The sequence below is a fragment of the Neovison vison genome, chromosome 8 (genome assembly GCF_020171115.1).
Source record: "Neovison vison isolate M4711 chromosome 8, ASM_NN_V1, whole genome shotgun sequence".
Taxonomy (NCBI): Eukaryota; Metazoa; Chordata; class Mammalia; order Carnivora; family Mustelidae; genus Neogale; species Neogale vison.
The window spans coordinates 20,178,991-20,463,318 of record NC_058098.1 but is presented as its reverse complement, the minus strand read 5'-3'; the positions used below and the strand labels follow the sequence as shown (position 1 = coordinate 20,463,318).

Sequence of the window (284,328 nt, the reverse complement as noted above, 5' to 3'; positions counted from 1 at the left end):
ATGAGTATGGTTCGGTATGCTTCAGCATTTAGCCCCCCTCTGGTCTTTTGTCATGAGGCCTATGACAATTACAGCAGTTTGGTCATCCAAGAGACTCAGAATCTGCTGGTAGATTTTTTTAGATATAAAACAATATAATATAGGGGCAGCTGGCTGGCTCAGTGGGTAGAGCGTGTGACTCTTGATCTCAGGGTGGTGAGCTGGAGCTCCATGTTGGGTGTAGAGATTATTTAAAAGTAAAATCTTGGGATGCCTAGTTGGCTCAGTCATTGGGCATCTGCCTTCGGCTCAAGTCATGATCCCAGGGTCCTAGGATGGAGCCCCATGTCCAGCTCTGCTCAGCGGGACCTGCTTCTCCCTCTCCCTGCCGCTCTCCCTGCTTGTACTCTCTCTCTCTCTCTGTCAAATAAATAAAATCTTTAAAAATTAAAAAAAAGTAACGTCTTTTAAAAAATAATAATATAAAACGAACCAATTCTGGGTGAGGGCTCACACATCCCAGGTTAGGAAACAACTGATGTCCCAGGAGACATTATCAACTGTGCTGGGCTAGGGCATCCCGTGGGGGTAACAGTCACATTCTCTTGAGGCTGGAAAGCCCAGAACACACAGAGTGCAGCCCTCTGAGGCCAGACTGTACCCAGATGTTAATGAAACTCACAAGTTCTTCTGAGCACCCACTATGTGCCTGCTGTGTGCCTCCCCATCTCCCTGTCCCAGAGGAATTGCCTGTATAATCGGGAGGAAGAAGACGGTGGCCAGAGTAGACATATATACCAGTCAATGCCTGGAGAGCGATCCGGCCAGTGGGAGCCAGATCTAGACTGTAGCTCATCCCCAGAGCCCAGGAGGGGCTCACCTAGAGTGCTGAGGGTTTAAGGACAGCTCTAAACCTGGGTTTGAATCCCAGATCCACCACAACCTATCTGTGAGACCTGGGGCAAGTTACTTCGCTTCTTTGTACTCTGCTGTCCTCATCTTGTAAATGGACATGAAACCAATCCAAGCTCACACAGACGCTGTAAGGCAATCACGAAAGAGCATGCGTGGAATAAACACTTGTTAATAGTAACATGGACATTTCACCCAGCTCTGACTCTCAGTGCAGCTGGAAGCGAGAGAAAATTTACAGGTTGGGCTCTTAACTTGGAGATCACGGAGTCATCCTGGGCAGGCTATAGAGGATTTGAAACTCTGTGTGACATGTGTATGCATCTGGAAAGAGGACCTTCAGCCTCATCAGATGTCCAAAGGCATTGTGACCTAGAAAAATCTTTGCCCACTATCCTAGTGCTAGGAGGGGCTGGCAGAGACACTCAGTGTCTTAGTCAGTTGGAGCGCCTTAACAAAACATCACAGACTGGGTGGCTCAGCCAAGGGATAGTCACTGTCTCGGATTTCCAGGGGCTCAAATCCCAGATCAAGGTCTGGCAGGGTCGGTTTCTGGGGAGCACTCTTCCTGGCCTGCAGATGGCCACCTTGTCACTGTGCCCTCATACAGCAGAGAGAACAAGCAAGGTTTGAGTGTCCAGGAGGCCAGATGGCCCCCCAGTCCCTTTACACCCCTGGAGCCCAGGGTTCTCGATGCAGGGCTCACCAGTCAGAGCTTCCCCTACCGTTGTCTCTCCCAATCGCTAGAACCAGGGACCCACAGATTCCTAGGGGTGCTGAGTGCTCTCAAAAGGAGTCCCTGAATCTGAGTGTGTACCCCAAGCCCATTCTGAACAAAGATCACATCTTGTACATGTATGCATGACTCCCTTTTAACCCGGCAGGTGATGTGGGTATAAAAAAACAAATCTGTTTAGAGGGGCAACGGAACTCAAAATTCAGAGCTGGATTTTGGTCATTGTGTATGTGTGTTTCCTCAGCCAGTTATACTAAAAGTTCAGGGGTCAAATGGTTTTGTGATATCGATTTTTTTATTTTTTTAGATTTTGTTTATTTATTTGACCGAGAGACAGTGAGAGAGGGAATACAACGAGGGTGAGTGGGAGAAGGAGAAGCAGGCTTCCGGCGGAACAGGGAGCCCGATGCTCGGCTGGATCCCAGGACCCTGGGATCATGACCTGTGTTGAAGGCAGACGCTTAACGACTGAGCCACCCAGGCACACCATGTGATATCGATTTAATTCAACCCCACCCATGTTTTTTTTCTTCAAGTCTACCTACCGTGTGCTGGGGACCCAGTGGGGAGTGAGGTCGCTGTGCCTCCCGCCTCCCAGAATAACAGGAGACTGTTCTCAGAAAGGTGTAGAAACCATTGCTCTAACCCACCAAGTCTGTTTCAGCATGCCTTCGTCAGTTGTAGGCAGCCTTTTCTGGTTTCCAAGGCTACTGAGGGCTAGACCTGGGTCCCTACGTCCCCTGCTCCCTGGCCTTTTCTCAGAGTCATCTGCACAGAAGGCTTGAATCTAGAAGTCCAGAAATCATGAAACGCAGCCTTCCGTACCCTGAGACAGGACCACCCTGGACATTGTCCCTGATAGACATCCAGCCTCTGCCTGTTTACCTCCAGAGATGGGAGGCTAATTTAGCAAGGAAAACCACTCATATTTAGTCATTAATAAATTTTAATATGTTGTACCCTGAGCTATTGGAGGCAGCATGCGCCCCTCCCCGTCCCCCCAGCTTTGTCACACCAAAGGAGGGAAGACTCAGGGTCTTTGTTCCAGGCATGGGCTGCCCACTTGGAACCCTCTGCCCTGCTGCCCCCTCTCCTCCCTTGTGCCCACAGATACGGTATCAGGAAATTGAGCTCTGGTTTGGGGCAAGGTAAGCATGGCTTCTTCCAGATGCAGAACAAACCTCACCATTGCCCCAGCTTGGCGGAGGGAAGATGAGGTGTAGAGCCAGCATCTGTCCCCTCAGCAGGAAAAGGCTCACTGACAGAACTTGCTCTGGAAAAGGAAAGGGAGGGGGGTCTGTCTGTGATCATTCAGCCCCAAAATGATGCTCATGATGTTGCCTTTCCAGGCCATTAATTCAAGGGCTCCCTGCCCCATCCCCCATGTTGCTGCCTGCTCTGGGAGATAAGCCCAGTTCTATTTAACCCTATTTATTCTCCCCAAAAGTGGCCTCCATCTCCATTTGCCAGGCGTTTAACCCCTTGGGTACTGAAAGCATCAAAACCAGAAAGGGATCTCATGTTGTGAGAGGGGTGCTCCTTCCAGCTGATCCCAGACTGCAGGATTGATCCAGAAGAACATCCTCCCTTCACTTGGTAGGATTCCTGGGATACCCCTAAGCCCCTCAAGACTGTGGGACCTTGTGTGGTCCTGAGAGGAGAGCCCCCGTCTGGACTCCCAGGGTGGGGAGCAGGGATGACTCCTGCTCCCTTCCCACACACCCTCCCAAGTTCCCATCTTCTTGGTCCTAGGGCTGGGTTCTGTCTGGCATGGGCCAAGAAGAAGGCCATGGAAACTCTGTCTCTTTTGTGCCCTGCTGGCTGGTGCCTCTGCCTGGCACGTCCTTCTCTGTCTCCCTCTTCCCTCTTCTAGCATGTTTCTTTTTATGTCTCCTTTGCCCCTTTTCCTTCCTTTGTTCTCCCCCTCTTTTCCCCTCCAGTAATCCTATATGGGTGTTCTTGCACTCAGGGTTGCCTGACTATGGGTCTGGGTGTGAATGTGTATGTGTGGTCCGTGTCGGGGTGTCTGTCGGTGCGTGTACAACTCTCCATGTCCATGCCTGTCCTGTTCTGCTGTGTGTCTGTCATCTGGGCGACAGTACCCTGTACCCACGGGGCTCAACTTAGGGGTTGTCTATCCTGGTTTCTCTGTGTGCCGGGCAGTCTCAGTTCAGATCTTCTGTATGTCCATGTGCTGGCCCATCCTTGACCTGTGTGCACTGCCCAGTGTAAACCTGCCAGTTGTCCTTGAATCTGGGCTCCAGCCCTCGCTTCTTTGTCCACCTGTCAGTTATCTTGTCATTCGCTGTGTGTGAGTGCATGTGTGTTTGTGTGTGTTGTGTTTCAGCGCAGGGGGCCACGCTGCTGCAAATTCCTCTCGAGAGGGTGCCCCTAGAGGAGCTTATCAGGAGAATCTGGAGGCTGATAGCTCCTCTAGAGCACGCCCAGCTCATTACCAGCTAGGCAGGTTGTCCTGTTTGCCTCCTGGGGCTGCCTGCCAGGTCCCCTGCCCTCTGCCCAATTCCTGACCTCCATTCCTTTCCCTGGAAGGGGTGAGGAGGGGGAGGCGAGGCGAAGACAGAAGAGTGCACATACCAACTCACCCTGGCTTTCACATACATCACGGGTTTTTTCTTGCACACTCGCTTTCCCTGAACAATGAGACATGGCCATTCAATATGGCAGCAGCAACAATGACAGAATAATTGCTACCACGTACCAGGCACTGAGCATTCACAGGTAGGCATTTTATATACAAGACTCACCGGATCCTTCCAAGAACCGAACAAGGCTGTTATTATTATTGTTATTTTCATGTTTCAGTGATGAGAAAGTAGAAGCTAAGAGAAGTTAAGTAAGTAGTCCAATGTCACACAGCTGGTACAGGAGGGAGCAGAATTTTCCAGTAAGGGAAGGCTGCTTGGGAGCTTGCCACCCTGGCCTGGGAAGAGGTATTTGTGGCAATTAGCAGGAAAAGAGTGATACAAAGGCTTTTCTCCTCTAACTGCTGACATCTGATGACTGCTAGAGGGATGGGTGTCTGTTTCAAATGTCATCTCTTGACAGTGTGGTGGCCGAACCCGGAACAGCCAGGGAGAGGAGATGGAAGGACAGACAAGGTCATGGAAGGGAAGGTGCAGGAGGAGCATCAGGATTCCTGGGGCCTAGCCTGGTTCTACCCTGGACTCTGGGTGACCTTGAGCAGGACATCTCACTGGGTGTGCTTATCTGTGAAAGAAGGGGTGTTTCAGGGATGGCTTAAGCATTGCAGAAAGGATGATTGGACTGAATGCTCTCCAATGTCCCCACAGACCCAAGAATTGTGGTGGATGACCTAGACAAGGACCATCCTCACATTGTCCTGGTGGTTCCCACAATAGTGGGAAGACAGTCATGTGCAAGGTAGGGCAGGGAAAAGGTTTGCTGAATGAATGAATGACCCCATTTCTAACTAATGAAAGACCTTCACAGCCCCCCCTTGGGTCTTAGACAGCCACAAACATCATAAGGGGAAAGGAAAGAGAGGGTAAGCATTTTGGATCCTTATAAAATCCACACATAAATCAACAATGACCAACTGATACATATACAGCATTGTTTCACTTGTCAAAGAAGGCATCAGTGGCTGTCTTCAGGTGTGGGTGTGTATGGGCTGGAGGGAGGCAATAGGGACCCCTAGTTTCTGCCCAGATCACCTAGTGTGGAACTAAAGAATTTTGCCAGGTGGCTTGAGGATTAGGAGGTAAAGACCTTTGTCTGTAGGAATCTAGGGAGAGGGATCTCTCCTGCACCCTCTGGGGATGGGGATAGAGGAGGGTCTCTGTATAGGGCAAATCTCTGGAATAGGAGATCAGTTCTATTTCAAGCCTCTGGAGGAGACAATCTGTGTTGGGGGAGGAAGGTTTTCCATTCTCTTTGTTCTGAATCCTGTCACAACTTGCAGGGTCTGTGTTTGGGGTCAGGCTCTACGGAAAGGTTTTCTTGTCATAGCAGCTGGTGTAAAGGGATGGATTCTTCGGGTAACTTACAGGGGTGGGTTTCTGCCTTGGTTTCTGGCAAGCAGGCTCTTGGAATTTAAGGGGGTACCTAGGGAGAGATCAAGGGCATCTCAGCCCATTCTGGCAGAGGTTTCCTATCTGGAGAAGAGCTTGCGCAAGACTGTGAGGCTCTGAGAGGGGGTGGGGGGGACAAGAAATAGGGGCCAGTCCTGGCAGCTCCAACTGGCTGGTCAGAGCCCTCAGGCCGTCCTACTTGTGCGCTGACGTGAACTAATCTAAAAATACTACAGGGGAGGAGGAGACTGGGGTTCTCATAGAGACAGAGCCTTGAGAGGGGGAGATAGGGGACCCCTTTCTTTTTGTTTACTTCAATTTCTCCCTACCCCTACCCCCACCCTAGTCATAGTCGCCAGTCCTCCTCCACTTAGGCCAGGTCGCCAAGCTGCTGTTTACTGCTCAGGTTCAAGAGGAGTGCCGGCGGGAGCCCAGCTGGGAACAGTCAGGGACCCATACCGAGCGGTGGACCCTCAGAGAGACACAACCACGAAAGGGCTTACACAAGCAAAAACGCAGGCAACCCACACGGGAACACTTATCCACACAATCCAACACACACAAGCTCGGCGCACGCACAGGCTCAAACGCGCACGAAACCACACATTTACAGAATAAACACGGTTACCAAATCTCACCCTCGGAGTCCTCTCAGATTCGGCCCGTAGCCGTATCTGATACAATATCGGTCTTTGTCTCGGGCTCACTCTCTTATTCGGCGCGCACACACGCACCCCACTCAACAGAAAAGGTCTAGGTTTTCACCGCCGCGGCGAGCGCACCGCGCACCTCCGCGCCCGGGGCCCGGGGCGAGCCCGGCTTTTCCCCGGGCGGGACTCCGGGTGCGTCCCTCTGCGGTGTGGACATTCGCAGACCCTCCACGAAGCTGTCGAGAGAGATGCCCGCACGAAGTCCTGCCTCCTTCCAGACTCCCAAACGAAAAGAAAGTGAAAGGCCAACCTTTCGTCTCCATTCTGCACACGTTTGGAGAGCGGTCGGTGGCGAGCGAGCCGCAGAATCGCTTCCATCGCGGCGTCCCTGGATGAGTTGAGACAGCCCAGTGACCGAGGCCGGGCTGAGCATTCTTGAGAGAGGTCCAGGACGGACACTTCTGCCTCCGAGGGGGGTGTGCGGCCAGGTCTCAGGGTGAATAATGGGTACAGATCGACGCCCAGACGGCCCGCGCCGCCTGAAACAGGTAACTGTCCTGCTGCCTTTCCGGACGTCCAGACCAGTCCTTGGCCAGAGGCTCCTGGACCGGAAGGCTCCCGGCCTCTGGAGGGGGTAGTCGCGGCCGCCAGACCGAGACAATCAGCAGGCTCCGGCCCCCTCCCTCCCTGTGGCGTCGAGGTGGGAAGGGCTAGGATCAGAGCTTAGCGCCTCCCCCAGAAATGCAGCACCGCAGCCCCCACTGCGCCCTCTGAGCCCCCTCCCGTGTGCGCTCCCTCTCGGTGCCATCCGGCAGGCGCCTTTCCCCGGCCCCCATCTCAATTCTCCGGAGTCCCTTCGCGCCCCCGGTCTCTTCTCGCTGCTCTCCTCCCCACCCCCTCCGCCTCCGGGTGTTTCCCCTTCCCCAACGCCCGCCCCCCGCCTGATTTCGAGGGGCGGGAGCGCCTTGGGCTGCGCACGGGTGGGGGCGCCGCACCAGCCTCGCGTAGCAGCTCTGACGCCGCCGCCGCCGCCGCCGCCGCCGCCCTCCGCAGCCCAGCGCGCGCCCCGCGGCAGCTCCGCAGTGCACTCGCAGCCGCTGCTCCGCCAGCCCCGCTGCCCGCCCGCAGGGTGGGCTCCGAGCGAGCCTCAGACGCCAGCCGAGGGGGTCATGAGCCAGAGCGCCCTGGGGCGCCGCGGGGAAAGCGAGCGAAGATAGCGGCCTCGCGCCCCCCTGGCCCTCGCCTCCTTGCCGCGCGTACCCCGCGTCCCCAGCCCCTTCTGTCCTTTCCACGGACCCCGCCGCCGCCATGGCCACCCTTCTTCGCAGCAAGCTGTCCAATGTGGCCACATCCGTGTCCAACAAGTCCCAGGCCAAGGTGAGCGGCATGTTCGCCAGGATGGGTTTTCAAGCGGCCACCGACGAGGAAGCAGTGGGTTTTGCTCACTGTGACGACCTCGACTTTGAGCACCGTCAGGGCCTGCAGATGGACATCCTGAAAACCGAGGGTGAGCCGTGCGGGGACGAGGGCGCGGAACCGCCCGTCGAGGGAGACATCCATTACCAGCGCGGCGGTGGCGCGCCCCTGCCGCCCTCCGGCTCCAAAGACCAGAATCTGGGGGCTGGTGGAGAATTCGGGGGCCACGACAAACCCAAGATCACCGCGTGGGAGGCGGGCTGGAACGTGACCAATGCTATCCAGGTGAGCTCGGGATTCCCTGCTCTGTCTGCCCCCACCCTCCCCCTCCTCCCGCACTGGAGCATCAGGCTCTATCCCCCGTCCAGGTCCTTCCCAGGTCCCCCCCCCCCAACCCCGCCCGCGATCTCTGTTGAGAGATGCCCTCCCGTACCCAGGATCTCACCTTCCCCCACTCCTCCCAGCCCCGAGGAAGGGTGTGTGTGTGGGGGGGTGCGTCTACCACACTACAAGCGTGTCTCCCTCCCAGATCGGCACTCCCTCCCGAGGCTCCAGGCGCCTGACTGTTAGGCTGAGGTTTGGTCCCGGTCACTTGCCCTAAGACCCTGCAAACGGGAACCGGGAGGAGGGGAGCGGGGAGGAGAGAGGGAGAAAGAAAATCAGGATTGGAGGGAACAGTGTCTCCTGGGACTCCGGAATGGATTTACAGCTGCATGTTCAGGAGGAAAGGAGAGAGGGAAATTGCTGAGCTGGGAGTCCTCTCCCTTGACACAGGCACAGACGCACTTGCTCATATCCCCCTCCCCCACGAACAAATGTCCGTCCAGGTGCACACGACGTGCATCTATATATAGACCACAAGATTATCCTCAAACGTACCTTCACACCCCCCCCCACAAGCGCATACCTATACATACCAGACACACACGAACCTTGAACATACACCTGCACACAAGCACAGATTCATGCAAACAGGATCTAGCCCACTTTCCCAAGTGCAGCCCTACTCGGGACATGCAGGCGTACGCAAACATAAGCACATACGTGATGTACCAATTACCACAATTAGTTTATGGTACCTCCGTGCTCCCTGTGCACAGACTCACCCTTTTCGCCCGAAATCCCGGCTACGCGGCAAAGAGGCGATCGGCTTCTCCGCGTGTGACCCTGGAGAAGCCGCCTCCGGTTGCTCCAAACAGCCCCCTGGTCTCCAGGCCAGCCACCCCTTCACCCTACTCGCAACGCCCCGCTCCCCACCAGGCGGCGCCGGACTCCGCCGGGAGCGGGTTTGGAGTCTGCACAACGACCCTAGGAGCTGGCGAAGGCGGGCAGGCGGCGGCATGAGGGGAGGAGGAGGACCCAGCCCAAGGAGCCCCCAGGCCTTGTGGCTTGGTCCCCCAGGTGTCCCCGGAGCCCGCCGTCGTTGGGGAGCACAACAGGGATCTCCCGGGAGCGGAAGGCCTAGGAGGGTTTGCTTTGGGGACCCAGGCCGCGCAGGGCACTGCGCACTAAGTGGTCCGACCCGAGGCTCCTCCCGCTCCCGGGCCCTGCGAGGCGGCTGTGCGGAACCACGGGCAAGTGACCGCGGCCACCTCCTTGCCACCCGCGCCTTCGCCGGGGACGTCTTGGAAGACCCCCGTTCCGTAGGCCCGGAGGGAGGCCAGGGAGGGAACCTGGAGGCCAGGAGGCCGCGGGAACCCTTGATTTCGTTAGCTTTTCTTCCTTTTGTAGAGTCTAAACCCTCCTTCCACGGTCCACCCGCCGAGTCCGCAGCTTGAGTCCTTGATTTAGATTCAAAGCGACTCCTGTTCCACACCCCCCCCCCGGGGGCCCCTTATCCTGCTTGTCTCTACCACTCTCAGCCCCTTCCTTAGGCCCCAGTCTCTCCCACCGTACCGAGGCCTTGCCCTAGGACTCCCACTCCGCGCGCCTCTGGCCTCACTTCCCCGAAGCCTTGGCGAGCATCCTCACATACCCGCCGTTCTTGCCTCCCTCTGCTTCGCCTTCGCGCATCCCCAGCCCCTCTTCGGTCCTACCCTAGCTTTCTCCCCTCCCACTGCCGCTTTCGTGTTCCCTTCTCCAGTCGGCCACAGGCCCTCATTAGCTTCCCCGTACCTCATTCCAGCCCCACCTTAAATCCCGCGCCCCTTCTTCTTAATGGTTCAGGCCCAGCTCTCTACCTTTCTCGGCGCCCTTTTCTAGCCGCGACCGCTCTAGCCCTTTCTCCATATACCAGGCCCTCTTTGTGGCTTGACCCCACACTCAGCCTCCTCCGCACCTCCCAGCCACAGGCACACCTTTCCCTTTCAGCTGCGGCCTTGAACACCTCCCTCTACATCTCTGACTCGACTCCCAGGCTTCTCCTATTAGGCCTCGGTGTACCCCCATTCCAGCCTACTCTTAACCTCTCCTCCCCGCGGTTTAAGCCCAGATGTCGCTCCCCTTAGCGCCCCCTTGCGGTTACAGCCTTAAGCCACGCCCCCAGGTCCCCTCCGGCAAGGCTGCGGTCGCTGAGCCTTGGGTCTCGCCGCCTTTCCGCTCCGCAGGGCATGTTCGTGCTGGGCCTGCCCTACGCCATCCTGCACGGCGGCTACCTGGGCTTGTTCCTCATCATCTTCGCCGCCGTGGTGTGCTGCTACACCGGCAAGATCCTCATCGCCTGCCTGTACGAGGAGAACGAGGACGGCGAGGTGGTGCGGGTCCGGGACTCGTACGTAGCCATAGCCAACGCGTGCTGCGCCCCGCGCTTCCCCACGCTGGGAGGCCGCGTGGTGAACGTAGCGCAGATCATCGAGCTGGTGATGACTTGCATCCTGTACGTTGTGGTCAGTGGCAACCTCATGTACAACAGCTTCCCAGGGCTGCCCGTGTCGCAGAAGTCCTGGTCCATCATCGCCACCGCTGTGCTGCTGCCCTGCGCCTTCCTTAAGAACCTCAAGGCAGTGTCCAAGTTCAGCCTGCTGTGCACTTTGGCTCACTTCGTCATCAACATCCTGGTCATCGCCTACTGCCTCTCGCGGGCACGCGACTGGGCCTGGGAGAAGGTCAAGTTCTACATCGATGTCAAGAAGTTTCCCATCTCCATCGGCATCATCGTGTTCAGCTACACGTCCCAGATCTTCCTGCCTTCGCTGGAGGGCAACATGCAGCAGCCCAGCGAGTTCCACTGCATGATGAACTGGACACACATCGCCGCCTGCGTGCTCAAAGGCCTCTTCGCGCTGGTCGCCTACCTCACCTGGGCCGACGAGACCAAGGAAGTCATCACGGATAACCTGCCTGGCTCCATCCGTGCCGTGGTGAACATCTTCCTGGTGGCCAAAGCGCTGTTGTCCTACCCGCTGCCCTTCTTCGCTGCTGTCGAGGTGCTGGAGAAGTCGCTCTTCCAGGAAGGCAGCCGCGCCTTCTTCCCCGCCTGCTACGGCGGCGACGGGCGTCTGAAATCGTGGGGGCTGACGCTGCGCTGTGCGCTCGTGGTCTTCACGCTGCTCATGGCCATCTACGTGCCGCACTTCGCGCTGCTTATGGGCCTCACCGGCAGTCTCACCGGCGCCGGGCTCTGCTTCCTGCTGCCCAGCCTCTTCCACCTGCGCCTGCTCTGGCGCAAGCTGCTGTGGCACCAAGTCTTCTTCGATGTCGCCATCTTCGTCATCGGTGGCATCTGCAGTGTGTCCGGCTTCGTGCACTCGCTGGAGGGCCTCATCGAGGCCTACCGAACCAACGCGGAGGACTAGGGCGCCCGGGCTCCCGTTCTCCCGCGCTCTTCCCACCCTCCCCTCCCACCCCCACCAGCCCTGTGCGCCCTGCCGCCGCGCTTGGGAAGCCGAGCTTTAAACATCTCTGGTTCCTAGTTTCAGATTATCGGGGATGGGGGGTGGGTGGGAGGGGATAGGAATCCACAATCCATCGCGTCTGCGTTTCTGTTGTCCTTTCCTTTCCACAACACCCTAGTTTCTGGGGGAGGCCGGGGCGAATTTGTGGGCCAGGCTCTCTGTCCTTCCCGTGGGGACCCCGACTCTTCGGTCCCTGACACCGAAGCGGGTAGGGAAGGGAGGGAGAGGGGTCGCAGCTCGCAGGCGCAGAAACTTGACCTTGGGGGGACATTTCACAGCCATCCAGTGCTCGGAATCTGCAGCGTCCAGCCATTTCCAGCAAGAGCGCTTCCCATTCCAGAGACTTTTCAACCCTGCGGAGGGAAAGGCTGGCCGAGAAATCCGTTTCGGGTGGGCAATTTCCTACGGCGAAGCAGGGAGGCGAGAAGCCGAGGCAGGGCCGGCTTGCCTGCTGGTTTTCAGGAATCCAAACTCATCTTGTGCAATTTATCAGGTTGTGGAACTGTTCTACTGTGCGTGTGGTGTGCTCGTGGTGAATAAGATGAAATGTATATCAGAAAAAAAAAATCTATCTCTAATTTAGAGTGCGGTACATAATTATATCCGCAAATAAAGAAGAAACAAAGGCGCTCCGGCGTTGCGTCCCTTCTGCATTTTTGCGCTGCCGGAGAGCCCCAAGCCCTGGACCGCGGGGTGGGGGGGTGGCTGGCTCTGGCCAGGCTGGGTGAAGCAGGTGTGGGTGGAGGAGCACCTGTCATTAAAGGGTTCTGGGAGAGCCTGGAGGAGTGAGGAGGATGGTCTTCACTAAGAGGAAGCTCTCCAGGTGTTTGTGGGAGGCAGGGGAAGGAGCATGAGGTGCTCCCAGCGGTTTCAGTGTGGTCTCAGTGGTGCAGCCACCAGCACAAGATTTGTTCTGAATCCCTCCTGGGGGTTGGATCCGTCTGAGAATTCAGGGGACTCTCTCAACCTCCAATCCCCAGGGTGAGGGGAGAGACAATTAACAAGGGCATGCAGAAATCTATACTTGGCTGTGGACTTTTTTTTTATTTTAAGATTTTATTTATTTATTTGTCAGAGAGAGAGGGAGAGAGAGCGAGCGAGCACAGGCAGACAGAGAGGCAGGCAGAGGCAGAGGGAGAAGCAGGCTCCCTGCCGAGCAAGGAGCCCGATGTGGGAATCGATCCCAGGACGCTGGGATCATGACCTGAGCTGAAGGCAGCTGCTTAACCAACTGAGCCACCCAGGCGTCCCTTGGCTGTGGACTTTAAAGAGAACTATAAGGGAAATCAGCAGCAGATTGTGTATTTCCCTGGGCTCCCAGGGCCAGGGGCCAACCTGGCCTCCCAGACATCCCCCCTCCCCGGGTGGGGGGGGACCCTGTTCAAGTCCAACCAAGCTGAGGTTTACACAGCCACAGTGAAGAAATCTGGCTCTTTAGAATCAACAGTCTGAGTAGTTTGGGTCGCAATCTTCCCTCTTCTTGAGCAACCTGTCTGAGATTTTTTTTTTTTTTTTGAACTACCTAGAGGATCCAGTCCTTTTTTTGGTCCGCATCCTGACTTGAGGGTGTCAGTCCCAGACCCTTTGGAGAGGGTCATAGTTAGACTTAATAGATGGGGTCAAGGGGCGCCTGGGTGGCTCAGTGGGTTAAGCCTCTGCCTTCAGCTCAGGTCATGATCTCGGGGTCCTGGGATAGAGCCCCACATCAGGCTCTCTGCTCAGCAGGGAGCCTGCTTCCTCCTCTCTCTTTTCCTGTCTCTCTGCCTATTTGTGATCTCTATCTGTCAAATAAATAAATAAATATCTTAAAAAAAAAAAAGATGGGGTTAAGGAATGCAGGAAGGCTGGGCCATTCCTGGGTCCTCAAGGTGAGAAAAGTCATGTGAGAGGTTTTTGGTCCCCACCACCGAGGCAGAGGACTAGTTCGGAATGATTTCTCTAGATGTGATCTGTGCACGAGGAAGAACTGTGAGAATGCCTAAGAACAATGTCCATTTTCCCAACGTCCCTGCAACAGCTGTGTGTGCGCATGTGTAGAAGATATAAAGATCTGCATGTGGGGTTGGGGGAAGGCTATATCTGTGTCTTGTGAGAGCCTTGATGAATGTGTGTGGTGTGTGTGTGTGTGTTTGTGTGCTCGCGCAGAGCATCCACACTGGCGTGCCTGCGACAGAGGTGACCTCTCTCCACCTGGTTCTGCAGCCTTGAAGTGAAGAGGGGGTAAGATCCAGTCCTGTCTGCTGTCCGAGGTTCTGATGATTTAATTGGGTCATTTGAGATGTCCGGCTGTCAAATGCCCGATTCCCCATTGTCACTATTGTCTGTTATCCAGGATCCAGACCTGGCCAGAGAATCCTCAGTTTCCAGCTTCCCTAGGCTTTTTGATGTCTCCTAGACCTGGAAGCTGACCCTCCTCCCTGCCCTGCCTGCCACTTCTCCTGGGCCAGTGCACGGACCCTGGGATGTGCTGAGTCTCAGAGCAGTCAGTAGTCTTTAGAAAAAGCCACGGCTGCAGTGGAAGGCAAAATGGGAGCGTCATGTGCACCAGCTCCATCCTTCCCGTCTTTAGAAGGACAAATGAGACAGTAGGAAGGTTCTGGACGCAGTGGCTGCCCCCTCCATGGACTTGCCTAGATCCAAGCCCCTGAGTCCTGCTCCCAGCTTTGTGCTCAGCTTGCAGGAGCCCTGGTCACCCTGCGCGAGTCCCAAGGCTGGCAGGGCAGGAGAGCCAGCCTCCTAGGTGCACCCTCCTGGGTGCCAGACTCACATTCAGGTTGCCAGGAGAAATAGGGAGCAAGTAGCTGGGACCGATCGCCACACCCCTGCCCCCAACACAGCAATGCGTGTGGGTGGAAGTTGAAATGAAGGACTCCAGTTGTGCTTCAGTCCGCAGGTCGGGCCCTGCCTGCGTCTGAGGGAGCCCCAGTCTGAGTCTGAGTCTGAGTCTGAGGCTTGGCCTAATGAATCCTCAGTAGGGGGTCGAATTGAGAAGGGGGTGAGAGGAATCCCCCTCTGCCCACCCCGCCCCCCCCTCACCAGTGCCCACCAGTACCCCCACCATCAGTACCCACCAGTTCTTAGCATGGATCCTGATGAACAGCCCCCCGGCACCCCCCACCCCTGCCCAGTCTTGGACTCTGAGCATCGGTGTACCTGGCTAAAGGAAGGCCTTGGGCCCCTGGCCTGAAACCAAGACCCTTGTCTCCAGAGGAACCCAGGAGTCACTGCCACCTGGTCCAGAGATGGCCCTGCCTCGCCCCCCCAGCGGTGAGAATGCAAGCTGCCAGCCCTCAAAGAAAGCTCTCCACTTTGAGAATTTGGGTAAGCTCTTGCCTGCAGAGGCCAGTTTTCTCAATGCTTCTCCCCTCTCCACCATCCCCACCGCCCACACTCAGTTGATAATCACTCTTTATCTCTAGTGCTTTATTTTCATGTCCTCTGTACTTCAAAATGGGCTTTTGATCATTTTCCCCTCAAATACAGAAGGATGCTCTGCTATGGAACATGTTTCATTAAATGACATGTCTTATCCCAGGGACTGATCTGTTCCTGCCTTAGGGACTTGGGAGGAAGGGAGCCAACCGGGCTCATAGGGACCAGTCAGGAATTTGAGAGGATCCTTGATTTTTTGTTGTTGGGAATGAAAGATCTCAAGGGCAAGGGCCAGAGAGAGGCTTCAGTCAAAGAGGGGGCAGACCAGCTAAAGGGCTTAGTCCTCACTGCCAGGGAGGATGTGATGGGAAACCCAGAGCTGGACATCCAGGGATTCAGGAGAAGGAGCTGGTTTAACCCCAGAGAGCCAACCTTGGGTGTCCTTCTCCCTGCTTTTATTTTTTTCCTTTTCAACATTGTGAAAAATTTCAAGGATACAGAAAAGGTAAAAGAATTCTACACTGACAGCCCACATGCCCACCACCTAGACCGAACGATTAACACCTTTATAATGCTGAAATAACGTACCTATCCGTTTATCCATCTAGCAATCTACCTTTAAAAAAACCCCACACATTTCAAAGTTGCAGACATCAGTGTGTGTCCCTCTTGCTGAAGCAGGCAGGATCAGTAACAGTGATGTTCGGAGAGCACAGGACCAGTAGCAACACTGCGCTCAGCCATGCTGAGTCTGAAGCAAAAGACAGTATCGGCAATGATCCAGTCTTGAGTTCAAATTTTATTATTTTGTTCATGTCATTTTGAGCATTATAGTTCAGTTTTGAATTTTGATCTTGAAAAGTTTAGTTTAAAAGTTAAAAAGTTTAGTTTTGGTTTAGTTTAAACTTTGAGTTTAAAAGTTAAGATAGTTTATTAACTATCTTATTGGATTTTTTGCACCTTCTTAAATTTTGTTCTCTGAGCAAATGCTAATCTCAGTGAGGTAGGGGCTTGGGCGATGAGTTCTGCTTCCTAGAGGTTTGGATTGAGTCTGGTCAAGGGCCTGGCTGCGACTGATCCCGCCGTGATGTTGTGGTTGCCATCTCTGCCAGTCGTGAGGGCCAGGAAGGATGAGGGCAGAAGAGGCCTCTAGCCAGAAACACCCAGCAGGATGGTCCAGCAGTGCTGAGGGCCAAGCTCAAGGTAAGTTGGGTGTGGGGTTGGGGGGTAGATTTAGACTTTCAGCAACTCCCAACAAAACTCTGTGGGTGGGATGAAAACAGAGTATACAGATGTTACTAGTTATGATAAGGTCATACTGAAGTGGGATGGGCCCTTAATCCAATGTGACTAGTGTCCTTGTAAGAGGAGGAAAAGAGATACACACAGAGGGAGAATGTCATGTGGCAGTGGAGGCAAAGAGGGGAATGATGCGTGTACAAGCCGAGGACTACAAGCAGCACCAAAATATAAGATAAAGGCACGAGACAGATTTTCCCTTGGAGTCTTCAGAGAGAGCATGGCTCTGCCAACACCTTGAATTGGGACTTCTGGCATCCAGAACTACGAGAGAACAAATTTCTGTTGTTTACAGCCATTCCAGCTAGTGGTACCTTATTGTACCAGCCCTAGGAAACTAACACAGTAGGCTTCTGATTATTTTCTTCTAGTCATTGCCATGGGCAAATAATCACAGCCATAGATTTTTTTTTTCACTAGACATTCTTGTTTTATTTTTTTTAATTTTTAATTTTTAAATTAACATATAATGTATTATTAGCCCCAGTGGTACAGGTCTGTGAATCGCCAGGTTTACACACTTCATAGCACTCACCATAGCACATACTTTCCCCAATGTTCATCTTTTTTTTTTCTCTTTCTTTCTCTCTTTCTTTTTATTTTTTATAAACATATAATATATTTTTATCCCCAGGGGTACAGGTCTGTGAATTGCCAGGTTTACACACTTCACAGCACTCACCATAGCACATACCCTCCCCATTGTCCATAACCCCACCCCCCTTCTCCCAACCTTCAGTTTGTTTTGTGAGATTAAAAGTCTCTTATGGTTTCTCCCTCCCAATCCCATCTTGTTTCATTTATTCCTTCACTACCCTCCAAACCCCCCACATTGCCTTTCAACTTCCTCATATCAGGGAGATCATATGATAATTCTCTTTCTCTGATTGACTTATTTTACTAAGCATAATACCCTCTAGTTCCATCCGTATTGTCGCAAATGGCAAGATTTCATTTCTTTTGGTGGCTGTATAGTATTCCGGTGAACATATATACCACATCTTCTTTATCCATTTATCTGTTCATAGACATCTAGGTTCTTTCCATAGTTTGGCTATTGTGGACATTGTTGTACCCAAGTTTTCATGTCCGAGAGACCACCAAGGATCCAACAACATTGCAATCACACGAAGGTTTATATGACAAGCTTAAGCTTGGGCCCAAGTATACCCAACATGGTGGAGTAGGGACTTGGACCCCAAGCTTAGTTAAGGCAGGGGTATTTATGGGTTCCTATTACTAAAGCAGGGTAGGGATTCCTGTTACTAAAGCAGGATAGGGGTTTCTGGAACCAAAGCAGGGTGGGGCTTCCTGTTACTAAAGCAGGGTGGGGGTCTCTGGAACCAAAGCAGGGTGGAGGTCCTTAAAACTAAAGTAAAGTAGGGGAAAGTTCAGCCCTTGGGCATGGGGTCTGAGATGGCTTCTGGAGCTAAGATGGCTGTACTTATGCTAAGGCTAAACCTGAGGTGGGATGGCCTTAATTTTTCTCAGCCTCCACAGACATTACAGCCATAGATTTTTGACTAGTGATATGTTGTGCAACAGAGTAGCCCCTAGCTACCTATGGTTATTTAAATTTAAATGTAGAGTTAAAATTAAATAAAAGAAAAAAATCAGCTCCTCACAGTTGCACCGCTCACATGTGGCTCATGCATTAGACGCTGGAGACTGTAGGACATTTCCATCATGGCCAGAAAGTAGTATTGGACAGCATGGGTCTAGTGTAGCTGTCAGTGTTCTCCCGCTAATAATGCTGCATGGTAACCCAGAGTTTCAGCAGATGATAAGGACATTTGTGTTGTTGCTGTTCATGGGTCCACAGAGCAGGTCAACTTTGGGCTGCAGGTCAGAGCTGGACTTGGCACCAGGTTGCAGTTTGATTTCCGGTCTGTTCCAGAGGTCTTCCATCCTCTTTAGACTCAGGGTATGTTCTTCTCATGACTGACAGCAGGAGTGCAAGAGGGCAGGCTAAACCACAAAGAACATTTAAAGCCTCTGCTCAGATGACATTTGATTATCCTTGGCTAAACGCAAGCCACAGGACCAAGCCCAGTACCAACCCATAGTGAGGCCCTACAAAGTGACATGGCAGATGGTATGGATTCTAATCCTATTTTAATATGGGCGTGAAGAACTGGGATCAAGAATCCAGTCTACCTTACTTACACGTAGTGTTTTTTTTCCTTAAAAAGCAATTCATTCACATGGCTAAAGATGTGTTAAAGTATGCAGTGAAAAAGTTTCCCACACCTGATCCTCCCACCTTGGCTCCTCCCTTTACGAGTTAACTCACATTGGTTTCCTCTCTATCTGTATGACAATACAAGTAAAACCATATGTATTTGTCCCCTCTTGTAAGGAGAGTTCACTGTACACTGTACTGCCTTCACTTATTTTTTTATTTTTTAAAAATATTTAATTGATTTATTTGACACACACAGAGAGAGATCACAAGTAGATAGAGAGGCAGGCAGAGGGAGAGGGGGAAACAAGCTCCCTGCTGAGCACAGAACCTGAGGCAGGGCTGGGTCCCAGGACCCTGAGATCATGACCTGAGCCGAAGGCAGGGGCTTAACCCACTGAGCAGCACAGGTGCCCCCACTTCTTTCTTTTAAAAATAAATCTTGACTGTGTGTCCATGTTAGCACACATAGATGTAACTCTTAAACTTACATTCACTTAGATTTATTGTTCTCTGTCTTCTGCTTATTCCTGCTTTCACAGGTCAAGGATGACTTCACAGGTCAAGACAATGGGTTTGTACTGGAAAGCAACGCCCTTAATCTGATTTTGCCACTAGGCTCTAAGTTCTTAATCTGGCCTAGAGGGGTTTCAGAGATTTTGAGAAAGGTTTAAGGTCTTATCTTTTGCTAAAAGTGTTTATTCAGAGCCATTTTTTTTTTAATTTATCAGAGGGGGGGGGAGAGCGAGCACAGGCAGACAGAATGGCAGGCAGAGGCAGAGGGAGAAGCAGGCTCCCTGCTGAGCAAGGAGCCCGATGTGGGACTCGATCCCAGGACGCTGGGATCGTGACCTGAGCCGAAGGCAGCTGCTTAACCAACTGAGCCACCCAGGCGTCCCTATTCAGAGCCATTTAAAAAAAAAGATTTTATTTATTTACTTGACAGAGATCACAAGTAGGCAGAAAAGCAGGCAGAGAGAAAGGAAGGGAAGCAGGCTCCCCACTCAGCAGAGAGCCTGATGCAGGGCTCGATCCCAGGACCCTGGGATCATGACCTGAACTGAAGGCAGAGGCTTTAACCCACTGAGCCACCCAGGCGCCCCCAGAGCCATTTTTATAATTAACTTGCTTTTTTCTGTCAAAGTTACATGTTCCAGAACTGGAAGCGTAGAGTCAAGGTAGCTGCTCTAAACTTTTGTTATCCCTGTATCTGGGGGAAACTGGGTGGAGGAGAGCTTGTCATTACTTTCAGAGCTAAAACTGGGAGGGGCGTGTCACATTATCGCCGCTCCCACCCCCACTGGCCAGAATTTAGTCAAAGAGTCGTACTAGATTCTTTGGGAGTCATACTCCCTTGCCTGGGAGTTACACCACTAAACGGAAGAGAGAATTTTCCATATAGAGAATCATTTAGTCCTTTTCTCAGTCTTTGAGGTCTCAGTGAGAGAGCACCGTCTGTGGGAGTTAATAAGGAAATAAATAATTTATTTAATAATAATAAATAAATAATAACAAAGTGACGACACTTTAATTAATAAAAATAAAGTGATGACACTTTATTGTATTGCAGAACATTACCCACAGAAAGCGCGCTAAGCCTAAGTGGGCAGTCTGATGACTTTTCACAAAGTGAGAGCACGGAGCAATATCTCTGATCAAGAAATTGAACACTGTCAATACCCCTGACAGCCCGGCTAAGAGCGTCAAAACCCTGTGGAGGAGGAGCCAAGGGCGGTTGAAGGTGAGTTACCCGAAAAACGGGGTGTGGCTAGGCGAAAAGGCGGGCCTGGCGTAGTTTAGAGCCCAGTTCTGGAGGTCGGGAGGGGGCGGAGCCTGGTGGTGTTACGCATATGGGGCGGGGCTTACGAACCGGCGTCCCGGCTAGAGCGAAGGGGCGTGGCCAGATCGGATGGTGGGGCGAAGTTAAACGAAGGCGGGACTTCGAGGCGAGGCCGGGCGGAGCTAAGCGATCTCAAAGGCGGCCTGGGTTGCGAGGGAGGGATCACGCAAAAAGGCTCGCCAGGCGTAGCGAGGGGAGGAGGCTTTGGGAGGTTCTCTGCACGCACCGGGCAGGGTCTCGTGCCGTTGTTGCGGAAGCTACGGTGAGGGGGCGGGGCTTTGCGCCGTCTGGGCGGGCGCTGCGGCTAGGGGCGGGGCTTCGCGCCGTCTGGGCGGGCGCTACGGCGAGGGGCGGGCACAGCGTGCGCGCTCCAAAATGGCGGCGGCCGGTGCGGTCGGTCCGGTGGCGAACGTCTTCCCGTTCCGCGATGCCCGCGCCGCGCCAGACCCTGTGCTGGAGGCCGGCCCGGGTGCTCTCGGCCCACTGCCGGTGCCACTCGTGCTGGACAACGGGTCGTTCCAGGCCCGCGCCGGCTGGGCATGCCCTGGACCGGACCCGGGCCCCGAGCCGCGGCTGCAGTTCCGCTCCGTGTGCGCCCGCGGGCGGGGCGGGGCTCGGGGCGGGGCGGGCCCGCAGGTGGGCAACGCGCTGGGCAGCCTGGAGCCGCTGCGCTGGATGCTGCGCTCACCCTTCGACCGCAACGTACCGGTCAACCTGGAGCTGCAGGAGCTGCTGCTGGACTACAGCTTCCAGCACCTGGGTGTCTCCTCACAGGTGAAGCGGTGGGGGGATGTGGGTTGGGCTTGAGGGGAGAGGTGAGATCGCAGCTCCCCGCATTCCGCTTTGGGAGAGGACGTAGTCACTATGGTAGTTTTCATTGTCATTTAGTCATTCAGCCAGCCAGTCGAATAAATCTTAAGCGCCCAACGTGTGTAAGCCCTGGGCTAGGCTCTTGGGAGTACAGCAGTGAACAATAAACAAGGCTCCTTCTCTCTTGCCGCGTACATTTGGGTGCTCGTTTGTTATCAAATTCATTTATTAACTAAACTGTATTGAGCACCTTCTCTGTGTCAGGCACTTTTCTAGACTACATCCGTGAGTGTAACAAAATTTCCTGTGCTGTGGATCTAGAAAGGAAAGACATTCTAGTATGAAAAGGCAGACTAATAAGCAGTAGAATTAAGTAGTAGATTCTAAGGCATGGTAGGAGAGGAGAGGATTGCATTTTTTCAGATGGCCAGGGTAGGGCAGAACTCAGGGAGAGGGTGAGGTTCCAGCAAAGATTGAAAGAGGTGTTTGAGGGAGTAAGCCATGTGAATGTCTGAGTGAATAGTATTCCAGAGGGAACAGCCAGTGAAAAGGCCCTGAGGCAGGAGCGTGCCTTAATCCTAAGAGCAGCCAGAATGAGGGGAGAGTAGTAATTGGAGGAGGAAGTCAGAGAGGTGATGGAGCAAATCCCATTTGGCTTTTAATTTTGTGAAAGAGGAACGATTAGCAAAGAAAGGACATGACTTCTGTTCCAAAAGGATCACTATAGCTGCTATGAAGATTGGACTGGCATGGGTTATAGGGTAAAACCAGAAGACCAGTAAGGTGGCTGTTGAAATAACCCAAGTGAGAGGTGGTAGTGACTTAGGTGAAGGAGACCGGGGAGGGGGATCTGATAGAAGCAAATGGATTCTGGAGGTAAAGTGAAGATGGAGCCAACATGATTTGCTGACAGTTTGGATGGGGCTTGACTTAATAACCTTAAATTGGCCCTACTTTCACATTTTCTAAAACAGCTTCCAATAAAGATGAGAAGAGTGTTTTATAGTTGCTTCTGGTCAGGTTTTTTGATTGGAGACCAAAAGTAAATTCAGTCTTTACAGTAGGACTTTGGTTTCTTTTATGCCTTAAAAAGAGTATTCTTTTGTTACTCTTTGTTCTCCCTTTTCTTTCAAAGTAGGGCTGTGTTGATCATCCCATAGTTTTGACAGAAGCTGTGTGCAACCCACTGTACTCTCGACAAATGATGTCTGAGCTTCTTTTTGAGTGCTATGGGATTCCTAAGGTTGCGTATGGAATAGACAGCCTCTTCAGCTTCTACCACAATAAGCCAAAGAACTTGATGTCCAGTGGGCTCATCATTTCCTCTGGATACCAGTGTACACATATTTTGCCCATCTTAGAAGGGAGGTAAGTAACACTGACAGCATTTGAGTGCTGTTTTGAGAAGCATTCAGGAAACATTTATTGGGTGCCTGCTTGAAAGGTGAAATGGAAAGAACAGGTATTGAACTGTGAACTGGCTTCCGGGCTTGGTTCAGTTGAGTCAATTCACCTTCCATCCTTTGTGACCTCCTGGAGGGAGTTGCAGTAGATGGTCTTTGAGGTCCAAATCCATAATTCTAGAATTTTTGCTATTTTGGATTATGGCCAAAATAGCTAACATAGAGTGGGTGCTCCATAAAATGTTTTGAATAAATTATTTGAATAATTTAGGGGCACCTGAGTGGCTCAGTTGGTTAAGCGTCTGCCGTTGGCTCCGGTCATGATCTCAGGGTCCTGGGATCGAGCCCTGCACCGGGCTATCTGCTCAACAAGGAGTCTCGTCTTCCTCTGCATCTCCCACTCACTCATGCTCACTCTCAAATAAATAAATCTTTAAAAAAAATTATTTGAATAATTTAAACAATCTTTGTATTCTGGAGTCACTTTTTTATTAAGAGGTTATTTTTTTGTTTAAAGCACTTTAATCATGATTGTTTAGACCTTTTTTTTCAGATACAGTGCCTGGTACATAATAGAGGTACTTATTAAGTATTTCCAAGATGGATAAAAGGTTAGAGTAGTTTCTGTCATTTTTTTTTAAGGTTTTATTTTTTTATTTGACAGACAGAGATCACAAGTAGGCAGAGAAGCAGGCAGAGAGAGAGGAGGGGGGAAGCAGGCTCCCTGCTGAGCAGAGATTCCAGGACCCTGGGATCATGACCTGAGCCAAAAGCAGAGAGGTTCAACCCACTGGGCCACCCGGGTGCACCAATTTCTGTCATTTTTAACCCCCCCCCCCGAGATTTTATTTATTTGACAAAGAGAGCAAGGGAAAGGGGAGAGGGAGAATCAGGCTCCCCACTGAGCAGGGAGTCTGATGCAGAGTTCAGTCCCAGGATACTGGGATTGTGACCCCGGCTGAGGGCAGACACTTAACTGACTGAGCCATCCAGGTGCCTCTAAACATGTTTTCATTTAATAGTTGGACTTTTATTATCTGAGAAGAGACTTGGCCAGTATTGTACTCTCCTGAGATAACTTCTTATTGCATAAAGAGGGCATGTAAGTAGGGAGCGGAGCCTTGGTTTTGGAATCCAGTGCCTGGGTTTGCAACCCTATTGAGGATGAGGTTATTTGCCCTCTTCACTTAGCTTCTTAACATGTAAAATGGGGGAAGAACTGATTTTTCGGGGCTACCTTGAGCATGAAATGAGATAATGTCGGTGATGGCATTTTGTGAACTATGAAACAGTCTGAATGTTTAAGTTAAAATAATTGTTGAATTCATTGATACTTAAGGTGGTCATTTCTCTTAAAGTTTCTACAGAAATTTATGAAGATAATACTTTTTTTTTAAAGATTTTATTTATTTATTTGACACCGAGAGGATCACAAGTAGGCACAGAGGCAGGCAGAGAGAAGGGGGGAAGCAGGCTTCCCGCTGAGCAGAGAGCCCGATTTGGGACTCCATCCTGGGACCCCTAGACCATGCCCTGAGCCGAAGGCAGCGGCTTAACCCACTGAGCCAGCCAGCTGCCCGATAATACTTTTATACATTACTGAATACTCCTGGTATATGGAATTTTATATTTTATGTAAACAGAATATGTGGAAATTAAAAATATCATTGTTAGTTTTATAGCATATTGAGAGACAAGTATTTTACCTGAAAGCTAAGAAATGAGCACAGTGGAGCCTAGCCTATTCTGTACTGGCATCTGCTGGTGAGCTGTGGTATCACAGCAGCATGTCCGTGCAGCAAGATCCTGGTGCTCTGCTCCTCTCAATTTCTCACACTGAGAAGAATGTCATCATTCTGGTTCTCTTCCCCTTCACATCATGTGAAAGGAACCTGGTCCTTTTAGGAGATCGCAATAAGTCAGTGTGTGCTTACTTACTTAATGTGGATACATAAGTAGAAACGGACTATCTAGGGGAGGGATTCTCCAACTCCAGCCTGTGCTACGTTTACCTGGGAAGCTCGTTAAAATGTGTATTCCCAGGCCTACCCCAAAGGAAATAAGTCCTGAGAATTTGGCATGTTTAACATTTCCCCCAGCTAATTCTACAAGGACCGCAGTTAGGAGAAATGCCTGACAGGTGACATAAGAGTCTGAATTCGGAGTACACAATCTTCCCATTGAACCTTGTTTCCTTCTGAGACTCTTTCCGGAAGTTAGATGCCAATGTATCTGTGTGTGGACTAGGATTTCCTGCATTGTCTAAGAGGACCCTTTTATTGTCCCTTCATCTGTAGAGTTTTCTATTCCCTCAGTGGATCTTTTTCTTCTTTGTTCATCTGGATTGTTATCCTTCCCCCGAACTCCCCACAAAATATTTCCTGTTCTTTCTTCCACGTTGCCACAATGTCAGTGCTGTTTTCCATTCCTTGATTGTAGGTTAGATGCTAAAAACTGCAAACGCATCAATCTGGGAGGAAGCCAAGCAGCTGGCTACCTCCAGCGCCTCCTGCAGCTGAAGTACCCTGGGCACCTGGCAGCCATCACATTGAGCCGCATGGAGGAGATCCTGCACGAGCACAGCTACGTTGCTGAAGATTATGTGGAAGGTAACGAAGAGGGCGTTTGCCTGTGGCTTGTAGATACTGTACATGGAGAGTGTTGCTTAAATTGTTCCCATGATGACTTTTCTGCCTTTTAGTATCCCCTCTTTTCGGATTTGCTTAAACTATTCAGTAAACTGATAACTATGTATGTGGGTTCTTTTTCAAAAGGGCTTTGGCTATTTAAAAAAAAGTTGTTTTTTTTTAAGATTTTATTTATTTATTTGACAGACAGAGATCACAAGCAGGCAGAGAGGCAGACAGAGAGAGAGGAGGAAGCAGGCTTCCTGCTGAGCAGAGAGCCCGATGCTGGGTGGGATCATGACCTGAGCTGAAGGCAGAAGCTTTAACCCACTGAGCCGCCCAGGCGCCCTGGGCTTTGGCTATTTTACTTCCTTTGCCTTTCCATATAGATGTTAGGATTAGCTTGTTCATATCTACAAAAATGTTCTGTCGGGATTTTGATTGAAAGTATATGAAATCTGTGGATTAGATTGGATATGAAGCAACATTTTAATTAAAAATCCAAAAACAATATTAAGTCAGGATCTAATATTAAATCTAGACTGGGGAGAAGTGACATTTCGTACTATATGGAATCTTCTAGTCCATGAATGTAGTAGGTCTTTCCATTTACTTAGGTCTTTATTGATTTCTTTCTTCAGCATTTTGTAGTTTTTGACATATTAATCCTGTACATGTTCTGTTCGATTTATGCCTCTGCCTTTCTTTGCTTGTTTCATTTCAGTTTCCACTCGCTCATTGTTCATGTATAGAAATGCAGTTAATTTTTATGTGGTGACCTTATATCCTTTGCCCTTGCTAAATTTATTTTAGTTTTTTGTAGATTCCTTGGGAATTTTTGTATAGACGTATCATCTGTGAATTTGGACAGTTTTATTTCTGCCTTCCCAATCTGTTTGCTTTTTTTTTTTTTTCTCCTTTTGTCTTACCTTATTTTACTGGCTGGGACTTGCAGTACAGTGTTGAATAGAGTGGTTATAGTGGGCATCCTTGTGTTGTGCCCAGAGCCTGTTTTTGAGGTGGTGGAGGACGTAGTCTTTCACTATTAAGTATATGATGTTAATGAGAAGTTTTTTTGCAGATGTCCTTTATCAAGCTGTGGAAATTCCCTTCTGTTCCTAGTTTTACTAAGTATTTTTATCATGAATGGATTTAGAATTTTGTGAAATGCATTCTCTACACCAATTGATAGGATCCTATGGTGTTTCTGCTTTGGACTATTCATAGGGAAGATTATAATGGTTGATTTTGGATGTTGAACTAGCCTTGATTGGGTGGGTGATAGACCCCAGTTATTCAGGTATATTATTCTTTTTATATGTTGCTTTATTTGAGTTGGTAATATTTTATGGGGTTTTATGTCTATAGTTTTCTTATGTGATCTTTGTCTGGTCTTGGTATCATGGTGATGCTGGTCTTGTTAAATTAGCTGAAAAGTGTTCCCTCTTCTTCTTTAAAAAATTTTTAATTGATTTTGGTGGGGAAGAGGCAGCAGGAGAGAGAACCTTAAGGAGGCTCCATGCTCAAGCTCTTGAGCCCGACACGACCCTGAGATCATGATATGAGTCGAAACCAAGAGTCACATGCTTAACTGACTGTGCCACCCAGGCATCTCCCCGCCGCCGCCACTTTTTCTATTTTCTGAAGAAGATTGTGTAGGTAATTGATTTTTTTTTTTTCTGTAAATGTTTGATAGAATTCTCTAGTGGAACCATTTGAGCCTGAGGATTTCTTTTTCTGAAGACGTAACTATGGATTCAGTTTAATAGATATAGGACTATTTAGGTAATCTCATTGATGTCTTTTTATTATTTCCTTCCTTCTACTTGCTTTAGGTTTAGTTTGCTCTCTTCTAGATTCTTAAGGTAGAAGTTCAGATTATCATGAGATCATTCTTCCTTGTAATATAAACATTTAATGCTGCAAATTTCTCCTTCAGCATTGCTTTTTCTACATTTAATATATTTTCATTTTTATTGAATTCACATCTTTTCTAATTTCCCTCAAGACTTCTTTTTATGAACCATTGATTATTTAGAAATGTGTTTTATTGGGGCTACATCAAAATAAAAATCTTCTGCACAGTGAAGGAAACAGTCAACAAAACCAGACGAATGGGAGAGAGTATTTGTAAGTGACACATTCAATGAAGGGTTAGTATCCAAAATATATAAAGAACTTATACAACTCAACACCCAAAAAACAAATAATCTGATTAAAAATGGGCAGAAGGCATGAGGCATGAGGCAGAAGGCATGAGGAAGCATTTCTCCGAAGAAGACATGCATCACCATCTTTTCACCATCACCATCAAGGAAATGCAGATCAAAACCACAAGGAGGGGCACCTGAGTGGCTCAGTGGGTTGAACCTCTGCCTTCACCTCGGGTCATGATCTCGGGGTCTTGCGATCAAGCCCCACATTGGGCTCTGCTCAGTGGGGAGCCTGCTTCCCCCCTCTTTGCCTACTTGTGATCTGTCTCTCTTTGTTAAATAAATCAATAAAATACTAAAAAAAAAACCCACAAGGAGATACCATCTCATGCCTCTCAGAATGGCTAAAATAAAAAACACAGGAAACAAGTGTTGGCTAGGATATGGAGAAAAAGGAACCCTCCTACACTGTTAGTGGGAATGCATACTGGTACAGCCACCCTGCAAAACAGCATGGAGGTTCCTCAAAAAGTGAATAGAACCACCAGTGATTCAGGAATCACACTACTAGGTACTTATCTCAAGAACACAAAAACACTAATTCAAAGGGATATGTGTACCCTATGTTTATAGCAGCATTATTTACAATAGCCAAATTATGGAAGCAGCCCAAGTGTCCACTGATAGATGAATGGATAAAGAAGATATGTGTGTGTGTGTGTGTGTGTACACACACATAGATACACATACAATAGAATATTATCAGCCATAAAAATGAATGAAATCATGTCATTTGCAATGACACGCATTGAGCTAGAGTATTATGCTAAGTGAAATAAGAGAAAGATAAATCATATTATTTCATTCATATGTAGAATTTAAGAAACAAAACTAAATGAACAAAGGGGGGAAAAAAAGGAGGCAAACCAAGAAACAGACTCTTAACTATCAAGAACAAACGGATAGTTACCAGAGGGCAGGAAGATGGGGGGATGGGTGAAATAGGTGATGGGGATTAAGGAGCACACTTGCATGAGCACTGGGTGTTGTATAGAACTGTCGAATCACTGTATTGTACACCTGAAACTAACGCTATTATGTTAACTATATTGGAATTAAAATAAAAAATTTAATTAAAAAAATAACACTTTCAAGTTTTAAGGGTTAAATCCAACTTGATATTTTAATAAATAGTTGATGTGGAAAGCTAAAAGGTAAAATAAGTAAGGTGTTTTATTTTTTAAAGATTCCATGCATTTATTTGAGAGAGATAGCAAGCGCAGACAAACAGGGGGAACGCAGAAGGAGAGGGAGAAACAGACTCATCCCATGTAGGACTTGATCCCAGTACCCAGGGATCATGAATCATGACTTAAACCGAAGACAGATGCCCAACTGACTGAGCCACCCAGCTGCCCTTAGAAAGGTGTTGTTTTATAGCCAAGTATTTGGAGATGCTTCTGTTGTATTTCTGTGACTTATTTCTATTTTAATTTCATTATGTCATATCAGTGGAACTTGTGAAGGTTTGTTTTATGACCGTGGCGTGGTCTCCTTTGGCAAATGTTCCATTTATCCTTGAAAAGAACATGGACTCTGCTGTTGAGTGGAATAGTCTGTGATGTTGTTTAGGTTCACTGGTTGATGGTGATGGTCCGTTCTTCTATGTCCCTGTTCCTTTTCCATGCTATAGCTCTCAGTTAAGAGTTTTGAAATCTCAAGGAGTAATTGTAAATCTTTTATTTCTCCTTTCATATCTGTTAGTTTTTGCTTTTAAGTATCTAAAACACTTTTGTTAGGTAATTTAATATTTAAAATTCTTAGGTTATCTTGATGAGTTGACCTTTTATCATTATACAGTATCATTATATAGTATCATTATACAGTATCCCTTTTTATCCCTTGTACTTTTCTTGGCTTTGATGTCTACTTGGATATTAATATAGCCACTTCATCTTTATTTTGCTGAGTGCTTGCATGGAATGGTCTTTCCATCTTTTTAATCTACTTATATCATATTCAGAATGAGTTTCTTAATAGTTTTTTTTTTTTTTTAAACCCATTGTGTCAGATTTTATCTTTTAACTAGTCTGGTAAGGCCATTTAAAATTAATTATTCATATGTTGGATTTAGTTCTTTTGGGGTTATTTGAATATTTAAAAATTTTGTTTTGGTATTGGTATTTTAATTTACCTATTGTGTTTTTACTATATCTCTCTGTGTAATTTTTTAGTGGTTGCCCTGAGATGTTTATTATTATTATCATTATTATTATTATTATTTTATTTGACAGAGGAAATCACAAGTACGCAGAAGCAGGCAGAGAGGCAGGCAGAGAGAGAGGAAGAAGCAGGCTCCCTGCTGAGCAGAGAGCCTGATGAGGGGCTCTATCCCAGGACTCTGGGATCATGACCTGAGCTGAAGGCAGAGGCTTTAACCCACTGAGCCACCCAGGGGCCCCTCTCACTGTTTTTAGAATCTCATGTTTATTACTTTGAGTGGCATGTGGCAGGGTTAGCACCCCAGAGGCTCCTTTCTGCTTTATGCTGGGTTGTCTTATGTATCACATGTACAAATGTTGGAAACCCAGCAGCCATTGTAATGGTTTTTCACTTTGAATTGTCAAACATATTTTAAAGAACTGAAGAGGAGATGAGTCGATCACGTTGAACGAGATTTTCACCTTTTCTATTGCTTTTCTTTCCTGATGTTCTGAGTTTCCTTCTGCTATCGTGGCTGTTGGGCGAACTTTATGTCACAGTTCTTTGAGAACAGATCTGTGGGCATCATGTCCAGGTGGCACAGCTGCATTTTGTCGACGGGGTGCAGTCAGAGATTGGGTGGCTCGGGCTTTCTCCACCTTACCTGCGTCTGGAACCCTGGTATTGACTTTCTAATTTCTGTGCTCATAGTGTTTCCATTCCGTAACTTCCAAAATTATTTCTTTGAAGAACTGCAGAAATGGCGGTGCCCTGATTATTATGAAAACAACGTCCACAAGATGCAGCTCCCGTTTTCCAACAAGCTCCTAGGCAGCACTCTGAGCTCCGAGGAGAAGCAGGAAAGGCGGCAGCAGCAGCTGCGGCGCCTGCAGGAGCTCAACGCCCGCCGGCGGGAGGAGAAGCTGCAGCTGGACCAGGAGCGGCTGGACAGACTGCTTTACGTGCAGGTACGTACGCATCCCGGCAGGGGAATCCAGCCCTTGCGTGAGGCAGTCCCAGAAAGGTGTCTTTCTAGATCTTCTTCCTCCACCAGGAAATGCGGTGACTCTCTGATTCCCCCTTGGGGTCAGGAAGGAGCTGAGGGTGCTCAGTGTGGAGCTCCTCCACACAGGGGACCCTGAGCAGCAGGTGTCTCTGAGACAGTTGTGGCCTTTGGCTTCACTGATTTACTTTGGCCTTATCATCTCCTTTGTTTTATAACTTTTTAATTGAAGTGTAGCACACATGCTAGAAAGTGCACCGATCTCAAGTGTGTAGCTCGGTGGATTTTCACAACATGGAACACTCCATGTGTCTGCCATCCAGAACACTCCCAGCATCCCAGAAACCTCCCACGTGTCCCCTCTTAGCCAGTAACCTTCCCATGTCTTCCCTCAAAAGGTAATGACTGACACCTGTCACCGTAGATCAGTTTTGCCTACTCAGGTGGTGCTGAGGCGGCTATAGTGCAGCCTAGAGACAGCTGGGGAGGAGGGCGGCGTGTGAACTTGGGGCGGGAGGTGAGATTTTGTGGAGGGGAAGGCTGGGGAGTTCTGGGAGCCGCCTCCTGCTGTAGTGTTTCCGTGTGGCTTCCGAGCCCCTTCTCTTTCCTTCCCGTTGATGATTGCCCTGTCGTCTTTGAAGATGAATTGCGACTGCTCGGGTTTCAGGAACTTCTAGAGGACGGCCAGATGGATCAGTTTCACAAAGCTCTGGTGGAGCTGAACATGGACTCCCCAGAAGAGCTGCAGTCCTACATCCAGAAGCTCAGCTCGGCGGTGGAGCAGGCGAAGCAGAAGATCCTCCAGTCAGAAGTCACCCTCGAGGTGGATGTGGTGGACAGCAAGCCAGAGGTGCCAAGGGGCTTTGAGAGGAGGGTCCCACAGGGTCATTTAGCCTGAGGGTGGGAGGGGTGCCTGGAGAAGGCTGACATCAGAGACGTGACCACACTTGGGAAGGCAGCGCAGTGAGTGCCGTCCACGTGCACGTGGACAGGGAGGAGATGGCACCAACTTCATCCTGACCCGAGGGCTTTTATCCTGTAGACCTCTGGCCCCCCTTGGGATGGGGAACTGTGCATGTAGAGTAGAAAGAATAGTCCCACACCTGCGATGTGCAGCCATCTTGAATCTGAACATTCTCCTTCGATGGTTATTTGGGGTCAGTCACACACTTCCTTCTACTTTTTCCTGATATTTTCTTAAATATATTGTGGTTGATGTTTCACTTACTTCTTTTCCATCTTGATGTCCCCTAAGGACAGGGATCATGCTTCGTAATAGTTGATGGATTTTTTTACAGCAACAAGGAGACGAGCTTAATATAATATCTGTGCGTTGATTTAAGATCAGCCTTTTAGGACTAAAAGTAACTATTGGATAAGCTGTTTGGTGTTCTCTGTCTTTCCTTCTCACCTCCCCGCCAGTGGCCTGTTAATAAGTGCGGGTGTGGTGTAAAGGCAGGTGGCAGGGCCGTGTTAGGGCCCCAGGCGATGCACTCCTTCACACTGGGCTCTGCGCACCCATTCTCACGAGTTGGGTCGCTTGGCTTTAGAACTGGAAGAAAGTGTTAACAAGTGTGTGCGTGGTTCCTGAATCTGTCCACTCTGGAGTTCTAAGATGAAGGACTTGTTCATTGTCTTGTGACACTTCTGGGCCGGGATTAACCAGTTTGGGTAGGTGGCTTTTTTTCAATTGACCTTTAAATTCTAAAACCTATACTTTTAGAAAGAAGCAGTCCCATGGAAAAACCCAGTTTGGTGCTGGGCGTGGCACGGCTGCTTGCCACTGACTTCAGAAGAGCCCTGGGCTCAGCAGGAGGTGTGTTCTTACCCGGGCTGGCAGCTGGAGCCTCACTCACACCCTTGCCGCTGTCATCGTCCATCTCCAGCTCTCCCACAGCTGAGACTCCCGGAGGCCAGCAGCCGGCCAGGGCATACATGTCAGAGCAGACCCGAGTCAGGCTTCCTGGACCGCTGATGTGGGGGCGAGGGACCTTGACTGCTTTCTTACCCTTGTGTGCCTCCCCAGGTCAGCCTCGAAGAGCTCGTGTGCCTGGCCCCGCTCGCCTCTCCCAGTTGCCCGCTTGTGCTTCGGCTCCCAGCTGTTTTCTGGGATCCAGACCCATGTTGCCTTTATTGTCTATTCATCCGTGTTCAGTTCTCGTTGTGCTTAACACACTGGGCGGACATTAGCATCTTTATGCCAGATGTGTGCCGCTAAGCCACGGGCAGGCGAGGGATTTCAGATTTAAAAAGAAAAGCCCAAAGGACTGTAAAATATGATTTCCGAGCAGCTGAGGAGCCAGTTTTCCCTTTGTTCGCTTTTCTGCATTTGTTACAGGCTGTGATTTAGCTACTCGTTCATACGTTTAGCAGGTAATTATTAAATCCCTGCTTCATTCTGTGCTCTAGGAATGTATTCTCTCTGGGCTTGGAGAGGTTTGGAAATGTTGGACTTTCAGTAGTTTTTCTATATACAGTGAATTGAATGAGTTGATCTGTCCCCAAAGCGTTGAGGGTCAGTCAGCACTGACTGAGGGTGATTGTTATTGATCAGGGTTACAGTACTTTTTGTGGGATAAATGTGACCACAACACTAGCCGGCTAGTTCTGCCTTTCCAAAAGTATTTATAGTGTTTTGCAGCAGTGTAGTTCATTTAGAATGGAGGGAATTGATTTATGTGGATCAAAGTTCATATTGAAATGCCGTCCAAGTGGTAATGGCTAAATTGGATTAATCCGGCAAAATTTTTAACTTACAGTGTTTTCAAAAATCCATTTTCCCCCCCAACAGACTAGGCCATTCCAGTCCTTGCTATTCTGTAAGTATTGTGGTGAGGATGTTGTAAAGGAATAGACTTTGTCAGCATTCCTAAGGAAGTACTTAGACTAGAGGATGTTGGCCTTCCGTCACTGTAAGCATAGCAGTGGCCGGCGGGGGTGGGGTGGGGGCACAGTTTTAGAGCACCATCGCTTGTTGGAGAACACAATGAGCCTAACATAGAAAGTTTTCTTGCCTGATTAGCCAAGATCAGAGCTGGCCTCTGCTTATTCTTCTTTGTTGTTGTTGTTTTGTTTTGTTTTTTAAGATTTTATTTATTTATTTGACAGAACGAGCAAGGGAGTGGCAGAGGGAGAAGTAGGAGAAGCATACTCCTCACTAGGCAGGGAGCCCAATATGGAGCTTGATCCCAAGGCCCTGGGATCATGACCTGAGCCGGAGGCAGATGCTTAACCGCCTGAGCCCTGCAGGCGCCCCTGGCCTCTGCTTGTTCTTAGGCCACTCAGTCAAGATTGTTCCAGGGAAACATGCTGCATCTTCTCTGATGTGCTTTGGCAAACTAACATTCTGTTCGGTTCCAAAAGAATGCCTGTTTGTTTTCCTGAACGCCACACAGTGCATGTGGAGACTCTGGCAAACCGTAGAGGGAGAGAAGCCAGCTGGTAAAGGACTCTCTTCTCTATAGGATTGCTATAGCCCATTGTCGGCTTTGAAGGTATTAGCTTCATTTCTCTGAATCCTACGAATTAGGATAAGTAAAATATCTTTCTGTCTTTTTTTTTTTTTTAAAGATTTTATTCATTTGACAGAGAGAGATCACAAGTAGGCTGAGAGGCAGGCAGAGAGAGAGGAGTAAGCAGGCTCCCTGCTGAGCAGAGAGCCCGATATGGGGCTTGATCCCAGGACCCTGAGATCATGACCTGAGCCGAAGGCAGAGGCTTTAACCCGCTGAGCCACCCAGGCGCCCCTCTTTCTGTCATTTTTAGTGGAGCTTAGAAGTTATGTTTAAGGGGGCATGCTTCTGAGTACAGCTCGGTGAAGGTGCGTGATGCTGGTTTTGCTGTAGCTGAAGAAGCCTGTTGAAACTCAAGCATTTTACAATCCTGTGTTCCAGGGAAATTGGAGGGTGTGCCCCAGGGCTCAGTACTCAGTGGTAGGCTTGGTATGCTAGGGACTAGCATGCCATTAAGGTACGTTTCCTGCGCTCCTTGGTACCTAACAAAATAAGGCTATCGAATCCTACGTAGCTGCTAATGAAGCTTGTCTGGTGGGATGGTAGATGTGTGTGGGAATTTAGGTGAAGTTTTGAGAAAGGATTGGGATATGTGAGTTGGGCCCTGAAGGGTGATATGATTTCAGTAGATAGCAAGCAAGCAGGGACGGACGTTACGGATGGAGATGTTTAGATGCAAAGCAGCACGCGTGCAGGGATTACCGTATGTTGGGTGTGCGGTACGGGGGATGGGACAGGGCAGGGAGGCAGGGCCAGCCTACGGAGGTCTTTGTCAGTCCGCCTGGCTATTGGCCTACAGACAGCCCCTTCAAAGGCTCTCTGGCAAGGAAAGAATCCAAGGAGACTTGAAATTAGGAAAAGAGCTGGTGGCAGTTAGGATGATGGGTTTAGGGAGGGGTGAGGCTGGGCGTGGCAAGGCGGGGTAGAGATGTGTGGCAGCAATCTGGGGGAGAGCTGATGCGGGGGAAGAGGAGCCAGGGGGATGGGGTGGAGGAGACGCTTCAGAGGGGGCAGCCAAGGATTTGGGTGCCACTTAAGGGCAGTGGTGACAGGAGTGGCAGTGGCTGTTAATACAACGTGTGACATGTGTCAGACCCTGTGCTGAGCATTTCTGCAAGCATCACCTCGAGTTTTCACAGTTCTGTCAGTACGATATTTCCATTGGGGCAGATAAGGAAACTGAGGTTTAGGAGAGTGAAGAAATTTGCCCTGGGTTGCACAGCTAGAGGTAGTACTGAGGATCAGACCCAAGCGACCCAATTACAGGTTCACTGTGGTCCCGCTGAGGTCCCATGGAGGTGCTCCTGAAAGGCGGAGGCTGGAGGAGTGCGTTTGGTTTGAGCACCTTACCTTCAAAGTCTCTGTGGGACTTCAGGTGGAATTTGCCAGGACCCAGCTATGGAAGGAGCTAGAATCGCATGGGGAGTGAGAAAAAAAAGATGATTGGGGAGGCCAGTGCTTAGGGGTCCAGGGGCCGAGGGAGAGGAGAGATGAGAGAGCAGCAGGGTTGATGGGAGTGTTCTAAGAGCAGGGGTGGCAGGCTTAGCCTCGGATGGTCGATGGCACAGGAACGTGGAAGGACAGGAGGATAGGTAAAGAGGTGGGATGCAGGAGAAATAGAAGCACCTGAGACAAGCTGCTGAGAACTGTCAGTGGTGACTAGAAGGGGGCTGAGAAGTGCCTGCTCTAAGGGCATGCACAGGGGAGCAGAACAGGACCACAGGCCCGCCAGCGGCAGCTGGGACTTTCCCCCTCTTGCTCATAACCATGAGAAGCCTAGTTCACTTACCCATTGCCGTGTGGAAAAGCACCCCAAACTTAGCATAAAACAATGGTCGTTCTTGGTGCTCATGAATTTGACGGGTCAGGAATTCAGACAGAGCGTGGCAGGGATCTCCGCTCTGTGCTGCCCGGGGCCTCAGCTGGCAAGACTAGGACATCTGGGGACTGGGAGCCCTGGAGGGCTTTTCACTTTGCTGGCTCCTGGCCTGGGATGACTCAAAGGCCAGGCCTAGTGAGATGGTGGACCCGAGCACCCACACGTGGCCTGTCCATGTGCCATGGGCTTCTCAGCATGGCAACTGGTTTCCAGGAGGGGACTCCCAAGGGAGAGGAGCCAGAGAGCCAGTGTTTCAAGAGGTCAAGGTAAAGGGAGCTGTGTGGCCTTGTATGACCTCACGTTGGAAGTCTCATGGCACTGCATGTACCATACTCTATTGGCTGGAGTTTCACAGGTCTCTGCTAAGATTCAAGGGAGGAACTAAACCCTACCTCTTTATGGGGGAGTGCCATAGCCCCCTTGAGAAAGAGCACGTTGGATGGAAGATATTGTGACTGTTTTTGAAAAATACAGTCTACCTCAGGGCAGAAGTGGAAAGAGCATTGGGTGGTGCCCTTTAGGATTTGGGAGTGGCTGTTGGAGCCGCAGAGCGGCCAGAGTAGAGGTGGAGGGTGGCAGTTGTGATTGGGCTCCCGGGTGGGTAGAGGAAGGTGTGTGTGCACAAAGGAGGTCAGAGAGGTCAGAGCAGTGGAGGTTGGGATGAGGATGAGTAAGATGAGGGTTTGGGGAGTAGAGCAGAAGGTAGGCGAGAACCCCCTGGAGCCCAAGGCTTGCCTTTACTCATTACTATTTGGGGGAAGGACCCACAAGTTTTGCCTATAGTTATTTTAAATACACAGGTGACATTTTTACGCCACCAGCCTGGTATTATAAAAATTACTTAAGGGGCCAAGATGAGTGCCTGGTTAGAAGAGTTCGGTTCTCACCCCACCACTGCCCTAGGGGTGCGCCCTACTCACAGAGGAGGAAGTGGGCTCACACTGTGCCACTGTGACCCTCTGGTTGCCATTCAGCGCTGGACTGATGTGACCCTAAAGCCTCGCCTCTTTCTGTAACACCGCACCACTCCTGGTTGCTTGTTGTCCTAGAGGAAGGACAAGCCACCAAATGAGACCGAGTTTTCATAATCTGTTTCCGATCCTCTCTTGGAACCCTGGAGTTCAGTGCCAAGCCAGCACAGGCACAGGCTCTTCGAGGGTTGGGGCTTCTTTCTGGGAGATGAGAATCTTCCAGATTAGAGACCACAGACCTCCTGGGAGGCACTCCTTCCCCAGCGCTCTGCGGCCCCTGCCAGGGCAGAGAAGCCTGTCATTTCTCTCAGTTGGCCTTGTTGCCTCTTGCACATCTTCTGTTCTCTTCTTGTTCACCCTGACCTCGGGTAGCTCTTCCACCCCCGCGGGGCCCAGTTGTCTCGCTGCGCTCAGACTCAGTGACGTATAGAATTCGGCTTGAGGCAGTGCAAAGACTTCGGAGCTAGGCCATCTGTCTTGTTCTGAGTTTCTACCACTTACTAGTGTGACATGATCTTGGGCAAGTCTCAATCCCCTGATGAGCCCATTTCCTCCTCCATGAAGTACAGAAGTCATCTGTGCAGGGAGAATCGTGAAGTAGCGTGTTGCCTGCTCCTGAATTAGATTCGGTATTCAGATGGCTCTCGCCTTTCTTTGAGAGCAGGGTCCATGGATTCTTGCCTCCCAACCCACCTCCTTTTGTCCTTAAATTACCTGTGCCCCAAACAGTCCCTTTCTTCCTGCTCTCTAGTCTCAGATGAAGGAGTGTTCTCGTCCTTTCCAGGGTTTATTCTCTCCTTAAATACAGTAGAATCCTCTTTATTGAACAGAATTTAGGATACATTGTCCCCTATTCTTTTTTTTTTTTTAAGGTTTTTATATTTATTTATATGACGGAGAGAGAGCGAGAGAGGGAACACAAGCAGGGGGAGTGGGAGAGGGAGAAGCCGGCTTCCCCACCGAGCAGGGAGGCTGATGTGGGGCCCAGTCCCAGGACCCCGGGATCATGACCTGAGCCAAAGGCAGATGCTTAACTACTGAGCCACCCAGGCACCCCCAATTTCCCCCATTCTATAAGCCATATATGCGTATGACTGTTGTGTGTGTGTGCTGGAGGAGTGTTGAAGGGCACTGCTGAGTTTAAGAATGAGTTTGAAGGCCATCTGGGTAACTCAGTTGGTTGATCTCAGGATCCTGAGATTGAACCCTGTGTCGGGCTCCACAATGAATGTGGAGCTTGCTCGGGATTCTTTCTGTCTTCCTCTCCCTCTGCCCCTCCCCACTCATGTGCACTCTCTTTTTCTAAAAATAAAAACAAAAAAAACATTTAAAAAAGGGAGGTTGAGTGCTAATTTACATTGTCAATATATTATGTTCTAGAGAATTGTATTTAAGTGCTCTGAATTATATGGGTAATTTATATATGTCACAGACTCCAAGGATAAGGCCAGACTCAGAGGATATATACTCTACGCAGGGACCTCCCCTCGGGCATGCCAGGTGGACAGTCCTGAGTCAGCTTGGGTCCTCCCAAGACACTGTCTCCTAAGACAGTCCTTTCTGTGACAGCTGTCATTGCTAGAGCGTTCTTGCATAGAATTTCTTCCTGTAACTTCTCCCCCTTGAGTCCAGAAGGTAGAACTCTGCCTTTCGCATGGCAGAACGACAGATGGCTAGAGGTATCACCTAGAACCACACCATCCCCTGCCCAAATTCTTTCATCCAGGTCAAAATTACAGTATACCTTAAGCCCTCTACTGGAAGTGATGTCAGCATGTGTAGGCTCCACCCAGGTTGGCTGTGGCTGAAGAGGAAAGCCTGTTCTGTGGGGCACCATAGTCCCAAAGCCCTCTGCCACCTCAGCAGCTCTTAGTCATGTCTCCCCTACAGTGGACTGGCCGATAAGGGACTACTTATTAAAGCCCATCAGTGTTGGCCCTTGAATCGATTAAATGTTAAGAGATTTATTTGACACTCTGTAGGATACCAGCTCTTGCTCTGTCTCCCCCAGAGTTGGCATGTGTGGTCTTACGCCTAACTCAGGCAGCAGGTGGCTGCTACCCCCCCACCCCCGCCCTGGGCCCGCCAGAGGGCTCTAGGGAGAAGGTGCGAGTTGAGGTTTACGTGCCGTGGGGGACCGGAGCAAAAAGCCCTTGTCTGGCTTTTTAGGCTTTTAATCCTTGTGTTCACATGTCTTTTTCTTCTTTTTAATAGTTCAGAAATTTTTTTATAGTATTTATATAAACTTCTAGGGCACGGATTGAAGCATCAGTTCTTATTCATGACGGTGAGCTATTAGAGTGAAGGCCTCCTGAAGTTACAGGTGCTGTTTTGTTCTGCTTCTTCTGTTCTTAGACCCCTGACCTGGAGCAGCTTGAACCGTCTCTGGAAGATGTGGAAAGCATCAATGATTTTGAACCCTTGTTTTCAGAGGAAACCCCAGAAGTGGAGAAGCCAGTCACCACTGTCCAGGTCAGGCCCCTGGAGCCCACACCAAGCTTCTGCTTTGAAACTGTTGGCATAGATGACCAGTCTGGCCTAGTCTGCTTCTTCAGGAATACTTTTGCCAAAAAAAAAAAAAAAAATTCCAGCTGTATTTTCTAGAAGTTGGGGGGGGCTAGGGTACTAATACTAAAATATCTAAAGTCAGGGCTTTTCCTTTTGATGGACTGGGGTTCCAGCACTAAGATTGTGAACCTGTGGGGAACAGTCCGCCTTGGTAGACATATTTAGGCAAGTAATTGAGGACTTTATTTTTATTTACTTATTTTTTAAAGATTTTATTTATTTATTTATTTGACAGAGAGAGATCACAAGTAGGCAGAGAGAGGCAGAGAGAGGAAGGGAAGCAGGCTCCCCGCCTAGCAGAGAGCCCGATTTGGGGCTCGATCCCAGGACTCTGGGATCATGACCCAAGCTGAAGGCAGAGGCTTTTGACCCACTGAGCCACCCAGGTGCCCTAATTGAGGACTTTAGACCTGAAGCCTAGCTTTACTGGTTTCATTTAAATTTAAACATGGTAACTGTGCTTAATCCTCCTTTGGGCCTGCGTTTCTGTCTGTTTCTGTCACGGCAAATGGCAGCCAGACAGACTGTGCTGAGTCTGGGCCTCACTTGGGAGAGCGCTTTCCCAGCTGTGCGGGGCCCAGGCTGCTGAGCTGGGTGCTGGCGGGAGGCTTGGTCTGGCTGTGCTGGGCTTTCCCGCTGCTGCTCTTCCCCAGCTGTCTTTCCCTGCAACACGGGGACCATTTCCTGATGCAGAGTTGAAGATATCTGTGTAATACAGAGGTGGGAGAAAGGCAGGAAATGGGATTCTCCTATCAGGAGAGTTGGGGAGAGGTTATTCTAGAAGGAACGAAGGACAGAATCTCTGTTGGCACAAGAAATACAGTTTGAGGGAACTGGCAACTGGAATGTTTGTCACTGTGGCCTAAAAATATCTTCTAAACCTTGGGTTTTTAAAGCCCGTGTTTAACTTGGCAGCCTACCATCAGCTGTTTGTTGGGACAGAAAGAATTCGAGCTCCAGAAATTATCTTCCAGCCGTCCCTCATAGGGGAGGAGCAGGCTGGGATAGCGGAGACCCTTCAGTACATCCTGGACAGGTGAGGCTGAGCCTTCTTTTCCTTTGGATTTTCCAGAACCGTTTCCTCAGATTTTGCAATGAATGGTAGATGGTCGGTTATTTGAAAATCTGCCCTACACCCTCCTTTTCATTGACTTGCTGCGCTCAGATGGTATTCTTCACCTCTCCCCAACCCCGGCACATCACGGAGGCTCTGTAATTTTCTTTTCTTTTTTAAAAGATTTTATTTATTTGAGTGAGAGAGAGAGCGAGAGCACAGGCATGTGCACACAGGCTGGGGGCGGGGGAGGGTAGAGGGAGAAGCAGACTCCCTAGTGAGCAAGGAGTCAGATGCGGGACTTGGTCCGAGGACTCCAGGATCATGACCTGAGCCAAAGGCAGACGCTTAACTGACTGAGCCATCCAGGCGCCCTGTAATTTTTTTCTAAAAATGTAAATGCTCAGTTGATTGGAGGAGCTTTAAGAAATGCTTTGATGTTTAAGCAGCACAACAAGATATGCATGGTGGCTTTCATATAAACCTTGACATTATTGAAGGCTGGTGATATTTAAATATCCTAAAAGTATGCAGAGCTTATAAAAGTTTCTTTTTTCCTTGCAGACATTTTATTTAAGAGTTTGCACTTCCATAAACTGCTCCTCCCCCATCCCATTTATACAGGCATTTTCCTGCGGTGGGAGTTTTCGTAATTCAAGCTGGACAGTGGGGAGCATGATTTGTAGTGCTCTGGCTGCTCTCGGTTGAAACAGGCTGAAAACTGGCACCTAGCAAGGAAGAAAAGCTATTGCGGCCAGTGTTTGAGTGGCTTTAAGCTTTGTTTTAATGGGAAAGTGCTCAAACATGTATAAGATAAACCTGTTATTTAAGAAAAAAAAGGAAAAGAAAAGCACGCAGCTGGAAAGGTGGGCCGGCAAAAGGGAGGCAGGACTTTTTGGGGTGATGGAAATGTTCTGTTTCTTGATTGTGGTGCTGGACCTCATCAAAATGTTTGGAAATCAGTCCTCCATAAAGTCAGTTTTTTTTTTTTTTTCAAAGTGTGCTAAGAGATACAAGACTTCTAATCCTGCTAAGGAAATGAATCCTATGAAGTTATAAGTGAAAAATGGAAGGTTTTTTTTTTTTTTTTTTTTTAAGATTAGTTTATTTATTTTAGAGGAAGAGAGAGGAAGAAAATCTCAAGCAGGCTCCATGCCTAGTATGGAGCCCAACATGGGGCTCGGTCTCATGACCCTGAGGTCATGACCTGAGTTGGAATCAAGAGTTGGATGCTTGGCTGATTAAGCCACCCAGGTACCCCTGGAAATGTTTTTTTAAAGACACTCTGTGCAGATGTTTTCTGTTTTGTGCCAAAACAGGTTGGTTGGTTGGTTGGTTGGTTTCTTATTATTTAATATTTTATTTATTTATTTGAGAGAGAGACAGTGAGAGAGAGCATGAGTGAGAAGGTCAGAAGGAGAAGCAGACTCCCCGTGGAGCTGGGAGCCTGGTGCAGGACTCCAGGATCATGACCTGAGCTGAAGGCAGTCGCTTAACCAACTGAGCCACCCAGGCGCCCAAAAAACCTTAGGTGTCTACATGGGCATTCTCCTCTGATCCTATGTTTGTAGGACTATGCCAAAAGGAATCTTCTCTGTCCTAGGTACTCAAAGGACATTCAGGACCTGCTTGTTCAGAATGTTTTCCTCACTGGTGGAAACATGATGTACCCTGGGATGAAAGGTAGAATCGAGAAGGAGCTGTTGGAGATGAGGCCCTTCCAGTCTGCTTTTAAGGTACTGCTTGTTCACGTAACCAGCTGTTGTGTAAAGAGCATTAAGTATTTGTTTTCTGATTATAGAAGTCATAAATACAGCATAGAGGAGGGCAATTACTTTCTGTTCCAACATCCAGAAATATCCACTGTAAACATTTCTGGAGCTTTTCTTCTGGTCTTTGATACATGTTGAATTTTTAAAGCAGAATGGGAATCATGTTTTATGTATTTCTCTGTGTTTTTTTCTTATTGGAAAAAGACACAAATCTAGTAAAATTCAGGGACTACAAGGAGTACACGCTGAGAGTATATTGTCATTCTCTTCATCCACCCCTCCTTCTAAGGACGAAGCTTCTCTTGCACAGATTCTCTGTATGTGAGTGTGCCTTGTAACCTGCATTTCTTAACCCGCCATGAGTGTTTTCCCATGTCATTGTTCTTTCAAAACATTTTTTTTCTTCTGTATGGTATGGATGCCTCATAGTGTGCCTACTGAATCCCCAATCTCTAAGAAATGTGGTCTCAGCCCCCATCGAGGACCAGGCACCTCGCAGATGCTGAGATGTCCTAGACCTAGCCTCTAGCTGTAAGGAACCTGCTACCTAAGGGGCAGCAGCCGATTAAATAGGCCATGATAGCCCAGAATGTGATGGGCGTCCAGGCAGGGGCACCTGTCCATTTCGGAGTTGAGGAAGGTCTCCATGGAACTGAGTCTTCCCAGAACGAGGAGGTGTGTGCCATCCAGACATTGTGGGCTGGGGTGGGGTAGGATGGAGGGAGCATTGCCGAGAGGGATTAGGGTTAGTTTGAGCAAAGGCCCAGGGGCCAGAGGCCTGCTGAGGGAGTGAGCTACTGTTGAGTGTGGCTGGAGCATAGGGTTGCTAAAGAGGAGTGGAGGGGGTTGTGGTGGAGAGATAAGCAGGCCCCGCCTGTCCTGCTGAGAGGCTGACCTTGGTCCCCTGTGCTGCATGATGTATTACACACCCACGGCATGGTCTCTGGGTTCTGGTCCTTACTCCACCACCACCGTTACAGGATTTTGCCAAGACTTTGTTTTGTCAGTGGTACAGAGGGGTATTCAGAACTGTGCTGGCTCACTGTGCTGGTGCAGGTCAAGTGCTCAGCATAGGGCTTGCACAGAATGAACACTTACACATTAGCTGTTGTATGGGGGGAGGGTCCCTGGGACCACCCCGGGTTCCGTGATTTCACAGGACTCATTTATATATAATATAATCACATATCGTACTCACTTGTAATCCTACTCATGGCTATAGTTTGAAAGGAAGCAAAGCAAAATGAGTACAGATTTAAATTGCATGGTGTGACGTCCAGGGGAAAGCAGGTACAAGCACCCAGAGTCCTCACCCAGCAGAGTCACACAGGACAAATTTAATTCTCCCAGCAGTGGGCTGTGACAATACATGTGAAATGTCACCAACCAGGGAAGCTCATTAGAGACTGTGCTGAGGGTTTCTATTGGGAGCCGATCATGTAGGTACCCCCTGCCCGGCACATACCCAAATTCCAGACTCCCGGAAGGAAGCAGGTGTTCAGCATAAGCTGCATGATTTATGCAGACATCAGGAGCAGTGAGCTGCTTTTGCTAGTCGGTGGTAGAGGCCTGCCAGAAGTCCAGGTTTGCAGGTGCCAGCCAAGGACAGCCTTATAAGCCGTCAGGCCTGTGGGTTAACTCTTTCCTGCTCAGCTGTTCTTATAGGCCCCACGGGACCATGAAGGAGTCTAATCATGGGAATCATTTCATTCAGTTTGAATATTAGGAAGCTGTTTGACTGTCATGGAAAACGGCGTATTAGGAGAAATGCCGGAAGCAGGAGGCCAGTTAGGAAGCTCCCAGGCTGTAGGATTGAGTCTTCACTCTACCAATGTGCAGTATCTCCTGTGATCTGACCTTGAATTACTCCAGCATTACCTCTCATCACTTCCCCTTCCACCCTATACTTTGTTCCCCAATATGCCATGTTTTCTCACCTCAGGCCATTTGCACCTGCTAGTTCTTTTTGTCTGGAATACCCTTTCCAGCTTGATACTCATGTTTCCCTTGGCTGGCTTAGATGTCACATCTGCCTGAAGCCTTCCCTCTCCTTACCTGTATTCCTTACTAGACCCACCTCCATTAGCGAAGGATGGATTGTCTTTGAATTGTCATGCCCTAGGTCTTAGGTCAGTGTCACTGGGTGATATGCAGGAAGTAAGCCATAGGGCATTGGGAGAGGGCAGGAGGGAGTTCGTGTGCCAGAACTTAAGGGAGTGAAGCTGTGAGAACTGAGTAATAGGCTGGATTGGGGAGAAAAGTGTAGGACCCAAAACAATTCCCAGATCCTAGGTTGGGCAGTTGGTGGGACAAATATGACATTCCCTGGACTAGGAATTGGGAGAGGAAGAGCAGAGGGTGCCGAATGAGTTCCACTTCGGGGGGCGGGTTGAGTTGGGTTTCCAGTGGGATGTCCGGAAAGCAGTGACTCATAGGCTGCTGCTGAGCGCTCCAGAGAAAGGCAGAGGGTAGACTCGGATCCTCTAGCGTAATGGCGGTGTTAGTGGGCACCGTTTGGAGGATAGGTGATGTCCATGATTACGCCTTACATAACATCAGCATTTAAGGGCCTTGGGAGTCTGGGTGTGCCCATGAAGGAGACTGAGAAAGAGGTGGTGGGTGGGAGAGGCAGGAGGAGGGCCAGACTGGGCAGAGTGGAGGGGTGGGTGATAGTACGGAAGGGGAGCGCGGGTGCACGCTGGCAGGCTTGACTTGTGATGACACATCGTATCATTGGATGTTTAAGATCTGTTTCTTGATCATCGCAAAAGCCTATCCTGTGAATTATTTTGTGACCATTAGCTGTAGGAATGCTGCCAGATTACTCTTCCCAGCTGTCTTTTAGCTCATTCGGCCTCGTGGTACAGCCTCAGCCTCCGTCCCTTCCGCCGCTGCCTCTCCTTTTCAGCTGCAGATGTGATAAGTGCACGTCAGGCCAGAATTAACCCGATACTCAGCATTTAGGTTATGTATTCAGCAGTTCAGACGTGAACAGTTTAAGACCCTGAGATGTGTACATGCACATACTTTCCTTAAGTTTCTGTTGGTTTATTTAAATAGCAGAGCGTTTTAATATTCAATTATAGTAGTGTTTTAAAAGTGAAATGAATAAACTCAATATAAGTCCAAAAAATCCCAGCAAAACATTTAAAAACATTACTGAAATCTCAGACAATTTAAACAAGCCAAAATGAGGATAGAAAAAAAATCAGAACACTTGTGGTTCAGCCACTGTGAGTTAAATATATACATTTGGTTCATTTTCTTCTCTTGTGTTTGATTTTAGCAAGAAAAAAAAAAAGATTTTGATAGCTTGTTTTGTGACCTGTGCTTTTCTTTTTCTTTTCTTTTCTTTCTTTCAAATTACTGTTTCTCTGTGCGAGGAGGTTCATGTCCAGGCCTCCTTCCGTGTGTGTGTGTGGTGTCCCATTGTAGTCCGTGCATCTTACTGCTTTTTCATTGTGAATGATGCTAGCTCCCGTTTACTGAATGCTTAGTCTGAGTATCCCACTGCCTTACCCTCATTCTCCCTGGCTCCAGAGCCAGAGCTTAAGGGCTCTTGTCCCAATTTATTGACAGTTCCCTTCTTCCAAGTCCCTTCCACGTCAGCCCCGTCGGTCGGTCTCCTGAGGTCCGTGCAGGTGTCTCTGCTTCATCTGCCTCTCTCTGTGCTTGCTGACTCTACTTTATATCACCTGCCCATTTCTTCAGAAAGTTCTGAAACCCCTGCTCTAGCCTGGAGCTCCTGAGGTTGGGGAAGGGAGGTGGGAGGGGCCTGGGAAGGCAGGTGGCGACTCTGGGAAACAGGAAGCCTGGTTTGAGCTACAGAGGATGTTCCCTGCTCCGGTCAGTTCAGCTGAGGTGAGGGGCTCCCACGGGGCTGCTGACCATGGCCTTGCTCTGACAATAAGCAAAGGAAACAGCCCTGGCAGCATCCTGGACAACGCCCCAGGCCCTCCTCTCCGCTCCCTGCTCCTGAGGCTCATTGGTCACCGTGGCCAGACCCACCTCGTGTCAGCCCCTGCTTCTCTCTGCTCACAGAGTGGGCTTCGGGGCGGGAAGGCCTTTCCTCTAGGAGGAGCGCCCGCTCCACTTCCTCTCTCCGGCCGGCCGCTTGTGGTCCACAGCGTTGGCCCCGTAGTGTCAGGTCTGGTGTTCGGAAAGTGACTGGCAGCCATTGGTGCTGTGAAGTTGAGTCCGGCGTGCTCGGCATTCTGCGTGTTGCCCTGTGGGGTCTGCGGCATCCCAGCTCAGCGGGACTTGGAGGGTGCAGTTACTCACCAGGGCCCTCCCATGTGTGTATTTCTGGGGATACCACGCAGGGGGCTGCGGCGGGGCCGGCTGAGCACTCACTCCTGGAGCCCCGGGTGGGGAGATGGCCCTCTGCTGAGTGCTCTTTATGTTTCAGGTTCGGCTTGCTTCCAACCCCGTGCTAGACGCCTGGTATGGCGCTCGGGACTGGGCCTTGGACCACCTGGACGATGACGAAGTCTGGATCACCAGGAAAGAGTATGAAGAGAAGGGGGGAGAGTACCTCAAGGAACACTGTGCGTCCAACATCTATGTCCCCATCCGTCTGCCCAAGCAGGCCTCACGCTTCTCAGACACACAGGCCCCCGGCAAAGGCTCCGGGACCAGTGGGGGCAGTGCTGGCGAGCAGGCGTAGCTGGCACCCCCAGGATCTGGGGCCGTAGTGGCCAGTGTGGAGGATGGTGGCTGTACTAGCTGGGTCTTCCCTGAGCCTGCTGGCAGCGCTGGGCTACGAGGTGGATTTCTCCTGGGGAGAACAGTAAGGGACCCTGGAAATTACCCTCCTGAACTGCATTCACCTGGGGGCTCCTGCCGTGAAGAGACTTTCTGGTCTTTGCTGAACCAAGGATGAGCTGTGGCCTCAGCTTCCCGCAGCAGTAAATGAAGACGGAATGGAGGACAGGGCTGTACAAGATGTAAAAAGTTTATTTCTTCATTTAAAAAATCCTTCAAAATTTATATTATCCATGTAGCTCTTTTTCTGACTTAATTCAGAAATTGTGTGAACGTCCAGCAGGTGGAGACCTTTCACATGTGAATAAGGAAAAGGTAATGTTGGTTTAACAAAGCAATCACCCATGAGATCTCAGGAGCTGGAAATGTTTTCCTTCTATTATTTCCTCTTAAAATAAGTAAAAAGGGCCCAAAGAGGGTAACCAAACTGCACAAAGTTTCTCCATCAGGTACATGCTTCGTGCCCATTTCTGAATGGGCAGAAATGAGGCCTTAGCCTAATGTTTGTTCATACTTTCTGTGCTGAAAACTCTTGTACCCTGTGAGGCCTTCCTGCAGATTCTTTCCATACCCACAAGTTTGTTAGCTACTTAACTTCTTCGACCTCTCAGAAGAAAGAGTCTGGAAAAAGTGAATCCTGTCGCTGCCTCGGTTTTGCCATAACCTTCCATTCCCTGTTACCTGTGCAGCTTCATCTTAAATGGACAAATGAGTCCTCTCTCTTGTAGAGATTGCTCGGGGTGAACTGTATCTCTGGAACATCTCTGGTCATTGAGCCCAGAGGCCCCTGAGGCGCTAGTGACCTGTCACACAATCTATCCACTTATATGCCGTGGAGCCTCTAGCCGATCCCTCTTGTGAGGCCGCCTCAGAAGCTGCTGGCTCGTGCAGCTTTCCAGGGGCGATCTCCTAGATCTGCAGCCCTCGGGGGTTAGGAACTAAAGACCCAGTGGTGGTGGTGGTGGAGATGGAAGAAGACTCGGGCCAACCCAGGGTCTCCAGAGCCCGAGGACTGAGGAGACGGTGATAGGCATGAGCTGTGAAGAGAGGCTAGCTGCCGAGAAGGTGAGGGAGGTTTTCCTGTCCGGTCGCCAGGAGGAGGAAGCACGCTAACTGCTAGTAGGCCTGGGGGTCTCTCTCCCACAGTCAGCAGTTTCAACAGCCTGAGCAACGGTGGTGAGGTCAGCACGACCGCAGAGGCCAAACCCTGCTGGGGTGGGGGTGGGGGGCTGGGGTGGGCCCAGTATGGGCAGGGAAGCCCCGACAGTTATGTAGCTGGGCTTACTCAGGGTTCCTGTAGACCAGAACACAGGAGGTGTTAGGCTGCGGTGAAGGGCGGGCCGAGGGGCTGAGCCTTGGGCTCTCCAGTTTCATCTCTCACCCCTCACGTTAAGCATGCCATGACCTTCCACAGCTGCCTTACGGGTTATGGATCTCCTCACGGTCGCTGCTCCTTCCTCCCCAGCACGCCGGGCAGGCCTGTGCTACCTGTGCGTTCCCTCAGCCTTGCACAGACCACCTGCAGAGCGCTTGCCACACGCCTTGGGCTTTGTCTCTCCCCCAGGACGGTCTCCTCTGAAGTAAAGTGTTTCCAAGAGCCGGAAGTGTTCCCTTCGGTGTGGAGTATTCCACAGCGGAATGCTGGACCTGGAGGGTGCTGAGGGCTCACTGGATTTCTAAAGGACAAGGAGATCTGTGACCAGAGAACTTTGGAAAGTAGCCTGTCCACTTTGTTGAGAGGAACAGGTCAAGAGTCCACACTGAGGACTTGCTCTCAGCCGTACTGAGGCATCTGATGTTCCCCTCCAACCCCGCTGCGGTTGTTCCTGGAGAAGTGGGCATGACTGCAGCTGAATGTGAAGAAACAGACTCCTATAGCCCAGCTTAGGGCTCTTGTGCTCTTGTGGTGGGAGGAAACAGCCTGGGCAAGGAGTTGTCCTGGGTCTCTAGGACCACCCAGCTCTGGATTTGAGTTACGGCAGCTCTCAAGGTTGGACAGCCACAGAGAGTGATCGGGGGGCTCCCCTCTCTGGCTAAGATGGTAGGAGTACTCAGCTGTTTGCTTGTGCTGCCTCTGCCTCCTGGTGGCATCTCTGGAAACCAGCAGTTTTTCCAAAGGAACCAACGAAGAAGGGAAAAAGATAAGAAAGTGAAACAAGAGTGCAGTGAGTGTTCAGAGATGTGCAGATGAGGCTAAACCAAGAAACGGAGAAACCAGATTCATACAAATAGAATAAACAAAGATAATTTTATGCATACCTAAGGGACTAAGTGAATAAAGTGACTTCTTTCATTAGAGAACTTTGCCATTAAATCATTCCAAGGAAAGAAAATGCTAGGATGCCAGAGGATTCAGAGGTGTAAGCAGAGAGCCTGGCTGTGTACGAAGTATAGTCTCTCCCTTCCTCCTGGGCCCACGGCTGCACATTCCCCAGCCTCCCTTACGATCGTTCTTGTGGCCATTTGAGTTCTGGCTGGTGGAATATGGGCAGAAGGACACCTGTTACTTCCAGGGCTGGCTTCTATAAACCTCTCCTTCCTCCTTCCCTGACTACTGGCTAAATGGGGAGCCACCTAAGTCTCATGAGGTGTGCAGAGCCATGAAGTAGAAGGAACCGGGTCCCTAAACGACTTCCTGGAGTAGAGGCCCTATAAATTCTATCCCCTGTGAGGAAGTAGGCTCTCAGTGTGTTAAGCTGCAGAGTTCTTAGGCCTCATCTGTTAACAGCAACGAGCATTTTTCCAATGAAAATTTCAGGTTACAAATAATGTCATTAACTTTGTATTAAACAGGGATTTGGTAGGAAAAATGAAAAACAGTATGAAATGAGAATAGCGCGACAGTTACTCCTTCATTTAGGAAATGTGAATGATCATTTCTTCCATCCTGTAAGAGGAGTAAATGAGATAATAAATGAAATCACCTAAGGATTTCTGCCAACACGGCAGACCTCTGATTCAGAAGAACCCATGCTCCCAACCTGCTACAGTGTTAGGCAAAAAGTTAAAAGAGTTTAACTAGACAGAAAGTTGTAATGCTGAGCCTGAAAGAGAAAATCATAGCTACCATAGAAAATCATAGACATCAGAAATGAATTAAAAAAAAAAAATCGAGGCCAGAGTGGTAACCACAAGTAGGCCTGGAGGCAAACCAGAGCTTTCAGACTGAGATGAGCCCTGGGAAATCCAGGTAGACTGACCTCCCTGCTTTCCCTTTCTGTTTCTTCTTTCCATGACGTTCTCTCCTTTATTCTCCCAATGCCGCTATGTCTGCAAGCAGCCACCAGGACCCAAGCACTCTTCCCTCCGCCCTTCGCCCATCAGGGCTCCTCTTCCTTTCCTAGGCCCAGGGAGCTCCCAGGACCTCAGGAGGCCTTTCCCAAAGCACACGTTCTCACTGACCAAAGTCCCCAGGAGGGCAAGATGACTCTGTCTATAGGGAAATTCAAGGTGATGCAGTTGTGGGTTGAATTGTGTCCCCCCAGATGACAGGTCCATGTTGTAACCCAGTGTCTGTGAATGTGACCTTATTTGGAAATAGGTTCTTTGCAGATGGAATTAAGGATCTGGACAGGAGATCAACCTGGATTTAGGGTTGGGCCCTCCGTCCAATGACTGGTGTCCTTATGAAAGAAATGACCCAGAGAAAAAGGCCATGTGAAGACAGAGGCAGGGACTGGAGTAAGGCAGGCACAAGCCAGGGGACACCAGGAGCCAACAGAAGCTGGAAGAGGGCCAGGAAGGATTCTCCCCTAGAGCTGTCACAGGGAGGATGGCCCAATGACACCTTGATGTGGTATCCAGAACTTGGAGAGAATACATTTCTCTTGCATTAGGTACCATGTTTGCAGTCATTTGTTACAGACACCGATGCCCAGGTTAAATCTGGGAAGGAATCTGGGTATGGGTGAGAAGCTTTTAAGCCATTAGGAAGCAGATAACTTGCCCACAAGATCAAGGAGTCCTAGCCTTAGCAGGACCCAGATAACAAAGGCTTATCCCCTGATAAGGTGGCTCTGGCAATGAAGGAGCAGGGAGGAGGGGTTTGGAAAGTGCACAGGACCAGAGCTGACAGTCCTGTAAAGGCTCCCCTTCCGGCAATGAGGGAGGCCTCCAGGCAGCCCGAGGTGGTATAGGGGAAGTGTGGAAGGTCCTGGCACCTGGAGACTCATTATAGCAACAGAGGAAGAGGAAGCTTGATGTGCAAGGGTGCCAAATACTGGAGAATCGGCCTCACTGCAGCACCAGGAGGGGGAGCCCCTGAGAGACTTGGAGACCCACCGAAACCCTCTTCCTGCCCTGCTCCTCACCTTCCTGCTAACAGTTGCTCAGGTCAATCTAACGTGCCCAAATCTGAACATTAATAAAACCAGAGCCCAAATGGGGATACTGCAAGAAAAGACCAAAACCAGAAAATTCAAAATCAAACTTGTGAGCAGAGAAAACACAGGGGAGAAAGAGCCAGAAGAAAATTGGAATGCAGCATTCCAACAGGAATTAAAATAATTACACAAGCAAATGCAGTTATCACGACACCACAAAACAAATGAGAAGCTTTGAGTACAAAGGACCAAGCGGGTGTGAAATGGGCACTGACAGGACCCAGGAAAGAAACTGAATGTAAAAGAAAAATGATCTCAGAAACCTAAATCCAAGATGCACAAAGGGGAGAGATATTCCACTGGAAAGAAAAAAAGGAAAAACCAAATGAAAGAAAATAAAAGAAAGTTACAGATAAAGAAAAGAGGCAAAGGAAATCTAATCAAGTTGAATGTAGTTGAAGAAAATGGACATACTGAATTTTATTTTGTAAAGAAAGAAGAAAAACAATGGAGCAAAAATTCATATTTATTTGACGGAGAGAGATCACAAGTGGGCAGAGAGGCAGGCAGAGAGAGAGAGAGGAGGAAGCAGGCTCCCCGCTGAGCAGAGAGCCCGATGCGGGACTCGATCCCAGGACCCTGAGATCATGACCTGAGCCGAAGGCAGCGGCTTAACCCACTGAGCCACCCAGGCGCCCCCAAAAATTCATATTTAAGATGGTAATTGGATAATATTTTCTCCTAAAGGGAAAGTGCTAGAATACAAGTAGCATAAAGACACCCTGTGTGTGCGTTTGGTAAGGACTCAGAAGAGTCAACTCTAAGAAAATCCTAGGCAAATAAATCCTCTGGGCCTCAAGGCAAAAAGACACAATGGCTTGCACTATCAAGAAAATTAGATGTCATCAGACTTTCTAACAACACTTTTTGTAATTTATTACCAGAAAGTTGACCAAAGATATTGAATAATAAAAAACCAAAAATGATAAAATAAGCTTACTTGAAAAAAACTTTAAGAAAGAAATACTAGAAAACCTGTTAGAAAAAGACCAACAACAATTTAAAACTACTGGAAAGTAGGATAGAGAAAGAATACACTAAATAATAGGGAAATAATTATTAAAATGAGAAAAATCATAGCTACCGTCTACAACTCTTTGCAAATACATTTGAAAATATAGGTAAAAATCATCATTTTTTTGGGAAAATGGAATTTACCAGAATTGACCCTAATAGGGATACATGTAGTCTAAACAGACCCATTTCCATACAGAAACTAAAGACCATTGTCACAGAGCTGCCCCTCAAAAAAACTCCATGTCCCTTTAAGTGCACAGAATTCTATTAGCCTTTAAAGGCTATTAGCCATACTTCATGGATACCTGAGTGGCTCAGCCATTAAGTGTCTGCCGTGGGCTCAGGTTGTGATCCCAAGGTCATGGGATTGAGCCCTGCATCCGTCTCCCTGCTCAGCGGGAAGCCTGCTTCTTCCTCTCCCACTCCCCCACTTGTATTCCCTCTCTTGCCTCTCTCCGTCAAATAAATAAATGAAGATCTTGGGGCACCTGGGTGGCTCAGTGGGTTAAAGCCTCTGCCTTCACCTCAGGTCATGATCCCAGGGTCCTGGGATCAAGCCCCACATTGGGCTCTCTGCTCAGCAGGGAGCCTGCTTCCTCCTCTCTCTCTGCCTGCCTCTCTGCCTACTTCTGATCTCTCTCTGCGTCAAATAAGTAAATAAAATCTTTAAAAATAAATAAATAAATAAATAAATGACGACCTTAAAAAAAATAAATAAATAAAGACCGGATATTTCCAATGTCCCTTAAACTTTTTCAGAGCACAGAAAACAAAAGAAATCTTCTAAACTATTTTTATGCATAACTGCTATCAAAATCTGATCAATTGCGCATAGGCACACAAAACTATAGCTAGCCCACTCTTACTTAAAAATATCAGCAAAGTAGGGGCACCTGGGTGGCTCTGTTGCTAGGCGTCTGCCTTCGGCTCAGGTCATGATTCCAGAGTCCTGGGATCAAGCCCCACATCAGGTTCCCTGCACAGCAGGAAACCTGCTTCTTCCTCTCCCACTCCCCATGCCTGTGTTCCCTCTCTCATTGTGTCTGTCTCTGTCAAATAAATAAATAAAATCTTAAAAAAAAAAAAATCAGCAAAGTAAACACAAGTCAATTATTTACAAACAGAACCCACTAGGGGCGCCTGGGTGGCTCAGTCTGTTGGGCGGCTGCCTTCTGCTCAGGTCATGATCAGGTCCTGGTATAAGCCCCACTTTGGGTTCTCTGGTCAGCAGGGGGTCTGCTTCTCCTTCGCCTCCTCCCACTTGTGTGCTCTCTTTCTCTCTCTAATAAATAAATAAAATTTTTATTGTTTTTAAAGATTTTATTTATTTATTTGAGAGAGAGAACATGAGCTGGGGAGAGAGAGGGACATGCAGACTCCCCATGGACTACTCAGTAGTCTTTGGAGAAATCTAAAAAGATCATCTTTTACCTACACGTTGACTCTTTCAGTTCAAGAAGGTGGGGGAGGGAGGACATTTTCTTGGCATTAGTGCTTGCACATTCTTCTCAGGAATGCTAACAGGATGGGGGAGGGGCTTCCCTCTGGCTGGTGCCTAGCTAAACAGCCTTTTGGACACCTTCCAAAGGAAACGCAGTGGGATTCTCCCTGCAGCCATTCTTCAACCTGGACAACAAGAATTGTCTGGAAGATGAATTCACCTGCTTGGCTCTTCCCAGCCTGCGTCACATTTTGATGACCACCTGGCTGGGAGTGGGCAGTATTGGATCCTGCCTGCCCTTTCCCAGCCTGGGCAACCTATCTGGGGATTGCCTGGGAGTCAAGTTGATGGGCATTCCTTAGTCTAGAGGAACTTCTTGAAACTTTTTAACTTTAGCTGTGGGAGGAGGAGTTGACCTGCTAATCATTCTCCAGCTTGGGACACCAGCAATACTTTGGACTGGGTTTCATATAAGTATTGTTAAATCTAGAAGGCTTTATAATTGGGCCAGCAATATCCATGCCCTGGTCATTATTTATAGTAGAGGACATTCCAAGAGTATGAACTAAGGAAGTCCTTTTGTTGATAGTGATTCTGTCTGCCTTTGTCTGCCCTTAGCCATTGTGAGGAGATATACCTGATTGCTAAAATACACAAATAAGAATCTGAATAAAATTGACCAGAATATATGCAAAGGCCCTCAAGAAGGAGGAAGATGTGCTCCCTTCTCCTTGACAGCTTTTCCCACATTCTGGGTCTGACAGTAGGGGAGCTCTTACGGGATTATTGAGGTACACTGGGAAATTTGGGGACCTGCCAACTACACCCAGTGAATCCTGGCATCCCTTCTGTGTGAGCCGAGCATGAGTTCTGGAAACAGGATGAGCGATCAGACCCTTTGGTGCCTCAAAGTCGTTCCCCCCACCTTTGGGGGTGCACCAAAGAAGACATGAATGTAAAACACTCCACAATTTCTTTTCTGAATTCAGGGCTGATTTTGGAGAAGGACCAAAATCAAAAGGGCTTCCAAAGGAGCGTGCTTGAGTGAAGAAGATATGAGCAGGGCAGTCAGCTGGGGAAGGTGAAGTACCTGGCCTTGGCCACGTGTAAGCTCTGGGAACAGAATGGGAAAAGTTCTCAATCCTCTTTCCCTTTGCACATGGCATTCCCAGGCCTGCTGTTCTCACTCTTCTACTGTCTGATGGGATTCCAGGGCTTGGCCTTGAGCATGGAGAGCCTCCATACTGACAATTTCTAGTGAAAAGAACCTCAGAAAAGAAGGAGGTGTTCCCTCTTGCCCTGAAAGTTTGGAAAAGCAGACACTCTCCGGAGAACAGCAGAAAGCCCTTTCCAAGAGCCTGTTCGGAGAAAATGTGGGACTCCTCCTGCTCTGATTTTGGCTGCAAATGTTACTTGAAACAAAGGACTCTTTAAAGTCCTCTGGGTTTCAGAGAGATGTAATCATGTGCTGTAGGCATCTCTAAAATAAAAAATATTAATCCGTAGCTTTGCTTAATTGTGTATTGCCTAAGTAATAACATTTCCTTTGACATTTCTGTTTTAAAAATGAAGGTTCAACTAACTCTTTTTCTGTTGTCTGTATTGGCCAGAGGAGCTTTGCAATCTCCCTCGTCTTCTTTCTCCTATGACTGTGACTTTAAATGAACAGTATACAATACAATGTACAAATATTGTATATTGGGCTTTGGAATTGTATATATGTTATATGCAATTATAAAACAAGATTTTATTCAAAATAAGAGCACAGCCCTTAAAAATCAAAGGCAAAGTGAAACAAGTGAACCTAATTATCAGTTTGGTAGCTTACTTACACAGGGAGGTCTTATTTTACGTCTCGAATGAGTTGACTTTAATTAGGTGATTTTATTTCAAGTGACTTTTTTCATAGTAGTGAGGAAAGAAACCAGTAGTTGAATGTACATCTTTCGTGGGATATAGCCTAAGAACAAAAAAGGACTGTAAAGAAATCCTGCTGTTTTCAGCAATTAAGTTGTCAGTAATGGCATTGGTATGGCTATTCTGAAGATATAAATATATATGTATAAATACGCGAGCAGTTATGTTACTGTTGTTAGAAACCAGGATTTCCAGCGTAAGAGACAAGATCTAAAAATACAAAATCAGAGGGCACCTGGGTGGCTCAGTTGGTTACATGTCCAAGTCTTGATTTTGGCTCAGGTCATGATCTCAGGGTCGCAAGATTGAGCCCTGCATCAGGCTCTGTGCTGGGTTGTGGAGCCTGCTTAAGATTCCCTCTCTCTTCTTAAGATCCCCTCCTCCACTGTGCATATGCTCTCTAAGTAAAAAATATACATATAGGGGCACCTGGGTGGCTCAGTGGGTTAAAGCCTCTGCCTTCGGCTTGGGTCATGGTCCCAGGGTCCTGGGATCGAGCCCTACGTCTGGCTCTCTGCTCTGCAGGGAGTCTGCTTCCTCCCCCCTCTCTCTGCCTGCTTCTCTGTCTACTTGTGACCTCTGTCTGTCAAATAAATAAGTAAAATCTTTAAAAATATATATACATATATACATACATATATAAATATATATACATAAAACCAAAAATTAAAAGTCCTGTAATTCTAAATTTTGGTCATAAGTATTAGCGTGAACACATGATGTATTTTCTCTCTGAAAGTATTAATTTTTTAACAGAAATATGATCTGGAAATAAGGAACAGCCCAGGGGTACTTGGGTGCCTCAGTGGGTTGAGGCCTCTGCCTTCAGCTCCGGTCGTGATCTCAGGGTCCTGAGATTGAGCCCCACATCGGGCTCCCTGCTCAGCGGAGGGCCTGCTTCCCCCTCTCTCTTGCTGCCTGCCTCTCTGCCTACTTGTAATCTCTGTCAAATAAATAAATAAAATCTCAAAAAAAAAAAAATAAGGAACAGCCCAGTATCAAGGATGCCCCTAGTGTGGCTTCTCATTTAAAGGAACCAGGGCTCATTAAAAGGAACAGATTCTCATTCAAAGGAACCAGGGCTCCTTGGAGAAATAAATGGCTGTGTCATTTCTGGGGCAGGAAATAGACAAAATGAGCCTGAATTATCTTGTTGCATCAGAAAGCAAGGAAATCAGCAAAGACTCCCAAAGACTCCTAGATCATACTGAAAGAACTCTGGAGCCTACTTGAAGTGGATCCCACTGGCTGAGAAGTGAGATCATTAGAACATCAGACAGAGAACTAGAGCGTATCATGCTTAGCGAAATAAGTCAAGCGGAGAAAGAGAACTATCATATGATCTCCCTGATATGAGGAAGTGGTGATGCAACAAGGGGGCTTAAGAGGGTAGGAGAAGAATCCATGAAACAAGATGGGATAGGGAAGGAGACAAACCATAAGTGACTCTTAATCTCACGAAAGAAACTGTGGGTTGCTGGGGGGAGGGGGGTTGGGAGAAGAGGGGTAGGGTTATGGACATTGGGGAGGGTATGTGCTTTTGGGTAAACTGGAAGGGGAGGTGAACCATGAGAGACTATGGACTCTGAAAAACAATCTGAGGGGTTTGAAGTGGCGGGGGTGTTGGGAGGTTGGGGTACCAGGTGGTGGGTATTATAGAGGGCCTGGCTTGCATGGAGCACTGCGTGTGGTGAAAAAAATAATGAATACTGTTTTTCTGAAAATAAATAAATTGGAAAAAAGAAAAGAAAAAAAAAGAACATCAGACAGAATAAAAATGAAGGGTTCAAGCACATCAGATATTAAAATCCACAAAATCTTCATTGGTTACCTTTGGAGAAACCAGCCCATAATTCTGCAAATGATATAAAGTGAAAGAAGCAGGCATCTATCCGGCCTTTCCTGTACCAACTGTATCCTACAGTAAACAAGTAGATGATAAGGAAATTTTTCTTTATAGAGGATTTCCAGCTAATATATGAAGAAAGAATGACAGAATACCACCACTGTCTAACTCCTGATAGCCGCAACGGGCCCTGATCATCAACCCCTGCTAGAAACCATCAGGTGAGAATCTGAAGGTGTCTTTATAATGGACAGATATTATGTGTCTTCTGATGCGATGCAGTGTAACATATTGAACACCATTTGTGAAATACTCTTACAAAAAAACTTTGAATCTGATCAGGCCTCCAGATTTAACTGCCAGTTTCCTGGAAATACTGGGAGCAGAGGAACATTGTATAAATTAGGGTCCCAGCAGGAAGCAGATGGTGAACTCCGATTAGGAAAATTCCAAGAGAGGTTATTTATCCAGGGGAAGGCAGCATAGAAAGAATTAGTGGGATGCAGGGCAGAGAAGCCTTCACCAGTAGAAAGAAAAATTGCCAGAGCCTAGAAAGTGGGGGAGCTAGGTCTTGAGAGGAACAGTTACCTTTGGTCAAGACTCACAGCCAACTTAAAGTGGCCTTGCAGGGAGGGGGCCAAGGAAATGAACCCTCCGACCTCACTCTTCTCCTTCCCTCCCATTCCCACAGGGCTCCCTATTGGCCAAACCACCAGCGAGCCTGGTGGATGTCGTCTGTGAAAGTCAGCCTTCTGGGGCAAAGACCAGCGTGGAGAAGGGTGGAAGGAAGGCCCGAGTGGGACTGGTGAATAAAATTGGTCACAGACATGCTAATACCATGGGGAGGCAATCAGCAAAATTCAGAATGAAGAGAACTCTCCAGAACAAACTATCATCATCATCTTCTTCTCCTTCTTCTTTTTTTTTCCTACCAACAAATAAATTGCAAAGAGGGGGGAAAAAAAAGAGGCCCAGTGGGGAAACCTATAAATTAACCTTCCCCCCTGCCCCCAACAAATAAACTGCAAAGGAGGAAGGCCTGGAAATTGAAAGACACGTGAAACCAAACACAAATAAAAAGTTTGGACCTTGTTGGGATCCTGACTATAATGAATCAACTGTTGAAACTAAACTGTTAAACTTCTGGAAAAAAATGTGGGAAATGTGCACACTGGATAGTCGATGATATGAAAGAATTCTTGTGATGTTTTTACTTTCCGATGTGCTTGCTATGCTGAGGGAGGGGTGGGGAGGCTTACTGGGAGACCTACTGAAATATTTGCAGGTGACATAATGTGTCTGGGATTTGCTCCAGAATAATCAAGTGGGGTGGAGGGGCGTGGCGGGTGGGTACAGAGGGAAAGTGGCCGTCTGTTGGGGGGGGATAGGCACACCGCAGCTCATTGTCGCTCTGTCTCTACTTTTGCATGTGTTTGAAGTTTCCCGTTTAAAGAAGTAAAATAAAAGTAAACTCGTGCTCCCCTTTGGCCTGACTGTGTTTGTCGTGCAGCCGTAGTATCGGATACGACACTGCATATGGGGCGGCTTCTCTCCCATCTTTGAGAAGCATATGTGCGTGTGTATGTGCCACAGACGTGACCAACAACGCCACGAGACTGTGATCTGCATATCCAAGCCATAGATAGACGCTTTTCCTACAAGTAGAGCAGATGATACACGGTACAGCGGTATATCTTGGCGGTGGCAGTGGACCAATACAAAGAGGGTGTCCACATTCTCTTCTTTTCCTTTGTTCTTATGTTTAACAGAAGGTGCATTCACAAGATTCTGAAAACCAACCTCCAGTCCCTTGCTGTTTCCTACCGAGAAATGTGGTTAACCGTTGCAACTGGTTTCCTGTCATGGGTGTTTGTCATTGGACTTTGTTGGTTGTTTTTCTGTGCAGAATTCCTTAGGGTCTCAAATCAAGCAATTTTTAAAAATTGCTTTTGGGTTTTCTCTCCTACTTAGCAAAGCCTTACTCTGAGATGATGAAAAAGAAATCTTACGTTTTTCTTTCCACATACTTAATTCTTTTAAACCTTTAAAAAAAAAGATTTAGTTATTTGAGAAAGAGAGTGGGTGGGAGGGAGAGGGAGAGAGAATCTGAAGCAGACTTCACTGAGTGCAGAGTCTGACATGGGGCTGTATTCAGGGTTTGATCCCATGACCGTGAGATCATGACCTGAGCTGAAACCAAGAGCCCGATGCTTAACCCACTGAGCCACCCAGGTGCCTCTTTAAAACCTTTTTATGTAATATAATAATAATAATAATAATAATAATGTGCACCTGGGTGGCTCAGTGGGTTAAAGCCTCTGCCTTTAGCTCAGGTCACAATCCCAGGATTCTGGGATCGAGCCCCGCATGGGGCTCTCTGCTCGACAGGAGCCTGTTTCCTTCTCTCTCTCTGCCTGCCTCTCTGCCTACTTGTGATCTGTCTGTCAAATAAATAAATAAAATCTTTAAAAAATAATATAAATGATGGCATAAAATAGAAGTGCACAATGTAATATTTTATAAAATGAGCACCTGCGTCATCATGGTGGTTGAGAAACTGAACGTTGCTACTCTGAGCCGCCTCCCCGGGAACCCCCAGCATAATCTTCCCTGATCGAAATCTGCTCCTTTCCCCTGGTAAGAAGCCACTGTACCGACTTCTAGAGTATTCCTTCCAGTGCTCTTTATAGTTTTATTGCAGAATTCTACATCCCTAAACATGGTCTCTAAGCTCTGTCCCTGTTACGTGTGGATCTGTATTCATGCCCGTTGCTCCGTAGTATTTTACTGCCGCGTGTGCCGTGATTGTTTATCTAGTTGGGATTTATGTTGGTGTAGGTTTATGGTAGAGCTCCAGCTGAATTACTTTTCAGACAACTAGTCCATTGTACCAGCAGTATTTATTAAGTAATCCATCTCTTCTCCACTGATTTAAATGCCACCTTTATTGTTTATTAAATGACCGTATATTTTTTGGCCTAGTTCCAGACTCACTCATCTGCTCTATTCATCTCTCTGTCTATTCCTGAATTCATAATGAACTAGTACTCTCACTTTGTTGCACACTTTAAGATGCAGCAGAGTCTGTCTCCCCAAGATTCGATCTCTCTCTTTTTTTAAGGGCTTATTTCTATATTCCTGCATGATCCTTGGAATCAGTTAGGGAAGTTCCAGAGTAATCCTATTGGAATATTTGTTTGCATCCCATTAAAGTTATGGATTAAACGATGAAAGATGGGATCTTTCCTTTATTGAATCTTCTATCCCCACATGGAGAAGTGCCCTTTTCCTTTATTCAGGTCTCACATCACACAGTAGAATTCAATAGTCCAAAACGATACCAATTTATACTCTTTCTATAGTTACCCACCCATTTTCCACACTTTGATAGATCCTGCATATTTACAACTTCAAAATCTTTTCTAATGCTCAGTAAATTATATCTCCCTGTGGTTTTAGTGAATACTTCTTTGATTTCTGGTCATTTGTGTTTCTTCTGAGCCTTTTCCACTCATATCCTTTACCTAGTTTGATGTGGGATGTACATCTTTTTCATATAGTTTTTGTATATGCTCTTTATTTCGTGTGCATACCTTTTACTTTATTAAAGTATGAAACTTTTAGTTCTTCTTCAGCGTCTGGCGTTCTAGTTTTCTAATTTTCTCCATAAAGATCTTATGCAGGTTTATTGTTCTGAGAAGCCTCTTAGCTTTTTTTTGCTGTTGTAAATGGCATCTTTTTTTTTAAAGAGGATATTTTCTACTTGTTGCTGGTATAAAGCAACAGCACTGATATGTATCAATGATGTTTGTTCAGCAATGCTGCCCCAAAGAGCTCAGATCTCACAGCCCCAAAGAGCTCTCTTATTAACGCTCATGACCTGAGTGAGGATCTGTTGGATTTTTAAAAATTTTTAAATTTTTAAATAAACATATGTATTATTATCCCCAAGAGTACACGGCTGTGAATCGCCAGGTTTACACACTTCACAGCACTCACCATAGCACATACCCTCCCCAATGTCCATAACCCCACCACTCTCTCCCTACCGCCCTCCCCCAAGCAGCCCTCCGTTTGTTTTGTGAGATTAAGAGTCTCTTATGGTTTGTCTCTCTCCTGATCCCATCTTGTTTCATTTATTCTTTTCCTACCCCTCAAACCACCCCCAACATTGCATCTCGACTTCCTCATATCAGGGAGATCATATGTAATTGTCTTTCTCCGATTAACTTATTTCGCTAAGCATAATACCTTCCATCCACGCCATTGCAGATGGCAAGATTTCATTTCTTTTGATGGCTGCATAATATTTCGTTGTATATATATATACCACATCTTCTTTATCCATTCATCTGCTGATGGACATCCAGGTTCTTTCCATGGTTTGGCTATTGTGGACATTGCTGCTATAAACATTCGGGTGCACGTGCCCCTTCGGATCACTACGTTTGTATCTTTAGGGTAAATGCCCAGTAGTGCAATTGCTGGGTCATAGGGTAGCTCTATTTTCAACTTTTTGAGGAACCTCCATGCTGTTTTCCAGAGTGGTTGCACCAGCTTGCATTCCCTCCAGGATCTGTTGGATTTTTAAATGCAGAAAATCATAAACATTTTTTAGGGTCATATGGTCAACAGGTAATTAAAGCAGATGTAGAATCCAGAAGTAGGGAGAGGGAGACAGCCCTGCAGAGGCTGGAGGAGAGTGAGGAAGGAGGACAGGAAAGAGATGGTCGAGAGAGACTGAAGGGCTGGGCAGACCGGAAAGCCTGACGGGTGTGTGTGTGTGTGTGTGTGTGTGCGTGCGCGCGCGCGCACACGCGCGCATATGCACAGGAAGCAGTTGGCGGAAAAACCAGGGTTTGAGTAGGTGTTCATGGGAACTGCGTACCTATATCCCCTTCATGGAGTTTGAAAAATAAGAGTGGGGTTCTGTGTAACGGTTCTTGGGGGACCGTACTGTGCTTGCATGACTACAGCAGTGTGATGGAACTGGACGCCTGGGATCCTGGCTTGTTCCTGCTGCAGCCATGCACAGACCAAGCATGAGACCGCATGCTGGGAGCGAAGGGACTAAAGAAGAAAGAAAACAGGAAAACTCTATTAATATAATAGAATAAACAACTGAACCCCAAAGAAGTAGCATCACTGATTAAAGAATAGTGTTCTGTCCTGAAAAAATAACGACTATGGCAATAAATGTACATCAAATAAAGTTAAAAATCTATAAGGTCCTTGATATTAAGTAGAGGATTATAGCCAAAAAAGTAAAATAAAATCATATATTTATTAATTATATTTTAAATTTATTTTATTTTATTTTATTTTTTTTTAAAGATTTTATTTATTTATTTAACAGAGAGAAATCACAAGTAGACGGAGAGGCAGGCAGAGAGAGAGAGAGGGAAGCAGGCTCCCTGCTGAGCAGAGCCCAATGCGGGACTCGATCCCAGGACCCCGAGATCATGACCTGAGCCGAAGGCAGCGGCTTAACCCACTGAGCCACCCAGGCGCCCCTATTTTATTATTATTATATTTATTTATTAATTATTATTGTGGTGCTGCTGTTGTAGCTTTTTAGATGGACAGGCCTGGGCTGGGATTCTGGGTCCTCTACTCACAAGCTGTGTGAACTTGGGCCAAGAAAGGTAGTCCCTGAGATTGAGAGGTCAGCGAAGAAGGCAAATGTGGGACACAAACGTGCGCACTGGCTTATGACCACCGACCACTGGCTTATGGGACCTCTGAGACAAGTCTGGTGGCCGGGTCCTTCTCTGGCCCTGGTCTCATCCTTGGCTCGGCTCTGGTTTTGTGCACCAGGTGGCAGTGTTCTAAGAGAGCCAGGCTTGTGAACACTGCCTTTGGAGCTCCTGCTTGCATCACGTTTGCTGATGTCCCACTGGCCACGGCAAGTCACTCAGATGAGTCACAATTCTGTGTGGGAGGGGTCTCACAAACGCATGGATTTTGAGAGGTGTGGTTCATGGGGGACCCTTAATGTGATAACATTATAATGGAATGGATAACGTCATGTGCAAAGCATGCTTGGCCCTCAGCCCCTTCTCACAAGCCCAGCTGAGACCCCCCCTGGAGCCACCAGAGCACAAGCAGGTGGGACCGGCAGATGAGGCTGCCGCTGGTGCAGTCCAAATTATTGCAGGGGACAATTGCTTTGATAGGAGGGTTGAACCAGGGGCGGGGTAGCCCAGAGGAGGCCATCAGAGGTCCAGTAGGGCAAGAGGTGACAAACACAGGTTCTAGAACAGGCGGACCTGAGTTCAGGTCTTGACTTTGCCATTTATTCGTTCATAGCTCTGGGCTAGGACCTTCCCCATCTTGGCCTCTTCATCTGTAAAACTGACCTCACAGGTTGTTATAAGGGTTAAATGAGATCAGTAGAACTTAGCTTGGTGCAAAGGAGTGGTCGATGAACGGGAGTGATTTGTGGTCAGTGTGGAAAGAGTGGCTGTGAATAGAATGATGGTCAGTGATGACTGGGGACAGAGGAATGGTCTGGAATGGTCTGGTTGAGCAGTGGGCTCTGGATGGGTGAATGAGAGTGGCCTACTAGAGCAGGGCAGGTGAGGGCATGCCAGGCAAATGAAACAGCCTGTTCCAAGTGATGGGGATAGGGGGAGTCTGATGGACTTAACAAACTGGGATGCTGTTGGAGCAACTGGAGGCAGGGGACATGCAGACTCTGTTTTCCCAAGATGGCCATAGGACTCTCTCCCATCCCACATGTTCTTCTGACAGTGTGGCTGTTATGGGCTGAATTGAGGTCCCACCCCCCTCCCTGTTCATATGTGGAAGCCCTAACCCTAATACTTTGGAATGTGGAGAGAAGGTCTTTAAAAAGGTGATTAGGGGCTCCTGGGTGGCTCAGTGGGTTAAGCCTTTGCCTTTGGCTTAGGTCATGATCTTGGGGTCCTGGAATCAAGCCCCACATTGGACTCTCTGCTCAGCTGGGAGCCTGCTTCCCCCTCTCTCTGCCTGCCTCTCTGCCTACTTGTGATCTCTCTGTCAAACTAATAAATAAAATCTTTTTTAAAAAGTGATTAAATTAAAATGAGCATGTTAGCATGGACCTTAATCCAGTCTGACCGGTGTGCTGATAAGAGGAAATTTGGACTCACAGAGACCAGGGGTGGGCACACAGAGGGGAGACCAGATGAGAACAGAGCAAAAGGGCCACCATCTGCAAACTAAAAGGAGAAGCCCTAGGAGAAACCAAACCTTCTGACACCTTGACCTTGGACTTTTAGTCTCCAGAACTATAGGAAATACATTTTTATTGTTTAAGCCACTCGGTCTGTGGTATATTACTGTGGCAGCCTTAGTCAGTTACTACAATGACCTTGACATTCCTCCCATAGTGGAGGTCCATGTTCTCTCCCCTTGAAGCTGGGTGGAAACATTCACACTTGAGCCAAGCTGCCATGCTGGCAGGAAGCCCACATGGAGGGACCACATGGAGAGACCCTATGTAGATGTTCTGTTGACGACCTCACTGAGGTCCCAGCAGACAGCCAGCGTCAGTCAGCACACATGTGAGTGAAGACGCTTCCGGATGATCCCAGCTCCCAGCTGTTGAGTCACCCTAACCCCGAGTCTTCCCAGCTGATGCCCCAGATAGGTGGAACAGAGACAAGCTGCCCCTACTGTGCTCTTTCCAAATTTGGGACCTATGGAATATATGAGCATAATAATATTGTTGTTTACCTCATTAAGTCTTTAGGTAGTTTGTTACACAGCACCATGAGTTCCCAAAGGCTCTTCTAGATCGGCTACCAGGGGCCTCGTTCTCTCCCATGAAGGCAAGGACCCCCCTCTCTCTATCCAGTGCACGCCCCAGCCTTGATGCAGAGCTGTTACTGCCACCTGGTGGCCAATGGAAAGAACGCAAGACCCACTGTTCTCCCCTTTTTGTTTGTTTGTATGTATGTATGTATGCATGCATTTTAAATTTTACTTAATTAACGTACAGTGCAATATTGGCTTCTGGAGTAGAATCCAGTGATTCATCACTTACATACAGCACCCAGTGCTCATCACAACAAATGTCCTCTTAAGTACCCATCAGCCATCTAGCCCATCTCCCACCCGTCTCCCTCCAACACTCTCAGTTTGTTCTCTATCATTAAGAGTCTCTTGGGCGCCTGGGTGGCTCAGTTGGTTAAGCGTCTGACTCGTGATTTCAATGCAGGTCTTAGTCTTGGGTGGCGAGTTCAGGCCCCACACTGGGCTCCATGCTGGGTGTGGAGCCTACTTTAAAAAAAAGGCTTTTATGGCTTATTTTCCTCTCTCCTTTATTTCTTTTTCCTTCCCATATGTTCATCTGTTTTCTTGATTAAATTCCACGTATGAGTGAGATCATATGGTATTTGTCTTTCTCTGACTGACTTATTTCACTTAGCATAGTACTCTCTAGTCTCAGCCACGTCATTGCAAAGAACAAGATTTCATTCTTTTTTTTTTTAAGATTTCATTTATTTATTTGACAGAAATCACAAGTAGGCAGAGAGGCAGGCAGAGAGAGAGAGGAAGGGAAGCAGCTCCCCGCTGAGCAGAGAGCCCGATGCGGGGCTTGATCCCAGGACCATGACCTGAGCCGAAGGCAGAGGCTCTAACCCACTGAGCCACCTGTGTCCCAGGATTTCATTCTTTTTGATGGCTGAGTAATATTCCATTGTGTATATGTAACATGACTTCTGTATGCATTCATCAGTCGATGGATATTTGGGCTCTCTCCAGAATTTGGCTATTATTCATAATGCTCCCTTTCTTTTTAAGAGAAGCTTATTCTCCCACATTCTCTCATTCCACAGACATTCACAATCCGTGATGGTGCTGGATAAAGTATAGTTTTAATAAAAAGCATGATTTCATTTCCAGGTCCTCAGTCCCTTAAACTTTCTTCTAAAATCCCAAAGTCTCTGAAAACTGAAAGGTTTTCATGGTATAAAAGCTTGCTCATTCGCTAGGCCTAATATGAACTAACATGAGTCTATGTCTCCTCTCTCATTAACATTTCACAGCAGATATAGTCATGTTTGAATATGGACTGATACCCTAGACTCCTCTAGGGGTGTTATATAATAGAGAGCACTGGTTCTCAAAGGTGGTCCCCAGACCAGCAGCATCAGTGTTCGCCAGGAACTTGTTAAACATGGAAGTTCTTGGACCCCATCCCAGACTTACTGAAACAAAAACTGTGGCTTGGGGTCTAACCATCTGTGCTTTAATTGACCCCTAATGGTGATTCTGGTTCTTCTTTAAGTTTGAGACTCACTGATCTAAAGTCTGTGCATCGGGGCACCTGGGTGGCTCAGTGGGTTAAAGCCTCTGCCTTCGGCTCAGGTCATGATCCCAGCATCCTGGGATCGAGCCCCGCATCGGGCTCTCTGCTCAGCAGGGAGCCTGCTTCCTCCTCTCTCTCTGCCTGCCTCTCCGCCTACTTGTGATCTCTGCCTGTCAAATAAATAAATAAAATCTTTAAAGTCTGTGCATCACACTGCATTTATAAAACCCAAAAGCCTGAATTCCAAAGCGCATTTGGTCCCCATGGTTTCAGATAAGAGATTCCTTGCAGACCCGTATTTTGAAATTTGAAGTCACGTTAGAGGAAGCCATGAGATTTCTACGTTTAAGAGGGCAGTGGGGACGCCTGGGTGGCTCAGTCGGTGAAGGCTGAGTGTCTGCCCTCAGCTCAGGTCATGATCTCCGGGTCCTGGGATTGAGCCTCTCGTCAGTCTCCCTGCTCAGTGGGGAGCCTGCTTCTTCCTCTCCCTCTGCTCCTCCCCGCCTCTCTCATACTCTCTCTTTCTCTCAAATAAATAAATAAATAAATAAAATCTTAAGCAAAAGAAGAAAGAAAGAGGGCAGAGGTTCCTTGTAGGCACTGAGAAAGGGTGAGTAATAATGATAAAAGCTAACTTTTCTTCAGTGTTTTTTTTTTAATTTTTTAAAAAAGATTTTATTTATTTATTTGTCAGAGAGAGAGAGAGCATAGGCGGGGGAACAGCAGGCAGAGGGAGAGCAGGGAACCCAAGGCAGGACTCAATCCTGGGACTCCGGGATCATGACCTGAGCCAAAGGCAGATGCTTAACCGACTGAGCCACCCAGGCGTCCCGTCTCCTGAGAGTTTATAACCTACCAGGCACTGTGCCAAGTACCTATGTTCACCAAGTCCACACAGTGAACTTGGAAAGTGGACATTTTTACCATCCCCATCTTATTAATGGGAAAACTGATGCCAGGGGAGTGAGCAACTACCAAAGTATAGAGAGGGCCACCAACAGGAGCTGTGGCCTCCAGTAGAGGGACACAGCCAACCCACATGGCCTTGTTTCTTCAGCACTCTGAATCCTGCTGGTACCTCCCTTCGGCTAAACTCTACAAGAAGCCAGAGGAAAAGGGAATCCCTATAGCTTAACCTGAAGTGGTGCAGAGCAGGGCGAAAGATGGAGAATAGGGGCCACGGTTCATATTTCTATGGCATGGGTCTGTATCCTAACCGGATGCTACTGTGTTTTTAAATACGAAAGTGACACATTGTAAGTATCTATTTGCAACTTGCTTTTTTTTTTTTTTTTTCTCCTTACTCCCATTTTGTTTTCCAGATTTATCTATATTGATACAGGTAGCTTTATTTTAGTTCATTTTCTCTGCTGTTTAGCGTTCCATCATATTCAAATAGCCTTTCACTTATTGGTATCAATTACCCTCTTGGTGGAGAGTTAAAATGTTGCCCATCTTTTGCTATTACAAATAAAACTACAATAAATAGCCTTAGACTTATTTTTCCTACACAGATGGAAGTCTGTCTGCAGGCCAGGTGCTCCTAAAAGTGGAGTTGCTGGGGCCCAGGACATGGACATGCACATCCAACTTTTCCAAATGATGCTAAACTTCGAAGTGGTTGTGACAGTGTTTGGTTCCGCCCACTCCAAGGGATTCCTGTCACATCCCTGGCCTGTCCTTCATTTGAAGGGACTTTCTTTGCCTTTGTTAAACTTTTCTCTCCTGGGTGTTTTACTTGCATTTCCCCAAGAATTCCGAAGCTGAGCACCTCTCCAGCCAATCTCCTTTTTTTTTTTTTTAAAGATTTTATTTATTTATTTGTCAGAGAGAGAGCGAGCACAGGCAGACAGAGTAGCAGGCAGAAGCTGAGGGAGAAGCAGGCTCCCTGCCGAGCAAGGAGCCTGATGTGGGACTCGATCCCAGGACGCTGGGATCATGACCTGAGCCAAAGGCGGCTGAGGCACCCAGGCATCCCTCCAGCCAATCTCTTATATGGGGATAAGCATTTTGCCTTCTCACTCAGGCTGTGCCTCTTCATCTTCCAAGCCTGGATCTCTAGAATTCCAAAAGCCCTTTCCTCTCTTGTCCGAGGCAGTAACACATGAAAAGTGCGACCTGGGCTGTGGGTGTCACCACTGGGGACAACCACTTTGTTTGCTCTGCGTGGTATCTGTCCTTCCCCAGAGGCCAAGAGCGACAGCAGCCAGATGGGCACAGAGCTGAGCGCGCCAGCGGTAGCAACAACAAAACAAAAATCACGGGGAAGAAAACCTAAACCTGTTCACTTTCCAAAATACTGCTGTATTTCCCAGAGCTGTTTATTCAACCCTCGGGCATGGTGGGACCGGTGATATGGTCTCTGCAAACCCCTCCAACATCTTGTAAAGCAGGGTTACTTCCTCCATGCCACAGATCCTTCCTGTGCTCCCTCTACTCCCAACAAAGCTCCTGGGCTTTGTTAGGCCCTGGGAATTTGGTGGCGGCAGACAGAGCGGACTTGGACCCTGGTCTGCGGTACTCACCATCTACATCACTTGTTAGGCCTGCCATGACAAGATGTGGCGGGGGGGGGCTGCTGAAACAACAGAAGCTCTTTTTGTCATGGTTCTGAGGGATGGAAGTTCAAGATCAAGGTTCTTCTGAGGTCTCTTGGACTTGTAGCTGGCTGTCTTCTCCCTTTGTCTTTTTTTTTTTTTTCTTTTAAAAATCTTTATTTATTTATTTGAGAAAGAGAGAGAGGGAATGCAGAAGCCGAGGGAGAGGGAGAAGCAGGCTCCTGACTGAGCAGGGAGCCTGACCTGGGCTCGATCCCAGGACCCTGGGATCATGACCTGAGCCAAGGGCAGATGCTTAACTGACTGAGCCAACCTGGCACCCCTTGCTGTGTCTTCACAGTGTTTTCTCTATCTTTAATGTCCAAGGACACCAGCCATATGGGAGGAGGGCCCGCCCATATGACCTCATTTACCTTCTTCACCTTTTTCAAGGTCCTATCTGCAAATGTAGTCACATTCTGAGATCCCGAGAGTGAGGACGGCAAAATACAAATGGAGGTGGGATGGGAACACAATTCAGCCCATAACACTCTTTCATGGGAGAGGCAGACATTAATCCAGCGGTTACAAAGATAGGTCAAATTATAGCTCTGTTCCCCGGGGAGGGGTGGGGCGTTGACTGAGAGGCTTCTAGGAAACGTTCACTGAGGAAGTGACATTTGGACTGGACAGAAGGGTGGGAATTCACCAGGGAATGAGGGAACAACAGGTCAAGCAGAAGGAAGAGAATGCGCCAAGAGACCCAGGCAGTTCTCTGTAGGGCACTGGAGAAACTGAAAGGCAGCCCGGTTGTTGGAGAGGGACGTCCCCAGGGACAGTGAAGCCCGGCATCAGGTAAAAGTCACCAGGGCACCCCTTAAAAACACGGATCTTGGGCTTCCCTCCAGGCCCCCTGAATCGGGATCTCCAAGGGAGGGGGCTCAGGAACCTGCATTCCTTCCCGCTGTCCAGATTTTGTGATTTTCAAAAATATCAAACTTGCAGAGAAATTGAAAGCAAATTACACGGAACACTTGGATAGCCTTCGCCTATCCAACGTTCAACGGTGAATATTTTGGCACATTTCTGCTTTTCTTTCTTCCTCATTCACCCTCTCCTTGGCAGGCATCCCCTAAGAATGAGCAAAGGACCTTTCCTTCATAACCACAATAACGTAATCATAGCTCAGAGTATTAACGTGGATTCAGTGATGGCATCTAATACAAAAACCAGAGTTAAATTTTCAACGGTCTGCAGAATATCTTTTATATCTCTTTACTTTTCCGATCCAGGATCTAATCAACATCCACACTATATATATTTATTTGTTTTTGTTATGTCCCTTTAATTTCTTTTAATGTAGAATAACTCCCCCTCTTTAAAAAAAAATGAACTTTTCAAAAGAGAGTCTAGGCTTGTGGAATGCCCCACATTCTAGATTTGTCTAAATTGTCCTCATGCTTAAAATGAGGTTAAGTATTTTTGGCAAGAATATGACATAGCCGATGTCGCGTACATCACATTACATCACATCAGGGCACGCATACAATGTCACGTTGTCCCATTCTTGGCCATGTTGGGTTTGATCATGTGGCCCGGGTGGGGACTTCTGGATCTCTCTGTTGTAAAGGTACATTTCCCTCTCTGGGACAGTGATCATTTGAACCACGTGAATATTCTGTTTTCCAGCAGCTTTTTACTATGTGCCTCTAGTATTTGTTGATGACCCTTGCCTCCTCAATTGTTATGACATGGGTGACTACACAGTACCCCAGGTGATTCTGTTACTCAGGAAATTTGGGAAACTCTGCTTAAGTCAAGGTGAGGGATACAGGAGAAGGAGAGGTCAGTGTTCTGGCAACTGGAGGCATTAACTAAGACCCATTCATTGTTCCCTAGAATTGGTTATAATGCATATCCTGAGGCCCCATACCACACCTAAGAATGAGGAAGGAGTACAAAGGACAGGTCTGGCAAGCAGCATTTTAACACTCTCTTCCTCCCCTTCCCCTGGGTAATTCGGTGCTTCCCAAACATGGACTTAGGTAGCCATCCTTAGCCTGGCTGCACATTGCATTTTCAACTTATCTGGGGATTTTTTGTGATCTGTGTGGACATGCATGTGTCTAAAGGTAGGAGCCCCACCTCCAGAATCTGATTCAAAGGGCCTGGGGTAGGGCCTGCGCATCAGCCTTTGCCAAAGCCTCCTCCGTGATTCCAACATTCTGCCTAGCTTGACAGCCATTCAGTGGATTCCGAGGGTTCTCTGTAAACTGAATATAAACTTGAAAACCCATCTGTCCCCTCTTCTAGTCACCCTGAAACTCCCAGTGTCGCAGGACCGAGCTCACCTGCTAGCTGAAAACATCCAGGGCTCCCTCCACACCTCTATGGGGCTCCCACTGTGTGCAAACACTTCTGACTGTGCTTTTGGGAAGCTTACCAAAGTTAGGTCAAAGAAAGGCCACTTCCCTCCAAAGCACGAGGACGTGGGAAAAAACACACACACAAACACATGCAAGTCTTGTACAAAAGGAGTTTCGCAGACCAGGAAACTGACCCTCCGAAAGGGGAAATGACCGCCCGGCAAGTTCACTGCGGAGCCAGGACCCTTACCCAGCATGCCTTTCTACCACTCCGGCTCATTTTCACCTGAGCCCATGCTGCACTTACTGTCCTTGTGTTGGTTGGGCCTGGCCCACTGCCAACATCTTCCCCAGCCACTTAGCCAGGCTCGCTGGGGCCCAGGCATTGGACTCAGTATTTGTTGAATGAATGAATGTAGCCAGCCCAGCACCTGCCCACGGGCTGGCATTAAGAACCTGTGGCTCAGATAACCTTGAAAATGAATCCTATTGAGTTGGATTAACTCATGTTCCCACAGACTCTGGAGTCCCTGAGTCTTTCTTCTTCCGGAGTCCTCGCTTTACATCAGAACGACCATATGATGCACCCCAGTTCTACCGTCAGTGTCATTTATATGTACCGATGAGTTCACGTGAGCTGCACTTGACCAGTTAAACGAAAGTTATTGTAGATATTGAATTCTATATTTGCAGACACTGACGTTTCGGATTTTATGTATTGGGGCCAATCCATTTATTTTTGGGTCCTTGGACATTTCCAATCATCTGTTAGAATGCTCCTTAGCCTTGGGCTGTACTCTGATGTCTCACAGACCATTGCTGAACTCAAAATAAAGGGCAGGCCTTTCCTGCTTGGGGGCAGAAGCTTGAAGGACATGGTCAGTGTTGCCGTCAAAGGACCAGTTAGCTTCTTCTGGGGAAAACTTCACTGCGATACAATTTATACCGTACAATTCACCCATTTAAAGTGTCCCATTCAGTGGATTCTTGTATATTCATAGTTGGGCCAACCAATCACCACATCAGTTTTAAAACATTTTCATCACCCGCCACCCCCAAAGAATCTAGTGTCCTTTATCAGTCGTGTTCCTCTTGCTCCCCCACCCCCAAACCCTCTCCCAACTCTGGACAACTGCTGATCTACTTCCTGTCTCTAGAGATTTGCCTCTTCTGGACATTTCACACCAACGGAGTCATGCACGCGGACTTGTGTCTGGCTTCTTCCACGTGGCACAGTGTTTTCAAGGTTTATCCATGCTGTGGTACGTGTCAGGGCTCCGTTCCTTTTCGTGCCCAAATCATACCGATGGTATAGATATGCTGCATTTTATTTATCCGTTTATCATTTGATGGACATTTAGGTTGTTTCCACTTTGGGGCTAGTGCAAAGGACGCTGCCATGAAGGTTCGTGTCCAAGTTCGCGCACACGTGTACTTTTATTTCTCTCGGGCGCACACCTATCAGTGGAATTTCTGGACCATCTGGTAGCTCTGTGTGGAGCATCGTGAGGAAGTGGCAGACTGGTTTTGAAAGCGACTACACCATTTTACATTCCCCCCAGCCATGTATGGAGTGTCTCGTTTCTTCACGTCCTTGCCATCCCTGATGATGGCCTGTCTTTTTGATTACAGCCATCCCGTTAAGTTTGAAATTGCGCCTCCTTGTGGTTTTCATTTGCATTTCCTTGATGAGGTTGTGTATCTCCTCCTATACGTGCTGCCATTTCCGTACCTTCTTCGGAGAAATATCTATTCAGATTCTTGGTCGAAATTTTAATTGAGTTATCTGCCTTTTTAGTATTGAGTTGTAAGAGTTCCTTACCTATTTTCGATACAAGACTTTATCAGGTATACAACTTGCAAATATGTCCTCCCCTCTTGTGGGTTATTGTATTAGTTAGCTAGGGCGGCTGAAACCAAAAAGCACATTCTGGGTGGCTCAAAGGACAGAAATTTCTTTCTCACAGTCCAGGAGGCTAGGAGTCCACGATCAAGGTGTCTGCAGATACGGTTTCTTCCAAGGTTTTTCTCCTTGGCTTGTAGATACCCACCTCCTCTATGTCTTCACAAGGTCTTCCCTCTCTGTGTACATCCCTTATCTCTTTTCTTCCTCTTATGAGGACATTAGTCCTACTGGATTTAGGCCCTACACCACGGGGCCTCAGTTTAATGTAATCATCTCTCTAGTGACCTTATTACCAAATACAGTTACATTCTGAGGTACTGGGGGTTGGGACTGCCACCTGTGATATTTGGGGAGGGTACAATTCAGCCTATAACAGTTATCTTTTCACTTTCTTGATGGTGTCCCAACTTTTGGAGCACAGAAGTGTTTTGTTTTGTTTTGTTTTGTTTTTTATCAAGTCTGACTTATCTATTTTCTCCTGCATTGCTTGTGCTTTAGGGGCCATATCTAGGAAACCATTACTTAATCCATGGTCACAATTCATGTTAATGTTTTCTTATGAGTGTTTCACAGTTTTAGCTCTTACATATCTGTCTGGTCTTCTTCTTTTTTTTTTTTTTTAAGATTTATTTATTTGACAGAGAGAGACACAGCGAGAGAGGTAACACAAGCAGGGGAGTGGGAGGGGGAGAAGCTGGCTTCCCGCTGAGCAGGTAACCCGCTGCAGGGCTCAATCCCAGGACCCTGGGGATCATCACCTGAGCCTAAGGGAGATGCTTAATGACTGAGCCACCCAGGCGCCCCAAGTCTGGTCTGTTTTGAGTTAATTTCTGTATATGGTATGAGGTAGGAGTCTGTCCTCCTTCTTTTGCAGGTGGAAATCCATTTGTCCCAGCACCATTTGTTGAAAAGACTATTTTTTTCCTAATTAAATTGTGTTCTCACTCTTTTTAAAAATCAGTTGGTCTTAAGTGTGAGGTTTTATATCTGGACTCTCTTTTTATTCCATTAATCAATATGTCTGTTCTTATACCCATACATACTACACTGCCTTGATCACTGTAGCTGTGCAGTAAGTTTTGAAATCAGGAAGCGTGAGTCCTCCATCTTATTCTGAGTGCACTTGAACTTTTGGTATCAAACACGGTGAGAGCTGTGAATGAACAGAAGAGCATGGGGATTGGGGCCCATCCTCAAGGCTTCATGTCAGGAACACAGGCTCCAAGTTCGACACCTGCCTTGGATAGATGGATTCCCGCCCTCTCAGCCTACGGGCTCCTCATGACAAATCAACGGAAACATTCTGCGGAGAACAATGATCCCCTTGGGTTATTTTAAACATCACTTTATGTCTTCCCTACCTGCTCTTCTCCCTAATTGCTCTTACTGAAACAGTATCATTCACAACTGGATTATTAATGAACTAAGAGGGAGCCCAGTGGGTGAATGAGGGAGGGGGCTTTCGGAGGACTTGGGAGGCCTGAGGGCCTGGAACAAGGCCAGCCCTGAGGTTTTCACTTGTTCAAGAAAGGTTACTGAGTTTCCTTAGCAAACAGGAAATCACTAAACTCAGATTATACTGTCCACCTCAAAAGAACATTGCAAGTGTGTGATGACCCAGAGGATTCTTGAAACCAGACTGTTGGGAATTGAAATAACAGTGCAGCACCCCCAAACTGCCCAAACTTAAACCTTGTCTTCACCCCCAATGGCTGGCCCTGGGCTGCCTAAGTTTCTAAGCTGAGGCTGAGAACGCTCAGGAAACAAGGACCTTTGTGGAGAAGAGAATTCTATTGTTCTAAAGTGGTCAGGGGGTGTGGATTCCAGAGAATGTTTTGGTATGGGGTTTTTCCCTTTGTTAACTTTCTCTTCTCTTCCTGGGGGGTGGGGAGTAGGGCCCTCTCCGCAGCGACTTAAAAATAGTTAAACCCATTATCCTGTCAAAAATGAAAGAAAGAAAGAAAGAAAGATAGTGCTCAGAGGACTGGGGCCTTCAGTCCCAGAAAGAGTGTGGAACGCGAAGATAGAAGGCACCTCGGCATCTTTTGCTTTTTCGTTTACATCTTTTGCTTTTTCGTTTACATCTCCGGAGAGCAGCCCGGGTCTGGAACCTGTACAGCTCAAGCTGTGACACACGTCAGCAGAGATGCGACCACTTCCTTCTTCCTGAGCTTCACCTCCTTTCTTTCCAGAAAGGGGAAATGATACGAGGCTACGTCGCAGGCCACAGCCCCCAAGCTCCCACTAGTCTCTCCCCCTTCTCAGCTGGGGAACCTGCCCCCGTTAACCTGTCCCCAGGTCAAGGCCTAGTTGGGCTCCTTGACGTCCAAGGAAGCCTTCAGAGTCAGGCCGTGCAGGCCCTCTAGGTAGGAGACCTGACTCTCCGCCATTGGTACTGATTCTGGGTGACCTGGGGCAGGTCACTGCTCCCCTCTGGGCTTCATGACGCCCTTCCATTGAACAGGAGCAAGAATACAGTCCTGGCTGTATCCCCCTTTCTGCGTTTGGTGGTAGCGAGGCGTGGAGAGGGGGCAAGACCATGGGGAAGACTGGCCGTGTCCCATCGCCTTCGATTTCCCGCTGCTCGGAGGAGGGGACCGCACCGCCCTAGGGCGCCGGGAACCTTGGGCGAGCTCGGTCGCGGGGCACAGGAGCTGGGTGAGCGTGCCCACCCACTTCCCGCGAGCTCAGGCCCCGCCCACGGGGAGGAGCCGAGGGGCGGCGCGGAGGCTGGCGGCCGGGCTCAGCCGGCTTCTGTAGCCGCACGGGCAGCTGCGGCTCGGGGACAGACTGACAGAGCTAGGGCCGGAGCCGCTCGGGGCCCGGCTAGGGAGAGCGGGTGAGTTCCTCCGCGGCGCCGCCCCTCCCAGGCTGGACCCGGTGGGGATGAGGATCGCTGCGGGGAGGTGGTCCCAGCCGCCGAAGGTCTGACTGGGGGTGTGTGGGGCGCGTGCGTGGGCCAAGGGCCGGCGGCTGGAGGGAATTGGGGGAGGGGGCACTGGAACGGCGGGTGCCGGGAGCTCAGGCCGGGGAGTCGGGCTGGAGTGGGGGCGTTCTCCGGGTCTGGCGCGCCGACAACGAGGCCGGGGTAGGGGAAGCATCGGCAGGCTGTTGGCTGGGGCTGCAGTGGCCCGATCTTGGGGCAGCCTGTGGGATTTCGGCTGCTTCTGCCCAGGGGCGCAATGCCGGGAAGCAGGAGCCACAACCAAACATCAAACAGCACGGGTACCCAGCTTCAGGGCCCGGCATGGGGGCGCCGCCCCCTCGCGTGGTGGCGCCAGGTCCGCGCAGAGAGCGCTCCTGCCCCGGCGGGAAATGTCCCCAGGCAGGCGTCCCCGCGCGCGGATCCACCCCACCGCCAGCTCCAGCTGACAGCGCCCGCTGGACCCGGGAGACCCCGCGCGCTTCTTCCCGGCTAGAGGTGCACCCGGCCTCTCCAAAGGGCAGCCGTGCGCGGGCCGCTGGGTCCCCCGCGCCAGGAGCGCGCCTCTCCTCCCGAGTCCCGCGCCCCGACTCCTGCCAGAGGAGCGCCCCCGAGCGCCGGGGATGGGCAGAACCCGTGCAGCGCGCCCTGGGGAGGTCGCGCAGAGGGGTCTCCCCAAGGTCATACGGAGAGCCCAGGCTGAGCTGGCCAGACCGCCCCGAGTGGAGAGCAGGGAGGGGAAGGCGCCCGCTACCCGCCTCCTTCCCTGATGCAGACTCCCTTCCCTCCCTCCTCCTCCTCCCCCAGTCCGGACCCGGCTTCGCGGGAGCTGCTCCCAGCCCCGAGCGGATGATTGAGCCTAGGCGAGCTTTGAATCCGGTGCTCCCGGGAGGGCCGCGCGCAAAGCCTGGGACCCGTGCTCGGGGCACCTCGGGAGCGGGGTGAGAGGTGGCTGCATAAGCGCTTCTCAGAACCGAAAGCCGAGCTGCTTGCGCGCCCATGTGATTGGATTCCACATAATGGGCCCCTGTTCTCGCTGTCAGAAGCGCCCACCAGCTCCCCGCGGCTCCCGGCACCAGGTGCCGCCTCTGAATCGCCCTCTGTGGAGGACCCAGGGCCCTGAGGTACCAGGCGCCCTTTCCTACAGGGCTCTTTCGGGAAGGGGCCTGCCGTTAGCCGCCTGAACCCGCGTGGTACTTTGCTGTGTGCCCTGCCGTTTGCTGCGGTGGGAGAGACACGGGGGAAAACCCTCCATCTGGGAGGCCTTCCCCTAGGCTGGTGATAAAGCCTCTTAGTTCAGCCAGTGACAAGCCCTTCGCTGGAGGGGCAAGCACTTCAACACTGGGAACCTCAGTGGCCTCTAGGAAATAGGGCTAATAATCAGGAGGTGGGCAGGGGTGGTGAGGGGCCCCATGTGAAGTGTTGGCGCAGGGGGCAGGAGGATGGCTCCTAGGTTGATATTGGTGCCTTTCATAATTGTTTTAGTAGGGGCATGTCCCTTCCTTTGAGCAGGAGCAGAAGCCAAGTCCTGGTGGCTGGTTCTGCAGGGGCGGGGGAAGTTTCCATGTCCTCCCTCAGCCCTGGTCATAAAGCTCCAGCATGCAGGCAGCTTGAGGGCCCTGGTGAGTCCTTCCAGCTCCTGGCCTGCTCACAGGGCAGTCCCACATACATCCTACCCCTGCCCCACCCCTTCTCTCCCACCTGCCACCAGGATGTTGGAGGCAAGATGTCACTCAGGCCACTCCGGACATTCAACTTTGCGCCTTCCCGTTGGTTGGATCTACACCACTGCAGTGTCCCTTGCCCTGAAACCTTTCTGACCCCTCTCCTGGCCCAGCTTCTGGAGAGCCTCCTCCAGAAAGACCAGCGGCTCCTTCCTACCCTCTCTCAGTCCCCTTGCACTGGCACGTTCACCTGCGTGTTCTCTGGGTAGTGTGTGTCGGGGCTCCTTGCATCCTGGTGCTCTCTGGACCTCCCCTGCACGCACGGAAGGACATGCAGCCAAGGCCAACGTCTGGTACTTGGTGCTGGAGTGAAGGTTATATTCTGATCCAGCCGCTAAGTCTGTTTGTGAGCCTGAGGGACATGGGGGAAGAGGATGCTGACATAGGAAGGCGGGATTTCTCCTGAGGCAAGAAACTTGCTGCAGGGCCCCTTTGGACACTTTGGAAACTAGGGTCTCAGGTTCTTCTCAAAACCAGTTCCAACCCCAGAGTGACCTTTCTAAGGCCAGCAGAGGTTGCAGCTATAGCCTGGTTTTGCAGATAGCCGGAGGCACGCTCCTGGATTCATGCGCTGGGCTTGGATCCTTAGGAAATCCCCCCCCCCTTGCCCCTTCCCCGCAAGTAGCTGCCCCAGCCTGAACTCTGCCTGCCCCCAGGACTTGAACTATTTGGTGTGTAGTGGGTCCCACAGGGTATTTTTCCAGCCGAGCCCTCTTCCCCTGAGAACATCTTAGAGACCTGCCTCGTACGGAAAACGACAAAGTTGGAAGAGCGAGGGCACCAGACAGGTCTAGTCCAAATGATAGCTCTGTGATGCTAGGTAAAGTATTTATTCTCTCCGAGTCCTGCTTTTTCTCATCTGTAAAATGGGAGCAATAGTAATGTCGGCTTCATGGGGTTGTGAGAATTCTGTGTGACTGTAACGCAGAGAAGGTGCTTACTACAGCACCCGGCGTGGGCAGGAATGCAGGAAATGATCATCGTCACCAGCACCACTATTTCCTCCTTTGCGCGGGGCTGTCCGAGGTCCCCCCCGCCTCTAGTCTGGGGGAATCAGACCTCTTCTGCCTCTCCTTCTCAGGACTGGATGGAGCCTCTCAGCCCGGGAGGCCTGATTCCTGGGAACTGGAGTCCAGCATGGGCCTGTCCCCAGGAAGTCTGGGAGTTAGCCTCTCTCATCAGGCAGTCGTTTTTCAGGATTCATGGATTCATCCAATAGATGTTTACCCGACTTTAGACCTTGTGCTTAGGACACGATTTCATGATGAATCAATCAGCTCTCAGGGCCCCCTCTGCGAGGGAGAGGCCAGCCTGGAAACCGAGAGCGAGGACAGTGTGGGAAAATAGCTTCACGGATGAGAAGAGGAGTGGAGAGCAGAGCGGCGGATGGACAGGTAGCCGGGGCAGGCAAACCCAAGTTTCCCTCCTGCATTGCCACCTTGCTGCTGAGGGGTGATGGGCGGGTGCTCAGCTCAGGGACTTTCAGATATTAATCAGAGCTTTGCACACGTTAGCTGCTATTATTACTAGTCTATGATAACCAATAGCAGGTGGGCAAACTTTGCTGGGGGAGCACAGCTGAGGCTTTTGAGACAATTTTCCAGGTGGCGGGCACAAGAGGGGCAGGGAGGCTGAGCAGAGAGACCAGCTTGCACAAATGCACAGGGGCTCAAAAGTGCATGGTGCCTCTGAGAGCAGTGGGCAGGAGTGGCAGCTGGAGTGCCGTAGCCATAGGGCGCGATGGAGGCAGGGGCGGCAGGCGAGGCCAGGGAGGTGGGCAGAGGCCATCCTGCCAAGGGGTCCCAAATGATTAAACGCTCACTGATCCGAAGCAGGCAACCTACGGCCCATGGAGGGTTGTCTGACTGCATGCCTGGGGAAGTCTAGGATTAACTTCTGCATGGGAGGGAGGGCTGGCCTGGGCTCCTCTGCTGATATGGTAATTGGCCCTTCTTCCTCCTACTGGGAAGGCGGGAGATCCCCTTGTTCTTCCCCAGATAACTTTTACTACTTCTGCACCCATTTCTCTCTTCCTGGGACTCAGTTTCTTATCTGAAGTAAGGGGACGTGGGTGGAGGATGTGTCATGATTTGACTCCTTATTGATTATAATACTGAACCAAGTGCTTTCCTGGATGCTGGTCACTGTCCAAGGTCTTTGCTTGCATTGCCATGGAATCCTCATAGTGACTTACGAAGTGGATGCATTTATCCCTGTTGCACAGAAGGGGCCACTGAGACACCGAGGGTGAGGCGAATTGCTAAAGGACATGCAGCTCATAAGTGGCAGGAATTCATGTGTGGGGGTCTCCAAAGCTGCTGTGTGCTGTCTGGTACCACTTTCCTCATGTTTCTTTTAAATATCTAAAGCTGACCACAGAACGTCTGGCTTCTTTCACTGTGTACTGTCGGATGCCAGACAGTAGGGACTTGGAGATGGGTCACGGTGGGGTGTGCACTAGGTACCTTTACAGTGCCCCATTCTCTCACTGCTCTGATTTTTGGGGAGGCCCTGTGTGCAGGCACTTGGCAAAGGGGAGGAGGTGTTCCTGCGTGTCTCAGAGCGTGTTCCTCAGCCCCCAGGACTCCCCAGTGTGCAACTTGATTGATGTGGCAGGTGGTGGTTGAGTTCCACCATGACCCCCAGGAAGGAATGAGCCTTTTGGGATGGCTAGTCAGAGCATCACATGATCCTACCTGTTTTTAGAAGGAAAAGGCTCAAATTTCCTTTTCTGTAGGAGGCAGACTTCGGGTTCAAACCTTGGTTCTGCCTTCCACTGGCTTTGGGTCCTCGGGCAACTGATTTCTTCACTTTCTTGAGCCTCAATTTCTTCATCTGCAAACACAGATCATATATACCTCACATATATACACCATCCAGCGTTGTCATAAGGATTTGTAACCATACAAACACTATCTGGCTCCCTTGTTGTAGATGACATTGGTGTAATATATACAACACTGACCTCCATGGTACTTACTGTAATTGTGATGACCTGATTATTTTAGTCTATCTCATCCACTAGACCAGTGGTTCTCACCTGGGAGCAGTTTGATCCCCAGGAATCCTTTGGGAATGTCTGGAGACATTTTTGGTCGCCACACCTGGGGAGGTGCCGAAGGGGAGGCTGCTGTTGGCATCCAGTGCGTACAGGCCTGGCAGGGATGCCGCTCAATTTCTTATATTGCACCGGATAGCCCCTCGCCACAGAGAACTACACGATCCCAAATGTCAGTAGTGCCAAGGCTGAGAAAATTTGCCCAGGACTATGAGCCCCATAAGGTCAGTGACTGTGTCTAATTCATTCAGCTCTGTGTCCCCAGTTGCCCAGCATGAAGCCGGGCACACAGGAGACGATTGATATGCATTAAAGGGATGAATGAGGACTTGGAAGGCCTCATGTCCCCTGGAGTCCCAGAGGTTTGGCTTGTAGGACATTTTGAATGGGCAGAAGAGATTCAGATGAACCTGAATGATAAATGGCCAGTTGGTCATTCAGGCCAAAGAAATACCGACCAAGCTCTTTTCCTTCCCATGGAGGTGCTGGGGGGCCCAAAGGATCATTGCTGCAGTCGCCAGTACATTCTGGTCATGTGGATAGAGGACCCACCTTTATCTGGACAAGCAGGCTGGGGCCGGGGAACGTAGGTGCTGACAAGAAACGCCCTGTCCGCTAGGCCCTTGGGATTTGCCAAGCTGGGGCACAGCTGCTGTTGCCTTCCTGTTTTTCCCTTTCTGGTGGAATGAAGGAAACCCACTGAATGGCTGTTTTCCCACTGACATTTACAGCAATGTGATAGGCCTTGGATTAATGAGGTCAAGCTCCAGTGTGAAATCTGCCCGATAACTTGAAGCCTGGCCAACAGGAAGACGTGGCTTGTTTTCTTTGGGCCATTTGATGTCTTTGGATGGCTTTGGCCAGGGAAGCAGGGGGTCACAAATCTGTACAAAAGAAGGGAATGTTTTATGCCCCAGAATCATAGAGGCTGGAGTTGTTGTCTCTCTTTCACTTTGCTGGGAAGCTTTATTTTAACGGGGACTCAGAAATAAGTACCTCGATTAGGCAGAGGTTCACCGTAGGCCCCAGCTGGCTGCTGAGCATGAATCTGGGCTAGGGAAGCCTGTTTTTCGGGGGCTCTCTGGGAGTTTGAAGGAAAAGACCAGCCCCAAAGAGTGCTTGGACAGTCTAGAGGAGCACATTAGTTAGAGCTTATGCGGATAAGGGAAGGGCTCTTGGACACACACCTCATGCTTGCTCACGAATCATCTTGGGGTTTCTATAAAATGTGGAATCTCCTTCAGTAGGTCTGTGTCTTGTGAGTCTGTATTTTTAACAGGCTCCCAAGGGGGAGCCTTTCTGGCGGCTTGGAAACTGCATTTTGAGTATCAAGGGTCTGGGGAACCCCACGCCTACAGGTGAGGGGTCCTTGGTATAAGCCACACGAACATAAAAGGCCCAGCCATCAGCTCTGCCAGCAGGCTTCCCTTCTGTGTGCCCAGGTCTGGGACTCAACATGGAAGTGAGGCTGCTTGTTCCCAAGGGCAGGAGCAGGTGTGCAGGACGGCTAGTGCTCCCAGCACTGTGTCCAGGGACACGCTGTTCCTCAGTCACCAGATCACCTGGGGCTTGTTAAACATACAGATTCCTGGGCCCTCGCCCAACCCCTCTGTGGCAGAACCCACCGGGCCCTGGGAATCTGTATTTTTAAAAAGTGGGCCAGGTGCTTCTGATTCACTGCCAGGCTGGCGGAGGGGAAGCCAGCAGGAAGCAGTGGCAGTGGCTCGTGCGAGTGCATTGCTCAGCAGGCTCGGCATGGAAGGTTGTAGAGCTGTGCACTGCTTTGTGGCACCCGGCGGAGGGAGGGACCGAAACCTAGCCTGCTCTACTTGCCAAGCTCTGCATCCTGCCGGGTTGCATCTGTCTGGAAGGAAAGGCACCTTTTTCTTAATAGTAATAATAATCATCAACATTTGGTACTGATTATGAGCCAAGTACTGTTTATTGAACACTTTTAGTCTTCCTGGCAAATCCAAGAGGTGGATTTACGACTACTCTGATTTTACCATTAAGAAAAGTGAGGCAGGGGCGCCTGGGTGGCTCAGTGGGTTAAAGCCCCTGCCTTTGGCTCAGATCATGATCCCAGGTTCCTGCGATTGAGCCCCGCACCGGGCTCTCTGCTCGACAGGGAGCCTGCTTCCTCCTCTCTCTGCCTGCTTCTCTGCCTACTTGTGATCTTTGTCTGTCAAATAAATAAATAAAATCTTAAAAAAAAAAAAAAAAAGAAAAGTGAGGCACAGAGAGGTTCAGTGACTTGCCCCAGGCCGCACAGCCAATTAAGCATAGGAGTCAGGATTTGAATACAGGACATCTGGCTTCAATGTCCTTGCACTTAAATCATTAAACTCTCTGGCTTTCCTTTGGACAAAAATGCTGTTGTGTTTTGTGGGGCTGTCCCGACTCCGAGGGAATGCCTTTTCCGATTTCTTTCCCAGATTGGGGAAAGGCTCTCACTGACCTTGGCTGCTCCTGGAGTCAGACCTGGGTTTGGTCCCCACCTCTAGCACTTGCTGTAATCTTGAGCAAGTTACTTGTTCACCTCGCTGAGCCTCAATCTCCTACGTGTAGAGTAAGAATAATCATAGCACGAGATGATGTGGTGGACCATCTAGCTCCGCACACAGGATACACTCGATAATATCAGTGATACTTATTACGTTAGTATCAGTAAAAACTGCCCTGGGGGAGCACAGATGGCTTCAGAGCAGAGGGGATAGGTGTGCAGAGCCCCGTGTCGTTTATGTCCCTGGAGGCTGAGCTGGGTTTGCTTTGCTTGCCCAGGTCACTTACTTATGTGTATGACTTACCTAGGCATCCCTCACCTTTGTTTCTTGGCCCTGGTTGGAGGCCCCATATTCATGCCAGCGCCGTGAGTTCTCAGAATTTCTTGGCTTCCAGACTGACTCAGAGTGTCAGTCAGAACTGGCCTCATTTCCTCTCCTCCCAGAACAAGTAAAAGGCATGCAGGCTCACACTTCTTTACTTCAGGGCTCTTGGCCCTTCACCGTGAGTGCTCCAGTGTCCGGGCTTCTTTCTGGAACTCTGTAGACATCACTGGCTCCCCTGTGAGCTGGACAGTGAGCCAATGTTGCTTTATAGAGATTGCCTACTGCCTTATAAAGAAATAAGGAAGATGTCCCCCCACATTTCATTAGTATTCTTTTTTCACACATCAAGGCAAGCTTTTGTTTTCTTATTGCTGTATTTCATGCTTTTTAATTATAAAAAGAATACAAAATCCTTATCAGCCTCCAATAGTCCAGAAGTGTGGAAAATGGAAAGGAAAATGTCCCCAGCCGTCATCCCCAGCTCCTCATTTCTTCTATCCAGAAGGAATCCTTGGATTTAAAAAAAAATCTTTCCATAAATTTCTTGTATACATACAAACCCATATTCATTTACGTGTCTATCCTTTTTTTCTCTTTAACACTCTTGTGAACCTTCCTTTCTCCGCTGATTTAATCGAAGCCCACATCAATACATAGTGATACAGAGCTCAGTCTTCAGGGTATCGTGGCAATAAACATGTGTCATAATGGATTTTCTAGTTCCTCATGACAATTAAGATTGTTTCTAGTTTTTCCTATTACAGCTATGGTGCTGCAGTATCCCTCTGGCCCGGAGTATCTCTTTGTCCACTGGCACGGGGTTATCCCTGTGGAAATTTCCCTGTGGGTTTTTTTTTTTTTAAGATTTTATTTATTTATTTGACAGAGATCACAAGTAGGCAGAGAGACAGGCAGAGAGAGGAGGGGAAGCAGGCTCCCTGCAGAACAGAGATTACGATGTGGGGCTCGATCCCAGGACTCTGGGATCATGACCTGAGCCGAAGGCAGAGGCTTTAACCCACTGAGCCACCAGGCGCCCTTCCCTGTGGTTTGAACTGCGATGGGCATCGGCAGATTGTCCTCCCAAGAGTCTAGGCCACTTTCTATTCCCTCAACAGTGTGTGCGAATGCCTCTTTCCCCACCCCCTTCTCCAACACCACTTGGTAGGCCACTTTGATTTTTTCCCGGTCTAATAGGAATAAACTGGAAAGAATGTTTCTGAGTCAGGTGCCACATTAATTCAGATTTTATAACCTTTTAGACGGTGCCTACATAAGGCTGGTTAAATATTCAAGAACTACATTTTACCTGGCCTTATGTGTGGAATTAGAGATATAAAATTAAATGAAGCTGGTTTCTGCCCTCAAGTTGATCCCTGTCTCCTGGAGGAAGCAGACACGTGGAAAAATCAAAACAAAACAAAACAAAACAGTGTGGTTCAGGTGTGCCAGATGAGTGCAGAAGCTAAGCTAACTCTTGCCCGATGAACTCTATCTTCATGAATATCACAAATGAATTTGTAAAATACAGTATATGTTACATCCTGGGGGGAGAGGGAGTACTTGAAATCCTCAAAAGAAAATGACTTTGGTTTGAAGCAGAAAAATCCTGCAGCTTACCCCTAGTGGGGAGAGCAGAAGAGATGGGCAGTTCGGAAGAGGGGGGTGATTTTCAGAGAGTCCCTTTGGTGGTTTCTGGCTTTACTAATGGAACCCCATTAGTCCAAGAAAGGTGGTGCAGAAACCCAGCTGAGTTTGTAGCGGTCTTTACCCACTATCCACACCAGGCAAATGGGCACGTCAGTCCAGAAACAGTGAGGGCAAAGGAGCAGAAAGCGGGATTTGCACACCCACAACGCTGGGGCTCACAAAGGCGGGCATTGCGTGGCAGGAATAGGTGGTCCCTGCAAGGGTTACGAGGAGGCGAGCTCCAGCCGGTGCCTGCTGTAGGGCGGACGCATGGAATGGGTGCCCAGTGAATGAGAGGACATCAACAATGTCTGTCTCGTAAAGGGGCCTCCTACTCAAAGAGAACCAATGAGAAAGGGGTATGATCACTTAATCTACCAGCCTGTGGGGAGCCACGCCTTAGCCGTATGTTTTCTTTGGGCCACTGTCCTCATATCTCTTCATTCTCTTGGGATGGTTTAAGAACAATAAACACAGGGAGCAGTTGACCAGATCTGAAACTGCACCTTGGGATGAACATAGAATCACTCGACAACAGATCACCTAAGTGGGGGCACACAGAGCCCGTCAGGTAGCATGCAGAGTTGAAAATAGAGAGACTGTGAAGCGCAGGGACAATTCTATGCCCCCCCTCCCCGCCCCATGGAAGTCAAGGCAGGGGCCTGAGAGGTGTGCCCTGGGTCGGGCTCTCCATATGCCCCCACAGCCACCATCAGATCTATTCTGTCTGGTTTGATTCTCCAGCGCTGCTTCCAAGCTGGGATCACGCCTTATGACCCAAGGATGGAATAATCTTCTAGAATTTTCAGTCTCTGGGTCTCCTGCCCTTCTGTCCACCGTCTCCCACAGAATACCTACTATGTGCTGGGGTGGCCATGTGGCGGGATGTAAAGGCGGGATGATGTCCATCCCTTGCCTTTTGAGAGTATCTGGTCCAAGGGAGGGGGCGGATCCGAAACTAACACTCACTGCAAAGTCTAGAGTGCCATAGGAGAGATGTGGGCACGTGCCTTGGAACTGGAGAGGAGGAGAAAGAAACCCATTTGGCACAGGGCAGGTAAAGAACAACCCAGAGGGAAGAAAAGGAACATTATGACAATATGGTGTAAATGAGACAAGGCAAGCATTGAGTACCTGTGCCTGGAAAGCTCTTAAGGGGTGATACCATCAACCCAGATGATACTCAGAGAATGAGGAATTTACCTTGGTAAAGGGAAAGAAGGGTATTGCCATCCCATGGAACAGAGTGAATGAAGGGGGAGAGTGTGGTGTCATGGAAATTGTGTGGGCTTCGTAGCAGAGAAATCTTAAGTTTGTGTCTCCCAATCCTGGTTTCTAATTGTGAGTTTGGGCATGTCAAGATGAGCCTTTATGTCCCAATCTACCGATTGGGGATAATCCAATCTGTTTTTAAAGGCTGATTGTGGGGATTAAAGTTAATCTGTGTGTGGTAGCTGGCACAGAGCAGAGTCTCAGCATATGGGGGCTACCCTGGCGGAGGTGTGAATCCAGCAGTCTGGTTCAGTGTAGCTGGAAAATGGAGGATTAGCGGGTTGGGGAATGTGGAGGGAGGTTGCAATGGCCAGAGAGAAAGCTGAAACGTCAAGGCCAGATACTGGATGGGCTGAGGCTGTGATGGACTGTGAGGCTGAGGAATTTAGACCTGACTGTGGACACAATGGGGAGATATTCGAGGCTTCCTACGAGGGAACTCCTATAGGATCAGACCCAGTTTTGGAACGTATGCTCTGCTAGCACTGGTGGGTTGGAAGGTGAAGAATGTAGATGAGGGAACCACTTGGGCAAATGCTGCATTCCATGGTCCTGTCTTGGCCCCCCGTAACTCCCAAGCCCAGAAGAAGTTCTGGTAAGTCCTGCAGTCAGGTCCTGGAGAGGCACATTAAGGCAGTGAGTAAGAGCATGGGCTTTGATGTCAAGGTCAATGTGGGTGTTGTTTACTGGCTGTGTAAACGTTAACCCTTCTGTAAAATGATGGCTAACAGTACCTTCCTCATGGGCTTGTTGTGATGTTGAGTGAGATGGTGTAGATACAGCTCGCAACTTAGCTTTAGAAGTCCAGCAGGTACTCAACAAAAGTTGGTAAATAAAGTTTTTAAAATTACATATTTGACCGTGAAACCCTTTTCCCACGTAACACCAGTTAACCATCCCTGGAGTTAGTGGTGTTCTGGAGAAAACATCTTGCTTTAGACTTTTCTGGAGAAATAGCAGCACTTTTTGCTCCAAGAAACAGTGAGGAGCGTCACCAAGTTCTAACACGGTGGTTCTTGGATGTACCTTAGACCCAAATGGGGAGCTTTGAAAACTGTCAATGTCTTTCTAGACCCGGAACCAACCAAACGAGAGGTGGGATGCACGCATCAGTATTTTTCCTAATTTTTTTGATTTATTAAGGTAAAAGCAATATAGGAAAGCACATAAGCCTTAAGCGAATGAATCTTTCACAAACTGAACATGCCCAGGTAGCCCATATCCAGCTCAAAAAAACCCAGAATATTACTAGTATTCATGTCACCCCCTTTTTGTCCCTTTCCAGAAGCTCCTCCGCCCCCAAACCACGATCCTAATGAATTTTAGATGCATTTTGCCTGCTGTTGGATTTCACACATATGGAATCATAGAGTGTGCTTTGTTGTGCGTGTTTGGCTGATTTTGGTTAATGCTGTGAGCGCCCTCCGTACTGACGAGTGAGTGATCGGGAATTGCTCATTGTATTTCCTGTACAACGTTCCCTTGTGTGGCTGTACCACGGTTCTTTTCCAGACTGTTGGTGGTGGGCATTTTGGATCGTTTACACACCTCAGCGCAATTACAAACAGTGCTGTTAACATTCTTTTTTTTTTTTTAAAGATTTTATTTATTTATTTGACACAGAGAGAGAGAGATCACAAGTAGGCAGAGAGGCAGGCAGAGAGAGAGGAGGAAGCAGGCTCCCTGCTCAGCAGAGAGCCCGATGCAGGGCTGGATCCCAGGACCCTGGGACCATGACCTGAGCGGAAGGCAGAGGCTTTAACCCACGGAGCCACGAGGCGCCCCGCTGTTAACATTCTTATAAATGCCTTTTGGTGAATGTATACAGACATTTTTGTTGTGTATATTTCTAGGAATGAAATCACTAGATTAAAGCTGCCGAAAAGTTTTTGAAAGTGGTTGTACCAGTTTATATTCCCAGCATATAAGAATTCTTGCCAGTTGTTATTTCCCGTCTTAAAAGGTTTTTTTTCGTCCTTCTGGTGGAAATATAGTAGTTTTAGTCTATGATCTTAATCCATGTTCCTGGTGTCTCCAGGTGATTCCAACGCATAGCCAAGTTTGTGAACCTCTTTCCTTTTTTTGTTTTCTAAGATTTTAATTTTTTGAGAGAGAGAGAGAGAGAGAGTTCGAGCCGGGGGAGAGGGAGAAAGAGAAGCAGACTCCCCACTGAGCAAGGAGCCCGATTCGGGGCTGGATCCCAGGACCCTGGGATCACAACCTGAGCTGAAGGCAGATGCCCAGCAGACCGAGCCACACAGGCATCCCTGCGAACCGCTTTCCTAACAGGATTTGAAAAGGCAAAACAGCCTTTAGTGGAAGTGGATAAAGAAGGGTTACAGTGGCCCGTGCCTCCCCATCGACTCCCTCTGATGTCTGTACCCAGAGTTTTGTGTCGACCTGATCTGTGTCATCAGCCGGTGGAGGATGCTTTTGCTGTGGAAGGAGCATGTGGAGGCGCACCAGACCTGGCAGCCTGCCCCTCATTCCGGTGCCTGATGTGGGCCATGTGGGGCCATCAGGGATGATCTGGAAATGGGGAAGAGGCCATGGAGGGACTTCACTCTCTTCTTCCAATTTAAGACCTGAAAGAGAGGGGGAGGACTCAAGGAGGGGCTGGTGGTCTACACAGGTGTCCGATGAAAGATCTGGTCTTTGGGACTGGAGTTTAAGATTTTGTGTTGTGTTTTACTCCTCAAAGCTTGCCCGATACCTGGAAGGTACTCAAAATACCGTCACTGGAGTCAAGAAGAGAGAGAACTATGTAACTTTCCCAGGGGGAAAGCACAACTCAAGTGGATGCAGAGAAAAGTGTTGGTGGGGATTTAGCAGATCTGATAGCTTTGGTTCTTTCCTTCATAGTGTTTGCACTGTGGCCTGTGGATACTTTCTATTGGCACATTTATTTTCCCTTACGCCCTCGAGCAAAGTCACAAGAGCTGCTTTAAACCCTTATCTGTTAACTCCAACATCTGGGGCCTCTTGGGGTAGATCTCTGTTGATTGCCTCTCCTCTTGAGTTCAGGTCACCTTTTCCTGCTTGTTTTTTTTTTTTTTTCAATTTATTTATTTTCAGAAAAACATTATTCATTATTTTTTCACCACACCCAGTGCTCCATGCAAGCCGTGCCCTCTATAATACCCACCACCTGGTACCCCAACCTCCCACCCCCCCGCCACTTCAAACCTCTCAGATTGCTTTTCAGAGTCCATAGTCTCTCATGGTTCACCTCCCCTTCCTGCTTGTTTTTGATTTTTTTTTCCCTAGTGATTCTGGATTACATTCTGAACATTGTGAGTGAGACTCGAAAAGACCGTCGATTTTATTCTGTTCCTCAGAACAGTCATGATTTCCTTTGTTTTATCAGGCAGTTAACTTGACCAAACTCAAGCTCAAAACTCAATTTCCCCTGTGTGGGCAACAGCTCAGAATCTTTGTTCAGTTCCTTTGGACTGAGTTGAGCTGCTGGGAACCTGTCCCATAAATGCACCATTCAGGGAAATTTGGGTGGAATTTATACTCAGAGTTTGGGGCTCCTGCTGTGTGGCTATTTTCTGAGCCACTCTCCTCACTTGCTGGGTGTAGTTACCAAGTTCTGCCCTCTAATTGCTCAGACAGGACGAGCAAAGCTGTAGCCACCATGCCCATTAATTGGGGCCTGTCATTGGGGAAAAGCCCATAAAAATATGGAAGTCGCCCTTTCTTTCTTTCAAGTGTTAACTCCCCTCTCTTTTCCATATGTTTTTTTTTTTTAAAGATTTTATTTATTTATTTGACAGAGAGAAATCACAAGTAGATGGAGAGGCAGGCAGAGAGAGAGAGGGAAGCAGGCTCCCTGCCAAACAGAGAGCCCGATGCGGGACTCGATCCCAGGACCCTGAGATCATGACCTGAGCCGAAGGCAGCGGCTTAAGCCACTGAGCCACCCAGGCATATGTTTGTAATTGAACAAACCTAGTGCCTTCTAATAGGTTGTGTGTGTGTGTTTGTGCGTGTGTGTGTGGGTGTGTTTTATAATAGTTATATGTGAGAGGGTAGGTCCAATAAGAACCTCTCTCCCATTACTAAAAGCCGAAACTTTCCTTCTTCTTTTTTTTTTTTAAGATTTTATTTATTAATTTGACAGAGATCACAAGTAGGCAGAGAGTCAGGCAGAGAGAGAGAGGGGGAAGCAGGCTCCCCACTGAGCAGGGAGCCCGATGCGGGGCTCAATCCCAGGACCCTGAGACCATGATCTGAGCTGAAGGCAGAGGCTTTAACCCACTGAGCCACCCAGGTGCCCTAAAAGCAGAAACTTTCTAATCAATGGTTCATTAAGGGACCCCCAGAGCTCCGTTATTTTACTGCCTAACACAGAGTAGATGGCAATAAATATTTATTTGTTTACTGAATAAATGCACGAGGCTTTAAATTAAAAAACAAAATGGAAGTGAATTGGAGAGAAAATTGCCAGAAAAAAAAAAAATCCCGAGACCAGCTACCCGCCCTGGATGGCGCCAGGTATCACATAGGCAGGGTGTTCAGAAATTTGCTGGAGAGGATGTTGAGTGGAGGATGGCAGCAGTATTAGGGCCCCGGCTCGCTGAGGATAGACCACAGTGGCTCACAAAGTGAACCTGAGTGTTTAGCACAAGGGGACAAAGTCAGCAGTGACAGTACATCACTTTCATGGGGTTGAGTCCGTGGCTTACGGAGAACTTAAACAGTGTTGAGCGGAAAGACAGCTGGTCAGAGGGGAGGCAGAGGTAAACCTGGAGTTCTGTGCCCTCCCGAGGAGCCGAGGGGAATGAATCAAAGTAAAGGAACTCTGGCTGGAGATCAAAGAGCAGAGGAAGCCATGTGGAGGCTGTCCCCACTGCAGCTGGCTCCTCTCCGCATGGTGACCTGCGAGGTCACGGACCCAGTATGGAGAGACTTCAAAGACTACATAAATGCACGGAAGCATCTTTTACCGAAACGCACAGTGTCTGGAGACTTCCTGACTTATCCTACTGAATTTTATCTCTCAGGGAGAGTAGAGGAGAGAGGACAGTTGCTGGGATGCGTTTGGCTCAGGAGCCGCTGGGTGAAGTAAAAATGAGAAAAATGCGAAAAAACAGAAAAATGCCTACTCAGAAAGGGAACGTTGAGCCCACAGGGGTTTGGAAGGCAGGTTTTATGAAATTTAAGGGTGAGATTACAGTGGACCCTTGAACAACACGGGTTTGAACGGCATGGGTCTGTGTAACTATGGATTTTTTTTCCATATGGTACAGCCCTATAAATGTATTTTCTCTTATGACTTGCTTACTAACATGTTTTCTCCAGCTTACTTTATTGCGAGGATACAGGATATAATATAACATCCAGAAGATGTGTTTATATTATGTTATATTAGCAGTAACACTTCTGGTCAGCAGTGGGCAATTACTAGTTAAGTTTCTGGAGAGTCAGAAGGCACACATGGATTTTTGACAGTGTGGGGGTTGGCACCCCTACCCCCTGCCTTGCTCAAGGGCCAACTGTACATATATTTCCTGTCCCAGCCTCCAAAAGTAACGACAGCTCCAACAGTCAGGGAACTTATGGCTTTAATCAGTTATCCTCATTCTGCATAGATTTTGTTTTTCCATCTTCGTGGGTTCCTCTTCTTGCTACCAGTCAAGCTTCCGTGGGCCATCTTCCCTGTCTGACATTTTTTCCTCTTCTTTGCAAGTACGGAAGATATTAAAATACTAAACCATCATGGCACAGGCATAGTCTAATCAGAAGAGAGGCTAACTTCAACAACCAGACTACAGCCAGCTCCTTACCTCTGAATCGCTGTTTCCTGCTCTTTGAAATGGGGGCAACACCTCCATTGCAGAGTTGGCACAACAGTCCAGGAGCTGTTTTAGAGAAAGATCCGGACATGTGGGAGGTGTGCTGTGGACAGAAGCTGCCCTTGGTGCCTGGGTGGTTCAGTGGGTTAAAGTCTCTGCCTCCGGCTCAGGTCATGATCTCAGGGTCCTGGGATCGAGCCCTGTGTTGGGCTCTCTGCTCAGTGGGGAGTCTGCTTCCCTTCCTCTCTCTCTGCCTGCCTCTCTGCCTACTTGTGATCTCTGTTTCTCTAATAAATAAATAAAATCTTTAAAAGGAAAAAAAAAAAAGAAGCTGCCCTTGGTACCCTGCACTCTTTCTCTGGGTTAATTTCATCTATACATTGTATAGCTTTTCTGATTCTACCCCTTAGTTTCATTAAGTCTGTATTTTTTTCCTAGAGATTTTATTTATTTGTTTTAGAGATAGAGATAGAGAAGGAGAGAAAGAGAATGGGAGCAGGGGGAGGAGCAGAGGGAGAGGGACAAACAGACACGGAGCAGAGTCAGATGTAGGGTTCTATCCCAAAACCCCGAAATCATGCCTGGAGCCAAAACCAAGAGTCGGATACCTAACCTACTGAGCCACCCAGGTGCCCCACATTAGATCTGTTTTACTGTATACTGACTTCAGTAAGTGAAGTCTTGCATTCCGTGAGGAAGATCTTTTAAAGCAGTTAAGGTTCTTTTAGGGTTTTTGCTAGTGTGTGTAGACTTTGGAATTGAGTGGACCTTGGTTCACATCCCAGCTCCAATGCTTACTGGCTGTGTCGCTCAATGCGTCTGCTCTTCCCTCCTTATTCTTTCTTCCTCCAGTGTGGGACATTCTCCTTCAAGTCCCGCACACTGCTTTTTACTGGCCTTGCTTCCTTGGAATATTCTCTAACCCTCAATGAGCGAACAATATGAAAAACTCTTTAAAATTCCCATCCCTGCTATTCCCAATTGGCCAACAACCCCCGTGGCCCAAGAGGAAGAGAGAGCTTGCTAGTATTAGAAGTGGAGAGAGGGATCTTGTTAGGAAGCAGACCATGGTCCCCTTCCTCCTTTATGTTGGCAGTAGTGTGGGACCCACAATGCTTGGAACAGACGAGAAAGTGATTCCTGGCTGGTAGGAGTGCCTTTATCCCTCCCTCTTCTAGAATGGACCCCATCCAGTTACCAGGAAAATGTGTATCTCCCCCTCTCCAGGGACAGTTAGCTGCGGGAGCTGCCATCCTTTGTTTAAGGGATGCAGTAATGGAATACAGTTCTTCCTTCTACCCCCTTGAAGTTATTAGAGAATAGAGGGAGTTACTAGAGAAATTCCTACTGGAACCTCAGATAGTCTTGATTCTTGTATACCATGGAGGCCCAGGTGATTTTGTACTGGTGTTTGGATGATATATTGGGATCTTGGGGGCCCTTCCACTCAATCTGATAACTGTCTAGATGTTTGTGTTTAAGACTAGAGGATTTTGAACACTAGGACAAAGGCAAGGATTGAAATCCAAGGTTAGGCAAGCATGATGTTCAGTATGCATACAAGCCCCACTCCATTGCTGTCCCCAGGGCAGACATTGCTAATCAACCACACCACTCATTCCTCCTGTTGTCTCTCTCTCTCACACACACACACACACACGCACGCGTGCACACACACACAGTCCCAGAACCTCACAGTGCTCCCCTCACAGTGCTCCAGGTAGCCATCACCAACCCAAGAGTTGGTGCCACAGAGGAAAGCTTGCTTCAAGATGTCACGCCCCAAGAGAGAGGCAGAGAACACGGAGGTCACTCTGGGCTTAGCCAGTGTGAATGGTCATCCCCTGTTTGATAAATGCGTAACCCAGGAGGGCGTTGTGTGGCCACAGGTGGCCTCCTTTAGAAAATGATACTTCCAGCTGCAAAGGGAGTTTTTTCTCTCTCTGCAGAGAGAGGGGGTGGACCACACTCCCTCAAGCCTGGAGAAACAGTATGTGTAATTTGACTCTTGTTTCCCTGTGCTTAGCTGTTACATAAGCGTCTTCAGAAGGCTGGCTGTTGGGTGTAGCACGGTGACTGACTAATGTTCATAGACCTCATGTCAGCTCTGTGTGTGCCCCATCCTCGGCACCTTCCCTCCGGCCCCTGCAGCCTCCCCCACACTTGACATTCTTATCGACAAGCGTGTGGGCCTCTCTGTGGGTTCAGGTTCACGGGGAGAAGCTCAGCATGAAAGACTGGTGTGTTCATGGGTTTTCCTTCACCTGCTTGAGCTGTGGTTTCCTTTGAAGTTTCTTCGAACTGAGCCCGAGAAAGATGTCTCACCATCACAGGCGAGAATGAATCCAAAACATCATGAACCACTATCTACTTGGAATGGTCCTTACAGGCTAGCTTGCTGGGTGGTTACCAGGTCCTAGGCTGCAAATATGCATGATGGGGTCTTGTTCCTAATACGGGTGATCTGTCTACCAAGCCAGGACTGGGTCTCACTGGGCCAGTCCCAACCACCAGCCCTCCTGAATGGCCTTGGAGTTCCTGGTGGTGGGAAGGCCAACATGGTGCCATGGCTGGGCTTTGCACAGTTGTCAGTGTTAGACAGTTTTTTCTCTTGCCAGGCTGATCCCACTTCTTTTTTTTTTTTTTTTTTAAAGATTTTATTTATTTATTTGAGAGAGAGAGACAGTGAGAGAGAGCATGAGCGAGGAGAAGGTCAGAGAGCGAAGCAGACTCCCCATGGAGCTGGGAGCCTGATGTGGGACTCGATCCCGGGACTCCAGGATCACGCCCTGAGCCGAAGGCAGTCGTCCAACCAACTGCGCCACCCAGGCGTCCCTCCCACTTCTTTTTTTGCTTGTCCACGTCCCAGCCCTGCCCTCTAGAGACTTGGAAAATAGCTCCTGGCTTTTGCGAAGGCCTGGTCCTATATGGTCAATATGGCCCAGCCAGTTCAGTCAGAGGTCCATGGGCTCTGATTATCCCCAATCCTGGACATGATTCTTTTCCCAAGAAAGTTCAAGTCATACTAATTACTTAATCCCTCCTTGTTCTTGCTGAACTTGTGGGTTTTGAATCCTAGCACCCTCCCCTGTCCAGAACCCCCTCAAAGTCTTGCCAGACTGGGTCATAGTAAATGGGCTTCGAGAGACAGGGATAACTCGGGGGCCAAGTCCACAGCCACCACTCAGAGGTTTGAATGAAGGAGCACAGATGGGAGGGGCAGACTTGAGGAGCAGGCCCTTGGGGACCTGAGTCCCACAACAGATTTAAAACCAGAATGCCTGTGGAGGGTGACTGTGCTTGGAGTCTAGAAGGTACATCCCAACAGGGCTAGGATAGTGAGTCCATAAAATCCCTTGGGGATAGGCTTGAGGGTGACAAGGCTAATTTCTAACTCAGATATCTGGAGCACCAAAGGCCCCAGAAGTCTCTCTGCTCATGAGTAAAACATTTTTGTACTCGGGCAGGGGGGTTGATGCTATTCTCCAAAGCAGCATGTTGTGGGAGGGTGAGGGTGTCACATCCTTGAGGAGAGAAAGTGGGTCCCAAGTGAGCTCCAAGGAGGAGGGAAAGCCAGTGCTGTTTGTTTTGTTTTCGTCTTGTCCTCGTGCTCAGCGGCACAGGAAGCACGAGGAGAAAGCACTCACGGTCTTCCTCTAGGGCTGCCAATATTGTGTGGAAAAGAATAGCTGAAGAACAAGAAAAAAAAATCTTAACATTTTCTTTTGACGGTGTGAACTTGGAGACACTGTCTGACTCATGTTTTAAAGACTCTTCAATTTGAATTCACCTTCCTCCGTGTTGTTTTTCTCAAGGCACTAGGCTCGAGTCGAAAGATGTGTCAAGCAGCGGCTCCCCTGGGATTGAGGAGTCTCAAGGTCCTTGGCCCCCTTCTCCCCTCTCAGGGGGCAGGGCTGCTGACAGAACCCAGCTTTGGCCTTCCCACTCTTCCTCAAGGCTGGCCTTCAGCTGGGGCGGGGAGGAAGTGGCAGTCTCTGGAACTGTGCTCCGGAAAGAGATCACTCATCCTGCTTCAGACAACAGTTCCTTCTGGGGCTCCCATTCCTACATCCCAAAAAGCAGCACTGCTGTCTGTTAGGGTCCTTTGGGCAACAGGTAACCAAATTCAATTCAACTGGCTTCAATAATAAATATCATTTTGTTGGTTTGGATCACAGAAGCCCAGAAGTCCCTAAGTGAAAGGACCCCGTTCCCCACTCCCCCACCCCGACTCCCAGGTATTGGCTTCACCCCAGGGTCGGCTTCCACCTGCCACTGGGGTTCATGCTTCCTCTTCAGGGGCAATGGGAAAAGAGAGCTACTGACTGCGACCAGTTTAGGTCATGTGCCTCCCGCCAGCCAATCAGCCCGCCTGGGCTGAAGCCTTTGCTGACAGGTTCTGACCAATTAGGGCCCAGCACAGAGTAACGCTAGGGGAGCTAAAAGACCACTAGCGACCTGTGTCTCGGGATGGACTCATGCCTTTCTTCTCTTTCCTGGTTTCCCAGAGGCATACCATTGCCCAACAACACTCCTGTAATGCTCTTCTTTTCATTTTCGAGGAGCAGGGGGTTGGATAGAATGTCCTCCCCAGCCCCTCCTCCAGCCCCAGCACACCTCCTCACCCTTTCCCCTTGAGGCTCAGCTTTCTGGAGAGTGGCCCCTGCTTCTGACTCAGTTTCTCCCTGAGCAGACAGCAAGGGTTAACGGACGCCCCAAGAGGAATCAAGCCCAGACCTGGTCAGACAGGAACCAGAGGCTGAATCAAGGCTCACCCCAAATGCCTGCCCTGCCCCACTGAGGTCAAGTGGCTTGGCCTCAGACCTCTTGGTGCCCACAGCCAGGCTAGTTTATTTCATCTGCCTGACCTTATACAGCCACTTGTGGGAAAAATAAGTACCCTGCCCTATTTCCCCTTGCTTCTGATTTCTCTTCTTGTATCACACACACTTCCTGGATAATTTCACCCCAAAGCTGTCCTCTGCAGACCATGTCCACACCTGCCTTGTCACCCTGGCTGCTCTACTGACACATGGCCCCACGTGCCCAGTTCTCTGCAGGATGGTCTGTGCGGATGTTCCCACAAAACACCGGGCTCCATATCTCTCCACGGAGCTGGTCTTCTTCCAAATGAGGTCCTCGCTGGGGATCCACGGTCAGTGATGATGTTGATGACCTCTCCCAGGTGCTGATGGTTGGGGCTGTGTCTCTAACGCCATCCAGGGTTTCCTCTGCAAGTGCGGACAGGTGCTCCCAGGTCTCAGAGGGGGCCAGGCCACGGCCCCTGGGAGCCAGGACTTCTGTGGGCTGCCCCAGCATCCAGACAGGTGCCCTGTCTTGGGGGCCGCCCAGCAGCTGTGTTAGCAGCCCGATGGCAATTCTTTAATTAGACCAAGCAGGGTTTTCTCGGACGGGGGTGGGAGGAGGTGTGTGGGTCTATTGGGGGAAACTAGGTCACCTGAAAACCAGCAGTCAAGAGGGAGCTGTCCTGGAGCCCCAGCTCCAGGGAACCCAGAGGGGTGAGGCAGGAGGGACTGGCAGGGAGAGCAAAGTCAGAGGAAAATGTGCTCTGGCCCCTTTTATTGGCCCTTGGGAGGCATTGTCCTCACCTTGCTCCAGGGGGGTTGGGCAACTGCCCTTAATTCCTTCCTCCCGAGCAAAGTGCCTTAGTCAAGGAGGGCATTGCAGCGAGTGCCTTCTGTCTGCCTGGGGCCTGCTGCCATGGCCCTGCAGACGGAGTACTGCCCTGGGAATCCGACCCATGGGTTGAGTTGCTGCTCAGTCTCTATCTCCTCAGAGCATGTTCCCCACTCCCTCGTTCCTCTGTTCTGTCATCCAGCCAATGATCAGGGATTGTGCCTGTCTTCTGCCGTGCTGTACCCCTAGCCCTTAGCATAGTCCTGGTCTGTGCTAAATGCCCAACAGGTATTTGTCAGAGGAAACCATGAGTTCATACAAACAGTTCCCTTCTGAAATCGTCATTGAGAATCAGTAGCCAGGTGGATTTCCCAAATGCCAATCACTTCCGTCTTTTGCCAACATTAAATCCCATCATTATTTCATTTTTTTTTTTGGCTACCAGCTTGCTAGTTTTCCACTAAAGTAGATTTATTTAAAAGGGAAATTTTATACCACTGCCACAAGTCAACAGTAACCGTGAAAACAAATACACAGAAAATAAAACAATGTTTTTGGGTTTCTATCCCAGACACCTTACTTGCCCAAGGCTATGAGCCCGAGGCCTGCCTTCTCTTTGTTTATGAGGGAGAGTGACATGGTTATAACGATGAATGTTTAAAACTCTGTTAGTCCCCAACTGACACTTTATTCTGGGGGAAAATCCAATAGATTAAAAAAGAAGTGAAAAACGTAACTTGCTTTCTGTGAGTCCATGGTATGTGAAATCTTGTTGCATACTTTTGAAAATTCCCTTGGAGGGAATTCTCTTTCCACACTTGGCTGAGATGATGGCTGGAGAGTTCTTAGAAAAGGATTAAGGGCTTTAATTAACAGGGTAAATGATTGGTATTCTGCTTCTTATCTTTAGTCTTGGCAGGATTTTGGTGCCTCCCACCTGGTAGGTGGTCAGTAAACACTCAACAGTGCAAAGAGGAGTAACGGTGTAGAGAATGTTAGGGCGCAGTGCGATCTTACGGAATACTCAGGCCGGTCTGGCAAAAGTGGAAATGGGGTTCTCTGGGGCGCGATGGAGAATCTGCCACCTCCTGAGACCACAAGCACCTTGCTGACTTGCTTGCTGGACTGCTCTGGAGTCTAGGTGTCTGTCTTTCAGGTACACAGCCCTGCTACCCTGTACCTGGGTCCTATTCTTCAATGCGGAGATGCATAGACTCTCTTCTCTTTGTTTCTGGATATTTGCAGACTGCTGCCTCATTCTGCCCAAGACAGGGCTTGCAAACTCAGGCGACCACGGGAGCTAGCAAATGAGGCCAATTAGTGAAGGACATCAGGTAGGGTAAGGGGGGTATGTGGTGGTGCTAGTGCTGTCCCCACCTGAACGGGACAGTCCTACTTCATATCTGCAGATTGTTGCCACAGGAGCCCAGCATGGCCAGGTGCTGAGATGGTCTAAGAAAACCTGGATATCTGATTTCAAAGATTCAAAACCTGATTTCAAAATCTGATTTCAAAGATTCAAAACCTGAATATCTGATATCAAATATCGGATATCAAAGCTTCAAGGTTATTTTTTGTTTTTGTTTGTTTGTTTTTTAGATTTATTTATTTATTTGACAGGGAGAGAGAGAGAGAGAGTGAGTGTGCACAAGCAGTGGAAGCAGGAGAGGGAGAAGCAGTGTTCCTGCTGAGCAGGTATCCCAGTGCAGGACTCCATCCCAGGACCCTGGGATCATGACCTGAGCCCAAGGCAGACGCTTAACCGACTGAGCCACCGGGCACCCCGAAGCTTCAAGTTTTCAATGTTAGCAATACATAACTGTATTATAAAACATGGTGTGGTCCAAAGCCCAACCAATGAAGCAAGCAAACATGATGTGGACCAGTGCGCTTCCAGGTTAAGTCAGGCCCCTAGCCACAGACGGCTCACCGCTGCTCCAAAGACTTCTGTTCTTTCTAGGCCGAGCAGCCCCATCCTTCTCAAGCCATGTTTGTGGGTGTCTGTTCCTAGAATTTCCTTCATGGTAATCAGCCCCTCAGCCTGCCTTTGAACATTGGCAAGCTCCCTCTCATTCCATGTCTGTCCTTTTTATCTGGCAAACGCCTACTCATTGTTTCAGAGTCAGTTCAGTTGTCCCCTGCTCTGGAGAGCTTTCCTCATCGCCTCAGGCAGACTGACCCTTCCATTTTCTGGCTATGACATGATGTTGGGTAAACTGCTTAATCCCTCCATGCCTCAATTTCCTTCTCTGTGAAATGGGGATGATGATACTACCTACCTCATTAGATTGTCAAGAGGAGAAAAAGAATTTGTAGATACATTGGTAGACGACAGATAGAGGATTCATAGAAGGCAGAGTGCTATCTCTGATCCATCACTGAATCCAGGCTTGTCACAGAGCAGGAGCTTGTTAAATGTTAGATCACTTGAGGAAGTGGGTAAAAGTAAATATGTGATCCACTAGCTCCCAGAGGTCTGACTGCCCTGATATGATGTGGTTGGGAATTCAACTTTTCCAAACCCCTTACTTTTAAAAAAGGCAACCAAAATATCTGTCTAAATGGCTAAAATGTAAAAGCAGTGACACCACCAACTGCTGGCAGAGAAACTAGATCACTCATACATTGCTGGCGAGAACAAAAAATGGTACAGTCACCCTGGAAAACAGTTTGACAGTTTTTTATAAAACTAATCAAATAATTGCCAAACGATCCAGGAGTTGTATTCTCGGGCATTTACTCCAAAGAAGTGAAAGCTTATGTTCACAGGAAAGCTGCCTGTGAAGGTAAGATCCCCAAACTGGAAACAGCCCAGACATTCCGCGGTGAGTGAATGGTTAAGCAAACTGTGGTACATTCACACAATGGAATACTACTCAGCAATAAAGAAGAACGGGCTATGGATACACACAATTTGAATGAATCTCAAGGGAATGATGCTGAGTGAAAAAGTCAATCCCAAACAGTTACCTGCTGTCTGGTTCTGTTGATACAACATTTTTGAAGTGACAAAGTTTTAGAGATGGGGATCAGATGATTGCCAAGGGCAAGGATAAGAGTATTTGGAGAGAAGGGCGTTAGGTAATCCTTGTGTGATGGAACTGTTTGTATCTTGACTGTGGTGGTGGACACACAAACCTACACATATGATGAAATTGTGTTAAAATAATACACACACACACACACACATACACACATGAGTACATGTAAAACTAGGGACTTCTGAATAGATTGATAGGTTGTGTCAATATCAGGTTCTTGGTTATGATACTGACTATAGTTTTGCAGGATGTTATCCTGGGGACAAACTAGGTAAAAGTTGCATATTATTTGCTACAACTGCGTGTGGATCTGCAATGATCTCAAAATAAAACGTGTAATTAATTAATTTGAAAAGCATTACAAGGTATCCACAGCAAAACTAAATAAAAGCAACCAAAGGCGGCTGGCTTGTTTTGGCTGAGCCTTGCCTTTGGTTATATTAACTTTTGAAGTCAGGTTCACTCAGACCCTGAGGACCTTTGCCCTCTGAGCATGGCCAAGCCAACCCCTTCCCCATTTGCTTGTCTTCCCTCCAGTCTCAGAGCTGGGAGGGATGTGAAGAACGATCTGACCCAGTCTGTGCTCCCAGGGGTCACACCGAATCCTGGTCATTAGCCCCTGGAGGACGGGCAGTCCAGGAGTGAAGCAGGGAGCCCAGAAGATCAACGATCACTTCTTGAAACCCAGGGCTGTCCTGACCCCTGGGGACCAGCAGGCATTTCCATATTACCCAAATGCCAACCTGTGCCAGTCTTTCTCTTGCCCAGCACCCTGCAATTCTCCACCAGCCTTGCCTGTGGGGTCCCAGATGGGCTGAGTTTACATGTCCCTATTCTTTTCCCTCCAAGCTGTTTCTCTCTGCTATTAGGTGTATAACATTTTTTGGTCAGCTCTTTTTATTCCTAGCAATTCTGGGAGGTGGAGACAATATTTTATAGGTGGGAAAAGAGGCTTAAGTATGTTCAAGTGATCATTCCAGGACCCTTTTCTGGTGTGTCTGAGAGCCCATAGGGTTGGTGCTAAATGAAGACAGGGACCAGCTAGCATTAGACTGAAATTTTGTTGACTTCATATTGTTCAGGAATCCATGAGAGCAAGAAGTGTGATTAAAAAAATTTTTTTTTAAGGTCAGCCAAAGAAGAAGAAAATTTCAACTCACATTTTCTAGGTCTTAAAAGTTCAGCTATTACCAAAGTTCTTGGTCTTAGGACCTCTTTATACTATTAAAATTAAGGATGTCCAAGAGCTTTTATTTATGTGGATGATATCTGTCAATATTTACCATATAATAAATGAATGCTGAGCAATTTAAGATATGGTATTAAGTCCTTTAAAAGAAACAAAAATTCCTTATATGTTATAACAATAAAACAAGCCCCTTATATGTTATAACAATATAAAGACCTTATATGAAATAACAATGTAACCTCCCCGTCAAATTAACAATTCTGTGGCATGATGGAGGTGTTAGCCAACGCTGCAGTGGTAATCCTATTGCCATAGATAAATGTATCAGAGCAACACTTTGTATGCCTTAGATTTACACAATGCTATAGGTCAATTCCATCTCGACTTAAATATAAGAGAAGCAAGTGTTTGGCCCATGGGGCGGAGTTTCGCGCCTGACCCGCGTGTCCATCTGTGTCTCTCTCTCCCCGCACAGGCCCCACCATGAGGCCCCAGCCCCGCAGGAACCCCCGCGCCACCCCGGCACCCGGCGCCCCGCGCTAGCACCACCCCCTCCCCCGCCAGGGTGTGGGGAGGCGCCAAGGCCATGGCCAGCCACGTGGACCTGCTGACCGAGCTGCAGCTGCTGGAGAAGGTGCCCACGCTGGAGCGGCTGCGCGCCGCCCAGAAGCGCCGGGCGCAGCAGCTGAAGAAGTGGGCGCAGTACGAGCAGGACCTGCAGCACCGGAAGCGCAAGCACGAGCGGAAGCGCAGCACCGGCGGCCGCCGGAAGAAGGTGTCCTTCGAGGCCAGCGTGGCCCTGCTGGAGGCCTCCCTCAGGAACGACGCCGAGGAAGGTAGGCCCCTCTGGCCCCGGGTCAGCCCGGGCCGGTGCCTCCTGCCCCGGTGGGGGGTGGGGATGCCGTGGAGGGGGTGGGAATGGGGGGGTGGGGATGGGGTCGGGGAGGAGGGGACGCTGGCCGGGTCGGGTCTGCAAGGGGCGCTCCGCGTGCTGCTGGGCTTTCCCGGGCCTCGGCTGCAGCCCTGGGCGGTGTAGGGCCTTGGTTAACGGCACGGACCCACGCGCAGAGTGCCCTCGCTTCTGAAACAGGTTTTGTTGGTTCTTCCCGGCGTGACTCTGGCAGGGAGGCAAGTCACCGCGGTTCCCTGTACCTGAGTGTCCACCTCTGTAACACGGGGGTCAACACTGGCATCCGCCTCCGGGGTTTGCTGTGAGCATTGGGTTAGCGAATCCCGCTAAGTTATTGGGTTGTGTGGTCCGTCGTACTCTGTGAGTGGGTATGAGTATGTTTTATTTTATTGTATGATTCCTGTATTTTATTTCATTATATTTATAGAATGAATGTCTGTCTGTATACATACTTGCGTATATATACCATTTGTATAATATCACATTTGTATCTACATGTATATATATATATAACTGCTCATATGTGGAGTGCCCATGAAGCCTGGAAACAGAGGAATATACACAATGTTGTCTAGAACATTTTCACTCTATTAAGCAAACTAATAAAAAAACATAAATGCAAATACACACTCATAGCATCCGTTTCCAGATGTTATGGATACCCTGTACTGGTTACATTTTACTTAATTATGTTATTTTATGTCCCCTGATCCATATGTCATGATACCCCAGAGGCAGGTATAACAAACACCCATTTTACAGATGGGAACACTGAGACCCAGAGAGGTTCAGAACCTTGACTGAGGTGGCAGAACTGGGACCAGAAACCATGGGATCCAAGCTCTTGTTCTGGCCTCATGGTCTTGTAGGTTTGTTTCCTGTTATATGAATGATTGGAAGAGCCATGATTCAACCAGATCTCTTCTCTGAAGATGCTCACAGGGGTCATTGCATGGCTGAGGTTTGTGTGTGTGTGTCCTGTGTTCCCCTCGGCAGCCTCCGGTCTCCTTCCGTCATAGGAGTCCTTTCTGGCTGTCCCTGGGGAAGGCCCAGCTCGCCGTGTTTCCGGGGTCCCTCTGGCCTCCTGCCTCCACACACCCTGTGGACATGCAGCGCTAAGACAGTCATGGATGGAGGGATGGCGTTTCCCGCCCTAGAGGGTGTTGGGTTTTATGCACATCGCTCCTCAGGTTCTAGCACCTTCTGAGAAGTGCAATTTCCCTTCTGTCCTGTTTGCACAGTGCTCTGGGAACCAAGCAGAAGCATTCCCAGAACTACTCAGCTGGAAGGAGCGCGGCTGAGAGCCTGGGGTGAGCAGCCCCCGGGAGAGAGGCATGAAATGTCGGGCTCGGGGGACCGGCCCTGCGAGGCTCCTTCCCACGTGAGGTGCTGGGTGACGTGGCAGACCCATCCCACTCAGTGGGCGGCACATCAATGATGTCTAATTTGTGTCGTGGGTGGCGGTTCATCAGCTCTTCTTTGCCACTCATCTTTTCCTCCCTCCTTCCCTGACAAAGCCGTGTTCTGCTCCCTGAAGGGACTCTGCGAGCTGGCTGACAGCTGCTCCAGAACTTCGGTGCCTCCCCAGCCCTGGCGTGGGCCCCGCACCCTGCCAGCCTCCCACATAGCCTGGGGGCGAGGAGCACCGGGCGCGGGGCCAGGACCGCAGGCCCCCTCGGCCTTGTGTGTGACCTTGAGTGACTGGTCTCGCTGCTCTGGGTCCAGCTTCTTAGTCTGTAAAATGGACTTTTGAACCTTGTCCTCAACGGGTGTGTGTGTGTGTGTGTGACAAGAATGAGACAAGACCCTAAATGTGACAGCTTGCTGAAAAGTGACCCTGAAGGCTGTACCAGGGTGGTGACCGTTCTAACATACTTTGTTTTTAACAGACCAAATATACACAAACATGTTTTTCTTGTAAAAATAAGCACAGAGCGTACAGAGGAAAAAGTTCCCCCCTCCACCCCTTCTTTCTGTTAGTTTGATGTGTTTCCTTCTAGGCATTTTCTTTACTTGCCTGTGTATTTGTCTAGTTGGAGTTTTTTGTGTTTTTTTTTTTGTTTTTTTGTTTTTTTTTTACGTAAGTGATGACATACTGGACATTACTCTGCAATATTCTTTTCCTTTTCTTTTTCTTTTTCTTTTTTTTCCCCCACCCAACAAGGTACCTTGGAGCTGTTTTCATGCCAGTACCGTGCAATTACAGAGCTGTATTATTCTTTTTAACTGCTGCATAGTATTCCATAGAGGGTTTCCCCAGAAGTTTTGAACTGGTTCCTTAGTGATGGGCACGGAGGTTTTCCCAGCAGTTTTGCTTTTGCTCAAGTGGACTTCTTGTGCACACAGGTAGAAGTTGATCGAGGACAGATGTGGGCAAATGGAAGAGTTGGATGCAAGCGTATGTGCATTAAATTTGAATGAGAAAAGTGCTGCCCCCTTGGGCCGGTCCCTGGCCTTGGGGCAGCCAAGTGAGGGTGGAGGGCCGGAGCACTGTGTGCCAGGGTGGGCCGTAGGGTGGGGTGAGAGGCCCCCCTGCAGTCCACAGGTGGCTGGGTTGGGGCTGGGGTGTGAAGCTTCCATCAGTACCCGTCAGCAGGCAGTCTGGCTGGGCTATGCTCAGCATCCTGGCAGTATGACAGAGCCCGCTGCTCCCAGCTGGCAGGGATGGTTTCTGTGGCTGGCGGAGCCGGTGCTGGGGAGGCTGCAGGGGCGTTAGCTCGCAGCGGGATGGGAATGGGGGTGGCGGCTCCCCCGCTCCCTTGAGCTCACAGCAGTGGCTGAGTCAACCTCCTCCACTTGCCAGGGCAATGTGAGTCGACCCAGAGAAAGGCAGCGCTGGAGAGGGATGCACTATACTTCCTCCTCTGCCTCTGCATTGTCTTCAGGCTAAGGTCCCAGCACCGGGGATTCTTCTTGGTCTTGGACCTGCCTGAACCCTACCCCCTTGTGCCCCCTGCCTAGCACTGCCTGTGTTCCAGCCATCTCCAACTCCAGCTTCCTCTCATATGCCCTGCGTTCTCTTACCTCCCTGCCTTTGCATATGCAGTTCCTTCTGTCTGGAACACTCTTTTGCCTGATTCCTATAACGCTAGGAGTTGGGTCTTGAGTGACCTTCTTGGGGAGCAGTCTGTGAGCCTTTTCTGCACCCCACCCCATCACTAGTTAGTGCAGAAATGCAGTACACAGCTAACGTTTACCAAGAGGCAGTGTAGTGTTGTGGCGAGGAACGTGGACTCTAGGGCTAGTTCTCCAGAATTCAAGCTCTGCCACGTGCTAGCTGTGCAATGTTGGCAAAGTTACTAAACTTCTTGGGGCCTCAGTTTCCCCATCTGTGAAGATGAGGATGATAGAATACAGCTGCCTCAGAAAGTTGTCGTGGGGTTAAAATGAGTTTACAGATGTTGAAGTGTATGCTAAGGGGTAAATTTTAGTGTTATAAATTGTAGCTATTCTGCATTATCTATGGTCGACACTTATATAATCTGTACTAGTGTATACACTGATTATCATTGTTACTGTTATTTATTGAGTGCTTACTTTGTATCAAAAGTAATCTCAGTTAATCCTCATGATGACCCTCTGAGGGGCAGTCAAATCTCATTTTTTTAAAAAAGAGCTCTATTGAAATAGGTTTAATTGACATGTCACAAAATTTGCTGATTTTAAGTGTGCAATTCAGCGATTTTCGGTAAGCTTACGGAGTGGCACACCCATCACCGCAACCCAATTTTTTAACATTGCATCACCCCCAAGAGAAACCTTGTCGCCCATTTGTAGTCACTCCTGATTCCCACCCCTGCCCCCAATCCTAAGCAGCCACTAATCTCTTTTCTGCCTCTATATCCTTGCCTTTTCTGGAATGTTCCACTTATAGAGACTCATCCAATATGTGAGCTTTTGCGATCAGGTTCTTTCACTTAGGATAATGTTTCCAAGGTGTGTTCAGGTTGTGACATGTGTCAGGGTTTCATTTCTTTTATTGCGCTGTAGTATTCCATTGTATGATATGCCACATCTCGTTTATCCATTCACCTTTGGGTTGTTTCCATTTGGGGTAATGATGAATAATGCTGCTAAGAACATTTTTGTGTAAGTCTTTGTGTGGATGTATGTTTTCATTTCTCTGGGGTGGTTACCTAGGTCTGGAATTGCTGGGTCATATGGCAAATTTGGGTTTAACATTTGGGAAGCTGCAAACCTGTTTTCCAAAATGGCAGACTCATTTTGCATTCTCAAACCTCATTGGACAGATGAGAACATCGAAGCTCCAAGAAGAATGTCACCTGCCAAAGATCTCACAGGTTTTTGGCATCAGACCAGGGACTCAAACCTACATCTCTGAAGCCTGTGCTTTTAACTGCCAGGCAGTCCTGGCACCTCGTGCTCTGGATTTTCCCTAGGAAATGAGAGAGCCATTCACTCGTGGTTCTGACCTGTGTCTCTGGGGGCCCGACGGCCCTGCTGCTCCTGCCAGCCTCTTGGGCCCTTGGCACTGGTAGCGATGGTGGTGGGGGTCCCTGGATAAGCTCTTCATCCCAAACTATAACCTCTTTCCTTGGCCACATGAGCCGGCCTCAGTTGAAACCACCCATTTGTTAAGTTGTCAGGGTTCCTGTTCTTCTCTCCGAATGTTGCAGGATTTTCTTTATGGAAACTCTGTTCACATTCCCAAAAAGAGTTTGAGTATTTCTTCTATAGCCTAATTTTAACTCTTCAACTGTTATTCTCACGGTAAAGGTTTTCAAACTTTTTTTTTTTTTTTGAGCAGTGGAAACTTTTCTTTATGTGAAATTATGCAGAAACTCAATATGTAAAAAGGGTGAAAGAGCTATTCTGGCTGAAGCTCTGCGGGTGGCGGTGGTGGCCCCTGGGCCCTCACCCGCCAGGCACCCAGCGGACCTCTCCCCGGCCCGCAGGTGCTCTGGCGCACACCTGGGCTGCGTATGCCGTGCTTCAACCGTCAGCCCCTCCAAAGGAAACAGAGGTCTGTGGCTGGCGGAGCCGGGGCTGGGGACTTTCACTTCTGGTGATTTGGAAAAGGGAAGTTTCTTTTCTCTTAATTATAAAAATCATTCATCCTTGTTGTAGAAAATTGTTAAAGTACAGGAAGAAAAAAACATTAAGAAAACAAAATCACAGCTATGCCCAACGTAAACAGCAGCAACTACTGATAATGTTTTGGTATTGTTATGTTACTCGGGGTCCTGGTAGGCAAGAAATGGTGCCCTCACAAGGGGTAGTTTCAGAAAAGTTTAATAAAGGGGTCATGTCTAAAGAGCTTAGGGCATCAGTCCTCAACCTTTGTGGTCTCTGGGCCCCTTTAGATGGTTAGAAACTGAGTCCTCTTAAGAGATTTTGTTTCACTGGGCTCGGTATTGATATTTATCACATTGGAAATTAAGGCCGAGGAATTCAAACAAATATGTACTCATTAAAACATAAAAATAAAGCCATTATCTGTTGTACTAGTTATCTACTCCTGCATAGCAGAGTTGCTCAACATTGAGCCCCTCAAAACAATAAACATTTCCTGTTTTACACAGCTTCCCTAGATCAAGAATCCAGGGGCAACGTGGCCTGGGTGGCTGTAGCGCAGGATCTCTTATAAGGTTGCAAAAATCACCTCACACTTTAACGGGGCTGGAGACTCTGCCTCCGAGATGGCACACTCACCTGGCTCTTGGCGGGAGGCCTCAGGTTCTTGCCACATGAACCTCTTCATAGGGCCGGATGAGTGTCTCCTGAACGTGGTGGCTAGCTTTCTTCCGAGCGAGTGATCCAAGAGTTCGGGTGAGGAGGAAATCACACTGCTTTTTATGACCTATGCTTTTAAGTCACGTATCATCACTTCTGCCATATTTTGTTCATTAGAAACGATTCACAGAGTCTAGCTCCCACTCAAGGGGGGAGGGATTAGACTCACCTCTTGAAGCAAGGAGAATTTGTGGGCATGTTCTAGAACTACTACACCTGTGAACATAAATATTTTTATGAAAAATACTAATATTTTTCAAGACAAAAAAATATAGAGTAGCCTTGTTTTATACTTTTGCAAATCTTTGTTTAGGTCTGACTTTAAAAGAGATGGCTGGATTCTCTCATCTGCTTCCGCATTCAATATGTTGTGATATGTTATTTTGGTTAAAATAAATGAAGAAAAATCTCACACAGATATGCCATTGGAAAAGAGAGGAATCTCTTTTCAGATCATTGTGGATATTCCTTGATACTGCAACCAAATTCAATGGGTGGTCACTTCTTGAAGGTTAATCTCAATGTGGAACCTGAAACGGTATCAATTTTTAGCTTTTCTTACTTTGTTACATTAAAATCCATTGGTGGTCTTGCATTTTAAAAGTTTCTTTTACCCATACCTACTGTCTTTCTTTTTTAAAAAGTATTATCTGTTAGAAAATATTAGCTCACTTTTAATTTTTTTTGGATATTACACCAAAAGTACAAGTAACAAAAGGAAAAAATTAACAGGTGGGACTATATCAAACCCAAAAGCTTCTGCGCAGAAAAAAAAAATCAGTAAAAGGAGAAGTAAACTACAGAATAAGAGAAAGTGTTTACAAACTATATATCAGATAAGGGGTTAATATACGAAAAATATAAGGAACTCATACAAATCAATAGCAAAAAACCAAATAATCCAATTAAAAATGGGCAAGGCATCTGAATAGACTTTTTCCCAAAGAAGACACACAGATGGCCAACAGGTCTATGAAAAGATGCTCCACATCACTCATCATTAGGGAAATGCAGATCAAAGCCACAACGAGATAACACTTCATTTTAGACCTGGGACAGCCGTCAGGCTTCTTTCCTGTAGTAATAGCAAGGTAGGTGGAGCAAAGAACACAAACCAAGAGAAAACCCGGGGATGCCTCGGTAGCTCCTTGCTGAGCCAAGAAGAAGAGGACAGAGGAGACCAGATCATCTGCCAGGGTAGAAGAAAGACAGCTAGGGTGGTGTGGCATCTCAGAAGCCCAGGGAGGGAGCTCTGTCTCCTGAGCCAGATGTGGCTTAAAGGTGTATGGTTTTATGTCGTCTTAATATTGTCTTTGCAAAAGAGAGGGTTAATGCCGACTTCCTAGTCCCCTGTATGTACCATGATTGACATAAACACTCCCCTATGATTGGATTTTCAGGTTGTTTCCAATTTTTGCTACTATAAGTTATGCCATGGTAATTATCAGTGGACTAAAGTATTTGGCCACAAGTTTGATTATTTACTTTGGGTAGACTCCTCGAGGTTCAGAGATTTGAGGTATGAACATAAGCAAGGCTTTGGTAGAAATTGCTGATTGGTCAGTTTGCACATAAGCCTCACCCCACAGCCTGTGTGCCAGGCCTGCCTCACCTCCGCCTCGCTTATCGACCCTGCTTGATGACACAGAAAAGCGCAAAGTTGCTGACAGATTCAAGATATGGAAGATAGTCCTGTGGTCTTAATTTACACATAACTGAGAAATTTAAGGTTGAACACCTATTCATAACCTTACTGGGAATTCGTTTCATTTCTCTGAGTTGTCTATTTTTGGGTTCCATTTTTTCTACTAGTTTCTTTTCTTTATTGATTTCAATGATTGGGTAATGTTTGTGTCAGACAGAGAAGAGACAGAGAGTGCATGAAAATGGAGGGCAGGATGTGAGTTGTTGTCACGTACGGTGCACATGCTTTCTGCCGACTGTGTGTGTGTGCGTGTGTGCACATGTGTGTATGTGTGTGTTTGCTTTACCATTTTGCCGGATCATTTTTATGTAGTTCAGTCTGATGATATTTGCTTCTTTCTCCCCTTCATGATTTTGTTCTTTGCTCTTATCCCTCTAAAACAGGGCTTTTAACCCTCTAAAACTGTGGTTTGGAGGCCAAATCTTGCCACTACCTGTTTTGCAAATAAAGTTTTATTTGGAATACAGCCTCACCTAATCATTTACATATTGTCTGTGGCTGCCTTCACACTACAGCGACAAGTTAGACTGTTGCAACAGAAACCATATGACCTATAAAGATGAAAATATTTACTCTTGCCTTTTACAGAAAAAGTTTGCTGACTCTTGCTCTAAAGCATTTCCTCACCCAGTGATGTATTTTTAAAAAAAATATTTTATTTATTATTTGATAGAATGAGATCACAAGTAGGCAGAGAGGCAGGCAGAGAGAGAGAGGAGAGAGAGGGAAGCAGGCTCCCTGCTGAGCAGAGAGCCTGATGCAGGGCTCAATCCCAGGACCCAGAGATCATGACTCGAGCTGAAGGCAGAGGCTTAACCCACTGAGCCACCCAGACGCCCCCCCAGTGACGTATATTAACCTACATGCTTATTCTAGATTTTTGTGGCCTTATGTAAATAAAGTAAGCATGTAATTCTTCTGGAATTCATCTTAGTGTGAAGTAGTCCATGCAAATCTATCTCCGTTTTGTTTCGGAAGCATTTTCAATTGTCCAGCTTCCTTCCCTTCCCCGTGAATTTGCAAGGCCACGCTCATCCTCCCGAGCCTCATCTGTGACAAAGGGTAAATTTCTGAGCTGTTCATTTTGTTCTAACAATCTGTTTCTGTGCCACTTACACACTGTTTTGATCCCAGCTTTCTAATGTGGTTTAGTGTATTATAGAACGAGTCCTTCTTAAATTGCTCTTCTTTCGCAAAATGTTCTTGGTTATTTTCAGCTGTTCACGTAACATTTAAGCACTTTTGGTCAGGTTTTCCCTCAGAGTCCTCCAAAATTGATTAATGTTATAAATGGGTATAGAGTTTTGGTTTTAGAAGATGAAAGGAATTCTGGAGATACATGGCAATGATGGTCACACAGCACACAGCATTATGAATATAATAATATTCATAACATTATTAGATTATCATATAGATATTTATATATGATATATAATAATAATAATTTGATACCACTGAACTGTACTCTTAAAAACGATTAAGGTGGTAAATTTTATACATATTTTACCATAATAAAAAAAATGAAAAAACAAAAATGACCTCCCAAAATTTAGCCAGGGACCAAGGGAGGAGACAAAGGGAAGTTATTGTCTATTGGGTATGGAGATTCCATTTGGGAAGATGAGAGGAGTTGGAGATGGATGCTGGTGAGGGTCGCACAACAATGGGAACGTGATTAATGCCACTCAGCTGTACAGTAGAAAGTGGTTAATATGATAACTTGTATCTTCTGTATATTTTACCACAATTTAAAAAATGAATTGGGGCTCAATGTATATCCTTGTCATGAGTTTTTCTAAACAGGCAGATGGCACATGTCTCCAGTGGGCAGCTATTCCTTTAAGTCTTTTGGGAAAGCTACAGGGTTTTTGTTGTTGTTATTGTTGTCCTTGTGGGTTGGTTTGTTTTTGTTTTTGTTTTTTTACCATACACATCCTGTTTATTTCTTGAAAGGAAGGCTTTGAGCTCTTATATATTGATTTTGTAGAAAGACATTTTACTCTCATTTTTTCAGTAGTTTTTTGGGGGGCCTTTGTGTAGAAAATGACATTATTTGCAGATGATAAGGTCGTCTGTTCATTCTGATGTTCAGTGAGGCTGTCATGCCTATAACCTATCTTCCCACTTTTTCTCTCTAGGCCAACAACTCCTGATCCTTTTGCTGACTTTTATAGGACTTGGCTTGAGATTCGTGAACATACTCTCCTTTGTCTATAACTTTCCCAAAGCCTGATCTGTCTCCCCCAACGTGAATGGAACTCTCAGTTTCCTCATTCTGTTTGAGTTTATCTGTTAGTATGACCCAAATTTTCCATTGGCTTTTTGGGCTGCCGCTATTGACTCATCTGGAGTTTATAAGAAACTGAAACCCCCAAGTGGGTGTCCCATTAGTGAACTTACATCTTCCCCAACCTGTTCTTACGCAAGTGATTTTAAAAAAACCAAATAACTATCTTTTGAAGTACGTTCTTCAAACAGATAAGGGCAAAATGGGTACCACTTTCACATGTCATGGGTGCCTCTGTGACCCAGTACTCACCCTCTGTAACCAGTATATTACCAGCATCCCAGAAGCCATTCTGGACACACAGGTGATTTTCAGCCCTGAAGTCGAGACCCTAAATTGATTTTGCTGAATTTGAGTCTATTATCTATCTGCTCAAATAATTTGGACTCTGAATAATATATTAAGATTCCTGTGTTAGCAGTGATAGGAACCCAACTTAAACCAACTGAAGCCCATGCGGATTCAGGGCTACCAAAGTATCTCTGATCACTGTTAGCAGCTCAAAGTGTATATTCTATACTTTCAGTAACTGCATTAGGAATAATTTCTCTTTCTAACATAACAGTCTTCTAGGTTGAGCGCATGCCGAATTGAATCTCATTGTCTAAGATGTCTACCTCCGAGCCAATCACAGGGGCTGGGGCAGGGATGCAGTGCTATGATTGGTCTGATCCGAGGCATATGCCCACCCCTGAAGTCAGCTCCTCCCAGAACACATGAGCTGACACTTGGAGATACGTTGTACCTGCCCCAAGAGAAATTGGGGTGTGGTTCCCAGAAGGATGGAAAATGGATGATGGGCAGGCCATAATGAAATATGTGCATCTCAGATAAAATATTCATCAGCAGCTTCTATTCCACGCCATTCACAGATGCAATTGGCATTTGTCTTCTACTGCAGAGTTCTTCAGTTGAACTTTTTCTGATGATGGAAATGCCCTGTCCATTATGGTAGCTGCTAGTCATATATGGTTCTTGAGCAGTTAAAATGTGAGACTAAGGAGCTCAAGTTTTGCTTTTATTTAATATAAAATCATTTAAGCAGTCACCTGTGGTTAGGCTAGAGGCAGAGTATCAGACAACATGATCCTGGACACTATCCAGATCCCTAATAAAATTGTTGAACAGGCATTGGCCAAAGACAGGCCCTAGGGGACAACCCCAGGGTCCTCCTCTGTGTTACTGTATCCAGTCAGTCATTACTCATTAGGGATAGTTGTTCAACTGAAGGGAATTTAGCTATACTGTTTTTGTAGTTGGTATGTGGAGAAAACAGCAAGAATTTCCTATAAAAAAAGAGCCTTCCTGTCCTACATAAACTTGGAAGAAGTTTTCGATCTGAGGATTAAATAACAAAACATGTAAGGGATCAGAGTAGAATTTCATGCACGGACATGGAACATAGTCTGGGCATCTTCAGACCAGCACCTGCTCAGTAGTGAGCAGGAGACTGGCTCAGACCATAAAGAAGCTCACAGCCTAGAAAGGCAGTTTGAAGAGAACACAGTATTAATATGCTGATGAGTGGATAATGTTATATAAAGAAAGCCTTGTCAAGAACAGGTCCCTCGAAAAAGGAGGCTAAGAGGTCACTGATGAAGGAGACCATCTAAATACTGTCCAGGGGAGACATGTGACCAAGTGACCAACAACTTTGAAGTTGACTGTCCCTTTCCTAAGAGCATTGTGATTATGGAAAAAGAGACTTCAACCCATCTTGACCTAATGCTGCTCATGTGATGACTACTTGATGTTTACGTACCTCCTTGCAATCTTCTGACTATAACTTGGCTTCCCAGCCAGGTCTGCCTATAAGCACAGAACAAGTTGGCCATGCTTAAGTGAGTGTCTGGTGTGCAAGACAATTCCTTTTCTGAGGTGAGACTGTGTTGTGGTTTTATTCAGCAGCCTCCTAGGCTCAGATTGTATGGAACTACTCTGGGATGAAGAAACTACTTGTGGTAGATAAATCATGGTCAATCATGGTAAACCATGGTCAGTCACCAATGAAATGCCATCCTGGGAGACTCAGCCAACTGGAACTCTCCTGGAACCTCTTCAAACCCAAACACCATGACACGCAGCCAGCATTTCCCTTCCCTATGTGAGGAGATATGTGAGAAGCTTGTCAAATGCTCACGGGAGTCCTGACAGTCCCTAGCTTTAATATTTCTCAGTCTAGTGACCCTGTTGAGGAGATAGTTGAGATATTTTGGGGCATGACTTATTCTTGCTTGGCTTCTAGGAACCACTGTGTCCTTTATAATGGAGTGAGAAGATGGTCAGTATTTCTGTCAGAGGAACTCAGAGGCTCTTTCAATGAACGTACCATAAGCTCTTCTAAAACAATCACTGAGGCCAAATTCATTAACCCTGTGGAGAAAGCCTGGGGTTTAGCAAATAGAAGAATATTCCAGAATCTGCTCAAAGTATTAAATTGTCTAGTACATCTATCCATCCCGTGTTTGTCCCAACAAACAGAGCTGACCCCACCACCCCATCCTCTTTCTGCCACTTGGTGGAGGCAGTTGTGTCCAGAACAGAGGTGAAAACTAAGAGAAGAGATACGAAATCTGCTACGTCAGGGAGAGGGAAGAGGTATCTTCATCCTTTACACATGAAAAACTAAACGAAGCCCAAATCTTGGTGGAGGAGTCAGAGTTCCCAGACCTTCAGAAGAAACCCGAGGTCAAAGGCTTTTGGCATAAGGATTCCCAATTCCCTGGGTACCACGAAGGTAGTAGTGGCAATTCTCCAGGTGAGTCATCCTTAAGAACTGGGCTGGATTGGCTATCTGTTGTTGCAAAAGAGACCACCCTGAAACCCTTAGTGGCTCAAACCACTTCTCAATGTTCCTTTGGATTGGCTGGGCACTTCTGCCGGTCCTACCAGGGCTCAGTATGAGGTTGTGGTTATTTGCTGGGTCAGCCAGTGTCTGGGCTCGGCTGGGATGGCTGGGATTCTCTCTTCAAGTGGTCTTTTGTGCCGGGCTTCCTGCATCATGGCAGACTCAGGGTTCTAAGAAGGCAAGCTCCCGTGCCCAAGCATGTTATCTGGCTCTTTGCCTGCATCATGTTTGCTGAAGTCTCATTGGCCAAAGTCAGTCACATGGTCAGCCTCAGTGTCAATGCAGGAGAAGCCCATACATGCCTCTCTGTACCCATGCGCCTGATGCAATGGGTCTCTTACTGTTGCCCTCTACCACACACTTTAGACTTTACTTTGCTCTAGACCAGAATTCTGGCAACCCAGTGTGATAACCCTAGGCATATTGTTTTGGTCAAATGCTGTGATTGGCCGTTGATATACCTGCAATGTCTGGGATTGTTCCAGGTGGGCCAAACCCTGTCGGACCCCAGATCCTGGGTTGAGCATGCCAAGTATGTGATTTGCATTGACTCCAAAACCATGTGGCCGTCAGAATTCAGCACGGGGGGGATGGTTCTTATGCTTATTTAATTTTAGTGCTTATTAACTGCATAGCCATGACAGTGATTTATGTGATTTCATAATATTATGTTGAACCCTCAGTAATTGGGGTTAAAGTCTGGATCAATGTTGAAACAGAAGCAGGAACAGAAAAATAATCATCAGCCAGATGGAACGAATTATTAGTTCACAAATGCAGTGTGTTCAATAGATAAAATCTTCCAAAACATGGATGGCATAGGGAAAATGGAATCAAAGGGGGCCGTTGGTAGAAAGGTTGGGAAGTTTTGCAGAGAGGTGATAGACCTTGAGAGTTAGCATGGAGTCAGGCAAAACTAAGTTTTAATCTCCATTTTGTGCCCTTGGGTGAATGACTTAATTTCTTTGTGCTTAGATTCCTCATCTGTAAAGTGGAAAGAATAGTGACTGCGTGGGTGGGAGCAGTGACGATTCGTAGAGATAAAATCTGGCCCCCAGATATAGCCCAAGTGGCTATTACTATCCTCTGCCACTGACCTTGGTTACGATGGGCCAGGAGCAAGGTTAACATCTCTTCTGTTTTCTTTCTAATCCTTCTTCCACTCACCCCCACTACCATAACTACCCCATTTCCTCTATCTCCATTTACTTCGTGCCAGCCTTTCTATTAGTCATTCATATAAGAAGATCCTGATTGTAGTCATTTACACTTTAGTATGAAAATGAAAACATTTTACAGCAATTTTCATTGCAAGTCAGTGGGAAATGAATGGTTGGCACCCCACACAATGTAACATTTACAGCCTGCTTACATAGGGGAGCCTTTATAGAACCCCTAAAGTGAAAGGGCCTGCCCCCTGATGAACTTCTTTTAGACTGTTTACTGAGACTGTAGAACTCAAGGTCCCTGGGATCTCCTGGTTTCCGTGTGTCATCTTTCAAGGCAGCCACAAATAAATGTTTTGTTTGGCTTGAGCCATTTGAATGTTCAAAACCCACCTATAACTATAAACCCATCTCTTTGGAAAGACCCTAATTAGCTTCTATAAGTGGTTTTCTCTAACCTTTTGGAGTTAATATGATCCATTTCCTTGTCATTAAAGAGTAATGCCCTAGTTATTTCACAAAACTTCTCCTATGTTCCTTGGCACCTAACATTTTGTCAAAGAGACATGGTGGCCAACCTTCCTCTGAATGGGCAAGGTTTCTACATAGTCATTCTTTCCGGCTCATGACTTTCTTCTTCATTTGCTGCCCACGGATGCTGAAAATAACTTGTTTTCTGGCAAGCCTGGGATGAGATTCCTTGTGATTTAATCAGATCCATAATGAAGCTCTCCTGGCTTTGAGGAGAGAACATCCCAAACTGCAGGGACGGTATGGGCAGGACCCTGATGAGGGGGAGGAGCCTCTAGTCTTAGCATCACATCTGCAACCAGGAGAGCCACTCCAGAGCCATGATACCCAACCCATCAGGGTTCTCCTGTGCGGCTGGAACTCCTGGCTCTGCCTGCCAGTGTTCCATGCCCTGTACTGTGTGGGCTTTGCCTTTCCACTCCAGTAGCCCAGACCAAAGGCCTCAAAGATAATAAGCAGGAAACATTCCATTTCTAAACATCAGCTACCTGGTCCAGGAAGATGTAATTTCCTGCAGATATATATATATACCAGGACAGATTTGTCCTGACTAAAGCCAAGATCCCCTTGGTTGTTCCAAGGTGGTGTGAACTCTAGATAACACAAAGATGCTAGAGAAACTGGGGAGTGGCAGAGTAGCTGGGCGATGATTGGTCATCTGAGTGGGTGGCACAGAGTCGGATAGTGAAGAAACAGCTAAGGTAATGGGAAAGTAGTTGGAAAGAGGGATTAGTTGGGCAGTGAGAGACTAGCTAGAGAGAGGGAGTAGCTGGGCAATGAGTGATCATCTGAGTGGGTGGCACAGAGTCGGATAGTGAAGAAACAGCTAAGGTAATGGGAAAGTAGTTGGAAAGAGGGATTAGCTGGGCAGTGAGAGACTAGCTAGAGAGAGGGAGTAGCTGGGCAATGAAGGACTAGTTGGAGAATAGAAAAGTAACTGGATAATGAAGGTAAGGTACAAGGTGGGACTTACTGCAGTGGGGAAGTAGAAGAGTCCCAGACCTGGAGTAGGGGTCATGGTACCCTGCTCCAAGCGCCTCCATTTTGCCTCTTTCTTAGGTCTTCTGGTACAAAAGAAACTCTGTGTATCTGTGATCTTGAATCTAGGCAGCTTCAGACTAGTGGGGGAAAGCTTTCCAGGATTAAGGCAGGTATTGTGGCCGTGGTGCACGAGTGCAATGTGGCTGGGCAAGTTTCTTCCCTCTAGGGAGGAGCTCTTCCTTCTCTCAGCCCCTTAAAAGATGGGTGAGGTTGCCTTCTAGATGTCCCAAGCAGATCCCACATTTGAACCCCCCCCCGACTCTTCATCACCTTCATCGTTCTGTCTACCAGTTTTCACTGGACACTATGTGCCAGGCACGGTGCTGTTAGGTCTTTCCATGCATTGTCTCATTTCACCCTTTTGACAACTCCATAAAGTAAGTATTATTGAGAGCCCCACTTTACAGGTGGATAAACAGAGGCTTAGAAAGCTCTAGTCCTTTGTCCAGGTGAAAAGCAAAGTGAGCACTGTCTGTACTCTAAGCCTTATCCCAGTCACGGATTATATCCACACTTGATCTTAGCCAAAAGGCCGAGAAGCGATGACGGATTATATCCATATGGAGCATTTTTCCCTCTTCCAAAGCCTGAGCACTTAGCAAGGTCTGATCCAGAAGTGAAGGCTCAGATAGAGTATCTTGTGTGAGTGAGGAGCCTGAGAAACAAGCAAAGTGCCCGTGGCCCGCTCCCCCGTGGGTGGGTGCAGCCGCCTGTTAGCTGTGCTCCAAACCCATTCCCAATGAGGCCTGTTAGATTAAGTCACAATTTAGAACCAGTCTTCCCCAGGGTGTACCCACCACAGGCAATCAGACCTCATTTGCACTTAGACATTTATAGTCCGTGGTGAATTTCCATCATCTGCATAGGCTGAGCCATAGAATAAACAGTTCCTGGGCTGGGGGAGTTTGGCCTTCTCTCTTCTATCTTTTCAAGCTTGTCTTGGGACAGATGCCGTGTCAAGGGTCATGCCCCACTTATGTTTTCAAAAACATATTCTGACACTAGGTGCTTGCAAAACGTTATATAGCAATAACTTCAGGCTCCAGAAGCTTGTTTTAATTCAAAGAAGATTTACATTTGGGTCCTGAAGAGCCTGACTGTTCTTATTTCGTGAAAGCAGTGCAGTCTCGTTGTCATAGGTGACGTGGTGCCTTATTGAATAAGCTGCTAATTTCAAGATAAGCCATTCACTGGAGAGGCTCTTGGTTGGTAAGTTGTTTTTCACTAAAAGAAGCTGAAGGTTAAGCTCTAATTAAGGGAGGGGGTTGGATTTTATACAGATAGATCGGTAAGTAGGTTTGAGGACATGTCAAATACACCATCTTTGTCTCTGCAGCTGAAAATATATTCATAAAGCCCACACAACTCTGTAGATTTCTTAAAACTCCATTTTTGGCAAGTATATTCTGGTCTTGGTGTGCTCTGGCTAATGAACAGCTTCTGACTCATGGCACTCAGTAGCTGATGACTGCCTTGACCAAGGTGTCTCCCAGGGCAGAGCCAATGGGTGCCAAAATCCCCCATATCTTTCCCAGGTGGCCATGGCTTGGAGACCTCAGCCAGGTACTAGGGCTCTGCCTTGGGCTTGGGCTATTGTAGCAAAACACCACAGACCAGGTGGCTTAAATAGTAATAATGTATTTCCCACCTTTCTGGAGGATGAAAGTTCAAGATCAAGGAGCCAGCATAGTCCGTTTCTGGTGAGAATCACCCTCCTGGTTTATGGATGGCCACCTTCTCACTGTGTCCTTCCATGGCAGAGAGAGAAAGAATGACCAAACCCTTTGGTGTCTCTTCTCATAAGGCCACTAACCCCACTACAAAGGCCCCACCCTCATAATCTCATTTAAATCTAGTGACCTCCTAAAGGCACCATCTCCAAACACATTCATACTGGGGCTTCAGGTTTCAACATATACATTTGCGGAGGATAGAGTTCAGTCCACGGCAGGCCCTTTGTGCTGTCAGGCCAGAGGGCCAGCTTCCTTGTTGTTGTGGGGGGTGACTTGCAGTCTGGAGAAGCTGGTAGGGAGTCCCCAAGGAGGACGCAAAGGCAGCTTAACACCAAGGTTTTCCCAGCAGCTGGCCACACTGAAGGCAAGTCTGTTGTTGATTGGAAGAGCTCTTGGATCACCAGATCCTGGCAGACTTGGAATGGATCATTTTTGGAGGAGAATCCTGGTCTTTGAGAACCTTCTGGCAGAGAGGAAAAGAAAGGGAGGCAGAGGGAAGGATCAAACTGATCTCTTGGGTAAACGAAATGGGCCTGCTAGCTGCCACCCTCTTTACATCATCAGATTTGAGCAGGGGGCTGTGACTGGGGTTTGTAGAACCATGCAGAGGGCCGTGAGCTGTTGACCAAATCCCTGAAGTGACCCAGAAAGGTGTAAGGAAGTAGAGATGTGGAGGGGAGTTCTATTACCAGGGAGGGACCCTCATTCTCTATTGCCATGTAAAAAAACCACTCCAAAATTGAGTGGTTTAAAACAACCGCCATTTTATTATTAAAACAACAAAATTTTATTAATCATTAAAATAATAAAATTCCTCCCACAGGTCAGGAATTCAGATAGACAACGGCAGAGAAATTTCATCTGTGCTGGGGCCTTAGCTAGGATGATGTACATAGTAGGGGCTGGGGCACCTTGGAGCTGGCTCGGCAGCTCTCTCTCCACGTGGCCTGTCCAACATGGCGGCCCTGGCACAGTCAGACTTAGGCGGTAGCGCAGGGCTCCCAGAGCACATGTGTCAAGATCCAGGAAGTCAAAGCTGCCCATATCTTGAGCCCTGGAAGAATTACAAAGCCCACTCAGTTTTGAGGAGAAGGGGTGAAGACCCCATGTCCCGATGGCAGGAGTTCGAGGGTCACAATTTGTGGCCATCTTTAATCTATAATAAAGCACTAACTGCTCTGACATTTTGAAGTTTATCTCTTGCTCATATAACCATCCAACATGGGTGTTTATGGGTTACCTAGGGCTGGAGGGCCAGGTAGAGAATAGGGCATGACTGCTAATGGGCACCGGGTTTCTTTTTGGGGTGCTGAAATGTTCTAAAATAGATTGTGGTGAGAGGTCCCCTCAGGTGACTCCTCCACGCGGGGACCCTGTCCCCAGGCTCCTTCCACCTGTGGTTCTGCGCCCTTCATCTACATCATCCAATAGAAATATAATGCAAGTCCCATATGACATTTTTAATGTGCTAGTAGTACATTCAAAAAGACGTAAATGAACCAGTGGGATTACTTTGACTAAATTATTAATAAATTTAAAGGTATATTTTATTCAACTCAGTGTATGCAAAATATTATTTCAACATGCAATCAGTGTAAAAACTTCTTAATGACATTCTGAGGTCTTTTAATAGAAGCCTTTGAACTCCAGTGTGTGTTGACACATTTGTATGTCAGTTCGGACTGGACACATGTCAAGTGTCCGTGCCCACGTATAGCTTGTAGCCACCATACTGGGCAGTACAGCTCTAGACTCCTCTGGTCCTGTTCATTCAGGCCAGGAGTGGAGAGTGTGCGGGGATTGCAAGGGAGGGTTCCACATGGTTCTACCTACGCCACTCCTGCCCACCTTCCACTGACCAGGACCCAGACTCCCTTGCAAAGGGAGATGGGGACAAATATTCTAGCTGTGTGCCCAGGAGGATAAGGAGGCGGGGTTTGCTGAACAGATGGCAGCTTCTGCACTAGCAGCCAACAATTTTTGAAGTCCCTACTGTGTGCTGGTGGTCCTGGTCAGCAACCTTTGCTTAGATTTGGAATAAGTGTGAGGAAGCTTTGCTTTACACACTGTTGCTGTTGACTCATAGTCCATACTGCTTAAAGTGGCATCCAGCTTGCTAGCACTTGCTATGTGCCAGACATTTAAAGTGCTCTATACATATTCACCCATTGAATCCTCCTGGCAACCTTATGAGAGGTTCTGTGATTACCCAGTTTCTGCAGTTGTGGAAACACAGGCACAGAGAAGTTAAGTAACTTGCCCAGAGTCACACAGTGAGTTAGTGGCAGACCTGGGAACTGAGCTCAGACATTCTGGCTTATGCCCTAATCTCCACACTAAGCTGCCCCCTTTTGTAGCAATCAGAGGTCAGACTGTATGGGGGACAGAGAGGGTCATGGGGCTTCTTCAGCCTGTAAGGACTTCCTTACCCCTCTCACGAGGGACCTTCCAGGATCTGGGTGGGCTGGGGCCCTGGAGCAGAGCCAGACAATTGTGCTTCCTCAGTGGGAAGACTGCACTGATAGCTTTGTGGAGAGACAGAGGAGAGGACTGTAACACAGCAGCCTGGTCAGAGTACCCCGCCGTCCAGCTCAGTTCCCTGGGCCGGTCTCCCAACCCTCTCCATCAGTCCTCGCTCTCATACTCGCCCTCCACCAACGGCCTCTTTACGTCTCGCCGCTTGTCCACGGAGAGCCAGCCCCACCCTCCGCTTGCAGACCCCCAGCAAAATGGAGCCTTGGCCAGCCAGCAGCCACTGCCCCCAGGGTTTCAGGTTCCCCTTCACTGGGAGTTCCAGCTTCAGCCAGCTTCCTTTGATTTACAAAGCTCTCCTCGTCCTCCTGGGGCCTGACTCATCCCAGTCGCCTGTAGCTTTATCCAGGAGACTCACCCCACTGGTCAGGCCCCAGAGCCCGGGGGGATCCACAGGGCACAGGCAGCCAGTTCTGGCGGCAGGATGGTGTTGAGCACTGATCCCAGGGAGCTCATAGGCCAGTGCGATTGAGTCACATCTGAAACCAAGGCTCGGTGACGCCCCAGCAGCCTGGTGGGCCACTGCGGGTACACTGTATGAGATTTTCCCATAGTCAGGAAGCAGGTTAGCAAGTGGTCTAGAGCAAGAGCTTGGCAGTCAGCCAGGCCTGGGGTCTAGACCTGACTTTTCTATGGCTTTGAGCAAGTCAGTCCATCTCTTTGAGCCTCAGTTTCACCATCTGTACATTGGAGACACTGACAGGATGCTGAAAGATTTAAATAAGGAAATGTATGTCACTTGCATGGGCAGACATCCTGGCACATAGCGAGCCCCTGAGAAACACAGTCCTTAGGACTGTTAGGATATCCCCAATATATATCTGGGCCATGCCTCATGGCTTCTGTTGAAGGCTATGTTTGAGCTCTGCCCCTCACCGTGGGCCTTTGAGCTGGTAATCTTTAACCCCCAAGATGTCCCTTTTGCCTTCCGTTTGGACTTTGTTTGGGCTGGTTCCTTCTGTTCTCATTGATGAACTCAGCAGGTTCTGCTAGGTCCTGCCCATGAGCTGGGCTTGCAGCCCTAGATGCCTTGACCCTGAACCAGCTGTGGTACATGGCCATGCCCCCACCCCCACCCCCACCCCAAGCAACTGCCTGGACCTCTGAGCCTGGCATTGTTGGGGAGCCGGGAGGCCGCCTCTCCAGAGAGGAGTGCAATGCCCATTGGGGTGGGCTGGGCCGTTGGAGGTGAAGACCTTGGTCAGTGACCCAAACACAGCACCAGGGTGGGGAGTTACTGGGGCCTAGATTCACCAGCAGAGATGCAGGTAAGAAGTCGGTGCTTCTGGGGGACTCTGAGGGAGTAACAGTCTCTGACCCAGTTTGAGAGCGGCTGGTTCCTCTCAGAGCTGGAGCTGCAGAAATCGATTTGCAGACTGGCACATTCACTTAATTAGCGTGGGCCTCCTTCTGGCTGGGAAAGCACCAGTAAATGGGCTGGGTTGGCCTGAAATCCTGCCAGGGCCCTCAGCCCAGTCCCACAGGGCTCTCTGTCCCTTGGGCTCTGTCCCCTTAGCTAGGCTGGATCCAGAATGACCTGAGTTTCCAATTTGGAGTGTGAGACAAATTCTCCTCTTGTCCAAGCCCAGGAAAGCACCAGGCTCCAACATGGCAAATGTCAGATGGCCCCAGAGCCTGGGGTGTGCATGGACCAGGGGAGGAGAAGCAGAGTCTCCCCCCAGCACACTCTGCCTCCCTGTCCCAGCTCTGACTTCTCCTAGGGCACCTCCCCTGCACCCTGCACAGTGCTGTGTCCTTCCTGTGCATCACCTGTGTGCCTGTAATGTGGGTTCGACTTCACCAAGGAGGAAACAGATTCAGAGAGGTTGTCACCTTGCCCAAAGCTCACACAGCCAGGAAGTAGCAGAGCAGGATTTAGACCAGTTCCATCTGTCCATATCCTGGCTTCTGTGCAACCTTGTTCTGCCTCTGCAGAGCCTGTCTCTAATTTGAGGGCAGCCTCCAGCACCTGTGTTTCAAAATCTTGTGAGTTTCGATCCCCGCTCCTGGTTTTGGAGGGAGAGTAATCACACAGGCTGTGAGCCCCTGAGAGCAGAGGAACACCCAAACCCTAGGCGCGCAACCCTCTGTTGGTTGAGTGTGTGTGTGGTTGGAAGAGGGGGGCTCCTGGGAGTTCTACCACTTACTAGCTCGGTGAGCTTCTGCAGGGAGCTTGATCTCTGAGCCCCTGTCCCTCATCTGTGATGGGAGTGACAGCAGCACAAAGCTCACGGTTGTCGTGAGGACGATGTAGGAGGACGTGCAGAGTGTTCGGGATCTGATGAGGGTCCCACGAATGTTGGCAGTTGTCTTACCCGCACCCCTGTTGTGGTTAGCTTCCCAGAACCTGGCCCAAAGGAATCTCTTTGCTCTCCCCTCACCCCATGCACCTCTGGGGTGTGAGACAGAGAAAGTCTTTTCCCATGGAGAGGGCAGCTGGACATGCAGGGGCAGCCTGGGATGGAGGGCGGGCCTCCCTGACCCAGACACAGTTTGCTCCCCGCCCCCAGTTATATCAGGAATCCAGGTCTGCCTGTGGAGTTCAAGTGCCCCAAAGTCTGGAAACTACTGAGTTTTTCTAAAATTTGAAGTGCAACTCACATAGCATAAAATGAACCATTTCCAAGTGTACAAGTCAGGGGCATCGAGTACATTCACGGTGTTGTGTGGCCCCCACCACTACCTAGTTCCAGAGCATTGTCATCATCCCAAAAGGAAACCTTGTTCCCATTAGCAGTCACTCTCCAGGTCCCCTCGCCTCAGCCCACAGGAAACACCTGTCTGCTTTCTTGATCTGTAGGTTTACTTATTCTGGACATTCCATGTAAACAGAATCGTACGGTATGTGACTTTGATGTCTGACTTCATTCACCTGGTTCCAGGTTCGTCCATGTTGTCGCAAGCCTCAGCACCTGTCTCTTTTTTATGGTTGGATAATAGTCCTTTCAGAGGCTGCACTGCATTTCGCCTGTCTGTTCGTCAGCGGATGGAGAAACTGCTGTTTTGTTTTGTCTTTGTTTTTGTTTTGAAACTGCTGTTTTTAAAAGGACTTGGAGAGGGAGGGCTGGGCCCAAGGGGATGCCCACACACGCACACACACGACAGCCCACCCTAGGGCCCACCGGCTGCAGTGATAGCCAAAGGGCACTGTGGTCATGGTTCCTCGGGCCTCATCAGTGTGTTAATGCTGGAACATTCTATCTGGTGTTGATGGGAGTGACAGAGGGGGTTGGTCCCGGGGGTGGTTAAAGATCCACCAGGCACCCAGCCTGGGAGTCACCAATGTGCATGGGTCAGACCCAGGGCTTTGGAGCGAGACCGTCTGGGCTCAGATCCCAGTTCTGCTGCTTGTTGGGCGATCTTGGGCAAATCACTCAATCTCTCTGTGCCTCAGTTTCTCTTTTGGCTAGATAGAAAGAATATCACCTACTTAAAAGGGTTGCACCAAGGACAAGATGCTGCCTTGCTTTAGCTCAGTGTCCGGCATAGCGGAAGGTTCCAAAGCGCGACGGCCATCAGCTGTCATTACTCTTCAACTATGTCAGTTGGCGTTCAGCCATAGACGTGCAGGCTTGTGGGGGTGCTGAGCCCCTGACTTGGCCTGGTCCCTGCCAGGCATCCTTCCCCCATGGTTCCATCTATTTGAGTGGTAATCTTGTTACCATGCATCCCTGTGACCCCCCACCAAGGCGAGGGCTGCAGCCGGTTTGGCTCAGCCCAGTACAGGTGCTTGGCAAGTCTGTGTAGTGGCCGCATACCCACGTAGCTTCTGCCTTTTGTGTCTGGAGTCCAGGCCCTGCCCCAGTGAGCCAAACTCATGCCTTTTTATTTTGAGATAATTTAGTTTCGCAGGCAGGTACAAAAATAACAGAGATCCCTTCTACTCTTGGCCCAGTTTACCCCAGTGGTAACATCTTAGAAAACTATAACATAGTTTTACAACCAGGAAATTGATATTGATATTGATACAACTCATCAAACCTACTGGGTTTTTTGTTTTTGTTTTTGTTTTTTTGGCTAGTTTTCATGCCCGAGAGAGAGAGAGAGAGAGAGAATGTGTGTGTGCATGCATTTAGCGTTGCAGTTTTTTAAAATCACAGATGGAGAATTGTGTGACCAACACCACAGTCAAGTACAGAATTTAAAAATATTTATGACGGGACGCCTGGGTGGCTCAGTTGGTTAGGCAGCTGCCTTCGGCTCAGGTCATGATCCCGGCATCCTGGGATTGAGTCCCACATCGGGCTCCTTGCTCGGCAGGGAGCCTGCTTCTCCCTCTGCCTCTGTCTGCCTGTGCTCGCGCTCTCTCTCCCTCTCTCTCTGACAAATAAATAAATTAAATCTTTAAAAAAAAAAAAAGAAAAATATTTATGACATGCTGAAATGATAATATTTTGGATACAGTAAGTTAAATAAAGTATATTATAAAGAATTAAAATATAGTAAGATTAAAATACAGTATTAAGATTAAAACATTAAGATGAAAATATATTGTTACTAAAACCTATTTGTTTCATAGTCTTGCTGCCAGAGAATTAGAAAAATATGTATGTGGCCCACATTATATTTCTGAACATCAGAACATCACCATCCCTCCAGAAGTTTCCTTCGTGCACCTTTCCAGCTAGTCCTCTACCCAACCCTTGGCAAGTTCTGTTCTGATGGCTTTTTTTTTTTGGTCACTACAGGATAGTTGTTTGTTTGAGATGAAAGTCACATAACATACAATTAACCATTTTCAAGTATTCAAGTCTGACATTTAGTACGTTCACAGTCTTGGGTGACCACCACCTCCATGGAGCTCCAGAACATTTCCACCTGCCCTCCCCCTGCAACAAGGCAGTTCTATACACATTAAGCAGTCACTTCCCCTTTTCCTCTCCCTGCAGCCCCTGGCAAGGGCAGTCTGTTTGCTGTCTTTGGGCTTCCCTACCTTGGTGTCTTATAAATGGGGTCCTGTGATATGTAAGGAGTCTGGCTTCTTTCATTTTAGCAGAATGTTTTCAAGTTCATCCCTATCATAGCACACGTCCACACTTCATTCCCTTTTGTGACCAAAGGTAGGTACACACTTGGGTTGTTTCCACCTTGTGGCTAGGTTTTGGCTGTTGTGGATGATGCTGCTGTGAGTACGGGTGCATAAGTATTAGTTTGAGTTCCTGTTTCCAATGATTTGGGGCAGGTACCAAGGTGTGGAATTGCTGGACCATATGGTAATTCTGTTTTTGTTTTTAGGACACCGTCAGCCTGTTCTCCAGAGCAGCTGCACCATTTTACATCCCCACCAGTGACACCCAAGGGTTCCAATTTTCCCACATCCTTGCCAACACTTGTTTGGTCTGCTTTTTGATTCTAGCCACCCCAGTGGGGTGTGAATCACCCAGTTAGTTTTGCTTGTTCTAGAACAACATTCAAGCAGAATAACAGCATGGATTCCTGGTTGGGGGGGGGTGGTTCTTTCTCTCAGCTTACATGTGAAGCTATTTGAGGTGTGTGGTCTGAATGCCTGAAACACTGGGTCATGGCCCGTGGAGTATGTTGAAGGGAAGAGAAGACTCTTGAAGGCATAGGTGGCAATTCACTCCCCTGGTCCCCAAAATCCCCTGCTGTGCCTTGGTGGTGGACCATGAGGGAGGCCATTGGGGAAGGTCTCTCCAAGGGCTTTAGGAGACCTGAAGGATGAGAAGGAGCCAACCAACCATGGGGAAAGATAGAAGAGGCTGGGCTAGAGGAGGGCATCCTAGAAGAAACAGTCACAGTAGCAAGGACCTTGCCTCAGGCAGGGAAAGATGCTTCAGTGCCAAGTCGGGAAGGGGATAAAGCCAGTGGGAACAGGAGGGATGCTCCTGCTGGCGACAGGCCATGGTGTGGGGGCTACAACCTTGTGTTAGCTACAAGTGGGTCCCAGGGCATGAAAGGCCACACCCCAATGCCAGCTCTCTTGCTGCCTTCCCAGCCCCAAGGGACAGCTCCTCTGAGACACTGTGGCTCATCCCAGTGCCTTACAGCTCTCAAACTGGAGGACTGGGAGGTGGGGATGGGCAGGGGTACAGTCAGGGTCTCTGAGTCTGAGATTCAAGGACACAGACCTGTAATGCCCACAGCGACTCTTGCCCAGTCTCCGAAGCAAGCCTGGAGGCTTATATATATATTGAGTCTTGCTGACCCACCTGCACACTCATCCTGCCAAGCTCATGGGGGATGGGGTTGGGGTTAGCGGATGGCTCAGCCCAGTGCTGTCCCCTCACTGGAGAGCTTGGCATTAAAGCTCCAAGCCCGGACCCAAGCTCTGGCCAGACTTTTGGAGCTTGGAGAACAATTTGTTCCTGCACACAAAGTCCTGACCCCAGGACCTGAGTGCCCCTGAGCTCCATCTACAAGAGGAGAACGGACCCCAGCTCTGACTTACACAAGGCCATCTTTGGAGGTTGGCTTCCTTTGAGATGAAATGGGAAAACGGCACCCAAACAAGTAGATATGGGAGCTAAATGGGAGGGAAACTCCCTTAGGGTCATCTCTGGGTCAGACTGCTTCCGAGTGTTGGTTTATTCATTCAGCAAATGGTGTTGGCACCTACTTTGTGCCAGGTCTCACGGTGGGAGCACAAGAGCAGATGGCCTATAAATGTTTGTGGGAAGAAGGAGAGGGGAGGGTCAGAGAGGGAGAAAGCAAGGAAGGAAGGAAGGAAGAGAGGGAGAGATGGAGAGACGGAGAGACGGAGAGATGGAGGGAGGGGCGAAGGAAGGAAGGAGGAAAAGAAGGAAGGAGGGAGGGAAGGAAGAGGGAGGGAAGAAGGGGGGGAAGGAGAACGGAGGGAGCGAGGGGGGAGGAGGAGAGGGAAGATGGATGGACAGAAATACCCTCCCAGAGCTCACATCTGTGTCCATAGTCATCTGACTAAATGCAGTCCAGCTCAGTGCTGCTCAGAAGGGGGACAATGTGAGCCACATACTTTAAATTTTCCAGTAGCCAAATTAAAGTGGAAAAGGAACAGGTGAAATTAACTTGTATAAAGTATTTTCTTTAATTTGATATATCCTTTCAACATGCAGTCAATACAAAAAATTCCCGAGACATTTTCCATATCTTTTTTCTTTTCTTTTTTTGGTTTAAATCTTCTGAGTCCAATGCCTTTTATGCTCATGGTGCATCTCAGTCTGGATTTTGCATATATGAGGCTCTCACAGACCCAGAGGGCTCACAGTACCTTACGGGCCACTGTGAGGATGACAGGGGCTCTGGCTGAGGTGCACACTGTCTCCTGAGGGCACCTAAGTCAAGGTCAAGGAAGACTTAGCTGAGGTGGTGCATTTGGTCTTGTATTCATTCACTCATTTAATGTTCAACTCGTGATTCCTGAATGTCTCCTGCAGTGGCCTCAGGGCTGGGCAGGGATTTGGCTGGTGGGATGAAGGGAAGAATATTCCAGACTGTGGGGAGGGCAGATTGCAAGCTGGAGGAGGGTGGAGCCCGTGTCTGTCTTGTTCACTGGTGTGCCCCCACACCTGACACAGAGCTGGAGCCTGGTGAATATTTGTGGAGGGGAGACGAGGGTGGGGAAGCGGGGTATTTCTAGAACCCAGGAAAGCTAGGAAGGAATGATGGCAGAGAAGGCTGGAATATCCAGATCACCGGGAGGGCTTGTCAAACCATAGATCCCATAGGTCTGAGTGTAGAACTACAGGATTTACATTTCCAACAGATTCTCTGCTGCTGCTGCGGCTGCTGCTGCTGCTGCCGCCATTGCTGGGACTCTGTGTGGACCTCAGGGCTCGCCCACGGACACTGTCAAGGCAGTGGGGAGCCATGAGAGGGTTTTGAGCAGGAGAGAATTACCTTCGGGTCTGTGATTTAGGAAACTCTGGGTGGCCGCTGGAGGCAGGGGCTGGCAATGTCCTCCCCACTTCGCTCAGCCAAGTCAGTCGTCCCTTAGCTCGGGAAGGTGCCTCAAGACCTGGTCCCTTCTCACGCAGCAGGGAAGCCTGGGCTGTGCCCCTGCCACAGAGAGGCCCAGGCGAGTTTTCAGCCCTCAGGGGTTGTGGGGAATCGAAACCCTAGTCAGCTGTAGGATTCAGCACCGACTTTCCTGGTTGACTGTGAGGGGCGGGAGGCTCAGGTTGGGGCAGCTAGGTGGCTTGGGTTCTGGCTCAGGGTTTCTCAAGAGGTTGTCATCGATATGTTACCAGAGCTCCTGTCATCTGAGGGCTGGAGTGGGGCGGCAGGTTCTGATTCCACCATGGCTCGCTCACACGGAGGGTGGCAGGAGGCCCCGGTCCTCACTGAGTGGCCTTTCCATAGGGCTGCCTGCATGTCGTCTTGACGTGGCGGCTGCTTCTCCGAGTGAGAGATCCAAGGAGCGAGCCAGAGCCCACCCTCTCTTTTGTGATGCAGCCTCAGAAGCCACACTCCATCCTGTAGAGCCACACGCCAGTCAGCTCTAGTCAGTGCGAAGCCTACGGCGAAGGCACGTGTGGGCAGCGTTTGGACACTGGCTGCCACACTTGGGCTGCCCCGAGGCTCTATCTTGTGGTCATCCCACAAGAGTGCCAAAATGCTCACGCCCTAGAGCCACCATTTGGTGGCTGAGAGCTTGAGGACATTCCCGTGGAGGGTTTGTGTCAGGGGAGAGCCACCTAACTCATGTCATGATGTTATTGTTGTCACCATCATCAATACTCTGTGACCTTCCTGTCAGATAACCTCACGAGGTTATAACCCCTATTTTCAGATGGGAGAAACTGAGGCTCAGGTAGAGAAGATGACATGCCTGGCATCAGATCACTGGCTAACAGGGTCTGAATCCTCAGCCGTGACACCCATGTTTGCATGCCAGATGCCATGCTTAGGTGGTTTGCCTGTCCCCCAATGGTACGTCCTGGTGTCCCCACTCCAGAATGAGAATGATTATAGCAAAGGTCAGACCAGCCCATTCATTCCTCTGGCTCAGAGCCTGGTGCGGGATGTGCTGGCAGAATAGGAAACAGGAAGGTTCTGGGCTGCAGATCCCCAGCTCTTGAGACCTGGGGTCAGGCTTAGCTCTAAGACATGCATGGGACTTGTCCTGGCAGAGCAAGGGACTAGAGTCCCTTACTAGCTGAGTGGTTTGACTAGGAAGCTAATTAGACTCACTGTGCCTCAGTATCCCGGTTATAAAATAGGAGTGACCAGAGAGGCTGCCTCGCTTCTGCCTGGGGCTGTTGTGGGGATTCAGTGACCTAATTTCTGCTCTGTGCTGGGCACACAGTAAGTGCTCAGCACATGCTATTGTATTGCTATTACCAGCTTGTTAGATGTTGATGTGTTTGCTCTCTGGTCCCACATCTGGCTGAGTCCTGGGGTAGGATGATGGAGGACAGTACGTTTTCATCTGCTGCTGGGAGCATCAGTAAATAATCCCCAGGTCCTAGGGCTGAGGACATTCTCAAGTCCCAGACTTAACTCCGCCTCCAGCAGCGGCCCCGTCAGTCCTCCCCAAGCCAAGCCTTGCTCCAGAAGCTCTGGAAAATCTGCAGACTTGCTCTCCTCCCGGCCCAGCCAGCTACCCTCTGATTGAGGAGTGGTTTTTCTGTGTTCTACAGCAGAAACGCTCATGTTCCCCCTGCCCAGCCGGGCGCCCAGGTTTCTGCAAGCTTGCACAGGAGGCTGTGTGTGCCGCAGCCAGAAGAGGCCAGAGGACAGGTGGTGGGTGGTGGTCCTGGGTGGCAGGGAGCTGCCCTGCTAGGAGACAGCTTCTGTTCTGATGTGGCCAGTGAGCAGAGCCTGTACCAGAAATGACAAAACCAAACACCAGCACATGAAACCCCCCATCTGTCAAACAGGAAGCAGGGTCAGGATAAAAATACCTTCCTTCCTGCAGCTGCAGTCCCCACCACCCCGGCTTCAGAAGGTCACGTTCTTGACAGGAAGCTCAGCTGCTTGGGGTGGCTGGGCTGGGGCTGGGGGCTGGGGACTGGGGGCGTGCCCGTGGGGAGAGGTGAGCAGCGACAGCAGGCTCAGGGCTCTGTGCCCTGCATTTCTTGGCAGGTGAAGATGTGGAACCTGATCTGCCCACGCCTCTCCTGGCCAGGATGCAATGGTCTACCTCGAATGTATATTGATTTCTTCCTCTCATGTCTGGGACCTTGAAGCTTTTATCGTAGGAGGGAAATGACTGTGGTTTTCAACATGCTTTGTTAGCTTAAAAGCGCTGCACCAGAGATCAGCAAGTTTGCTCTGTAAAGGGCCAGATAAGAACTGTTGTAGGCTGTGTGGGGCGCCCTGTCTCTGTTCTGATGGCGGAAGCAACCAAAAGCCGTATACGAACTCACAAGCTTGCATTCCATTTCAGCTTCATTTACGGTCACTGATATTTGGCTTTCACATAATTTCCATGTGTCATGAAATAGGATTCTTTTTTTTTTTTTTAAAGATTTTATTTGTTTATTTGACGGACAGAGATCACAGACAGAGAGAGAGAGAGGGAAGCAGGCTCCCTGCTGAGCAGAGAGCCCGATGTGGGGCTCGATCCCAGGACCCTGGGATCATGACCTGGGCCGAAGGCAGCGGCTTAACCCACTGAGCCACCGAGGTGCCCCATGAAATAGGATTCTTCATTGATTTTTTTCCCCCAACCATTAGAAAAATACAGAAACCATCCTTAACTTGCAAGCAGCTCAGAATTGCACGACTGAGCCATTGGACCAGAGTTGGCCAACACTTGCCCGACACAAATGAAGGGATATCATTATTGGTTCTATTTAACTTCCTACCTGACACAGGGGTCTCAGCTTCAGCATTTGCTTCATGGAGTCAAACCAGCTTGAGACCCTATTCTCCCCTAGAAATTTCACCAGAAATGTAGTTCTTACCACTTGGCTGTCATTTGATAGAGGGTTTTTGGTTTTTAGTGGAACTGGAAAATTCTGGTTATGAAGGTAGCACCTACGTATTTTTAAATGCTTGGAAAGTTCTGGCCACCATAAAATAAAAAGCACTGATAGCCACAGTTCATATCTTAATTTTCTTTTTCCAGTGAGCCACGTGTGCCTGTGTGGAATGCATTTTTCCTTTCCAAGTGAGATTGCATTGAATGTACAGTTTTGATCTCTGGTTTTCCATTCTACACTATATATCAGACATTTCCCACATCATTAAAAATTCCTCAAAGACCCAAGCTGCAGAATATTCCATCATGTGAATGTTCCATAATTTACCTAATCAGTCTCCAGTTGTGTAGACATTTGGGTTGCTTCTGGCAATTCTCGGTTGTGAACAGTATCTCTAAACAATACTTCTGTGAGCGTCCTTGTCCGTAAATCTTAACCCTGGCCCCTCCTCTTTTCTTTCGTGTGTGTAGGTGCCGGAGATACAGGGGAAAAACTGTATTTTCGACTTACATATGGGCAATTTTTGTTGCACTGGATTTTGCTTTGTGGATTATGTGATTCACGGGGTTTTCTCATGATGATGACTGTGTTCTCCCCACCCTACAACTGACCCCCAGCAGCCAGTGATCTCCTTTGTGTTTAGGATTTCATTTTGAAGTATCTGTTTTTAATCAACCTAACATTGCTTACCTCCTGTTTTTGCCCTGAATTCCATTCTGCATCATAGTAATGTTGCCACCCCCGCTTTCTTTGTGTTTGCGTTTGGCTGGTTTATATTTGAGCATTCCTTTATTTTTAGTCTGTTATTTTGTTGGGATGTATCTCTTGTAAGCAGCACACATTTGACATTTTTTTTTCTTTTTGACAACCAATCTTCACTGCTTTATAGGGGAGGGTAGATGATTTCATTTATTGTAGTAGATGTTTAGTTATTTTGGTCATCTTGCCACAGGCCTTGTGATGTTTGTGTTTCTATGTTCTTTCTTCCATTCTGTGACTTTAATGCAGATGGTGCTTATTTTCTTTGATTTTTTCCATTGATATGGAAAACAGAAATCCTGATTTCAGTTTCTTGAGTGGTTACCTTTAAAATTTTCAAAAATCTTGTTTAATTTTCTCAAGCAGACAGGTGGAAGCCCAGAGTGGGATTTGCCCCTGTCCTGTGCAACAGAGCACTGAATTAGAAGAGCAAGACACAGCATCTTTAGGAGAAAACTGAGAGCCAGGCTGACAAGCATGGGGGAGGGCAGGGCATGATTATGGGGCAGGAGAGTGGACCCAGGGAAAGCAGACAGAATGGTCAAATGGGCAGGCGGGAGCTAAAGGAATCTCCCCCTTCATAGGCAACTTGTTTTCTCTTCCTGAATATGGAATGGCTTTTATTCTTGGTTATATTTGGCTGAGGAATCCCTTGTCACTAGTTATGCCTGAAACACCAGTTGTGCCTGTCAATCGACCACTCTAGGATCGGTTCTCAACACATATTAGCTAAGTGAGCTTGAGCAAATCATGTAAGTTCCTTGTTCAATGAGTTGATAACAGCACCTAAGTCATAGGATTATTGCAGGGTTTAACTGGGATGACCCATGTAGCATCTGAGAATAGTGCCTCACTTGGAAAATACTCGGTAAATGCTAGATATTATTACAATGGCTGTGGAGCCATTTTAGTGTTTTTATGTATTCAGCCACTGCCTTTAGGGTGGGAATATTTTTATCTGTTTCTTGCCTGGAGATATGAAATAATTAGATAATTTTTTTAAAAAAAATTGCAGAGGGATAAGTAGACAGAGGAGTGAGGTGAGAGAGACAGGGTTGGGGAAGCAACAGGAGGAAATCGGGAAGAGTGCAGGGAGTTTGGGGAGAAGTGGGCCGTTGGGGGGAAACAGTTGGTACCTTGGAGAGTTCCCAGGAGGCCAGGCGCTGCGGGGCAGAAGGGAGATCAGGTTCCTGGATCTCAGGGAAGCTGCAGGGAGAGGTACTGGGAGCATTCTGGAAGCAGAATTAGTGAAGAACAGGGATCTGGCACAGCCGGGGTCCAAGGTGTTCACGAATGGAATGGGGGAGGTACGAGGGTTGTGTTTCTGGACCAGCAGTGCCCTCGCCTTGAGTTTGAGGTGCAAGCAGGCAGGCTTTGCAGCTCTGGTGGAGAAACCTTACACATACTCTCTTATTAGATGAGTTAAGAGCAGTTCTCCCTCCCGTGGAGGAAATTCCATACAAACGTCCATGATACACTAGGAAGTTATTCTTCGCCCACTCCCACATTTCAGAAAGACTGCTTTTTTCATGAGCCTTGACTGTGGCTTATTTTGTATATAGGTTTCCCTGGTTTCTTTCTGTTTATTTACTTAGATTTTAGTTTTTGAGAAGAGTTGTAGGCTCACAGCAAAAACGAGGGTAGGTACAGAGATTTCGCACACCCCCTGGCACCACACGTGCATAGTTTCCCCCATCATCGGCACCCCCTGCCATAGTGGTGCTTTGGTTACCCCCGATGACCAGTGCTGACGTATCATTGTGCAAAGACCACAGTTTATAGTAGGGCCCACTCTTGGGGTTGTGCATTCTGTGGGTTTGGACAAATGTCTAATGATGTGTGTCCATCATTATGGTATCATACGGAGGATTTCCAGGGTCCTATAAATCCCCTGTGCTCTGCCTATTCATCCCTTCCCCTGCCCAACTCCTGGCAACCACTGGTTATTTTTCAGTGTTTCCATAGCTTTGTCTTTTCCTTAATGTCATATAGTTGGAATCATACAATACATAGACTTTTCAGATTGGCTTCTTTCACCTAGTAATATGCATTTCAGGTTCTCCCATGTCTTTTCATGACCTGATAGCTCATTCCTTTTTAACACTGAATAATATTCCACTGTCTGGAAGTACCATGGTTTGCCCACTTACCTGCTGAAGGACATCTTGGTTACTTCCAAGTGTTGGTGATTTTGAATAAAGCAGTTATAAACATTAGTGTGCAGGTTTTTGTATGGACATAGTTTTCAACTCTTGAGTAGATACTAGGGAATGTGATTGATTACTGGATTGTATGGTAAGAGTACATTTAGTTTTGTAAGAAGCTATCAAAGGCTTCTATACCACTTTGCTTTCCCACCAGCAATGGATGAGAGTTGGCTGTATTTATGTGGGTCTGTCTCTGGGCTCTCTATTCTGTTCTGTTGATCTGTTTGTTTTTCACCCATACCACACTGTCTTGATTACTGTTCCTTTGTAGCAAGTGTTGAGGTGAGGCAGTATCAGTTCTCCAACTTTGTTCTCATTCAGTGTGATTTTGGGTCTTTTGTCTCTTCATGTAAACCTTAGAATCAGTTTGTTAATATTCATGAAATCACTTGCTGAGATTTTGATTGGGATTGCATTGAATCTATAGGTCAAGTTGGGAAGAACTAACAAACACTTTGACAGTGTTAGATCTTCCTATCCATGAATGTGGAATGTTTCTCCATTTATTTTTCCTTGATTTAATTCATTAGGGTTTTGGAACTGTTATAGATAATATATATACTTTATATATTTTCCTAGATGTTCCTAGATATTCCTGGTTTCATTTTCTTAGAAGGAATCTTTTATTTGGTAAGTCTCTCAACAAATATTTGTTGAGCTCTTACTCTAGGTCCTGGATACTCCAGATAAGAAGACAAACAAGATTTGCCTGCATAGAGTTTGCCTTCTAAAGGGTCTGCAATCACTTTTCCTGTATACATCTAATACCAGATGTAAGTTACACATACACAGAGGCATCTGATAGCTGATGTGAGTCCCTCTCCACAGCTCCTGTTCGGCACAAGCGTGTGTCCTGGGCATGGAGGTTCTGGAAAGGAAAAGATAATAGCTCCATGCCTGGCATGCCCTCAGCCACCTTGTCTTCATAGTTTTGAAGGTATTGGAGATGCTAAGAAGGACACTGACCTCTTTGTAGAAGTCAAGGGTTAAAGATTCTCTCTGAGATGAAAATATCTGTGGCCTGGGCCAGGAGGCTTGTCTGGAGGAGGAAGCATAGAACCGCCCAAGAGAGGGTGCTCTGGCCATGTCTGAGGCTTGGGTGGAGACTAGGTAGGCTCTGATTACAGCTGCAGTCATCAGATGTTGACCAGGAGCTCAAATCATGTCACAGTAGCTAAAAAATTTATCATTCCTACTGTCCCACCCCTCCAGGACTTAAAGTCTAGCAGAGACACTGACAAATCCATACACAAATACATCACAGCATTAAGTGTTTTGACAGGGAACAGAAAGCACACGAAAATGGTACCTTACCCACCCTGGGTGATGAATTCACAGAGAAAGTGACATTTAAGCTGAGACATTTAACCCAAGACCTGGTTAAGAAATAGCCAGGCTAAGTAAAGACAGAGAAGGGCAGAGGGATAGCTCATGAGAAGGCCTGGAGATTCAAGAGAGAGGGGGGTGCCTGGTGGACCTGGAATGGTCTGCGGTAGTTAGGAAGGAAGCTACTGGGAGAGGCGGGCAGAGGCCAGATCATGCAGGGCCCTGAAGGGACCAGGTGGCCAGTGGCTTCCTTCTTCCTTCCCCTTACATGAAGTAAGAATTGAACACCTACCGTGTACCAGCTACTGTCCCAGGCACTATGGGTATAGTAGCGAATGGGACAGATGCTGTGCTGACCTCACAGAACCTGGGACTGGCAGGGGAAAGAGCTCTCAGCAGGATGCTCAAGGACAGCTTAGAGCCCCTTCCTTCTTTTTTTTTTTTTAAATTGAGATACCACTCACACACACTGTGAAATCTACCTTTAAAGTGTGAATTTTCTGTCTTTAGTATATTCAGAAGGTTGTACAACCATTGCCTCTATCTAGTTCCAGAAAATTTTTATCATCCCAAATGAACCCCTGTACCCTTTAGCTGTCATACCCCAGGGCTCCCTCCTCTCAGCCCCTGGCAACCAGGAATCACTTTCTATCTTTAGGGATTTGTTTATTCTGGAGATTTTATATAAATGGAATCATATGCTGTGTGGCACTTTTGTGTCTGACTTCTTTCCCTTAGTGAGATGTTTTCAAGGGTCATCCATGGTGTGGCACGTGTCAGCATTTTGTTCTTTTTTTGTGGCTGCATAATATTCCACAGTATGAACAAACCACCTTTTTAAAAATTTATTCATCTGTGGATGGGCCCCTGGATGTTTCCACTTCAGGGCCACTATAAATAATGCTACTATAAACATTTATGTACAAGATTTTGTGTGGATGTTTGTGTTTATTCCTCTTGGGTACATCCCTAGGGTCCAAATCCCCGGGTCACATGTTAATCCTGCATTTACTTTTTGAGCTACCGCCAGACTTTTCCATAGTAGCTGCTCCATTTCTCGTGCCCACCAGCAATGTATGCAGGTTTCGATGTCCCTTCTTCCTTGCCAACGCTGGTATTTGTCCGACATTTTTCTCCAGATGGACCCTGGAGGGAGGCTCCCTGGGGAAGAGCAAGGCCTGGCTCCTGGGGTTTGTGCTTGGGGATGTGACTTTGAGGGAAGCCTAGGTCCTCCTCGCCCATCCTCCAGCGCAGCTGTGTCATCGCCCCAGATCCTGGGTGAACTGCCTGGCAGTGGAACGGGCTGCACCAGCCACTGCAGAAGTCACCATCAGACTTGACTGAGTCTCCGCCCCTAGCCACAGGCAGCTGGGCTTCCCTGGAAGTAGCTATTTCTAGCTGTTTCTGCTCTAGGGAGGAGCAGTGGTGGGCGGAAAGGTTGAAATTGCTCAGTGGAGTGGTTTTGGAGGTGCCCTGCATGAAGGACCCAGGGCAACCTATCTGAGAGTGCTGGTCCCTCTGGCCTTGCCTGAGCAGCAGGGTGGGCCCCCTGCAATCCTGGCCCCCTGGGGAAGGGGAGAGCAGAAGGGCAGGCAGGAGAACTGGTTTGACCAGGCTGTATCTGCGGGACCCTGGGAGACTCTAGGCAAGGCTGACCTGGGGCCTGAGGAAGAGGAGGAGGTGGGATCGATGTGGGCGGGGTTTTCCATGGACGGGGAGCAGCCGGGTGGGTGGGGGATGGCAGCTGGCGACAGGCCAACTGAGTGCCTGGAATCGAGTGGGGCGGGGTCTAGTTGGCGTGGAGGTGCGGCAGGAAGACAGACGGACAGGGCGCTGGTGCTCAGCCTCCCGTGTCAGCCCCAGAGCTGCGCTCATTCGCCACAGGACCTCAGGCTACGTGTTCACCTCTGTGCCCCATGTCCTCATGTGCAGACTGCACTGACAGGGTCGTCGTGATGACTGTCACTGGTCACTCTTGATTACCGAGTCCCGAACGCTGAGCTGTCGGCAACGATCTTGGCCCTTCTTGCACTTCGTCGTCGCTGTGGCTCTCTTCTGCGTTCACCCTCCTCTTCCTGCTGCTCGTGTTCCCTTTCCAGGCCCTTGTTAGGCACCATTTTGGCCAGGTGGTTGAGTGGTCAACCTTTGGAGGCAGCCCGCCGGGGTTAGAAATCCAAATTCTGCTGTTCCCAGACATGTGCCCTTGGGTAAGTCATTTCACTGGTTCAAACCTGAGCCTCAGTTTTCCCATCTGTGGATTGGGGCAGTCACAGCAGACAGGTAATAACAGCAGGTCATTAATCCCCAAACTGGATCAGGAGGACTGATGGATGGATAGACAGAGGGCTCAGCACAGCGCCGAGCACCGTTAGCACCGGGCTGCACGAAGAACAACCAGACGTGTCAGGTGTGGCCTCCTGGCAGGAGGGGAACGAGGGGGTACCCCACTGCCAGCCTGGGAATGGGCCGAAGGGCCGCTGCAGTCAGCTGCCTGATCTGGCTGCACTGCCTGTGGAGGCTCAGAGAGAGAGATTTGCTGCTTCGTTTCTGTATAAAATCCATATTGTTGCTTTTCAGTTCATGAGTCACACGCCTTGTGGTGTGTCTGCTGGGCTGTGCCCAGGTCCCCACAGTCCTATGGCCCCAGGAGCAGGCAGCTCTGGGGGCCCCAGAGCATTCTTCCCCCATTACTTTGTACATTCACACAATAGATATGGCTTGGTTTATTTTTGTTTTGAATAAGAATTTTGTGTATTTAAGATGTATAACAGGGTGTTTATGTGTGTGTGTGCGCGCGCATGTGCGTGTGTAGAAATGAAGACTATAGTTAAGCTAATTAACATATCCATCTTCTTAGATAGTTACCTTTTTTTCTGAGATGTTGGTCAAAGGGTTCAAAGCTGTAGTTACATAGGCGCTAATGCACAGCGTGGTGACTATCGTTAACAATCATACTACAGTGAGAACTAGAGGTTTGCTGAGAGAGTAGATTTCAGAGGCCCTTGTTTGGAGCCAGGCTCCCTCGTGGAACCCAAAACACTAAACAAAGAATTATATAATTACCATATACTAACTAATCAGCCTGTACTTGTAAACTGGGAGAGGTGCTATTGTGAAGCCAAAATGCAGAAATGCAAGGTGCTATGGGAGAGAGCAACTCAGGTAACTCGTTTGAGATTGGGGTGATCAGGGAAGGCCTCTCAGAGGAGGTGACCTTTCAGCTGGAATCGGAGTTGCAAGAGGAGTTTGCTGGACTGAGAGTGAGAAGAAAGAGGGCTCCAGGCACAGGTAATGGTGTGTGGGAAAGCCTGGAGGAGCCCAGTTTTTGTTTTGTTTCATTTTGACTTGGGAAATGAAAGAGGCCAGTGTGACTGACCCAGTCACTGAGGGATTCAGGAAGGGGCAGAGGTTGGATCAGGCAGTGCCTCGGAAGCAGTGGAAAGGTGGGCTTTGTTGCTGGGTTCTGGGTGGAAGCAGAGGTGAGATGGGGTGGGAGGAGTGTACCCCACAAACGTGACTGTGCCGGTCACATGGCCGGGTGACAGCAGCTCGGCCCTGGAGCACCCCTGGCCAGCGGGGATGGACTGAGGTCCACCTCCAGGGGGCAGACACCTCTGTCTGGTCCTCACGGGCCTGGAGCAGGAGCCGCACCTGTGAGGGCGTGTCCCTGACCAGCTGGAGGTCAGGCAGTCTGCTCTGCAGGGTGGAAGGGGTCGGGTGGCAAAAAACCCCCACAGGCTTATCAGCAGGGATTTCTCCCTGCAGAGGCAGCCCGCCACCCGCTTCCTGCCGGGATGGGTCGGTTCAGCCTCACTCGCTACAGCTGGAGATGGAGGGGAGCAGATGGCCCTGCTTGGCCCAGATTCCAGCCAGATTGTCAGGGAGGTGTGGGCGGAGGGACAGGGTTGGTGCCAGCAGCGGGAATATAGGAGAGGAGGGTGGGAGCTGCCTCCTTGCTGTCTTAGTGGGACCTTGCTTGCGTGGGGGCAGTGGGGACCACTACATTGTGGTTCTTGAACCAGCAGGGGCTCGGAGCTCTCTAGCAAGAGATGTCTCTGTCCTTTACAGCCAAGGCACGTGCTCTTGGAAACACAGGATATCGATGGTTACGTCCCCAGCACCCAGCACCTGGTAGGACCAGGCAGGAGCTTCGTGGCTGTTTTGCATTGGTATTAAAAAATAAATAAGTAAATAACGGTAGTAGCTTTCAGGTATTTTCTTACTTAAGCCTTATGGCAGCCCCACAAAGGAGCCCCTGCTGTGATCCCCATTTTACAGATGAGAACACTGAGGAACAGAGAGGAGGAGTAAGTTGCTTACAGCCCCAGCTGAACAAATGTGCGAGAGCAGATGGCTCACGCTGACAAACTGATGACCAAGCCTGGGATCTGGGGCTCTGGGATCCACACTGACCTAGGTGTGGGCAGCCACGTGTGAACACGGCTGGCTAAAAGGGAGAGTATGTCCCTGTTCTGTTTGTGCTCCCTGAGTTCTAGTTAACCCCTGAGACACCCTCAAGCCAGCTTCCTTCATGGTGCAGGGTGCTTGGAGAGCAAGAGATGAGCCTGGAGAGGTATGGAGACGGGACTGCTGGTACAGCTGATTAAGCTGCACACTGCGCAACTCTAGGCAAGCCATTCACGTAGACTATGATGAGAGCAATGCCCCCCTGGAATGGGGCAAGGTGGCCACCCTTTAGGGGTGACCCCACCATGCAGGACCTTGAAGACCAGGGTCTGCAAACCTTTCCTATAAAGGGCCAGATAGTAAATATTTTAGGCTCTGTGGGTCACACAGTCTCTGCTGTTGTCAGGTGAAAGCAGTCTCAGGCCACGTGTAAAGAAATGAACGTGGATGTGTTGCAGTGAACAACGTGATCTACAGGCACAGGTTGCCTGCCAGACTCAGCCCGTGTACTGTAGTTGGCCAGCCCCACGAAAGGACTGTGGACTTCATTCCTGGAGCAAGGTGGAGCCACGAGAGGGTTTTAAACAGGAAGCTGGAGGAGGCAAGCTCATGTTTAACACAGCCCTGAAATACCCGACAGCGCCCCCCAGGACCTGTGGTGTTCCTTCTGTCCTGTGTGTAGATCCCTGAGCCTGTCTGTCTGCAGGAGGAGGCCCGGCCGGGTCCTGGGGGTGCTCCACTGCTGTGGCTCTGCGCTCTCCCTCCTCTCCACACCAGCTGTTAGGGCACCTGCCGGGCTGGTTCACTCTCTGTGCCTGGGCCTCGGGGTCAGAGCAGAACAGCCCTGCGGCCAACATTCTGGCCTTCAGACTTAGAGCATCTGATTTGCTGTGCATGGTCACGTGTGACTGGGACTCTCTGTCTCTTCTTCTCCACGAGGGGAGTAGCTATAGATTGGGGACCCATGAAAGGAGGCCGTGTACATGGACCTGGGTTCAGAGGAAGGGCTCAGTAAGAAGACACTATGCATGTAGGAATCATTTTCCTTGTGGAACCAGAGGTGGGAAAGCCTGATCGTGCCCTGGGTGGGGGCGGTGGGGTCTTTGCTCCCTTGTGTCCAGAGGCAGGCTCCCCACTGGAGCAGAGCCCACATACAAGGGTGGCTCCAGCATATGAAGGGCTCTGTAGAGATGGGGTGATTTGTCACACCTTTGGCTGAAAATAACTGCCCGCCATGGGAGTCATTCCGCATCGGGGGCTCCCATGCAGCACGGGGAACACCCCGATAATTACTGTGCACAAATGTTGCTTTTAGCAGCTGGTGTTTGATATCTGCCTCAAGGAGTGTCTTCTGGGACAGGAAGCCTGGCCTACCCTCTGTGCCCCCCACCATGGGATTTGAACCCTTGCTTCATGCGAGCAGAATCTTCCCCAAGACCCTTCTACATGGGAACACAGTGCCCACTTCTACTCTTTTGAAGGCCACCTGCCCAGCCCAGGGCATTCCCCCTGGCCTGCGGATGGGTGGGCTGGGCCTTGGTGATCTGTGGCCATGCCATAAATGACCTTACCCAGTGCTGAGGCTGAGACCAGCTTCCGGGGCATCTGGGAGGGGCCTGCAGACAGCGCCGCGTGGGACCCGTGTGGACCATACCCTCTACAGACTCCTGACACTCCTAACCCCCAGTCTGCAGAGATGGCATCTCTGGCTAGAAGCCTGGTGGAGGCCTCAGTCTCGCCTTCGCGTGGACCTCAGTTCTCACTCAGGCCAAGGAAGCCGTGGGGCTGTGGCCCCAGGAACTGGGTCTGGCGAGGATGGAGCTGAGGGCCCGTGCCCATCCCCCACTGCTCCTGAGACCTTGTCCCCCGCACACTCCCAGCACCTGCTGGGGTGCTGACCCAGTATTGGTCCTGCGGAGCGGGTGGTCTTCTCCCCACCCTTCCCAGCTCACTCCTAGTTTCCCCACAGCAGCTTCCTCGTCCTCCCGTGCCTGTTGTAGAGAGTCAGTAGGATGGTCAGCTTCAGGCCTCGGGGGAAAGGGGGTCTCACCCGGGCCCCTCGCATCGCCGCGTGCTGGTGCATGACGGGATGCTGACTCCTGTCCCCTCTGTTGCAGTACGCTACTTCCTGAAGAATAAGGTCAGCCCTGATTTGTGCAATGAGGATGGACTCACAGCCCTGCACCAGGTAAGGCCAGGCTTGCTGGGGTCCCCCGGTTGCTGCCCCCCTACCTGAACAGTTACCCCCACTCCCTGCTTTTTCCTGCCCAGAGCCCTTAGGGAGGAGTGGGGAAGGAGATCCTTGGCTGCCTCATCTGAAAGGCTCTTCTCTCCTCGGGGGAGAGATGTGGGTCTGTTATGAACACGCCCCCAGAGCCCTGGTGCGGAGGCACGCCCAGCACACGCGCGCGGCCTCCAGGGACAGGGAGCCTTTGTCCACTGCGTCCTCACTGCCCAGCGAGAGGCTTGCAAACAAAGCAAGTTTGTTTTGAGCTTGAAGTTTATGAAGCGTGTCTATTCACACCCACCAAGGCACCCCTCCACCCTGGTGACGGAGGTGATTGACCTGCCTGGGCATCATACACCAGGACGTGTGGCCACAAACCAGGTGCTCTCACAGCAGGGCAAAGGGCTAGCCCCCTCGCTGGTCCCCAGCACCCAGCTGCCCCTCCCTGTTTTGCTCTTTACGCTGTGGCCACAGGGATGCGCAGGTCAAAGTCTCACGTTACTCAAAGCTCTCGGTGTCTTCCCACAAGGCTCCTCAAGACCTGGCCCCCAATCAGCCCTCTGGGCTTCCTGGCTCTCCAGACTCCAGCCCTCTGGCCTTTCTGTTCCTTCCACACACTGGCTGCTCCGCACCGCATTTCTCCCAGCATGTGGGCATGTGGGTATGTGCCCGCTTAGCCCCAGCGAGGGCTCGGGTGCTGGGGTGCCTGATAGGGCATCCTTACCTTCTGAGCACGCCCTCTGGCGGCCGTTTGAGTGGTTAGCTGAACTGTTTGGTGTTGGCCTCCCTCTGTCCAACTCAGCCTCGTGAGCGCAGAGCCCAGGTCACTTGTTCATTGGTACGTCCTAGTGTCTTCCCCCACGCTGGCATACAGTGGGTGCTCAAGATGTGCATGCTGACTTAAGGAACACACAGAACCCTCCCTGTGCCCTGGCCCAAGTTTCTGAGCAGGGGGACTTGAATGCAACATGGTGGGTGGGAGGCCAGGCTGCCAGACCCCCGGGCTGGTGAGAGCTTCTCCCTGTCTCCATGAAGGCAGGAAGGGATGGACGACGACTGACCACTGCCCCCATCCAGGAGCCCCAGGAGCAAGCCCCACCCTGGCCATCAGCCAAGTGGCTTCCCATGTGTCCTTTTGGCTGCTTTTCCTGTGCGCAGGGTGTCCTGTATCCCCTCATTCTAGCTGTATGATCTTGGGCAAGGTACTTAAGCTTTCTGTGCCTCACTTTCCTCATCTGTGAAATCAGAATAACTAGCGCCCACCTCACTGGGTTGTTGTGAGGATTAAGTGAGTACTCATAACAGCCCTTCGCATCTCCCGACACAGCACGATCATGAGACGGTGTTGTCATTATTGAAATCTGTCCCATTGCTCGTGTCTGTAGTCACTTCGCTTTTTGTGAAGCATAGGGTGAGCCTCACAACAGCCCTTTGAAGTCTTATCCCCATTTTATAGCTCAGGAAACAGCCTCAGGGATAGCACCGTCCAGTAAAATGTTCTATGATGGTGGGATGTCCTGTACATCTGCCCTGTGCTGGATGGTGGATGGTAGCCACTAGCCGCACAGGGCTCCGGAGCACTCGGGATGTTGTTCTGAGGAGCGAATGAGGCAGTTGGTGGCCAAAGGCTAGCGAGGTGGTCCCAGGGCTCCTCCGCTGCACTCCCAGTGGTTTTTGATAACGTGACTGGCGGGGCTGTCGTTACTGTTGTCACTGCCCCTGCATCGGACCAAGGAGCACATTAAGAAGCAGCTTCGCATGCCTGGCAAAGGAGAGCGGCTCTTCTCTTGGCAGAGGGAGCCTTTGGGGTTTGTAAACTGAGACTGATGGTTTGGTGAGGGTGCAGGGCGTGGGAAGGGGAGCGCCAGGGAGACGGGGAGGCGGTGAAGCTTCACCAGGCAGTGGGCTGGGGGCAGGGACTTAGGAGATGGCATCCCCGAGTCTGCTGCTAGATTGAATGTGGGAAGGGAGGGGGCGGAAGGAGTCATCCAACGGCAGGTGCCATTTCCCACCTTGGGGAGTGTGGGGGAGGAGGGCTGCCCACGCCACCACCGACCACTGCAACGTGCACCCCAAGCCCAGCCCTTGCTCTGGCTGAGTCTTTCAGGCTGGGCATTGCTTTCACAAGACTGCAATTCTGGGTGCACAATCTCTTCCCTTTTCCACCTGAGCTCCCCTGCCACCCCATCCTCACTTTTCTAGAGCCCTAAGGGTGGGTTTTCTGCCTCCACTGTCCCCTGACATGGGGGAGGGGGGCTTGAGCTGCTTCTCCTTTGGACAGGGGCTTCTTAGACCCACCTCCCAGCCACCTCCAGCCTGGGGCCCCTTGCTGCTACCCACGACCTCACTCCATTGCTTTTGGCGCCCTCTGCTGGCCATGAAGCACCACTGCGTGGTTCGCTCAACCCTCCTGAGACAGAGCCACCCTTCCTTGAATTCCCTTTACCCAGCAGTTCTGGAGAGATGCCCTTAGACCCAGCCAACCCCAGACCGGCCAGAGCAGGGAGAGAACCTGGATCTCTGGCATCATCTGTGTAAACAGCTGCTCCTTTCCCATATGCCCTTCTGGTGCTGAGCCCTGGCTCTGCTAGGGATGGGGTTGGGCACCATGTCCCCCCACCCCATATCCACACCCAGGGCTTTGGGTTCCCAAAGGTGCCCCTGATTCTTCTGCTGACATCCAGTCCCTTCTCCCTCTGCCCACAGATACTCCTGTAGGCCCAGCCGCCATCATCTCCTAACTGGATGATTTCAACATAGCTTCTCACTGTCCCTCTCCACCCCCAAAAGTGCTCGCACGCAGTCTGTTCTCCACATCCACCCGAGGGAAGATTAAAAAACAAAACAAAACAAAACAAAGCAAAACAAAACAAAAAAGCCCAAGTCTGATTATGTTGCTTGTCTGAGTATAACTACAGCGTCTCCCACTGCAAGAGGGCTGAGCCTTACCTGGTTGGGGAGTCCTGAGCCCAGACCCCTGCCTCATCCCCTGCCGCTTCTCCACCCTGGCCTATAAAGTGACTCCTTGTCTTCCCCCTCTGTCCTCAACTCTCTCTGCTCATGGGCTTGAGGCCCCTCCGTCCCCATGGAGTCTGTCTCTGTCTGTGTCCCTGGAGTGTGAGAGCTCTAACGGCTGTCAGAGCTCTTTGTCTCTCTGAAGGGCTGCCGAGAACCTGCCCTCTCTCCAGGACCGGCCTACGTGTGGACGAGAGAGAGCACAGACATGGCCATGTCCTTTCAGGGATTATATTGGGGTCCCCAGAGCCCTGAGGTGGGGTTGGGTGCTCTGGCGGCGAGGCTTGGTTACTTGGGGCTTCCTCAGTCAGAAGTCCCCGAGTCAGAGGTATCAGACTGTGACCTCGGGCCATGCCTGACAGGGAGAGGGACCCCCCCAACAGCCCCCTTACCCCACCGACACCCTGCTCCAACCGGAGTCAGCCCTCCCTGCACGTTTTTGTTCTCTAAGGTAGAGTCGTCCATACAATTTTGTTTGAAAAAGGCCTTCAGGAATTAAAAACGATTTTAAAGTCTCGTTCAAAATTTCCTTTCATTTCACCAACACTTGCAAAAGCATCTTATTGCTGCTCCCTTATGTTTTTTATGTTTCACTTATATTTATGTCTTAAGTATTATGAACTTACTCATGGGGAAACTGAGGCTCAGAAAGGTTATGTGGCTTACCCAAGGTCACACAGCATGGAAGTCATACAGCTGGATTCAGACTCAGACACAGTTTGGCTCCACTGTCCTTCTCGTGGCCTCCCGAGGGGAAGCTGGCGTGTCCCCACCAGGGCCGAGGCCCTGCGGGAGCTGATCCTGCCTGTGTCTCTCCTTCACCCTCCGCAGTGCTGCATCGACAACTTTGAGGAGATTGTTAAGCTGCTCCTTTCCCATGGTGCCAACGTGAATGCCAAGGACAACGAGCTATGGACGCCCCTGCATGCGGCGGCCACCTGTGGCCACATCAACCTGGTGAAAATCCTCGTTCAGTAGTACGTAACCCTCTCTCCCCCAGCGGGGCTTCCGCCCTGCCTTCCTAGCTCTGTGTTGGTTTTGTTTTGTTTCTGCCTTCTGTCTCTCTCCTCTTCCTCTCGGCCACCACTTCCTCTGCCTCTTGTGGTGCCTGGTGGGTCTCTTTCTCCCCACACCCTCCCTCCACCTCTGCTTCTCTGTCTCTCTCTCTTCCTCTGCCCCCGCTTCCCTTCCTCCCTCCATCTCTGTGTGCCTTCCCTACTCCTCTTTGTCTCTCTCCATCCTCTCTCTCCCTTTGTGCTGTACCCCCACCCCCAAACCAGCACCCTTGCATTGTCGGAATGGTCCCCATTGGTCTTGGTGTGTGATCCTTTTGCTGCGCTGCTGCGATGGGTTTGCCGGTATTTTGGGGAGGGCGGTTGCACCTGTGTTCATGAGGTGTGTGGGTCTGTAGGTTTCCTTCCGTGTAGGGGCGTGGTCTGGCTTCATATCAGGGTATCAGGGTAGCCTTCTCTTTTTTTAAATCTCTTTCTTTCTGTCTCTGTGAGTCCATGAGTTTATACTCGTCTCCACTACCCTCTTTATGTCTTGTTGCCATTTTTGGCTAGTTTGCTATTAAAAAAAAAAGCAAGCATCCTTCCTTGGCCCTGTCTCCCAAATGCTATCTACATGCTATTCCTTGGGTCGGGGGTGGCGGGGAGAACCTGCTTGGAGGGGCACCATGTAGCAGTGTTTTCCCTAGGAATAAGGCCATTTCTGCATATGCTATTCTGATGAGCTTTTCTAGTCCTCAAATTCCTTCCTGCTCAGGTTCTGTAAATACAGAAAAAAACAACATTCCATTTCAAGTGGGTTCTATTGAATTCCCTGATAATTGGTGGGCACTTGAGCTGGGCAGTGGTCCCTCAGGAATGCAGAAGTGCTAGGGCACTGGGCAGGAAACCAGGGGATTTCAGTGCTGGTGCTTAGAGTGGGTCCTGGGAGGCCACGGAGAGCATCTGAGAGCAAGGAATCAGGAAGAGGGCCCAAGAACAGGTGACCTTTGGCAGAGGTCTCAGCAAAGCAGCAGCTCGTCAGGTGGCCGCAGGGGACGATGGAGGTCACAGCAGAGGATCAGAGGGGAGGATCAGCTTGCCCAAGGGCATGTGGCAGCACAGAGAGGTCTCCGTGCAGGGCCACTGGGCCTGAGGACTTACTGGCGGGGGCCCGTGCCCACAGCTCTGATGAGGACCTGGGTGTGACTCAGTCTTCCAGGAGCACCTGACCGGTGATGGTGCCCAGAGGGAAAGGGAGTGGTGCCAGCCTGGCGCAGCGGGTCCCCAGCGCTGATCTGTGCCAGAGTCACGTGGTGTGTGGGTTCAGAGTGAAACACCAGAGGGTGTTTCAGGGGGTCCGGAGTAGAGTCCAGGAAGCGGCCCTGGATTTCAGGGATGCCTGGGTGATTCTGCGGGGCAGCCCAGGACCACACGTGGGAACCACTGGCCCCAAAAGCAGGTTCTGCCAGGGAGCCCCAAGGCTCGGTCTTGCCCCTGGGCTGTCAGCCTTTGGGGATGGGACTTGGAGATGGTGGGGGAGAGCTTAGGGTGTTTCTGCAGGGGGATGCAGACTGAAAGAGCCAGGGTTTGAGCCTTGACCCTCCCACGTCCTCGCTGTGTGACCTCGGACAACTGGCCGTCTGAGTCTCTGTGTCCTCTTGAGTGAGACGGGCTGACAGGAGCAGCCCACAAGGACTAGGGTGAAGATGAAAGAAGACGGTGTGTTTATAGGGCCATTCATGTTATTTATGTTACGGTCACCAGGGAGGACTTTGACATTTGTCCCCAAGTGCCTGCCTGCTGGCCCAACAGAGCAGGAAGCCGGTGGAGGTCTGCTGGGGCTGCTCTCCTGGGAGAAGCCGAGTCCTGAAGCTGCTGTCCTAGCTGGGGGGCCCCAGTGAGGAGGGAGGGGCTGGGGGCATAGCGGAGCTGCCGGCGAGAGGCTGGAGGGCAGAGGCTGCCAGACCAACCCCAGCCACACCCCTGGCCCTCACTCTCACCCTCTCTCTGCAGTGGGGCCGACTTACTCGCAGTCAACTCGGATGGGAACATGCCGTATGACCTCTGCGAGGACGAGCCCACCCTGGATGTCATCGAGACGTGCATGGCGTACCAGGGTAAGGTCAGGGCGGCGTGCCCTGGTGTGGGCACAGGTGCGCCAGTGAGCCGGCTATGTGCCTGCCTCGTGCCCAGCACTCAGGAAAGGGGATGGATCCTCATTACGATGGTTATCCCAGTGATTAGCAAGACGAGGACACAGAAGGACCCTTGGAAAGCTGTGCTGTGCAGAGGGAGGCATTGTTCTCTGCCGTGTCACCCACACGCGTGGGCGGCCTCAGCTGGCCCTGTCTCCTCTCTGTCAGCTGTGACAATCCAACTCAATAAACATTCACGAGAAAGATAGATTTCCATTTGGGAAAATAATCAAGAGTCAAGAACATTCGCGGGTGCCCGCTCTGTGCCAGGCACCACGGGGGCTGCCAGGGGCTGGGGTAAACAAGCTGTGGGCTGTTCTCAGCTCACAAATGAGCTTCAGAGAGGAAACAAATGTAGCAATCAGAGACCTGTCTGCCCCACCACCACGGGGACATATTTCTGAAGGTCTCTGCCAGAAGATAGCTCAAATCCAGACTCTTGGCCACAGTGTCAGGGCCGGCTGGGACCCTACCCTTGAGTTCCTTCCCAGGGCACTCTGGTAACCATGATGGGGTCCCTCCATTCCTTGGCATCTGGGCTCTGCCTGTCCATCTTTGGCCGACGGTCTGCGTTTTTGTGCCAGTCTGGTGAATCTCTGGGCCCCTCTTTAGGAATCGTGTTTTCAGATGTAGTTCTCAGAATCTCAGGATTGATTATAAAGGAACCCAATGATATTAAACTATAGCTACCAAAATATTTCTAAACGTGTTATGTAGAAACTTGATTAATTCACGAAATAGCAAGGTAGCACGTCAGTAAAGTAGGCGCACTTTCTGTTGGTGTTAAAGTCACGCATTTCTTGTTGTGCTGTGGATTTGACTTTTGGCCTCAGGGAATGAAATGCTGCATTTCAGTTCAGGGTTCATGCGAGTGAAATTGTAATTTTTTTTTCCTTCCTTTTCAGTTTACAGACCTCCCCCAGATTCTGTCCCAGAATGTTCGATCTAATGGACCTTTGAATAGAACTTGTCACTTTTGCTTCCTTAAATACATTTAGTTGCTGCCGGTAACACTCAGACTTGTAGCCAGAGACTCAGGCTATAGAATGTCTGTCCGGGTCCTCACACCTCCGTTGACTCCACTTCGCTATTCAGAAGTTATGTTTGTCCATTCACTCATTCCCATAACGGAAATCCATGAAGCACCGTGCCGCAAACACAGCCGCGGATGGGACGAGGGGAACTAGCAGAGCCCCTGGTCAGCTAGGTGGTCAGGGGAGGTCAGCAAGGGGGGCGATCCCGGCCAGACCTGTGGCCTGAGGCAGCGCCAGCCATTTGAGCAGATGGAGGCAGGTGGATGGTGGGGATTTCTGGTGCAGACGGACAGAACATCTCACAGTAAACGGTACTCGTGTAGTGCCTTCTGGGCATCAGGAAGGAATGGCCCCTGTTCTGTGGGCCGGTGCGTGGGTGTGTGTTCACTGGGCCTGGAAGAGAGTGACCCGTGGGCATGGCTGTCTGCTCTCTTGCCCGGCAGCCTGGCCCGTCTGCCCTGCATCCCTCCCTGCCTGGGGTCTGGCCTCGGGGTGCTGACTCGGCCCCCTCTCCCCTGTATAGGCATCACCCAAGAGAAGATCAACGAGATGCGGGCGGCCCCCGAGCAGCAGATGATCGCAGACATCCACTGTATGATCGCAGCGGGCCAGGACCTTGACTGGATAGATGCCCAGGGCGCCACGCTGGTGAGCACATGGGCCAGGCGGGTCGGGCTGGGGGCTCAGCACCAGCCTAGCTGGGGTGGACCTGCATCTGGTTGAGGTTAAGCTGATACAGTTGGGGCCTGTCTGTGGCCTTGAACCTCCTCCAGACTTACTTTGGGGCCAGGGTTGCTCCTGAAATACGGAGAGTTAACAGAGCAGAGCTCAGCGCCTTGGAGAATCTGGCCAGTCTCAGCTGGGGCTGGGGGTCAGGAGCCCTGTTGCTCACCAGCTCTGTCTCCCAGTTCCTCCTTCACCTCATGTTCCCGGAATCCATCCGAGCCCATCACGTGGCCTTCCTCCAGTGGTGCCTCCCACGTAAAGACTGGAGCCACCAGCCACTCACTCGTGCATGCCCCCTTGCTTTGTGCCGTCCATTCCCCTGCCTTAGGATCACCTCTCCCATCCCTCTGCCCAGACTGAGCAGCCTCCCCGAACCTCACTGCAACAGCCTGTCCTCTGGGTTCTTTGACTTCTGTGTCCAGACACCCAATCATCCGTCCATCCATCCAACCCTCCATCCATCGGTTCCTTCCTCCATCCAGGCAACACACACCTGTGTGCCCCAGGCTTCGTTAGAGCCTGGAGATCGAGAACAAGGGAGCTCTTTCTCTCTCAGGTCTGCCTGATTAGCTCCACTCATCCTTTCAGCTCATGTGTCAGGGACTGGAAACTTTGACCTCTCTCCGTAGGCTCTCCTATAGGATGGAGCCCGGTATCGGGGAGGGTCTGGCTCTGAGGCTTTAAACTGAAAACAGGAGCATGGCCTGGGACGCCCACACACCCACCTTCTCCTCACCGATGGCTGGGCCCTGGCCTCGGCTTGGGGTCCATGCTGGCCAGGAGCACTCAGGAGTCTCAAAATCTTGAGCTTACCTGGTAGGACTCAGCAGTCCTGAGAGCCCTCATTGCCCCTCAGGCCTGACCTGTGGCCCAAAGGTATAAGTGGCTTGCTCCCACCTGGTTCCTGAGCCCCACCCTCTGCCTCATCCCCTCACTAACCCATTAATGGGTCCCTGCTCAGCCCAGCCCTCAAAGATAGAGTCACATAGTGAGATGGAACGTTGCTGTACGAAGGCAAAGCCAGGATGTCCCAGGGCACACGCTCCTTTGGGTCTGTGGCTGGCCCTCTAGACACACAGGTTTCCTCCTCTTGGACTGAGGCTGGCCTCAGGGTGGCCCAGACCACATGGGCCAGGCCTGTACTGGGTCTCAGGTCTTCCCAGTAAAGAGGGGGTTTACTATTCGTCTCTTCCCCACCAGGTTGTAGGGAGGAATAAATGGGATTCTGCAGGTAGGTGTGAATCCCAGAGTCTCTAAACTCTCAGGAGGTATCAGTGGTTCACACTATCATCATTATTATTAACGCTCTCCCTATCCCAGTCATGCCTTTTTATTCCCCGCCAAGTACGAGGCCACACGGATTGTAATGTCTGCTGGCCCTGCCGGCTGTCGTCTCCACAACTGGCAAACATCACACATTTATAAATCAGATGATTATTGTAATTTTCGTGGGTGCCTGCACCAGATCACACCCTGGGCTTCTTCTGCAAATTGAAAAATAAAGGAAAACATCTGTTTGCCCGAACCTTATAGCAGCTGTACCTCAGGATGAGGCGACGTCTGACCGTCAGGGCTGTGTTCTGAAGGGCTGCTTTCCGGGGCCGAGCCTTTTCTGTCCCACTGTCTGCAACGCTGTTGCCCCAAATCTCAGCACCCCCAGACCTCCCTGGTCTCCTCCTAGCCAGCTTTCTGCTGGCCTCCGTGGGCTCTCCCCTCTGCCTCCCACCTCGGCTAGGCAGCTGGTGTCTCTTTACCTCATCACCTTCCTCCTTCCTCCATTTCCACGGTGAACCTCATCATCCCTCACGGCTCTCTGAGAATGTTCCTCACTTACTGAGTGTCTGTCATGTGCTAGATGCTTTATCTACTTTCTGGAGATCAAGCAGATGGGACAGGTGAGGTCCCCAGGGTGGTAGCTATCACCAGAGGCCTTGAATGGTGTCAGACAGGAGAGCTGTTACCTCAGCATGAGGCTTTCCTTTATTGGACATACTGATTGCCTATCGTGTAACGAACAAACCCAAAACTTAGCCTCTTGAAACAACGATCAATATTTATCACCTCACATAGTTTCTGTGGTTAGGGAATGGGGAACAGCTCAGCTGGGTAGCTGTGCTTGGGGGTCTCTCAGGAGGCTGCAGTTGTCTGAGGACTGGACTAGGGCTGGAAGATCCACTTCCAAGATGGCGCCCTCATGTGGTTGGCAAGTTAGTGCCGACTGTCAGCAGGAGGCCTCCATGCTTCACCTCCTCACGCCTCTCTGTACTACGCGATGGCTGCTTTGTCCTCGAGGGATTGATCCCAGAGAGCAGGAGGTGGAAGCAGTGATGCCTCTTATGACCTCACCTCAGAAATCACACACCACCACTTCACAATGTCCTACTTGTTAGAAGTGAGTCACTTGTTCTGGCCCACATTCAAAGCAAGAGAATTCAACTTCCTCTCTTAAGGGAGGTATATCAGAGAATGTGTAGACATTTTAAAACCACCACGCTGGGCCTCTGAAACCCCTTCCTCCCAGCTCAGCACATGGTAGGGACTCAGTCAGTGCTGTTGCCTTAACCACAGGGGCCCTCACCCCAACCACAGGATAAAGAGTGGCCTTAATAAGACTGCAGTGTGGCTGGATTTCTGCTGTCTTCTATTCCATTCTATCGTCCCTGGAAATGAGCTGGGATTTGGGTTGGGAAGAGGGCTCTCCTGTCTCTAAAAGTGGGACTGGCACCCATAGGGAAGATTCACTTTCCCCTCCCCTCTAGCTGCACATCGCTGGAGCCAACGGATACCTGCGGGCAGCCGAGCTCCTCCTGGACCACGGAGTGCGTGTGGACGTGAAGGACTGGGATGGCTGGGAGCCCCTGCACGCGGCTGCCTTCTGGGGACAGGTAATGCTCGGCAACGGGACCTGCCCGCTGTCCTTTGGATTGGCAGTTGGTTCACAGGACCCACTGAAGGTGTTGACTATAGCTAGTTTGTGGGAAAGGAAAAGACCTAGGGAGTTGCCAAAAACATTTGATAAGTTGTGTTCTAAGACGACGATAACAAATTTACCAAGTTAAGGAATTCTTCATGCTTCTGATTTGGTCCTTTCTCCCTCTGTTTCCCAGATAGAAAACTCTGATTGCAGCTTTTGCAGTCCCTCCTTAGATGCCTGGCAGCTCTAGATTTACAGCAGACTCCTTCTCCTGTCCCTTGGCATGGCCTAGGAATGCTGGAGGAGGTGTCAAGCCCATTGTGTTGCCAGGATTCCTGCCTCCAGGGTGCAGGCCTTCCCCGCAAACCAGCTTTGCCCCATCACTCTTTATGTCAGATCCTGAGAAACGTGGAGGCACTCTGTCTACCTCCCAGGCTTTTTGAGCCCAGGGGGCACGTGGGCTTCTTCCTGTGTTTCAGATGCAGATGGCAGAGCTGTTGGTGTCCCATGGGGCTAGTCTCAGTGCTAGGACATCCATGGATGAAATGCCAATAGGTAAGTCCAGCATAAGATCCAGAACACCCTTAGCTACTCATCGGTGTTTTTATAGATAGTGGGATAATTGGGTAAAATATAGAGTTGGCTTGATGGTGGACTGGTGTGTGGATGGGTAGCAAAATGAATGAATAAGTTAATGAAGGGTAGATTGTACAGATGGATAGCTGGATGGATGGATAGATAAATGTATTCATGAGTGGGTGGATGGAGGATGGCTGGCTGATGGGTGGATGGATGGATGGAGGATGGATGGATGATGGGTGGATGATGGGTGAATGGATGGATGATGGGTGGTTGGATGGATGGAGGATGGGTAGATGGATGGAGGATGGATGGATGATGAGTGAATGGATGGATGGAGGATGGATGGAGGATGGGTGGATGGATGGAGGATGGATGGATGATGAGTGGATGGATGGATGGAGGATGGATGGATGATGGGCGGATATGGGTAGATGGATGGATGGTTGGGTGGTTGGATGAATGGATCAATCAGTGGATGGGTGGAGAGGGATGAATCTACGGATGGATGGCTGGGTCAGTGACTAGGTGGGTAGAGAAATGAAGGGATTGGTTGGATTGAATGTGTAGGTATATATGATCCGAGATATAATAAGTTTTGGCTTGGGCTACATAGAGTACCTGCTTGTTTCTCTTGATACTTCCTATATCACTGGAGAGTTGATGACTCCTGTTGGAAACTACTGAAGGTGGATGGATCTTTTGGTCATAGCGGAGAACCTTAGGAGCTATGAATATATGGGTCCTGGGTTTCCCGTTCTTATCCTTTAAGGATTGGGGAATAGCCCAGGAAGTGAGGCCACCATTGTTTACTCCCCTCTCTGGATGCCCCCTAAAGATGCTGAGAGTTTTCAGTGCGTTGGGTGGCAGCTCCCATGGTCTGGAGGGCTCCTGGGGGCCACTGGTCCTGGCACTGCTCCCCACAACAGCTTCCTCCCCTGCTTCAGACCTGTGTGAGGAGGAGGAGTTCAAAGTCCTGCTGTTGGAGCTAAAACACAAGCATGACGTCATCATGAAGTCACAGCTGAGACACAAGTCATCCTTGAGCCGGAGAACGTCCAGCGCTGGGAGCCGTGGGTGAGTCGGGGCAGGCCGGCCGTGGTCCCTGGGGGCACTCCTGCCTGTGGCGCTTGGGCCCAGCCCTCCAGCAGCTCCTCTCTCCCCTCAGGAAGGTGGTGCGTCGAGCCAGCCTGTCGGACAGGACCAACCTGTACAGGAAGGAGTATGAGGGAGAGGCCATACTGTGGCAGCAGCGGAGTGCGGCAGAGGACCAACGGACTGCCACCTACAACGGGGACATCAGGGAGACCAGGACAGACCAAGAAAACAAGGACCCAGTGAGTGGCCTTGTGCCCTGCCTCGGTGTCAGCTGATCCTGGGAAGGAGGACAGGGCCCCGGCCTGGTCTTGGCCTTTTCATTTCAGAGCCTTCAGAGGGAGGGCTGCTGGACAGCGCCCTTACACCAGCTGGACCCCTTTGGTGCTGGTGGCCCTTGTGCTTCTTGAGGAAGTCCTGGTGTGTGAGAGTCAGAACTGGGAGCCTTGGCAGCCAGGAGGGTCTCCTAACAGACAAGAAGTCCCTGCTGTGTGTCTGCTGTGCCCTGGTACATCTGGTTCTGGGCTCCTCAAAGGAGAGGCTCAGTACAGCAGTGCCCCCGGGTGCTAACAGCACTAGAACGTTCTGGGGGGGAACATAACAAGATGTGGAGAACCGTGTTTACAGAGCACTTCTAGTTGGGAAAAATGTGTGGAAATACTGAGCAGGGTACTGGTTGGAGCCACAAGAAGCCTGCTCCGACAGTAGCTGCTGGTCTGGGCTTTGAACTGCTTTCTTAAGGGGATGCCGTGTCAGTTTCCTAGAATTGCTGGATCCCATTTCCACAAACTTGGTAGCTCAGATCCCTAGAAATGTGTTCTGTCACAGTTCTGGAGGCCAGAAGTCGAAAGTCTAAGTGTCAACAGCATTGGTTTCTTCTGTGGGCTCCAAAAGGGAGTCTGCTGCGTGCCTCTCTCCTAGCTTCATGTGGCTCAGGCACGTGCTGGCTTTGCTCGCCAGACTCCAGTCTCTGCCTCTGTGGTCACATGGCTTCTCCCTTGTGTGTGTCTGTGTCTCTGTTTTCTCTTCTTAGACAGCAGTCATTGGATTAGCGCCCACAATCCAGGATGACCCCATTTTAACTTATTATATCTGCAAAGACTCTGCCTCCAACTAAAGTCACATTCAGATGCGTGGGGTGACCAGGAATTTTGGGAGGACTCTGTGTTACTTAGTACCAACAAGCTTGGGTTTCATGCATGGCTGCTGGCTTGCTGAGTGGGGCCAGCAAGTTTGGGACCAGAGCAGAATTGCTGGGGACGGAAAGAGAGAGGCTGACTGTCCATAGCAGTGGTCTGACTTTTTGGTATATCCACCAATGATAAGCAGTTGAAAACAGTTCTGGAAAGTATTGCTTTGGTGGAATGAAAAATGATTAGCCCAGAGTACCCGTGCATCTCTGTGGGACCTGCCCCCCAGCTGGAACAGTGAGGTCACACGAAGGCTGATCTGAAGCCGGGAAAGGTGCCCACCCAAGGGAATCCAGTCACAGCCCTGGCTGGGGACAGAGAGGGCGCCTCAGAGGCTCTGTTGTGCCTACTTCTAGGGTCGGGGAGAAGAGAGATGCAGACTGAAATTAAATCACATTTATTTAACTTTCCTTTGTGAGTGCGGTGAAGTTATGTTCAGTACATGAATTTGAAATGGGTTTTTCAGTTGAACTTTTGTAAACATGTCCCCTGAGATGAATGCATGGAGCATTTCCATCACCCCAGAAAGTTCCCGGTTCCGAGTCAGCAGTCCTCCTGCCCTAAAGGCAGCTCTGTTTACCTTTGAGCACTGAAGAGCAGGTTTGCGCCCACATCTGCGTGTGAATGGCCTCAGCAGTCTGTAGTCTTGTGTGTCTGACTTACTTGGGGACCCTGAGACTCATCCCTGTGCAGGCACAGAGTCGTAGCTCAGCCTTTTCCCTCACTCTGGAGAGTTCTGTTGTTTATATATGCGACAGCGCATGTGTCCATTCTTCTGCTGGTGGACATTTGGGCTGTTTCAAGTTTGGGGCTACTTTGAATAAAGCTGCTCAAAACATTCTTAGACGAGGTTTTTGGTGGGCATACGCCCTATTTTCTGTAGGACCGTGTAGCCAGGAATGCAGAACAGCTCATGGGGAGGCTACTAGAGATACTGCCATGCAAGTTTCCGGAGTCACTGTTCCCATCTGCTCTCTGAGCAGCCGCGCAGAGCTCTTTGCGCCGGTCCCTGATGTAGCATCGCTCTCCATCCCAGCCGTCCTGGCCTGCTTGCTGCTGCAGCTTGCATTTTAAATTTGCACCTCCCTGAGGGTGGACGATGGAGAACGCTTGTTCATGTCATTATGGGCCGACCGCGTATCTTCTTTTGTGCAGTATCTGTTCTTTTGCCCCTTTTCCTTGTTGATCTCTGGGAGACACTGGAGATTCTTAAAGACATCCTCGGGGGGTGGGGAAAGAAATCCTCAGGAAGCAGCTGCTTCCCCCCACCCCCACCTGTCCCCATGTTTGTTCAGATCTCACAGCCCAGGACTCTGCCAGAAGTCCTCGCCAGTGTGGGGCAGCACAAAGCATCAGCCCTGCAGGGAAGGGGGTGGGAAGATGTGGCCTGAGTTTGTCCTTAACTTCTGCAGCTTTCTCATCAACGCTGTGCTTGGGGGTTAGGTGAAAGCAAACAAAGGGCCTGCTTTGCAGAGAAAAAGGAAGGAGCTCTGGGCTTCGGGCCAATCACCCAGAGGTCCAGTCCCAAGGACAACTGTCAGGATCCAGAGCCCCAGATCCTAGGCGAAACCAAGATCACAGGGCACAGCTATGAAGCCCCGAGCTCCTTCCTTTCTCTGACCTATCCCTTTCAAGGCTTTAGGTACTGGCAAGGCTGTGAGAGCCTCTAAGGTGGACATTCTCCAAGTGGGGTCCCTGGACCAGCAGTAGCAGTGTCACCTGGGAGCGTGTGAGAAAAGCAGACTCTCCGGCCTGCCCTACATGTACTGAACATGCACCCTGGGCTCTGGGTTTAACCGGTGCTCTGTGCCCTAACCAGCTCTCCAGGGGACTCGGAGGCACACCAGACATTGAAAAGCCCTCATCTAAGTGTTTGCTCGGTCTGACCTGCAAGTTGGGTTTCTACCAGGACTCCACCGACTTAGCTACCAGGGCTGCCCCCTGCACATACTACCGCAGAGCTGGCACCCTGACACAAGGCTCGGGAGGCAGGCAGCAGCCCTGTCTCTTCAGCCAGTGGCTCATAAACTTAACTGTACCAGAAAATTCCTTGGGGAAGTGTTTTTGGTTTTGTTTGTTTAAAATCCTGGTATCTAGGTTGCAACCCAGGCTAATTAAATCTGAAACTTTGGGCCTGGGGCCCAGGCTTTGTATTTATGTATTTTTTTTTTTTTTTTAAATCAATAGACTTGATTTTTTGGAGCAGTTGTGGTTTCTGGAAAACATACGTAGGAAGTACCTAAAGTCTCCACACACCCCCTTTATCACGTCTGCTGGTTTCCACTGGTATGAACATCTTGCCTTAGTGTGGTAGGTGTATTACCATGATGATAGCAATATAGATACATGATTGTTAACTGATGCCTATAGTTTACGTTAGGGTTTACCCTCGGTGTTCAACATTCTACAGATGTTGACAAATATGTGATGTCATATAGCCGTCATTAAAGTTTCATACAGAATACTTTCACTGCCCTAAAAATCCCTGGTGCTCCAACTGTCCATCCCTCCCAAACCCTGGGCAACCACTGACCGTTTTACTGTCTGCATGGTTTTGCCTTTTCCACATAGAGTGGGAATCACACAACGTAGCCTCTTCAGATTGGCGCTGTGCAAGTGTTTTTAACTCCCCAGCTGATGTAGTGTGATTTAATTCCCCAGCCTCTGTAGCTGAGAACTAGTGTCTTAAATCCGTGCTTGTCAAAGCACCATGGGGAGTTTGTTAGAAACGCTGGAATTCGAGTTCCAACCCAGAACTGGTAATTCAGCATGGACCCTTTCACAAGAGCCCCAGGTGACTCATACGCACAAAGAGTTAGAGAAGCGTTGATTTAGACAATGAAAAGCAGTCTTTCCGAGACCATTCCAGAAGTAAAGAAAATAGATACAGAAATTCAAGTTGAAAAAAAATGCCACAAATGCGGCATCAGTCTGCCTGCATAGCTCAGAAATGCCATTAAATATGAGAAGAAAAGACATACCTACAGGGAAGCTTGCTGTGGAAAGTGCCCTCGCCTTACTATGTCTTAACCTAATTGTATATTTCTGGGAGATCTTTCCAGGAAGTGGAGACTCCTGGAACTGCAAGTCAGCACAGGAAGGTTGCCTTTGTTCTTTTCACCAGATGTAGAACATTCCAGAACAAGTACTTGCCCTAGTTTACCACCCGCCTAACGGTGACGTTCAGGCTTTTCTCCCCTAAGGGGACATGTATCTGTGAAATGAAGTCCTCGAAATGGGCTTGCTGGTGCAAAGTATGCATTCTTCCATAAAAACGAACTTTTGGGGGATGGGGAGATGATGTGATGTTGTCCTCCGAAGAGACTATGGCACTTTACGTACCTGCCTGTTTTCCTGCACCCTTGCCAATGCCGAGTCATAACACATTTTTAAAACATTTGTCAGTGTAACAGGTAAAAAGATATTTTGTTGCTTTAATAGTCATGTCATTAACTATGAGTGAGATTGAATATTTTCTCTTGTGTTTATATGCTATAAATGTAATAGCTTATGTTTAATAACAATATTATAATTATATATAATAATACTATTATTTATTATTATTATTATTTTTATTGCCATGAGCTGCACATTAGTCTCCTTTGTTGTTTTTTTCTGTTGGATAGTTGGGCTTTTTATTTTATTTTATTTTTTAATTCTTTTAAAGATCTTATTTATTTGACAAAGATCACAAGTAGACAGAGAGGCAGGCAGAGAGAGATGGGGAAACAGGCTCCCTGCTGAGCAGAGAGCCCATGCAGGGCTCGATCCCAGGACCCTGAGATCATGACTTGAGCTGAAGGCAGAGGCTTTGACCCACTGAGTCACCCAAGTGCCGCTAGTTGGGCTTTTTAAAATGGATTTTTAAGAGTTCTGGTTTATTTGGGAAATTAATCGCTTTTCTGTCATATATATTGCAGTTTTTTAAATGTGTCTTTTTACTTCATTTATGATGAGTTTAACTATACTTTACATTTTTGTGTTCACCAAATGTAGCCACCTTTTAGTTTGTAGTTTCTAGGCGGCAGCTCCTTTTAAAGCTCTTGTTATCCAGGGATTTCCGGGTTAGAATCTTTGCCTTTCAGAGTGGGTATTTGCTGGGAATACAGAGGAAGGATTATAAGTGACCAAACACTCAGCTAAGGAGCGCCTGGGTGGCTCAGTGGGTTAAGCCACTGCCTTTGGCTCAGGTCATGATCTCAGGTCCTGGGATCGAGCCCTGCATCGGGCTCTTTACTCAGCAAGGAGTCTGCTTCTCTCTCTCTCTCTCTCTCACTCTCTCTCTGCCTGCCTCTCTGCCTACTTGTGATCTTTCTCTGTCAAATAAATAAATAAAATCTTAAAAAAAAACCTCAGCTAAAATTGGGTGACATGAAACAGGAATTTTTCGGCTCGTGTAACTGCAAAGTCTGGGACCAGTTGGGTCCTGGGGCTCTCAGGGCACCCCTTCGGTCTCCCTCCAATGTCAGGTCAATGTCAAGCAGGCCATTTGACGTGCAATCTCCCCAGGCCCCCAGCTTCCAACATTCTCACTACCCTCGAGTTCTGCACACACAGAACTTCTCTTTCTCAAGTGTTCTGGCGCACATCCAAGGGCTCAGTTTCATGGACTCCTTTTCAGCCAAGAACCAACTCCTGCAGGGAGTATGTTGATGGGCCAGACCTGGGGTCGTGGTCCAGCCCCTGCGGCAAGGATGGGGATCAGTCAGCCCTCCCAAAAGACAGATTGGTGAGTCCCCCAAAGCGGAATGCAGGTCCTGTTAGCCCAGTTGGGCAAATGGTGGGAGGACCGGTCCAGACCAGAATGCCCTCCACAGAGGTGCAAGTGGGGAGTGAGTTCAGATCCTCTAACCGGCTGCTCATGTCCTTCTCCCCCTCAGAACCCCCGGCTGGAGAAACCCGTGCTGCTCTCTGAGTTCTCTACCAAGATCCCACGAAGTGAAATGGATGGGCCTGTTGAGAACGGCCTCCGGGCTCCGGTCAGCACCTACCAGTATGCGCTATCCAACGGGGACATCTGGAAAGTGCACGAGGTGCCCGACTACAACATGGCCTATGGCAGCCCCGGTGTGGCCGACGCCACCCCTCCCTGGAGTGGCTACAAGGAACAGAGCCCCCAGACGCTTCTGGAGCTGAAGCGACAGCGGGCTGCCGCCAAGCTGCTCAGCCACCCTTTCCTGAGCACCCACCTGGGCAGCAGCATGGCCAGGACGGGCGAGAGCAGCAGCGAAGGCAAGGCCCCCTTGATCGGAGGCAGAACTTCCCCGTACAGCAGCAATGGTGCCTCGGTCTATTACACCGTCACCAGCGGAGATCCCCCGCTCTTGAAGTTCAAGGCCCCCATGGAGGAGATGGAGGAAAAGGTCCACGGCTGCTGCCGCATCTCCTAGTCTCTGTGTGATGGAGGAGAGAGATGCTTCGGGGAAGGGTCTCTGGGATCCAGGATCCCCCCCCACCCCCCCAGCAGCCTTGGCTGGGGAGACATCAGAGGGCAGCTTGCGGGGAGGTGGGCTCTGCTTTCCAGGGGAACGCTGACCCCACCTCACCCAGCGGCCATAGCATCGCCACGTCCCACGGTTCCGCTTCCTGCTGCATTGTCTGCCATCAGAAACAAGGCCCATCGTGGCTTCCTAACTCTCCCCGCCGTCATATTTGGGAGGGGGGCTGGGATTCTGGCTCTTTTGTTGGTAAAGGCTTCTCTGGACCAGTACCCGCATATCAAATATCGGTGTGCATGCGCTCGCACGCGTGCACACACACACACATACACACACACGCAACCATGTGTAGGAATGACACACCTGGGCTCACGGGAAGCAGGTCGGACTGACAATTTGTGGGCTCTTCCCAAAAGGATTGAGGCTAAGACTCTGTTATGTCACCACTGCCAACATGGCTTTAGCTGGGAACGGGGCCTGGTAAGCTGAGACCCACAGTCCTACCAGAGTCATACTGAGGCTTGGGCCACCGTCCACATCCGGAAGGAGCAGGAGGTCCACTCTTTGATCAGAGGGAGCTATGAGCCGACATGGGTCCATGACATGGGCAGTGGCCTGCTCCCCAGAGCCTTGCCCATGCCAAGAGCCAGCAGTGTGGCCACCCGGAGGCTGAGGTGGAGAGCCAGGCTCTTCCTTTCCTAGAATAATCCAAGTCACATTTTACTTCTAGATGGAAGTATCAAAAATTAGAGGGAAGGGGGAACAAATTTAGTGTGTCCAAAAGTGCACTTGATAAAAGAATTCTCTTAGGCTGCAGGACTCCAGGTGGGAGATAACTGATCTTGCTTTCCTGCTTTCTTTCCTGGGTAGCATCATGATCACTAGGGTTTCCTGACGGTGTTGGAAACATGTAGCTTGTGTTGGAAGGGCTTTCGAGGGCGAGGAGTGAGTTGGTGTTAATTTCTGTGAGCATCTCTAGTGGTCGTGACCAAGCCCGGTGCCTTGGGCCATCTTTGTGAATATTCAGGTTGCTTCAGTCCAGCCTCTGTCAGCTAGACTTCCCCAGCCTGAGCCATCAGAGTGAGCAGTGGGGGACTGCTAGAAGCACCCAACTCCTCCCAGAGTCAATGCTCAGGACCCCCGGCCCAGCTTTGCCTTTTCTGGAATGCTTGGTAAGACAAGTCTGCCAGGTGACCCTTGTGAGATCCCGCCGGGCCCAGGGGCTCCCAGCCTGTCATGGGAGTGATGACACCCCATGGCTGCAAATCCAAGGTGCCCATGGCCAACACCCTGCACTGCATTCAGGAGAGCGGTGGTAGGGCTGGAGTTGGACCTTCCCACGGCCCAACAGCTTCACAGCCACGATCTCCCTAACACTGGGGAGGGCAGGCTACCCACCGCCTCTCTCCTGCATCTTCTCAAGAGCCCCCTTGAAACTGCTGTCCACAGGCCCAGCCAGAACCTACTGGTGTACTTAATAAGCAGCAGGTTTGTCCCCTGTCCTGCGCCTTTTATTTGTCCTGAAACTACCTCCTTAGAGCTCTGAAGGGGTCCCCTAGTCCTGATTCCGGGATTCAGGGGACCACTCTGGGTTCCTTCTAATCATCTTTCTGAGCCTATGAGAAATTCTCCCTGAGGGGCCCCTGGGCCAGAGGGAGGGGGCTGAGGCTGGAGGAGCCCTCCCCCCACCCCGGTGCCACAATTCTAGTGATGGGGTCTGCTGTTTATCAGTCCCTGTCCCTGCTGTGGCCTCCATGGCCCCATAGCCCAGAAAGGGAGCTGGATCCCAGGGGCCTGGCAGATGCTTTACCGGGACCAGAGAGCCCCCAGCCCCGGTAAAGGGCAGCTGGACCAGAGAGCAAAGGGCTCTGTGGCATCACTGTGCGCTTGGTGGCTCCTGGGTGCAGGGAGGGTCACAACACCAGGCCAGCCCCACCCCAGCTCCTGGGCAGACCCAGTCTAGGGTGGAGGGGCAGCTCAGCTCAGGAGGCTGCAGACAGGCAGGCACCATGCCTCCTGCAGCCCTGGCATCTGGGGCTGGCTCTCCACCGTGTCAGCCTGGGGCTGGAGCCGGGCAGGGGATGATCCAGAACACACATACCTTTGGCTTTAAAACAGTGTTCAGATTTGACTGACCCTGAATTCCTCTGGAGCAAACATAAGCTGCAAGCAGAAGAAGCCATACACTCCCAGGAGGGGGCCGGGCAGGTTTCCCGATCTGTTTGCTCGGGAGCCAGAGACTGAAGGCGCTTATTACCCATGTTGAGCCCTTCTGGCCATTCCCTCCTTTCCCCTCACTGGTTGCTTCCTGGGCCATTCACCCCCCACCTGGAAGGCCGGGAATCCTAGCTGATTCCCCGACAGGAGCCGACTTAAGACTCCCAGGCATTTCAGCTCTCATTTTCAGTCGGGGTAAGTCATTCCCTATTAGGGCTTCAGGAACCTGGGGAACTTTCCCTAAGGGTCTCCTTGGTGTTGAGGGACAAGGTGGGGTCGGGGTGACTCGTTTATTTGCTGACTTAGTTTATTGAGTAGCTGAGACATACCAAGCACCATGTTAGATTCTGGGGGTAAAGGAGGAACAAGACAGGGTGAGGAGACCCCGTTTTACAGTTTGCATCCCTGGAGGAACACGACTGTCAGCAGCCCCATTCAATTTACTTGAGATGGAGTGACCATATCCTGGTCCAGCTTCAACCCAGCTTCTAGCTCCTAGAATCCCTAGAGTACAAAACCCATCAGCAGGGAAATGGCTGCTGTGGCCATCCCTCGATAACATTTGCCAGTAGATGCAGATGCTGGATCTTGAGTTCTAGGGAGACACCTTCCAAGTCTGTCTGGAACTTTCAGGGATAGCTGCCTTTGGGCCAGCATCTTTGGGACATTGTATAATAGCAGTTTGAGGTCAGTATGTAGAAGAACTGAGAGTCTGGAATTTGCTGCTGAGTGCATCTCAGGTTCTGAAACTCTTGTCTCTTGCTCATTTTTGCTCATTTGTTACGGAGTCCCCCTGCCCTACTGATGGAGGTGAGGAAGGGGAGGGAGGCGAGGAACTTCTCCTTTAACACTGAAGCCTTTCCTTGGGTCTGCCTCTCCTCCCAGTGGGTGTGGCTCAAGGAGCTTGAAGAAGGCTAGCAAGGTCTGCTGGAGGCTCAACTCCCTCTGAGACCAAGCGGATGAAAGGAGGCTACTTCCAAAGCATGTGCCACGTGGTTCACGGTGGAGCTCTGACCTTTGTTCCCACCCTGTGCCCCCAAACCACTGAAAACTGGTGGCCATCATCAGGTAGTGAGTTCCTGGAAAGAACGCAGGGAAGTTGAATAAACCCTAGACCCAGCTCTACTGAGGAGTTCAGGATATTATTCATCAAATATGCAGCAGCGATGAGACTGCTCTGCACTGTTTGGTCAATTTCAGCGAGTGTAGGAAAGCTCACAGGGGGTGTCCCCTGTCCTGCCGCACCACGGTTTGCTGGCTTTGTGATAACATAAGACCATCTTGGTGACTGGTGTCCGATGCCTTTCGATCTTGAGCTCTCTTTCCCACTTGCTTTCCCAGAGCAGAATACTGGGGCACTTTCCAGAAGGGCAGTTTTTAACAAGCTACCCAGAAGGACTATATTTAACTCTTTCTACTGTGGCCTGGGGACAGCCTCCCCCGCCCCGGTGCACGTAAGAGCAGAGGGTCCTGTGGTCAGTGGTTGACTGCCTAAGTGACCTCCTTTGCCGGAAGCTGTAGTCCTCTCCTTGGCAGGAGACTCTTTTTGGCCAGTTCACCAGAGGGCCTGTTCCCCTGGGCATTGCAAGAGCTGCACTGCGGGGCCTGGCCCCACGCACTGAGGAAAAGTCTGCAGACCCCCAGCCCTCCGCAATAATTCACCAGACCAGAAGCCACTGATGTACAGAGAACATTAAGAAAAATGTATTTTATGTGAAAAAAAGTTAAAACTCTGTATACTGTATCAGCAGCTTTGTGTAAAAATGGCAATCAAGAGAGTCTAATATATTTAAAACTTTTTTAAAAAAAAAATTCCTTGCAGATCTTTGATATTGTATTGAAGTAACTTCCAGGGAGCTCCTTGCCATGTGGCAGTGGTGGGCCTCGATCTGAGACCGTGGCTCAACCACACCCCAAAGGGGCATCCCCTGGAGTTGCTTCCAGCTGCCAAGGCCTGTGACAGAATTCACTGTTGAGAGTTTTTAATTAAGATTATTAAATCCCTTTTAATAACACCTGCTAGCGTTGGCTGTGGTCATTGCTGTGAGCTTGCTTGAATTATGCTGATTTGAATTCGCAAAGAGGTGATCCCTGGACAGAGGGCCAGGGAGGGCTCCTGGTCCCTGTCCCCACCACAGACGGCTCTCCCGGGAGGGCCCTAAAACAGAGGGAGCTCGAGGGCCCAGACATGGAGATGTCTTTCTAGACTGGGGGATGGTGAAAACCAAGGAATTCCAGAAAAGAAGGGTGATTGGGAATGACCTTCGCTTTATCAAATGTTCCCATTGGAATAACATGGAGACCCATAATGCAAACACAGGCACACACACATATTCAACATCCAATATATATATTGGATATTGAATGCCAGAGCAGGAACACATGGATGGAAGGCAACCACACTCAGGCTTGAAAAACGTCACAGATAGGTGGGAATGGGGAGGGGATGGGAAAATAGAGGATGTATCTTTGCAGCAATGGGCAATCATCAATTTTAAGTGTTCACTGGTTTTCAGATAATAATGGTAACCTCTCACAATTACGAAGAAGCACTTTAAAGTTGTATGTTTGCTTTTGCATTTACACAAAGAAAATGTGGCCTGAACATTGACTCTTGGGTTTAGTGCTGTGGTGGAGTTCCTGATGGTCTTGGTAAGAGGTTCTGGCTGAGAAGGGGAGGCATAGCCTGTTTGGACCCGTTCAGGAAAGAATGGGAGGAAAACTGAGTACAACTGGTTTCAGGTTTTATGCTGTAAGAGGAAGCTCTAGAGGAATGTAAGGTCAAGAGAGAGTGGATGTAAGACGAAAACTATCCCGGCATGTTTGTATGCTGGTAGGAAGGGAAACCGGCGATCCAGGAAAAGAATTGCTGTAGGGATAGAGGTTAGTAGTAGCGGGACTGGCAGCAAATGCCCAAATGGAAAGACTGGTGTTAGGCGCAGGGACAGTTCATTAGTAGGAACAGAAGGACCAGTATGTGGGCAGAGGTGTAGACGAGTAGGTAGAGGTGGGGGGAGCACGTGGTAAGTTCTCTCCGACTGCTTCTATTTTCTCAGTGAAATAAGAGTAAGAAAGAAAGGAAAAGACAGAATGAATGAGGGAAATGTAGGCTAGCAGGCAACCTTAAGGACCCACTTGATATCATGAATTTAAGGCACAGGTTGTGTTTTCTTCTCCCCAGCAGGTGGAGAGTGGGGTTTAACTAGGGTTGGGGTTTTGCCGGGCCAAAAAGTTGATGGAATGAGAAAAGGGAGAGCTACCTGAAGGTGTGATCAAAGGAGTAGCGCGTATGATGGGCCGGTTTTTTTTTTTTTTTAAGGATTTTATTTATTTATTTATTTATTTATTTATTTTTAAGATTTTATTTATTTATTTGAGAGAGAGAGAGAGAGAGACAGTGAGAGAGAGCACGAGCGAGGAGAAGGTCAGAGAGCAAAGCAGACTCCCCATGGAGCTGGGAGCCTGATGCGGGACTCGATCCCGGGACTCCAGGATCACACCCTGAGCCGAAGGCAGTCGTCCAACCAACTGAGCCACCCAGGCATCCCTAATTTATTTATTTGACAGACAGAGATCACAAGTAGGCAGAGAGGCAGTCAGAGAGAGGAGGAAGCAGGCTCCCTGCCGAGCAGAGAGCCCGATGTGGGGCTCGACCCCAGGACCCTGGGATCATGACCTGAGCCAAAGGCAGAGGCCTTAACCCACTGAGCCACCCAGGGCCGGTATTTTTTAAGGAATTTACGAATGATTTCAATGCCGGGCATGAAAGCGGCAGGGCTGGTCACACACCAGAGCTTCGAATGCCCGGGAGCAGCGTGGCCAGCAGGGGGCGCGCTAGGACGGCGGGGTCCGGCCTCTCCGGCTCCAGTTCGGATTGCGGGCCCTGTGCTGCCGCCGCCCCGGGCAGCACCGCCACTAGGGCTCGGCAACCCCTCTCTTGCTGATCCTGAACCGTTCGGGTCTCCGCAGGCCCGCAGCGGGAACTACCGATCGGAGAAGGCGTGGAGTGTCCACGCTGAAATTCCACGCAGCGACCCCCGAAGGCGATGAGACTCGCCCCCGGCCCGCAGGCAGCGCGGAGGCGCCGGCGGGGTGGGGGGTGGGGGTGGGGCCGGGCGGCGGTGCCGCCAATGGCAGGTCAGGGGGCGGAGCCGCGGCGGCGTGCGCGGCGCCGGGACTCTGCCGTTAAGGGTGGCAGCCAATGGGAGGGCCGGGACGCGGGCCGGTTAGATTCAAAGGTGCCTATAAAGCGGCCGACACGCCCGCGCTCGCCCGAACCCGGTGCGGTCGGTCCCGTGCGAGCGCAGCTATGGCTCTGCGCCCCGACGGTCTGGACGACCTGCCCGCCGCCTGCCTGTCGCCGTGCGGGCCGCCCAACCCGGCCGAGCTGTACAGCGAGGCGCGGCGCCTGGCGCTGGAGGAGCTGGTGGCCGGCGGCCCCGACGCCTTCGAGGCCTTCCTGCGGCGCGAGCGCCTGGGCCGCTTCCTGAACCCCGACGAGGTGCGCGCTATCCTGCGGGCGGCCGAGCGGCCCGGCCAGGAGGGCGCGGCGGCGGGGGCCGAGGACTCCTTCGGCTCGTCGCACGACTGCTCGTCCGGCACCTACTTCCCGGAGCAGTCGGACCTGGAGCCGCCGCTGCTGGAGCTCGGCTGGCCCGCCTTCTACCGGGGCGCCTATCGCGGCGCCACGCGCGTCGAGGCGCACTTCCAGCCCCGCGGCGCGGGCGCCGGCGGCCCCTACGGCTGTAAGGATGCGCTGCGCCAGCAGCTCCGCTGCGCGCGGGAGGTGAGCGGCCTGCCTCGGGCCCCGGGGCGAACGGGAGGCCCTCTCCAGAACGGGAAACAGGCCGGCTGGCAGCGCGGGCCGGGTGGTCCCGGGAGCCCCCGACTCTTCCCGCTCTGCGTGTCTTCCCTCGGATCACAGGGACAGCGGGAGAAGCCTCAGCACCCAAGGATGAGAGCTGTGTCCGAGATCCAACTCCTGATAGTCACCTCCCCTGGGGGAGGGGGTCGGAAACACTTTTAGTTCCACGTTTCAGTTAAAACCAAACCAGATTGCTAATTTTCCTGGCCGTCAGCCAACCCTGGATCCCATCTCCTAAGAAGTGCATTCCCTAGCGAAAGATTCCAGCAAGATTGCACTCAGCAACAACTACGGGGTGTTAGGAGTCTGTTATTGCTGGTCACAGCTCTGCGTCTTATGTTGTAGAAAGCAAATACATTCCAGGGGCAAAGTGAGAACCTTGCCCCTTTCCCTCCTGCGGTAGACCAGAGGAGAAATTGCTCTTTCCCTGAATGGGGGGCTGTTTTGGGGGGGGTGCTCAAGTTTTGGTGCTATTGCCCTCTTAGTGTGGATGGGGTGGGAAGCTGCTGCAGGGTGCTGGGTACCTAGGGGTTTGGGAGAAAGGATGCAACATACAAGGTGGTGGGGGCCGGGTGGATGTGGCGGCAGACACCTAGTTAGCTGCCACCTTGATTGCTGACTGGCAGTGTTCATCTTCCTGGCTGCCGGCTGTGCGAGGGACATGGCAGGTAAAGCCCCAGGCCATGGGTAGACTCAGTAGGGCTGGTACCCGAGTGTGTCTGACTGTGGCTTCTGAAATCTGTGTCAGGTCGGGCTGAAGATTGTTAAGTCCAGGAACAAGGCTAAACTCTTACCAATGTTCTTGATTCTGGCTGTTCTCCAGATGGTGGCCTTGCACTGGGTAGAGGGTAATGTGGGCTAGTGCCTTGCCTTTGGGGTTGTAGGTGTGGTAGGTATGCTGCAGTGCTTTAGATATGCTGAAGGTCCTTTTTTAAGAGCAGATCCTTGAGAAAATTAAAAAGACAAAGAAAGGGACAAAGGTGGGGTGCATTTCCGTGGGGTGCATTTCCGGAGCTCACCTCCAGGTTTGGGCACTTGGAACTTAAAAGAGTAATTAATGAACATGTCTCCGTGAAAGAAAGGGAGGAATTGCCTTAACCTCTTGCCCAGCTCCACTCTATTGGTAGTGTAGGGGCACTGGAGCTGTGGCCAGGGGGAAAACTGCCTATCAAGTCACGTGCTGGCCTTGGAAGGAGCTTGAGGCTGGTGCTCAGACTCCCCTTTGTGCTAGGGGCATTCTGTAATACTGGTGGTCCAAGGTAGGACCTCCTGCTGTGGTCTGTGCGCTAGTCCAGCTCCACGCTCATATCTCTAAGATTCCGTCTTGGGAACCTGGGCGATTTTAATGGAGAAAGGTGGTACATTACCTTTACATCTGTTTACCATTTTCAGTTTCTCTGCCAGATGCCAAATTGCTTTCTCATTCAGCACTTACTGTGTATCAGGTGCTGTGCCAGGGCCCGGGGCCACAGGTGAAGGACGTGATGCTTACACTTGAGAGCTGACAGTCTGCTGGTGGAATGGATGGGGAGGTTGCTACAGACAGCAGGGGAAGAGTCGAAGAAAGAGTCAGGCGAGGCCGTGAACTTGGAGCTGGGTCCAGAAGGATGCCTGGGGCTTGCCAGGCCAGAGGGTAGAGGGTAGGAGGAGGCCACATTAAGTAGAGACCAGGCACGTAACTTGCCCATCTGCCTAGCCCCAGAGCCTGTGCTCATAACCGCTGCTGCTTGTGCATTCCCTGCCGTGCGGGAGGACTGGCCCCTTGGCAGGCTTCAAGAGGCTGAAGGTTTTTTAAGTTTCTGAAGATTTGGACTGTTTATTTCCGTGTTGCCTATCCTATAAACCAGGAAAATGAGTAGGGCAGTATTGATACTTCCTGCACTTTTCGGGAAGAAGGCTGGAGTGGTCAGGATACAAGGAACAGGAAACTGGGGTTACTTGGTGCATGGCGGTGTCCAATCCTAACTTTGCAGCGTGGACGGCTGGTTTTTGGCTGGGTTTTGTCCTCACCTAGGCCTCTTGCTGCAGGAAGGTGTCTGGCACAGCTGGCGGGGAGAGGCAGGGCAGGCCAGCGGATGACGAAACAGTGCGGGCGATTCCACCTGTCTTTCCACTCTGAGTTCTTGTCCCAGGGTAGGTGTGCCCGGGGCTGTGCATCTGCAGGGCCTCCATTGGCTCAGTTTCTGGGCGCCTTTCAAAATGTGGGCATCCTGCCACATGAGTGAGGGACAACGTCTAAAACATGCACACGGTATGTGCAGCAGGGCTGGTGAACATGGGCTGATTGCTGACCTGGTGCCCAGCTGAGCTTCGCCACACCTGGGAGAAATCATGCTCTGGAACCAGAGAACCGAGAGGTTGGCTTCCTAAGAAATTTTGAGAATAATTTTGAACTGAACAGGATTTGTTTCCCGGACACACCTACCCCGGAGTCTTTCCCTGTGCTGCTGTATTTGTCGATGAATCATTTCGGTCTTTGTCTAGGTTGCCCTGCGAATCCGTGTGTGGCTGGCCTCCGGCCCCCACAAATCAGGCGGGAGTAGATTCCACCTTCCCTGGAAGTGCCTCTTGCCCTTGATTAGTGACAGCTTTCTGCGGTGGCCCTGGGGGTATTTCTGGTGTTTGAATGGGAGTTCACGGGCAAAGCTCATTCTGCCAGGAGGGTCCACACTCCTCAGAGGCATTGTTCTCCCCTGCTGCTTCTATTCTGAAAGAGCTTGTGCTGTGACGCACCCTTGGGCATCCTTTTGATAATTGAGCATCAGTAGAAGCAGGGCTTGTGTTGAGGAAGGGTCCTGCCGGGAGTTGGCACTGAGAAATCGGCTGGAGACCCCGGGCCTGCGTGCAGGTGGATCTGAATTAGGGCCCCCCTGATCTTGCGTAACGATCCTCTGGTTATGACAGAACCTGTGCCGCGTGATCAGTTCCTGCTCCGGGTACCCCGGTCAGCCCAGAGCAGGCTCCCTCAACATCAATACTGTTGATATTTTGGACCAGGTCATTCTTTGTCCTGGAGGGCTGACCCTGAGCAGAGTCCCTGGCCTCCCCCACTAGATACCAGAAGCACACAACCCCCACTCCCAATAGTCAGGGCATTCAAAAGTCTCCCAAGGGGAGATGGGGAGCTATTGCTTAAAGGTTACAGAGTTTCTGTTTGGGGTGATAACAGAGTTTTGGAAGCAGATAGTGGTGATGATCACACAACGTTGTGAGTGTAATTAATGCCTTTAAAAATACACTTGAAAATAATGAGGGTGGCAGATTTATTACATATTTTACCAGAATTTAAAGAGATTGCCAAGGGGGTACCTGGGTGGCTCAGTCGTTAAGCGCCTGCCTTAGGCTCAGGTCATGATCTCAGGGTTCTGGGAACGGAGGCCCATGCCAGGCTCCCTGCTCAGTGGGGAGCCTGCTTCTACCTCTTGCTCTGCTACTTCTGCTTGTATGCGCATGCGCTCTCTTTCTCTCTGTCAAATAAATATGTGAATAAAATCTTAAAAAAAAAAAAAAAAGAAAGAAAGAAAGAAATCACCGAATGTCCCCTGGGGAAGGAAATTGCCCCTGGTTGAGAACCGCTGGCTCAGAAGGCCTAGCTGATGTACAATTTTAGGATGTGCCCCACCAGACAGCTTGGCTGCTTTTTCTCTCTTCTTTTGACTTTATGTGTCACATGAAGGATTTTGGAATTGTCAGCCAGTTCTTTCTTTCTTTTTTTAAACTGTGGTAAAATACACCACATTTACCATTTTACCGTGAAGTGCCATTAAGCTAGTCCCATGGTGCAGCCATCGCCACCGTCTGCTCAGAACCCTGTTGTCTTCCCACGCTGCTGCTCTGTGTCCGCTGCTCAGTGACTCCCCCCGCCCCCAGCCCTCCGCTGTGTCTGCTCTTATTCCTTCGTTCTTTTCACCTGACGTCCGGCAGGCCGCAGAGAGGCTGCAGGATCTTTCTGGGTCCTTTACGGATATGGGATCAGTTCTCTCACACACAAAAAGTACTGGGTATGCGGGTTTTTACAAAGTCCTGATGAAAAGGATCGAACCCGTTGGGGCGGGGGGTGGGCAATACTCAGCAGCATTTCACTTGAATTTACCCTTCAACACAACAACTCCACGTCTGTGTGTCTGTCCCAGAGACACGCTGGCAAAAGCATGAATAGACACGTGCTGTAGGCTATTTGTTTTACGGTAGTGAGCTACCAGAGGAGCAGAAGCGGCCCTCAGTAGAGGGGGAAGCGCACTGACCCGTCTACAGAGTGGGGTCCCCTGCAGCTCGAAGGAAGGAGCTGAGGACCTGTTCTATTTCCTGTGACTAAGTGTCTGGAGCTGCCCCGGCCAGGAAGGTCACCTTTAGCCGTCTGTGGCTGTTTCAGTTTATATGAATTAAAGTGAAATACGAAAAATTCAGTTCCTCTGTCTCATCAGCTGTATTTCAAGTATTCTCTCTGCACCGGTGGTTAGTGGCTACCACGCGGATGGCACAGAGCAAGAATGTTTCTGTGCCCTCGAAGGTTCTGTTGATGGGTGCCGCTCTAGAACGCTGTGTATCACATGCTGCTTTTATCTGTCGTTATAGTAAACAGGTGTTACATGTTTACGGCAAAGAAGTGTGTGCCTGTACACATAGGTCTACTTATTTGTATTTAGGAAAGTGGAGGACCATCCAAGAACGGATCAAAATCCTTATCATAATGGAGAGAGGAGGAAGGGAAAGGAGGCACAAGGGATGAGGAAGGGAGCTCGGGGACTCTGAGAGCGCCCTGGTTTGTAAGAGCGGACTTTGCACCCGGGTAAATGCTTTACATAAGTATAACAAAAACAGAACGATAGCCTCCTTCATCCCCCAAACATTTCTGGATGCATTTTTTTTTCTAAAAGCCCAGATGGCCTGGGTACTTCACGCTGGAACATGACCAAGGAGATACCGCCGCCACCAGGGCAAGCGGGGGTGGGCACTGCCCCATGCCTTTCCGGACAGGCCTGTGCGGCGCTGTAGACCGGGGGCCGAAATGGTTAGTTGTATGAGAGCAGCTGGGAGATGGAGGGAAAACAACACGTACAAGCAAATACAGGGTTCCCTGGGGGCAGTTTTACTTTTTTTGTGTGTGTTGCTAAACCCTGAAGATAATACCAAGTTATTGAAACCTTTTTAAAAAAATTTCAAGCATGTGATTTCCGTTCCATTACAACCTGTAACGAATGAGGTGAAGAGTTGTCTTTTGCTTTGTGAGCAGGAGGGTCTCTGGAAGCCCCCGGCAGGGGCAGCGAGGAACTGAAGGAAAAAGGTCTGAGGCTCACATGGTGGTGTGGGGCGTGCGGCACACGGGCTGTGGTGACCCCTGGGCAGGCCGAGGCATTTTGGAATGTGCACAGACCCTGGGTAGAATTCCAGGCATGTTGCATATGTGTCTTGCTTTCTGACTGTGGATGGGGAGGGAGGGAAGCTGAGGCACAGTAGGAAAGGGTGATAGATGCGAACATTCTACATCTTACAGGGAACGAGCTGGAATGAGTGCCCTCCCCACCACCCCCGAGGCTCAAGTGCCTGGTCAGGGCCCAGCCCTGCCCGTGGATGGCGCGTGAGTCAGACCGCAGAGCTGGAAGGGACCTTGTGTCGGGGCACTGAGCTCAGATGGAATGACCAGCCCAGGGACGGTGGCTGAATGGGGGTCAGACACACACACTGCCGTGGAAGGGCTTCTTGGGTGCAGGGAGCTGGCTGACTCTCTCCAGACTGAACCCGCTGCACACCCTACAGGCCAAGCAGTAGTCTTTGCAGGCATGGAAGGCAGCGGAACTTCGGTAGCTTGCCAGAGGGTCCGTGGTGCTCGAAAGTGGAGGAGCCAGCATCCACGCCGAGGTCCGCCCCTGCGGTCTGTCCACACAATGTCTGTGCCCCCGAGCTTGCCTGACTTTGTCCGTTCTGGATTAGTTGGTAGGGCCACCTGCAGAGGGAAGGTATGGATGTGCTAAGGATGACACAAGCTTCCTCAACGTTTGTTCTGTGAACTGTTTCATGTTCCTAGGAATCCCCCTCTGATGGGCTCCATCCCGTGCCCTTTGTAAAACACTCTACCGATCCTTTCAGGAAGGGTTCCAAGCTCTCAGTCCCTTGGACACTGAAACTTGGACTTGTTTGGAATACTGTTTCATCTCACGCTCTTCTAATGGGCGGCTCTTGAGTCGCCCGGGCCTGGGCTGAGATTCCAGCTCCCGCGTTGGCTTAAGTGTGTCACTGGGAACAAGTTACCTAACCGCTCCCAGCTTCATTTTTCTCATCAGGAAATCGGAGATAATTACTGGGGTTTTGACATCTCTAGCTATCTCCTCAGAGCTTTTGTGCAAGAAAGCCGATGGAAAAGCTTCCAGATCGTGTGAGAATGAGTATAGGCAGTCTGTGCTTGTCCCAAGACTGAGAAGAGCACTGCAGTAGCTGTGGATTCACTGGGTCCCTCAGGTTACGTCATCAAAGGGCAGTTGGAGGGACAGGGGGAGGGCTGTCACCTTTGAGGATGGCATGGGACTCGACAAAGGTGTGGCTGCTCTCGATGTGGCTGGAGAGACACAGGCACTGTGGGGTACTGGCGACAGCTTTTGGCAGCCGGATGTTTCCTCCCCGGGTATCATGTAATGACTGATTCGCACTGAGTTGCAGGTGGGGGTTGACCTTGAACAGACTCTCAAAAGTCACCTCTTGCAGAAATTTCTAGCCCTAAGAGACTGGGCTGGCCCTTTCCAGCACAGGCCAGGATAGGGCAGTGCCCATGGTGATTGTGTGAGGCCTTGGTGGGCATGGGATGCTGCGTTCCAGATGTGTCTCTCCCTTGTGTCATTAAGCATAGTCACATCGCCTGGGAGTGGGAACAATGACCGGTTCCAAGTTGTATCCTTCCAGGGCCCAGCGGCCTGCAGGAGGAACACCAGTCCCTGGGATGCGGGTCTGGCCTTGGAAAGCAGGCACTCGGCTGGCCAGTGAAGGAGTCAGGTCATTGCTGAGCTCAGTGAAGAGACGGTCCCTTCAGAAATTGAGAAGCCTCCGGTCTAGTTTAGTCTAGCAGGACTTGATTGCCAGGGGCTAGTGTGGGGAGAGTCTAGGGGCGTGGGGCGGGGTCTCAAAGGCAGGCAGGCTGATGGCTTTCCCACGCAGGCTGATCCTCCATTGCAAGCCTTCTGCTCCGGTGAGAGAGGAGGGGCTGTTGGGTGCAGGGAAGTTAGAGGAGAAACACCTCCCTCCTCCCTCTAAGCACCTAGCGTTCAAATCCGATTATTTTGCACACACAGGAAAGGCTGGGGCTTTAAAACCAAGCGATGAAATTAACAGCAGATGAAATACTTACTCACCAGCTAACAAAGGTGGTGTTTGCACAGTCGTTTTGTGAAGGGGTGAATCAAAGTCAAATTTGGAAGGTGCCTTATACTCTGCCCTGCTCGTGGGTCCCTGCCTCCAGCAACCCTATTTTTTTTTAATTTTCTTTTTAAAAATTTTATTTGTCAGAAAGAGAGCACAAGCAAGGGGAGCAGCAGAGGGAGAGAGAGAAGTAGGTTCCCCATTGAGCAAGGAGCCCGATACAAGACTCGATCCCAGGACCCTGGGATCATGACCTGAGCCGAAAGCAGGCACTTAACTTACTGAGCCACCCAGGCGTCCCCTCCACCCCTTTCTAAGCTGGCCAGCCTGGCAGTGTTGCTTAGTCCCTTCCACGGGCAACTTGCATGCCAGTCCATCAGCCCTGTGCTGCTGGGCTTTGCCTGTGTCTCTCACTGGCCTGGGTTTCTTGAGGACAGGGATTGACCCTAGATTTGTCTTCCCATAGCTTTCTCTAGTGAGCTCTGCACACAGTCCTAAGTGAGAACATTCACATCCCCTGTGAAGGCCTCCTGATGCCTTCCGGTAGCCTCTCAAGTGCATTGCTTGGTTCCTGTTTGCGTGGAGGTGAGAGGGCTTCTGCTTCCCCCCACCGCACCCCCGTCCCCGCCTGCATAGCCCATCGCCTGGCTCATACATGGACCCCCTTCCTTCCCTTCTCTGCAACCCTCATTGCTTCCTTCCTGGCCCATCGTGGAAGCCTCTGTCACCGATTTTTCTTCCTTCTCCAGTCATTAGCCCTGAACATTGCTGAACCTGAAAAATAATGTCTAAGTGCTTTCTGGGCTGCGGGAGCAAGGACGGATCTCCAACCTACACCAAACTATCTTCTGGCACCCACTTCTCTCCTGTTGGGTTGGCCACTTCAAAGTCCTTACTGTACCTTTTTTTTTTTTTTTTTTTAAGGTGGCGGGAAGAGTAGAGGGAGAGGGGAGGGAGAAAGAGAATCTTAGGGTGGGCATGGAGCCTGATGTGGGACTCGATCCCACAACCCTGAGATCATGACCTGAGCTGAAATCAAGAGTTGGCCACTTAACCAGCTGAGCCACCCAGGTGTCCCTGGAACTCCTTACTCTTCTTGTTCTTTCTTTCTTTTTTTTTTTTTAATGTTTTATTCATTTGAGAGAGAAAGAACATATGAGAGCATGAGCAGGGGGAGAGCAAGAGGGAGAAGCAGGCTCCTTGCTGAACGGGGAGCCAAACACAGGGCTTGACCCCTGGGATCATGACCTGAGCCAAAGGCAGACACTTTGCCAACAGCCACCCAGGCGCCCCCTCCTTACTTTTCTTAAACCTCCCCCTCCATTGCCCCTGTGGTGGTGACTCTATGGTTGGCCCTCAGGCCCTCCACGACCACATGTGTATGCCTCTCAGCCAGGTCCAGCCACGCTGGCCCCTACGCCATCATTTCCTGGCTCTTCCTCTGCTACCACATGGCTTCCTGCTCGAATGCCCTCCTCTTCACTTCTCCCCTGTCCAAATGGGGTCCTTGTTTGTGGTTCAGCTCAAAGGCCTTTTCCTCCAGGAATCCCCCTGTTCTCTGGTGAATGTTAGAGTGCCCGTAGCACATCCGCCCAGCAAGGGAGGTCTCCTCCGGCTCTCAATTTCCCCGATGTAACTGCCTCATCACTCTGCCTGCCTGCATCCCACACCCCACCTCTGCTAGGGGGCTCAGAGCTGGACTCAGTACCCAGGCCTTTCTGCCTTTTGCGCACTATGTTAGGCGACCCACATTAGTGGGATGGCTACAATGCCACGTGGGATGCAGAAAGCCTCATGGGAGCCTGCAAAGTTCTGATGATGCCACCAGTTCCTAGAGAACACTCATTTTTGGGGTTCCTGGCTGGCTCACTCAGTAGAAAGTGTAACTGTTAATCTTAGCGTTGTGAGTTCAAGTCCCACGGTGGGCATGGAGCCTACTTAAAAAAAAGAAAAAGAAAAAGAAAAAAGAAGCCATTTGCCTAAAGTCTCATGGAAAGGAAATCACACAATAAAATTATTGTGTCCAGGGGATTTTAGCCAAACCCTCCCTCAAGAGTAGCTCAACAGCTGGGGCTTCATCAACACGGTGGGGTTGGGGGGGCTTGGAGTAGGGAAGGCAGCCAGAGAGAGAAATTGGTCTTCCCAGACTCCTCATACCAGCGACTTCCTGTGAGCTGGTGTTTCGTGGCCCCTCATTCTGGTAGGTGAGACTGGGGTGTTGGAGAAAGACCGCAGAATCTCTTTGTCTCCGTGTTGCTTCTTGAACACCCACCTCCTTTAAGGGGCCGTGACTGTCCGGTGCTGTCTTGAGTCCTCTGGGGCCACAGAGTCCAATCCATCCCATCCCAGGGTCACAACAGAAGTTGGGACACCCATAAGTAAATAATCTTCACCTTCAGAAAAGGAGTGAATGTGGCCCTAGGAGACACAAGTTTTCACTGTTGAAGTGAGGAGGAGGGAGACCCCCTTCCCACCCAGGCTGCTCCTAACGGTGGCTCAGGAGTTGTGTCCTTTGTTCCAGGCCCCGGCTCTGGCCTGGTTTTCAGGGGCTTGTGCTCAGCCTGCACGTTCTGACACCCCCGCAGCCCGCCGGGACTTCACTCATGTTTCCAGTCTTACACTGCAGAGGGCATGAAGAGAGGCTTGGTTCCTGGAGCAGCCTCCCCCGCGGGGAGAGCCAGGAGCTGGCAGGTGCCTCCCTGTGTTAACTGTCTGGACGGCTCCTACTCTGGCCTGAGGAAGGGAATCAACGAAGAGATACTTGAGGGATCTTTTGTACCTTGCACTTCATGTAGCCTCGTCATGTAGTTCTGACGACACGCCTTTTCGCAGACTCAGGACCGGACCTTGCAAATGAATGTAATTTGCCTGGGGCTGCATGGCCAAGGCAGCTGTGAACTGTGGTCGGATGCTGAGTGTGGGAAGATTGAACAGCAGGCATGAACGGAGCCGAGCTCTTAGGGAGCAGAACGGACTGGGCCAGGGAAGCACGGAGGACAGTGGCTGGGAGGCAGTCGGGAGGTTCAGCTGGGCCAAGTCCAGATGTGTAGGATACAGTGGCCCGAGTGTCTTTGGAGATGGAGGCGTCCGGGTTGGGGGCAAACTGATAGCACAGAAGGTGAAGCGGGGGACTGATCCTTCCCAGGCTCTGAGATGGGCTCCCGAGTCTGTGCAGCAAGCTGTAAGCTGGTGTTGCCGGGAGCTGACCTCTCGCTCTTCCCTCCGCTGCCTCACTCTGCAGGTGATCGCCGTGGTGATGGATGTTTTCACAGACATCGACATCTTCAGGGACCTGCAGGAAATAAGTCGGAAACAGGGAGTCGCCGTCTACATCCTGCTGGACCAGGCCCTGCTCTCGCAGTTTCTGGACATGTGCATGGATCTGAAAGTGCACCCCGAGCAGGAGAAGGTTTGCGTTACATGTTTCCAGTCTCCCCACAATCAGCAGTAATGACCGAGCGACCAAGACCCACGTGGTCTGTACGGTGGTGGGCAGGGGATCCCCATGACAGGAGAGGCAACTGAGGCCATGAGCAAAGCCATTTGCCTAAAGTCTCATGGAAAGGAAATCACAGGAAAGGCAAGCTGGTGCAGTCACTCTGGAAAACTATATGTAGGTACCTCAAAAAGTTAAAGATGGAGCTACCCTCTGACCCAGCAATTGCACTACTGGGTACATGTCCCCAAAATACAAGTGGAGTGATGCAAAGGGGCACTTGCACCCCAATGTTTATAATAGCAATGTCCACAATAGCCAAACTATGGAAAGAACCTAGATGTCCATCAACAGATGAATGGATAAAGAAGATGTGGTAGATCTTCTACACACACACACACACACACACACACACAGAGGCGTATTAGCCATCAAAAAGAATGAAATCTTGCCATTTACAACAATGTGGATGGAACTGGAGGGTGTTATGTTAAGCGAAACTGATCAATCAGAGAAAGAAAGCTATCATATAATTTCACTCATGTGGGATTTAGGAAACAAAAACAGAGGAACAGGGACGCCTGGGTGGCTCAGTTGGTTGGACGACTGCCTTCGGCTCAGGGCGTGATCCTGGAGTCCCGGGATCGAGTCCCGCATCAGGCTCCCAGCTCCATGGGGAGTCTGCTTCGCTCTCTGACCTTCTCCTCGCTCGTGCTCTCTCTCACTGTCTCTCTCTCTCAAATAAATAAATAAAACTTTAAAAAAAAAAAACAAAAAAAAAAACCAGAGGAACATATAGAGGAAGGGAGGGAAAAATAAGACGAAACCAGAAAGGGAGACAAACCATAAGGGACTCTTAATCACAGGAGACAGACTGAGGGTCGCTGGAGGGGAGTGGGGCAGGGGGATAGGGTGGCTGGGGATGGATGTTAAGGAGGACATGGTGTGATGCACACTGGGTGTTACGTAAGACTGATGAGTCCTTGCCCTCTACCTCTGAAGCTAACAATATCCTAGCTATTATCCATGTTAATGGAATTTAAATAAATAAAAAAATCACCACCATGACTAGGGACAAAATAAAAAGAAACCACAGAGTCAGGACGCAGACCTCGGCTGGCCTCTCGTGTCGTGCTCCCTCCTAAGTGGGAGCTCAGCTCTTGGCAGCAGGAGGCTACCTTGAAGGTGCACCGGCAGGACCACCGCCAACAGGGCCCCTTCTCTGTCCTGTCCTAGCCTCCTGACAAATGTGAGGCAACTCAGTCCTCACCACAGCCCTGTCTCAGCTCCCAGGAGGTGGCACAGAGAGCCCAGCCCTTGCCATTCGAAAGGAGTGGGCCAGGGGTGTGACTCCCGTTCGTGCACCTGCCTGCCCCAGCCGGGCTGCTCCTGATCACCGTCATGTGCTGCCTCTCGGGTGTCATTTTTCTTTTTTTTCCTAAGATTTTATTTATTTATTAGAGACAGATTGAGAGAGAAAGAGCACAAGCGGGGGCAGAGCAGAGGGAGAAGCAGACTCCCCACTGAGCAGGGAGCCCCATACGGGGCTCAATTCCTGCACTCTGGGATCATGACCTGAGCTACCCAGGTGCCCCTCGGTTCTCATTCTTATAAAATAAGGCTTTTTATGTCCTTTGCTCTGAGCCTGGAAGTAATTTGAGCTCAAGTATTTAAATGTAAGGTGACATGAGTCAGCTAGCTGATTCTCTGTAGTGGGAGGAGGCAAGAAAAATCCTATTTGTCATTCATCTTTTTAAATCAAGCATCTTAGTGTGAGCCGTGAGCTTTGGGACTTAATTCATCCACTTGGTTAATCACCTATGTGCAGACCTTGTCTGAGCCACTTACTGTTCTAGGTGCTGGGAAGAAAGCAGTAAAGAAACTGAACTAGGAATTTGGGCTTTGGTACCGTAGGCTTCGTGCATAGTGGACATCAGCTTACCACCTTCTTATTATCAAGTCACTTGGTCTACAAAACTTGGCCATTTAACTTCCCCCACAGAGTTCCTGGTGGTGGTTTTCCCTAATGAGGATCAGGATTGGGTTTAATTAGGTAGTTACAAAGCACATTCGTGTTGGAGGTAGAATTGGAGTTTGGAGCCAACCACATGACCCAGCAGCTGCTGAAACAGGAGGTCAGGGAGGCACTGGGTTGCCTTGGGTTGTCGGGTCTCCTTAGCATCCTCTCATCTGCAACGGCTCCTCTGTCTTCCTTTGACTTTTAGGGTCTTGATGCTTTTGAAGAACACTAGCCAGTTTTCTGTAGAACTTGGGTTTGTCTGATGTTGCCTCATGGCCAAGGTCAGATTATGTGTTTTGGTCAGACCACAGAAGTGATGCTATGTCATACCATAGTGTTTTTTTGTTTTGGCTTTTGTTTGTGTTTTGAAATAATGACAGAGTCACAGAAGCTGCAAAGGTAGATAGAGATTTCCACGTGTCCTTCACCCGGTTTCCCCCCCGGGGTTCCACCTTGAGTAACTTCGAGTACAAAATCAAAGCCCGGAAATGGGGATCGTACAACGTGTGCCTGTAGTTCTGTGCCATTTCAGCTCATGTGGACATATGTGTACCCACCACTGCCATCACAATACAGAACTGTCCTACTGCCGTCGGGATACAGGACTGTTCTGTCACAGTGATCTCCCTCTTGCTACCATTATGGTCCCATCTGCTCCCCTCTCTGTGCCCTCCTCCCGATTTTTAACCCCTGGCAACCAGTAATTTGTTCCCCGTGTCTCTAATTTTGTCATTTAGAGCATGGTCTATAAATGGAATCATACAGCGTGTGGCTTTTTTAAAAGATTCATTTATATATTTTAGAGAGAGAAAGCATGCTTGCACGTGGGCGCAAACAAGATGGGGGAGGGGTAGAAGGTGAGGGAGAGCGAGACCCTGAGGCAGTCTGCCCTCAGCACGGAGCCGGATGTGGGGCTCGATCTCACGACCCTGAGATCATGACCCGTGTCGAAACCAAGGGTTGGCCGCTTAACCGACTGCGCCGCCCAGGCACCTGGTCCATGACCTTTTGAGATTGGCTTTTTTCATGCCGCACAACGCCCTTCATATCCGCCCCAATTGTTGAGTGTGACCACAGTTTGTTGTTTCTCCTGTTGAGTCACGTCATGTGATATGGCTGTCCCATGGTTTGTTTGACCCAACACCCACTGAAGGGCTTCAGGGCGGTGTCCAGTTTTGTGCTATTATGAGGAAAGTTGCTATGAATCTTTGTGCACAGGTTTCTGTGTGGATGTAGGGTTTTACTCCTAGTCCTTAAAGGTAAGGAACATGCCTATTATCTGTGTTGTCTCAAGGCTCAGCACATCCTGGGGACTTTGTGAAATGAAGGAGAGAATTGAACCAATATCTTAAGCATTTCATTTGAATCATGTAAGATTTCTTTTTTTTTTTTTTTAAGATTTTATTTGACACAGAGAGAGAGTACACAAGCATGGGGAGCAGCAGGCAGAGAGAGAGAGGGAAGCAGGCGCCCCACTGAGCAGAGTGCCCAATGCAGGACTCGATCCCAGGACCCTGGGATCATGGCCTTAGTGGAAGGCAGATGCTTAACCGACTGAGACACCCAGGCACCCTCATGTGAAATTTCTAAAAGTATATAGTTCACCCAGTGCTGATTTGCTCCAAAGAATGCAGATGCTCTTAGTACTTATAAACCATTGGATGTAGGTTTCCATGTGTCATTTTACAAGGAGAGTTATGCCCACATATGCACCATGGGGTCCCAGTGTACTGGTGCTCTTCTGGTAAATTCGTTCTTTTTTTTTTTTTTTTTTTAATATATATATATATTTATTTATTTGACAGAGAGAGATCACAAATAGGCAGAGAGGCAGGCAGAGAGAGAGAGGAGGAAGCAGGCTCCCTGCTGAGCAGGGAGCCCGATGCGGGACTCGATCCCAGGACCCTGAGATCATGACCTGAGCCGAAGGTAGCGGCTTAACCCACTGAGCCACCCAGGCGCCCTGGTAAATTCGTTCTTATAAGAGATGTGACATTGCTGATTTAGCCCCATGGGATATGCGTGTGTCAGCCTCAGAAGTCCCGTGTTAGAGAAGGCTTGTCCTGTTCTCCTTACCCGGGATGTGGGGTAAGTGAGGGTGGGCTATATTACTCATTACCAATGCTGTTAAATAAAAGAGTAGGAGAAATAGCAGCCTCGCTTCTTTAAGCCTTTGTTAAAATGATATCTATTACTAGCGTGTTTTCTTTGATGATTTTATCCCCCTCATTTTGTTTCAAAATCATTTCTTGGTTTCTGTTGTGTCCTATCACCAATAGTGAGTCTTCTTTTCGAACACATACATGTGCCCCTGAACCAAGAGTCTCAGAATTCAGTGTAAGCAAAGGGCACACCAGAAAAACGGACTCACTGAAGTCGCATTCCTTGAATCCTGAATGCTGCGGGCTTGCGTGTCCCGTATGCTGTTCCCGACGGGGCCCGGGGACCCCTTCTTTGCCAATTAGTGTGCCTGTCTGGGAATCGTAAACCAGGCCCTCTTTATCATTTGCTCACTGGACTGTTTGTTTCTTTTTTCTCCCGTTCCCTGCCGACAGCTGATGACCGTTCGGACCATTACCGGAAATACTTACTATGCAAGGTCGGGAACTAAGATAGTTGGGCAGGTTCACGAGAAGTTCACACTGATTGACGGCATTCGAGTGGCTACAGGCTCCTATAGGTAAGTCTCTAGCCTGCCCACGTATGCTGCTCTAGCCTTTGTAGATGGTGCATGCTATTTAAGGTAAAAGCTGCCTTTTCCTCGCAATGTGAGCCTTGATGGCCAAGCATCCGAGAGTTGTGCATCTGTGGGTGTGATTACATCAGTCAGAACGTCCTTCTGTAGGGGGTGGTCGGGGTGCAGGGTCACCTCCCCTGCCCTATGGGCCACAAAACCAAAGTGCAGATGTTGAAACTTGCTTAGAGACCCCCAGGGAACGAGTCCGTAATTCTAACCTCAGCCAGGTCTTCAGCGGCTGAACCGGGAGTTACCAGTGACAGGAAAAAACTCAAATCCTGTTCCTTGGGGCCTTTGACCTCCCCCTGTCCCTCGTCCCAGCTGCTCATTTGCAGGTAAGGGTGGCCACAGGCCTTGGCGTCAGTGTGGAGGGCAGAGCCGAAGCTCTCACCTTGTGCTTAACACCTTCACCTTCCTTTAAGCCTTTTAACCTAGTGCTTTAGTCTAGAAAGTCCTGGTCCCTATTTCTGGCCCCACCTTTGGAGTGCCACTTTGGCAGTGGCACCTTATGGTAGGATGCCGGGATGTTGAAGAGGGCGGAGATGATGAGCGGTTGACACAGATCTCCGGAAGCTAAGCTACACCGTGTTGATTTAGGTGACCCTGACAGTGGTGTGTCTGTGTGTGTCGTGAGCTTAAAAAAGAGAGACTCCTTTTTGAAGACACATGCATCTCTGGGTGATAATCACGTGTCAGCCCACGGTAAAGTTGGACACGGAAAGGGGTGGTAGCCGAAGTGGTGAGATCAAGAAACTCTCGATGCCCGTCTTCGCAGACAGCACCGTCCTTGCTCAGAACAAAGCTCGTGCTCTTCCTTGAGACCTCCTTTCATGAGACGTTTATAAATAACTGGAGAAAACTGGATTTTCATCCAAAATAGGTTTCATCTATATTATACAAACTTAGTCTCAAATGGTTTTTGGCTCTTCTAAAACACAAGATATAAAAATTACATGACTCTGTCTAAAAAAAATAATATGCTACCATTGAGGATAAGGGTGAGGAAGATGGCTTCTGTTTATTGAGGACATTTCATAATCCTGGTGTTAGGTAGTTTTCTTGTTTGCATGATTGAGGGTTTTCAATATCAACCCTCATAGAGGGTTTCCAAAAGAATCCTTCTTCTCAGACGGCAGTTCTCAAGGTAGAATTTGCATCAGGAGGGATTCTAGGTTGCCAGAGACAGAGCTGACATTATGTTCTATGATCTCATTTAAAATATCCTGTTCTTGGGATGCCTGGGTGATTCAGTCATTAAGCATCTGCTTTTGGCTCAGGTCATGATTCCAGGGTTCTGGGATCAAGTCCCACATCTGGCTCAAGCAGGGAGCCTGCATCTCTGCCTGCTGTTCCCCCTGCTTGTGCTCTCTCTCTCTCTGGCAAATAAATAAAAGAAATCTTTAGAAAAATTAAAAAAGAAAATCCTATTCTTGATATAAACTTCTTTATCAGTGGGGTGACTGTGAGTGCAGAAAGCAGGCTCAAACTACTTTATGCAAAATAGAATTATTGAGTCCCATAACTTGAAAGTGTAGAAAGGTGCATTGGTTTTTAGCTCGTCTTGACCTGGAGGGCATATATTTATCAGAATATTGTCCCCTGGTTCTGCTTTTCTCTAGCTGATCTTTATTCTCAGTCAGGCTTATTCCTTTGAAGGTGAGGATCCAGGCTTCTTTATGCAGCTGTTAGTAGTTGTCTCCCAAAGAGAGAGCCTTTCTGTTTGCACTGACATGGTCCTTGAAAAATTACTTTGTCCTCACTAGGTCACATGCCCACCCTGGGTAGATCCCTGACCCAATGTGCTCAGAGCAACAGCATCATCCTCAGAATGACAATACGGTCTCCCTTTGAAAATGGCGGTATCAGAGGAGCAGAGCACCAGCAGTATTTAAGGACGGGGGTCTAGTCTAGGGTCTCCCACTAGCTTCCCACCGTGACATCACTAGCTAACTTTCTGCACTTCTAAAATGAGGGCCCTGGCCGAAATATTTTTAAAGCCCCTTCTAGTTTTTAAGAACTCTGAGGCTGCAGAGATGTAGGTCTTAGTGCCTTTTCACTTCTCGTAATGCACACATGTGTTATACACCGGGGTGAGGCTGGTTGAATTTACACTGCACGGGGGTTATGCTGTCGCCAGAGCTGCGACTCCTGGACCAGAATATCTGGGCTTTATCGTTCAGTTTGACAGTAAATAAACAGTGAGGAGATTGCTCGCCCTTACCAGCTTCTCTTTGTTTTTAATCCTTAAGTTTTACGTGGACGGATGGCAAATTAAATAGCAGTAACTTGGTCATCCTGTCTGGCCAAGTGGTTGAACACTTTGATCTGGAGTTCCGGATCCTGTATGCACAGTCGAAGCCCATCAGCTCCAAGCTGCTGTCCAACTTCCGGATCAGCGGCAAGTTTGACCATCTGATCGACCCAAAGCCCCTGCCTAAGGAGCTCACGTTGGGCAGCCTGCTGCGCCTGCGGCTGGCCCGGCTCTCAAGCACCCCCAAGAAGGCTGAGCTGGGGTGTGAGGTGCCCGCCGAGGGTGGGGCAGAGGCCAAGCGCCGTGACTCTGAGTCCTCCACCGTCAGTGATGAGAACGACGTCAGCAGCCGCAGGGACAAACCAGACAGCAGGACGATGACCGATGCCACGACTCAGACCGAGCTGGGAGAGGAGGTGCCAGCAGTCAGTGTGAGTGATGCGGGGACTCAGGCCAGTGCTCCTACGGCCTGTGCTGGGACCCAGACCGCAGTCACCACCCGGGCGGCGAGCTCCCAAACCGTGGTTCGGTCCACATCGGCCACCACCCAGACTGATGTGGACGAGAACGTTCTCTTTTCTCAGGGCGCCCAGTCTAAAGAAGGGTCACCGGTGTCCAGGATGTCTGTGTCGAGATCTCCCAGTTTAAGGTCTTCCTCCTCTCTGTCCTCCCAGAGCTCCGTGGCAAGCTCCCTGGGCTCCCAGGCATCCAGTAGAGCCACTGACTTTGTCCCTGCTGGACATGCCAAGTTCTGGGGCACCCCCCACTTGGATCTGGGTTTGAGAGACTCCTTTAGGAACTTGAACCAAGAGCGCCAGTTTCACTTTGCTGGCATCAGGTCCCGGCTCAACCACATGCTGGCCATGCTGTCCAGGAGAACGTTCCTGACTGAGAACTACCTCGGTTTTCATCCCGGGAATGTCACCAGAGCCTCAGTGAATATGTTGGCTGTGAGAGATATCGCACTGTATCCCTCCTACCAGTGACCGCTCGGCATTCAGTGCCTGTGCTCCGAGTGCCCTGCTTTGCAGCTTGTTCACCTGACCTCTGGTCACCTCGATTTTCTCTGACTTCTAGAAACTTCACATTGTTCTCCATGCCTTTATCTTATTTTTGTCATGTATAAACCAGGTGTTGCTTTTATGGTTGAAACACTACGGGTACAGTTTCTTTGCACGACTTGAGTATTGGTATCTCTTAAAGAGAGCGTTTAGGGGGGGTCTCAGGCTAATTCAGGTAAGAGAGAAAAATACGTTTTGTGTTTTTCGAGATATGTGTCATCTTCAGTTTTAGAGATTTGAGCAACTAGTTTTTATGATCAAAATCCTGTTGAGAAGAAATTTTCTTAACGTCTGTCTCTTCTTTCGGATATGTGTTCTTAGCATTAAATAAATATAAACAACTTTTGTGTGGTGATTGCTCAAGTATTATTTTTCCCCTCTGGCACTTTTCTCTTTAACCCTAGGTGTGTCTCATAAGTAAATGAACAGAATAGTTATTTTCGGAGGTTTTCTTTCTTTTTCCTCCCTCCCTCCCTCCCTCCTTCCTTCCTTCCTTTCTTTCTTTTCTTTTCTTTCTCTTTCTTTTTTGTTGGGATGGGGAAGAAGTAGATGATCCAGACTGTTAAAAGAGAAAATATCCACTTAAAAGTTTGAAAACGTAAAGTAAGTGTCAGGGTCGTGGCCTCGTTAGTGATATGAATGTCAGTGTTACTATCTGTAACGTATGAAGGAGGGAACTTGCCAGGAACCGCAGGTCTTTTCACATGCTCTGCTTGTCTTTTCTTCAAAGAAAAATCTTGAGCTATTTAGACCAGGATCTTGGTTCTCTGCTGCTCTGCCAAAGGCGGCCTTCGTGTGCCTTCCTGGATTCATCCCTGGTATTCACTCTGGTGGCCCCATGGGCCTAATTTCATCAGATGGGTGTACTGACAATGATTTCACAATTGCATATCCTAGAGTAGGGGCAGAAGAGGACACTGACAATTATCCCAGATTCCTGGTCTGGTAGCAGGCCATGCAGCTGGTTTCTACACCTTGCTAATCAGGATTTACGTATGGCTGTGGAATTCTGTTTTTGTCCAGTGTCATGTGTATGGACAGACCAGGGCAAGAGAATTAAAGGGTGGCCTCCTTCTGAATTGGCCAAAGCAAGAGTGATCTGTCATGGGGGAGGGCGTCATCTGCTGCTGAGGATTGGATTGTGAGTGTGCCTGTGGCTGTGGGTTTTCATGCGTACACTGTGTGGTCCACAGGCTGGTCATTTGCTGGGTTTGTGCCTTAACCTGGGCTGTGAAGCTGGCCAGACAACTGGTTCATGTCCAGTTCTAAACAAATCGGGCCTAAGCCTCACATAAAATGTTTTGTTGGTTGAAACCATTTGCAGATTTAGATCATTCCTATGTTGTGTCTTTGACCCTCACAACAAGGTCAGGCTGGGATAGCTGTTATTCCCAATAATCGAGCAAAGAAACAGAAGTTCAGATGAAGTGGCATATCATTCCAGGGCATAGCTGGTCGAGATGAGGTCTGAGGACCGACAACCTGCATCAGGGTGCGCTGGGTCCTTGTTTACAATGTCTGTTATTGGCCTTGCTCCCAGCGCAGGGGAGGGTGAGTAGGGCAGATTATTTGGTTCAAAAATGTTGGTTGCCCCTTCCTGGGAGAGAATTATTACTTCCTTATAAGTCCAATGTCAGACTTAGCCACTGCAAACCAGGCTGTAAATATTTCAGTACATAGCTGTGAAAGATCGAAACAAAACAAAAAACAACTCACTTTGAAAAACAACCACAACACCATGATCCTACCCAAACAGCTTTAATGAAAATCTCCCAGTATCATCAGATAGTGTTGAAATCCAGTTGTCTTGTTTTCTCCCCGCTGATTTGTTTGAATGAAAGATCAAAGAGTAGCAAGGTCAACCCGATCAGTCTGCAGGGTCGGCATTCCTTGAAAACACTGGAGAAGTCACAGCTGGAGAGCCGGTCACCCCACCCCTGTCAGCAGTTGGACTGGGGAATATTTTACTAAGGGAACTTGAGGTGACTTACAAGAAAACCCAAGGTACAAGGTCATGTAAAGGAAGAGTTACACAGAAGAAGCCCAAGGCCAGAGTGGAATGAAGCTACATGTGCAGGCCACAGCGACCAGCACACTCGCTTTGGTTGACCGCACATTTCTCTTCAAGCTTCTCAGTAGACGAGGCAGACAAAGAAACCTGGTCAGAGTCACCATATGCAGTGTCCAGAAGGTTAAATCCAGGTTCAGGAAGAATTCTTGGTACTAAGATCAGGTAATGATTTTTTCACAGGGATCCTCCCATTAAGATGATACTACGGAGGTCCGAAAAGCCTGCACCGCATGACCTTGGGTCATGATTCGTGTCTCACGTTGGGTGTAGAGATTTAAATAAACTTGGAAAGAAATAAAGGTGATACTGTGAGGTATTCAGATGGAAACCTCCTGATGATAAACCCTATGACAAATACTCTGAGGTGGGCCCGGACACTCTGAACCCACCAGGACAGTTGTCTAAAGCTACAGACTCTGGGCATGGACTGTATAGCTTATGTGGAATATGTTCCCATAAATATTATTATGCTAGTTTCACTGGTATCTCACGTCTAGAAAGATGCCCCAGCTTGCCTGGCAGAGTGAGGACCCCGTTTCAGTCAGAGCAGTGTCCTGTTTGAACAATAAATCACACTATCATCTGATCTTGAAAGCATCTGGCAGGGCAGAGGCCCTCCCCAACTCATCTGCACGGATGGGCCTTGTTCCTCAGACGGACATGACAGAGGCTCCCCTGCTAGCTGGATCTCTCCTGGTGGATCTCCACACCTCTGTACCCAAATTCCTGGAGCTAAGTAACACTTTTGCTTATGCTAATACAAGTGTGAACTTGCTCATTTGTGTGCAAGCCAACAAACCAGACAGGTTTACAGCTGTTACAAGTTGCAGAGGGCCACACCCAGACCCAGGGGGACATCCCAGCACCGTGCAATTTGGCCAAGGACTACCTCTTTTCAGGCTGGAGGCTAGCTAGCTCTCTCTCATTTGGCTTCATGGAGGAGAGACCCAAGGGCAGTTAGGATTCTTCTCAGGAAGCCAAGAGTTCTAGCACATGACTCTTGGGAGGGTGGCATGGACATCTGTTATTTTTGCTTCCTTCATTCCACCTCTGCTAACTTCACTCTGAGATTTCCCCCTGAGGAACCATTTTGTTTCCAACTCTTAGTCCACGTCGTTCTGGGGAAGCTGACCACATCTGACTTGGGGTAGAGTGTGTGACCTAGGTTTAAGCCGGTCAGTACATCCTATTCCATGCCCCTGATGGTCGCTTCAGGGATGGAGAATGAATATATATATATATATATATATATAGTCAGATACTTTTGCCAGGTTTTTTGGAAAGAGGCTTAAAGCTAACTAAGGACATGGTACGTGAGCTGACAGCCATGTGACACTCATGTCAGGAGAAGGCAGAATGTTACGTTCAGAAGTAAGTCCTGGGGGTGCCTGGGTGGCTCAGTTGGTTGGACGACTGCCTTCAGCTCAGGTCATGATCCTGGAGTCCCGGGATCGAGTCCCGCATCAGGCTCCCAGCTCCATAGGGAGTCTGCTTCTCCCTCTGACCTCCTCCTCGCTCATGCTCTCTCTCACTGTCTCTCTCTCAAATAAATAAATAAAATCTTAAAAAAAAAAAAAAAAAAAGAAGTAAGTCCTGATTATGTCCTATGTGACCCGCTGCAGCTGTGTCTCAAGCCTGAACTACTCTTGGGTTTTTTGAATTATAGAGCCACTTTTGCATAAGAGAGAATGCTCTGGGTTTTCTAGCACTTATTGCATAAAAGCCTTAACTAGTACAACGATGAAAACCCCTAAATCCTATGCGTCCTAAACATGGTCAAGATGGTTGGGCTGGAAATGTTTCAAAGTAGAAAGGAACAATTTACCATAGGCACAGAAAAACTTAACATATTCATGAAACATAATTTTGAGGAGTATTATCTTTCTGAAATACCAATTATCATTCAGAAGTTGAAAAATATAACCCTGTGTAACAAAATGTTCAAACTTTCACGGAATTGTTGGCAATGAAGTAAATAAATTATGCTTGCCATCTCAAGAAACATGTTTTAATTTTAGAGTAGCTATTTAAGACCAGTCTTTCCAAAAATATTTAATTAGGAAGGATAAGACAAGTCTATTAAGACCACTCCTAGTTTGTGACAATAAAACCACACCATCAGCATCCCGATTATTACTTAGGTGTTTTCTCTAATAAAAGAATTGAAAGCAAAATGACCCATTAGGGACAGTCAGGCTTTGAGAACTTTCTGAGGCGGATGAACTAATTCTTGTCTAGGAGAGCTAAATAAGCTCTGATGATTTTAAATGGCTTATGTGGGTGAAAAACCATTGGCTGGGGAATTAGAAAGCCTGGATTCTAGTTTCAGTTCGGATGCTAACATTAGCTCATTGAGTGTGACGAAGTCCTTTTAATCTCCATGAACCAAAGTTTTTTTCTCCCATAAAACAAAGACTTTAGGGGGCACCTGGGTGGCTCAGTGGGTTAAAGCCTCTGCCTTCAGCTCAGGTCATGATCCCAGAGTCCTGGGATCGAGCCCTGCATCGGGCTCTCTGCTTAGCGGAAAGCCTGCTTCCCCCTCTTTCTCTCTCTGCCTACTTACGATCTCTGTTTATCAAATAAATAAATAAAATCTTTTTAAAAAACCAAGGAATTCAGGCTAGAGATTGACTGAAGTCTCCTCTGGCTTTAAGATTATGATCCAGTAATTTGAGCATGGCCAGTGTACTAACTCTCTGTAAACAGGAAGACTTCTTCACGTAAGTCAGAGTAATTTATAAAACAAGAGAAATTATAAAAAGTGGCATTTATTTCATTTTCCCTTGTATTCATGTATAAAACCCATTTTCTATACTTCAGCTGTTAGTGAAAATAAGATAAAACAAGGATCAGTGCCATGCAGAATTAAAACTAAGTAGAAAGCATGGTGTTTTCCTATACATTATTCAACAGGTACTTTGTATTGGGCTCTGAGTACGAATGTGAATTTGTCCTAAAGAAGCTCCCCATGTTAATAGTGGAGGCAGATTTAACTATAGTCCAACTAAATGGTACCACAAAAATGAACAAACAGGCTCTGAGCTTGTGTACAGAGGGGGGATGCTTAAGCCAGTGAATTTAGAGTACACTTAGAGCTGACCCATATAAAGATATTTTAAAGATGAGTGAAGATTTCTTGGCAGAGAGGTTATCATGTATTGAGCCCTATATTTATTATTATGGAAATAAAGGGGACATTTGGAAAATGAATGCATCCCTGTAAATTTGATTTTTCCCCCCTGGTGGATTTGCTCTACTTAAGTTAAGGAGAGTTAACATTGACTGAGTGCTTATGTCTTACACTGTTAGGTGTTTTACATGTTACCTCATTTAACAGAACCTTTGAAGACCTCATTTTACAACTAAGATTAGATGACAGCTAGGCCTGACGAAATAGCAAAATTAGGATTCCCAGTCACCTCTACTTATCTTCAAGGCTCTTGATCTTTCCAGGGTATGCCATTTCTTACAACGAATGCAGAATTTTCGTCACAGCTCTAAAAACGCATAAATTCTGAAGCCTCTCCCTTCCAGTTAGGGGCCTACCCATAAAACATTTCCTCTTTTTGGGATTAGTGGAATTTTCTCTAGCTCCTTGATTGAAGAACCATCTGAGCAGCTTCCTAAAATGCAGGTTCCCAGGCCACACCCCTGGAGATTCTGACTCAGGATTGGATCCAGGCTTAGAATCTATATATATATTTTTATTTTTTTAAAAAGATTTTATTTATCAGAGAGAGAGAGAGGGAGAGAGCGAGCACAGGCAGACAGAATGGCAGGCAGAGGCAGAGGGAGAAGCAGGCTCCCCGCCGAGCAAGGAGCCCAATGTGGGACTTGATCCCAGGACGCTGGGATCATGACCTGAGCCAAAGGTAGCTGCTCAACCAACTGAGCCAGCCAGGCGTCCCTAGAATCTATATTTTTAACAAGCAACTGGAATCCTAAAAGCAGTTAGACTGGAGGAAACACTGGGTTAGTGCCCTAGCCTAACTGATCTACCCATTTCTTAAACTCTTATTCCAACCCCCCTCCCCGATTTCCATACCACTTACCATTGTTTTTATTCACCGGTGATAATCCATACTACTGTTTCTTGAGCATTTATTCATTTACTATCCAACGTCACCCCCACCTTGGACAGACGCTGCACTAAGAGGCCGAAACTGCAGCCCCTGGGCATACAGTGGGCTCCCAACAATTATTTATTGGAGGCAGCTGCTCTTAATATGGAGAAGACTGAAAGAGAAACGGTCAAGCTGGTGCAGCTTGTAACATAATCAGTATTTAGCATCGCTTCTCGGCCTTTTGGCTAAGATCAAGTGTAGTATTTAGCAGCTCATTTGGGATGCATCATCTCCGCGTGGCCACCAACCTGCCCGGGCCATGCTGCTGGAAAGACCACCTCGAACCCTCACACACCACACTAAAAAAGTCTGAGAACCGCTCCCTTTTCCCAATATGGCGGGGCCGGTCACGTGGGTCAGCGGGCCGGGCCGCAGAGCTCCTGGAAACCTGCCGTAGGTCACGTGGATTGGGGGGGGGCGGTGGAGACCACGGGGGCGTGGCCGTAACTCCGCGGGAACCGCCGGGGCCGAGGCTCCCCGCGGGCCACGCCCCCCGGCCCCTCCGGGGGCTCACGCGCAACGGAGGGGTGGAGTCAACCTCGTGACCTTTCACCCCAGCATGGCTGCGCCCGTGGGACCGGTGAAGTTCTGGCGACCGGGTAAGGCCCTTGGAGAAACGCTGGGCAGATGCGGCGGCCTGACTTTGATCTTGGCCCCGCAGCCGGCGTCCTGGAGCCTGCGGACCTGCTCGCAGGCCTGACCTCAGCGGGCTGGCCACCGCCGCCTCAGAGCTGGTAGGCTCTGCGGCTCGGGCGCCCACAGTGGTCCCGACAGATTCGGGCGTCCGCCCCCAGCCTGGGCAGAAACTCTCCGTGTGACCTTGTTCGAGTCTCAGCTTCCCCGGGCCTCGTTTTTCCCACGCGTGATGCCTGTCTTGCCCAACGCTGGGGAAGCGCTGGAACGCCCACGCGTGTCCTGTTACCGCCCGGGGCTGCGCTGTGGCCGGGCGAGCCGTGCTGCCGAGGGCTTAGGAACTCAAGTGTTTAGTTGGGTTACCTGGGTTCGACTTCTCGGCTGTGCCCTATAGTAGCAGAGTTCCTTTGGGCAAGTCACTTAATTTTTCTGAGTCCTAGCCTCCTCCTGTGAAATGGGTAGAGTAATAACTATCCTGTGGGCTTGAATGACGAGCACAGTGCCTTGTCTGACCCAGAGTAAGTGCTCATAGAAAAGGGAAAGTGCCTTATTTTGTTTTAGGGTAATTCTTGCCCATCTTGAGTGCCTACCAGAAAGTGACCGTCCTCCGTTGTATTGGCTGTCACCCACTTTCCCTCTCTCAGGCAAACAGGAACGTGAGTCACAAAATGCTTTGCCTGATGCGTTTTCGTTTCCTTATTAATCAGGGTTTTACTGACTGTGTACTTGCCAGATCCTGCTAGATGCCTTCCTCTCCTTCCATCAGTTTCTTGTGGAAAACAAAAGTTTTTTTTATCAGTTAACCAGCTTGCCTTTTTCCACCACTTACTTGCACCTCTGCAGGTGTGGGTGTGCAAAGTATATTGCAGCAAAAATGAAATGAGATGGAGAAGGTAATACAGGGAAAGCTTTTAAAGGGTATTTTAGAGTGGTGCCCTGAGATGCTAACCATGCATATATGTGATGTGGGAGATAAGACCAAGCAAGGGATGTTAATTCTTTTTAAAAATCTGTAGTTTGGGGGCGCCTGGGTGGCTCAGTGGTTTAAGCCTCTGCCTTCGGCTCAGGTTACGGATCTTAGGGTCCTGGGATCGAGCCCCGCGTCGGGCTCTCTGCTCAGTAGAGAGCCTGCTTCCTCCTCTCTCTCTGCCTACATGTGATACCTGTCTGCCAAATAAATAAACAAAATCTTAAAAAAAAATCTGTAGTTTGTCCCTTAGTGACAGTTTTATTCAGCATTTCAAATCATTAGCCAGTTATCTGTCCTGAATTTTATTTTCAGCCAGAACTAAGATTGCATTAGGTAATGAGATGCCTTCTATTTTATTTACTCAAGCCTTTAATAACAGGCCAAAGCATTAAGTATAATAAAGGCGTGAATGAATTGTCGCAAATCAGAACGGAATACTATTTTGGCTAAAGAACGTGGGATTGCTGGAAGAGTTCTGTTCCGTTTTTTAGTTCCTTTGTTGAGGGTATTTGTACTGAACGCCTAACTGAGTGATCAGGAGGCAAGTACAGATGACCAGACCGCTGCTCTGCTCTCAAGATTTTATTCTCTCTCTCCAGTTATGATGTGAAGTTAGATATCCTTTAGAAGAGGTATTAAAGTGAGGCAGAAAGAAGTGGTGGTAAGGGAGATAAGTTCTATGAGTCAGACTGTAAAGCTATCCTTGACTGCCACTTGCTAACCTGCTGACTTGGCAAACTCACTTAAGTGCGCAGTCTCAGTGACCTTATCTGTAAATTGGGCATAACAGCACCTACCCAAAGGATTGTTTTGAGGATTAAATGAGAATGCATGTAAAGCTCTTAGTACTAGGTACATGGTAACTATTTTAATTACACAGAGACATAGAAGAGAGGGAAAGATTCAATGTGTGGATAAGAAATACTTCATAAAGATAGTGGTATTTTTGAGGTGAACAGTGAAACACAAATAAGGTTTGTTCCTCGGAAAGGTAGGAGTATGGAGCTCTGGGCAAAGGGTGCAGCATGACCAAGGCAAAGTGGGACGTGTGCATGCCTCAGGGATGTCCAGAAAACCAAAGTCATTGAGTAGCGAGATGGTGTTGAGTGATAGGTTATATTTTGGGGGTAAGGCAAGAGATAACGCTGTTCTGTTTCTAGTTCATTATTTAAAGAAAAAATGCTATTTGTGACCCCTCTACATTCATTCCATAACCCACTAATGGGGCATCACTGAAATTGAAAAACTGAATTGAAAAAATTGAAAGGTGAGGGAATGCTCTGTGGGGGTGGTTGCAGGCTGCTGTTTCCAGCCTTGTTTTGTAGATGGAGAAATGAAGGCATTTGTGCTTTGCAGGATTACGAACTTGTTACTCCCTTAAGTATAGAGAATGCTCCTGAGGGAAGGGCAACCATAGGTCATCAGAATGGACTGTGGGATGTACATAGAGGGGAGGCAGTGCTCACTTGGCTGAATGAAGTCTTTTGTGAGGAGGAGACACACTCCTTATTGATTGACAGTAGTTCTTGTAAAACATCTCATGATAGAATATACTGAGGAGGGGGCGCCTGTGTGGCTCAGTGGGTTAAAGCCCCTGCCTTCAGCTCAGGTCATGATCCCAGGGTTCTGGGATTGAGCCCCGCATCAGGCTCTCTGCTCAGGAGCCTGCTTCCCCCTCTCTCTGTCTCTGCCTGCCTCTTGGCCCACTTGTGATCTGTCTGTCAAATAAATAAATTAAAAAAAAAAAAAGAATATACTGAGGAGGACTTAGCTGTAGGGGAGAGCCAGGGAGGGGTAGTGAAGAAGACCCTTGGGTCATTTAAACCCTGGTGTGGGAGCAAGGAAGAGATCTTGCAGGAGCGATGCTAACATGGCTTTAAGACAGCCTGGAAAGGTTTAAAACGTGTTTTAAAAAGGAGGGAATTTGCGACAAAAGCAGTGGATGAGGATGAGGTATTCTTTGCAGTAGTTTTCTTGGGGAAGGGTTATAAGAAGTTATTTAGATGTGGCGATAATAAGGGAAGAAGGGAAACCTGCCTCTTTGAGCACAGGCTTTGTTCCAGGTCCTGTTCTATCTTTTATCTTGTTGAAAGGAAGGTCAGCGTTTTGGCAAAAACAATACGGCAGTGCCCCACTTACACGATTTTTGGCAATCTTGGACCTCTGGAACACAACTGTGTTCCTAGAAATAAATGAAGAAGGGATTAGAGATCTGTGACAGTGACTCTAAGCTTAGCTCTAGGGGGTTTACGGACTATGAGCATTTTCTATCCCGATACGTTACATTCAGGTGTATTTTTCAGGAGAGGGAGTCCATAGCCTTTATTAGATTGTTGAGGGGATTTGGGACCTGCAAAAAATGTCAAAATAAGTTACTGGGACAAAGGTGCTTCTCATAAAGCCCCTGTACTTTCACATGGCATCAGACTCTGAGTTCAGAAGTCCTGGGAGATGATGGTTTTGGATAATCACTCCTGTAGTGCCCCCATGTTTGATCTTCCAGGCAGGGTTTTTATGATTCACAGAGGCATTACACCCCAGTGCTCAAAACTCTAGCCTTTGAAAATAGCTTCCTGTGTCGCGTTGAATTCCAAACCCTGTGTCACTTACTACTCTGAGTTCTGTCCAAGGGGTACACACACAAATCGGCACGAAAAGTTCTGGAAACGGACCATAAAAATTGAACCCATGTTCCTCTTAAGGCATTTTCCTTCAAAGGCTAAAATCCATGGTGCCTTTAAGAGTTTTACATGATGGGATATGGCCATTTTTCACCATCCTGAACACCAGTTTGTCATTGTTCTTACCAAGCAGCCATCGTGGAAAGCTGTCATTTAATCTGCTCAACACAGTGGTTTCTTGGAATGGTACTTCACACCCAACCACTCCAGGTCTCTGGTTCAAAATGGGGGCTGCTTCTTTGGAGAACAGTGTGGAGATTCCTCAAGAAATTAAAAACAGAACTTCCCTATGACCCTGCCATTGCACTCCTTGGTATTTACCCCAAAGATACAGATGTAGTGAAAAGAAGGGTCATCTGTACCCCAATGTTTATAGCAGCAATGGCCACGGTCGCCAAATTGTGGAAAGAACCAAGATGCCCTTCAACTGATGAATGGATAAGGAAGATGTGGTCCATATACACTATGGAGTATTATGCCTCCATCAGAAAGGACGAATACCCAACTTTTGTAGCAACATGGACGGGACTGGAAGAGATTATGCTGAGTGAAATAAGTCAAGCAGAGAGAGTCAAATATCATATGGTTTCACTTATTTGTGGAGCATAACAAAAAGCATGGAGGACATGGGGAGTTAGAGAGAAGGGGGTTGGGGTAAATTGGAAGGGGAGGTGAATCACGAGAGACTATGGACTCTGAAAAACAGTCTGAGGGGTTTGAAGGGGCGGGGGGTGGGAGGTCAGGGTACCAGGTGGTGGGTATTATCGAGGGCACCGATTGCATGGAGCACTGGGTGTGGTGAAAAAATAATGATACTGTTATGCTGAAAATAAATAAATGAAAAAAAAAATGGGGGCTGCTGTCTCCTGCATCCCACGCCACTGGCCATGGTTGGTTGGATCAGGCTGGGTATTGGACCTGTGCTGGGAAGAGGACCCTTCCCTGGCTTCCAGACCCCACACACCAGGGACGCCCAGCCCTACCTCGCTGAGTCTTTTACTTTCTCCTTAGCATGTGTTACCACCTCCTGACGAAGCTGTGTTCTGGGAGGAGGAGTAAAAGAAGCAAGTAAGCTGCTCAAGGGTAGGGCCTAGCATCGGGAGTGTTCCCTGTGGTATCTCCCGCACTTCAGTCCTTGTGGAGTGAGTGAGTGGATGGCCCGGAGTTGTGAGCCTGAGCGGCCTTGGTTCCAGCTCCGACCCGGAAGCCAAGTTGAGGGATGGAAAGGAGCTGGTGGAGAGGCTCGGAGATGAGAGAAGGAGCAAGCCCCGGCAGCGTTTGCGCACCTGGTTCCTGTTGTCCCTCGTCCTTGCCGCCCCCCTGCAGCAGTAGCCCTCTTCCTGCGCCTCAGCCAGTTCCCACTGGGTTTCTGTCGCTTGTATGAGTAGTAACTGGTAGTGACCGGAAAACATTGTCTTCTGGAATACAGTTACGTGTGGCCAGTTTGGAGCCCAGTGGGACTCTCCTCTCGGTTCTTGATGCTTCGGTGAAGCTTTTTAGAGATTTTTGTATTCTCTCAGTCCTTCCTAGATGCTCTCCTGAAGTTAAAGTTGAGTATCTTCTAGTGGTTTGAGGTCAAATGCATTGCTTGTCTTGTATCTTTGCCTTTGAATTTGTAACGTCTGCACATTTTTCTGTCCATTGGTTGCATCAGAGAATCTGAAAAAAGCATTTCTTTTCTCTTCCAGGTACCGAGGGACCCGGTGTCAGCATCTCTGAGGAGAGACAGAGTCTAGCTGAAAACTCTGCAACAACCGTCGTCTACAATCCCTACGCTGCCCTTTCTATCGAGCAGCAGAGGCAGAAGCTGCCCGTGTTCAAGGTAACTGAATAAGCATGCGTGGTCGCTTGGCCCCAAGCAGTGTGCGGTGGCCTCAGACTTGGGACCGCAGTGAATCATGTCCTCTCACTCTTAGTGATTCTGTAGGACACAGTGAGCTCGGAGCCGCCCTTATCTGAGAGGATGAAGCTCAGAATACGTGTGTGTTACTTAACATATAAACCTTGAAAGTCCTTAAATTTTTTTTTTTGATAAGATATTGTCACAAAATGAAAAACTCGAAGAGATGGAACGCCATTCTTTTTCCCCTTCTTTGATTTCAATTATGGACAAATTCAGCCATAAGAAGAGTAGAGAAAACAGAACAATGAACTGCTGTGTCTCCAGCTTCAACAGATTACTAGCCTGTGGCCAGTGTTAGCTTTCTTTTTAAAGGCGAATTTCTTTAAACAAGACTCACTGGATATACGAGGAGGTTTCTGTGGAAGAAGTTACCTTCCACTGACACAGTGACGGGATTTGGGTGGATGTTACGTACTGTGTGCACATCCAGCCCTTGATTTTATTGGTCTCACGAAATGGACGTATGTTCATTTCGCAAGAGACCAAAGAATAAGCTAGAATTCTGAATACATTAGTTTATAGCCATAGTTCTCCAGTGCAGACACATGGGGTCCATGGACTTGTTTTCTCCCTGTTGCCAAGACCACATGGGAAGCCAGATTGTAATCAGCAAGGGAGCCTAGAACGAGGGTCATTTAGATAGAGCTGAAGAATGTTTTCTTCGTATAGCCCCCGAGGAAGGGGGATGCGCTCTTGAAGCCTCACGTGATGCCCTGGAATGACACCAGTAGGTGTGGCCACCAGCACCCCTGGCTCGCTGTCTCCTTCTCCTGGACAGTGCTGGGGGAAAGCTCCTAAGTTCTCACACTAAGGGTGTCCCTTTGTCTAGACGGTGTTAATCATTCCTCTTCTCTTAATATGGGCTTTCTCCAAATTGATTTGAAACAGAATCCTTCTTAACTTAGCCAAGTCATCTAGATTAGAGTTTTATGTGGCCCCGAACATTTAGTCACTCACTGACCTTCCTGGGTTTCTCTCTCAGTTGATTAACTGCATTCAATATATGTGAAGGTAAACCAGGTTGCCCCTCAGGAGATAAGATTATAGGTTCACTGTTGCTGCCTCACTGTTGAGGGATGCAGTTTGAGCTCTGGTGAAGTATCAGGATTCTGGAGCTAGACTTTAGAGCTCAAAATCAAGCTTCCTTGTTTTTGTGCAGTTCTCACAGCCCAAAACACCATCTGAGCTTCTGTGTTGGTATCTGTAATATGGGACTAATAGCACCTCCCTCACAGGATCGTTATGAGGCCCAGATGAGATAATCCACCAGAGCATTTAGCAAGGTTGCTGACATATTGTGAGTGTTCAAGTACCCAGATAATTATTGTTTACCAGGTATTTAATTTTGGCCTTTTCTTGAGTGTTCTTCATCCTCCAACTGAACTTAAAGGAAAGTATAAATAAATCAAATGAAAAAGTAATCAAGGTTTAACATATTGATGGAAATTAAAATCGTATGGGTTATTGGTAAAAAGCAAAACAGAAGTTAAGCATAGTTAGGTTCTCATGAGATGTTAAAGATAAATCTAGAAGATGAAAAGGGTAAAAGGGACCCATTCACCAACCCCTCCCCCATTAAAACTAAAAGTAGCTTTAAAAACAGAAATTTGAACTATAAGGGGCAATAAATCTAAAGTTACTCCCTTTTCCCTGCTGCCATTACAAGGCAGCCTTCTCAACCGCCTTCTGTAGGGTGGTGTTCTTGCTGGGGCCTGATCACTGCTATGCGAGGTGGTCCTCTCACTCCTTACACGCCACCTCCCTGAAGCTCTGTCCCCTCCTCCGCACCAGCCCTTGTGCATTTCTCTCCTTTCGCCCGTGGGTGCTGCTGCCATTTTTGCAGTCTCCAGACTGGAAATCTTGTCTTGTCTCTCTCGAATGTCACACGTTGGACCTTCTCCATGTGCAACCCATCTTATCTAGTATGTGAAGTGTGAGTTACGGCCTTCAGTTTTCTCTCGCTCAGTCTCATCCTGTATGGCACTGACAGCCCAGGGAAGGTCCAGACTCTAGCTCTGCTAGGGAAGCTGGGACTTCCTGTCTTGTAACTCATTTCCCAACCACACCTTGAGCCTTTTTTGGACTCTTGATGATGCCCCTGGAATAGAGTTTGTATAGTTTGCTTGTTTCCATCTTTTTCCTTTTTCTTATGTTATTTCCCTTTCTTGGAATGCTTTGTCTGTTTCTGTCTGTATTCAGATTGTCTTTCAAGTTTTCCTTGACCGTCCACCATCCATCCAACTATCCATCTACCCACCCACTGGTTGGATCTACCATTCACAAAGTACCTGCAAAGATCCCAAACCTTTTGCCTTCCCCTACCCAAAATGAAAGCAATCCCCAAGTCCAGGCAACTGACAAAAAATGTTTAGACTAATCAAGAGAAACCACCCGTAACAGGATCTGCTGTGCATGGTTGAGAAATGCAGATTCCTGGGCCCCACCCTACTCCTACTGAGTCAGAAACCCTCGGAGTAGGGCTAGGAATCTTCATTTTTAACAAATATCCTAAGAGGATTTCACACTAAAATGTGAGAGCTAGATATTTGGACCCCAAATAATGCCAAATTCAAAAACCCCAAGCAGCCAGTACTTTCGTGAGGCAGGCAGTGTGTTCACTCTCCCAGTACAACTGTGTCGTTGGGGCCCAGTCAGACGGGCCGAGCAGTAAGGGTGGGGGGTCTCGGCAGGGTTCGCGGCATTCCAGACCAGCTATTTACGAAATACCTTCATGACTTTCCAGGCTGTCAGGTGTGTCTCTCAGCACACGTGGGTACAAAAACACACTCAGAGGCTAAGTAGATAGGATGTTGGAATCATCTCTTCCATTTTCTGCTCACAGTGAATGGGTAAAGAAAGGCTCAGTTGAAATACAGGTGTAGCTTTATTACGAGCTTGGATTTAGAGGTACAGGTGAAAGCATATTCTTTTTGTCTTTTTTTCCCCCTCAGTTAGTAAGTGAAAGAGTTTGTAACTAGATAATGTATAACTTGTAGGAAATGTAAAGCTCTCCTTCACATCCTTGCTCCCTGGCCACCCTCTTCTGCTGCTGGAGATGGTACAATGACCAGTTTTTTGTTTCGTATTATTTCCTGCCAGGATAGCTTGTACATAGCATGTGTGTATCCTTTCTTTAAAAACAAAAATAGTAGAGTATTATTTATACTGTTTTGCACCTTGAGTTGCTCCCTTAACATATCTTGTTGGCCATTCCTTATCAGTGCAAATAAACATTTGTTCTTTTTAAAAATTTATTTATTTTTATTTATTTTTAAAGATTTTTATTTATTTATTTGACAGACAGAGATCACAAGTAGGCAGAGAGGCAGGTCCGGGGTGGGGGGGAAGCAGGCTCCCTGCTGAGTGGAGAGCCCGATGTAGGGCTTGATCCTAGGACCCTAAGATCATGACCTGACCTGAAGGCAGAGGCTTAATCCACTAAGCCACCCAGGCACCCCTCTTTTTTTTTTTTTTAAATTCAGTTAATTAACATATGGTATATTACTAGTTTCAGAGGTAGAGTTCAGTGATTCATCAGTCTTATATAACACCCAGTGCTCCTTACATCACATGCCCTCCTTAATGTCCATCACCCAGTTACCCTATCCGCCTGCACCCCTCCCCTCCAGCAACCCTCATTTTGTTTCCAGTAGGCATTTGTTCTTTTTAGCACCCAAGGATATTCCGTTGTTGGAGTGTTTCATAACTAATTTAACCCTGTTGATGAACATTTAGACTGAATTTTTGGCTATTACAAAAAACACTTCAGTGAGTATGCTTGTATATATACCTCTTCGTTCATATGTAGTGTTAGTATGTGTAGTATACTTCTTGTAAGTGAAAAATCTTGAGTCAAAGGGGATCTGCATTGCATGCTTTGTTAAGTTACTGCTGTCAGTTGCACTTGTTTTACCTTATATGGTCACCAGCACTGCAAACTGGGAATCTATTTTGATAGTTCTTTTTAAGATTTACTTTCCTTTGGCAAACAGCTCAAACAACTCATTAAAATTTGTAATGTTCAAATATCTTTGTTTAGGTCTTTTAAGAAGATGTATGGCTCTTTACAATGTATGTTTCTATTTTTCAGCTTAGGAATCATATATTATACTTGGTAGAAAACTATCAGACAGTGGTGATTGTTGGAGAGACGGGATGTGGGAAAAGCACACAGATCCCACAAGTGAGTATATGCTCATATGTGTCTTTGCACTTAAATTTGGATGGAAGGGGTTTTTTTTTTTTTTTTTGCTTTTTTTTTTGACAGAGATCACAACTAGGTGGAGAGGGAGGCAGAGAGAGAAAGAGGGGAAAGCAGGCTCCTCACTGAGCAGGGAGCCCAACGTGGGGCTTGATCCCAGGATGCTGGGATCATGACCTGAGCCGAAGGCAGAGGCTTTAACCCACTGAACTACCCAGGTGCCCTGGATGGAAGGGATTTATAATTTGAGAACTCTCTTTACTATAATTTGCTTTTTAAAGATATTCTGTCAGAATATATTCAACCCAACTAGATACTTTTTATTCAGCTTTTGGCTCTTGTGATTGATGACCATAGAAGTAACAGTTGTCTTTGATTTATTATAATTCCAAAATAATGATTGAATAGCCATACTCTGAAAGAACAGTGGGGACTCTCTCAAAGAGGTATAATGCCTGGTTTTTGTCCTCAACTAGTTACAGTTGAAGAGGAGGGTGAAATGAATGAAGACTGCTCCAGTTGTCAATAAAAATAGACTACCAAAGAATTTCATGGTGCTCTGGAAGGAGCCCTTGTTACGAGGCAAGCCGCTGTCTAGTGTGGACAGAAGTGGACAGAAGGATTGGGAAAGGCTTTGTAAAAGAAATGGCATTTGAAGTAGACTTTGAATGACCAGTGGGAGCTGGCCAAGAAGACGTTCTTATCCAGGAAATATTGTGGCAGAGACACTGGGGTGTGAGAAGTGTTTGGGACTCAGCAAGAGTGGAAAGACAGGGTGAGGTCAAAGTGTGTCTTACAGCCGTGACTTGGAAGGTGAAGAATGATACGTCAGTGGTCAAGGATGAGAGTCACTGCAGGCTGTTCTTCCCTTTTTAATGTAGATTTTTATAGAACTATGAAACTTATATCACAAAGTACTTATATCATAATTGTACAGCTTGATACACTTTCACAAGTGAATACACACGTGTAACCAGCACCCAGATCAAGAAGCAGAAGAGAACATTACCAGAGCCTCAGAAGTCCTCTGTGTCCCCTTCTGGTCTCCTGCCCTCTCTTCCTGCTTCCTGGGGAACACACAAGGATATCTCTCATTCTGGCTTCTAACCCCACAGATTAGTTCTGTTTTTCACCTTACAGAAGAGATAATACAGCTTCTTTTGCCCAAATCAATAATGGATTTAGGCTGTGACCCAGACATAGGTATTTCTTAAAAGGTCCCTGGGTGATCTCCATGGGCAGCTAGGGCCAGGTAAGTGAAAGGGAACAGACAGCAGTAGAGAAAGGACAATAGCACATGGTGGCCTCCAGGCAAAAGAAGCTGTATTATCTCATAAAGGTTTATTTCTTCGTCCTACTCTGTGGTCTTCTTGGGCTGATGATCCAGGATGGGAGATGACCCAAGATGGGGCCTGGGAGTCTTGGGGTACATGGCAGGATCAAGAGATGGCTTAGGTTTTAGAATTTGTGACTGGAAATGGCACTTCTGCTCACGTTTCATTGGACAAGGCAGGTTTCATGGCCAGGTAGTGGTCAGGTGGCGGTATGTGTAATCTTCCCTCGGGTTGGGGGTGGCAGGTATTTGGATCCACAGTACAGTACAGCACAACGATCTGGTCATTTCCCCCAGCAAGGCTTTGCTGCCGGGCAACAGAGAGGCCCTGCTGAGCGGTGAGTCCAGGGAAAGAATGGCCTGGAGGCGGAAGAGCAGGATCTGAGGATCTGGCCTGGGCATTGTGGAGAACAAAGGAAACTTTTTTTTTTTAATTCTGGAGAATTATTTAATAGGTTCACATGGTTTACAATTTAAGAGATGTGAAAGGACATAAGAATATCTCTCCTCTGCCCTGCCCTCTGATGCTCATTTCCTGTATGCAGATAGAACTGATGTCATTAGTTTCTCAGAGATTTTCTTACTGCATTTACAGAGAACTATGTGTGTGTGTATATCCCCTCTTTTTAAAACACAATTAGGTAGCATCTGTGCCTGCTTTAAGGTACCTTGTTTTTTTCCCCCTTAATGTATCATTTTTCACTTGCGTAGATTGCACATAATTTATTTTACCAATTCCTAGCTGAGGTACTTAGGTTGTTTCCAGCTTTGTATTATCACAGTGATACAGTGAGTCAGTTTGCATGTGATTTAGCACATGTGTGGGTTTACTTACAGAATAAATAAAGTCGTTAGGGAGCTGCTGGATCAGAGGGCAATTAATTAATTAATTGCTTTTAAGGAACTGTGTTTTCTTGCAAGCACTGTGTTTCTTGAATACATTCCCATGGTTGCAGAATTCAAAAAGCACAGAGAATAAAGGATGAGGAGTGACTCTCCGAAACTTTGCTGGTGAAATTGATGAATGGGTCCTTGTGTGTGATAGTGGAGTGTATTATTGGTCCGGATACCTGCTGCCCCTCGTTGTGGAAGGCCCATCCCTCTTCCCCGCACCACGCAGTTCTTCCCTGAGACCACCGCAACTCCTGGGGACGCTAATTTGAGTTACGGCCTAGGAAAATTGGACAGGCTGAGGAACTGAAGGTCACAGCGAGAATGTGGAGGAGGTTTTTCTCAACACACCGTCTTGCTGGATTTATATAATGTCTTTCCTTGGAAAAGTACCACATGCTAAAGCACCAAGCACCCGTTTGAAATTTCACAAACTATTTGTGGAACCTAGATGATTTTTTTTTTCCCCCAGAGCTCTGTCAAAACAATGGACGATGAAAACAAGTTCTTTGCTACACTTTTTGTTAGCGCTGTTTTTGATGGAGTGCTTCCTTATCCCACTCCTTAATGAGAACACCAGATTTGGTGACCCTTAAAAAGAGCGAAGATGGAATTCAGCGTGACATCCACTTCCTTTTGATAGCAACACTCTTCCTGCTTTTGCAGCATCTTTAAATTTCCATCTGTCAGCAGTCATAAGCATGCAGGGGTCTGAATCACAGGTGTATTGAGGAGAAGGGCTTCATGGGCAGGTTGTTTATTATTATGGAAATTATTTTTCTCTTGCTTACCACTGTTACTAAGAGATTGACTACAAGTATGTGTTTTATTTTGGATGGGAGAATCGTGTCCTGTTTATGGGGCACGGCCGTGATTTGCCGAGCTTAAATCCCAGCTCTTAGATTTTTATCCAGGTCCTTGGACAAGTTATATGATCTCTTTGTTTGCTTATCTCTAAATTGTTGATGATGCCATTACCTTCCTCATAGATGTGTTGTGAGGTTGAAACGGGCTTATGCAGGCAAGGTGCTCTGCACAGTGTCTGACACCTAATAACATAGTCTGTGAATCTTAGCTGTTATTTCTCATAGTTGTGTTTCTGTCTTTGTGTTGATTGGTGTGGTTGGTAGTGTTTTGCTTATGCATTTAATACAAGAGAGGGAAACTTTACAGTTTTTATAGCAAAAACCTACATTATCTAAAACATGTTTTTCCTTACAGTCATTTTAAAAAACCTATTATTTCTAGCTAATTTTGGACTGACAAAACAGTTGCAAAAATAGCACAGAATTCCCTTAAACCTCTCCCACCACTTCCCCTGGTGCGGTAACCAAAAGCAGGCATCGCCATGGGTACAGCACAGCCATTGGGCTGCAGATTTTAGGCATCTCTTTAGTGTTCTCACTGGTGTCCTTTTCTAGCTCCAAGGTCCAGGACCTCACTTTGCAGTGAGTTGCTGTGTCTCCTCATCTTCTCTAGGTTGGGACAGTTTCCGCAGTCTGTCCTCATCATCCTTCAGGACCTTGACAGTTCTGGAGCGTGCTGGGCATTTATGTGATAGAACACCTCTCAGTTTGGATTTGTATGATGTTTTCTCATGGTTAGAGTGAGGTGGTGCATTTGGGGCAAGAATACCATAGAAACGGTGTGTCCTCCTCACTGCATTGTATCATGGGGTTTGAGATGCTGATGTCTGATCACTGGCCAAGGTTAACCTTGGTTCAGGTGCCAGGTTTTGCCTCTTAAGTTACTGTCTTGCCTTTTGGTAGTTGGTAAATATCTTGGGGGGAGATATTTCAGACTCCCCTTTCCTTCAAGCTTTTGCCTCCTAATTTTGGCATCCCTCAGTAGATCTTGTCTGAGAACTTACTCAGGCATTTGCTTGATGCTTTTCTCTTCCCCCTTTTCCTTCATTAAATGGGATCTTCTCTAAGGAAGAACTGTCCTTTCTCCCTCATTTATCTGTTCAGTTGTTTCTGTACATCAGTGTGGATTCATGGAGATATATTTTGTTCGGTGGCCTAAAATCCAATACTGTCTTCTTTAGTTTGTTACTGTGATCATTAGGAGCTCCTTTAATTAGACCCTATGTTCTTTCCTAAAGCCTCTGTCCTTTTTTTTGAACCTTTCCTTAGTTTCTAGTACTACAGGGCATTTCAGGCTTGTCTTCTATTTTCCCTGCACTAGCCCTGGGATCGAACACTTCTCCAGGGAGTCCTGGTTCCTTTATTGGAGAATGGTGTTTAGAAATCAAGAATTGGGAGGTAGGGTGCTCATTGCTCTGAGGTGTCATTGCTGTAAGTCTCAGTGGGCTGATTTAGGAAATATAGATGGGACTGCTAATCCCCTCACATGAAAACATCTTATATCTGTATCAATCTGTATATGTATTAAAAACCATGAATTTATGCTGATACTTCTGATGGTAATCCAACGCCACAGGGCTCATTTTAGCCTTTCTTTGTTTATAAATTTCTCCTACAGTGAGAAACTCATTCCTCATTATTTTCAATATGTTAACTTATTTGTTGAATTCTAATGTAAACATAAAGTAGTTCTAGAATTACTAACCCATACCCCCATTTGGTTGTTTACCTACATTTACTAACTAGGTCACGGTTCTCTGTCTTTGGCTTTACAGCATCCAGGCCAGACGGTGTTCTCCAGTTATTTAGGTTGTGTCTTCTCCGCCCGCTTTGGGGTGATCCTGCAATTCATTTGTACTACAGGAAGGGCCATTTGTTAGTGGATTTCCTCCTGGTTTCCCTTCATGTACATCTTGGTTGGTTTTGTTTACGTCTTGGACACTTGAAGGGCACGTGGAACATGCCTGGGTCTGAGTCAGAGCTCCCCAGAAACCTCGACTCAGAGCATCGTTATCCCCTCTTCATTCCCTGCTGCCCTCTTTCCAGTTCTCCTCCTTCCTTCCCAATCCTGCGTCGACAACCATTCTCTTTAAAAATTTTAAAAAAATTAAAAATTTTTTTCCGACTGTAAAATATATATTCATTGTGAAACAATTTAGACATTATAAAAATGTGTAACTGATAACAGCTGTTACCCACTTTGGAGTTTAAAAATATATACGATCAAATGAGTATATAATAAATGAATATATATAGTAAATAAATACATATATAAATACATACATAAATACATAAATAAATACATAAATCAGATAAATACATACCATTGAATTTTATGTGTATTGATATAATGGCATATATACACATGTACAAAATCTAGTTATTTTATATAATTAATTTATTTTTAAAAGATTTTATTTATTTATTTGACAGAGAAAGACACAGCTAGAGAGGGAACACAAGCAGGGGGAGTGGGTGAGTGAGAAGCAGGCTTCCTGCCGAGCAAGGATCCCAACGTGGGGCTTGATACGGACCCTGGGATCATGACCTGAGCCAAAGCCAGATGCTTAATGACTGAGCTATCCAGGCACCCCAAGTTATTTTTATTTAATCTGACTAAAATGTTTTGTATGGTTGATATTTACATTGATATTTACATTGAGGTGTCTCTGTGCATACTTTAAGATTCTTTGTTCTATAGATTTAGCACTGTTGTGTGTGGCCCATGGATAGAAGTTTATTCCTTCAGGCAGCTCTGGTACTTGGAAATTTGGAAGATTGGGGAGTCAGAATGTTGAACTTGGGCCTAGGTTCTTCAGGTTATCAGCTCTGGTGTGAGTGTAAGCAAGTTACTTAAGATTGCCAAGTCTCTGATCCCTCATTTGCAAAATAATTTCCAAAATGTCAACCGGGATAAGAACCATCTGTTACTAACTTTCTCAGTGATTTTAATACAATATAGCGTTATTTTGGGAGAAATTGTTTCTGGAGAAGTGGTGTTGGATGCGTACTTACATGTGGTTTTATTTGCAGTACCTTGCAGAAGCGGGCTGGACCGCCGAAGGGCGAGTGGTGGGAGTGACCCAGCCTCGAAGAGTAGCTGCCGTTACAGTGAGTTTCTTTCCATGTTGCAAAAACTCCATCTGCGTCTTCTGTTTCAGTAACTTCTTTTTTTCTTGTTTCCTCAAAGCCCCAAAATGAATATGAGGGGGGCTCTTGAGTGTTTAATTCTTCGGTTGAAAAAGAACTACAAGCTGCTTATTTTTGTAAATTGATACCTGTACATTACAAATTTTTAAGTAGTAATTAAGTACAGGAGAAGTCAAAACAAAAAATAATTAAAATAAATAAAAATGTCACCATCCAGTGAAAACCTTGTGAACATCTGTGGGCGTCATTCTGAGCTTTGCGCTTCCATTCACACGAAGGTGACTGGTAGCGTTGGATGGATAGAAGTATTCTACAAAAATGGATGGCATCTCCACGTTTGCTTTTGTTGAATTTCACAAAAGGGGAAACCAAAGTGAAATAGGTGTAGTTACTGAACTTTGGAGAAATATTTGTTCACCACAGGAGAACCTGTGGAAGTTTGAAAACTAAGAAACAAGATTACAGAAAGCTTTACTGTTACTTCTTTTTGAAACTGTTACACATAGTTTCCTGTTACAAAAGAGCAGAAGCCCACTTATTCTTTCTGTATTTTCTCCCGTTTGTTATAGATGCAGCGCTGTGACTTTCATTTCAAGGGTATAAATACATGTTCTTTTCTGTAATCATAACTCCCACAGCTGATTAGCTTTATTTCTAGTTTAAAGAGAGCCAATGTTCATCACTAATTCTTTGCCATGGTTTTGCTGACCTTGAATGGCTCATTTTGCCTTATTTCTTGATTGGCTGAGTTGTACATGCCTGAGAATGTTTGGTTGTGGTCTTTGTTATGAAACTCTTGCTTCGCCCTCTCTTTCCCTGGGAACTGTGCAGACGTTACTCACTGCCTTTTGACAAGAGGATCGCTGTGCAGAAGTCTGAGTTTCAGCGGGCTTTTCCCCTCCTTCCTTCCTGGCTCACTTTTTCCTGCCTGGATGCTTGTAAGCTTGTTTTTGTGCCAGGACATATCTCGATGTTGATTGTTTGGTCTCATTTTTTCTTAATACCGAAGAACTTTGAGTCTTCAGGTTCAAATCTCAGGTTTTCTTCTGTTCTGTGTTGGCATATATATATTTTTTCTAAGGGCATCAGTTGAGTGTGTATTAGATCTCCTTTGTCTGTTTTGAGTGTTTATCACCATCTCTGGAATCATCTGTTCTTTTCCATTTCTTTTGTAAGATGTCTCCAAACCTGTCCACAATATCCATGATTGTTCTTAGTCATATGTTTTCTGTTTTGGTTCCTTTATCTCTCTTCCTAGGTCTCATAATCACCTCTTTGATTTTTTTTTCTTTAAAAGAGAAGTGAATATCTAGAATGGAAGGAAATAATCGCAATACGTTACAGATTGAAAAAGCTGGTAATATTACAAACATTAAAAAAAAATCCAGAAAAATAATGGAACATTTTTATTAACTTCCTGACACATTGCCCTCTTTTTTTTTTCCCCTAAAGAGAGAATGTGTGTGCAGGGGTACACAGAGAGAGAGAATCTTAAACAGGCTTAATGCTCAGTGCAGAGCCCAAAGCAGGGCTTGATCTCACGACCCCAAAATGACCTGAGCCTAAACCAAGAGTCAGCTTTTTAACCTACTGAGTCTCCCAGGCACCCCCTCCCTGGCACATTTCTGTAAATCTTTTTTTTTCCTGCAGTTGTTGGCCACATTCCCCTGGGTCGTGTCTTCACGTGAGAATGATTTTCTGTTCTTTTCTTATGGAGGGAATAGAGCAGTATTTTAGTGTTTCCCTAGCATAGTCGATTCAGATTTGCTTTTTATTATTGCCACTGTGGAAAAGTTTCTTCGACTTTCTAACAGTTCTTTGTAGCATTGTATAAATTTTGGGATTATTCTCAAATTTGAGAAAAGTCTCTCTGGTGTCCGTCATGCCCGAGCTGGCAGGTTTGGGGGACCTCTGCAGACTGGCTTCTGACCTGTGCATTTCAGACCTTGTTTCTCCTTGACCCTCCTTTGACTGTGTCTTTCTGTCTTAAACTGTTTTTAGCTCAAGCTTATGATTTCTTCGAAACTGGATTCCTTTAGCTGATTTCTACTTCTTTCTTGGGAAAATACTTTTAAAGTTTCTTTTTAAACTGCAGTTTTGCTTCTGTTGCTGTCTCTTTCCTTCTTGGTCGGCTTTACTGCAGTGGACCGGCGTTAGGACTCTGATGATGATAACTCATCCTTGAGTGGGACCACAGATGGCTGCAGAGTCGTGAGGTTGTGCTGGTCTGGTTAGTGCATGGCCTCCCACCAAATCCCTTCGCCTCTTTTGCCGGGGCAGGGTGAGGATCTGGAGGTGCTCTCCGTAGTGATTGCAGAGGTCTGGAATGGCTAATGATAAAATTCTGTGGGCTCTCTGATTTAGGACTTGATTACTTGCTGCCTGACTGCCTGCCTCTCTGTTAAATCTCACTCCCTGGTGATTGTTTGCTATCAGAACGGTTCTCTGTGGCAGCATTTCCCGTGTCTTCTGGGCCTGAACACACTGCTGCTGCTTGTCTTCCTACAGTGAGTGTTGTCCGCCCTGCCTCTTGGGGTGGTGACACCTACATTAAGAGCGAGCCAGTAGTAAGCTGGGCTTGGGCGCAGGCCGAAGCCTCTCTTCTAGAGTCGGACCGCACAGTATTTGGCAGCCGTGCTGCCTAGTTTTTGTGGGCTTGTGTCTGGCTGTTTCCTCCTTTCATCGAAGATGTAGGGTTTGGTTGCTGATATTTTTTATTTCTTGTTTTAAATTAGCTCTCAGAGGAGATGGGGGATGCCTTTATTTTGTCATCCTTACCCGGACAAGAAGTTAATTCTTTGCCTTGAGTTACTTTTGCTCAGTACTGAGTTTTCATTATTATGTAATCCTTTCCCCCAGAGTTCACTTTCTAATTGTCTTCAAGGTAGAAATTACTGATATAGGCATTTTCTGAGTCTTGTGTGTGTAAGTAAATATAGAGAGAACAGTTGGGAAACTACACTATAGTGTTTAGACTTAACCTTTTATATCATGGAAAGATGACTCAGTTGCTTAGGAATCAGAGCAATTTTTTCTCTTTGTAGTTGGGAATCTTAGCTCTTAATCACTTTGCATTTAGCTCCAAATGTTACTGTGGATAATTTCCATGAAACGCCATGCCTTCTCTGGAAAGAGCAAAGAGTGTATACATTAACAGTGGAGTATTAATAGAGCTCTCAAGTTTGAAATGCTAGATCTCAGAGAGTACTTTGTGTGCAGCCTAAACTCTGAAAACAGAGCCCAAGAACAGATGGCGTGAGCCACTGCGTGATCTCCATGAGAGACACCTACTAGCGAGCAAGTTCACTGGGCTCGGAGAGTCGGGGTTTGTCTTCCAGACCAGGCCCTGCCATGATCTGTGACTCAGGACAAGCTCTCAACCTTCCTTATTTCAGTTTCTTTCTTTGTACCAACAAGGGTCTCTTGCCCGCCTCATGGGCTGTGTGCGTATTTAGTGAGATACAGTTTGTGAAAACTTAGAACCTGCAGGCAGAAGTGATCAGTGAGTGGCTTCTCTTTTTCTTCTCACCTTCCTTTCTCTGTATTTATTTGTCTCTTTCAAATAGATACTATTTATCCAGTCCAACTGAAGAAGTTATGGGAGTAAAACTTAAATAGTAGAGGTAAAAATCTGTTAGAAAGCCGATAGAATATGACCTTTCAAATGTCCTGTGGTGCAATAATACATGAAAGAACAAAAGAGTTTTAAAATAAAATATATTTTATAGCAAATGTATACAAACAGTGAATTGTAATTGTAAGAAAAAATATGTTTGGCTTTTACCTTCTCGACCCATAAAATGATCATATTTTTATGGAGAGGGTTGGTCCATTTATACTCATTGTTACAAGCCTGTTTTCCCATGAGCTCCTCATAGCTCTGCGTACGCATTTTCTATCTGTACCATTTTCTGAGATTTATAGTATAATCTGTGGAGTTGGAATTGAAACAATAACAAAATTTTTGCAGTGAAATCCTGGTTGGCAGGAAGTAGAACCTTCAGAGGTAGAGTAATAATGTAGGATGGATTTCTGATTTCATAAGGTGGTTTCAAAGACTGTGTGGTGTGGACCAGCTGCAGAATGATTGATTCTCTTTTGGCCTACTAGATCTGTAATTCCAAGTCATTAGGCAGAACCCCTTCTAATCCTCATCTGTTCTTCAGTTTCTTAAACACCATTGGCCAGATAATGCCTAGAAAGCTGAGTGCAGGAAAGCCTTGGGCTCCTGACCCTGGGGCTGTCACACCAGGGCGGTAGTGGAAAGTGCCTCAGGACACCTCCTGTGCCAGCCCCTGTTTCAGACTCAGGACTCAGAGTCCATGGAGAGGTGGCCTCACCTGTGGAAGGGGGGGATTAAGTTTATATCATGAATATTCAACTCTTTAGTTTCTTTTTATTGCTCTTCCACTTTGATTTATTCATCGTTCAAATATTTTGTGTTAGTAAGTTGATGACCTTTGAATAGCCTTCTGGGGGTTGTAGTAGACCATGCTTTTGGGTTTTGTTTTCTCTTTCCTCTGTTCACCTTTTATTTGTCATGTATATATCTGTAGTTTGTGGTCTTTGTAATATATTATTATCTATTTTGTTTTCTGCTTTTACTTCATTATGTTAACCTGGATCCTTCATTTACCTTCTCATCCTTTTTTCTGCTCCTTTTCATGGCTTTCATTTTCTTTATTTCCCCTTTCAGTGCTTTGTGTAGCTGGGGCACTGTTGGAATTGTTTTAGGCTATCTGGCTCAGGTTAAATGTTATTTTGCCTCCAAATAGAAGATGACCTTGGCTCAGTGTTGAATTTGATCATTCCTGTTCTCCACCTTCATGGTCCAGTGGAAGGTGCTTTATTTTTTTATTTTTTAAATATTTTATTTATTTGACTGACAGAGATCACAAGTAGGCAGAGAGGCAGGCAGAGAGAGAGAGGAGGAAGCAGGCTCCCTGCTGAGCAGAGAACCCAATGCGGGGGCTGGATCCCAGAACCCTGGGATCATGACCTGAGCCATAGGCAGAGGCTTTAACCCACTGAGCCACCCAGGCGCCCCTGGAAGGTGCTTTATTTTGACGCACTAGGATGTGAGAATTTTTCCCCAGCTGGTGTGCTAAAAAAGCTTTACTGTGGTGAGTCTTGTCCTTTCTTCCACTTTTTGCTTCAGCTGCCAGGAAATGTTGTGCTGAATTTGTGGCTCACCTGAAATAATTTTGGCATATCTGTGTTTTAAAATTTTCTCCTTGGCTTTTATCTGCCTTTTTTGGGTCCTGATCTGTACCATCTTTGTGTGATTTCCATTCATGTTCCTTATTGTTATATGATACTTAATTATAAATTGCTCCAGGTTGGTTGTAGAAGGAGGAGTGAGACACAGAGTAAATAAATCATGCTTGTTCTCTAATGTCCTCCCCCTTTTCTTCTCATTCTCCGCTATGTTCACATACTTATTTAAAAAAAAATACTAGATTTTCCATAGTATGCGCTCTGTGCAATAATTTCTGTGTCTCTATTTTTAGCTTGATCTTTCTTCTCAAAGGTTGCAGGGAGAGTAGCTGAGGAAAGGGGTGCGGTGCTGGGCCACGAGGTGGGCTACTGCATCCGCTTTGACGACTGCACGGACCCGCTGGCCACGAGAATCAAGGTGAAGTGCTCACACTGCTTTTTCTACTTCGAACTGGGAAGGAGATTCTCTGGGGGCGGAATTAAAAACATGCAGCATCACCGCTGACGGGGGCCCTGTGATACCAGGGCAGAAAGTGTATGAAATCACCTTGTCTGGTGGGAGTTTGGTCTGTGGGGAGGTGCGGAACTCTCTCAGAGAGTCCCTGAACCATGGCCCAGATGGGACCTCAGAAAGAAGGTTGAGCCCTTGGTTCTACAGATGAAGAGCTTGAGGGCCCAGGAGGTTGAATGACTTGCCTGACGAATGTGTCTGTTGGTGACAGAACCAGGACTCGAGACTGTCCTTTCTTGTATGTCAATCCGCATAGCTGTCAAAATATAGAAACCTGCCTCTAAAAGTCTGAAAAACAGGGACAGGGTAGTATAAATTGGTAAAGTATAGAATTGACAAATATTATTTTCACAAGTTAGAACTTTTTCATGTTCACGTGATGGATTTAACTTGCACATTCTTTGACCTAGTTGCTACTGTTGAACTAATTAGCGTCCGTAGTTATCAGTGTTCGTCGCTGAGCATCTGCCCTGTGGCGCGGGGCTGGAGTCCTGCTCATCAGATGGCTCTACAGAACAGTGCAATGGAAATTGTTTGACGAGAATCTCAGTTTCCTCTCAATTTCCACAGAGGAAATTTGAAAGTAATCAGATGAACCAGACAAGGTAGTGATTTGTAAAAATAGAGATCTTATTTTCTAAATTTTTGTACTTGAACCTTTGCGGTTCATTTTGCTGGGTAAAGAGAATATTCTTCTGTACCATCAAATATATTTGAAGAGGTAATTTTGAGTGGGCTACAGAACCAAATGGTCATTTTTTTTTTTTAATTTTTTTTTTTTTTTAAAGATTTTATTTATTTTGACTCTTTCACAAGAAGTGTTTATATTCCATTTGGTCATCATTTTAGGTGCTCTGTTTGTAACGGGTGCTTGTCAATCAGTGGCATGTCCTTCCCACTGCTGTATGTGTGGCAACTGGTTCCGGGCCCAAGAAAAATGTGAAGGAAACCTATCCTGTAAAAACACTTAAGCTACAGTGGATGGGGCAGATGGTTACCCTTGTTCAAGTCCTGAGTTATTTTGGATGGCAGTAATAACTACTGCATATTTCTGAAAGCATTTTGTAAATATTCATTAACCATAAATACTAATAGCTAATACTCTTTTAAAAAAAGATTTATTTTAGAGAAAGAGAGAGAGGGAGAGGATGACAGAAGGAAAGGGAGAGAGACTCTTAGGCAGGCTTTGTGCCCAGCGTGAGGCCTGACATGGGGCTCGATCCCATGACCCTGAGATCATGACCTGAGCAGAAATCAAGAGTTGGCTGCTTAACAGACTGTGCCACCCAGGTACCTCCTGATACTCTGGAACCCCGTGTGTCAGGTCCTGTGCTGAACACTTCCCTGTACTGTCTCTCTGAAGTCCCGCAATAACCCTCTGAGGCAGATACTTTATTATTATTTCCATTTTACAAATGAGGACTCAGGCTCAGAGAAAGTAGGTAACTTGCCCAGGCTTCACACAGCTAGTCAAGGCAGAATGAGGATCAGAGCTCCCAGCCCACTGACACTGCAGCCTCTCTTTTTAACCACAGCCCTATCCAGCCTCTCTAATGTAAAAGCAGTCGAAGCTGAGGTTTAATAACCTTAAGAGCCACAGGTCTGCGGTCTTTGGGACATTTTAAGAACAATGATCTCAGACTTATGTCCTTCCTTTGTGCAGACAAGGTCTGTCTTCACTGACTGTTTGTCCACAGTACCAGTAGCTCAGGCCCAGAGGAAATGGGGCTGGGTCAGTGTTCAGATAGTAAATGCCAGGTTGAATTCTGCTGGAAGATTTACAGGCTGCGCCTGAAGACCCCATGATTAAAGTCTTGTTTGTGTCCAGTTCCATTGCTTGATCGCTAAAGCGTTGGGGCATTTCTCATGGTCCTTTGTGGGAATTGTCTTGTACACACACTGGCGAAGACATTGTATGCATTTGGTTACACTTGAACTTTTTTTCTTTTTTTACACTTGAACTTTTTGAAAATATCATTAATGTACAGTGTAAATGAATTATTTCTAAAACTTTGTGTTTTTGTTTTTTAGTTCCTGACTGATGGAATGTTGGTCAGGGAAATGATGGTTGATCCATTGTTAACAAAATATAGGTAAATGTGCTTTTCCTATGATAACTTCCCCGAAGTTTCAAAAAGCACCCAAGTAGTTGAGTTAATATCTGGGACTTAATGACTGGCTTCAGCTGCCTCAAAGCTTTTTTCTTTACCTGGGCTGTTGTGATCTTTGATGCTTTCTCAGAATTTACTAACAGTAAAAAATGGGCACATTAAAATCCCTGTTATTATTGAATAATCTGTCGACTTGTCCTGGTCTTGGCCCTGTTATGTCCCAGGACTGATAGTGATTGCAGATCACAGCACAGAACTGGGCAGTGTTTTGTGTCACATGATATGCAGAGTCCAGATAGTTACACTGTCTCCCTCTTTGTGTGTCTTTGTCCATTACTCATGGCATTAACTTTGTGCTACATAGGCTCTGTGGTATTCTGGGGAAGGGCATTAAATTTGAGTCCTGGGCACACACACAGGACACAGCTGTGATCACGTGTCTTTTTGCTGTTCTCTGCAGCTTGAGTCTTTGCGTGGTGGGGCCTTGTTCCTATTTTTTGTGTGCTCTGTGGAGTTATGTGTTATATTATAATTTAAAATCAGATATTAGGTCCCATTAGGAATCCACTATGGGTTATAAAGCTCTTTAAAGATAGCAATAAATATACTGTTTTCTTCACCAAGATATGTTGGTGACACCATTTTTATTAGCTTAATAGTTCCCTCCTTGTCAAGGGGGAGTTACTTAGCTCAACTTTTGATGCAAGGTGATTGCACAGGCACTGGACACACAGAAGTCCCATTGATGATCTGGGTGGGATTATGTGGGTGGTTTCATTGATGCTCACCAAGGCCTTCTCTTTGCTTCTTAGTGCCATCATGCTGGATGAAGCCCACGAGAGGACCTTGTACACAGACATTGCCATTGGCTTGCTGAAAAAGGTGTGACTTTGATGCATGACTTTTGTTTTTGTGTTTTTGTTTTATCGCTTGATTAGGAAAGTCATTGTAGAAGCTTGGAAAATCCAATCAAATATGAAGGAAAAAAATTAAAATGATCTGTAATTGTACCCATTCAGAGAAAATCACTGGTGGAATGTTGCTATGTTTCTTCTTTTTTTGTGTGTGTGTCTGTATGTTATGTGCATCTGTTTTGGCATAAGAGGGATTGGACTGTATGCACTAATTTGTATCTTTCATGTTTCTCTTAATATTACATCAAAATCATTTTTCTGTGTCATTAAATATTCCTTGAAGACACTGTATTTAATAATGTCTATACAATTGGGACGCCTGGGTGGCTCAGTTGGTTGGACGACTGCCTTCGGCTCGGGTCATGATCCCGGAGTCCTGGGATCGAGTCCCGCATCAGGCTTCCAGCTCCACGGGGAGTCTGCTTTTCTCTAACCTTCTCCTCGCTCATGTTCTCTCTCACTGTGTCTCTCTCAAATAAATAAATAAAATCTTTAAAAAAAAAAAAAAATAATGTCTATACAATCATATGTCTCTACCATAAAGTATTTGACTCTTCCCTTATTCTTAGGCATTTATATGGCTTCCAAATTCGAAGTATTTTATTTTATTTATTTTTTTAAAAGATTTTCTTTATTTATTTGATAGAGAGACAGACACAGAGCACAAACAGGCGGAGCAGCAGAGGGAGAGGAAGAAGCACACTCTCTGCTGAGCAGGGAGCCTGGTATGGAGCTTGGTCCCAGGACCGGGAAATCCTGACCTGAGCCAAAGGCAGATGCTTAATAACTGTGCCATTCGGGCACCCCCTGAAGTATTTTAAATAATATTGCAATGAGCAACACCTTTATAATGAAATCTGTTGCCTTTTTTTTTTTTTTTTAAAGTCTTTATTCAGACATACTACAGAATTAGAGAAGGGTCTAATGACCCCTCTGTGCCCATTATCTGGGTTCAGCTGTTACAACTCATGGCCAGTCTTATTTCAGTCTTACCTCTCTTCCCTTCCTCTATTTTCTGATTGTTTTCCTTTGGGCATACTCTCAGTCACCGGACTCTAGAAAGAGAGGGTAGACCGAGGTGATTAAAAGCATAGGCTCTGGGTCAGACTGCCTGGGTTCAGATTCTGACTGCTGAGTTTACTCATCTCTGAAATGGGGATCAGGGAAGTTTCTACCTCTGTGCTAGTACACTTCCCTCTATGGCAGCCGCTAGCTACCTGCAGCAGTCAGTTAATTAAAATAGAATAAAATTAAAAAGTACAGTTCCTCTCTCACATTGGCCAAATTTCAAGAGCTCTGTAACCACACATGGCTGGTGGCTAGTGCCTCGGCCAGGACCTCTCCGTCTTTGGAGAGCCGTCTCTTGGACAGAGCTGCTCTAGGTCATCATTTATTGTGAGACTTAAATAAGATCATGTAAAATTCTTTGGATGGTGCCTGGCACAGGATCACAAATAGACTGAGGTCCCCACCTTTGTACACATTAGAACAAGATGCCCACACTCAGAGGCTGTCCACAGCTTGGGGAAGGGAGGATGTTCTGGACTTCAGATGCCCCAACCTCCTCAGCCAGGCATCCCTGTGCAGCGTATGTACTGCGTGGCCGTGTGCCTAGACCCGGAATAGCCCATCACTTACTACATGTTAGTTGCCATTCTTTTTGTTTTCATGATGTTATTCTTTGGCCAAAGATTTATACTTTTGATACTGATTAGGGATTATCCCACCTGCTTATTATTCTTTGGGGAGCAGTATAATAAGAAGCTTATTTCACTAAATCTTTGCCAGCCCCGAGTATTAACCTTAAATAAGTCTTTGGTAGTGCAATAGATGAAAAAGTAGTATCATGTTATTGTGTATTTTTCCTATCCTTTATATGATCGTTTCTTCTCTGCTTGTTGATCATTTCTTTTTTTGAATAGCTGTTAAGAGCTTTTGTCCGTATTTCTGTCTCAGTGTTATCATTCATTGTTTGTTGCTTTTAATGTACTTCAACTGGGCATACATAGATTCTGACTATCCAGAGATCCAGGTATTGGGAAGAAATGGTTTTACCTTTGGTAAATTCAAATTCAGTTCCTAAAGCTCCTTTAAACTTTCAATAAACATTTTTTTTTAAATCTTTTTATTTTGGAACGTTTTACTATTTAAACAATTAGGAAGAATAGTATAATGAACCACCTTTTTACCTTTGACTTTAATAGTTACCAACTTGTAGTCAGTCTTATTTCATCTATAGGCTTGACTCCTCAGAAATACACACTGATTTATGCTGAAGTAAATTGCAGGTACCTCTAGAACTTGTCATTTCTACATATCATGCTGTTTCATTGTTTCCTAATGCCTTCTTTTTTAGATTCAGAGAAAGCGAGGGGATCTTCGATTAATTGTAGCTTCAGCCACTCTGGATGCAGAGGTACGAACATTTCCCACCTCACCCTGCTGTCCCTTGTAAGCACAGGGGTTCTTGGACATATCCTTGGGAAGTTACCTTTAGCGAGAGCCTATCTTTGACAGAATGGCCTACCTTCCTTATGGGGCCATCTAATGTCCTAGATTCCAGGTAATCAGAGGATACTCCTTTTTAGCTTGTGGGTGGAAATTAGCCAGTAATTAACCGAGTTCATAATTACATACTTGTCTTGTTTCTCTACATACTCTGTTTCTCCCCACAAAGGCAGTTTCCTTTTATTACTTTTTTCAGTATGAGGTTATATTTCTGAAGTTTATTTATGATTGTAGCATTTAGGTTTAGATATTTTGTGTGCAGTTGAAGTTTTCCCTGTGCATATAATAATTAATGTTGTAATTTTTATGGCTCAGTTTATACTGTTTTTCTCTCTTACCTTTAATATTTTAATTCAAAACAATAGTTCAACTCAAATAATATTGACCATTTATTATATAGAAATATATGTATGGAAATATATAAATGTAAATGTAAATATATAAATATATAAAAATATATACACATGCTCAGCGTGGTGCTGGCTACCGGTGCTTTGTAACCCTCCTTGACTTCTTGGGAAGCAGACACAAAAAATAGATCAGTATGTCAAGGTGCTGAGATAGCCAGAGAGGGGCTGCTTAAGGCTAGCTGGCTGGAGAACATCCAGAAGCTTTCACAGAGATGAGACATCTAATTTGATTTCAAAAGATGCATAGAAGTCTGTGGATGGACAGGTGTGGGGAAGGGTGCCCTAAACATGCACAGAACCCCAGGGGCGTGAGACTATGTGTCCGAGGGGCTGGGAGGCAAGTGGACGTGGGGGTCTTTCTTTGCCTGTAGGGCCTTGTGGGGGACAGTCTCTGCCCCCCAGTCGCCTCTCTTGTCATCTCTCTGACTTCATTTCTGTCCAGTCTCTCCCATTCTCCTTACACTCGGGCCTCACTTTGCTGTTCCTCAGAAAGACCCAAGTACGCTTCTACTCCAGGGAGACCCTCTCTCTAGACCATTCTTAACCCACATGTTCTCATGGCTCTTTGCTCATTTCGGTTCCGTCTTGACCACATATTACCCTCTCAGAGAGGCCTTTCCTGACCACCCTGATGGAAACACACCCTGCTACTCTCCGTTGTCTTACTCTGCTAGTTTTTCTGTTTAACACTTGTTTCCACCTAGCGTTACGTGCATAGCCAAGTGTTTTTTTTAAGATGTGATTTATTTATTTGATAGACAGAGATCACAAGTAGTCAGAGAGGCAGGCAGAGAGAGAGAGGAGGAAGCAGGCTCCCTGCTGAGCAGAGAGCAGAGAGCCTGATTCAGGGCTTGATCCCAGGTCCCTGGGATCATGACCTAAGCTGAGGCAGAGGCTTTATCCCACTGAGCCACCCAGGCACCCCGCCATGTGTTTGTTTATTGTGTGTCTTCTGTTAATGAAATATAAGCTCCGTGAAGATGGGGACTTCGAATGTCTTACTCTTTATTTTACCCTTTCACCTAAAACAGTGTCTGGCACAGAGTAGATGCTCTAGGTTCAGTGATTTTTGATAGACTGGGAAGCAGTGGGGGATTAAAATGGAGACGCTGGTAGGCAGCAGGTGATGAAAGGCGTTACAGGCCAAGCAAAGGAGGAAGGATCTGCCCTACACCTGGTTGGGAGCCCTGGGACGGCGTGAGGTGTGGCAGTGACTTGATCATATTTGAGTTCTAGAAAGATCACTCTGGGTGTTGTGTAGAAGAGGCAAGAGTAGCTGTGGAGATAGCAGTCAGTGGGCAAGTTCTGTCATCCAGCTGAGATCTGAAAAGGGCCTTGGCTCCTGGCTCCGGGTCTCCCCGTGGCTTCAGGGATGCAGAGCAAGTTGAAGAGGAAATAAAAACCTCAGCGTGGCTGAGAGAGGTGTCTGCATGTGTAGCCTGGCTGGTTTCTCACAGGCTGTAGGAGTGTGTTGTCTTCAGTCTGCGCATGATGACCTTTGGGTCAAAGCTCTTTGTTGCCCTCTTGAATTACTTCGCGCCCCCCTCCCTCCAGCACGGCACCTATTGGAACGCCGGTTTGAAGGCCATACCCAGTCTTACCTCCCGCCATCTCCTCCATGCCTGTGTGGCCCAGAATGCCTTCCTGTGTTTTACTGTTTACCTTTGTCACCACCCCCTAGAAGTTTTACTATGTTTGAAAATTACCATGTCCGATTCTTAGAATTTTTAACATCTGTTGCTTCCGATAACCTTTCGTTGTCTTTTGGTGTGGCACAGAGATATAAAAAAAGAGTTTCTTTCCATTCTGCCTGCAACAATTGGTCTAGATAGACCTTTTGGATTAGTTTTTCCAAGTGGGAAAGTGGAGTGTAGGAAACTTGGCATGGCCTGGGGGGCTCTGACGCAGGGCACGCTGGGCCTTTAGCGGCCATCAGCTGGGCCTTTGGTGGCTGGGGCATTTACCCCTTCACTCATCCTTGCCCAGCATGTGTGTATGACGTGGGACCTGGCAGGTGGAGTCCTTCCTGTGTGACTGAGGGCCTGCGGGGCATGGGAGTCTTCATGTGAGCGTAAGAGGATAAGGAGAGAAAGCAGGGGGCTGAGGGGGGCCTAAGGGAAAGTGGAGGTGGCAGGGTATGGCTTTGGGCAACATTGGACCTGGAGGCCCAAGTGTGCCAGACCCCCTCCCTGGTGCCCCAGCTGCTAGGTCTGTGGGTGACAGACTAATTCCAAGCCCTGCTGCTTGCAGGGATAGATGCCCTCTACTCTGCTTTCGCTCAGGGCCCGGGGTGACCCAGGCTGGTGGTGAAGGCACCAGTGACAGTGGCTGGGAGGCAGAGGCGGAGTACAATGGGGCTGATCACATGGTTGCCTCGATTGAGTTAGCCGCTTCGTTAATGTAAGTCTAAAGACGTGAGCAGTTATAGAACACGACCAGGTATAATTATGAAGTATTAATTTTTTTAAGACTTTATTTATCTATTTGACAGAGAGTGCACACAAGCGGGGCGGGGGAGCTTCAGGCAGAGGGAGAGGGAGAAGCAGGCTCCCTGCTGAGCAAGAAGCCTGATGCGGGGCTCCATCCCAGGATCCTGGGATCGTGACCCGAGCTGACAGCAGACACCCAGGCGCCCCTAACTGTGAAGTATCAACTTGACCGTTGTATCACAAGCTACCGTTTTTCTTTTATTTGTTTCCATCCACGTGGCAGAAATAGGGTTGCTGACAACTCCTACAGTTTTTTGTCATTGGTCCAGTTTCTTGGAGAGAGACTAATTTCTCTTTCCAGATTCCTAGAGAAGGAACTGGGGGCCAGCTGGGGTCAGGTACCTGCTCGGGACCAATCTGTGGATCAAGGGCTACTGGCCCAGGGTGGGTGTGTTATTAGACGTGGCTGCTGGGAGCCCACTTCTGTGGGTCAGGTCTGAGCAGCTGCCAGGAAAGGAAGATGGCAGATGTCCACAGCATTTACATTCTGCTTCATAGACTGACCTCTTGCTTTTTGTCATTTTACGTTCCTTGCTGTGTATCTGTCGGTGTGATCCCACCTGTTCAAAACCTGACTCATACTGTCTCTTTCCCGGTGAAATGAACTTGTGTTCATCTCACTCTTGCCTTTTCTTCACTGTCTCACGAGGTGTCTGCTCTTGATCCTAGATTTATTATTAGCCTGTAATTTTCTGTATGTGCGTGTTTTATTTTTCTAGATAAAGATAAAAAGTAAGTATCTTAAGGTTACAGATCTCATGCTTTCTCAGTAAATGCTTGAATTTTATTTCTTGAAAGAGTAACTTCCGATCTGTTCTGTTCAGCACCACATCTTCAGAAACGAGGCGTAGCCATCCTCCCTGTTCTGCCGGCCTACTTGGTAACATTTCAGCTCTGTTCAACAAGTTGTTCTTAAAATCTTTCTTCTCTATCTGCCACTTTGGGATACCGCAGTTCTCCCCTCTCTCCTGCTTCCCGGAGGCTTCCCCTTCCGACTTCTTTGCCGGCTGCTCTTCCTTAAGGCTGCCCACCGCCACGGGCCCTGGTTCAGTCGATGCTTTATGCTTGTGGCCCTCCCGATTGTGTTCCTGTGCTCCAGCTGGAGCTGTTAGCAGCTGGCTTGTCACCAGCTGCCTAAACTCACAGATTTGTGACTTGCCCTGTGACTGTTGGCTTTTCTCCCACAGTCCCTCTCTCATCATGGTCATTCGGGCTCAAGATTTCCTTTGCTTTAGGAAGTATTCTCCCTGGGCTGAGAAGTAACCCGCTCCTCCCCAGCATGCACGTGCGGGCGCTCACAGTCTCCCATTGCCAGGCCCCATGGCTCATACCTCTGGCACGCTTCGCTTTCACCCGGCCCCTGCCCCGTGTTTGCCTTCATTCTCTCCTCTGAGCTATTCCAGTACCTTCCTGAATTAGCTTGCCTCCAATCTGTTGCCCCTGCCCTCCTCCAAAATGGCCACCTGAACCAGGCATCCACAACACGGTCTGATGATGTCATGCCTGTGCTCAGTCCCTTGTCTTGCCCATCAAATGAAATGCCTACAGGCATGAGATCTGTAACCTACAGGCATTTCATTTGGGCCCCTTCAGAGTGATAATACGATCACTGACTAGGTACACCGTCTAAGCCAGGCTGGTGCTGACTGCAGTCACACCCGGGGTAGATGGCAGTGTGTCCTTTTGTAGACGAGAGGACTAACTCAGAAGAGGGGGGGCCTGCCTTAGACCTTGGGCTCTCTCCTTTGTCGGTGTCCGCTTTATGTCTTAGTCTATACTCTACACTCTCTAGAGTCTACACTCTCATCCTGGGACCGGTTGTCCCGTCTCCTTCCAGGCAGGAATTGTCTCCTCATCCATTCAGGCTTCACCAGAGGGCACTGCTGCCTCCATAGAGCCTTCCTGAAGGCCACTCAGTGCTGACCTTTTCTCTCTGAGTAACTTGTAGCTTTATTTTCTGGTCATGTGGTCATTCTGCCTTGGTTTGTGTTGGGATTGGTTCTTGGCATGCCCGTCCCTCCTGGATTATGCACTCTTTTGGGGTCCGGGGGAAACGGTCTCTTCTCACTTGTTTGCATCACTTGTAGCGTGCCGGTGCTGTGCACACCGTGGGATGCAGGAGGGCTGAAGTCATTTGAACCCAACTGAGCCTGGGGGGGAGTAAAGAATGGTGCCGGGGCTTCCTCAGAGCACAACATGGTTCTTTTGTTGGCATGGGGCACTTTTGCATCTGTGCTTACTCCTTACAACTTTGAGGTCAGTGTATCGCATCCCATTATTCTGTAGTTCAGTCGGTCGACTCTTGTAGAAGTCCGTTCAGTGTACTCGATGCAGCCCTCAGTGCAGTCTGGGCTCCGGTGTGCAGGAGCGGGCACCAGCATGTTCGTAAAGCTGTACGGGGAAGTAAAGGAGGCAGGACTGTGATCACAGAGCCAGACCTCCCAGGATAGTAGGAGGCGATGCCCAGCCAGGCCTGTAGGGGACTGGAGTAATCCCTGGTGGTACTCAGATGATGTATTCCACCCGGCAGGATTTCCCTGTCCCTCTGCCACTGACACAGCAGCTTCCCCCGGCGCGCACTCCCCTGTCAGCCCCTCTGTGTATTTGGGGTCACATTCCCCGAGAGGCAGTCTTCAGTGGCCTCTCCCTGCCCTGTCTTTGGCCAGAGCTCTTGTGCCAGGCCTCCCTGTAGACTGCCAGTCTGGTGGCCAAGTGCCACTGAAGAGGACATAGCCACCTTCCCTGGAGGAGCCTCCAGGAGCTCCTTCTCTGCTCAGGGTACCAGGGGAGTGCCGGAGAAGTGTGTAATGCCTGGCCTACCCCGTACGAGATGTTGTGCTAACTCCCACAGGGCATGGGAAGATGGAGAAGACACTGTCCCTACCTACAGCCGGGGGAGCTTATAGTAAATGTATAACTGTGACTCTAGGACCTACCTAGTGTTCCCAGAGATAAGAGCTTTTAAAATAAATTGATAACCTTGTATGATCAGATCGGTGCTTTTCAGATTAGAACCACACATCAACCTGATTTAATCTGTATTTAATTTGAATCACACCTTTTGGACCCAATTCACTATTAAAATACAAGAGATAAAAATAAGTAATACCACAGCTACGTGTTGACCCAGATGCATTAGTAATAATATGATTTTAAAATCTAACCTTCATTATTTTTTTATTAAGCCTTAGTAAAGAGTCTGGCATTGAAATGTGATTCCTCAAAATGGTAATAATAAAAATAGGATTTTTAATAGTTCTTTTGCAACTGCTAATTTGTGTTATATATATCCAGTCTCTGCTACCCACCCCCTGTTCTGCCAGTTTTACATTATTTTCTTTCTTTCAGTGAGTTACCGTGAACCTTTTTTTTTTTTTTGAGAGAAATGAAGTATTGTTTTTCTTTTTTTTTTTTAATAGAAATTTCGGGATTTCTTTAATCAGAATGAAACCAATGACCCAACGAGGGATACTTGTGTGATCCTTACGGTAGAAGGGCGAACATTCCCAGTGGATATCTTTTATCTACAAAGGTTTGATGATACTTGTGTGTGTGTTTGTGTGTTTTCACCTGAATAGTCAGGGAATTTTCACTGTTTTATTTAGGTTTTCATTTTTTCAAGCTCCAACCAGCAGCTCGATACAATTAGAAACCAATAAGCACTGTTCTGTGCCGAAGAAATAGGATCATTCAGATTTACTCCATAAAAGTATGCAGCCCTTAAGGATCTTGCGTTTTTAATGATTGTGATTAGCAAACTGGGACTGAGTTACGGAATGAGAAGCCCCGAGGGCAATATCCCAGGCTGCTGAGAAGAGCCTGTTTAGTGTCTCCTGTCCTGGATCGGATGTTCTGGAACCCTGCTCAGTATCACCGCTGAAGGCAGTTGACAATCTTGACACTGATGTGCAAATTTCTATGAGTCTGTGGTTAATAGCTCAGTTGGAAAGAGCAAAATGGTAACAAGATTACAAGGAGGAGGCTTTTGATAGTCTTCAGAACTGGGCTTTACAAGACTGCCTGTCTGGGAGGTCAGCGGTGGTGATTTGAATCATTTGGTTCTTAGCTCTCTACATCTTAGTGAGAAGGCCTGGTTGACATGGTTGGGAGGAGTCCCCTAAGATAGGAAGAGACCACCCTAATTCCTCTACCTAGTCACTGGACAAAGACCAGGAGCCTGGTACGGTGCTTAATAAATCTGAAGAGTTGTGGGTGTGACTTGTGAGTTTTTCTTGCTGGAGAGTATTTCCATTAGCTCTGAACAGCCGACTCTGACATGTTGTCCATGGTCAGGAGGGAAAGTGGAAAGGGGGTGGGATCTAGCACCAGGACCGCAGCAACCGATTTTCATCAATCAGGCATCTTCGCATGCTAAAGATAGCACCTTTGTTTGCACGGGTTTTTATTTCTTTGCAAATAAAGCCAAGAATCATGGTATACATGTAATTATGGATTACTTTTGAATGCTGCCTTTAAAAAAAGAGGGGGGGGGAGTGAATGTTTGTTTTGTTTATTCATATACTGTTTATCTACCAGGCAGGCCCAAACTAACTTGCATGAAGCTTTGCTGCCAGATTATTAGGGTAATTAATCTCTAATTAATGAGCATGTCCTAGTGATGATTTTATCTCCTACATCTTTTTAGTCCTGTTCCAGATTATATAAAATCAACCGTAGAAACTGTGATGAAAATTCACCAGACAGAGGGAGATGGAGACATACTAGCATTTCTGACTGGCCAGGTAATTCCACTGGAATTTTCTCTTCTGAACAGACACGTCAAGACAGCACCAAAATTAAACAGGGGCCTGTTCCTTTCCCTAGCCATTCATTTCACGTTTTATTGTATTTTGTGTTTACTTAATTGCGCAAAAAGTTGTTTGGATTGATGTCATTCATCTATTGACCAGGTTGTCAGGGAGTCATTCATTCCCACCTGTTGTATCTGCAGAGTGTTCAGTATATTTTAAGTTTATTAGTTGAGTCCAAAGTAAATGATGTAGTCACTGGGCTGTGTTGTTTACCATGATGACATACCGCGTTAGGCACATTTTACGTGTGTGTTTGCTCCTGCAAGCCTCTTTCCCAGTGATAACGCCTGTCCTGGAGGTGGTAGGTGGGCACATCTCTGGAAGGACAGCGGAACAAGCCCACGAGCGCTTTTCAGAACCACGCTGCAGCCGTAATCTTTTCCACTGTCAACACTTCCCATGGTACCGTAATCTCTCCTAGGGAAAGCTTCTAGCGATTTCTTATGTTACAGCTTGTCCATATGTATGACATACTTTGTTTGCCACAGTACCTGAAAGCTGAGCAGGATAGGAGCTCTTCTATTCACTGCAGATAGTACAGATTTCAGTAGTAAATCTGACACTTGCAAATTTTCACCCCAGAGGCACCGCTGTTCAGTAGCATTTGATTAAAAACCACCCCCAAGCAGAATGTGGTCACACTAGAAATCATGAACCTGACCATAATTAAAACTTTGATCCCGACTTTCGTTTTCTTGCAAGTCTGATAAAATGACATGCTTCGGATTGATCTCGGTTTCTTTGGTTCCTGGTTGGATGTTTTTAGGAAGAGGTGGAAACTGTCGTGTCTATGCTGATCGAGCAGGCTCGGGCGCTAGGTCGAACTGGAATGAAGAGACACCTCCGGGTTCTCCCCATGTATGCTGGACTGCCTTCCTTTGAGCAAATGAAGGTGTTTGAAAGGGTGTCCCGCAGCGTCCGAAAGGTGAGACTACCCCGATAATCAGGGCTGTTTGCAGCCCCTTCCCTAGGCACTGGGAAGATTTTTTTTTTTAATTGAAGTGAAACTTGCTAAACTGGGAGGTTTCTTTAAGACTTTAAGGTCCGTGTTTCTGTGCAGTAGATCTTAAAGCACACAATAAATAGTACGTTGTAGAGATTTCTAAACCTGCCTCTCGGAGGGGTCACTCTGACAGTAATTCTCAGAGCAAGTGACTTTCCCCTTTGCCGGCTCAGTGTTTCCCCATGGCACAAAACCAGTTTGGCTTCAACGACCGTCTCTGTGAATTGTGATCAGTTGGGAACAATAGATAAGTTACTACAAGTGGTTTCTAAACCATTTGTTTCAGGCATCAGTTAACCTGTAGAGCCACATTTGAGTCAATTAATTCAAGGTGGGGCTTGAAAATATTTAGCCTTGAAAATGGCGTGGGGGAAAGGATGTGGTGAAAAGCACTGGATGGAAGGAACCCGCAGGCATCCAGTCTGCATCCTGCTCATCAACCCCTGGGCCTTACTCGGCTTTCCTTCCCATTGGATGAGGAAGGCACAGAACTGGCCCGAAGCTGGCTTAGTGGAGCTGTTTATCAGCAAATGGCAGACAGGACAGTAGGCGAGGAATGGTCTGAGGGTCCACTCTCAATTCAGACCACGTGGGAGAAGGTGCTCATGGCCATCAGGATGGAGCAACTCGAGTAGGCCCAGTCGGACTGTGGCCACCCAGACAGGAGGCCTGGATTCTGTGCCTGACGTACTCTGTGCCTGGGTGAGTTGCTCAGCCTCAAGCCTCGTTTTTTCAGCTGCGAAACATAAATAAGAACCTTTGAGTCAATGGTTCTCTGGTATAAAATCTTAAATGTCTATCATATAAAAAGGGTAGGAAGATTTTTTTTTTAAAAGATTTTATTTATTTATTTGACAGACAGAGATCACAAGTAGGCAGAGAGTCAGGGGGAAGCAGGCTCCCTGCTGAGCAGAGAGCCCGATGCGGGGCTCGATCCCAGGACCCTGAGATCATGACCTGAGCTGAAGGCATCGGCTTAATCCACTGAGCCACCTGGGCGTCCTGGTAGGAAGATTTTTATTAGACGATAGGAGTAGTGTCAGTAGTAAATCTGACAGATGATTTAGATAGATGTTACAGTCCTTTAAAAAGTTCTCAGTGCTGTCTATCTATGTGTGTTCCTTGCTTCTCGAAACGTTCCAGGGGCGGCGCCCCGTGTGCTTGAAATAAAATGTAAATACCTCACGGTGGCCTAGAGACAGCACGTGGCCTGGCCCTTGCTGTCCTCCAGCCTCATCTCGTCCTTCCTCGGGATTCTGGCCTCCCTGGATGTTTCTCCTTTCTGTGAACTGTCTCTTCTGCCTGGATCTCTAGGGTGTTGCCTGCCTCTTGTTACTCAGCTCAAAATCATCTTTTAGAGAGGCTTTCCCTGGCCATCCAACGTAGCGCAGCCCACTATTGGAACATCATGCACAAGGAATGTTTTTAAATACTACGTTATGTTCTATTACTGCTCTGTTGCATTTTATTTAAAGTTATTTGTCACTCTGAAGTTTTCTGCTTATTTAATTTCACCACTTCTCCACCCAAACACTTACACTCGGATGCAGACTCTGGGAGAACGGGGGCCATGTGTTCCTTGTTCACCATATATCCCCAGCACTTCGAACAGTGCCTGCAAAGCCTGACTTTAGAAAATAGTTAAGATGTGAGTGAATGAATGAACGTGTTCATGGTGGTGATTTCCTTTAGTTGTGCAGAAGGCAGAAACTAACATTTGTTGAGTACTTATCATGGACCCAGCACCAGGCTCTAATTGCTTTAGGGATATTTCACGTTTGATGACCCCCACAACCCAGGAGGGGGTGAAATTCTGTATAAACTGCCTCTTACAGATTCTACACTGTTGGAAATATCTTTAATAAATCTGTTAGGATTTTGAGTAGTTTCTTAAAAGTGAAAAGAACCAAATAACTTCTTTCTACTTTTCTTGCTGTGCGGACTTAGGTGATAGTGGCCACCAATGTGGCCGAAACCTCCATTACAATCAGCGGGATTGTGTATGTGATCGACTGTGGCTTCGTGAAACTCCGAGCCTACAATCCCAGGACAGCCATTGAGTGCTTGGTGGTGGTTCCGGTGTCCCAGGCGTCAGCCAACCAGCGCGCGGGACGTGGTGGCCGCAGCCGCTCTGGAAAATGTTACCGCCTTTATACAGGTTAGTGTGGCGTTCCATCAGGGCTTTTGACTTTCTCGTGGCTAGCCTGAGCACTGGAGAGGATCACAGGTGTTTCCTCCCTTGGGCAGAACTTCACATAAAATCCAGACCCCGTCACCAGGCCCTTTGTCCCTTGGCCCCTGCTGCTTTCTTCAGGTTAAATGGAGCACGGCTTTGCTGCTGCTCCCACTGGCTGAGGCTGGCCCATGAGTCCCCAGTTCCTGCCATCCCCGTTCCAGCCTGAAGTCTGGGTGTAGACCTCCATGTAGCCTGGGCCACATGTCTTGGGTCCTTTCTTTCTTCCCTTTCCCTCAGCTTAATCTGCTGCTTTCTCGTTCTGGGAGGACTCCTCTGAGGCCCTGCAGTGAGTTCCATCTTTGCCTCTGGTTGAGAGCACCTTGTAGCCTGAAAATGACAGGCTCTGTCCTGAGACCACTGATAGAAAGCAAATAGTTGTTCAGCTCCTGCTCTTTGCCAAGCACTGTGCTAGGCTTTGAAGGAGCAGGATAAAATTCTAAGAAAGACTATCCCAGCCCTTCAGGAATTTTCTCTCCAGCTTGAAGGCAGCCATGCCTTCGACAGTGATATGTCCAGAGCGTCTCTCTCTCTCTCCGTCCCCCTGCACCCCCGCATCTCTCTTTGGTAGGTAATGGCACCAAGATTTCTCCTCAGTTGTCCAGACTGAATTTTCACATCATTTTTGACCCTCTCCCCTGTCCAGCGTCCATCTGCACTCACTTCCCAGATCCGGGGGCTTTGTTTTTTGCCTCTTCTTTCCTGCTGGTAACCATTCCCCTTGTTCAGTCCTTGATGCTATTCTTCCTTGTAGTGAATGTGCCAGGGTTTGGGTATCTTAGGCTAGGTGAGCGTGGTCGGTGGAGGCAGCCCCGCAAACAGGTCGGCATGTTACGGTATGATAGGGTTGCCACGTCGTAGTGAGCCTTGGAAGCAGAGAGCAGGGAGTTATCCCACAAGGGAGGGCTTCACAACTGAGCATTTGTGCCTGATCTTACTGGCCACCCGTGGTTATTCAGGGGAAGGGGTAGCACCAGACAGAGGGCATGGACTTTGCAGGTACGTGGTGGGGAGGAAGTGGGTAAGGGAAGTGTCAATGGCAGGGGGAATGGCAGAGCCTGAGGCCAGAGCAGTAAGCATCTTCCACCACTGAAGGCACTAAGGAGGAAAGATGGGAGAGTAAAGAGAGAACCGGGGTTAAAAGGCATCTAGAAATTTAGGAAAAGAGTAACCTTCAGGATACTTGAAAAAAAAATGTATTGGGGTGGAATTCATATCACATAAAGTTAACCATTTTATTTTATTATTTATGTATTTTTTATTTTTGCTATTATTTTTTAAAAATTTTATTTATTTATTTGACAGACAGAGATCACAAGTAGGCAGAGAGGCAGACACAGAGAGAGGAAGGGAAGCAGGCTCTCCGCTGAGCAGAGAGCCCGATGGAGGGCTCGATCCCAGGACCCTGGGATCATGACCTGAGCTGAGGCTCAACCCACTGAGCCACCCAGGCGCCCCTTTATTTTTATTTTTAAAAGATTATTTATTTATTTGACAGACAGAGATCACAAGTAAACAGAGAGGCAGGCAGAGAGAGGAGGGGAAGCAGGCTCCTGCTGAGCAGAGGCTTGATCCCAGGACCCTGGGACCATGACTTGAGCTGAAGGCAGAGGCTTTCACCCACTGAGCCACCCAGGCGCCCCAGAGTTAACCATTTTAAATCAAACTGTTCAGTGGGATTTAATTATGTCCGCAGTGTGCATTACTGCTTGTCCAGTTTCATAATATTTCCCTCACTCTTTATCTATTAAGCAGTTTCTCTGCACGCCTGCCTGCCTCCTGGCAACCACCAGTCTGTTCTGTCTCCGTGGGTTTATCCGTCTGGGATATTTCATATAAATGGGATCATATAATTTGTGACCTTGTGTGTCTGGCTTCTTTCATTTAGCATAATGAATGCTAAATGTTTTCCTGGTTTATCTCTGCTGTATTAGTGCTTCATTCTTTTTGGGGGGGCAGGGATAGGGGCAGAAGGAGAGAGAGAATCTCAAGCAGGCTCCCTGTCCAGCACAGAGCCCGACGTGGAGCTCAAGCTCACAACCCTGAGATCATGACCTGAGCCGAAATCAAGAATTGGATGCGCAACCTACTGAGCCTCCCAGGCACCCCAGGACTTTTCTTTTTTATGGCTGAATAATATTCCATGGATGGATATACCACAACTTATCTCTATATCAGTTGATTATATCCATCTTTTGTCTTTTGTGAATAGCTGCTGCTATGAAAATGTGTGTTTCGAATGTGTGTTTTTAATTGTTCTGAGCAGATACCTGGCAGTGGAATTGTGGGGTCACACAGTAATTCTGTGTTGAACTTTTTGAGGGAGTCAGGCTATTTTTAAAGAGGAAATAGCCAGTGTTACCTCATGTTCCAAAGAAACAATGTCACAGAATGCAGACTAAAGACAGGCAGGCCGATTTGGTTGAAAGGTCACTGGCCTCCTTAGGAGGAGTTTCGTGGAGTGGGGTTGGGTAGGGCCCCCCGACAGTAATGGGGTGCACTGGCATCCAGCCCGTAGGCTTTCTTGGCTGACTGGCTTCCACATGAGCTTTCACAGAATGGAGTCCTGAGCAGGGTGCTACCTGCTCAGACCCTGGACTGTTTCTCAAAACCCTACAGGACTTTTCCTGGCTTATGTTATCCCACTGTCCACATACGTGCCCTGCATTCCATCCCAGCTACACTCTGCCCTTCCTGAACTTAACTTTTCTGTTTTTCCACATCTCGTATCTTTTATACCTTTCCTTGGGCTGTTCCTTCTGCCCAACAGATCCCCCTTATCTTTCAGATCCTCTCTCAGATGACAACTCCCTCTTGAAGTGACCTCACATGCCTTTTTGCAGTGACTGCTTCCTCATTCCCTGAGCCTCCATTCTCCTTCAGGAGGACTGTTCACTGGGACCCAACCTTGGAGGTGACTGTTTTTGGTTTTGGTCCCAGACCCTTTCATATCACTGAAGCTTCTGGAGGCTGCTCCTACCACTCCTGGCCCAGGGCCTCACATACTTGGTCTTCAGTAGAGTTTAACTGAATGTCACTAACTCTTGGGCAGCACCTGCTTCCTGTGCGTGGCTTCTTAGCAGGGTTGTCCTGGTATCCGAGAACTTCACTTCTCCCTCTGTCAGCTGGGTGCTTGGAAAGTGTGTCTGTCCTACTATAAAGCCATCCCCAGGATGCTCTAGAAACTCGAGAAACTTCAGGAACTTCTGCTGCTGCCTGTTCTTCAGCACCTCCCAGTTAAACCCATGCCTGTGGCCATTTCTGTCCGTCCATCCTCAGAACACTGGTTGTCTGTTCACTCAGCCTTTTTGAAAAAATCCTTCGGTGATCAGTGCTATTTCTTCATGACACCTTTTGTTGTTGTTTCCTTTCTCTAGTTAACAAAACCCTTACGATCTACGTGGAGGTTGGGCCAGCCTCATCTTGAGGAGGGTGTGTGCAGTTAAAATGTTGACTGATGTGAGAGGGATTTTGTGGGTAGAACATTCTCTGTGTAATCCATAAGCTTTCTGAATATATACAAAAGTGATTTAATCCCTTCCTCCCTCTCCCTGTCCCCCTCCAACTGCCCTGTTTGTCGGCTTTTATGAAAAGGCCTCCAAGGTCTCTTCCTTCCTATCCCCTCTCCGGCTTCTACCATCTTGGCACTTCTGTGCCTTGTGCTTTTTCCTGTGGGATGTCGCCTGTTGTTCCTGAGGGGGCCCATGAGCGTTCGTTGATCTGTTGGGGGTAGCATCAGATTCTGAGCGTGATGTGGGCCTGGCTCGTTGGTTTTAAAAAAGTTAGATTTGGACAGTTTTTGCTCTTTGTAAGATTGGCTCGTTTGTTGTATTCTGGTTACCCTTTTGGTGATTTACTTGAAACTGTTCTTCGCTTATAGGTACGGTTCTTGCCTTCTAGACTTGCAGCAGCCCCAAGCAGAGGTTGTGGGACCTGGCGCCGGTTGTGATCCAGCACACACCTGTGGCTTTGATTTCATGTTCTCACAAAAAGCACGTTAAAAAAGCATCCTAAAGTAAAAGAACAGACTTCTGTAAAGATACGTTGTTCATAAAGATAGAAACTGCTAAGGTTAAGGTATTTTTTAAATGGAATGGTCTTTTCGAAATATAAGACAACTTCGCGTCGTGATATCTGATCCTAGAGGCTTCGAGCCTCTCACTAGAGAAGGAAAACTGTCCTGTGGGCATAATGATTGCGTTTGATTGTGGCATTTGACCCCAAGCAGTTTTGATTTCTTATCCTCAGAGGAAGCCTTTGACAAGCTGCCTCAGAGTACCGTCCCTGAGATGCAGCGCAGCAATCTGGCCCCTGTCATCCTCCAGCTGAAAGCGCTCGGGATCGACAACGTCCTCAGGTTCCACTTCATGTCGGTAAGTCCTGCTTCTGTCCGGAGTGCCCACGGGTGAATGTCGGGCCATGAGCTAGAATGCATCACTTTCTAAAAAAAAATTTTTTTTTATTTCCTCTTAGCTCATGTGTCGTGTGCCTGCTTTGCACCAGGCCCCGTGCAGGGTATGGGGTCGCAGGGCCAGACAGGGCAGACACATTTCCTGTTCTTGCCTGACGGGGGGTGACAAGTAAGTGGGTAATTGCCGTGGGTGGGTCCAGTGCTCTGAGGGACAAAGGAAGGACCCCCCAGCCCGGCTGGTCTTGGGTGGAGTGAGACCTGAAACCCAAGTAGGATTCCACCAGGTCAGGAGGTGGGGAGATCCGGGATGGCGAGTGTGCGGAGGCCTACGTGAGGGAGAGTCACCACTGGGGGAGCCGGGAGGGCTGCGGCAGAGCTGCGGGGGACGTCCTCGGGGCCGGTCGCCTTTCTGCTTGTTTCCTGAGGCTCCTTCCTGGGAGGGGAATTATTGGGTCAAACAGCCGTCGTCGTTTTGGACATCCTTGATGTGTGGCCCATCCGCTGTGAGCTTCAGCAGCACACACGGCCCCAGGCACTGTGCCCCCTCATGCCCTGTTACTTTCTTTTAGAGGCTCGCTAATTTGGTTGATGTCAGGAAAGGAAGGGAGGAAAAATATCTGTACCTTATTATTTCATTTCTCAAGACAGTTAAAAAAAAACCCATTTATTGTTCACTTTATATTTCTTCCGAATTGTGAAGACATTTATCTGTTAGAATTAGTGTTTATTGTGATTTTTAGGAGTCCGTTAATTAATTAGACATTAGCCTTTGTCTGTAGTACTTTTTGGAAATGTTTTTCTAGTTTTTTGTATTTTACTATTTATTTATTTATTTTAATGTGCAGACATTATAAGTATTTCCATGGTAAAGTCTTCCTCTCTCTGTTTCTGTGATTTGTTCTGTTATTCCTGTCCTTATGAAGCACTTCCCCACCTCTAGGTCAGTCAGTAAACATTCAGTCATATTTTCTTCTTCAATTTTTATGATTTGAAGACTAGAGTTTTATCTGTTATTCTCTCCCAATTGCATTATTACATAGTGGGACGTGTCTGGATTCTCAGATAATAAAGTCCCTCATGTCTTATATGTCATAACGAACTAGGTGAATGAAGGAATAGAAGATGCCAGTCTCTCTCCCAAAGAAAACAACTGTGTGTTTATCATAAGTATGGAAAAAAATATACTCTTTGATTATTGGTGTATGCAAGAAATTATAGAGAAGATAGACAGTGTATGCAAATTAAAAGCTTAAGAAAAGTCTCCCATCTAAGATGAAAGGAAAACATATAATGGCAAAAACGATATCAGCATCTTGAAAACTGCAGTTTTTCATGCATCATTTGGTATAAATATCCACTGGAAGAAAGAGCCAAGGGAAAGGAAGCAGCACAAATAGTAAATGAGCATTGGAACATGTTAGGCTTCTCCAAAAGAGAAATGAGTGTAGATTGAAATTGCTGAAAGGTACCACTTCGCATTAGTTAAGGGATCAAACACGAAGAAAAAGGAGAAAGTCCAAAGCTGACATAGTTTGGGAAAGTGGTTTTGTACTCTGCTTCAGTCCCGGAGGGCTTTCTGACATTATTTTATGAGGCGTAGGAACTCCTGGTATTTCTTCTCAGGGAAATTTCTCCTGAAAAAATAATTCAAAAGAAGAAAAGAACATGCATAGCATGATTATGTTTATAGTATCATTGTATATTAAATTTTTTAAAAGATTTTGTTTATTTGACAGATAGAGATCACCAGTAGGCAGAGAGGCAGGCAGAGAAAGTAGGGGAAGCAGGCTCCCTGCTGAGCAGAGAGCCTGATGTGGGACTTGATCCCAGGACCCTGAGATCATGACCTGAGCCAAAGGCAGGGGCTTAACCCACAGAGCCACCCAGGCATCCTGTATATTAAATTTTTAAATAGAATAGTGAAAATCATAAACTTTTGGACAACTGAGGAATGAGGAAAATATGTACAAATTCATCTTCATATATTCCCTTCATGTTATTTTCTCCCTGAAACTGTGTTTTTTTTTTTTTTAACAGTTGAAATTAGAGACCACATACAATTTTGTTTATTTAGCAGTTTTAGTTCAATTAGCAAAGAACTGAAAAGGACTGTGTATTTTACGAAGTATGACCTTGTTGGACTATTATGCAGCCATCCCAAGTAATCACTGTGAAGTTGCTCTGGGCTTAAAAAAACCAAAAAACCCCCCAGAAAACCATACAGAAAAACAAACTAAAATTATACATATGCAGTCCTTCCAGTTGTGTTAAAACAGTGTTCATATATGGTCCCAAATCAGATGAGGCCAGGGAGACATACTAGTCAGTGTGTGTTTAGGTGAAAATACTGGAGCTGTGATTTGGACCAGATAATCACACTGAAGGTCACAGTAGCAGCTTTGCTTAAAGAATGTCAGATTGCCTAGCATTCTCTCTTTTCAGAATTCAGATTCTGCGCGTGTCAGTTGCCCCCTGTGGAGGAAGGCCTGGCACTGGGCTCTGGGCGGTGCAGTGTTACCCACCAGGGTTGCCGGAATAGAAGGTTGAGACTGTGAAGGATAAAAGTCAGAAGTGTCTGATGAGAGTGTAGGAAAACAGGGAGGTTGTTCAAAGTAGGGACCCATCACTTCTGGTGGAGGGGAGCATGAGGGAGGGCTCCAGAGGGCAGAGTTTAATCAAGCCGAGATTGAAGACCCAGTAGCAGTAAGGATGCTACGAAGGAGAGGAAGGCCATTGCAAGGGCGCCGACGTGAATACAAGCACGGAGGCTGGGATGTGTGGGGGACATAAGAGGGAAGAGTGATTTGAGTAGGAAATCGTCACATTTTATGTCTGTTACCTGAAGAAATTACTTCAGGAGGATTTTTATGTTTTTACAGCCCCCCCCAGCCCAGTCGATGGTTCAAGCGTTGGAGTTACTCTATGCTCTGGGAGGTATGCCTGTCTATTGCCTGTTCTCTTATCTGCTTATTATAGATGATAGTGGTTTGGTTGTATTCATGGGCTCTTAGTATCTTCAGGGATGGGACTGCTTCTCCCCATATATATAATTCTTTTAACAACCCTTAAGCTTCATGGATGTAAAAAGGTGGGACCATAATTAGATTAATAGTACATGAAGTCCAGTTATGCAATGAACTTATAAAGCATGTTGGTACATCAGGAGCTGTTAGGGCCTCACTCCTGAAAGACATCTTGAAGATTCCCTACCAGTATTTTAGATGTTACGTCTTCAGGCCTGTTTCTCAGTCCCTCCACTCCATCCTGAAATCTCTGGCTCAGCATTCTCTTCCTGTCCCCCCTTCATTCCATTCCTGGAGTTCCCTGTGGAGAATTGGGTCGATGACTAGCCCATGGAGTTCTTTGGGACAAGGAAACACCATGCTTTGGAAGAACCTCTACTCTAAAAATGTAGTGTTTAAGATAGAGAAAACCATAGCCTTGAATTCATCTGCTCAGGAAGTACCTGCCTTCTGTGAATATTGCTCCAAATGAACATATTGTCTGGTTTGGTAGTAAGTTTAGGTAGAGGTTTTGTCCTTTGAGATTATTTTGTTTGTTTTTAACATCTTTGTTGAGGCATAATTCATATGCCATACAAGTTACCCATTTAAAATAATGTACAGTTCAGTGGTTTTTAGTATATTCACAGGGTTATATGACCATCATCCCAAATTGAGAACGGTTTCATCACCTAAGAAAGAAACCCTGTACCTATGAATGCTACTCCCTCTCCCCTGCTTCTCTCAACTTCAGGCAACTAGTGATCTAATATGTCCCTGTAGACTCGCCTATTATGGACATCTCTCATAAACAGAGTTATATCATCTGTTCTTTTGCGACTGCCTTCTCTCCTTCAGCCAATGTTTTCAAGGTTCATCCGTGTTGTAGATGTGTTGATATTTGATTCCTTTTTATTGAATAATACGGCATTTCTTGGATTGGATATGTCACATAGTATCCTTATCCATTTTGGAGTTAATTTTTTTGTATGGGGTCCATCTTCATTCATTACATTTGTGATACTTCCCCCAAAGGAATAGCCAATTACTGATTTACAAGATGGATTTAGAAGGCCTTTATGTGGGTCTGGGTCAGGTCAGCCCAGAGTGAGTGTATGCCGAACGGGTTCCCATCCCTATTCTCAGGCATGTCGTAGGACCCTGAAAGCAAGGTTTCCTGGGGTCGTCTGTAATGTGTATGAGAGAACATTGACAACAGAGAGGTTTTTCATTTGGATTGATTTGCCTCTAATGCAACAGGAAGTTAAAATATTTTCTATTTCTTCACTGCCCTAAGTAAGCCGGAGAAGGCAAGGGGAACCACCCAGCTTAATCTCCAGCTACAAGCTGAATTATCACCTTCCAAGAGATGATTATATGGGAACAGAAGAGAAATTACCTTTCCTGTCTTACTCTGAGCGCTGCAGCATGTATTTTAATGGCATGCCTTGGGAGTAGTCTGCATGGTAGCAGCTCCGGAATCCCATACCTGAATACTGGCTGGTGGCACAGGGGCAAGGAGGGATGTGGGGAATTGGAGTCCACCCAGTTCAGTGAACTGCTCAGGGGGCAGCTGGATGAATAGTCCTGGTGTTGGCACCCAGGAGAGGTCTGGGCAGACATTGAGATTTGTAGTCGCTGGCCTTGTAATTGCTCTCGTAATGTGTGAGGAACGGAGGGCCGGGGATGCCCTTCTGGGACATCTGCACTTGCACTTGGAAGGAGCAGTCTCCGGGGTGGGGGAGGGGAATGGGGAGCAGGAGGAGGCCGCAAGGCTGTTCCCTGGGAATGAAGTCCTTGAATAGAAGCTATGCGAAGTGTCAGTTTTTCAAAATTGGCTTTTCAGGAGCTCAGAGTGGGTCTTTTCTTCTTTTAATGTAACAGCATTCTGATGTAAGATTGAGTTTGGTAGCGAGATTCATCTTTTGGACACCTTTTCATAGCGTCCATCGTCGCTTATCCTGGTAACCGTACATCTTCCAACAGAAGGTACATGCCTTCTGATTTCTGTTGTTGTTCTTACGGCAGGTCTGGACAAAGACTGTCGCCTAACTGAACCTCTTGGCATGAGAATCGCAGAGTTTCCTTTGAACCCCATGTTTGCAAAAATGCTGCTTGAATCAGGTAGGTGGAGACCTTACTGATTCTGTCAGGATTAGCTCTTTGAATTTTGTGCACCCTGGGGAAGAGGGCATGATATATTCCGTGTAGGGAAGGAGCTTTCCTCTAACGCTGTCTGACTTGGGCATGTTGTTAACCGGGGAATCTGTGTCAGTAACCATTAATTCATTCAGTAGACACTTTTTGTTTGTTTTCTGGGGACCTAGAATGGACACCTCATTTTTTTTTTTTTTAAACAGGGAAGTTTTTTTTTTTTTTTAAATTATGATAAAAAATACATGAAGTGTACCATTTAAACATTTTTAAGTGTACAGTTCTGAGGCATTAAGTACACTCACACTTTCAGTCGGTCCTTATCACCATCCATTTCCAGAACTTTTTCATCTTTTCACACTGAAACTCTGTCCCCATTAAACACCAACTCCCCATTCCCTCCTCCCCGTGACCCTACAGCCACCCTTCTGCTCTGTCTTCATGAATTTGATGATTCTGGGAACCTCCCTTCAGCGGAATCCTATAATATTTGCCCTTTGTGACAGGTTTATTTCATTTGACATACTGTCTTCGAAGGTTCATTCATGGTGTAGCCTGTGTCAGAATGCCCCCTTTTACGGCTGACTAGTGTTTCCCTGGGTGGGCCGTTCACCTGCCGGTGGACACGAGTGAATATAAAAGTTGCTTCCACCTTCCAGCCGTTGTGAATAAGGCTGCTGTGAGCACTGGCATAGAAGCGTCTGTTGGAGTCCCTGCTTTCCCTTTTGGGTGTGTGCTTCCAGTGGAACTGCTGAATCATCCAATAATTCTGTGTTTAATTCTTGGAGGCCTCACCGTACTATGTCCCGAGGTCGCACCCCTTTCTGCTCCCACCACCAGCACACAAGGGGCCCAGCTTCCCTGATGCCTTCAGATGTCTGTGAGGATGGGAGTAAGGGGCAAAAGTTCTGAAGGTAGAGGTCAAGTCAGAATCATCTACCCACCACCTCTACCAGGAAAGGCAATTAGAATTTTTTCTTGCTTTTGGCTAACTTTTATATTCACTAGCAATTTACAAAGCTGTATTTCAGACTAAGCATCATGAGGGGTAGCTTTAGTTTTGAAACACCCAAAGGACCTCAGGCTTAATTGAGAAATGGGACTCTTAAGTTTGGGGTGGGGGTGCATGTCAGTCATGAGGCTGGAAGCTGTGGGGAGGAGGACAGGTGCGACAGTTCGCTGTCACCGTCCAGTGTGCCCCGGTTGCTGATGGCTGCAGACCCTGTTCCCAGGTGTGAGCAGTCGCTGCCCGAGGAGGGCTGCCCTGGTTTAGGTGTGCCCGGGGCTTGCCAGGTCAGGTGAACCCTGTCAGGAGGGAGGCCAGCCCTGAGAAGGGTCCAGGAAGAGAGATACTGTAGAAGGGACACAACCCATATACTCTCTGCGCCACCCCCCCACCCCCGCCCTCCTCAGATTTTGGCCAGGATCCTAGCTGTTCCATTGAGAGTAGGGAACAGGTGTGCAGCGAACCCGCCCTTAGTGACTCGGCTCCTTTGGTCCCACCGTGGTGTGTAGCTGGAGTTCTCAGAACCCTCCTGGGCCTCTGTTCATCTGGGCCACATGTGGGACATTACATTCAGAAGGGTAAAGTGTTGATATGTTACCAACTTTAACAATCAAACTGTATATACCTATATGACTTTAGTTTGTAGTATGGTATAAGGAAAATAACGAAATGTCTTTCACGTCTCATTGACAGTACATGTTTGAAGTCAAACATGCTTTTTGTTTTATAGGAAATTTTGGCTGTTCTCAGGAAATTCTAAGCATTGCAGCCATGATGCAAATCCAGAATATCTTTGTGGTTCCTTCAAACCAGAAGTCTCAGGCAGTAAGTCTAGCCTTTTCCCCAAGCCATTCACACCAGTTTCTTCGACCGTGGGTTCCCTTGTTGAAACTCTCTGGGAACCGCTGATGACAGGGCTGTGCAGTTGGGACGCACTTGCATTCTGAGTGTTTGCGATGTGCCTGACTTTGTGCCGGACATTTTATGTGCGTCGTGTTCCCTTGTGTCTTCACCGTAATCCTGGGAGGTAAACACTGTTCTCATCATCTTTAGAGGTGGAGGCGCAGAAAGGTTATGTAACTCACGTTCGTGATTGCACAACTGTGGGGCAGTTGCCTTTCATAGTCTGGAGCCCCCAGTCGTAACTGTGACCTGTTGATCTCCCCATAAGGGAAATGGGCCTTCATGCTCCTCTGGGAGCAAGCTGGGTGGTGCACTAGCGATATAAGAAGCAGTGCCTGGCACGGCAGGTTGATTTTGGTGGCAGTGGAGGGGTATTCCAAGCCAGGGAGATGGTAGGGCCCTGCCCAAGGCCCCGGCACCAGACACGACTGAAGGAGTGAGTGCTGGGGAGATTGGAGAAATCAGGCTACGAAGAGCACCCCAGAGGCGAGGTGCACTGACAGAGGCAGGACAGGGTGAAATCGACTGGTTCCTGCCGGAAGGGTGGGAACTGGCAGCCTTGCACACGCAGGAGCTGAACGTGGACGTGTGGTGATTGTCTTCTTCTGGACAGTCGTAACATGATAGATGACATTTTCCAGCCTCTGTGCCTGGTATTATGTCCATTTTCTCTCTTTTTTGTTTGCTTTTCTGTTACACTTTCTGACAGTCCTTCCTCAGAGTAGGCAGAGTCGTTTTCAAGATGAGGAGCCTGAGGTGCTGACCACTGTCTGGAATTACAGTGTTTCCGCTCCCCGGTGCAGCCTCTCTGCTGTGTTCTCCCTTAGGCCTTTCTCCCACCTGCTGTGCCATATTTGACTTGTTTGCTTGTTTGTTTTTTGCTCCCACCACTGCTTGATTCACTGCTATATCCCAAATGCTTAGAACAGCCCCTGACCTCTGGTAGTGTCCCAGAAATACCTATTAAGGAAGGAATGGAAGGAAGGCAGGAAGGTGGGTAGGTAGGCTTTAATTATGTGATATTTGATGCAAAGAGAAAATTCTAGAGATACTAATAAGTAAATTTGTTTGCTTACTTATGTATTGTATGTGCTGAGTTCTTGTACTTTTGAGAAGAGGGTGGTGTTGCCCAGGATCATATAGAAAGGAAAACTGAGTGATGGGGTCTGAAAAGATTGCGTGGCTGGTGGTCGCCTCCAAATACAGAGTTGTCTCCCGCGCGCCAGACTGCTGGCCACCTGCCCTCCCGGAATGTGCATTCTTCTAGGGGCTGCGGTGGGGGTGGTGGGTGGAGGTTCTTCTGAAAGAGATGGTATGGACTGGGTAGAGGAGGAGAGAGATAAGAACACTGACGCTTCCCTAATACCTCTGGCAGGTGTGAGAGTGAATCCTCTTAATCCCGCAGCAGTCTTGATAGGTTTAATAATCCCAATTTTACAGATAAGGAAGCTGAGGCCAAGAAAGGGTATATTACCAGTCTGAGGTTTTGGGGAGGTGGTGGAGTCAGACCGGGTACAGACCAGGGACAGACCAGCTACAGATCAGGTTTCTGACTCTGCAAGCCATGAGCTCTTCTGCTTGTAGTGTTTCCACCCAGTACCAGAGGCTCACGGGAGTTGACTTCTGAATGTTGCTTTGTTCTTTCCAGATTCGAGTGCACCGAAAATTTGCTGTGGAAGAGGGTGATCATCTCACGATGCTCAACGTGTATGAAGCGTTTATCAAAGTAAGTACAGTTACCACTCAAAAGGCCCCTCCACCCAACTCAGGGTGATCTAGGAGTGAGGGTTCCAGATCAGTTTTTTTATTTTATTTTATTTTATTTTTATTTGAACGACAGAGATCACAAGTAGGCAGAGAGGCAGGCAGAGACAGAGAGAGTGGGAAGCAGACTCCCCGCTGAGCAGAGAGCCCGATGTGGGGCTCTATCCCAGGACCCTGGGATCATGACCTGAGCCGAAGGCAGAGGCTTTAACCCACTGAGCCACCCAGGCGCCGCCCAGATCAGTTTATAAAGTGATGGCCGAGTAACCTACAGGTGGGGGCCCTGCTTGGGTTTGTGGTGTGATTTTGCCTGGAAGAATATAGGAGTCTCTCCTGGCTGTCCCCTGCCTGGAGATGGGGCCCATTAGCAGCACGCTGATGGCTCAGCCTGCCCCTCTCCCTACCGTCTCACACCCACCAGTGTTGCTGGACAGCACTGGCAGACATCTGAGTAGCAAGTCCTTTTCTATTTTCTGCCAAATAAGTGAGGCCAAGAGTGTGTGGTGTGGAGTTGAATTCTTCAAAGCAGTGTCTTTGAGATTGTGTCAGCCTCCTCTCCTCCAGCAGGGACCGGCCGTGAGGGACGTGTGGTAAGGACCGCATCTGTTCACTCACCCTACCTGGATTTAGCCATCGGCACTGTTAATTTTTATTGTTTTTCTGTAACATTTTTAACATTTTGTAAAACTAAGCAAATGATACAGCTTAAGAGTCTTATCAAAAATTGCTGAAAAAGAGCTCTAAAGATGAAAAGTGTAAGAAACCTCTTATGTAGAGGAAAGGGTGGGAAGGGGAATTAAATTTTTCTGATTTTCAGTGTCTTGTATTTGTTTCTTAAATACTTCTAGAAGAGAACTACCAGGTTTTTGTTTCACCGGAGATCTAAGGGAGATGATTCAGTTAACGAACAGTCTTCGGAAAAGCCTGATCTCTTACTGAGATCATGAGTTACGGGTTACAGGAGTTAAAATTCATTTGTACGAGCGCAGCTTGCCGTCTGCACTCTGAACCTCGCTCTGCCAGTGGAAGGCGGGCGCACGTCTATACCACGTTGGTGTGTAGTCGCCTTCTTGGGAAATCTGTGGATGACATTTTCTTATTCAAAATGCTTTCCCTTTTGGCTTGGAGAAGAATTTCAGAGATACATCCCCACAGTAGTAATTTAGTCTAAGACATAATGATCCTACTTAAGAATGTCGAATAAAATTAAGCACTATTGATAGAAAAATTAAGTGTTGGGGATAAAGAGTAGTCATTTGCAAATTATTTCTAAATTAGCAAGTGCCATTGCGCCCCTGGAGTCTCCTAGAATGATGAACTCCCAGAAAGTTGATTTACAAAGTTAATTTATAAGGACCCGCAGGGAAGTGGTTCTTTCTGATAACTCGCCACCTAAGAGGGTATTTCAGACTGAAAGTAACTGTCAGGAAGTTCTCCTTTGCCCTTTGGCTCGGGAAGCTAGACGAGAGAGCAGGCCGATGGTATGTGTGGTGGTCAGCATCGTTGAGGAGCATGGGGCAGAATGGGGCCCATTAGGACGGGAAGGTCTTGTCCCACTGAGTAAGCAGAGGGGGGCAGGGGAAACCGTGCACCTTGCAGCGTAGCCGTGGTCGAGAACTTGTCTGCTTTCTCTCACTCCTCCTCTGTCTGGGTTGCCCTGTAGCACAATAAAAACTCTCAGTGGTGTCAGGAACATTTCCTGAATTACAAGGGTCTTGTCAGAGCGGCGACAGTACGAGAGCAGTTGAAGAAGCTTCTTGTCAAGTTTCAAGTGCCCAAGAAATCTAGCGAAGGTAAGAGCAAACCTTCACCCCCGGCGACACCCCGTTCTGTGCCGTTGACATGTATTTGCAGATGGTCCGTGCGAGGCTGGTGCAAGGGCATGGCATGCTCCAGACCTCCTCCGGGCAGACACGGAATTGCCCGTGTTGGTGCAAAGCTGAGCGTATAAAAGGAGCTTGTTTTTTCCAGGGAGGTCCATTTGTATTTCTTAGGGCTGTTCTTAGTGGGGAAGAAAAAATTGACAAGCCCTGACGAGACTTCAGGATCATTAGCATTTTACATCATCGCGTGTTACGTAGTTATTAATTTCTGCATGTAGGCTTTGCAAGAAAAGTTGCTTTTAAGTGCGTAGTATTTAGGGCTCTACCATATAAATTAGATTTTACGTTCAAATGCAGACATGACTCATGGAGTCTGTGTTTTGAGCCTCAGCAGTCCTTAGGGTAAGACAGGAGTGCTGCATAAGCCTTGGTCGCTGGCTTCTGGCCGTGACTGTGACTACCATTAACTGAGGACACGCTTGGTTACACCACGGCAGGTGTGGTGTCACAGGGACACTTTGTGTGGTGTGGGTGATACTTTCCTTACCTTACAGATGGATTGTAAAGTCCTAGGGAGAAATTCAGTTGCGTTCAGGACAGCACAGCTGGTTCAGCTGATCCAGATCTGTGTGTGGCTTATAACCTGTGCTCTTGAAGGGTGACCCCCCTGCTCATTCACTTGGCCGTTGCCCATCGAGGGCCAGCCACACGCCTGGCGCCCGGTACACTTGGCACCATGAGTGCCTGCTAGCGTTCCCCAAGTGCCGAGAGCAGGCCGGCGTGTGCCGAGCGTGTCCACTGTGAGTTCATTTAGTGCGCACACCGGTCTAGTGACGAGGTGCCGCTCGAATCCCTGTTGATAGATGGGATCAGTGGGCGAAGAGGCAAAGAGAAACTTGCGGAAGGTCACACGCCGAGTGTGTGGTGGAATCGGAAGCTGGACTCGGGCAGTTTCATTCCTGCCACTATTTTTGCCTCTATCCTAACAGCAAGTGATTACAAAATGGCCAAGGCATGGTGCTGACTCTCAGGAAACAGTGCAGGGAAGGGAGAGACTCATGCGGGTAGACTGAGTGCTGCGGTGTGAGGTCTTCAGTTCCCTTTGAAGTGAGAGGAGTCGAGCCATCCGTGCTTCAGGCAGCCGGGTGCGGATATGATAGGAATGCAGAATGCAGGCAGGCGCGGGGCTGGGCCTGGGAGGTCGCACAGCAGGCCTCGAGGGGGGGTCAGGTTCAGTCCAGCAGTGGGGTTGCCCTAGCAAGCACAGGGCAGGGAAGCTGTGGAGACAGGTGCTCGGGGTGAGGGGCATATTAGATGCTCAGAATTCTGATGAGTGAAGATGCTCACAGGAGAGGGGAGAGTTGAAACTGGGTGATTGGGTAAAGTTGGTGTCATTGATAGAAATGGGAATCTTCCAAAGGCAGCTGATTGGGGGAGAAGCTGCTTTAGTGCTTGTCACCTAGCAGATGACAGCCTTATTTCTCCATCTGTGTTTCTTAACCTATTTTGCATTATCAGCCTCTCACTCAGGAGAAAAGTGATGTTAAATTTAAATTCTTCCGAATAAGAGAAATTAAACATGAGGGAAAATAAGATTTTGTAAGGTAGGGTTGGGCCTTGCTGGGCCACAGCCATTGCAGTATCTAAGATCTACCCCTTCCCTGCCCAAGAGCCAGTTATCATCCCTTTGGAAGCAGTGTTCCCCTAATAAGAATGTGTGTTCTACATAGAAGTTTCTTTTGGGTAGCAGTTAGAGAGAAGAGACTGAATCTTGGATCAGACCTTGGTTAGAAATGTAGATTTGAGATTTATCAGTTATTTGCTGAGAAACAATAGAGAAAATCGTGGAAACACAGTAAATTATGTACAGATTTGAAATTTCTTTTCCTTTTCCTTTTTTTTTTTAAAGATTTTATTTGTTTATTTGACAGACAGAGATCACAAGTAGGCAGAGAGGCAGGCAGAGAGAGTGGAGGAAGCAGGCTCCCTGCCGAGCAGACAGCCTGATGCGAGGCTCGATCCCAGGACCCTGAGATCATGACCTCAGCTGAAGGCAGATGTTTAATGACTGATCCACCCAGGCGTCCCCAAATTTGAAATTTCTAAGATGTTAAAGAAAAAGCAAATAGTAAAAGTATTTTTAGCAGACATAAGAGATGAAAAATTAAAAACTCTATCATAGAATGAGTTCATTTAGCATGCTTAGAAAAAATACTGGTTTAAAAAAAGAGAAAGAAAAAGAAAAAAACACACATACTAATTGATAAATGTGCAGTAGAAGGGGTCCCTTTTAGCCAAAACATTGCCAGTAAGAATGCGGTGACACTGACATTCTTGTGTACTGTTGACGGCTTAATAAATTATACTGCCTTTTGGAAACTTATTTACCAACATATTGTATTTCATTGGTTCTTAGATGCCATCATTCGTAAGGCACGCCATTATTTTATGTACCACTAGGAAAAAAAGTATTGCTGGTTATAATTAACAAAATGCTCTCCTGATTTCAGTAAGTTAAAGGGGGAAGAAAGGGTGAGTCTTAAAATTGATGGAATGTCTTATGTTGTAAGCCACACACATGGCATTATCCTTTGCATAATCACTTAGAATGTATCCTGTGAAAATCATCTAACAAATGGCTGGGCTCTTTCCTTGGAAGATGTTTACTGTAGCAATACAGACATACCAATTAAAATGGGACATTTGAAAAATTGTAAAGAATTACGTGCTGTAGCTCATTACAACAGAAATAATGTTGTAATGTTGTGTCTTATGGAAGAAACATTAAGGTTTTCTCCTAAAAAAGTTCTTGTTGTTACTGGCCAGCTTGTGGTGTGCTGTCTTGGGTTCTGGTGCCTGACCTTGGTCCTGTCACCCTGTGGCCAGGTGGGGTTGGGGCATCCCGAGTTAAAGGAACAGTCTGGCATGCTTCCTTCTACAGCCATAGATGGTGCCAGGGCCGGCATCCAGCACCGGGAGGTGTGGGACTGGGGCTGGTTCAGGGGAGGTTTGCAAGGCGGTTTGATGCAGCCTGGGCTGGAGCCTCACAGCACCGGCCTGAACATGCAGAACCCAGGGCAGGCCAGGGGCTCACCCATCACTGTGTTTGCCGCCTCGTGCAGGTGATCCAGATCCAGTCCTGAGGTGCATTGTTTCAGGATTCTTTGCGAACGCAGCAAGATTTCATTCTACTGGAGCTTATAGGTAATGTGATACTTTGTGACGTCATCTGCTAAAGGAGAAACCTTAAAAATGATCCAAACCCCATAGAAAGCTGATGTGCTGGGAAAGTACAGAATTAAATTAAATAGGTTTTCTTTATCTCCTGCCTCCTTGCAAAGATGAGCTGAGGTTAACTACATAGCTTTCAGCATAATATCTTAAGTTGATGGGAATGATTCTCAAATATTCAGCTCATCCGTATGTTGTGGAAGGATGATAATTACAAGCCTGGAGGCTGGAGATATTTCCATTCGAATAATGGAAGAAGAGAAATGGAAAGGACCGTTAGAGATGCTCTTTCCTGGAGAAACAACCCTGGCTGTTGGCATTTCATTGTTTCTAGAGACCTGTGGGACCTTGTGGCCGTAGTTGCTCTCTGGATGTTGGGAAGCGTTTCTTTGTGTGCTGGATGTGCCGCCTGCCACAGACCGAAGCCTGTTTCATCCAGTTCCACTTTCTGGGCAGAAAATCCCTGGTCTTCCATGCCCTCCTAGTAACCTCAGGACTTTGCCTTGTTCTGGTCCAGAGTGTCACCCAAGCCTGTTTAAAAATGCATCTGTTCTTTTCATATGGGAGCTGTCCACAGGCTTCCTCCCCAGCTTTTCTTTGCGTTTCCTCCATATATTATTTTGTCATTAGCCTTTTCCCCTCCGAGAATAATACGTTCCTATTTTCTGAGGGGAAGTCGGCGTCATGGTCAGTCAGTCCCTTTGAGGCAGAAGTTCAGTGTTGATCAGCTCAGGCCACCTGGCGGCACAGCCAGGACCCTGGGGCGCTGGTCTGTCACAGAGCTGGAGATGAGCTCGATCATGGTGCTCGGGGCGCTTCCCTAATGCACCCACAGCAACACCCCATAATTAGGGTTTGGGCAGCAGCATCCTCATCTGTTGCTGCTCTCTTGTGATCTGAGCTTACCAGTACTTGTGTGCTGGGTAATTATTTTTTGAATTAAATTGAATCAAATCTGAGTTGACATTTGGAATATTATCTTAGAGAAATGGATAGTCCAATACGGAGCTTCCTTTTTCCCCTATTATTATGTCCCCCATAGCCTTTATCTTTACTATTTAATTTTGTTTAATAGGAAAGTTTGTACAGGTAACCTTATGTATTATTTCTGTCCCTCAGGAGATTGTTTCTTTTTCTTAATTTTTTAAAAAATTTATTTATTTGACAGAGATCACAAGTAGGCAGAGAGGCAGGCAGAGAGAGAGGAAGGGAAGCAGCCTCCCTGCTGAGCAGAGAGCCTGATGTGGGGCTCGATCCCAGAGCCCTGGGATCATGACCTGAGCCGAAGGCAGAGGCTTTAACCCACTGAGCCACCCAGGTGCCCCTAAGGAGATAGTTCTGAAAGAGAACGTATGGAAGATAAACATGAACATGGGCAGAGCAGTGTATTTTCCATGTTTCTTTCCTGAATAGCCACATGCTGGTTTTTTGTATGATTTGTTCTTGACTTCTGGGGTGGCAGTGGGGGGAGGGGACATTGAGGGCACTGGAGAAGATGGAGAGAATAGTTTGTTCAATTGAAGTACCACCAGCGTGCAGTTTTTGATAACATGAAACACATCTGTGGGAGTGTCCCACTCCACGTATTTCAGACTGACTGTGGCTAAAATTCTTCTCTTTGCCAGGACTATCCGTGACGATCATGAATTACATATCCACCCTGCCTCGGTCCTCTACGCAGAGAAGCCGCCTCGCTGGTAAGCCGCCGTCTGCTTCTGAGCCTTGTAACTGCTCAGAAGGCAAGGCCTGGTTCTTGTTCGTCCCTGGGTCCTCAGGCCTGGCATGCAGCTGGCATACCCGTTTGTCGACTTTGTTATGCTGAGTCATCTACAGAATTTCTGCTCTTACCAGATTTCCTTACGCAAATGGCGATACTCCTGTCCTCCGTCATGTACTCAGCAAAATTTCACCTTCACCCACAGACTAGGTGCTAAACCCTATGCTGGGCACAGCGATGTGGAGGCGGATTGGGGTTCCGGGCCACAGGCCTGATGGAGACACAGATGCAGACACATTCCAGCAGCTCAGGAGAAGGGCCTGCTGGGGGGGCAGGTGTAAGGCACGGGGGCTGCCGCGTCACCTTCCAGGGAGAGGCAGCAGTGGCTTCGCAGACGAGATGACATTTGCTCGGGGGCCTGCAGACAGGACTTTTTGGGCAGAAAAGGAGGTGGACGGAGTACACACTGAGGGAGGGGCAGAAGCGAAGCCACGGGAAGGTGAGGGAACCTCCTGTCTGGGAAGTGGGGAGTCCCTGGTACGGCGGGCACAGGCCACCCCGAGGTGATGGGTGACGGAGGGGGGCAGGTCTGAGACTGTGCTTATGAGGGAAGAGAGGCGCACACAAGAGGAGGCATTTAGATCTTTAATAGGTTGGTTAAGTTTTTGTCCAATTTGATAATAAAAAATTGGAGTCTGTGTTTTGTCTGTCTTTTTAGAATCCATTTTTCTAGTAATTCATTTGTATTGTGTTTTAGAAAGATACTGCTCTCAGAGTGGATTGGAAAATTTAAAAACAATAACTGGTTCTTCGCCACAGGTTGGTGGAGAAGGCAGAGGAGAGCAAGCGGGCCTGGGAAGGGAGATAATCGTAGAAGCAAGAGAGGGCAGAAAGGTCCGCTGGGAGGTCCTTGGTGCCCTGAAGTAGTGGTTTCTCCAGGCAAACATCAGCATCACCTAGAAGCCCGTTAGAAATGCAGATGTCCAGGCCAGGGCCCAGCCCTTCTGAATCAGAAACTGGGAGTGGGGTCCCGTCTTAACAAGTCTTCCTTGTGGCTCTGATGGGTGGTAAAGTTTGAGACTCTTTCCCCAAGGCAAGGCATTAGACTTTATCCTGTAATTCCTGCAGATCCAGAAGCTGGTGGTCAGTCAGTTCTGGGTTTAGAAATGTTGCCCTGTGCCCATCAGCATGCAGAGTGATTAGAAGAGGGAAGCAAACCTTGGTTTTAGATCCTTTCCCAAGGGTTTGCCGATTTTGGGTTGACTAATTTGGGAGTTGCATAAGTGGGGAGACTTCTTTTTCCTGCCTCATTCCTAATGAGCCCTGAAGGGCAAAGAGCGTGGCAGAATAGAGCCAGTCCTGAAGCAGCCGCATCACCTTAGGGTGCCAAGGGAGCGCTGTTCCCTCCGGCCTCTGCAGAGGGCCCCTCCCTCTCACTGGGTCCAACCTCCAGCAGCTGATCATTTGCTGGCTTCAGAGGCGGGCACAGTGGCAGTGCGGCCGGGTGTTTATCGTGATTAGGGAAGCCTGTGTCAGCACTTCAGATAGCTCAGAAACCAATGACTGTCTACTGTGTGCACTCGGAAATCTGCGGATTTGACACTATCTTCTTGGCTTTTTGGTGTCTTTCACCTCAGTTTCAGGCAAGGCCCCCACCCTTCCTGTTTTCCTGTAAGTCGTGGTCTAATTCGTGTCCAGTGAGAGTGGGGACAGCTGTGTACACCCATGTCCCCCACACTCCAAGTAAGATGTAGAATATTTCCACCTCAAAAGTTCCTAGTGGCTCTTGGCGGTTCATTTCCATCCCTTTTCAGAATCAGGCAAGCCTTCGCTTCTCTTTCTACATTTTGGAATAAAGTCAGTGTGCTCTGTTGAGAGTTCTGTAAATACAGACTGAGAATCCAGAAGAGTTCTGCACTGAGAAGTGAGATGTTCTGGAAGTGATGCCAGGCTGATCTCCCCTGTAAAATGGGCACATGTTACCCACCAGTCAGGTCATGAGGCGGAAGCGCGTTTGGTACACACCGGAGGTCCCGGGAAACGGGAAAACTCGCCAGCTCTGCTTGCTGTGGCTCTGGGTTCTCACCATAAGGTATAGGAAATTCCTGTTTTCTCCTGCTTTTAGGGTTATCTACAATGAAGTTATACAGACCTCCAAGTATTACATGAGAGACGTGACTGCTATCGAATCCGCTTGGCTGTTGGAGCTGGCTCCCCACTTCTATCAACAAGGAACGGTAGGGTCAATAGAGACTAGCCCTCAAAACACCAGTTAGCTGCCTCTTTGTATTTTTAAGTACACATCGATTCTCCAGTTTCATGCCCTCAGTTTCATCCCTCCAATAGTGCATGGGGTGGAAAGGCCGTGCCCATATCTCTCCCCCATTCTGGGTGAAAGCCCTATACCATTTGCTCAGAGAGAGGTGCATTTAGAAATCTATCCCTCCAACTTAAAAGACAAAAAGAAGAATGTATCTTTGGTTCTTCCTCTCCCCCTCTGCTTTTTCGTTCTTCAAAGAATTCTGTCACACTTTGGACTATGTTCACAAGGAGTGGCACAGATATTCTCTGATGACGATGGCCTCAGCAAGCACATAAGCTGGTGTGCAGGCTTACGCCTGAGGTGGTTTGCACCGTGGTGGGTGCTGTCACACATCGGCATTCGGTGCATACTCTTCCGTGGCAGGCCCTCATGGGGGACCAGCAGGCGTAGTGAGCCTCGTGGAGGAAATGGATAGTTTGGTTTTCTTCGTTTTCACAGAAAAAAATCGTCTGTTCCTTGGGATGGGTTGGGAAGGCCGTACGTTGTTCTAACAAGATCTTTAAGTGGTGGTTATATTTGGAAGGCTGGAGTGAAAACAGGTAAATCAGGGCTCACAAACTTCCATTGACTCATTCCATTTGGTCTGCATCATGTTTTTAATTGGGGTATTTCGTGCAGTCACTCCTAATGCAATTATTGATATAGTCGGATTGAAGTCTGCCGCGTTGCTGGTCGTGTCCTGTCCTCTGAATTAGTTCTTTTTTCTTTTTTTACTGCCTGTGCTGTATAATGCCCAGTGCTGGAAAACAGTTGCTTCAGCTACTTTGTTCAGTTTTACGACTGTTTACCCAAGAAAGGGGAGTCCAAACCTCTTACTTCATCAGGGTTTGTAACCAGACTGCAGTGTTTTCAACCCAAACTTAAAAGATTGATGGGTGCGTTTAAAAATTGAGAGATTTCATAGGAAATACAGATTTCGGGTTTCTCTTAAAAGAAATGGTAAGTCTGCCAGCACTAGGGGGCGCCTGGGTGGCTCAGTCTGTTAAGCGACTGACTTCTGCTCAGATCCTCTTCTCAGGGTCCTGGGATCGAGTCCTGCATTGGGCTCCCTGCTCAGTGAGAGGACTGCGTGTCCCTCTGCCCCTCCCCCTGCTCCTGCTGTAGCTCTCTCTCTCTCTCCCTCTCTCTCAAATAAAAAAAAAAAAAACCTCTGCCAGCACTGGGCCCACGTTACTGCTTGGCAGCCATCAGCGGGGGCCAGGGAACGGCTGCTCACTGTGAGTGATGCTATCCGGGTGCCGCAGCCCTTTCAGTTGTTTCCTCCTGGAAACATTTGAGTCATGACCCCATAAAATGGAAGGCTCTTCTCGTCCCTCCAATGTTAGGGGAAATTGTCCTTTTAAAACCATCTTAAAGTATTTAAATCGTCTCCAGTCAAATGAAAAGTATTTCAAGCCTGTATGGTTCTTCACGTATCCTCCTACAGACGCCTCAGCTGGAAACCAGGTCAGCCGCAGGCACGGAGACACGTTCCGAGTGTGTCTCCTGTGCTGGGTTGGGCTGACAAGACCACACCCCAGGTGAGAGTGTCTTTCCCCCAGAACCTCTCAGGTGGGAGGCAGCGGACTTCCAAAGTCCAGGAGGAGTGAGGGGAACCGCCAGCTAGAAGCCGAGAGACACTGGTTCAGGCCGGAGGATGCAAGCATTCAAGGCGGGGGGGGGGGGCGGTGAACCCAAAGTTGTCCCCCATCCATTTAGACACTGGGAGAACAGGATTAACCTAGAAGCTGAGTCATTTTCCCTTCTCATCTCCAAACCGCAGTTCAGGCCCACCAAGTTAGAGCAAACAGCCCCGGAAATCTGAAGAAAATGACAATCCCAGATTTCTGCATTGGTCTCTTCTCTCCAGATGTCTGTTGTTCTGCTCATGATCCATTCCGATCACAGCCTGTGATCAGAGTATTTTTAGAGATGCCAGGATCTTACAAGTCATCTGGTGCCACAGCTTCACCGGGCGAGGGCCCTGAAACCCCCCCAAGAACCTTGGCCCCTTCTTACCCAAATAGTCCAAAGGTACTTGTACTGTTAACTTGTCTGGAATGAATGGATTTCCTCAAGACCCTGCAGGTCTCCGCTGGCCACCCATGTATGGTAGACGCTCCTTTGTTCAAATCGTGGCCTCCCCCCGCCCACAGAGGGTCCCTGGCGCAGTTCCTGGCACTGTGGGTGACTTTCCATTGCTGTTGTTTTCCGAGTGTCACTCTCTCCCTGTATGGAGGCCTGAAATGGTCCAGAGTCGGCTGTGTTTATACTCTGGATTCTTCTAAGAAACGAACACCAAAAATGGCCCTATGCACAGGCATGATGACATCAGCCCCATGCTCAGGCTAGGGCTGGGAGTGCCTAACGGTAGCTGGAGGGGTCCTCTTGGGTAAAGTGCAGGGAGATGACAGAAATGCCACAAGACTCCCAGCTGGAGGGAACAGGGTGGCCTGCTCAGGGAGTCGCCTTCCTGTCCTCAATTTTGTGTTCTGATTCTCAGAGGTGTCCTTGGGATCTAGACAAAACCCTCTTAACTGGGGCCTTTGCAAGAACTGTACTGGTTGTTTCTCCCCCACATGTGGTTAGAAAGGGACTTCCTGCAGTTCCTCGAGACACCTGTCCCATTCCCTCCGTCAGTGGGTACAGGTTCTGGACAGTGTGTTATGTCTCTTGCACCCTGCGTCCTTCCAGGGCCCATGGTTCCCCATCAGCAGTGGCCTTGCTGTCTCAGCCCATGTGGGTGTGCAGGTTTTGGGCACCGAGCATGTTAGGGACCAGCAGTCAGTTTGGGAGGTCCTCATGTGACGATTCCACTGCATGCTAGGGTGTCTCTTGCTTGTTTGCTTAGGATTATGAGGGGGTACTTGGGATTCCTCAGTCAGTGAACAGAGGTCCATTATTCAAAGCTTCTGTTTACATACTCTGCCTTAAACTCATGCTTTAGGATTACTAGCACTTCTGGGATTATTTGAACATAAAGTATATTTGTGTCCCCCAAATGGCTATTATCCGATGCCCACGATTATAAGGTTATGCATCCTGTGTTCTTTATACTGGGGGGGAGTGATGTTTCTGAAGGGAAAGGGTGGCACTAGGACGTGTTCTTTTCCTGTGTGTCTTCCCTCATGTGCATTTACCAGCGGTCTGTGGAGCCCAGGGCCCCGAGCACATGTACCTGCACATGGAGGTGCTTGGTGAAAGCATGGTTGTCCTTGTTCCTATGGGGAGGGTACCTTCCTTGACCATTTGCAAGAAATTCATAGAAATACGAGGCGATGTCCAGCCTGAGCCTAGTCCCCTGAGCTCAGGGGTTTGGCTGTGATGCTGTCCTAGGGGCTGGGGCAGAGGGAGAGTGTGTCCCACCCACACCTTCCCACAGAGCCCTGGGTGACCAGGGTCGGCCATGCCGGGCTAGGCCTTGGGCTGCTGGGCCTTACCAAAGGCCTATCGTCTTTGTTGGTTCCTTGCCGCCCCCCCCCACCCGCCGTATTGCTTTCTGAGGGGCACGACATCTGCCGACAATATGCGAACCAGAGGGCTGTGCTGGCGTGATCATTGATGTGGGGGTCCTGCTGAAGTCCAGTCTGTCTGTCTGAGCGACCCCTAATGCTGATGGTTTCTCTTCTCTTGCAGCACCTGTCCCTCAAAGCCAAAAGGGCCAAGGTCCAGGACCAGTGAGCAGAGCTCGGCTGCCGCCACAGGGGACTTGGCGCCCTCTCCTCCACACTGTGGTCCCCCGGCCCTGGGTGGCGAGCTGGCCCCGGCTCACACGGAGTCTCCTGCTGCTCTGAAGTGGGCCGCAGCCCGTTCGTTAGCCCTTTCCTTCCCGCTCCCCTCGGCATCTGTGCTCCTTGCTGGGAGCCCGGGGAGATTGCACAGGGGCAGGCCCCCCGCCGCGCTGCACCCAGGCAGAGCGGGGACGGGCAGGGCCGTGCTGTCTGTTCATGCAGTGCTCCTGCTGACCCAGCATGCCACTTCTGCCCGGCGCTCGGTTCTGGCCCAGCTTCATGGGACACGGGAAGGAAGTCTGGCCGTTGCGGCCTGGAGTGCTGTGCGGTGTGTGCGGGGCTGTGCGGGGCTGCCTTCGCGTGCCTGGCGGGGCCCCAGCCGTGCTGCCGGGTGGAATGAGCGGGAGACTCACAAGGTTTGGTGACCGACTGGCGGGACCCGAGGGCACTGTTCTCGGTTAGCGAAGGATTTCTGTCTCACAAGTGGGCTTCGCTTTCTCCGCGTATGACACCGCATCCCGACGCCGCCACTAGCTGAACGCTGGTGAGCTCCGCGCACCCCCGGCGGGAGCCTTCTGCCGCAGGAATTCACAACAGTTTAGAAGCTCTAATAAGCTTCTGTAGCTCAGGAACATAACTTGTCTATTTGTCTTTTGTTTCTTTGCTTGGGTTCGGGAGAACCCGGGCGCCCTCTCAGCAGGCACTGGTTCCATCGTTGCCCCCAGGTGTCCTCGCGGGGATGATATTTGCATTTCAGCACACGATCGATGCCGGTTTCTCCCCTGTTTCAATGAGCTTTATTTCAAAAACATGTGGCTTGAAACTTTATTTTTGTACTGATCTTAGTTCGGATATGCCACTTTTGGCACCAAACATGTATGTCATTTTTATTTCCATTTTGTAAACATGTAAATAATAGTGATAACTTGTTAATAATAGTAAACCTTTGTACCTCAAGTAAATGTGTTCCCTCCCACCCGTGGTACTCGTGGTCTGTATTTTAAGATGGTCCAGTGACGACTTCTGCGAGAGGGCCTGATGTTTGCTAAGAAGCCTCATGTTCCGGCGCCACGGCAGCTTTTGAGGCTCCGTGGACAAGATCAGTGGCCGTCCGCCCTTGGGAGCTCATGGAGCAAACCATGGGATGTCATTTAAATAAAGGCCTGAAGAGGTGCTAATTTTTGCCAGTTTCTGATTGGGATCTTGCCGTAGAGAGGTCAGAAACACTTACTTTTGTAAAGTGTGAATTTAGAACCAGGGCTGATCATGATAAGCTGCTGTGGGAGTGGGAGAAGGAAAAGGCACGGGGTCGACATCCTCTGCAGGGAGACTGGAGATCCCAAACGGGAGAGCCAACAGCTGGTGCTGGGCGAGGGGGGCTGCGCACAGACGGGAGGGAGCTTGGTGTCCCCGCTGCCCCAGAGCCTGGATCCTGCCCGGCACGTTGACCCTGGCGCTCTTTCCTCCTGCGGGCAGCCCTTCCGGGTGGAGAGGGGTCTTCACTGTCAGAGGCTGCAGCCTCACAGCCCCGGTCTGGCTGAGGCCGCCTTCCTGTGTGTGAACAAGCGCACAGCCTCGTGAGACAGCCACGTCCCGGCCTGGTTCCGCACGGCCGGATCGTCTGGCTCCCCAGACTCTGCAGAGCTCTGCCAGACCACTTGCCTCAGGCTCCTCGTTGGTTTTCAGTTGTTTTTAGTGAAACTCCGGCAGCATTGGGGTGCCTTCGTTTGAAGCCAGGTGTTCCGGTAGGAGAGTGGAGAGGAGCTGGTGTGAAACCACGGGGGAGGGGAAGGTGGGGGTGTCCTGCAGGCCCGAGATGGAACTTTCTCTGCCAGTAGCTCTTTCCTGTAGCTGGTCTCCCGAGGGTGGGCCGGTGCTGCCCACTCAGTCCATCAGCAAATGCTTGGGCGCCCGGCCTGTCTGCTGGTGACAAGTGACCGCACAGGCAGACAAGAACCACCCAGCAGGAGGGACTGCAGAAGCCAAGGTGGTGGTTGGAGGCCAGGGCAGCACCCAGAAGAGGCTTCCCCACAATAAGACCCTTTCCTAGTGGATGTAGATTGTGCTCATGTTCTGCTCCCTCTGTCCTATCCCTGCTGAACGTTTCCCTTTGGCTGTGAACTTGGTGGGATGCATGGACCCCAGCTCTGTGCTCCTCTGTTGAGGTCCCATGTTAGCACTGCATGTGCTGGGTGCCACTTTCCTTCAGTCTAGGGTCCCCTCGCCTTCTAGTCTGTTCTCAGCTGTGCTTTGCAGGGCCCAGTGCTGATGGGCTGGTCAGTGAGTTCATGGGGTTGTGTGGTGGTGGTGGTCGGGGGTACACCACAGCTTACCTGACTGCCCTTCCAAGATGAGGAACTTGCAGTCGTGACCATTTTAGAAAGCTTAAGTTAGACTGTCAGAGTCTTTCCTCGAATTTAGTTTTTTTTTTTTCCTCCCTGGTGCTAAATGTTCTTTCTTTTGGAAAATGGCGATGATAATTAGGTGGTACCTTGGAAATGTTCTCCCTGGAAAAATAAAATTCCAACAATCCTACAGCAGTCTCTCCATTAAAAACTAATCCAAAACAAAAATGATGAAAACCAGTTGACGAAATCACCAAGGCGGGCAGCCCTCCACGTCGTGGGCCACACAGACTGGGGCCCTGCTGGTGACCTGTGCACCACGCAGCACAGCTCCCAGTGAGGTGGGGGGCAGTGTGCGTCTGCCTTGCCAAGCAGCTGACTTCCTAGTGAACTCTGCAGCAGCTGGGCGACTATCCGCGTTTACATAGTTGGAAGGATTCAAGTTAGCGGGACTCAGCCCCCACATCCCTTACCTCACCTTTAGATAAGATCAGATATTTTCCACTCTCTAGTGACTCATCTGGATTTTTCCTCAGCCTTCCAACTCATGCTGAAACAGGGTGTGGAACTCTGGATTCCCTGTCAGTTTCATCTTTCTACCATTGAACCTGGAAATAGCCAATTCAGTTGTTTCACGTACATACAGCTGGCCACTTGGGGTGAGTAGCCGGAGTGTGCACGGCAGGGTTTGCCCCTGTGTCCTCGTGGTCATTGCTCCCTACGGCAAGCCAGGGTGATGTTCCGCTAGCTGGTGGATCACGGAGTTGTTACCCTGTGCCCTCTTGGGTGGTACTGTGCTTGTTCAAACAGGCTGTCTCCCTGCTTGAAGAAGAGCTCCCAGGGCAGCACTTTTCCCAGGCCCCAGGGCAGACGTGGCCTCGGCCCGCACCTGGGTTCTACGGAAGGCAGTGAGCAAGCCAGGGAGGCCGGGATGTTCACAAGGGAGTCAGTGTGGTGGCGGGGGCCCAGCGGTGGTGCCCCAGAATCTCCAGAGCTGGGCAAAGGCCTGGCGTGGCTCTGCCTGGGGCTGGTCCACCGACCATGGCCCGGACAGTGACTCTGAATGCGGATGTCCAGGCCAGGCTCCTCACTGGCCCCAGACTCATGGGACGAACATTTACATGATCTAAAAGTAGCTCAGGTTGCCTGCCTCCTGCCCTTACCTCTGGACCCCAGGGGCGCTGAGGGCAGGATTGGCTATGGACTTTGCAGTCTGCCTTCAGCTGGCTTATTTTAGCCTTTAATTCCTGCTTCTTTCTGGTTTGGAGTCCAGTGAGGTTTTCTCAGGATCTGGCGTTACTGGGCTTGCTCTTAGCTCTTGTTGCTTTGTTTCCCCTTGTGCATGTGCTGTGTCCTTTCATTCTCTACCTCCTGACTTCTGCATTTTTCCCCCTTTTTACCATGAAATTGGAAAAAGAATACACACATGTTTGATCTGCTTCATTTTCATACTCTTTTTAAGAAGTGTTTTTACCTTGGGGTGCCTGGGTGGCTCAGTGGGTTAAGCCTCTGCCTTCGGGCTCAGGTCATGATATCAGGGTCCTGGGATCGAGCCCCGCATTGGGCTCTCTGCTCGGCAGGGAGCCTGCTGTCCCCCCCATGCCTCTCTGCCTACTTGTGATCTTTCTCTCTGTCAAATAAATAAAATCTTTAAAAAAAAGTGTTTTTACCTTAATCCTGATTTTAACTTCTTTATCTTTTATGTTTTACTGATTTGTCTCTAGCTTTTATTTTGTACTTTCAGGCACAAAAAGGAATCTCAGTTAGGTTTTCGGTTTTGTCCTGTAAATATTTCCTTCCATTATTTTTCTCATTTTAATATTATTCACTTTAAACTCACCTGGACAGTTTCCTTCCCATAATATTATTCACTTTAAACTCACCTGGACAGTTTCCTTCCCACTTCATTTCCTGTCCATTACCCACCTTTTGTTGTATCTTAGTCTGCTTAATTTGTTTTTGTGGTTGGCAAGAGGCTTACCTGTAGGTGTGGGAGCTGAGAGAAGGTGTGTGCAGTGGTTGAATCCAAAGGATTAGCTGCCAAGAATATACAAGGAGCTCCTACAGATCAACAACAGAAAGACAAGCCCAGTAGAAAGAAATGGGTAAAGGGAATGAGCAGTTCATAGAAGCAGACCCCAGAGTCTACCAAGTGTGTGAGGAGCTGTTCAAACTTGGGCATCAGAGGAACGAAAACTAAAGGAACAATTAAAGAACGCTTTGCACTTGTCAGCGCCAGATTAGCAAAAATTGGAAAGGTGGGTCTTGCCAGGTGTCGGCAGAGATGTGGGGACTCAGTGCAGTGTTGGTGGAAAACCACAGGGCACCGCTCATTAAATGAAGTCTACGCATGTCCCACAGTCCAGAAATTACACGTCTGGGTGAATGTTCCCAACCAAATGATTGCCTGGGTCCGCAAGTAGGCATGTGTGAGGGTTCTCCCGCCATGCGAATGTGGTGCAGTGATGGGGGTGGGGGTGGGGTGTTCAGGGAAAGGTCCAGGGCTGACACCAGTGACAGAGTACTACAGAGCCGGTTTCCAGGCACAGACAACACACTTAAAAATAGCTGAGTGAAGAAAGAAAGAAATAGTTGCGACAGTATCATTTACAGACACTAAAGATAAATGTGCACAAGAAACAAGACCACATTTGCAAAACCGTGTACAGATGTGCCTTAAAAAGGTTGCCTGTGGGGGTGGGGGGATGGGAGTGAGGAATGGGGGTAAAAGAGAATTAACAAGTGAAACAGGGTAGCCTGGAAGAGGGAGCCTCAGGTGTTCCATCTTCCAGAGCCCTGGATCTGAGGGCATGTGTCCCTTCGTAGTCAAGGTCAAGAGGCAGGTTTACCTGTGGCCCAGACAAGCGGGGGTTATGTGAGGTTGGCCACACCTTAGTGTGTTGATCTCAGCGACCCTGCTGCGGGCTTCCCAGCGTTATACGGCAGGAGCCGCTTCTGTCCCGGATGTGGTGCTCTGATGAACACCACGACATATGTTGTTGTTGCGATGCCCATTTAACTGATCCCCTGCCTCCCCTGCAGTGTGCTTGCTGGCAGTTCGAAGGCAGCAGCAGTAGCTGGCCTTGTATGACCACTAAGGAGTGGGGGGCATGCAGCCTCGTGGTCCCTTTCAGTAGCAGCAAATGAAGTTGCCGGAAAAGCCCTCCCCAGACTTACGCATAGACACACCACTGGGATGGATGGTGGCTTGTGTGATTTATCTGGGCAGAGTTCATCCATGTCTCTGAGACAGGAGCTCGTGGGACAGATTGCATCGTTGGGAGGCCTCCCTGCTGGGCAGCACCCTTAAGATGAAGTGTGTACTTTTAGCCCATGGGGACTGCTGTCCCTTCGTTGCAGCTCTTGGCACTCTGCTTCCAGAGCCTTCCTGCTCTCAGAGCTGGCCTGGTTCGTTATGAGGCTAAAAAGAACAGGATATGCCAAGGCTTTGAAAAATCCCTTGATGCTCTTTTATCATCCAAGGAGTGTGTAAACTTCAGCTGTGTTTGCTGCCCTGAGGTGTGGCCCCTCTCTCCTGACCGTTGGCTTGCTTGTCCTTTAGAACCAGTTCCATTAGCGCTGGTGTCTGGTTTTCCAAGAATTGCCTTGTAGGGTGTTGGGGGGGGCGGCAAGAAATGTGGGCCAGGTTAGGGAGGCACAATGCAAATTCAAAGAGGCCACCAGGGATCTTATTAAATTTAAGTCTCATTCTAAACTTTTTATTGCTTGGGGAATAAGTGTTATAAATCATCCTGGCTTGGGCTACAGATCCAGAAGGGGGGCAGAATCCGGAACAGTGACCTGTCCCAGCGGTGAGTGGGGTCCTGGGGACCCAGCTTCTAGGGAAACAGGGCAGGTCTCCTGTTCCCAAGGTCATCTCCCGAACTGTGACGATGCCTGGCCCAGTTCTGAGTGGGTCCAGGTGGAGTACAGTGTTTACATTTGGTTTTTGCTAATCAATGGTGCATCGTTCCAGCCAGAGTTGGGATTAAAGGCCCTGCCTCCCAGTGTCCTTTTCTGGCTGCTTCTCCGGCCTCCCGTGCAGGTGGGACTTGGACAGCCCCTGGGTCTGGGGAATGATTCTTTTTTTTTTTTTTTAAGGTTTTTTCTTTATTTATCTGACAGAGATCACAAGTAGGCAGAGAGGCAGGCAGAGAGAGAGGAGGAAGCAGGCTCCCTGCAGAGCAGAGAGCCCGACGCGGGGCTCGATCCCAGGACCCTGGGATCACGACCCGAGCGGAAGGCAGAGGCTTAACCCACTGAGCCACCCAGGCGCCCCTGGGGAATGATTCTTGCAGGAGTCACACACCAGTGACAGCACCACTGGGTGTCTCCTGAGTGGTGGGGGCGAGAGCCGTGAAATCTGAGTCACAAAACCTGGATTTAAAAAGCAACGACCAAAAAACCTTCATCGAAGTATAAATTACATAGGACGAGTGCACTCACTTTAATTGGATATTTCAGTGAATTTTGACCAATACATGTACCCCAAATGACTGCCCAAATTGAGTATAGAACATTTCCATCCAAAAACCTTCCTTATAATCCATCAATGATCTCCTTTCATTCCCTCTACCTCCGCTGCAGCCCCCAGCCTCAGGCATTGCTATTCTGCTTTCTTTTTTCTTTTTCTTTTTTTTTCTTTTCTTTTTTCTTTTTTTGGCTATTCTGCTTTCTGTTAATATGAATGACTTTTGCTTTTCCTAGAATTTCCCATCAGTGGAGTCATTTGTATCTGGAGCAGACCAGGTTTAAGCCCCAGTCCCACAAAAAAGAGAACTAGGGGACCCTTGACAAGATGCAGTTCCCCTCTTCACCTCAGTTTCCTTGTCTGTAAATTGACGATAATAGTAACTTACAACATTGACTGAATCACGTGTGCTCTGGCTCCGGGCTTAGCTCCGTGTGGTGGTGGGGCCACCGCCCCTCAGTGACAGGGCTTCAGCTCTTCAGTCCCACTATGTCCTAGAGGGCCCCCTGCTGCTGATCCTGCCACACCTGTCCTAGCCTCCCTTGATCTCAGGTCCTGCATAGCTTTCAAGGAGAACTCCTTTTATTTCAATGAGAGGTACAAAGACACCCCAGAAGACTGGGATGAAGTAATGAGGGGTACCCCCCCCCCCCGCCACCACCGATTGAGTAGAGGCAGTCAGGGCCTGAGCATCTAGAAGGAGGTGTCCACAGAGGCCTGGACTGGGGGCTCCCTGGCCTTGGTGCTGGGACCCTGGGGACACTGGGGCCTCCCTGGAAGAGAGTATGAGCAAAGGCATGCATGTGGGTCTGCAGGACATTTCCAGGTGAGCGGTGACACCAGGGACAGACCTACACACTTGGATCCAACAGAAGCAAACCTGTTGGACACCCCCAGACCCTACATGATAAGGCACACACTCACCTGTGGCACACCTAGAAAAACTTTCAGTTCAGACAACTGCACACACACAGGCAGACCTAACATTCAGATATGTATTATTGATATTTGCATCCCAGGCTCTGGGAGATGCGTTCCTGAACACACCCAAGCCCCTGCTCCCCTGAAGCTCACATTGCTAGAAAATGATCTTATATTTACGATGTTCCCCATCCTTAGCCAGGGGTATGGAGGGTCCTCAGTGTGGCCCTGAGTTCCATCAGGAGACACAGGCCCACTCATCTGCTCTGCTTCTGATGCCTCAGAATGTGCCTGCACCGCCCTCTGCTGGCCGTATGGTGGCACTGACACCCCAGACCTGGCGGTCCCTGTTAAGGTGAAGGGAAATGAGTGGTAGCAAGACAAGAAAGGAATTTATTTCAGTGAGGCCAACACTGGGAAGACGAGGATTAGTGTCTCAAAGATGATCTCCAAAGTGCTGAAAATACTTTCAGGTTTATATGAAGAAAACTGGGACAGATGTCTGTGGATACCGGCAGATGATGAGTGAAGGTCAAGCCCGTCATTGCCTTGGGGTCAGTCCCACTGGTTCTTGCTGGCCCTGGGCAGACCTTCGCCTGAGGGGGTGGTTTCAGTTCCCATGAGGGGTCACTTAGCCTGCGGGGTCTTTTGCGTGAGTTAAAAGACAAGCTGGAAAGGAGAAGTTAATCAATGAGAAAGTTTGAGGTCAGAATGGAGGTAGTCCAAGTCCTCTTTCAGTACTTGGGTTTGAAAAAAGTTGATCCAAGTCATGATGGTTTCTGAGCTGTCTCTTGCAGTGGTCCCTTCCCACGGCACCATCCTCACGGCTCCCAGCTCTTGCTGGTTTGGAGACTCCTTTCTCAGCCGTCTTCCATCCAGCAGACGTGGAAGGACCCACGTCTTGAATTTGGAGGTGAAATCCAGCTGACCACCCAAGGAGGCCAACTTTCTGAGGCCTGATGCTGGAGAGGCTCCAGCCAGTAGGCCAGTGGAGCCTGGCCTCAGCCATCCCAGTCGGGGGCAAGGATGCACCTGAGATGTCATCTTGAAGGGGATGCTCCAGCCTGAAATCGTCAGGCCCCAGCCTTTCGAATCATCTGAGCTCAGCTGAGGCCCCAAGCCATCCCCACTGTGCGCTGTCCAAATCCCGGCCCACGGAATCTGCGGGCATTCTCATGCCACCGAGTTTCGGGGTGGATTATTCTGCAGCACCATGCCAGCCGGCCACGTACCACACAGGCCGCGACACCCAGGCCGCAACAGGCTACACAGGCTTCTGAAGCTGGAGCTGGAAATGAAACCCTCTTTGGTAATGCTGTTTCCTCAGAAGAATGACCTCCTCCACCTTTTCTAGCTAACCGTCTTGGAGGTCTGGGGGCCTCCATCCCCTGTGATTGTTAGGGAATGTGTGACATTGACTTGGTCTCTCCATGTTCCTTCAATTTGGACTGGCCAGGCCCCTGTTTATTCTAACGGGAAATCAATGTTTTATGCAATAACCATTTTGCCCGCAGGGTCTGAAGCAGAGGAGTTGGCACGTGGGGACTTGGAACTGCACGAAGTGTCAGGCACATAGCGGGGGGATAGCAGTGGGGTTGGAAGTAGACCCTGAGGGAAGGCAGGGACACTGTCGAGGATGACGTTGTGGGGGCACTGAGGCTCAAAAGGCCACGGGCCTTGCCCAAGGAGGATACAGCTTGCTGGGTCCACGCCCGTGGGCTTGCCTGTGTGCTCAGGGCAGCTAAGTCCTGGTGGGGTTGAAGGAGTGCCGTGTCCCGCTGCTGAGCATGGCAGCCGGCAGGGGGCGCTGGTGCTCTGCGTTTGTGCCCCCAAGATAAACCTGTCCCGCTCGGGGGTCCTGTGTGAGGCCAGTGCCCAGAGCCCGCCAGACCCGTGTCCCTCGGGAGCTCGCTTGCCACCCGTCCACCAGGCGCGCTCCTAGCTGCCCTGGCCCTGGCCTGGGCACCTCGGAATGGAAGGAGTCTCTCTGCACCGCCTGTGACAGCCCCTTTCTATGCCCACTGTGCTCAGGGCTGGGCAAGACCCATCAGGTCCTTCAATCCTGACCACCTCCTGGAGGAAGGCACGAGTCTCCCCAGTTTACCAGTCTGGTGTATGATAATAATAACAACAGAAGTCAAATTATTCCAACTAAGCTTTATGGAGCTCTAATTACTGACTTGGCTGGCCAGGGACCTTCAGAACGGAGTCATGGCAGGCAGTGGAGGGTGTGAAGCCAGTCCCCAGGAGGTGGCCATCCTCATACCTCCCTGTTCCACCATCAGGATCCCTGCGGACCTGAGGACGTGGGGGGAGGAACAGATGTGCCAGAGTAAATCTGAAGGGCCAGCGGGGATGTTCAGACCCTCTGAGGCTGCCCTGTACCTGCATTTCTGTCCTTTGCAACCATCCTTCCTGTGGTCTTGAGTGGCAGAATGCCTAGGTCACTGCCCAGGAAGAGGAGGACAAGCATTGCCCAAGTTCATGGTACTCAGAACTATAGCTTGATCCTGGAGCTGTGTCCATCTGTGCCAGGGCTGTGAGGTTGAGGTCATGGCCACCGCTTGACCCCATCCCAGTGGAGGCCCTGGGCTATTGGAGTGCAGCGAGTGAGCAGCCCCCTATGGAGGCAAAGGCCCTGGTGTATGGTAGTGTAGTGTGGTGAAGTGCCTGGTTTGGGAGCCGTAATGCCTGGGTGCAACGCCTGTTGTCACCAATGTACCAGTGGTGGGGCTTGGGCATGATTCTTCAAACCCCTGCTTCTGTTTCCTTGTCTTTAAAATGAAGATGATAATAATAGTGTACCATATCTGTGTTAATCATGCTTTTAATTTTTGGGTTTTAGGACGCACTGACACTCTGAGGCTTTGGAGACCCCGGTAGGGACTGTCTGTCCCAGGGCTGGCTGGTTTCTAGAAATAGTGAACAGTTTGCCTGGAGCGTACTTTTCATATACAAACAGACCAATCCAAGCCCTGACGCCCGCCTTCACCTTCACCTTTTTCTGAGACGTGTAAGCCAGTGTTACTCCTGCTCCACGTCACCCCAGGGGCCGTACCAACTAGGGACAGCGTTGTTGATAGCCTGGAGCCTGCAGGGGTTCCTCAGACTCCGCAGTCCTAAGCTGCTTACCTTGCCTTGCCCATTCCTTCCTGTGAAAACCACAACAAAGCCTCTGGCCCAGGCTCTGCCCTGTGCCAGCTTCCTGGGGACTCTGCTCTTCTCCACGGGGCCCTGCTGCCTGGGAATTCCTCTTGGGAATCGTGAGTAAAAAGGCTCTTCTTTCAAGGCGGTCATCTTTGTCATCTTACTCCACCTGATTACGACACAGTCCCGGGTACATTTTCGAACAGTCGTGTAAGATTGTTGCAGGAATGAATGACTTCCCTTTTCTAAAGTGCTTACAGCAGTGCCTGACTCCTGGCAGCTGCTGAATGAGGAGTAGCTCAACGGTGCTGTTTGTACCAACAGCCTCCCTCTGGGTGACTGAGTGCGCGTGCAGCGTGCGAAGCGGCCAATGCCAGGTGCCCGGACGAAGGTCAGCCAAGTGCTCCTTGCCCTTGGCAGGGGCGCTGAACCTCCAAGCTGCCAGTGAGAGTGCCAGGCGGGGAGGGTTCTAGAAGCCAGCAGAGGGAACTGTCCTCCACCCCCACCCCATTTGACTGCAGGCACTAAATCCCCAAGCAGGGTCTCCTGCAACTCCCCTGCCCACCCACTGCTCCCCTGAGAACCTCAGCTAAAGTCAGGAAGTGGCGCATTGATAATTACATCCAATAACACTTCCCCATGTGCTGGCAGTGACCAGGCACTGTTGTTGGCACTTTTTTGTCAGCCATTCTCAAACTTTTTAGTCTCAAGAGCTCTTTATACTCTTTTTTTCTAAAAAAATATTTATTTATTTACTTGATAGCAGAGATCACAAGTGGGCAGAGAGGCAGGCCGAGAGAGAAAGAGAAGCAGACTCCCTGCTGAGCAGAGAGCCTGATGTGGGGCTCGATCCCAGGACCCTGAGATCATGACCTGAGCCAAAGGCAGAGGTTTAACTCACTGAGCGACCCAGGTTCCCCAAGAACTCTTTATACTCTTAAAAATTACTGAGGGTCTCAGAGCCCTTGCTACTGTGGGTCGTGTCATTATGTACCATTAAAGAGTTAGAACTAAGAAATTGTAACCGTATTTAGGGTTTATTTAAAATTGCAATAATAAACCCATTATTGTGGGTTAACATAAATATCTCATGAAAAGTAACTACATTTCCTGACACACACACATACACACACACACACACAAATGAGAGAAGGCAGCGTGGCAGTGTTTTATGTTTTTGCAAATTTCTGTCATGTCAGGCTTCATAAAAAACAGCTGGGTTTTCATATCTGTGTCTGCATTCAAGTTTTAGAGATGTCGCATGTCATGTAGTCTGTGGATCCTTCTGTTGAGTATTAAAAAAAAAAATCTTTCATCCAGAGTGAAAAAAGACAGCATCTTCCTATTATTATAAACGTAGTTTTAACAGTAATGGACTGTCGGCAAGGGTCTCAGGGAACCACAGAAATCCCCAGGTCATACTTTGGAAACCACTGCCTTGTAGACTTGGTGCGGAGGTTCTAATATTCCCCCGCTTTACATGAATGAACTGAGGCACAGGGGTTGAAGTGACTTGCCCAGGGTCACGCGGCTGGAGTTCAAAGCCAGGCTGCCCAGAGATGGGACTCGTTACCGAGAAAAGACCTTGGCTTTGGTGTCTGTGCCCAGCACTCAGCCCTGAGAGCCGTCGGGGCCGAGGCTGGACACAGACAGATGGAGACAGGCAGGATGAGCCTGTGGGAAGGGGAGTTGGGTCTGGGCGGGTGGGGTGGGGGATGGTTGGGGAGGGGCCCCGGGGGATCCGTTAGTCACCAAGTGGTCCTGGTGACAAGGCTGGAGATGGCAGCTGCTGGCGGATGCAGCCTCCGGCTGGAAAATCAATAGGTGATCAGCGGTCCAGGGGCACCGCTGTTCATCAGGTGCGTGCAGAGGCAGGGGCGGGGGTGGGGGGCCCGGAGGAAATATCACTGACCCCCGGCAGGATTGATCAAACAGCCAGACACCCAAGGCCAAACTCACTAATAAAGTGAGACGTTCAGCTCAGCCAGGCGACTGCAGGCTGAAGGTCTTAAAAAAACCGCTTAGCTGGGGAGTTCTTGTTAAACTGTCTTTGTTTCTTGAGGCCAGCGGGAGGGAGGACTGGCTGGTTGGGTGGGGGTTGCGGGGGCTGGCTTGGCTGCTGTTGGGCCGCCGTTTCTTGGCTTGACGCAGGCCTGGACCACAGAACCCCAGGGCCAACACAGCAGGTGTGTGTGGGCGTGTGCACGTGATACCGCACACACCATTCACACACAGACGTGTGTGCTACAGCCCGTATGGTAAGCACGTCCCGTGTGCACACATGCACACACACACATGTATGCTACAGCCCACGTATGCACAGATGTGCCTTGCACGTGTGCGTGCTACAGCTCACACCATTTGCATTTGGGGGATGAGCTTGTGTGCTAGTGGGTGACGCTCTTCACTTTTTCATGAATATCACCACTTCCTCTGCCTGTAGCTCCAAAGATGCAACAGTTGTAATGACAGTCACGGTTATTATGGGGCGAGTGGAGGGGGCAGTGGGGATTAGGAAATTATATCTAAAAGGCTTAGAGTCTGTGGTCATGGAAAGGAGGAAGGTGGGGGTGAAAAGCAGGAGGGCTGTGTGGGTCGGAGTTAGTGTTTGGGCCAGGAGTTGAGAGAGAGGAATTGGGGGGCCTGGGAGAGGTGCCAGGGGAGCTGCAGGGGGGTGGGGAGGGGACGGTAAAGGATGAACGGATATGCAAAGGGCATATTAAGAAGTGATGTGATGGCTAATGCCTTTGGCATCCCTTGACCCCCCTCTGAGGGATGTGAGCAGAGGAAGAGTAGAATGACCTCCAGTAACCTTCTGAGCATCAGGCTGGGTTTCCTTAAATGTCCTGCCAGACTGAAACTGGGCTTATGGGCACACCAGATTTATTTGGGTTAAATAATGAAATCACTCAAATGAAGGGTTACATTTTATGGGATGTCTTTGTGGCTCAGAGATGGTACCAAGAGCTTTCCGTGTGTCCTTTCCTACTAGCCTAGGCCTCAGCTCCCAGGGATGGGAATTAGTTTTATGTCGGTTTTTCTGGATGGGTTCACTGGAGCTCAGAGGCGTAATCGCCTGCTTAAGTCGTGTGGCCAGTAAGGGGCGGGCTTGGGATTTACCACTGCTGCCCCAGTCATTATTTCAGAGTCCTTGAGGGGTGCAGTGTGGATGCCGGGGGACCTTATTAAGTAGACCCAGCCTATATGTGGAGGAAGGTGCATTTCCCATCCTTGTACCTTGCCCTGAATTCAGAGAGCCGGGCGCCTGTGTGGGGGTGGAATGTTTGACCTCCACACCACTAGACCCTTCATCTGCCAGCACTTACAGCCTGTCCCACCCCCCACCCCTGAATCCCAGAGCCCCCAGACGGGCCCCATCTGCTGTGGGTATTGCTGAAGTCCAAGTGGGTGCAGAAGAAGGTGTTGGGAGACCCCTCTGTGCTCTGGTGGTTGACTTTAACTAGCATGCTTGGGTTTTATTTTTTATTTTTTATTTTTTTTTTAATAAATTAATTTATTTATTTTCAGAAAAACAGTATTCATTATTTTTTCACCACACCCAGTGCTCCACACAATCCGTGCCCTCCATAATACCCACCACCCGGTACCCCAACTTCCCACCCCCCCGCCACTTCAAACCCCTCAGATTGTTTTTCGGAGTTCACCTCCCCTTCCAATTTCCCCCAACTCCATTCTCCTCTCTAACACCCCCTGCTTGGGTTTTAAACCCTGAAGCTGTTGGGGTTTTATAAAAGCATAGAACAGAGTCATTGGGGATGATTGGGGATCTAAACGATGGGAGAAATATAAAGCCTATTTTCTCAAAAAATGGTCCTTGGGCCACCTGTATGGTGGGGATAACTGGGTCCCTCCCAGACTTGCTAAACCAGAATCCAGTCTGTGGGGGACCAGGACCAGGAATCTGCTTTTAAAAGACGATCTTGAGTACATTCTAATTTGATCTTTGCACTTTGGTGTGAGTGTGTGACATGCTGTCCCTGGGGGCGGGGGCGGGGGGGCTTCCTTGGCTCCCACTGGGACTCCTGCAGGTCTCTATGCAGATGTGACCTTATCCCGACATCTCTCCCGCCTGCCTTACCTAAAATAATACTCTTTCATTCTCAACCCCCTTACCTAGTTTTATGATTTATTATTTATTTTCACTGCACGGATCACTAGCTAAACTTTAATATATAAATAAGTTATACAGAGCAGTATGTATCATGCATTATATTTTATATGTCACACACTGTATTCACATTTATGATCTTTTCATCTGTCCTTACTTGTCAAGAGTTTGGGAATGGGAAGTGCTACAAGCCAACCATGTCTAACTACATTTTCCACGGGCAACTCTCACGGAATTTTAAAACGGTAAGACAGACTTAGGTCAGAGTCTTAGGTCCTGGCTTCCTTCGGGCCAGGGTATACAGAGATGGCGAGATAAAGAAAGAAAACCGTTTTCTGCCTGTTTGCTAGACATTTGGTTTTATTTTTGTTTTTTTTTGTAGTTTCTACTGAATCATGATTTCCAAATGTAACTATAAATATAGATTATAAACTCAGAACAAGATGATGATAACTTTGTGAAAAATATGTGCGCATATACACATAGATACATATAGGCATACTTTTACTCCAAGGGAAATAGAACAGACTTGATATTTTGCCATCTGAAGCATGGCAGGAAGATAGGCTGTCTGTTGGCAGATTAAAGAATTTAGAGGATGTATTGGCTTGAGTAATGGAGCCCCCAAAGATATGTCCCCCCTAGAACTTGTGAATGTGATCCGCTATGGTTTAAATGTTTATATCCCCCCAAAATTCATGTTGAAATCCTAACCCCCAAAGGTAATGGCATGAGGGGGTGGTGCCCTTCAGAGGTGATTTGGGTAGAGCCCCCCCCTGGATGGGATCAGTGCCCTTATAGAAGAGACTGCACGGAGCTCCCCAGCCCTTTCTAGGCAGTGGGGACACAGCAAAAAGATGCTGGCTCTGAACTCTGGAAGAGAACCCTCATGTGACTTTGCTCAGTACCCTGATCTTGGGCTTCCAGCCTCTTGAACTGTGAGAAACTAATTTCTATTGTTTATAAGCTACTCAGTCTGTAGTATTTTGTTCATGGCAGCCCACACAGAGGCATATGTAACCTTATTTGGGAAAAGGGTCTTTGGAACTGTAGTTAAGGTAAGGGTCCCAAGATAGGATCACTCTGGCTCATGTGGGTGGGCTCCAAATCCTGTGACCTGTGTCCTTATAAGAAGAGGAAAACAAGGCGCCTGGGTGGCTCAGTGGGTTAAGCCTCTGCCTTCAGCTCGGGTCATGATCCCAGGGTCCTGGGATCGAGCCCTACATCTGGCTCTCTGCTCAGTGGGGAGCCTGCTTCCCCCTCTCTCTCTGCCTGCCTCTCTGCCTACTTGTGATCTCTGTCTGTCAAATAAATAAATTAAAATCTTGAAGAAGAAGAAGAAGGAGGAGGAGGAGGAGGAGGAGGAGGAGAAGGAGGAGGAGAAGAAGAGGAGGGAAACAGAGGAGGAGAAACACAGGAGAAGGCCACGTGAAGGCAGGACCCAGATCATACAGATGCAGCCACAAGCCAAGGAATGCGAAAGATTCCTGGCAACTGCTAGAAGCTTGGAGAAGCTCGGAACTGATTCTCCCTCAGAATGTCCAGAAGAAACCAATCCTGCTGGCACCTTGATTTCAGACTGGCCTCCAGAACTGTGAGGGAATGATTTTTTGTGGTTTTAAACCATCGAGTTTTGGGTAATTTGTGATGCCAGCCCTAGGAAACCCACATGGGAGAGGGTAGGATGCTGTTCTGGAGGAAATGAGTCTTGGCATGTGAATGGGGGTTACATGCCTTCTGTGTGTTTCTGGAGAATTGTGGAACTTACAGATACAGAACTTACAGAGCTTCCAGCTCTTAAGGAGGACTTTCTACACCCAGAAGGTCCAGGATGGAATGGGCTCTTTTGGGAAGGAAGGAGCTCTCCATCACTGATGGGGCCACAGGGAGTTAAAGCATCTTGACATCTAAAGCAACTTGACAACTTTGAGGTTTCCCCAGCCCTAAGAATCTATGCATTGGTGCAAAGAAAGAAGTAAGCCTGACTGATGACAGAGGACCTGGAGTAGATGCCCAGGTTGGTGTCCGGGGGCCTGAGAGATGGAGAAGGTAGGGCTGGGAGAGAATGGGTCTGTGGCAGAGGAACCTGTTGAGCTTGGCTGCTGGATGGGGAAGGTGTTTCCCAGACTCTGGAGAGTCTTCAGGGCTCTGTGAGCCTCATAGACCATCCTACAATGCACTCTCCCAGCCTCTTTCTGATAAAGTTGTCTCCCGTGTGGATGTTGCCTTGGACACGATGTTCACAAACCCTCAAGGAAACACATCTCTCAATGAGCCCCAGTATTTTCCCAGCCAAGAACTTGGTTCCAAGTTCATTAACACTGGTTTGATACTCTCTTCCCATTCTGTGCCAAGAGCTGGTGTGGACAGAATTCGTAATGCCACGGACTGGTGCGTGGAACTGACTGTTGGGTTGGAAAGGAGTGAACTTAATTATGTTTTAAGTGTACTTTCCGAATTGGGAGTGGATGTTGGCGTGGGGGTGGGGAAACAGTACACTTACCTGTTTATTAGGGGAGCGTGAATGGGCATAGCTCTTACGGAGAACAGTTTGAAAATGCCCTTGAGATACAAAATGTGAGCAGTGGTTTGGGATTCTTACGTCTTCAAAACTCAGGTAGGCAAGAAATGCAAGTTTTTGTTATTTTGTAATTAAGTTTGGTTTCTGTCTCAGGACCTCCCGCTCCCTCCCAAATACACTTTCACCCTCTGGCAGGTGATGAAATCTAACTAATTCAAGATAAACTCACCACTGGAGGCCCTTCTCAGCTAATTAAAATTTTTCCTCTTGCCCCCTGCTTCCCGGGGGTGCACTGCCCTTGGGGGTTGTGGGTGCTTATGTTGTGGGTCCTTGCTGGGTTGTGAGCCTCACCCCTAGAATGCTGTCCATGGAGGTGCCTATGGGATTGCCCTGGGTTTGTTGGCTACATTTGCTCATGGCTGACGCTGAGACCCCTTGTGGTATCTCAGCTGACTTCTCTGGCCTTCTCAGAAGCACAGAGGTCTTCAGAGCAGTGAGAAGGTCATGACCTTAGGCCGTGTGTCTCCCTCTGCCATCGCTTCCAGCATGACAAGGGGAGCAGGTGGCAAGTGGGTCCAGGTCCGCTCTGCTCTTAGAGCTCCAGTCTCGTCCGAGGTACCAGTGCACCTTCCCCGTCCCCTCCTTAGCATGAACCCTGAGCAGGTGCCCCAAGAGACCTTTTCCTGGAGACCTCCAGCATCAGCTTCTTGCTCTCCACCTTCCCTACCCCTCCAAGTTTTCCTGGTTTTAATTCCCTCTTTGCAGGAAGAGCTGTTCCTTCAGCACACACTCTTCTGACTCTTACATCTTTTTTTTTCTTTTTTCTTTTTTTTTTTTATTTTTTTTTTAAAATTTTTTTTTAAGATTTTATTTATTTATTTGACAGAGAGAAATCACAAGTAGGCAGAGAGGCAGGCAGAGAGAGAGAGAGGGAAGCAGGCTCCCTGCTGAGCAGAGAGCCCGATGCGAGACTCGATCCCAGGACCCTGAGATCATGACCTGAGCCGAAGGCAGCGGCTTAACCCACTGAGCCACCCAGGCGCCCTCTTTTTTCTTTTTTTAAAAGAATTTATTTATTTATTTGACAGACAAAGATCACAAGTAGGCAGAGAAGAAGGCAGAGAGAGAGAGGAGGAAGCAGGCTTTCCGCAGAGCGGAGAGCCCGATGTGGGGCTCGATTCCAGCACCCTGGGATCATGACCTGAGCCGAAGGCAGAGGCTTTAACCCACTGAGCCACCCAGGCGCCCCTGACTCTTACATCTTAAACCTAAAAGCCAGAATTTCCCACTCTGTTCTTTTCTTTCTCACTCACCCCCAGGGGCAGGCTGGCACCTGAATGGGGAGCGCCCTCCAGGGCAAAAAGCACCAGGGCTGACATGATGTTTGTCCTTTGTGTTCCAGTGTTATGAAATCTCTAGAAGGGACAAAATCGCAGAGTCAGAAGGTAGACAAGAGGTTGGGGTTGGGAGAGAGGAATGGGGTGTTACTGCTTAATCGATACAGAGTTCCGTATGGGGTGCCAGAAACACTTCTGGAGATGGCTGTTGGTGATGGTACATCACAGAGCCAACGTCCTAAATGCCACTGACTTGTAGACTTAGAAGCGGCCAAAATGCCACCTGTTATGTTCTGTATAGTTCACAAGAAAAATAAGTAAAATAAAACAAAAAAACAGGGCAGAAAAATCTCATCTTGATTCATACTTGACAATAGGTTTCTGACCTTGATCAGATGTTCCACTTGGGGGACTGAGTCTCTGGAAAGTTCTGCCAAGGCCTCGTATAAGGTGGTGGGCGAGGACGCAGGTTGGAGTCTGGCCTGCGCTGGTGAGCCTCTGGGACAGCCTGTGTGTCCACCGGGGGTTGGGGGTGCTGAGTCGTGGTGGAGCCGCACTCAGGAGGAGAAGGAATGAGCCCAGCTCCGAGCAGGTGTCCACACGAGAGGTGCTCACAACGCAGTGTGTTGGGAGCCTGCTTGTGCAGAAACTCCTCTACCTATGGAACGGGGATGAACTTGCCCCGTATTTGAACTTGCCCCATATTAACTCCCTCCTGCTCTCCTCCTGACCCTCTCTCTTCCAGGCAAAGTTTTATTTACCTGCACCGAGGCTCTTTCCTCTTTCACGAGCTGGGGGGGCTCCTAGCCTCCCATCTTTGTAGGGCACGGTAGTCTTTGGTCTTTTTTTTTTTTTTAACATTCAAAAAAGTCACAAGTAATAACTCATGGGCAGACAAGTGCATAAAATGTAAATGTCCAGTTTAAAGCAGACATCTAAAGCAAACATCTGGGGACCCAACACCCAGGGGCCCAACACCTGGGTCAAGAAATCAAACCTTGCTAACACCCCAGCTTCTTCTCTTGAGTCAATTCCTCCAAGAGGTAACTGTTACATTTAGTGTTATGGTAATCATCGTTGCTTTTATTTATTTTTTAAAAGATTTTATTTATTTGAGAGAGAAAGAATGAGATCATGAGTGGAGGGGTAGCAGAGGGAGAAGCAGACTCCCCACTGAGCAGGGAGCTGGATATGGGGCTTGATCCCAGGACCTGGGATCATGAGATGAGCAGCAGGCAGAGGCTTAACTCACTGAGCCACCTAGGAACTCAATCATCCTCGCATTAAAAAAAAATAATCTTTGGGGGGCAATATATTTTTAATTTTTTCTAAGTTTTTATTTAAATTGCAGTTAAATACAGTATAATAGGAGTTTCAGGTGTGTAATATAGTGATTCAACACTTTCATAGGACACTCTGTGCTCATCACAAGTGTGCTTCTTAGTCCCTACCCCCGATCTGCCTCCCTTCTGGAACCATCAGTTTGTTCTCGAGAGTCTGTTACTTGGTTTGCCTCTCTCTCTGTTTTCTTTCTCCCTTTACTCATTTGTTTTGTTTCTTAAATTCCACCTATGAGTGAAATCATATGGCATTTGTCTTTGACTTATTTCACTTTGTGTAATACTCTAGCTCCATCCATGTTGCCGCAAATGGCAAGAGTCCATTCTTTTTGACGGCTGAGTAATATTCCATTGTAGATGCAGACAACATCTTCCTTATCCATTTATTATCGATGAACACTTGGGCCACTTCCATTATCTTGGCTATTGTAGATACTGCTGCTATAAACATCAGGGTGCACGTATCCCTTTGAATGTTTTTGCCTTCTTTGGGTAAATACCCAGTAGTGTGATTCCTGGGAAGCAGGGCAGTTGTATTTTTAACTTCTTGAGGAAGCTCCATGCTGTTCTCCAGAGTGCCTGCACCACTTTGTATACCAACCAACAGTGCGTGAAGGTTGGGCAATAATTTTATTTTATTTTATTTTATTTTTTTTCCAATTTATTTATTTTCAGAAAAACAGTATTCATTATTTTTTCACCACACCCAGTGCTCCATGCAAGCCGTGCCCTCTATAATACCCACCACCTGGTACCCCAACCTCCCACCCCTCCACCACTTCACTCCCCTCAGATTGTTTTTCAGAGTCCATAGTCTCTCATGGTTCACCACCCCTTCCAATTTACCCAAAAGCACATACCCTCCCCAATGTCCATATCCCTACCCCCCTTCTCCCAACCCCCCTCCCCTTGGGCAATAATTTTAGATTGTCAGGATCTTCCACAGCCACGGCGCGTGGACCCAGTGAAGGGCATCATGTTAGAACAATGCCATCAGCTGGCCTATCAATGTGATTTGGATTTCAGTGCTTTTCCCACTAACGTTCTTTTTTGGTTCTGGGATCCAGCCTGGATTCCTGCACTGGATTCCGTTGTCATGTCTCCTTTGGTCTGTGACAGCTCCTCAGTCTTTCCTTGGTCTTCACGACCTTGACCCTTGTGAAGAGGACTGGTCAGAAATCGTGGAGGAGTCTTGCTTTTCTTTACGCTTTTCTGCTCCTAAGTATGTATCCTTGAACATCATCATTGAGTTTGGCCTGTTTGGGATTTTATGTCCGTGAAATTCCATCACATATATTCTTTCATGTCTTACCATTTTTATTTAACTGTATGTTTTGGGGGGTCCCTCCGTGTTTTTCTGTGGAGTCAAAGTTCTTTTTCTGTGCTGAATGTTCCATTGTCAGGCTGCGTGGAATTATGATTGTAACAATACAGCGACTATAATTGCACTATTTTACTATGACGGGCTTCCGGGGTATTTGCAGTTTGGGGTGGTTATAAACAATTCTGCCAGGAGCATTCTTATCAAAGGTCTCCTGAAGTACACAGAGCACACTTCTCTAGGGCATTGTCCAGGAACGGACATCTGGATCACACCGTCGTAATATCTTCAACTCGCTGAGGCAAAGCCAGACTGTTTTCCCAATGGTTGCGCCCATTTACAGCCAGACCTGCAGTACCTGAGCATTCCCAGCCTGCCACACTGATGGTTTTTGCAATTGAATCGAAGGAGTCAGGGTCCTGGCAGGAAAGAGATGTACATCACAGGCTTAGAAGAGCGGCAGGGTCTGATTTCAGAGAATCTGATGAAGAGGCTATTTATGGGCAGGCGGGCAGGATTAAAGGGGCCAGGAAGGGCTGTCTGGGTGCCATTGACCACCTGGGAGTGACCAGTGACCACAGAGGAGCTGTCACACCCCAGGCTGATGTGGCCGGGAGACAGGAGAGGAAGTGGGAGCCCGCGGGAGCTGTGGGTACAGAGGCGTGCTTCTCAACTGGTTTTCCCCTCTGCCCCGTTGTAGGTTGATTTGTGTCCCACTTCCCAGCCCCCATCTGATGCCGCTGACCTGTGAATGTGACCTTATTTGGAACTAGGGTTCTTGCAGATGTCATTGGGTTAAGGTGGATCTGTCTTAGTCACTTGGGCTGCTCTAACCAAAGACCACGGATTGGGGTGCTCAACAGCAGACATTTGCTTCTTGCAGTTCTGGAGGTGACAACTCCAAGATCAAGATGCTGCAAGATCTGGTGTGTGTTGAGGACCACTTCTTGGGTTGTAGATGGCAGCCTTCTGGGTGTGTATGCACGTGACCGTGACTGTTCCTTGCAGAGCGATGTGGAGTGATCACTCCGTCTTCTACTTCTGATAAGGACATGAATCCCCTCTTGACCTAAGCTAGACCTAAGGACTTCCCAGAGGCCTCCCTTCCTGACAGCGGCACACTGAAGCTTGGGTCTCACGTGTGACTGGCTGAGGACGCGGACATTCAGTCCATCACAAGGCATACTGGATTGGGGTGGTCCTTCATCCAGGGACCAGTGTCCTTGTAAGGACCAAGACACAAGGAACGATGGAGCGGAGCGGGGGCTGGGGGGATGTGGCCCCCAGCTAAGGCAGGCAAGGAGTGGCAAGGAAGGAGTCTCCCCAGAGCCTGCGGAGGAAGCGAGGTCCTGCTGACACTTGGCTTCCAGGTTCCCTGCCTCCCTAACTGAGAGAGGGGACACACCAGTTGTTGAAAGTCACCCAGTTTGTGGTTTTGTGTCGGCAACCCTA

The 284,328-nt window shown here is 48.5% G+C and overlaps 5 protein-coding genes across 8 annotated transcripts; all 5 read left to right on the top strand.

Moving 5' to 3' along the window:
- Nucleotides 1-7,550: 7,550 nt before the first annotated feature.
- Nucleotides 7,551-11,522, top strand: SLC32A1 (solute carrier family 32 member 1). Its single transcript, XM_044262314.1, has 2 exons — nt 7,551-8,030; nt 10,292-11,522. The coding sequence occupies exons 1-2, from the start codon at nt 7,638-7,640 to the stop codon at nt 11,477-11,479; spliced, it is 1,581 nt and encodes a 526-aa protein (XP_044118249.1). The 5' UTR covers nt 7,551-7,637; the 3' UTR covers nt 11,480-11,522.
- A 9,124-nt stretch (nt 11,523-20,646) lies between these two features.
- On the top strand, nt 20,647-47,339 carry ACTR5 (actin related protein 5). Its single transcript, XM_044263041.1, has 9 exons — nt 20,647-21,045; nt 22,220-22,449; nt 24,924-25,093; nt 30,217-30,434; nt 31,137-31,319; nt 39,187-39,303; nt 40,296-40,435; nt 42,057-42,189; nt 46,634-47,339. The coding sequence occupies exons 1-9, from the start codon at nt 20,647-20,649 to the stop codon at nt 46,889-46,891; spliced, it is 1,848 nt and encodes a 615-aa protein (XP_044118976.1). The 3' UTR covers nt 46,892-47,339.
- Nucleotides 47,340-103,447: 56,108 nt separating this feature from the next.
- Nucleotides 103,448-168,569, top strand: PPP1R16B (protein phosphatase 1 regulatory subunit 16B). Of its 2 annotated transcripts, none has more exons than XM_044263039.1 (10): nt 103,448-103,697; nt 145,050-145,120; nt 149,006-149,151; nt 151,180-151,283; nt 152,919-153,043; nt 155,881-156,006; nt 156,515-156,590; nt 157,562-157,691; nt 157,783-157,951; nt 163,780-168,569. In XM_044263039.1, the coding sequence occupies exons 1-10, from the start codon at nt 103,448-103,450 to the stop codon at nt 164,287-164,289; spliced, it is 1,707 nt and encodes a 568-aa protein (XP_044118974.1). In that variant the 3' UTR covers nt 164,290-168,569. The 2 variants fall into 2 exon arrangements, with proteins under 2 accessions (XP_044118974.1, XP_044118975.1); XM_044263040.1 differs by having other exon boundaries at nt 157,787-157,951; nt 163,780-164,114.
- A 2,277-nt stretch (nt 168,570-170,846) lies between these two features.
- FAM83D (family with sequence similarity 83 member D) lies at nt 170,847-190,615 on the top strand. The gene is made up of 4 exons (XM_044263038.1): nt 170,847-171,340; nt 182,007-182,174; nt 186,777-186,901; nt 189,208-190,615. The coding sequence occupies exons 1-4, from the start codon at nt 170,864-170,866 to the stop codon at nt 190,193-190,195; spliced, it is 1,758 nt and encodes a 585-aa protein (XP_044118973.1). The 5' UTR covers nt 170,847-170,863; the 3' UTR covers nt 190,196-190,615.
- A 6,409-nt stretch (nt 190,616-197,024) lies between these two features.
- DHX35 (DEAH-box helicase 35) lies at nt 197,025-262,522 on the top strand. Of its 3 annotated transcripts, XM_044263035.1 has the most exons (22): nt 197,025-197,064; nt 202,438-202,571; nt 206,743-206,835; nt 212,977-213,054; nt 218,624-218,728; nt 220,853-220,914; nt 221,745-221,814; nt 224,203-224,262; nt 230,673-230,785; nt 231,899-231,995; nt 232,831-232,989; nt 235,015-235,225; nt 239,549-239,673; nt 242,591-242,645; nt 244,742-244,837; nt 246,604-246,698; nt 248,425-248,502; nt 250,204-250,333; nt 253,486-253,567; nt 255,220-255,291; nt 257,437-257,548; nt 261,250-262,522. In XM_044263035.1, the coding sequence occupies exons 1-22, from the start codon at nt 197,025-197,027 to the stop codon at nt 261,292-261,294; spliced, it is 2,112 nt and encodes a 703-aa protein (XP_044118970.1). In that variant the 3' UTR covers nt 261,295-262,522. The 3 variants fall into 3 exon arrangements, with proteins under 3 accessions (XP_044118970.1, XP_044118972.1, XP_044118971.1); XM_044263037.1 differs by lacking the exons at nt 250,204-250,333; nt 253,486-253,567; nt 255,220-255,291; nt 257,437-257,548; nt 261,250-262,522 and adding an exon at nt 249,108-250,181; XM_044263036.1 differs by lacking the exons at nt 250,204-250,333; nt 253,486-253,567; nt 255,220-255,291; nt 257,437-257,548; nt 261,250-262,522 and adding an exon at nt 249,105-250,181.
- The last annotated feature ends 21,806 nt before the right edge of the window (nt 262,523-284,328 follow it).

Bases quoted from the DNA above. Each gene is read 5' to 3' on its own strand.
- SLC32A1 (XM_044262314.1), top strand. From the start codon at position 7,638: ATGGCCACCCTTCTTCGCAGCAAGCTGTCCAATGTGGCCACATCCGTG. The intron at 8,031-10,291 runs GTGAGCTCGGGA...TCCGCTCCGCAG, and splicing joins ACGTGACCAATGCTATCCAG to GGCATGTTCGTGCTGGGCCT.
- ACTR5 (XM_044263041.1), top strand. From the start codon at position 20,647: ATGGCGGCGGCCGGTGCGGTCGGTCCGGTGGCGAACGTCTTCCCGTTC. The intron at 30,435-31,136 runs GTACGTACGCAT...CTCGGGTTTCAG, and splicing joins ACAGACTGCTTTACGTGCAG to GAACTTCTAGAGGACGGCCA. The intron at 39,304-40,295 runs GTCAGGCCCCTG...GGGTTTTTAAAG, and splicing joins AGCCAGTCACCACTGTCCAG to CCCGTGTTTAACTTGGCAGC.
- PPP1R16B (XM_044263039.1), top strand. From the start codon at position 103,448: ATGGCCAGCCACGTGGACCTGCTGACCGAGCTGCAGCTGCTGGAGAAG. The intron at 149,152-151,179 runs GTACGTAACCCT...CTCTCTCTGCAG, and splicing joins GTGAAAATCCTCGTTCAGTA to TGGGGCCGACTTACTCGCAG. The intron at 157,952-163,779 runs GTGAGTGGCCTT...TCTCCCCCTCAG, and splicing joins ACCAAGAAAACAAGGACCCA to AACCCCCGGCTGGAGAAACC.
- FAM83D (XM_044263038.1), top strand. From the start codon at position 170,864: ATGGCTCTGCGCCCCGACGGTCTGGACGACCTGCCCGCCGCCTGCCTG. The intron at 182,175-186,776 runs GTTTGCGTTACA...CCCTGCCGACAG, and splicing joins TGCACCCCGAGCAGGAGAAG to CTGATGACCGTTCGGACCAT. The intron at 186,902-189,207 runs GTAAGTCTCTAG...TTAATCCTTAAG, and splicing joins GTGGCTACAGGCTCCTATAG to TTTTACGTGGACGGATGGCA.
- DHX35 (XM_044263035.1), top strand. From the start codon at position 197,025: ATGGCTGCGCCCGTGGGACCGGTGAAGTTCTGGCGACCGG. The intron at 218,729-220,852 runs GTGAAGTGCTCA...TTTGTTTTTTAG, and splicing joins CGCTGGCCACGAGAATCAAG to TTCCTGACTGATGGAATGTT. The intron at 232,990-235,014 runs GTGAGACTACCC...GTGCGGACTTAG, and splicing joins TGTCCCGCAGCGTCCGAAAG to GTGATAGTGGCCACCAATGT.